This window comes from Talpa europaea (assembly GCF_964194135.1).
Source record: "Talpa europaea genome assembly, chromosome: 6".
Lineage (NCBI taxonomy): Eukaryota > Metazoa > Chordata > Mammalia > Eulipotyphla > Talpidae > Talpa > Talpa europaea.
In genome coordinates this window covers 71677876-71966233 of record NC_140072.1, presented here as the reverse complement: position 1 = coordinate 71966233, position 288358 = coordinate 71677876, and the positions used below count along the sequence as shown (strand labels likewise).

At 38.3% G+C, this 288358-nt stretch overlaps 2 protein-coding genes and 1 pseudogene across 17 annotated transcripts; all 3 read right to left on the bottom strand.

The window, feature by feature from the left end:
• Positions 1 to 55714: 55714 nt before the first annotated feature.
• Positions 55715 to 189306, bottom strand: CCDC138 (coiled-coil domain containing 138; the record flags this gene model as incomplete). 7 transcript variants are annotated; one of them, XM_084236033.1, is made up of 15 exons in its annotated part: positions 55715 to 55880; positions 57909 to 58047; positions 75961 to 76137; positions 82864 to 83056; positions 96740 to 96856; positions 139542 to 139706; positions 144000 to 144107; positions 144220 to 144297; positions 165256 to 165375; positions 177788 to 177946; positions 180317 to 180504; positions 184098 to 184225; positions 186095 to 186215; positions 187781 to 187838; positions 189214 to 189306. In XM_084236033.1, 15 exons carry the CDS (start codon positions 189304 to 189306, stop codon positions 55715 to 55717), a joined length of 2010 nt encoding a protein of 669 aa, XP_084092159.1. The 7 variants fall into 7 exon arrangements, with proteins under 7 accessions (XP_084092159.1, XP_084092160.1, XP_084092161.1 ...); XM_084236034.1 differs by having other exon boundaries at positions 180317 to 180501; XM_084236035.1 differs by lacking the exon at positions 75961 to 76137 and having other exon boundaries at positions 180317 to 180501.
• Positions 189307 to 192176: 2870 nt separating this feature from the next.
• On the bottom strand, positions 192177 to 264244 carry LOC311172126 (E3 SUMO-protein ligase RanBP2; the record flags this gene model as incomplete). Of its 9 annotated transcripts, XM_084235294.1 has the most annotated exons (32): positions 263983 to 264177; positions 252243 to 252310; positions 250876 to 250987; positions 250262 to 250414; positions 245033 to 245263; positions 244568 to 244713; positions 242164 to 242356; positions 239697 to 239784; positions 238353 to 238562; positions 237641 to 237822; positions 237373 to 237548; positions 236776 to 236899; positions 228835 to 228996; positions 228432 to 228569; positions 228211 to 228357; positions 227287 to 227466; positions 227124 to 227207; positions 224728 to 224863; positions 221490 to 221584; positions 218850 to 220597; positions 218295 to 218660; positions 215671 to 218123; positions 215035 to 215112; positions 212628 to 212798; positions 211917 to 212009; positions 211182 to 211360; positions 205899 to 206103; positions 204672 to 204773; positions 193968 to 194113; positions 193064 to 193337; positions 192616 to 192950; positions 192177 to 192482 (listed from the first exon to the last, which is right to left on the bottom strand). In XM_084235294.1, the coding sequence occupies exons 1-32, from the start codon at positions 264052 to 264054 to the stop codon at positions 192177 to 192179; spliced, it is 9153 nt and encodes a 3050-aa protein (XP_084091420.1). In that variant the 5' UTR covers positions 264055 to 264177. The 9 variants fall into 9 exon arrangements, with proteins under 9 accessions (XP_084091420.1, XP_084091416.1, XP_084091421.1 ...); XM_084235290.1 differs by having other exon boundaries at positions 218295 to 220597; XM_084235295.1 differs by having other exon boundaries at positions 215671 to 220597; positions 263983 to 264244.
• Positions 210020 to 210705, bottom strand: LOC311172499 (nascent polypeptide-associated complex subunit alpha-like; annotated as a pseudogene). Its single transcript has one exon. The product of its transcript is annotated as a nascent polypeptide-associated complex subunit alpha-like (transcript).
• Positions 264245 to 288358: the final 24114 nt, after the last annotated feature.

The window sequence follows — 288358 nt, the reverse complement described above, 5'->3', positions numbered from 1 at the left end:
AAAACAGAAAAGGAAAGAGAAGTACGAAGGAAAAAGAACGAAGAAAGACTTCGGGAACTATCTGACTCCATGAGGAAAGTAAATATAAGAGTTATAGGAATACCAGAAGGAGAGGAGAGAGATGTAGGAACAGAGAAAATATTCAAAGAGATAATTGAAGAGAACTTCCCAAATGTGAAGAAGGAGCTGAAAATTGATATACAAGAAGCAAGAAGAACACCAAACTTCCACGACGAAAGGAAAAATACAGCAAGACACATAATAGTAAAGCTCCCAAGAATCCAGGACAAGGAAAAAATAATGAAGCTGGCAAGAGGGAAGAAACAGATAACATTCAAAGGAAAACCAATCAGGCTGACATCAGACTTCTCCGAAGAAACACTACGGGCAAGGAGAGAGTGGAGGGACATAGTCAACAGACTCCAAGAAAACAGATGCCAACCAAGAATACTCTATCCCGCAAAGCTCTCCTTCCTCTTTGAAGAAAGAATATGGACCTTCCCAGACAAACAGAAACTCCGGAATTTCATTGCAACTAAACCCCCACTCCAAAAAATACTACAAGGAGTCCTAAAGCCAGAACCTCAGAGCGACAAATAACAATGAAAGAAGGCCAAAAAAAAAAAAAGTTATTAAAAGAATAAATAAATAAAATCAAAGGAAAGACAAACACAATGGCAAATACAGATGTTAACATATCAATATTAACTCTAAATGTAAATGGACTAAACTCTTCAATAAAAAGACACAGAGTTGCAGCCTGGATTAAGAAACAAAACCCAACCTTTTGCTGTCTCCAGGAAACACATTTAGCTACAAAAGATAAAAATAGGCTCAAAGTTAAAGGATGGAAAACAATCCTACAAGCAAATGGACCAAAAAAGAAAGCAGGAACAGCTATACTTATATCAGATAAAACAGATTTCAAACTCAAAAAGATAAAAAGAGACCCCAATGGTCACTACATTATGATCAAGGGGACAATACTTCAAGAAGAAATAACACTCATTAACATATACTCACCAAACGAAGGAGCACCAAAATATATCAGACAACTGTTGTCCTCTCTGAAAACAGACATCAGAGAAAACACATACGTAGTGGGAGACTTCAACACACCACTATCAGCAATGGATAGATCAACAAGACAAAAAATAAGTAAAGAAACCAAAGCTCTAAATAAAGACCTAGAGCAATTGGGCTTAACAGACATCTATAGAACACTAAACCCCAAAAAAATGGAGTACACATTTTTCTCAAGCGCACACGGATCATTCTCCAGGATCGATCACATACTGGGGCACAAGACAAACATCAACAGATACACCAAGATTGAAATCATATCAACCATCTTTTCTGACCATGAAGGCATCAAACTAGAAATAAACCATAAAAAGAAGGCAAGGAACTTTCCTACCTCATGGAGATTAAAAACCACACTACTGGAAGACCATTGGACTAATGAGGAGATCAAAGAAGAAATTAAAAAATTTTTTGAATTGAACGACAAGGAGGACACCAATATCCTAAATGTATGGGATGCAGCAAAAGCAGTAATAAGAGGAAAATATATAGCAATAGAAGCTCACATCAAGAAACAAGAAAGAACTCAAAGAAACAACCTAATCTCGAAGCTCAAAGATCTAGAAAAAGAACAACAAAAAAACCCCAAAACCAGTAGAAGAAAAGAAATAATAAAAACCAAAGCAGAAATAAATGAAATTGAAACTAAAAAAACAATCCAAAAGATCAATGAAACCAAGAGCTGGTTCTTTGAAAAAATCAATAAAATAGACAAACCCCTAGCCAGGCTCACAAAGGAAAAAAGGGAGAAAGCACAAATAAACAGGATCATCAATGAAAGAGGAGAAATCACAACGGACACAGCAGAAATCAAAAGAATAATCAGTAACTACTATGAACAGTTATATGGAAACAAGTTTAACAATCTAGAGGAGATGGACAAATTCCTACAACTCTACAATCACCCAAAGCTAGATAAAGAAGAAATAGAACACCTAAACAGACCAATTACAATTAGCGAAATTGAAATGGTAATCAAAAACCTCCCCAAAAACAAAAGCCCAGGACCTGATGGATTTACAAATGAATTCTACCAAACATTCAGAGACGAATTAGTGCCTATCCTTCACAAACTCTTCCAAAAAATTGAGAAGGAAGGGACAATACCAAACACGTTCTATGAAGCCAACATTACACTAATACCAAAACCGAACAAGGACAACACAAAAAAGGAAAACTACAGGCCAATCTCCCTAATGAACACTGATGCAAAAATCCTCAATAAAATTTTAGCTATCAGAATCCAACAATGTATCCATAAGATAATTCACCACGGCCAAGTTGGATTCATTCCAGGGGCACAAGGATGGTTTAACATCCGAAAATCAATCAACGTTATCCAACACATCAACAAAAAGAAATATAAAAACCATATGATAATATCAATAGATGCTGAGAAAGCTTTCGACAAAGTGCAACACCCATTCATGATAAAAGCCCTTGAAATTCTTGGGATACAAGGAACATACCTCAACATCATAAAGGCCATCTATGACAAGCCAACAGCCAGTATCATTCTCAATGGTGAAAAGCTGAAAGCAATTCCATTAAGATCTGGAACAAGACAAGGATGTCCACTCTCACCATTGCTTTTCAATATAATACTGGAAGTCCTAGCCAGGGCAATAAGACAAGAGAAAGACATCCAAGGAATCCAAATAGGAAAAGAAGAAGTCAAACTATCACTATTTGCAGACGATATGATATTATACATAGAGAACCCCAAAAACTCCACAGAAAAGATAATTCAACTCATCAATCAGTTCAGTAAAGTGGCAGGATACAAAATCAACACGCAAAAGTCAGTAGCCTTCCTATACACAAACAATAAATCTGAAGAAGAAGAAATCAAAAAGACCATCCCTTTTGTTATTGAAACAAAAAAAATCAAATATTTGGGAATAAATCTAACAAAAGAGGTAAAGGACCTATACAAAGAAAACTATAAAACACTGTTAAAAGAAATAGAAGAAGACACAAAGAAATGGAGAGACATCCCCTGCTCATGGATTGGAAGAATAAACATTATTAAAATGGCCATCCTTCCAAAAGCAATATACAGATTCAATGCTATTCCAATCAAAATTTCAATGTCATTCTTCAAAGAAATAGAACAATTATTGATGAAATTCATATGGAATCACAAAAAACCCCGAATAGCCAAAGCTCTCCTGAAAAAAAAAGAAGGGAATGGAGTCATCAGACTCCCAGACTTCAAACTATACTACAAAGCCATAATCATCAAAACTGCATGGTATTGGAACAAGAACAGACATACAGACCAATGGAATCGAATAGAAAATCCAGAAATAAACCCACAGATTTATGGTCAACTAATCTTTGACAAAGGAGCAAAGAATATGCATTGGAGCAAAGAAAGTTTGTTCAATAAATGGTGCTGGGAAAACTGGGTCGCTACATGCAAAAGAATGAAGCTTGACCACCACCTCACACCATACACAAAAATCAACTCAAAATGGATTAAAGAACTAGACATAAGACCTGAAACCATAAAATATATAGAAGGAAATATAGGCAAAACACTACGTGATTTGCACATCAAAGACATCTTTACAGACACATCACCCAAAGCAGTGATAGTGAAGGCAAAGATAAACAGCTGGGACTACATCAAGTTAAAGAGCTTCTGCACAGCAAAAGAAACAATAACAAAAACAAAGAGAAACCCCACCAACTGGGAGAACATTTTTGCACCCAACACTAATGATAAAGGACTGATCACAAAAATCTGCAAAGAGCTGATGAGACTCAACAACAACAAAGAAAATAATCCAGTCAAAAAATGGGCAGAAGAGCTAAAAAGAAACTTCTCTGAAGAGGAAACGCAAATGGCCAACAGGCATATGAAAAAATGTTCAACATCACTTGTCATCAGGGAAATGCAAATCAAAACTACCATGAGATACCAGCTTACACCAGTGAGAATGGCACATATTAAAAAAACTAGCAACAACAAATGTTGGCGAGGGTGTGGAGAAAAAGGAACTCTTCTGCACTGTTGGTGGGAGTGCAAACTGTGCCAACCACTGTGGAAAGCTGTGTGGAGATTTCTGGACCTACTAAACATAGAGCTTCCATATGATCCAGCAATTCCACTCCTAGGTATTTACCCAAAGGACACAGAAACATCAATTCCAAAGAACACCTGCACCCCTATGTTTATAGCAGCACTGTTTACAATAGCTAAGCTTTGGAAACAACCCAAATGCCCAAAAATAGATGACTGGATCACGAAGATGTGGTCCATATACACCATGGAATATTACTCAGCATTCAAAAAAGATAAACACATGCAATTTGCAGCAACGTGGATGGCGCTGGAAGGGATCATGCTCAGCGAAATAAGCCAAAAAGAAAAAGAAAAATACCGGATGGTCTCACTCATAGCAGGAATCTAGAAAACTTAAATAAGGGACCAGGAAAATGAATAACTATAAGAAAGTGAAAATCAAAATCAACAAAAAACTATGAACCAGAGACACTTTTAGGGGGGCGGGGGCAGGAGGGGAGGGTTTGGGGTCAGAATGGGGGGCTGCAATTGTATGGGGAATATAACAATAAAATTTATTAAAAAAAAAATATCAATGCTAGAGGAACCAAACAAAAGGTCAAGAAAAAGTCAATACTAGCAAGTGACCATAGGCCTGAGGCATACAGCAAAGGAAAGGGATGGAGGGGGCTAACACAGAGGAGGGAAGAAAACAGGAACTATGGTGATGGTTCATGGGTGATATGGGGGTGGAAGAACTGAGGGGGCTATAACAATGTAAGAGAAAAATTTAATTAATAAAAAATAAATTAAAAAAAAATTTCTGGTTCACTTTAGTTTATGGATGGCTTTAGAAGTTAAATTGAGTTATTGATTTTGTGTAGAACCAATGTTTATGCTGGATTTTGTTGTTTTACTCAATGCATTGGGCCTTTCAAATGCATCTTGCATTTTGTAGTTAAAAGCTAATGTCTTTCTGGGCCTCCCCTGGTGACACAGCGGTTGAACGCTGGGCTGTGAGGCTGCCCACAGCCTCTGCAGTGCCGGTTCGTTCCTAATGTATTTCTGTATTTTCCCATGTGTGTTGGAATATTTTACGAACCAAAGACACCTGGAACCAGTGCAAACATTGCTTGCATCGAAAAGCTACCTTCGAGGTTTGGAAGTCTTTCTTAGCTACATGTCTGGTGCCATACCTCATAAGGAGTTGAAATTTTCTAGGCATTTCATTTTAAAAAAACAGTAGAGGGGTAATCAGAATGTGAAAATGAAAAGAGAAAGTTGAAAACCATTTTTCTGAGAGTCAACCTGACTCCCCACATGGCTCCAGTTAAATAAGATTATTCATGGTCTTTTCTTTCTTACGTCTCCAGTGCTGGTCAGCATCACTGACACAGAATAACTACTTCACTTAGGAAAAATGTTCCTTTTCTCCCTGCTGGTACTACGTTAAAGAGAGTTTAAAAAATTTCTCTAAGCTTCAGCTTTCTTGCCTCAAAATGGGCACAAAAGTATATCGTTCTTAGAATAATTATGAGAAATAAGTTAATAAATATAAAATACTCCATGTGCACATAGTAAGTTTCAATAAATGTTAGTTCTCATAAAATCATTATTATTTAATTTCAAAGGGTATAGGAATGAATAAGTTAACTGCAAACAATTTTGTAACTGGAATTCAGGTAGGAAAGTTGATGATAACTGCTAGGAAAAGTATCAGTATAGGAAAGAAAAGAGAAAGTCAGCCTAACCCAAGAAACGCCCCTGAGCAGGAACCAGCCACTGTGAGCCTGTGCGCAGGGAAAAGCCCAGTGTCCCCGCCCCGCAGCGACTCTGCAGGAAGAGAGGAGAGAAACCAGTACCTCACTTTACTGAATGAACATGGGTGGTCTCGAGGTTGCTCTGTCCTGCGGTCTGGCTTCAGCCCTGGATGGACTGGTTTTTAAAACGATCTGCCTGAACATCACAGATAACTAATGGTAAATGGTGTTGATATCTAAGAACAAAGGAAACATCTGTCAACTCATCTTCAATTCAAAATTTTACCTGTAATACAGATAAAAGAGAGTATTTCAAAACTACAGTACATCAAAAAACAAAGACTGCATTACATCTTCAAGCAAAAGATGCCTGAAGGCCTTTATTCGGTTAACACTTCAGTAAACACTCAGTAAACACTTTAACAGAGTCATTACCTCGTTGTTCTGCTCTCTTCTGAATCTCAGAGATTGTTTTCAGCAGTATGGCCTGGTCTCTGAGGATTAGAAGCCTAACTGCTTGTCCCTTGCACAGGTTTAAGCCTCCATCCCTCCTGTTCCAACATCACTGCCCCAGAGTTCCCTCTTCGGAAAATTATTCAAAGTCCCCTTTGATGTTAGTAAGAGCTTTTAAAAAGTAACTCCTCTCAAGTTCTGTGTGGCCTTGGACCCAATTATAAAGACGTGATCTCTGTGAGAATTATCTATGTGTTGAGTAGTCTTTAATTCATCAGCACCTCTTGGTCCTTATTAATGTCAAATGAAAGAGGAAAGGAATGGTTACACAATCATCCATTCACACTTGCACACTAGTAAGAGCAGCTCATTGGGAAAGGGTGATTCCAGTGAACCTTACTTGTCGGATGTGATATGAAGTCACAGAAGACTTCAAAGTTGGTGATGTCCAAAGGGGAGAGCGCACATTCAGGGGAAGAGGACTGGGGGGCCCTCTCCTTGCCTCAACTCACATCTGAAAGTACAATCACATAAAAGTTTTTTGAGTTTTTCCTGGTAATTAGCTAATGTTACCACTCCCTCTTTTTGCTGAAGCGGGAATGATATATCAAAGACCGGAAAGTGGTTTCCCAGTCTTCACCAGGTTACATGCTGTGGCCATCACTCTATTCTTCTGTCTTCCTTTGTAGGACCTGGGTCTCAGGACTGGAGGCCAAACTGCTGCTCCTTGACAGCTCTCACCCTCCTCCATCCTGTTCCAACACCACTGCCCTGGAGCTCCCCACTCAGCGAGAACACCTCTTGTTCTCGGAAGCTCTTAATCCTGACTGAAATTCACCTTTGTTTATCTACCTTATTCCAAGGCTCTGACCCTCTCTTTCGGAATATAGTTTGAAAGCCTGCAGATCTACAATTAATCCAAACTAAACGTACTTAATTCTCACTAAGCCTTTCTTTATAAATTCAAGCTCCCAGATATATAAGTGGATTTATGGCTCAGCTTTAAATGTTTTCTGGTGGGGGCGAATCTTCCAAATAACTTATCTTCTAAGTGCCAGGCTCGCAGAAACACCTCTCAATAACTATGTCATCCTCAGTGCTGGCGACGTTTGAAGGAAGGCATTTACTACACCAAGTTATTATACCAGGATATTTATACCCATGGCCTCTTAAAAGTTACAATTTATATGTAGCTGGATTCACAGTGAATATACAATACTGTGGGGGGGGGGTGTTATTCACTTAACATTGTTTCACATAAATTTTTCCATGCAGATAGACGGTTGTAGAACTTACTATGTTAATATTTGCACAAATCTCCCTTAATAGACCATTAAACTTGATGCTCTGTTACCCTTAGATATATAACATGGTTCTGGAAATTTTTTTCTATTATAAATTACATTGTTAGAAACATTTTTAGCATATATTTTTTCTTCAAAATGATTTATTTATGCTAAATTTCCAAGTCAAGAAGACTGGCCCAGTTTAAAATATTTAACACATTTCAAGGACAAAATGGAGTTGATTGGAATTTATTTAAGGTAAATTATAGATATACTTAAATTACTAGGCTGATGGGTAAAGATAGTTAGTTATAAAGCATTAGAACCATTAATCCCAAAATCCAAGTTAGAAAATCAGGTTTAATCTGCTTTTTACAAACCTAGATATAGTAAAAAGAAAATCTCATAACTTGATATCAAAAAAGAAAATATAATTTCATTATAAAATAGAGGATCGGAATAGACATTTTTCCCAAAAAAGATGGCTACCAGGTGCAAAAAAGACATGCATGATTATTAAACATCAGAGAAATGCAAATCAAAGCCATCTCACACCTGTTTGGGTGGCTATTATCAAAAATATCAGAAAAAAAAAAAAAGCAGGTGTTGGTGAGGCCGAGGAGAATAGACTGTTGGTAGGAATGGAATCAGCGTGGAGTTTCCTCAAGAAATTAAAAATAGAACTCCCATATAATCCAGCAGTGATTCCACTTCTGAGTATTTGTCCAAAGGACATGAAAACACTAACTCTAAAAGATACCTACGCACTAAGCTCATTGGAGGCATTATTGACATAGAAGCAATCTAAGTGTCCATTGATGGACAAATTGGTAAGAAAAATGTGGGAGGGAGATAGATAATGATGCAGAAGGAGGAGGAGGTGGTGGTAAAGGAGTAAGAGAAAAGGAGGAGGAGGAGAAAGAGAAGAACTGAGAGACAGACAGACAGACAGACAGACATTATTTGGCAATAATAAAAGGAAATCTGCCATTTGCAACAACACAGATGGACCTCGAAGGCATTATGCTAAGCCATATAGAGAAAGACAGATATCACGTGCTCTCACTTTTATGTGGAATCCGAACAAACAAGCTCATAGACACAGAGAACAGATGGGAGTTGCCACGGGTGGAAGGTCAAGGGTGGATGAAATGAGTGAGGGTGGTCAAAAGGTACAGACTTTTAGTCCTTGGAATGTAATATCCAGCATGGTGACTGTAGTTTATAATACTGTGTTGCATATTTGAAATGTGCTAAGAGAGTAGATCTTATAAGTTCTTATCACAAGGGGAAATAATTGTAATTATTTATTGGGGTGATCATTTTACAATATATGAAAATATTGAATCATATTGTAGGCTTGAAACTAATATATTGTTATATGTCAATTATGTCACAATTAAAGAAAGATAATCTCAGCAAAATTAAATGGATAAAATTGAGTTAAAAAGTGCCGGTTCGCTCCCAGGCCACCTGCGAGGGTCCCACAAAAAAAAAAAAAAAAAAAAAAAGCAAACATTGGAACCATAATGCAAAAGGATAACAAATTCTTAGATCTCATATAAGAAAATGTTTAATACACTAAAACTAGAGATAAAGGTGACTTCCTATATTCCGAAATCTAAACTTTATTAATATGTTTTTGTCACCAAAGTCCAAATGAGACTTTTGAGTCCAGACTAGGGAGAAAGCAGTGAAATGGATCTGTGTGTTTTAGGGAAGGCGGCAAGCTGTCTGCCCAAAGCAATTCCTGGAACTAGGAAAGCTGCTCAGCCAGGAAGGCCACAGGGAAGGAAAGAGGCAGGAGGTGACAGACTATGAGAAGGAAGGTAGGAAAAGCACCTAGTTGCCTTAGACATGGAAAGGAAAAAGTCAAAGTACTCTTTAGAGCAAAACAATTTTAACAGCGATCGCATAACAGAATAGATATAGACAGCTGTTGAAAGAATAACTAGATGCATGAAGTAACACTGGTTCCGGCATCTCTACCATCTACAGCCCTGGCTGAAGGGGGTGGGCTGACAGGACAGAGCTCCAGCGGGGGATGAGCCTGTCCACCGCTGATGCTGCGCTGGCTTCCCTGTACTTCAGCGAATGTGCCTGTCAGAGCCCCCAGGACACAAGTCAGGGCCAGGTAAGAAGAGTCTCACTGAAGGTCAGTCACCAATATGTGAAGAGGGTGTTAAGCCACAAGGTGCTTCCAGGCTGCCTGTTCCCACCTTAGACGCAAAGAAGTAGAGCAATGAGCAGTTTCCAGAACTCTGATGGTGAGATGTGTAGAAAGAAGACCACTTGAGAGAGCAGTGGCCCCTCACTAGGGATGTAGCACTACAGGGAGAACTATGGAAATAAATAGCCCAGCCTGACTTCTCCCTTTCTCTGATCTGCTACCAGGGTGTAGGGTAGGTAGAAGGTATCAGGCTTTTCTGCCCTCCCGCCATTAGGATGGATGATGGAACCCTGCTGTCCTGGGTGCATGCCTGGTGGCGGGCACCTGGAGTAGGGTGTGGGCATTCGTAGGTGGGTCCACCTGAGCTGAGAGACTGGTTTATAAGGGTGGTGCAGCAGAGTGCGGGGTGGTGGTGGTGCGGTGTCGAGGGTGGAGGAGTGGAGTGTACGGAGGAGAACGGCGACTACAAACCACGGCGAAGAGCATGTGGCTGCTAGAACCGTTCATAAACCCGCCCGGAATGGGTTGGTTGCCTTACACAGGGCTCTCCAAGGACCCTGCTGAGGATGTCAGTTCAGTTCTACAGGTGGGTTGGGAGCAGGGCTTGTGGTTCAAAGGGAGGTGATCATCACGGAGCAGCAAGCCAAAGGGAAGGAGCAGGGATAGATCAACTTCTCGCACAAACTTCTCTGCTATATTCTTGACGCTGTTAAACATTAACTATCTCCTCTACGCCTAAGGATAGATCTGTTGACTGTGAACTTGCTTCTGAGGTTCAAGATGAACAGACCTGGCATTCTGGGCAAGCTCCTCTTTACTAGGAATGTTCCTGGCTAACCGCCTATACCAGAAGGCCATCTCTACTGTAGAACTCGAGAGGCTTGTTTTCCCAAGTAACAGGCAGTCTGAAGGAGGAAGTGCAGCACCTGACCAGCAGGGAGTTAGGCTCCCACTCTCTTTATTTCAACTGAAGTAACACTAATTTATAACCTTATATAATGTTCAGGTGTACAGTTTAAGTCAACAGCTATGTATATTACATTATGGTCACCACCAGAACCTGGATTCCATCGATTGCCATTTTACCTGATTTACCAACCCCACATACCCCTATCATGCTTATAACCACAATCTTATACCTATGATCTATAAATTTTTGTTTTATTTAATTTGTTCATTTGTTTTGGTTTTTCATATGAATGAAATCACCTAGTGTTTATTTCTCCATCTGACTCATTTCATTTAGAATACTATCCTCTGGTTCCATTCATGTTGTTGCAAAATGGCAGGATTTCATCTTTTTCTCTCCTTTTTCATAACTGAGTAGTATTCCATTGTGTATATACCACATCTTCTTCCTCTATTTATCTGTTGACAGGCGTTTCAGTTGACTCCAACTCTGGGCTATTGTCAACAAAACTGAAATGAACATGGGGATGCTTTTAATGGAATACTAGGATTATGTGGTATTTCTATTTTTAATTCTTTGAGATATATCTGTACTATTTTCAATAAGCTCTCATTATCTTTATGCATCAAGTGTAGTGGCCATGACCTAGGCAGGGTAGGAGGCCAGTCTTATTATCTCTTCTGGAAGCACCACCAGCCAACTTCCACATCATTTTATACCAGAGTGACTCACACAGCCACCCTAACAGCAAATTAAGCTAGGAAGTTGGGTATTTTGACAAAGTAAATCACTGCCCTCAATTAATGCAGAATTTTGTGAGGGAGTTAGAAGGGAAAATGAGTTTAGACAAATGGCAGCATCCGCTGTGTTCACTGAAATATCCCTACTCTGAGTTGGTTACTCATCAGAAATCTATCTCTACTTAACCCTTCAATTAACAAATCAAGATGGGGGTGGGGGAATCCTATATTGGGTAGGAATAAATCACCCTCACTCAAAGCATTTGCCCCAAGATAACAGGGTACTAACACAAAACATACACACAACATAATACATATATATGTACGCTAACATATACACAAAATGCAGTGGTTCAAACTTCTGATTTATAGAGATCACCTTTAATTATTAAACTGGTAGGCAAAACACATCTAAATAAAGAAAACTGCTTGAGGACCTATGAAGTTTTGTTCTTTTCATTGCAGACAATGCTTACAATGAGATTGAATGCCTATTTGTTCAAAATATAAGGAGCAATTTTTAATGATAATTAAAATTTTTTTTTGTTTCCAAAACAATAAAAACATCCATAAGTGTGTCGTTTCTTCACACGCAACTTCATCTTCAGGACTCACGGAGAGGTGGGGTAACTAGGGAGGGAAGCTGGAGGTTTGCTCATCAGTAAACTACCTCAGCTAAATGAAAATTGAGCATCGCTCAGCATTCATCCTCTGCAGCTTTTTTCAAGGCAGTATTTTCATTAGTTCCTAGGGAAGGAATGTCAGTGTGACTGTTCTCATTCTACAGACAGGGAAATTCCAAAAATCTCTGTGGAGAGGAGGTGGGGGAAGTTGAAACACCTGGCCCCAAAGCAAAGTTTCTTCAAATGAGGAAGTTTGGTTTGGCAGCACCAAACTGTTCCTGTGTCTGTGCCCAGCGGTGGCATGCCTGGGCTCAGGGCTGCCTGGCTCTTGAAAGGAGAAAAGGCCAAGTGGGCCCAGCTTGCAGATCCCAATTGTAGTTGCAGGTGAGTTCCCGCCAGGAGAGGTGCTCCAGCCCCTGCTCTCCCAGTGGGGAACTACAGCGACAGCTGTGGCGTGTTTACCTTGCTTCTCAGCCAAGAACATCACCTTGGTTGGAAGTGGCCTCCATTTTCTCATTTTTTTATTGCTTTACCACGGGTTCCTAATAAAGGGGGCTTTTAACTACACCAGCTGTGCCTTCAAGAACCCAAACGTGAAGGTCTTTTCCTCTCATTCTCCTCAGCAGTATTATTGCCTCTGGTTTGCTTTCATCAGACTTTTCAGAATAAAAAGATAGTCAACATCTTGTGGGCTCATTTTTCTCACAAAGGCTGTTCTAATTCAAGTCAAGTTATGTATGAACTGCCTGTTTTGAACCTTTCCTGATTACATCATGAGCTCAGGTTATTATGGGTTTTTTGTTTTTGTTTTTGTTTTTTTGTGGGACCCTCGCCGGCAGCCGGGAAACAAACCGGCGCTGCAGATGCTGCGGGCAGCCTCGCAGCCCAGCGCTCAACCGCTGCGCCACCAGGGGAGGCCCCCCATTATTATGTTTTCCCAGTGCCTTTCTGGCCATCAATGTCTTCAACATTCCCAAATGAAAGTGGGCATCATGACCCTGCTAGACGGGCAAGGCTCAGAGGCTCAGAGAACTAAGTGCCTGGCACCCCACGTTCAAGTGTGAAGCTGGTTAAGTCAGTCAGGGCCTGGCAGTAAACTGAGGCACCCTCACAGTGAGTGGTGTAGGAAGAGACTCTCCAGAAAGCAACAGAGTCTAGGAACCAAAAGGGAAGTGGAGAAAGCCATTGCCAGGCCCTGGAACAAGAGGGCTCTGCAGAGGGGTAGCCTGGGAGAGCTCTATCCTTGGCCAGGGGGATATTCTCCACCTTAGGGACCCTAGGAGAGATCCAGTGGACTAAAAAACCTCTCAGCCCTGATGATGCTCCTTGTTGGACACACAGCTCAGTCTTCCAGAACCAGGGAAATATGAAGGAGCTGGAAAAGCCAACAGAATAACCCAGCACAGTCTGTGAGACTGAAATTGAAAATTCCGAATCCGATCTCTTTTATGAAACTGAATTGCCCTGGAGAGAGTACTAGGTACAGGCCAGGCTCTGGGATCTGCCTGGACCCAGCCCCATCCTGCCACTCACTGCTCTGTGACCTTGGACAAAGGTTAGGCTTAACATCACTAGATCTTTATCTCCTTGTCTATATGGTCCAGGTATTTAACTCTGGCATTGCACAAAAGGTTAAAAGAGGTAATACTAGCAAAGCACCAGTTCAGTGCCAGGTAAGTGCTCATAGACACTGGATATTCTTGTGACTGATCACATCTTCACCTCACATAAATCACAAAGCAGGCACTGAGATTTTTCCAGTTTGATCTCATCTCAACTGGGTGTTACAGATTTGCCAAGAAATTCTTTTAGAATGTTGTATTAAAAAAAAAAACAACTATAGACCTTGTGATACAAATTATTACATGGGCAATTTCATGGATTTGAAAGCTCTACCACACCTACCTCTCTATATATGTAAAGTCTTCAGACTTGGGAATCGAGGAGACAGTCCACGCTAAAACATAGAGAAAAATAAGGAACTCAATTGAGAACTACTGAGTACATTAACAAGTTTTATCTTGATGGTGCTATTTAAAGAAAGGACTCTTCCTAACTAAGCCCCAACCTCACACCCTTTAAGAACTCCAGATATGTGCACAACTCCATCTGCTCTGGGCATAATGACAGTCCTTCCAATGTTCACTGTTTCAGTGCCTGGACAGGCCAATTCAGCATTTCACTAATTTAGGGAATAAAGGGGCTATAAAGGGATGGCAAGAGAGAAGAAAATGAAGAGGACAAGTGGATTTCAGAAGGGTAAGCAGGATGGCATGGGAAGGAAGGGGAATGGGAAGTGCATGGAAGGTTAGAGAAAGGTGTTTGGGAGACTTTATCTGTGATGACACATCAGATGGGTCCACAGTAGATTGAGAGTATGACTAAAGATGAGAGAGAAAGGGAAGCTCAAGGCGGGAGAAGGAGAGAAGGGAGGGAAGGAAGAGAGGGAGAGGGAGAGAGAGAGAGAGAGAGAAAGCCAGCCCCCAGAAGCCCTCTAATCATAAACCTCACCCTAACTACACAGCCCATCTTCTATCTTCTAGACAAACTACTAGATGGTCTGGCTCAGCATCACACTACTGGACCAGCACAAAAACCTAATTCCTCCCCTTATATCACAAGCATTTTCCAGTCAACCAAGTTTCCAGAAATTAGGTTCCATACTTGGACACTTCCATACACCACCCAAGGGGCAGATTTACACCTAGAAAAAATCAGCTCTGAGTCACTGATGACCAGAATGAACCTCTTATTCAGGAATCTGGGCAGTGAGAATCAGCACTGTTGTTCCACAAAACAAGTGGCTATTTCTATTTTAGGTGACAAGCTGATAAGCAGTGAATGAGCTGGGACATGCACATCTAGGTTGAACAAGACTTGCGTATGGATTTGTGTTTTGTTTTGTTTTTTGCATAAATGAACTGGGGTGTAGGTCAGAAGTGACCTGGGGTGAGAAGATTCACTTCACCAGAGACAGAGTGGGGAACAGAACAGGCAGACTGAAATACACTGCTGAGGGGAGCACCGGGCGAGACAGGAGAGGTCTGCTGTGCCATGTGGGTTGCTCCCTGACTGGGGATCAAACACAAGTATAGCAATGATAGTGCTGAGAACCCCTACGCCACCAGGGAAGCCCCTTGCCTGTGGTTTTTCATGTTCCTACGGAACATAAGAAAGACAATGAAAAAGAACTTTGTTTTAGACCTTCCTGAATTACTTTTTAAAATAACCAACAGATACACAGTTTTTCCTCCCAGCTGCATAGGTTTAAAGCATTATTCTTTCTAAGTTCCCCAAAGTGAGAACATTATATTCCATGTAGAATGTTTTCCATGCTTAGCGACTGTAATTGTCCTTGGGCTCAAACTGTGCAGGACTATAGTCTCACAAAGAGCAGGCAAGGGGTAACCAGACTCTGCTATTTTCTGAATTTTCCCATACAGGGAGCTTACTCATATCACCCTCTCACTGAGGGAGTCCAGATAACCATTAAAACAACCCTGTGAAGTCCCTTCACCAATACTTGGCTAGCTTCAGGGGTCACTGAGCACAACGAAATCCTACAATTGGTATAACAGCAAATAAACAAGTCAGTCCTACCTGTGTCTGCATGATGGTGGAAAATGGGGAAAGAAGTCAGCAAGTGTAGCTGCCATCACAGTAGATAACTGAACATTTCTTTGTGGGATATGTCTTAATCCTGCTGTGCTTTGCACACTGAACTCGGAGTCTGAATATCAAGAACACTGAAGAAAGGAAGGGTCTTGAGCCAGTTCTCCAGCTGTCCCAGAGATCCCTTCTCTGAGACTCATTTTCTGTGTCAGGGGGATAAGGATTCCTAGAAGTATCTTTGTGGGGTGATTGTGAGAACAGGTGTGATCCAGTATGTGAAGGTGTTTGAAAACTGAAATTGTTCACAGATGCAACGGATTGTGTTGATGTCATCCTTGTCTTGTCACCTCCTGGCACTTCCATGGAGGATGCAAGCCCTGAGTCCCTTCCACACCTCACTGTTCCTTACCTTACCTTGCCCTGAAACTTAGGGTGGGCCAAGGCAGGGGCCTTGGGGTGGGAGGAGTCTAATGGAACCAGTTTATGAATCAATTGGAAACTGCTAATGTAAATACCAACTATGGTGTTTAATTTATGTAAAAAAAAAATAGGCAAATCTTGAATAGTTTCTTAGTTTTCATTTTGTTTCCTGGGCCACATGTCAATCCAGCGTGCTAGGCTTTGTCCTAAATGGGAAGCAGTAACCACTCTCTGTGCATCCAGATGGACTCACCTTCAGTTCTAATGGTTTGTGCTCAAGCAGCCTGTTTGTTTCATCTCTGGTCACAGTGTCTGGGCAGTCAGAAGCCCCACTCTTGGCCAGCCCTTCTTGCCACATGTCTAGTAAGGTTGATTTCTACTTGCATCACCTTTTGCCAATAACTCCTCTTTGCCCCCATGCACCACCCTGTATTTAAGGGACATCTCCTGATACTGGTCAGCTGTCAGCATCTTCAGCCAATCACCTTTCAGCCTGACTGACCATCCAAGGACTCAGCCATTTCCATCATGGGTGCATTACAGGAGACGACTGCAGTACAGTGTAGATTAGCACATTCACTCAAATCTGTGCATTTCTCTTTACACAATGCATAGCATAACAACCAACTGCCTTGTCCAGGTTGTCCGTACTTGCCCATTCCCACAGGTATAAATAGAATTGAAGTTTTCACCTCAGCACTGAAACTGTCTGTGATTTTAATTGGATCTCAAATTTTTTGTATATATGTCTATCTCCCCCAACAGATATGTTAACAAATATGTAAATGCATTATATGCATATTTATTTAAATTTATATGACATCATATTTAACATAAAAACAATTTATTTTAAATTAGGATCAAATTAAAGATGCCCTTCATCATAATTACTTAATAATGCTCTGGAAGATCTAATAAAGGCAAAAACTAAAAGCAAGTAAGAGGCACACTTGATTACAAAGAAGAGACAAAATGATTTGTAGATGATATGATTATCTACACAGAAAAATATGTCAGTGAAAAAATTTAGAATTAATGAGAGATCAGAATAATGGCTGGCTCAGAAACAAACAACAAAACCACTCCACCCCAGAGGTCTTCTCACACACTGGTGCTAGCGTGGAAGAAGAGGCATGCACACTTGGTCCCTACACGTTCTGCTCTGCTCTTCCCCAGCTCACCCCTCACCCATTGGTGCATTAGGTCTGCTGCCTATCATTTCATGAAAACTGATTTTCAAATTTTCAGAAATTTTGGGAGTCATTTAATGTACTGTGGTTATCTTAAAACAGGCTATGGTGGAGGGGTGTTTTGAATAAACCTCATTTTTTAAAACAATGTTATATTTACACCATGAAAATTAGCAAAGGTTACAGATAAGGGCTTGGTACTATCCTCAACTCAATCTCGCATTGGATTACATTATCAGCATGCTTCAGGCCTGATCTCACATTTACATCTACAACATACACAAAACAACAAAGTCAGGCCATCTTGGGGTTGAGACCTTGCAGGGTAAATGATTTTCAGGCTTTTCTGCCCTCCCACCATTAGGATAGCCCTACCTGATGGAGTACCTGCATTTTGTTACATTGTTATTTTCAGTTGTGTTTACTTCTATGGGCCATGGCAGTATTGATATATTCACCAAGAGAAGCAGAGGCAGGAGAAGAGGAGAGAGAAAAGGGAAAAAGAACACTGGAGAGCCCAGAGTGAAGACTTGCCAGGGGCTTGGAGGCCTGCCAGCCTCCTGGGCCCCCAGCACCCGTGCCTTCCATGAACCTGGTTAATGCACTACATGTAAAAGCTCAATAAAAGCCTGAGAAAGCCACCAAGGGTGCCAGGACTCTCCTTTACCCATCTGTCGCTTGAATCATAAAGAAACTAGCTCCGTGCACTTCCTGGCACTACAATTGGCGTAGTTGGCAGGATGATTCAAAGCAGACGGGTATGGAACCCTCTGAAGACCTCAGGAGTTACTGAGGAGTAGCACACTGTGTTTGCCTGTGACAACGCTGGACGTGTCATGGCAGCACAGGTGATGACCAAAGTCCAGGATCTGTGGGGAAAGCTAAAGATGCTGCAAGAGCACAAGAGGTGGACAGGGTCTGGGAACTACAGGACGAGAACCTTGAGTGGAGGAGGAGAGAGCCTGAGAAGACCAGGCCATGACCTTTGAGACAGCAGAATCGTCAGGGAAGAAAGGACCATGATTCAGAGCTCGCCCAGTGCTGATGCAAGGAACAACGGATGGACTTGGACTGACAATCCCACCAGAAGGTGGAGGAACTTTGGCAGGGTAATGTTGTGTTTTGGGGACCCTGCGGGAGAATGGTATTGTTTGTACACCGCAGGAGAGGGGGATCGGAGGTGGCCACTTGGCCTTGGTGGCCAAAAGCAGCCTCTGTACTGCCCAGGCAGATGAGATATAGCAAAAAGCCAACTTAGAAAGGCAAAAGCTGGCGCTGAGATTAGGAACCCCTGAGCAGCTGTTAAGCAGCCTAAGTATGTTAAAGAAGGCCAGTGAGTCTCTTAAAATCACCTGTGGGTGATGCCCTGCTCATTGTTGGGTGAGGGTGAGGAGCTAAGGAACCCATCCTTGGGGAACAGGTGGGGAACATGGCTTGTGGTGGAGCCCACAGCCAGAGGGGCCCCAAGAGAGGCTGCATGTGGAGCTTGCATCCACGGATCCCTGACCTATGTGCATGTGCAATGGGTTGGCCTAAGTGCAGGGGTCTGTGTGTCACATTGGTGGCTATGAAAGCTGAGTGTTGGAATGACCGCAGACATAAAACCCTGAGGATTGGGTTTTATGTCCAAAGTGTACAGAATCGCCAATCCAAGAGTGAGTGCATCCTGCGGGTGGATGTGGTGTGCAGCTGTGGCTGAGACTACAGCCAGAGAAGGCCAGAAAGCCTGACGGCTCCTGGTGTGTGACAGCAGATTCCTGAGTGGTTACCCCCCTTGTATGAGCAGTGCCTTTGGCAACAGAAATGATAGATCATCTGCTGGTGCCAATAATCGTCTTTTGCCACTAGGTTGGTGCCCTGCCTGGACTTATTTCTGTTGTTTCATTTCATTATTTATTCAGTTGTATTCTATTTTCTTTTGTAGGCCATACTTCAGTGTTTATATTTGCTAAGGGAAAATTGTATATAACTTATATGTAGACTGTATAGTAGAAAAACCTGAGGGGGTGGATTGTAGGGTAAATGATTTTCAGACTTTTCTGCACTCCCGCCCCATGGAGGCATTTGTTACATTGTTATTTTCAGTTGTGTTATTTACTTCTGTGGGCCATGGCAGTATTGATATATTCGCCAAAAGAAGCAGAGGCAGGAGAAGAGGTCAGTTCTGTGCCCTTCCTGGCACTACAGACCCAGGCATCAGTTCTTTTTAAAAACACCCAAAAGGAAGTTGCAGTCAGTCAGCTGATTTGATATCACTACCCTGCACTTAAGGAAGATAAGGACGCAGGGCTGAGGACAAAAGAAATGGATTCTACATTTCTGAGTGTTGCCGAGGCCAGCACGTATCAATCAAGTCAATTCTTCTGTGCCACTGGTTGGAGAGACCTAGGGGTTAGTAGATCTTTAACTTCAGACAGAGCAAGAGCAAGTGAGTTCATATATATATATATATATGTCATTTCTGAATTGGAGCAAAGTAGACATGGAGTAGAACCAAAACTTGCCTAGAACCAGGATGAGACTTGGGGCTGTAAGGGTTCTGTAAAGTCTGCTCAGACTGGGGTAGTCTCGTGCCCATCACTCACTTGACCTCCTGGGAGGAGCTCAGCATCTATAATGAGCAGTCTCTAGTGAGTTGATATGGAGGTGAGCCATAGTACTAGATATTCAGGAATGGAGGACCCCAAACATTCTGATAATCATCTCTCAGCATACTTGAGGTTTCCATTTTTTCAATTGTTTAAGTTCACAACTAGAGGCAGCCAAGGATCCACAGGATAGCTGACTTGATTTTGCACAGTGGAACTTGATTTACACAGCATTTGCATTGTGATCACTTTGTACAGTTCCCAAACGATTAGTTCCTTATCTTTACAAACTTGTGACAGTATAACATGCTTGAAGACCTGCTGTAGAATGTATGTGCACTCTTCCTATGCACCACTTGAATGGCCTATTTACCTGGACAATGGCCAAACATCCCATTTAGGCTCCAGAACAATCAGATGTTGCCATCAGGACTAAGATTTCATCTAGATGCCCCTCAGTTGCTTTTAGTGTAGCCAGTTTGAAGTATTAGTAGGTTTCAGGTACAGTTAAGCATACCAGAACAGTGTATGTATATTTTTAAACCACAGTTTGTGAAACCTACTTCTCTAACCTGCCTGCTGAAATCTATGTATTTGTAGGTGGTAAACCAGTACAATGAGAATAAATCAACACTTTTGCAAAGAGCAATATAAAGCCCCCATCAGTGATTATAATCAAGATTGGTAATCAACATGCATTAGATGAGTGACTGCTAATTGCTAGAAAATCGGAGGTAAACTAAAAACAGCTGAAAATGTCAATCCAGTCTCCAGTTATGCATTTATAAGGGAATAAGATCGGTGACTTCCTAGCTCCTGTGGTTAAAAAATTCTTAGAACGTATTTGCAAAATGTATGTGTATATACAAATTTATAAATTGTGTACATGCACAAAAATATCTTCAAACAAAAACAAAGGGTTAAAAACTGGAATAGAAGTTCTACTATTTTCTTTCTGCAGTCAAGAGGTCAACTTGTGTACTTCTTGGTATGTGTGTGCTCCATGTTTGGAGACCACTAACCTAGACTGACTCCGTCATAGGCCCTGTACATGTATCAGGGGCAGTTACCTAACCTGGTATACATAGATATACACATGGTAAACCTGGTATACATAGAGTCTGGATATAGCATTTGCATCTCAGAGTGAATGAATATCCAGAAAAACCAGAATGGGAACTGGAACACCATCTGGAAGACTCAGACAACAGAAATATTTATGAAAATTAATTACTACAGGGATCAAAAAGAAACAAGAATAGGAAGTCATTTAAAAAGAACTCATAAAGATGAAAAGATAAAATGATTAGATGAGAGGAAAGTTGGGTTCAATGAAGATTTTTAAAGAAATTGAAATTGAAATTTAATAATGTAAACATTCACTGGCAACACTAAAGAACAGAAATGACACACTAGAATGCTGAATGAGTCCTGAGGGCATACTCAAGGGGCTCTCTAAGCATAAAGAAAAGGTGGGTGGGGAGATAGAGCAAGATGAAAAAAAAAAGAATATCTATAAAGAGAAGTAGGATTTAAAACATAAAAAACATTAAAAAAAAAAAACTAGAAAAACTCAAACAGAATAATCTCACATTGTTAAAGAAGATCTAAATAACTACCAACTACCATATTTCAAGCAAAATAAAGAGTTCCTAGATACACTGTGTGGAAATTTCTAATTTTAAATACATGTGTGCACTATTTTGTTTCTTAAATTTTTTATAATGAAGTATATTTTTCTTACATTCTTGTTAATTTTTGAACAAGGTGTAGTTACCATGAGTCTCCCACCTCAAAGCACCCATAGTCAATCACCATAGTCCGTTGTGCTCTTTTCACCCTTCCCCTCTTCCCTCCCCTCCTGGATACCTCAGATCTATGGACAGCTTTCAAGGTTTGTCTTTGTCTGACACTGTAAGTGTTTCCACATGCAAGTGAAACCATCTGGTATTTATCTTTCTCTTTCTGACTTATTTCACGTAGCATAATCCTTTCCAGATTCATTCATATTACCACAAATGGCATGAGTTTATCTTTTTTGAATGCCGAGTAGTATTCCATTATAAATTATATATGTATGTATATATATGTGTATGTATATATATATATATATATATATATATATATATATATATGCACATGCACCACTTCTTCATCCATTCATATGTTTTGGGGAAATGAAGTTGTTTCCATATCTTGGCTACTGTAAATAGCACTGCAAGAAACATATGGGTGCAGGTTTCCATTCAAATTAGTGTTTTTGTGATTCTGGGGTAACTATTGAGTAGAATTGCTGGGTCTTATGGCAGATGCATTTTTAGTCTCTTGAGGAACCTCCAAACAACTTTGCATAAGAGCTGGACCAGGGCCTTCCCTTGTGGCGCAGCAGTTGAGCACTGGGCTGTGAAGCTGCCCACAGCCTCTGCAGCGCTGGTTCGATCCTGGCCAGGCAAGGGTCCCGCATGGCACAATAGACCTCTCCTGCCACGCCCGCTGCTCCCCTCAGCAATGTATTTCATCAATCTGCCTGTTCTGTTCCCTGCTCTGGCTCTGGTGAATTCTCTCACCCTCCCACACTTCTGACTGTACCCAGTGCTTGTATAAATAAATAAATAAATCTTTTAAAAAAAAAAAAGAGCTGTACCAGTCCTCATTCCCACTGGGCCATTCTCACAGGTGTGAGGTGATTTTGCATTGTGGTTTTGATTTGCATTTCCCTAACGATAGGTGATAATGAACATTTTTCCATATGTCTGTTGGCCTTCTATTTGTCTTCTTTGGAGAAGTGCAGACTTAATCTTCTGCCATTTTTTTTTTCTTGGTTGTTTGTTTTCTTTTTGTTAAGTTGTATTAACTCTTGAAGATCTTTGATAAGCAGTCCTTGTTAGATGTGTTAGATGTGTGTGTACTGATATTTTCTTCCGTTCTGTAGGATGTCTCTTCATTTCATCACTATCTCTTTCATTGTACAGAATCTTTTAAGTTTCATGTGCTCCCAAGTTGTTTATATTTTCCTTTGTTTCCTTGCTACTGGAGATGAGTCTGCAATAATGTTTCTGAAGTATATGTCATGGAGTGTTTTACTTATGTTTCCTTCTATGCATTTTATGGTTTCAGGTCATATGTCCAAATCTTTCATTGATTTTGTGTTGATTTTTGTGATTAATGTAAGATAGTTGTCTAGTTTATTTCTTTTGCATGTGGCAGTCCAATGTTTCCTAACACCATTTATTGATGAGGTGTTCCTTGTTCCAGTGTATATATTTTGCTCCTTTTCATAGATTAGTTGCCCATAAATGTGTGTTTTTATTCCTGGACTCTCAATTCTATTCCATTGGTCCGTGTGTCTGTTTTTGTTCCACTATCATGCTGTCTTCATTATTATGACTTTACAGCATAGTTTGAAGTCCAGAGGTATGATACCTCCATATTCCCCCCTTTTAGACAGGAGTGCTTTGGGTATTTGGAGTTTTTGTGGCTCCATATGAATATTGATCTATATTTGATTCATTTTTTTGAGGAATGCCACTGAAATTTTTGTTTGGATTGCATTGAATCAGCATATTGCCTTGGGTAGGATGACCATTTTTGATAATATTGATTCTTCCAATCCATGAGCAGGGAATACCTTTCCATTTCTTTGTATCTTCTTCAATTTCTTTTAACACTGTTTTGTAACTTTCCTTGTATAGGTCCTTCACCTCCTTTGTTATGTTAATTCCCAGTAATTTTTTTTTTTATTTTGGTGAGATTCTAAATTGGATCCCTTTCTTAATTTCCTCCTCCAACTCATTGTTTGCATATAAACCCACTGATTTTTGTGTGTTTATTTTGTATTCTACCAGTTTGCTGAGCCCGTTTGTTGTTTTCAGTAGTTTTTCCATGGAGTCTTTGGGATTCTCTATGTATGTTATCATATCATCTGCAAATAATGGTAGCTTTACTATTTCTTTTCCAAATTGGATTTCTTTAATTACTTTCTCTTACCTAAATGTTCTAGCTAGAACGTCTAACACTAAGTGAATAGTAGTAGGAGGATGGACATCCTTGTCTTGTATCAGCTCTTAGTGGAAAAGATTTTGGTTTTTCACCATTAAGAATGATACTAGCTGTAGGTTTATCATATATGGTTTTTATTATGTTAAGGCATGTTCCATTCATCCCCAGTTTTTTGAGGGTTTTCATCATTAGCAGATGACGAATCTTATCAAATTCTTCCTCAGCATCTATTGATATCATCATATGATTTTACTTTCCTTTTCATAGTGTGGTGAACTATATTGATTGATTTTCAGATGTTAAACTGTACTTGGGATCCAGCTGTAAATTGTGGACTTCTAGTGAGTCCTGACCCGCCACGGTGAAGGAAATCAGACATGGGGGACTGTCATGTCCACCATGCAGCAAATCTTTATTGTCTTAGTGCTTATTATATACTATTTTAATTGTAGAAGGTGTAACATCAAAGCATACCACATAATGATAACACGTATGAATGATTAGTCTATTTTCTTACTATTATCTATTTACTTCAGACAGTAGGATACCAGGCGGTTAGTTCTCACACACATAATCTTATCGCCTCCTAGCCTGAGCCTGGGAAGTTCGCTCATTATTTTGTTGTTGTCAATCTGTGGAGATGTACACAGTTCACTTCCAGGCTCTCAACACCAAGTCCTGTCACCCAGAGGTTTTCCTCTAAGACACATGTGTTTTCACATGCCTTAGGGATTCAGGTCAAGGCCCTTCTGCTTACTGCGCAGGATCTCTCCATTTTATTATTCTCAGGCTGTGGAGATGTAGAAGCCCAACTCCACGCAGGTCACTTTCCAGGCTCTTAACACCAAGTCCTGTCACTCAGAGGTTTTCCTCCGAGACACATGTGTTTTCACATGCCTTAGAGACTCGGGTCAAGGCCCTTCTGCTTACTACGCAGGGTGGCTGCCTCCAACAGTAAATACCAAGTAGTCATGATGTATAATCCTTTTAATGCATTATTGTATTTGGCTTCCTAAGATTTTATTGAGATTTCTGCATCTATGTTCCTTAGGGATATCGGTCTGTAGTGTTTTTTTTTGTTGTTGTCATCTTTGTTTGGTTTTGGTATTAGAATGATGTTGGTCTCATGGAATGTGTTGGGAAGAATTCCTTCTTTCTCAATTTTTTGAAGAGTTTGAACAGGGATGGATATTATTTCACCTTTGAAAGTATGGTAGAACTCATTTGTGAAGCCATCTAGTCTTGGATTTTTTGGATGAGTTTTCATTATTGTTTCAATTTCCTTGCTTGTGTTTGGTTTGTTCAGGTTTTCTATTTCTTTCCTATTCATTCTGGATGACCATATAATTCTAAGAATCTGTACATCTCATCTATGACATTTAACTAGTTTGTATATAAATGTTCACAGCAATGTCTGAATTTCTGCAGTGCCTGTTGTAACTCTCCTCTTACATTTTTTATACTATTTATTTGTATTTTCACCCTCTTTTACTAAGTGAACCTAGATAGAGGTTCATCTATTTAATTTTTTTGCTTTGGTTTCATTGATCTTTTGGACTTTCTTTTTTATCTCTATTTCATTTATCTCTATTCTAATTTTTATTATTTCCTTTCTTCTCCTGGCTTTTGGATTTTTTTGTTCTTCCGTTTCTAGTTCCTTGAGATTAGAGACAAAGTTGTTTGTTTATTTGGACTCTTTCTTGTTTCTTGATATAGGCCTGTATTGCTATACACTTCCCTCTAAATACTGCTTTTGCTGTGTTCCATATGATCTGGAATGTTGTGCCCTCATTATCATCTGGCTCATATATTTTTTTATTTCTTTTTTAATTTCCTCATTAACCACATGGTCATTCATTGAGGTATTAGAGGATTTCCTTCTTTTTTCAGTTGATTTCTAGTTCAATACTTTTATGGTCAGACAAGATACTTGGTATGATTTCAGTCTTCATGATTTTGTTCATACTTGTCATGTGATCCAGTGTGTGGTCAATCTTGGAGAATGACCCATATACACTTGAGAAAAATGTGTACTTGACTTTTCAGGGTGCAATGCCCTATAAATGTGTATTAAACCCAGGGCCTCTAGATTGTGATCTTATTTCCTTTCTGTCTTGTTGATCTGTCCAATGGTGAGAATGGGTGTTAAGGTTCCCACCACATATGTATTTTCTCCAATGTCTGTTTTGAGATTTGATAGTAGTTGTCTGATGTATTTTTTTAAAGATTTTATTTATTGATAGGTGAGCCGGAAAGTTCACCCATGCCAGACCCCTTCTGGCCTGCAGTCCCAGCCCAGAGGGGGAGCAGGAACCCACCGCCGGGGCAGACCAGGCATGCAGGGGAGCGTGTCCCTGCATCGGCATTTTAGAACAGGGATCTTTCTTCAGTAAAGACTGCTTGAAACCAACAGATGGCTCCTGGAAGAGCCAGAGGGGAGCGGAGAAGTTCACCCAAGACAGTCCCAGCAACACAGTGTCCCAATGCATATAGTAAATTAGAAAACAGACAGTAGGGAGTAGAAGAACCACAAGCAACCTAGCAACTCCTCAGGAAAAAAGCATACCACAAAAAGAAAACCACCCCCCAGATTGCAACGACAGTAACTTGGAAGAACTTCTGAACCTTCCAGAAAGAGAATTTAAAAATTGCCATGATTAGAAAAATGACAGAAGTCATAAAGGAAAACAATGATAAGGGAAAAATAATCAACGTTCAGAAGGAAGTAAAAGAAATGCAGGAGATCAAAGAATTAATGGAGGCGCTAAAGAACTCTGGGAAAAACAATGAAAGCAGAACAGATGAAATCGAAGAACAAATAAGTACTCATGAAGACACAGAAATAAAAAGAACCAAAACAGAAAAGGAAAGAGAAGTATGAAGGAAAAAGACCAAAGAAAGACTTCGGGAAATACCTGACTCCATGAGGAAAGGGAATATAAGAGTTATAGGAATACCAGAAGGAGAGGAGAGAGATGTAGGAACAGAGAAAATATTCAAGGAGATAATTGAAGACAACTTCCCAAAAGTGAAGAAGGAGCTGAAAATTGATATAAAAGAAGCAAGAAGAACACCAAACTTCCATGACAAAAGGAAAAATACAACAAGACACATAATAGTAAAGCTCCCAAGAATCCAGGACAAGGAAAAAATAATGAAGCTGACAAGAAGGAAGGAACAGATAACATTCAAAGGAAAGCCAATCAGGCTGACATCAGACTTCTCTGAAGAAACACTATGGGCAAGGAGACAGTGGAGGGATATAGTCAACAGACTCCAAGACAACAAATGCCAACCAAGAATACTCTATCCCGCAAAGCTCTCCTTCCTCTATGAAGAAAGAATAAGGACCTTCCCAGACAAACAGAAACTCTGGAATTTCATTACAACTAAACCCCCACTCCAAAAAATACTACAAGGAGTCCTAAAGCCAGAACCTCAGAGGGACGAATAACAACAAAAGAAGGCCGAAAAAAAAGTTATTAAAAGAATAAATAAATAAAATCAAAGGAAAGACAAACACAATGGCAAATACAGATGCTAACATATCAATATTAACTCTAAATGTGAATGGACTAAACTCTTCAATAAAAAGACACAGAGTCGCAGGCTGGATTAAGAAACAAAACCCAACCTTTTGCTGTCTCCAGGAAACACATTTAGCTACAAAAGATAAAAATAGACTCAAAGTTAAAGGATGGAAAATAATCCTACAAGCAAATGGACCACAAAAGAAAGCAGGAACAGCTATACCTATTTCGGATAAAATGGATTTCAAACTCAAAAAGATAAAAAGAGACCCCAATGGTCACTATATTATGATCAGGGGGACAATACTTCAAAAAGAAATAGCACTCGATGAGATGGGCGGGGGGCAGAGCAACATGGCGGCGAGGAGATGCTGCGAGTAAGATCTCCCATTAAAAAAAGTTAATAGGGAGGAAAAGCGGCAGGTCCCAGTGAGAACCGGGACACGGAAGATAAACGGGTGACGCCAGCAAAATGCCCGAAGAAGAAAGTTGCCATAAAAGAGGACCAGAAGGGAGGAAAGCGCAGAACCCTGCTCCCCTCCCCCGCCCACAGAGGCAGCACTCTCCGACCCGCAGAGAGGAGGGAAAAAACAAACTAAAACAACCAACAAGAACAAACTACGCAGCAAGCGGGACTGTGAGTGGAAAGGAACTATTTCAGCCACCACACCCCGTGAACGGGAGCTGTGGAGAACCCTGCAGGATCCGCCGGGAGGTGAGCTCCAGGCGCCATTAAAGAGACCCCGCCCCCGGGGAGGAGGCCAGCACCAGCACACAGCCCCGGCCGCCCTGTAAGCTTGCTCGGAAAAGCGGCGCGCTGGAAAAGCAGGCGCTGATCGGGGTCAGGATTGCGCGGAAAAGCGGCGCGCTGGAAAACCAAGTGCGGATCGGAATCGGGATCGCGCGGAAAAGCAGTGCAGTTGAAAAGCAAACGCGGATCCAGATCGCAGCTGCCCAGGTCCCTGCGCCTGCGACCTAGGCTTGCGGGGAGACTCGGGGAGGCCCTCACTGAGTGAGCAGGAACCAGGCGCCCAGGCACGGGAGCGGGATTCAAAAGGCGCCATTCCCGCACCACTGAACTGGGCTACAGCCTGAGTCCTGGAACTGAGGGCTTTGGAACTGAGACCCGGGGCACGAAATTAGGGGCGTGGGTTCCCCACGACGGTGGGGCACAAGGCAGACACAGCACCCCAAAGCCGTTGAGGTTTACCCTACCATTCCCGCTCTATTCCCTATCCCACGGGGTGGAAAATCAGCTCCCCAAGGGCTCCAGGAGAGATCTCTAGCGCCACCTAGCGACTTGAAGCCAGCAGAGGCGCCTAGAGGAGCCAGTGGCCAGCTGGGGAGTTAGCCCACGCCGGGCCCCTTCCGACCAGTAGTCTGAGCCCACAGGGGGAGCGAGCACCCACAGCCGGGGCAGACCAGGCGCGCAGAAGAGTGTGCCTGAGACCGGACGCGCAGGGAGAGTGTCCCACATCACCATCTTAGAACAGGGACATTTCTTCAGTAAAGACTACCTGCAGAAGGCTTCCTCAGGAGCCAGAGGTGAGCGGGGGAAGTTCGCCCATGCCAGACCCCCTCTGGCCTGCAGTCCAAGCCCAGAGGGGGAGCAGAAACCCACCGCCGGGGCAGACCAGGCGCACAGGGGAGTGTGTCCCCACATCGGCATTTTAGAACAGGGACCTTTCTCCAGTAAAGACTGCTTGAAACTGACAGATGACTCCTAGAGGAACCAGAGGAGAGCAGAGAAGCTCACCCAAGATGCCGGCCAGTCCCAACTACACAGTGTCCCAACACATACGGCAAATTAGAAAACAGACAGTAGGGAGGAGAAGAACCACACGCAACCTAGCAACTCCCCAGGGAAAAAGCACACCACAAAAAGAAAACCAGCCCCCAGATTGCAACGACAGTAACTTGGAAGAACTTCTGAGCCTTCCAGAAAGAGAATTTAAAATTGCCGTGATTAAAAAACTGACAGAAGTCATAAAGGAAAACAATGATAAGGGAAAAATAATCAACGATCAGAAGAATGCAATTGAGTCCCTAAAGAGGGAAAACAATGGTCAGAAGAATGAAATTGAGTCCCTAAAGAGGGAAGTAAAAGAAATGCAGGAGATCAAAGAATTAATGGAAGAACTAAAGAATTCTGGGAAAAGCAATGAAAGCAGAATAGATGAAATGGAAGAACGAATAAGTACTCTTGAAGACACAGAAATAAAAAGAACCAAAACAGAAAAGGAAAGAGAAGTACGAAGGAAAAAGAACGAAGAAAGACTTCGGGAACTATCTGACTCCATGAGGAAAGTAAATATAAGAGTTATAGGAATACCAGAAGGAGAGGAGAGAGATGTAGGAACAGAGAAAATATTCAAAGAGATAATTGAAGAGAACTTCCCAAATGTGAAGAAGGAGCTGAAAATTGATATACAAGAAGCAAGAAGAACACCAAACTTCCACGACGAAAGGAAAAATATAGCAAGACACATAATAGTAAAGCTCCCAAGAATCCAGGACAAGGAAAAAATAATGAAGCTGGCAAGAGGGAAGAAACAGATAACATTCAAAGGAAAGCCAATCAGGCTGACATCAGACTTCTCCGAAGAAACACTATGGGCAAGGAGAGAGTGGAGGGACATAGTCAACAGACTCCAAGAAAACAGATGCCAACCAAGAATTCTCTACCCCGCAAAGCTCTCCTTCCTCTTTGAAGAAAGAATATGGACCTTCCCAGACAAACAGAAACTCCGGAATTTCATTACAACTAAACTCCCACTCCAAAAAATACTACAAGGAGTCCTAAAGCCAGAACCTCAGAGGGACGAATAACAATGAAAGAAGGCCAAAAAAAAAAGTTATTAAAAGAATAAATAAATAAAATCAAAGGAAAGACAAACACAATGGCAAATACAGATGCTAACATATCAATATTAACTCTAAATGTAAATGGACTAAACTCTTCAATAAAAAGACACAGAGTTGCAGCCTGGATTAAGAAACAAAACCCAACCTTTTGCTGTCTCCAGGAAACACATTTAGCTACAAAAGATAAAAATAGGCTCAAAGTTAAAGGATGGAAAACAATCCTACAAGCAAATGGACCAAAAAAGAAAGCAGGAACAGCTATACTTATATCAGATAAAACAGATTTCAAACTCAAAAAGATAAAAAGAGACCCCAATGGTCACTACATTATGATCAAGGGGACAATACTTCAAGAAGAAATAACACTCATTAACATATACTCACCAAACGAAGGAGCACCAAAATATATCAGACAACTGTTGTCCTCTCTGAAAACACACATCACAGAAAACACATACGTAGTGGGAGACTTCAACACACCACTATCAACAATGGATAGATCAACAAGACAAAAAATAAGTAAAGAAACTAAAGCTCTAAATAAGGACCTAGAGCATTTGAGCTTAACAGACATCTATAGAACACTAATCCCCAAACAACGGAGTACACATTTTTCTCAAGCGCACACGGATCATTCTCTAGGATCGACACATACTGGGACACAAGACAAACATCAACAGATACACCAAGATTGAAATCATATCAACCATCTTTTCTGACCAGGAAGGCATCAAAATAGAAATAAACCATAAAAAGAAGGCCAGGAACTTTCCTACCTCATGGAGATTAAAAACCACACTACTGGAAGACCACTGGACTAATGAGGAGATCAAAGAAGAAATTAAAAAATTCTTTGAATTGAACGACAAGGAGGACACCAATATCCTAAATGTATGGGATGCAGCAAAAGCAGTAATAAGAGGAAAATATATAGCAATAGAAGCTCACATCAAGAAACAAGAAAGAACTCAAAGAAACAACCTAATCTCGAAGCTCAAAGATCTAGAAAAAGAACAACAAAAAAACCCCAAAACCAGTAGAAGAAAAGAAATAATAAAGACAAAAGCAGAAATACATGAATTTGAAACTAAAAAAACAATCCAAAAGATCAATGAAACCAAGAGCTGGTTCTTCAAAAAAATCAGTAAAATAGACAAACCCCTAGCCAGGCTAACAAAGGAAAAAAGGGAGAAAGCACAAATAAACAGGATCATCAATGAAAGAGGAGAAATCACAACTGACACAGCAGAAATCAAAAGAATAATCAGTAACTACTATGAACAGTTATATGGAAACAAGTTTAACAATCCAGAGGAGATGGACAAATTCCTACAACTCTACAATCACCCAAAGCTAGATAAAGAAGAAATAGAACACCTAAACAGACCAATTACAATTAGCGAAATTGAAATGGTAATCAAACACCTCCCCAAAAACAAAAGCCCAGGACCTGATGGATTTACAAATGAATTCTACCAAACATTCAGAGACGAATTAGTGCCTATCCTTCACAAACTCTTCCAAAAAATTGAGAAGGAAGGGACAATACCAAACACGTTCTATGAAGCCAACATTACACTAATACCAAAACCGAACAAGGACAACACAAAAAAGGAAAACTACAGGCCAATCTCCCTAATGAACACTGATGCAAAAATCCTCAATAAAATTTTAGCTATCAGAATCCAACAATGTATCCATAAGATAATTCACCACGACCAAGTAGGATTCATTCCAGGGACACAAGGATGGTTTAACATCCGAAAATCAATCAACGTTATCCAACACATCAACAAAAAGAAATATAAAAACCATATGATAATATCAATAGATGCTGAGAAAGCTTTCGACAAAGTGCAACACCCATTCATGATAAAAGCCCTTGAAATTCTTGGGATACAAGGAACATACCTCAACATCATAAAGGCCATCTATGACAAGCCAACAGCCAGTATCATTCTCAATGGTGAAAAGCTGAAAGCAATTCCATTAAGATCTAGAACAAGACAAGGATGTCCACTCTCACCACTGCTTTTCAATATAATACTGGAAGTCCTAGCCAGAGCAATAAGACAAGAGAAAGACATCCAAGGAATCCAAATAGGAAAAGAAGTCAAACTATCACTATTTGCAGATGATATGATAATATACATAGAGAACCCCAAAAAGTCCACAGAAAAACTAATTCAAATCATCAATCAGTTCAGTAAATTGGCAAGATACAAAATCAACACGCAAAAGTCAGTAGCCTTCCTATACAGAAACAATAAATCTGAAGAAGAAGAAGAAATCAAAAAAACCATCTGTTTTTTTATTGAAACAAAAAAAATCAAATATTTGGGAATAAATCTAACAAAAGAGGTAAAGGACCTATACAAAGAAAACTATAAAACACTGTTAAAAGAAATAGAAGAAGACACAAAGAAATGGAAAGACATCCCCTGCTCATGGATTGGAAGAATAAACATTATTAAGATGGCCATCCTTCCAAAAGCAATATACGGATTCAATGCTATTCCAATCAAAATTTCAATGTCATTCTTCAAAGAAACAGAACAATTACTGATGAAATTCATATGGAATCACAAAAAACCCCGAATAGCCAAAGCTCTCCTCAAAAAAAAAGAAGGGAATGGAGGCATCAGACTCCCAGACTTCAAACTATACTACAAAGCCATAATCATCAAAACTGCATGGTATTGGAACAAGAACAGACATACAGACCAATGGAATCGAATAGAAAATCCAGAAATAAACCCACAGATTTATGGTCAACTAATCTTTGACAAAGGAGCAAAGAATATGCATTGGAGCAAAGAAAGTTTGTTCAATAAATGGTGCTGGGAAAACTGGGTTGCTACATGCAAAATAATGAAGCTTGACCACTACCTCACACCATACACAAAAATCAACTCAAAATGGATTAAAGAACTAGACATAAGACCTGAAACCATAAAATATATAGAAGGAAATATAGGCGAAACACTACGTGATTTGCACATCAAAGACATCTTTACAGACACATCACCCAAAGCAGTGATAGTGAAGGCCAAGATAAACAGCTGGGACTACATCAAATTAAAGAGCTTCTGCACAGCAAAAGAGACAATAACAAAAACAAAGAGAAACCCCACCAACTGGGAGAACATTTTTGTACCCAACACTAATGATAAAGGACTGATCACAAAAATCTGCAAAGAGCTGATGAGACTCAACAACAACAAAGAAAATAATCCAGTCAAAAAATGGGCAGAAGAGCTAAAAAGAAACTTCTCTGAAGAGGAAATGCAAATGGCCAACAGGCATATGAAAAAATGTTCAACATCACTTGTCATCAGGGAAATGCAAATAAAAACTACCATGAGATACCATCTTACACCAGTGAGAATGGCACATATTAAAAAAACTAGCAACAACAAATGTTGGCGAGGGTGTGGAGAAAAAGGAACTCTTCTGCACTGTTGGTGGGAGTGCAAACTGGTCCAACCACTGTGGAGAGCTGTGTGGAGATTTCTGGACCTACTAAACATAGAGCTTCCATATGATCTAGCAATTCCACTCCTAGGTATTTACCCAAAGGACACAGAAACATCAATTCCACAGAACACCTGCACCCCTATGTTTATAGCAGCACTGTTTACAATAGCTAAGCTTTGGAAACAACCCAAATGCCCAAAAATAGATAACTGAATCAAGAAGATGTGGTACATATATACCACGGAATATTACTCAGCATTCAAAAAAGATAAACACATGCAATTTGCAGCAACATGGATGGCGCTGGAAGGGATCATGCTCAGCGAAATAAGCCAAAAAGAAAAAAGAAAAATACCGGATGGTCTCACTCATAGCAGGAATCTAGAAAACTTAAATAAGGGACCAGGAAAACGAATAACTATAAGAAAGTGAAAATCAAAATCATCAAAAAACTACGAACCAGAGACACTATTAGGGGGGCGGGGGTGGGAGTGGAGGGATTGGGGTCAGAATGGGGGGGCTGCAATTGTATGGGGAATATCAAAATAAAATTTATTATTAAAAAAAAAAGAAGAAGAAGAAATAGCACTTATTAATATATATTCACCAAACGAAGGAGCACCAAAATATATCAGACAACTATTGTCATCTCTGAAAACAGACATCAGAGAAAACACATACATAGTGGGAGATTTCAACACACCACTATCAGCAGTGTACTTCAGTCCTTCTGCCTGCTCTGCTCCCCGCTCTGGCTCTGGTGAATTCTCTCACCCTCCCGCGCTTCTGACTGTACCCAGTGCATGAATAAACAAAAACAAACAAACAAACAAAGAAATAAATAAAAAAAATGCCTCCATAAAAAAAAAATTAAAATGGCCATCCTACTAAAAGCAATATACAGATTCAATGTTATTCCAATCAAAATTTCAATGTCATTCTTCAAAGAAAGAACAATTACTGACGAAATTCATATGGAATCATGAAAAACCCCAAATAGCCAAGGCTTTCCTGAAAAAAAAAAGAAGGGAATGGAGGCATCACACTTCCAGAACTTCAAACTATACTACAAAGCCATAATCATCAAAACTGCATGGTATTGGAACAAGAACACACACACAGACCAATGGAATCCAATAGAAAATCCAGAAATAAACCCACAGATTTATGGTCAACTAATCTTTGACAAAGGAGCAACGAATATACACTAGAGCAAAGAAAGTTTGTTCAATAAATGGTGCTGAGATCACTGGGTCGCTACATGCAAAAGAATGAAGCTTAACCACTACCTCACACCGTGCACAAAAATCAACTCAAAATGGATTAAATAACGGGACATAAGATCTGAAACCATAAAATACATAGAAGGAAATATAGGCAAAACACTACGTGATATGCACATCAAAGACATCTTTACAGACACATCACCCAAAGCAGTGATAGTGAAGGCAAAGATAAACAGCTGGGACTACATCAAATTAAAGAGCTTCTGCACAGCAAAAGAGACAATAACAAAAACCAAGAGAAACCCCACCGACTGGGAGAACATTTTTCACACAACACTAATGATAAAGGACTGATCACAAATATCTGCAAAGAGCTGATGAGACTCAACAACAACAAAAAATAATCCAGTCAAAAAATGGGCAGAAGAGCTAAAAAGAAACTTCTCTGAAGAGGAAATGCAGATGGCCAACAGGCATATGAAAAAATGTACAGCATCACTTGTCATCAGGGAAATGCAAATCAAAACTACCATGAGATACCATCTTACACCAGTGCGAATGGCACATATTAAAAAAACTAGCAACAACAATTGTTGGCGAGGTTGTGGAGAAAAAGGAACTCTCCTGCACTGCTGGTGGGAGTTTAAACTGGTCCAACCACTGAGAGCTGTGTGGAGATTTCTGGACCTACTATACATAGAGCTCCCATATGATCCAGCAATTCCACTCCTAGGTATTTACCCAAAGGACACAGAAACATCAATTCCAAAGAGCACCTGCACCCCTATGTTTATAGCAGCACTGTTTACAATAGCTAAGCTTTGGAAACAACCCAAATGCCCAAAAATAGATGACTGGATCAAGAAGATGTGGTACATATAAACCATGGAATATTACTCAGCATTCAAAAAAGATAAACACATGCAATTTGCAGCAACATGGATGACGCTGGAATGGATCTTGCTCAGCGAAATAAGCCAGAAAGAAAAAGAAAAATACCGGATGGTCTCACTCATAGCAGGAATCTAGAAAACTTAAATAAGGGACCAGGAAAAAGAATAACTATAAGAATGTGAAAATCAAAATCAACAAACAACTATGAACCAGAGACACTCTATGGGGGTTGGGGGGTGGGGAGGGGAGGGATTGGGGTCAAAATAAGGGGATTGCAATTGTATGGGGAATATAAAAATAAAATTTATTTTTAAAAAAATTATTTATTTATACAAGATTTATTTATTTATGTATTTACTTACTTACTTACTTATACAAGCACTGGGTACAGTCAGAAGCGCGGGAGGGTGAGATAATTCACCAGAGCCAGAGCGGGGAGCAGAGCAGGCAGAAGGACAGAAGTGCACTGCTGAGGGGAGCAGCGGGCGGCAAGAGAGGTCTGCGTGCCATGTGGGACCCTCCTCTGGTGGCCGGGGAGCAGCCAGGGATTGAACCGGCGCTGCAGAGAGTGCGGGCAGCTTCGCAACCCAGTGCTCAACCACTGTGCCACCTGGAGGCCCAGTTGTCTGATGTATTTTGAACCTCCTTCATTTGGTTAGTACATATTGATGAGTGTCATATCTCCCTATTGTATTGTTACCTTAATCATATAGTGTCCATCCCTGACTGTTACTGACTTTTTAAACTGGAAGTGTTGTGTGCAAATATATTCTCCCAGTCAGTGGTGTTTCTCTTTGTTTTGGTTATTGTCTCTTCTTCTGTGCAGAAGCTCTTTAATTTGGTGTAGTCCCAGCTGTTTATCTTTGCCTTCATTATCACTGCTTTGGGTGATGTGTCTGTAAAGATGTCTTTGAGGTTTATGTCATGTAGTGTTTTGCCTATATTTTATGGTTTCAGGTCTTATGTCCAGTTCTTTAATCCATTTTGAGTTGGTTTTTGTGCATGGTGTGAGGTAGTAGTCAAGCTTCATTCTTTTGCATGTAGCGACCCAGTTTTCCCAGCACCATTTATTGAACAAACTTTCTTTGCTCAAGTGCATAGTCTTTGCTCCTTCGTCAAAGATTAGTTGACCATAAATCTGTGGGATTATTTCTGGATTTTTCTATTTGGTTCCATTGGTTCGTGTGTCTGTTCTTGTTCCAATACCATGCAGTTTTGATGATTATGGCTTTGTAGTATAGTTTGAAGTCTGGGAGTGTGATGCCTCCATTCCCTTCTTTTTTTTTTCAGGAGAGCTTTGGTATTCAGGGTTATTGGTGCTTCCATATTTTATTTCATCAATAATTGTTCTATTTCTTTGAAGAATGTCATTGAGATTTTTATTGGAATAGCATTGAATCTGTATATTGCTTCTGGTAGGATGGCCATTTTAGTAATGTTAATTCTTCCAATCCATGAGCAGGTGTGGTCTTTCCATTTCTTTGTGTCTTCTTCTATTTCTTTTAACAGTGTTGTATAGTTTTCTTTGTATAGGTCCTTTACCTCTTTTGTTAGATTTATTCCCAAGTATTTGATTTTTTTTTGTTTCAATAATAAAAGGGATAGTTTTCTTGATTTCTTCTTCTTCAGATTGATTGTGTATAGGAAGGCTACTGATTTTTGCATGTTGAATTTGTATCCTGCCACTTTACTAAATAATTGATTAGCTGAATTAGTTTTTCTGTGGAGTTCTTGGGGTTCTCTATGTATATTATCATATCATCTATGAATAGTGATAGTTTAACTTCTTTTCCTATTTGGATTCCTTGTATGTCTTTCTCTTGTCTTATTGCTCTGGCTATGACTTCCAGTATTACATTGAAAAGCAGTGGTGGGAGTGGACATCCTTGTCTTGTTCCAGATCTTAATGGAAATGCTTTCAGCTTTTCGCCATTGAGAATGATACTGACTATGGGCATGTCCTATATGGCCTTTATGATGTTGAGGTATGTTTCTTGTATCCCAAGAATTTCAAGGGCTTTTATCATGAATGGGTGTTGCACTTTGTCAAAAGCTTTCTCACCATCTATTGATATTATCATATGGTTTTTATATTTCTTTTTGTTGATGTGTTGGATAACATTGATTGATTTTTGGATGTTGAACCATCCTTTTGTCCCTGGAATGAATCCTACTTGGTCATGGTGAATTATCTTATGGATACATTGTTGGATTCTGATAGCTAAAATTTTATTGAGGATTTTTGCATCCGTGTTCATTAGAGAGATTGGCCTGTAGTTTTCTTTTTTTGTGTTGTCCTTGTTCGGTTTTGGTGTTAGTGTAATGTTGGCTTCATAGAATGTGTTTGGTATTATCCCTTCCTTCTCAATTTTTTGAAAGTTTGTGAAGGATAGGCACTAATTTGTTTCTGAATGTTTGGTAGAATTCATTTGTAAATCCATCAGGTCCTGGGTTTTTGTTTTTGAGGAGGATTTTGATGAGCATTTCAATTTCACTGCTTGTAATTGGTCTGTTTAGGTGTTCTATTTCTTCTTCATCTAGCTTTGGGTGATTGCAGAGTTGTAGGAATTTTCTGTTTCTTCTAGATTGTTGAACTTGTTTGTCTATAACTGTTCATAGTAGCTTCTGATTATTCTTTTGATTTCTGCTGTGTCTGTTGTGATTTCTCCTCTTTCATTTGTGATCCTATTTATTTGTACTTTCTCCCATTTTCCCTTTGTGAGCCTAGCTAGGGATTTGTCTATTTTATTTATTTTTTTGAAGAACCAGCTTTTGGTTTCATTGATCTTTTGGATTGTTTTTTAGTTTCAGTTTCATTTATTTCTGCTTTGATTTTTATTATTTCTTTTCTTCTACTGGTTTGGGTTTTTTTGTTGTTGTTGTTCTTTTTCTGGTTCTTTGAGCTTTGAGATTGGGTTGTTTCTTTTAGTTCTTTCTTGTTTCTTGATTTGAGCCTTATTGCTATATATTTTCCTCTTATTATTGCTTTTGCTGCATCCCATACATTTAGGAAATTGGTGTCCTTGTTGTTCAACTCCAAGTATTTTTTAATTTCTTCTTTGATCTCCTCATTAGTCCAGTGGTCTTCTAGTAGTGTGGGTTTCAATCTCCATGAGGTAGGAGAGTTCCTTGCCTTCCTTTTATGGTTTATTTATACTTTGATGCCTTCATGGTCAGAGAAGATGGTTGGTATGATTTCAATCTTGGTGTATCTGTTGAGGTTTGTCCTGTGTCTCAGTATGTGATCGATCCTGGAGAATGATCTGTGTGCACTTGAGAAAAATGTGTACTCAGATTTTTTTGAGTTTAGTGTCTGTAGATGTCTGTTAAGCCCATGAGCTCTAGATCCTTATTTAGAGCTTTATTGTCCTTACTTGCTTTTTGTCTCTTTGATCTCTATTGCTGATAGCGGTGTGTGAAAGTCTCCTACTACGTATGTGTTTTCTCCGATATCTGTTTTCAGAGATGATAATAGTTGTCTGTTACATTTTGGTGCTCCTTCATTTTGTTAGTATATGTTAATGAGTGTTATTTCTTCTTGAAGTATTGTCCCCCTGATCATAATATAGTGACTGTTGGGGTCTCTTTTTACCTTTTTGAGGTTGAAATCTGTTTTATCTGATATAAGTATAACTGTTCCTGCCTTCTTTTTTGGTCCATTTGCTTGTAAGATTGTTTTCCATCCTTTAACTTTGAGTCTATTTTTATCTTTTGTAGTTAAATGTGTTTCCTGGAGACAGCAAAAGGTTGGGTTTTTTTTCTTAAGACAGCCTGTAACTCTATGTCTTTTTATTGAAGAATTTAGTCCATTTACATTTAGAGTTAATATTGATATGTTAGCATCTGTATTTGTCATTGTGTTCGTCTTTCCTCTGATTTTATTTATTTATTCTTTTAATAACTATTTTTGGCCTTGTTTTGTTGTTATTCATCCCTCTGTTGCTTCTGGCTTTAGGACTCCTTGTACTATTTTTTAGGAGTGGGGCTTAGTCATAATGAAATTCCAGAGTTTCTGTTTGTCTGGGAAGGTCCTTATTCTTTCTTCATGGAGGAAGGAAAGCTTTGCAGGATGGAGAATTCTTGGTTGGCATTTGTTGTCTTGGAGTCTGTTAACCCTGTCCCTCCACTCTCTCCTTGCCCATAGTGTTTCTTCAGAGAAGTCTGATGTCAGCCTGATTGGTTTTCCTTTTTATGTTATCTGTTTCTTCCCTTTTGTCAGCTTCATTATTTTTTCCTTGTCTTGTATTCTTGGGAGCTTTACTATTATGTGTCTTGCTGTATTTTTCCTTTCATCATGGAAGTTTGGTGTTATTCTTGTTTCTTGTATGTCTACTTTCAGCTCCTTCTTCACGTTTGGGAAGTTCTCTTCAATTATTTCCTTGAATATTTTCTCTGTTCCTGTCTCTCTCCGTTCCTTCTGGGATTCCTGTAACTCTTATATTTCCTTTCCCCATGGAGTTAGATAGTTCCCAAAGTCTTTCTTCAGCTTTTTTTCATTCATACTTCTATTTCCTTTTCTGTTTTGTTCTTTTTATTTCTGTGTCTTCGAGAGTGCTTATTCATTCTTCCATTTCATCTGTTCTGTTATCAGTCTTTTCCCAGCATTCTTTAGCTCTTCCATTAGTCTTTTGGTCTCCTGCATTTCCTTCACTTCCCTCTTTGGGGACTCAATTTCTTTCTTCTGAGCGTTGTTTTTCTTAATGAGTTCCGTCAGTTTTTTCATCATGGCAATTTTAAATTCTCTTTCTGGAAGGCTCAGAAGTTCTTCCAAGTCACTGTTGTTTCAATCTAGTGGGTGGTTTTCTTTTTGTGGTGTGTCCTTTTCCCTGAGGAGTTGCTTGGTTGCATGTAGTTTTTCTTCTCCCTGCTTCCTGTTTCTAATTTGCCCTATGCATTGGGACACTGACTCACTGGTACTGGCCGACATCTTTTTGTTGTGCTTTTTCTGGGATTTCGGAAACTAGCGGTCCAAATGAGTCAGATACTTTTATGCCAGAAGTCCAGTGAGGCTGTGGTACTTGAGTATGTTAATGGTCACTGTCACAGAATATCTCCTCTTTCTGTGTTTAATTCCAAAGGCATGTCTTGAAGTCCCACAGACTTCCCTGTATGTGAGACAGCTAGATTGCACTCTCGGCTCCAAATCACTGGATCCCCCTCTGGGTTCCAGCTTCTGCCAGGCGGGACGAGGCTTGTGGGGTCCTTCAGCTTTCCTCTGGCTGCACAGGGAGACTTCTCCCTGTTTCAAGCAGTCTTTATTGAAGGAAGGTCCCTATTCTAAAATGGTGAGTCGGAGACACATTTTCTGTGATCGCAGTCTGCCCTGGGGTTGGATGCCTGTTTCCACTCTGGGCTCAGACTGCTGGCCAGAAGGGGCCTGGTTTCGGGGTGTTTCCCAGCTCACCTCTGACTCTGCAGGGAGGCTTCTGCCAGTTTCAAGCAGTCTTTATTGAATGAAGGTCCCTGTTCTAAAATGGCGAGTCGGAGATGCCCCGGCATTGGATGCCCGCTCACCCTCTGGGCTCCGGCTGCTGGCTAGAAGGGGCCTGGCATGGGAGTGCTTCCCATGAGCTGAAATTTTTAATAATGATCCGCTCTCTGGCTTTTATAAAAAGGATTACTTATACTTTGCGTTTTACAACTGAATCAACTTTCTTTTGAATAGGTTTTTGTTTGTGTATATTTTTTCCTCTCATTTTATTTTCACTCTATGTTCTTCTGTTTTCAGAATGCCTCTTCAAAACAACTTGCAGTTGGATTTTGTTTTTAGTCCAGTTTACCAATCATTGCCTTAACTCACAAGTTTAATTCATTTATATTAAGTGAATGCATATTTGTATTGGTGCATATACAAATCTTACTTTGTATATTTTTCCAAGAATTCTTTTTCTTGGCTTCATTGGTAGAAACTCCTCCCCTCTTTATTAATTTAGAAATTAATATTTTAATTTTTTCATAGATTTTCTAGAAATTTTAATATCCATGTTTAATTTAAAATCTGAGTTATCTTGCTAAGCAACATAAGAAACTTAAAACACTTTAATTCTAGTCACCCCATTCATTTACTGTTTTTGTCCAGGCCATTAGTTCTTTCTTAGCCATATAAATTAAATATGGATATTTAAGACTGTTTAGCTTTGCTCATATAATTACCATTTTGTTTGCTATTTCGTCTTGCCTCTTCAACTCATAACACTATTTTACATCCACCTAAAATACATCCTTTGACATTTATTTAAATGGATTTTTTTACAGTAAATATTTACCTTGGTTCCTCAGAAGTGTATTTAACTTGCCACTGTTTTCATGAGACATTTTTTCCCCAAATTATGTTTATTGGGGTAAAGTAGTGTTATAGATTCAAATGTGTACAAATGTGTACTTTCACACACTGCCTACCACCAATGCCCCAACAACCTCAACCATGTTCCACTGGGACCTTTCCCTTCTTACCACACCACCACCCTTCCCCTTGGCTGCCTCAGTTTTGCAGTCAGATGTTAATAGTTTATTAAAATAAAAAGTCTTATAGTTTAGGCATATTATCCTGTCTGACCATAAGATCAGCTGTGATGGCCCTCTCTAAACTATTAACAATTTGAGAGATTAATTTTTTCCAAGCTTTTTTTTAAATAAAAAAGCTATTTCATTGTCACTCACTATAGAATAGAGTGACTTCATTTAGATGTTTAAGATGTACATGTGGGCTATTCTTTCATGTCAGATAAGCATTTTTCACTCTATAATTTATAGTCATCTGTGTGGTTCATAATTATTCATTTTTGGCACTATAAAATTACATAAATTAAAATAACTATGATGATTATTCTTTATTAAATTGTTTTGTTTTATCCTGTTGACACCCTTTAGTCTAGATCATTAAGATCATAACATTATAGTTTCCTATATTTGTTTCATCTGAAAGTAATCAAATTTCCTTTCTAGCTGTGTGTTACATATTTATTTCATAACTTTTCAGAATTTCTGATTTTCTTTGATTAACTATTTTCAACCTGACTTCTAAGTTCTCATTTAGGATTTAGCCTCAAAAGGTATTGGATCTGGTATTTTTTTGTTACTAGTCTATCTTCTCTGATTCTTTTTAAATTAATTTACTTACATTTAACTGAGGTAAAATTGGGGTATCCCCATCAGGTATTGCCATCATAGTGCATCCACTACCAACTCACCCATACTCCACCACCATAACCATTATGCCTCCCTCCCTCCCTTATCTTTCCTCTCTCCTACCCCCTCATTTCTCTCTGTGTCTCAGTTCTGTAAACAGCTATCAAGGGTTAGTTTTTCAGTTGGTCATTAGCCAACTATTAATTTAGCTACTTTATATTCCACATATATGTGACACCACCTGGTATTTATCTTTCTCTTTCTAACTTATTTCAGTTAGCACAATCCCTTCCAGTTTCATTCATATTGCCACACATGGCATGAGTTTATCTTTTGTGATTACTGAGTAGTATTCCATTGTGTATATATATCACATCTTCTTGATCCATTCATCTATTCCTGGGGACTTAGGTTGCTTCCTAAATTTAGCTAAAGTAAATAATGCTGCAATAAACAGGGGAATGTGAGTTTTCTTTTGAATTAGTGTTTTTGAAAGTTTGGATGGATGCCTGGGAGTGGAATTACTGGATTGAATAGCAGATCCATGTTTAATGTTTCGAGACACCTCCATACTTTTTCCATAAAGGCTGGAGTAATTTGCATTCCCAACAAATAATTACCATTTTCATATAATTACCATTTTCTTTGCTATTTCGTCTTGCCTCTTCAACTCATAACACTATTTTACATACACCTAAATACATCCTTTTTTTTAATAATAAATTTTATTTTTATATTCCCCATACAATTGCAACCCCCCCATTCTGGCCCCAATCCCTTCCCTCCCGCCCCCCACCCCCCAAAAAGTGTCTCTGGTTCATAGTTTTTTATTGATTTTGATTTTCACTTTCTTATAGTTATTCATTTTCCTGGTCCCTTATTTAAGTTTTCTAGATTCCTGCTATGAGTGAGACCATCCGGTATTTTTCTTTTTTCTTTTTGGCTTATTTCGCTGAGCATGATCCCTTCCAGCGCCATCCATGTTGCTGCAAATTGCATGTGTTTATCTTTTTTGAATGCTGAGTAATATTACATGGTATATATGTACCACATCTTCTTGATCCAGTCATCTATTTTGGTGCATTTGGGCTGTTTCCAAAGCTTAGCTATTGTAAACATTGCTGCTATAAACATAGGGGTGCAGGTGTTTTCTTTGGAATTGATGTTTCTGTGTCCTTTGGGTAAATACCTAGGAGTGGAATTGCTGGATCATATGGAAGCTCTATGTTTAGTAGGTCCAGAAATCTCCACACAGCTCTCCATAGTGGTTGGACCAGTTTACACTCCCACCAGCAGTGCAGGAGAGTTCCTTTTTCTCCGCAACCTCGCCAACATTTGTTGTTGCAAGTTTTTTTAATATGTGCCATTCTCACTGGTGTAAGATGGTATCTCATGGTAGTTTTGATTTGCATTTCCCTGATGACAAGTGATGTTGAACATTTTTTCATATGCCTGTTGGCCATTTGCATTTCCTCTTCAGAGAAGTTTCTTTTTAGCTCTTCTGCCCATTTTTGGACTGGATTATTTTCTTTGTTGTTGTTGAGTCTCATCAGCTCTTTGCAGATTTTTGTGATCAGTCCTTTATCATTAGTGTTGGGTGCAAAAATGTTCTCCCAGTTGGTGGGGTTTCTCTTTGTTTTTGTTATTGTCTCTTTTGCTGTGCAGAAGCTCTTTAATTTGATGTAGTCCCAGCTGTTTATCTTTGCCTTCACTATCACTGCTTTGGGTGATGTGTCTGTAAAGATGTCTTTGATGTGCAAATCACGTAGTGTTTTGCCTATATTTTCTTCTATATATAAAATACATCTTTTAGACATTCATTTAAATGGATTTTTTTTGACCGTAAATATTTAACTTGGTTCCTCAGAAGTGTATTTATCTTGCCACTGTTTTCATGAGGCATTTTGTAAGAGGGTCCCCTTTTCTCCATATCCTCACCAGCACTTGTTGTTTCTGGTCTTTTCAATATGGGACATTCTCACAGAAGTGAGATGGCATCTGATTGTGGTCTGTTTTGAAATTCTCTAATAATAAGTGATTGTAAATATTTTTTCATGTGCCTGTTGGCCATTCTAATGCCATCTTTGCAGAGGTGTCTATTTTTTTCCTTTCCCCATTTTTTGATTACTATTTATTTTGTGTGTGGAGTTTTGTGAGTTCTTTGTATATGTTGGATATTAGTCCTTTGTCAGATGTATTGTATAAAAATAGTTTCTCCCATTCAGGAGAGTATTTTTTGCTTTTATTAGTTATGGTTTCTTTTGCTGTACAGAGGCACTTTAGTTTATGTTTTATGTCCTCTTTTGCTTTCCTTGCTGTTGGAGACAAATCCTTAAAGGCATCACTAAAGCTTACATCATGGAATGTTTTGCCTATGTTTTCTCCTATGTATTTTATGGTTTCAGGTTTCATATCCAAGTTTTTGATACATTTTTTTTAAACTGTTTGGGGCTTTTTTTTTTTAAAGATTTATTTATTTATTTATACAAGCACTTGGTACAGTCAGAAGTGCGGGAGGGTGAGAGAATTCACCAGAGCCAGAGCAGAGAGCAGAACAGGCAGGCTGATGATACACTGCTGAGGGGAGCAGCAGGCAGCAGGAGAGGTCTGTGCGCCATGTGGGACCCTCGCCCGGCGGCCGGGGATCGAATCGGCACTGCAGAGGCTGCAGGCAGCTTTGCAACCCAGTGTTCAACTGCTGTGCCACCAGGGATGCCCAGTTTTTGATACATTTTGAATTGATTTTGGTGTGTAGTGTGAAACCATTTTCTAGTTTCATTCTTTTGCATGCAGCTGTCCAATTCTCCCAACACCATTTATTGAAGAGGCCATCCTTGTTTCCACACGTTTTTCACTTCTTTGTCATAGATTAACTGCCATATATCTGTGGGTATAATTCTGTGCTCTTAAACTTGAGTCCATTGGTCTGTATGTTTGTTTTTGTTCCAATACCAGGCCGTTTTAATTATTGTGGCTTTATAATATAGTTTGAGGACTAGAAGTGTGATACTGACATTCACTTCCTTCTTTGTCAATTGCTTTTGCTATTTAGGGTCTTTTGTGATACCATATGAATTTCAGTAATATTTGCTCCAGTTCTGTGAAATATGCCACTGGTATTTTTACTGAGATTTCATTGAATCTGTATATTTCTTTTTTTTTAAGCTGCCAATTTATTTTATTAAATAAAGTAAATCTTGTAAGAAAAAATCACTGAAAGAAGATAGCATACAAATTTCACTTGTTTTTTTTTATATTATTATTTTTTATTACATCATTGTACATTTAAAAACAATATTTGCTTCCCCCACCCCCTCAGGTGTAGTCCCCATAGAGTTTCCTTCACCAATGCACCCATGCACCATCACCTCAGTCCCCTGTGCTCCTTCCTTCCTCCCTCTGATCCCACTCCCTCCTCCTCCCCTGTAGTATGTCTGATTTATAATTGTATGTTTTTGCTTTGCTGTGTTTTGTACTGTTACTATTTTTTTACACTGATGTCTTATTTGGTTCCCCTATATTCCTGCTATATGTGAAACCATCCGATACTTTTCTTTTTTCTCTGGAGTATTTCACTGAGCATAATTTCTTCTAGTTCCGTCCATGTTGCTGTGAATGGTATGAGTTTGTCTTTTTTGATTGCTGAATAATATTCCATTGTGTATATATGCCACATCTTCTTGATCCAATCATCTATTTCTGGGCATTTGGGTTGTTTCCTGGTTTCACCTATTGTAAATAGTGCTGCAATAAACATAGAGGTACAGGTGTTCTTTTGAATCAATGTTTTTGTGTCCTTTGGGTAGATCCCTAGTAGTGGAATTGCTGGGTCATATGGTAGCTCCATTTTTACTAGACTGAGGAACCTCCAGACAGCTTTCCATAGTGGCAGGGTCAGTTTGCACTCCCACCAACACTGTAGGAGAGTTTCTTTTTCATCACATCTTCACCAACATTTGTTGTTGTTTTTTTGACATGTGCCATTCTTACTGGTATAAGGTGGTATCTCAATGTGGTTTTAATTTGAATTTCCCTCATAATAAGGGTTGTTGAACATTTTTTCATATGCCTGTTGGCCATTTTCATTTCCTCTTTGGAGAAATGTCTTTAAGTTCTGCCCATTTCTTGACTAGATTGTTTACTTTGTTTTTGTTGAGTCATGTGAATTCTTTGTATATCTTTGTGATCAGTCCCTTATCAGCTGACCGGGGTGCAAAGATTTTTTCCCAATCAGTAGAGTGTCTCTCTGTTTTGGTTAATGTCTCTTTTGCTGTGCAGAAGCTGTTCAGTGTGGTGTAATCCCAGGTGTTTAACTTCTCCTTGACTGTCTTTGCTTTGGGTGGTGAGACTTTAAAGGATGTTAATGCAATGTATGTCTTGTAGTGTTTTACCTATATTTTCTTCTATATATTTTATGGTTTCAGGTCTTATGTCCAGTTCTTTTACCCATTTTGAGTTGATTTTTGTGCAGTGAGAGGTAGTGGTCTAGTTTTTTTTTTGCACGTGGTGATCCAGTTTTCCCAGCACCATTTATTGAACAAACTGTCCATGTTCCACTGCATATTCTTTGCTCCTTTATAAAGATCAGTTGTCCATATAAGTGTGGTTTTATTTCTGGGCTCTCTATTTGGTTCCATTGGTCTGTGTGTCTGTTTTTGTTCCAGTATCAAGCTGTTTTAATTATTATGGCTTTGTAGTGTAGCTTGAAGTTTGGAAGTGTGATACCTCCTTTCTCCTTTGTTTTCATCAGTAGGGCTTTGGCTATTCATGGCATTTTTTGTGGTTCCATATGAATTTTATCAGTATTTGCTCTATTTCTTTGAAGAAAGTCATTGAGATTTTTATTGGAATAGCATTGAATCTGTATATTGCTTTTGGTAGGGTGGTGGCCATTTTAATAATGTCAATTCTTCCAATCCATGAGCAGGGGATGTCTTGCCATATCTTTGTGTCTTCTTCTATTTCTTTTAACAGTGTTTTATAATTTTCTTTGTATAGGTCTTTCACATTTTTTGTTAGGTTTATTCCCAAGTATTTGATTTTTTTGTTTCCATTATATAAGGAATGGTTTTCTTGATTTCTTCTTCAGATTGTGTATAAAAAGTCTCCTGATTTTTGAGTGTCGATTTTGTATCTTGCTACTTTACTGAACTGGTTGATTATTTTGAGTAGTTTTTCTGTGGAGTTTTTAGGATTCTCTATGTATATTATCATATCATCAGCAAATAGTGATAGTTTCACTACTTCTTTCCCTGTCTGGATTCCTTGTATGTCTTCTCTTATTGCCCTAACTAGGACCTCTAGTATTATATTGAAGAGCAGTGGTGAGAGAAGACATCCTTGTCTTGTTCCTGATCTTAGAGGAAAGACTTCAGCTTTTCACCATTAAGAATAATGTTGGCAGTGGGTTTGTCGTATATGGCTTTTATCATATAAAGGTATATGTTCCTTCTATCCCAAGAATTTCAAGGGCCTTCATCATAAATGGATGTTGGACTTTGTCAAATGCTTTCTCAGCATCTATTGATATGATCATATAGTTTTTATTTCTCTTTTTGTTGATGTGTTGGATTACACTGATCGATTTTCATATGTTGAACCATCCTAGTGCCCCTGGGATGAATCCCACCTTATCGTGGTGTATTATCCCTTTGATGCATTGTTGGATTCTGTTGGCAAGGATTTTGTTGAGGATTTTTGCAGCAGTGTTCAGTAGGGAGATTGGCCTGTAATTTTCTTTTTTGTGCTGTCTTTGGTTTTGGTATTAGTGTAATGTTGGCTTCATAGAACGTATCTGGTAGTATTCCTTCTTTTTCAATGTTTTGAAAGAGTTTGTATAAGATAGGCACTAATACACTGCTGAATGTTTAGTAGAATTCATTTGTGAAGCCATCTGGACCTGGGCTTATGTTTTTGGAGAGTGCTTTGATTACTGCCTCTATTTTGTTGCTTGTAATTGGTCTGTTTAGGTGTTCTCGTTCTTCTTTGTCCAGCTTTGGATGATTATATCTTTCTAGGAATTTATCCATCTCTTCTCGATTGTTGAATTTGTTTACATATAGGTGTTCATAGTAATCTCTGACTATTCTTTTGATTTCTTCTGCGTCTGTTGTGATTTCTCTTCTTTCATTTGTAATCCTATTTATGTGTTTTCTCCCATTTTTTCTTTGTGAGCTGGCTAGAGATTTGTCTATTTTGTTTATTCTTTTCAAAGAACCAACTTTTGATTTCATTGATCTTTTCGATTTTTTTTAAATTTCCATTTTGTTTATTTCTGCTTTGATTTTTATATTTCCTTTCTTCTACTGGCTTCAGGTTTTTTTGTTCTTTTTCTACCTCTTTGAGATGTGAGGTTAGGTTGTTTCTTTGAGTTCTTTCTTGTTTCTTGCTGTGAGCCCTTACTGCTATATATTTTCCTCTCATTACTGCTTTTGCTGCATCCGATATTCTGGAAAGTGGGGTCCTCTTTGTTGTTCAACTCAAAGTATTTTTTAATTTCTTCTTTGATCTCCTTGTTAGTTCAGGGGTCTTCCATTTGTGTGGATTTCAATATCCATGATGTGGGAAGGTTTCTTGTTTTCTTTTCATGGTTTATTTCTAGTTTGATGCCTCTATGATCAGAGAAGATACCTGGAATGATTTTGGTCTTCATGTATCTGTTGATTCTTGTCTTGTGGCCCAGTATGTGATTGATTCTGGAGAATGATCTGTGTTTGCTTGAGAAAAATGTATACTTGGATTTTTTTGGGTGCAGTGTCCTATAGATGTCTGTTAAGTCCATGAGTTCTATGTCTTTATTTCGGGCTCTAGTGTCTTTATATTTTGTCTCGTTGATCTGTCCACTGGTGAGAGTGGAGTGTTAAAGTCTCCCACTATATATGTATTTTCGTTAATGTCCATTTTCAGAGCTGATAATAACTAATATATTTTGGGTGCTCCTTCATTTGGTAAGCATATGTTGAGGAGTGTTATATCTTGTCCCCTTGATCATAATGTAGTGTCCGTCTATGTCTCTTTTTGCTTTTTTTTAATTTGAAGTCTATTTCATCTAATATAAGTATAGCTGTTCCTGCCTTCTTTTTTGGTCCATTTGCTTGCAGGATTTTCTAACCTTTTACTTTCAGTCTATGTTTATCTTTTGTGGTTAAATGTGTTTCCTGCAGACAGCAGAAGGATGGATTTTGTTTTTCAATCCAGCATGCTACTGTCTGTCTTTTTATTGATGAGTTTAATCCATTTACATTTAGAGTTAATATTGATATGTTGGCATCTCTGTATTTGCCATTTTGTTTATATTTTTTGTGATTTTATTCCTTGCTTTATTCTGTTCTTCTTGGTCATTCCTCTGTTGGTTTTGGCTTTGGGAGTTCTTGTAGAATTTTTTGGAGTGGGGGTTTAGTTGTAATGAACTTCTGGAGTTTCTGTTTGTCTGAGAAGGTCCATATTTTTTCTTCATAGAGGAAGGAGAGGTTTGCAGGGTAAAGTATTCTTGGTTGACATTTGCTGTCTTGAAGTTTTTTGAATATGTTATTCCATTCTCTTCTTGCCCGTAGTGTTTCTTTGGAGAAGTCTGAGTCTAACCTGATTGATTTTCCCTTATAAGTTATCTGTTTCGTCCCCCTTGCCAGTTTCATTATTTTTTTTTGTCTGGGACTCTTGAAAGCTTTACCATTATGTGTCTAGCTGTAGTTTTCCTTTCATGTGGTAATTGGGTGTTCTTCTCACTTCTTGTATGTCTATATTCATCTCCTTTTTCATACTTGGGAAGTTTTCTTCAATTATCTTCTTGAATAATTTCTCAGATCCTTTCTCCTCTCACCTTCTGGAATGCCTATAACTCTTATATTTCCTCTCTTCATGGAGTCTGATAATTGTCTAAGGGTATTCTCATTCTTCTTCCTTTGCACTTCTTTCTCTTTTTCTCTTTTGGTTCTATTTCTGTATCTTCAAGAGTACTGATCCATTCTTCCATTTCCTCAATTCTGTTTTCAATGCTTTTCCAAGAGCTTATTGTCTCCTCCAGTAATCTTTTAGTCTCCTCCTTTTATTTCCTTTCCTTTTTTTGTATTTTTTTAAGATTTATTTATTTATTTATACCAGCACTGGGTACAATCAGAAGCGTGGGAGGGTGAGAGAATTCACCAGAGCCAGAGCGGGGAGCAGAACAGGCAGACTGATGAAGTACACTGCTGAGGGGAGCAGCGGGCGGCAGGAGAGGTCTGTGTGCCATGTGGGACGCTCACCAGCAGCTGGGGATCGAACCGGCACTGCAGAGGCTGTGGGCAGCTTCGCAGCCCAGGGCTCAACTGCTACGCCACCTGGGAGGCCCTATTTCCTTTCTTAAAGTCTCATTTTTGTTCTTCAGTTCATTGATTATTTGTCTCATCTCATTATACTTTTTAATCATGCTATTATTAATTCTCTATCGGACATGCAGAGAAGTTCTTCCATGTCATTGTTGAGCTCTGGTGATTGATTTTCTTTTTGTGGTGTGTCCTTCTCCTGCGGGCTTGCTTAGTTATTTGTATTTATCCTTCTCCCTGCTTTTTGCTTTTTAATTTGTTCTATGCATTGGGATATTGTACCACTGGTGCTGGCAGGTATCTCTTTGGATTGCTCCTTCAGGGGTGTCGAAAAGTGTTTACCAGATGGAGACCAGCACTGGTAAGCCAAAACTCACCAGGGTGTTGATGCTGTGGCTGTGTTGCTGGGCACTCTTACAGTTCCCTCCTTCCAGCAGGTAATCAGCTAGTTGGTGATTTTGCTCTGGTTGGTAGGTGGTACTAGAGAACTGTGCTTTTCCTTTGTAGTTCTCTGAGAAAGGGAGGGTAGGGAGAGGAACACCTCAACACAGGAGCTATTGCTCACACTGGGTGTTGTGTCTGCCCCGTGTTCACCAGGTGCTGTGCCCATGGGTGTGTGGATCCCATGCCCTGAATTCTGTGCTTTAGTTCTCAATTTCAGGGTCTCAGATACAAGACGCTGGCTGTCATCTTGTGCAGTGCCCATGTTATGGCACATCCCACACCCCAATCCTGTGCCTAGCTCTCAGTTCCAGAATGGGGTCTTACTCCATGCCTGTTTCCCTTCTTACCCCTATCGCATGGCCCACCCCCTCTCAGAGCCTGAAGGTGGTTTTGGAATCCCTGGCTTCCAACTATTAGGAAGTTGATTTTGTTCTGACCACTAGGTGGCGCCAGAGATCTTTCCTAGTATCCTTCCAGAGCTGTGTTTTTTCCCCGTGGGTGTCCGGGGAACTGAGTGGGGGTGGCATGGAATGGCTCAACGGCGTGTGTACTGTGTCTGTCCCTTGTGCTGTGCATCATGGGGATCCCACGCTCTGAATTTCGAGCCCCAGGTCTCAGTTCCAAAGTCCTCACATCTTGACATGGGCGGTAGCCCAGTTCAGTGTCTGCAGGATGGCGCCTTTTACACCTTGCTCCCGTGCCCAAGTGCCTGGCTTTTGATTACTCAGTGAGGGTCATTCACATCAGTGATGGTTCCCGCACATCTCCCCATGAACCTAGGTCACAGGTGCAGGGACCTGGGCAGCTGTGATCCACTTGTCGAGCATGCGCGCTTTTCTGCACAAGCTTATCAGCAGGCCTTGGGCTATTTTAGGTCTCCTAGAGTCTTATCTTCCTCTAATGGCACCTAGAGCTGTTTGCTCACCTCAATTCCCCGAACAGTTCTCCACAGTTCCCATTTGCAGGCTGAGGTGCCTGCAATAGTTCCTTTCCACTCACTGTCCCACTTCATCTGTAGTTTGTTCTCGTTGTTGTTTTTCTTTCTGTTGGTTGGAGTGTGCCGGCTTTGTGGGTGGGGAAGGGTAGCAGGGTTCTGAGCTTTCCTCTCTTTTTGTCCTCTTTTATGGCAACTTTCCTCTTTGGGCAGTTTGCCACAGTCGCCTGTTTATCTTCCGTGTTCTGGTTTTCGCAGAGACCTGCCGCTTTTCCTCCCTATTAACTTTATTTTTTATGGGAGGACTTACTGGTAGCATTTCCCTGCTGCCATGTTGATCCCAAGTCAATTTACTTGTTCAAATCTGTATATTTCTTTGGGTAGAATGGCCACTTAGACAAATGTTCATTCTTCCAATCAACATTTTTCTATTGTTTTCTATTGTCTTCATGTCTTTTCATTTCAATGTCTTAGTTTTCTTTATATGGCTCTTTTACCTCTGTTAGGTTATTACTATGATTTTTTTTTTTTGGTGTAATAGTAAATGGGATCACTTTCTTAATTTCTTCCTCTTCTATCTCATTGTCAGTGTATAGGAAGACAACTGATTTGTGTGTTTTGTTTTTATACCCTGACACTTTGCTAAACTGATTAGCAGGTTTTTTTCCCATGGAATCAGAGGGCTCTATCTGTATATTATCATGTCATCTGCAAACAATGATAGCTTTCTTTCCAAATTTAGATTCCTTTTATACCTGAGAAAGACATTTTGAAGAGTATGAAAATTGACAGTTGCTGTTTTTCTGTCCATTGAAGATCTTCCACTCTTCACTAGATCAATTGCTGTTGAGAGTCATCTGTCTTCTCTCTTGGATTGCTTTTAAACTTCTATTCTGTCTTTGGTGTTAATTTACTTCAATCTGATGTTTTTAAGACCTAGATTTCTCTCTCTTGCTTTTAATTCATTTTGTTTCATCAGTTCTCAATTTTTTCTTAGTCATTTTTTCAATTCTTTCTGCTTTACTCCTGCCATCGGGAACCCATTTACATGTATATCAAACCCACTTTATGTCTCATCCTCATCCTCATATTACATTATATGTAATATAATCTTTTGGATTTTTCTGCACTTTGTTTCTCTGTGAGCATTTTGTGCATTTTCTATGATTGATTTTCTTTTTAACTGTATCCACTGAATTTCTTATATCAACATTTTCATCAAGTGAATTTACAAACATTTCTCATCCAATTTTGTTAAAATGTCTTGTTTCTTCATTATATCTTTAATTATATTTCCCTAAACCTTTGGATATAATTTGTGTTTTATTATGATATCTCAATTGTGAGTCCATTCTGTTTATAATTTCTGCACTCACGTATAATGGCTTATAGCAGAATGCATGTTTGTTGTAAGCTTGTGTTGCTTGGCATTGCATTTAAGGAAACTTGTAATTATTGAGATTCCTCAATTGGCTCCTGAGGATAATAGGTCCAGGGCTGCTTTCAACCAGATTCTCTACCTGTTTTTGCCACCAACATGGTGTGAATTCAAATCCCACCTCCATGTAAATGTAAACAAGTAGTCAGCAACTCTGGAAGATTTCTTGCCCTAAAGTACCCCATGAACAGCATAACTGAAAAAAAAAGTGAATCTAGAGTACATAAAAAACTTGTGATATGAAGATGGCAGTTAAAAATTATGTTCTTCTGAGAAAAGGGCTTCCAGGGGGTCTATCAGGGTAACCAGGGGCTCACCATGGCAACCTCTGTGGCCAGGAAGATCATGTTTGTCACTGGGAAGGCCAAGAAGCTGGAGGAGGTGATTCAGATTCTAGGAGTTAAGTTTTCATGCACTATGGTGACTCAAAACTGACCTGCCAGAGTACCAGAGAAAGGCTGAAAAGATTTCAGTACAGAAGTGTAAGAAGGAGCATGCCAGATGCAGTGGCCTATACTGGTGGGGTACACCTGTCTGTGCTTCCACGTACTTGGAGGCCTCCCTGGTTCCTACAAAGAGATGCTTCTAAAGAAGGTAAAGCCTGAAGCTCCAGGCCAGGTTGGAGGATACGTCAACCTATGCATGTTCTCACTCAGCATTGGGAACCCAATCCAGCCAGTGTGCCTACGTAGGTGCTGATTTTGGGCCTGACTGTGGTGCTCCATCTGCCAGGACTTTGGCTGGAACCCTGCTTCTAGCCTGGTTTTACAAGTAGACATACGCAGAGATATCTAAGGCTAAGAGAGAACATCTCTCATAGCTTCCAGGGTGAACACAAGCTACAAGAATACTTTGACAGCCTGATTCCTCCTGGGGCTAAAGATGACTGCTTTGGCCTGAAATCTGGGAGGGCAATCCTGAATCCTACCCTACCCCCCATCAGATAAGATATCCCCGCAAGGACTTCCTTCAGGGTTACCACTTTGTGGGGGTAAGGCAACCTTACCAGCCCTGTCTGAAGAAGCAGATATGGACACCATGCTCTTGCTCTCAGGGATACAGTAGTCTCTCCTTACAGCCTCTAGATCTGGGATCATGAAAGTACTTTCAGAACTAGACTGGCCTTGGCAGGATTAAGGGTTTGGGAACAACAACACAGCAGCTTTAAATAATTTTAAAATGCAGCAAACAATATTCTGGAAGGTACGAACTTCCAAAATTAAAAATCACATTTAAAAAATTTATGTATTTCTGTATCTAAAAGGGGAGATTTCTAATATATTACGAAAACAGAATGACAACATGATCTAACCCTGTTCCCACATAAATACCAATTTTATTCCAAGTAATCACATAATTTGAAGAACTTTCCTAAAACTTTTTACAAAAATTAACCCCAGTATTATTAATTCTGGAAAATCCATCCTGTACATTTAGCACTATCTTAGTTGAAATAAAAATTCCAAAAATTTCATAGTTTCTATAGATTTCATTTTAAAAGCTAAAAAAATTCTACTTTTCATGATAAATGATGCTACTAATAACTTTACTTGGTAGATTTTTAGTTAATTTGGTGATTTTTACAGTCTTACAAATAAGCAACACAAATATATTGAGAATAATAAGCCAGTCTAAGGGCTTGCATTAGAGACCAGGTTATTGCATTTTGTTAAACCCAAATTGAACAAAGTTGAATTTAGGTTAATACAGAGAAAGGCATGCTCTGGATGTGTTGTCCTTTGTATTTCTTGAAGCATCAGATGAATTGTAAAAAGTTCAAAAAGCTTCTTATTACTCCTGTAAGAAAATGAGTTACATTAGTTAAATTACACACACTTAGCAAGTTCATCTGTAGTGACATTGAGTGCTAACTTATGTATAAATGTGGGCGAATGGCAGCTGCTTTCAGAAATAGTGGGGAAATAGGTAACTAAAGGATGCCATGACAAAGGGAAGTTCATAAAGTAGGCCTAAAGGATTCAAGTATTCAAGGAAAAAATAAAATGTTTTATAATCCTGAAAACTGCACCCTGTTTTATCATTACTAAACTATAGAGTGTTTTTCTCATAGCAAGAAAGTCAAATACTTGATTATCTTCTTTTAAGTAAGATTGGATTTTTAAAGTAGCAGACTACTGGTTTACCTTTTGACTTTGTTGCAAAAGAACTTTCAACCATCCTTTCTAATAACCAGTCAGTGATTTCATTTTCAATCAGAATTATATCTGGTAACATATTTCCTACTTCCTTGTCTACACTTATTTACCTCTTGCGAAAAACTATCAAGTAGCTTTATATAACCACCCATCTGACATAAAAGGATTTACATTTTTGTGGTTTTGAAAGTTTGCTTTAAGACTTCCTTGAATATCAACCATTCTCAATTCTCTCGTTCAAGCTTTGTCTTAGTTCTTTAAGTTTAATATGAACATAAGTCACAAAAAATATCACTTTAGCTCAAGGATATACTTGCACTTTGAGACTGCTTAAGAAAAAAATGTCACAAATTTAAAATTAGGAAAAAATTAATCCTAAACAGCTCTATGACACAACAGACCTCACTGAGTATATAGTGATTACAAATCAAGACAATCATGGCATAGTCAATGAAGACAATGAATTAAGTAGTTTAACTTATGAGAGACCAAAACTAGTAATTTGGTAGTTGAATATGAGGTTATAGTTTGACAATAATTTACTACAGTGTGCTAGGTACCAAACAGAATAAACCCACTATCACACAACCTCAAATAATTTTACTATTCAAATATACCAAGGACTGGTAAAATGCTTAATTCACTCCCATGGAAAGCACAGATGAGGGAAAAATGAATAAATATTCAATCTTAATAGGACTAAAATAATTGGAATTTGGCAAATTTGTATCAAAAGTCTCAAAAGGAGGTGAACCAAACCAAAATTCTACTGTTATAAAAATGAGATATAAAAAATTCAAATTCCCCTCAAAAGAAACAGACTATACCAAGATTTAAGGAAAATATAGCTTAAAATCTATGCCTTTATTTATAATTTAAAAACTAGTCATACCAGTGTTTGTGGCAGGGGAAAGAATCAGAAATATGAAAAGAAAGACCTCAATTTGAAATCCAATAACAGTTTCCTAAAACAAACCATTTACTAACATCATTGTAAATTTTTTCTGCCTGTCTCATTCCTGTTCTCTATACTCACTTCAGTATATGAATAGGATCTGCATAATATGTTTTTATTATCTTTTTTATTTTCATCTGTGGTCTTACAGAATACCAGAATGCCATGATTTGTTATCATACTATCAGTTGGCTGCTAAAAATTGCTTTTAGTTTTCCATACTGTTTGTGGTATTTAAAGGTCACTTAGCAGAACTGAACTACAGAAACAAAACATTCTGAGATTAACACTCCAATTCTATTACCAAACATGGTTTTCAATTTTCTACATGTTTGTTGGAGGTTTTTACTTAATAAAGTTGAACTAGTAAACGTTCAGAAAAGTCTTTATCACAATAAGATCTTTAATAAAATGTTACAAATAGGGCCTCCCTGGTGGCGCAGCAGTTGAGCGCTGGGTTGCGAAGCTGCCCGCAGCCTCTGCAGTGCCAGTTCAATCCCTGGCCACCGGCAAGGGTCCCACATGGTGTGCAGACCTCTCCTGCCACCCGCTGCTCCCCTCAGCAGTGTACTTCATCAGTCTGCCTGCTCTGCTCTCCCCTCTGGCTCTGGTGAATTCTCTCATCCTCCGCGCTTCTGACTGTACCCAGTGCTTGTATAAATAAATAAATAAATAAATCTTTTAAAAAAAATGTTACAAATGAGAAATTCTTACTTGATTTTAGAAAGTTTCTGCAGAATAATACTGAGCTTTTCTAGTATTTGAAGATCAAGCTTAGGGGTTCGAAGAAGCACAGAGCAAGTACGAAAAAACAAAGTGTTGCTACAGGCTTCCAGGAAGGGTTGCAAGGATTCTGTAAAACAAATTGCCAGTGCCCTCTGTTAGACAGCAGCTAAAAAATGTAAAATGAAATTAAATCAGACTATGTGGGGTAATTATAAATAATGGCTTGAATTTTAATTCTTTCCATCCTTATAACTTTGAGACAAATACATCATCATTTGAAAATCTATCCACTTTTGTTGAACTATGTAAGTGAAAGATGAGATTATTTCTTAATATCAAACTTCTATTAGTCAACATTTAGCAGAAAGAAATTCCATGTTTGAAAGGGCTAGTCATTTCTTCAGTATGTTCATAAAGGTAAACAGTGAAAAAATTAGGAATAAGAAATTTTGGGGTAATAAACTTTTAAAAAACACTAAATTGGGCCTCCCCGGTGGCGCAGCGGTTGAGCGCTGGGTTGCGGAGCTGCGCGCGGCCTCTGCGGCGCCGGTTCGATCCCCGGCTGCTCCCCGGCCACCAGAGGAGGGTCCCACATGGCGTGCAGACCTCTCCTGCCGCCCGCTGCTCCCCTCAGCAGTGTACTTCGGTCCTTCTGCCTGCTCTGCTCCCCGCTCTGGCTCTGGTGAATTCTCTCACCCTCCCGCGCTTCTGACTGTACCCAGTGCATGTATAAACAAAACAAACAAACAAACCAGCAAACAAATAAATAAAAGCATGCCTCTATAAAAAAGAAAAAAAAAATTTAAAAAAAAAAAAAAAAAAACAAAACACTAAATTTTAGAATTATAAAACAATTCCATTGCAATAAAAATTTAAGAAAAAATTTTGATGTGAGTGTTAATAAAAATTTACATAATCACTGTTTTGGAAAGAACTTTTAAGCATAAAAGCAAAAGGAAGATTCCCAAGAGAAATGATTTTAAAAATTTACAACATAAAAATTTAAATGTTTATGTAAAAAAATTAAAATAACGATAAGGCAAACCAAAGCTCTAAAAAATAAAACAAACCACAACAAAAGGGAAATGTCAAACTTGGGAATGGGAGCAGAGAAAGAAATCTTTTGTATACTTGGAAAAGATAAGTATTTTACTAAACAAAGAGCACTTACAGATTAATAAGAAAAAGATGAACCTAATATTATTAATAATGAGCAAAACACAAAAGCGATCAATTCACAAAATAAACACAGTAAAAATAATCAACATTACTAGAAGAAAATAACTGGCACCTGGCAACTTTGTATCAAAAGCCTTAAAACTGTGTATAGACTTTGATTAAGCAATTTGACCTCTAAGAATGTCTGCAAAGGGTGATGAATAAGTGCCACAGTAAGTTTTGCCATGGTGAAAACTGAAAGCTATGTTGATACTATTATGAACTCAACAAAATAAAGTATAAAATGCTTTTTAAGATGCAAATCACTATTATCAGTAATTGCCTTGTATGAGTTTTAGCTTTGTACAATGTTTATTAAATATTTTTAAAATAGTTAAATACTTTTGTAAAACTCAGTTTTGAATACAGGACTTAATTTCAGATAAATAAGTCAACAGCTATAAAAAAACATAAAAATAGAACTGCATTCATCACTTTTTGAATTCATAAGCACAGCTTGAAAGACTTATAGGTCAACATCTGACCTGACCTGACTTAGAGGTCAACATATGTACTGAATAAATAACTAAATAATGAAATTTTAAAAATCCAACAAATTAAGTTGGAGGAATGGTTTGCTAATAGAAAATGAAAAGTGCTATTGATACATACCAGCAGTGGAGTGTTAAAGACAACATTTATATCCTTTGCATGTAACCAAGTGGTAAAAAGTAGGAGGAAAAAAACCTACTACTTTCCTCACAGTAATCTTACCCAAATAGGGTCCTAGTGACAGGTGCAAGGATCCTAGGGAAGGTTCTGTACTCAAAAAGCAAAGGAAATTAACCTTCACCATGACTCTGTTCCAAAATAAAGCCCTCTTAGTGCTACCACTATTAACTGGTCAAAGAACCCATATACCAGAGCTGAACAACAGCTGAGAGGTTGAAGCTAGCAGCACCAGATTATTTGGGACACTTTAACTGAGGAATTAGCCCAGGAGAGTTGTTCACTTTAGATCCCCCCACCCAGCTCAGGTTGGGTACCTGAGCACCCTAGGAGGCTTTGATTTGTGGTACTCACCAGCAACAACCTACAGGTGCCCCAACACCCAAGCTCCTATGTCCTATTCCCCCTGTTGAAACTAGGACTTTGGTCATCTGAACAGTGCAGAAGAGTCGGTCAAAGAAGCAACAGGCACCTGAGGATCCCACATTAACAACCTAAGATTATATAGTGCCATCTGTAAAATAGAGCCAATTCATCAAAATAGGAAAAGAAAGCTCCTTATCCCAAACAGTAAAAACAAAGTGAAGAAACACAGGAATCTACCACATATGACAGAACAAAAAGCCCTGAGAAGTCTTGATCCAGTAGAACTGTATAACCTGCCTGATAAGGAGTTTAAGTTTATAGTAATCAACATTCTTGTCAAAATAACAAAATAGCAGAAGAATAAAGGCAGGAATGAAATGAATGGAATAAGGATAGAGAAATACACAAAGGTTTCAAACATAACTAACAGAGGTAAACATTACAATAATTTTAAAAAATACTGTACAGGGCAGCAATGGTACAGAAACTCAAGTGGATAACAGGACCATCAAGTTTGAATGTACACTGATAGAATCCACACAAATAGATCATTCAAGTGAAACCAGAATCATAAAGAATGAAGGCAGCTTTTTGAGAATATTTAAAGAGAAGCAATATCCATATGATAGAGGCCTCAGGACACAAGAGAGAGAAAGGCATAGTACTTTTGTTTAACAAATAATATCAAAAATCTCTCTAACATGAAAAATAAACCAAATATCCTGATCCAAGAAGTTCAGAGTCCCAAATGAAATAATAAAAGTGGGTATAACCCAAGACATATTAAAATCAAACTGCTTAAAACCAGTGTCAAAGAAAGGACACTAAAATCATTCAGATAAAGAAGAGTTACATACACTGAAACACCTATTAAACCACCTGCAGACTTCATGTTGTAAACCTTGAAGGCAAAAAGGGAGTTGCAGGAAACATTTAAAACCCTAAAAAAACAAGATTTCCAACTGAGAATACTTTATCCAACAGACTACCATACAAGACTGAAGAAGGGATAAGGAGCTTTAAAGAAAAACAAAAATTGAATCAATACATCACCATCAACCTGGCCTTGAAAGAAATGCTAAGAAGATTATTATAAAACAACAACAAATTTCATCTAGAAGTTTAAAAAAATGAAAATTATATAAGACAGAGAACTGGAGGAGAGTAAAAATATGAACCATTAGAGTGAGTTTGAGATCATATCATTTGTTCAATAGGTCACAAGTACAAACACCTCAATATAATCTTCAAAACAAGTATCAGTGGAAGTAATAAAATGCAGCAAAATGAAACCAAAAAATATAAAAGGAAGGTGTCAATAAATATAAAAAGAGCGCCTCCCTGGTGTCGCAGTGGTTGAGCGCTGGGTTGCGAAGCTGCCAGCAGCTTCTTCAGTGCTGGTTCAATCCCCGGCTGCTCCCCGGCCACCGGAGGTCCACTCTCACCACTGCTTTTCAATATAATACTGGAAATCCTAGCCAGAGCAATAAGACAAGAGAAAAACACACAAGGAATCCAAATAGGGAAAGAAGTAAAACCATCGATTTTTGCAGGCGACATGATAATATACATAGAGAACCCTAAAATTTCCACAGAAAAACTGATCAAAACAATCAACCAGTTTAGTAATGTAGCAGGATACAAAATCAACACACAGAAATCAGTAGCCTTCCTATATGCAAACAACCAATCTGAAGAAGAAATCAAGAAAACCATCCCTTTTATAATTGAAACAAAAAAAATCAACTATTTGGCAATAAACCTAATGCAGAGAAGAAGGACCTATACAACGAAAATTATAAAACACTGTTAAAAGAAATGGAAGAGTATACAAAGAAATGGGAAGACATCCCCTGCTCATGGATTGGAAGAATTAACATTATAAAATGGCCATCCTGGGGAGACTCTGAGGATCAACATGGCAGAGGAGAAACACTGAGAGTTAAGTCCTCCCATAAAAAAAAAAAAAGTTGAAAAGCCCCCCCCAGGCCCTGTCTGGCCATCAGTAGGAGCCCAGAGGGGGATCTGGCCACCATCGGGGCAGACCGCAGGCGCAGGGACGTGCCCTTCTGACTTGCCATTTTAGAATAGGGATCTTTGGGTCAACCGAGACTGCTTGGAACTGGGAAAGGGCTGCCCCCACAACCAGAGGTGAGCTGAAAAGCCCCCACACGCCAGGCCCTATTTGGCAGGGAGTTGGAGCTCAGAGGGGGATCCAGTGATTTGGAGCCCAGCGAGTGATCCAGCCACACCACCTTCAGGGCATTCTGTGGGATCTCAAGACATACCATTGGAATTAAACAAATACAGAAGGAGGAAATTCTCTGTGACAGTGACCATTAACATATTCCCACTGCCCTACTGGACTTCTGGCATAACAGTATTTGACTTGATCGAACCACCAGTTTCCTACATCCCAGGAAGAGCACACCAAAAAGATGCAGGCCAGTACCAGCAACACAGTGTCCCAACGCATAGGACAAATTAGAAAACAAGCAGCAGAGAGAAGAAAAATTAAAAGCAACCAAGCAAGTCCTCAGGGAAAAGATACACCACAAAAAGAAAATCCCCACCAGACTGCAACAACAGTGACTGGGAAGAACTTCTGAGACTTCCAGAAAGAAAATTTAAAATTGCTGTGATTAAAAAACTTAAAGAAGTCATAAAGGAAAACAATGATAAGGGAAAAATAATCAACAATCAGAATGAAATTGAGTCCCTAAAGAGGGAAGTGAAAGAAACGCAGGAGATCAAAGGATTAATGGAGGAGCTAAAGAACTCTGGAAAAAGCAGTGAAAGCAGAAGAGATGAAATGAAAGAACGAATAAGTACTCTCAAAGACACAAAAATAAAAGGAACCAAAACAGAAAAGGAAAGAGACGTACGAATGAAAAAGAATGAAGAAAGGCTTGGGGAACTAACTGACTCCATGAGGAAAGGAAATATAAGAGTTATAGGAATCCCAGAAGGAGAGGAGACATAGGAACAGAGAAAATATTCAAGGAAATAATTGAAGAGAACTTCCCAAACATGAAGAAAGAGCTGAAAATAGACATACAAGAAACAAGAAGAACACCAAACTTCCATGATGAAAGGAAAAGTACAGCAAGAAACATAATAGTGAAGCTCCCAAGAATCCAAGACAAGGAAAAAATAAAGAAGCTGACAAAAGGGAAGAAACAGATACTATACAAAGGAAAACAAATCAGGCTGACAACAGACTTCTTCGAAGAAACACTATGGGCAAGGAAAGAGTGGAGGAACATAGCCAACAGACTCCATAACAACAAATGCCAACCAAGAACCCTCTATCCCTCAAAGTTTTCCTTCCTCTATGAAGAAAGAATAAGGACCTTCCCAGACAAAGAGAAACTCCGGAATTTCATTATGACTAAAACCTCCCTCCCAAAAGTACTACAAGGAGTCTTATGCCAGAACCAACAGAGGAAAACAAGACAAAAAATAAAAATAAAATCTAAATATAAATAAATAAATAAAACCAGAGAAAAGACAAAAAAATAGCAAATAGAGACGCTAACATATCAATATTAACTCTAAATGTAAATGGACTAAACTCTTCAATAAAGAGACACAGAGTTGCAGGCTGGATTAAGAAACAAAACCCAACCTTTTGCTGTCTCCAGAAACTCATTTAACTACAAAAGATAAAAATAGACTGAAAGGATGGAAAACAATACTACAAGTAAATGGACCAAAAAAGAAGGCAGGAACAGCTATACTTATATCAGATAAAACAGATTTCAAACTCAAAAAGGTAAAAAGAGACCAAGACAGTCACTACATTATGATTAAGGGGACAATATTTCAACAACAAATAACGTGCATTAACATATACTCACCAAATGAAGGAGCACCAAAATTTATCAGACAACTATTATCATCTCTGAAAACAGACATCAGAGAAAACACATATGTAGTAGGAGACTTCAACACACCACTATCAACAATGAATAGATCAATGAGACAAAAAATAAGTAAGGACATTAAAGCTCTAAATAAGGATCTAGACATCATGGGCTTAACAGACATCTACAGATCACTACACCCAAAAAAATCTGAGTACACATTTTTCTCAAGTGCACACGGATTTCTCCAGGATTTGTCACATACTGGGACACAAGACAAATATCAACAAATACACCAAGATTGAAATCATACCAACCACCTTCTCTGACCATGAAGGCATCAAACTAGAAATAAATCATGAAAAGAAGACAAGGAACCATCCCACCTCATGGAGATTGAAATCCACACTACTGGAACAACGCTGGATTAATGAGGAGATCAAAGAAGAAATTAAGCAATACTTTGAGTTGAATGATAAGGAAGACACCAATTTCCTAAGTGCATGGGATGCAGCAAAAGCAGTAATAAGGGGAAAATATATAGCAATACAGGCTCACATTGAGAAACAAGAAAGAACTCAAAGAAACAACCTAATCAAACATCTCACAGAGCTAGAAAAAGAACAAAAAAATCTAAAAGCCAGTAGAAGAAAGGAAATAAGAAAAATCAAACCAGAAATAAACAAAATGGAAATTAAAAAAAAAAAAACCTCAAAAGATCAATGAAACCAAAAGTTGGTTCTTTGAAAAAATGAACAAAATAGACAAACATCTGGCCAGAATCACAAAGAAAAAATGGGAGAAAATCCATATAAATAGGATTACAAATGAAAGAGGAGAAATCACAACAGACTCAGTAGAAATCAAAAGAATAATCAGAGATTACTATGAACACCTATATGTAAACAAATTCAACAACCAAGAAGAGAGATGGATAAATTCCTAGAAAGATATAATCATCCAAAGCTGGACAAAGAAGAAAGAGAACACCTAAAACAACAGCAAAATTGAGGCAGCAATCAAAGCAATCCCCAAAAACATAAGCCCAGGTCCAGATGGCTTCACAAATGAATTCTACTAAACATTCAGCAGTGTATTAGTGCCTATCCTACACAAACTCTTTCAAAATATTGAAAAAGAAGGAATACTACCAAATACATTCTATGAAGCCAATATTACACTAATACCAAAACCAAACAAAGACAGCACAAAAAAAAAAAAAAAAAATTACAGGCCAATCTCCCTAATGAACACTGCTGCAAAAATCCTCAACAAAATCCTTGCCAACAGAATCCAACAATGCATCAAAGGGATAATACACCACGATCAAGGGGCACAAGGATGGTTCAACATATGAAAATCGATCAGTGTAATCCAACACATCAACAAAAAGAAAAATAAAAACCATATGAGCATATCAATAGATGCTGAGAGAGCATTTGACAAAGTCCGACATCCATTTATGATGAAGGCCCTTGAAATTCTTGGGATAGAAGGAACATATACCTTAATATGATAAAAGCCATATACGACAAACCCACTGCCAACATTATTCTCAATGGCAAAAGCTGAAGGCCTTTCCTTTAAGATCAGGACCAAGACAAGAATATCCTCTCTCACCACTGCTCTTCAATGTAATACTGGAGGTCCTAGCCAGGGCAATAAGAGAAAGACATACAAGGAATCCAGACAGGGAAAGAAGAAGTGAAATTATCACTATGTGCAGATGATATAATAATATACATAGAGAAACCTAAAAACTCCACAGAAAAACTACTCAAAATAATCAACCAGTTCAGTAAAGTAGCAGCATACAAAATCAACACACAAAAATCAGTAGCCTTCCTATACACGATCAATCTGAAGAAGAAATCGAGAAAACCATCCCTCTTATAATGGAAACAAAAAAATCAAATACTTGGTAATAAATCTAACAAAGGAGGTGAAAGACCTAATCAAAGAAAATTATAAAACACTGTTAAAAGAAATATAAGAAGACACAAAGATATGGCAAGACATTCCCTGCACATGGATTAAAAGAATTAACATTATTAAAATGGCCATCCTACCAAAAGCAATATACAGATTTAATGCTATTCCAATAAAAATCTCAGTGACACTCTTCCAAGAAACAGAACAAATACTGATAAAATTCATATGGAACCACCAAAAAAAAAAAAAATAACCACAAATAGCCAAAGCCCTTCTGAGGAAAACAAAGGAGAAAGAAGGTATCACACTTCCAAACTTCAAGCTATACTACAAAGCCATAATAATTAAAACAGTTTGGTACTGGGCCTCCCCGGTGGTGCAATGGTTGAGCGCTGGGCTGTGAAGCTGCCCGCAGCCTCTGCAGCACCGGTTCTATCTCCGGCCACCAGGTGAGGGTCCCACATGACATGCAGACCTATCCTGCCGCCCGCTGCTCCCCGCAGCAGTGTACTTCGTCAGACTGCCTGCTCTGCTCTCCCCTCTGGCTCTGGTGAATTCTCTCACCCTCCCGCACTTCTGACTGTACCCAGTGCTTGTATAAATAAAATAAATAAGTCTTTTTAAAATAAATAAATAAATAAAACAGTTTGGTACTGGAACAAAAACAGACACACAGACCAATGGAACCAAATAGAGAGCCCAGAAATAAAACCACACTTATGTGTACAACTGATCTTTGACAAAGGAGCAAAGAACATGAAATGGAATACAGACAGTTTGTTCAATAAATGATGCTGGGAAAACTGGACCACCACATGCAAAAGAATGAAACTAGACCACTACCTCTCACTGTGCATAAAAATCAACTCAAAATGCATAAGAGAACTGGACATAAGACCTGAAACCATAAAATATACAGAAGAAAATATAGGTAAAACACTACAAGACATACATTGCAGTAACATCATTAAAGTCTCACCACCCAAAGCAAAGATAGTCAAGGAAAAGACAAACACCTGGGATTACATCAAACTGAAAAGCTTCTGCACAGCAAAAGAGACATTAACCAAAACAGGGAGACACCCCACTGATTGGGAAAAAATCTTGGCACTCCATACAACTGATAAGGGACTGATCACAAACCTATACAAAGAACTCACACGACTCAACAAAAAAACAAAATAAACAGTCAAGACATGAGAAGAACTTAAAAGACATTTCTCCTAAGAGGAAATGCAAATGGCCAACAGGCATATGAAAAAATGTTCAACATCCCTTATAATCAGGGAAATGCAAATCAAAACCACATCTTACACTAGTAAGAATGGCACATATCAAAAAAAACCAAGCAACAACAAATGTTGGCAAAGATGTGGTGTAAAAGAAACTCTCCTACATTGCTGGTGGGAGTGCAAACTGGTCCAACCACTATGGAAAGCTGTCTGGAGGTTCCTCAGAATACTGGAAATGGAGCTACGATATGACCTGGCAAATCCACCACTAGGGTCTACCCAAAGGACACAAAAATATTGATTCAAAAGAACACCTGTACCCCTATGTTTACTGCAGCACTATTTACAACAGGTAAAACTTGGAAAAAACCGAAATTCCTAAAAATAGATGACTGGATCAAGATGTGGTATATATACACAATGGAATGTTACTCAGCAATCAAAAAAGATAAACTCATGCCATTCACAGCAACGTGGATGGAGCTAGAAGGAATTATGCTCAGTGAAATAAGTCAGAAGGAAAAAGAAAATATTGGATGGTTTCATTTATAGCAGGAATATAGGGGAACCAAATAAGACATCAGTGTAAAAAAATAGTAACAGTATAAAACACAACAAAGCTAAAATAGACAATTATAAATCAGAGACATACAGCAGGGGAGGAGGAGGGAGAGAGGGATCAGAGGGAGGGAGGGAGGAGCACAGGGGACTAAAGTGACGGTGCATGGGTGCATTGGTGAAGGAAACTCTTTGGGGACTACATCTGAGGGGGTGGGGGGCAGCAAATATTGTTTAAAAACGAACAATGATTGTTGGGAGAGACCCCATGCAGTGAGCAGAAGGGCCTTGACCTGAGTCCCTAAGGCATGTGAAAACACATGCGTCTCGAAGGAAAACCTCTGAGTGACAGGACTTGGTGTTGAGTGCCTGGAAAGTGACCTGTGTGGAGTCAGGCCTCTACATCTTCACAGTCTTAGAATAACAAAAATAATGAGCGAACTTCTCAAGCTCTAGCTAGGGGGCAATAAGATTATGTGCGTGAGAACTAACCACCTGGTACCCTACTGTCTGAAGTAAATAGATAATAGTAAGAAAGTAGACTAATCATTCATATGTGTTATCAATATATGGTATGCTTTGATGTTACACCTGCTGCAATTAAAATAGTATATAATAAGCACTAAGACAATAAAGATTTACTGCATGCTGGACATGACAGTCCCCATGTATGATTTCCCTCACCGTTGCATCCCAGGTCCAGGACTCACTAGAAGTCCACAAATTATGTAAAAAAAATTAATTAAAAAAATAAAACTAAAAAAAAATCCTAAAAAAAAATTATGTCCATAATAAATGTAATATAAATATGAAAAAAATTTCAATGACATTCCTTAAAAGAGAGAACAAATATTGATGAAATTCATATGGAACATCAAAAAATCTCAAGTAGCCAAAGCTCTCCTGACCAAAAGGAAGAAGAATGGAGGTACCATATGCCCAAACTTAAAACTATACTACAAAGCCATGATTATTAATACTGTATGGTACTGGAACAAAAATGGACACACAGACCAATGGAATCAACTAGAAAACCCAGAAATAAACCCACATATTTATGGACAACTAACCTCTGGCAAAGGAACAAAGAATATGCAATGGAACAAGGACAGTTTGTTCAATAAATGGTGATGGGAAGACTGGATGCTACATGCCAAAAAATGAAGCTACACTACTACCTCACATCATGCACAAAAACCAACTCAAAATGCATAAAAGCCCAACATAAGACCTGAAACTGTAAAATACATAGAAGAAAATGTAGGCAAAACATTACATGACATACAACGCAGTAACATCTTTTTTTTTTTTTTAATTTTATCTTTTTTTTTTTAAGATTTATTTATTCATTTATACAAGCACTGGGTACAGTCAGAAGCACAGGAGGGTGAGAGAATTCACCAGAGCCAGAGCGGGGAGCAGAGCAGGCAGAAGGACCGAAGGACACTGCTGAGGGGAGCAGCGGGCGGCAGGAGAGGTCTGCGTGACATGCGGGACCCTCTTCCGGTGGCCGGGGAGCAGCCGGGGATCGAACCGGAGCCGCAGAGGCCGCGGGCAGCTTCGCAACCCAGCGCTCAACCGCTGCGCCACCGGGGAGGCCCATCGCAGTAACATCTTTAAAGACACATCCCCAAACCAAAGAAAGTGAAGGAAAAGATGAACAGCTGGGACTACATCAAATTAAAAAGCTTCTGTAGAGCAAAAGAGACATTAACCAAAGCAAAGATTGGAGAATTGGGAGAAATTTTTTTGCACACAATACTACTGATAAGGGTCTGATCAAAAGATCTATAAAGAGCTAAAATGACTCAACAAAAACAAAGTAAACAATCAGTCAAAAAATGGGCAGAAGAGCAAAAAAGATACTTCTCCAAAGAGAAAGTGCAGTGGCCAACAATATTTGACAAAATGTTTATCATCACTTGAAATCAGGGAAATACAAATCAAAACCACAATGAAATATCACCTTACGCTTGCAAGAATAACATATATGCGAGGATGTGGAGAAAAAGGAACTCTCCTACATTGCTGGTGGGAATGCAAACTGGCCCAACCATTATGGAAAGCTGTGTGGAAGCCCCTCAAACTACTAAAAATGGAGCTTCCACATGACCCAGCAATTCCACTCCTAGGAATCTACCCAAAGGACACAAAAACATTAATTCAAAAGGATGCCTGCACTCTTTTGTCCATTGCAGCACTACTGATAATAACTAAGATATGGAAACAACTGAATTGTCCAAAGCATATGACTGGATCAATAAGATGTGTTACATATATACAATGGAATACTATTCAGCAATCAAAAAGATAAACTCATGGCATTCACAGCAACATTAATGATGCTAGAAGGAATTATGCTCAGTGAAATAAACTAGCAGGAAAAAGAAAAATATTGGATGGTTTCACTTATAGGAGGAATGTAGCAGAACCACATAAGGATTTTAGGGAGAAAAATTATAAATTTTAAAAAATTAACAGGTAACTATTAATACAAGACACTCTGCAGGGGAGGGGGAGAAGAAGAATCAAAACAGGGGAAGGGATGTGTTCTTATACAAGGGACTACTATGGTGATGGTGCATGGGAATTTTGTGGGGACTACACCTGAGAGGAGAAAGCATGCATTGTACAAAAAGGAAGAATGATGTAAACTATCTCTAAAATAAAATGAAATTAAAAAAAAGAAAAATATCAGGTGTTGTAACTTATAGGAGGAATATGGGGAAGCTGAACAAAGTATTAAAAAAAAAGAGACAAAACTTGCAAACTATAGCTCTGAGGAATATAGTAAGGGAGGGTGAGGGAAAGAGATCAAAATGGGAGGGATGAACACAAGGGACTATGGTGACAGTTCACTGGTAATATGGTGGTGAGAGATTCAGAGACAACACCAGAAGGAGAAATCAAAATACTGTACAAAAATGAACAATATAAGAAAATTAAAAAGGTTAAAAGAAGAAAAAAGTACATACTCAGAAAAACAAAAAGAAAAAAAGAACATTAAAGAATCAAAACAATACCAAGAAAACCCAGGAAAGGAACTAAGTACTATGAAAAATACAATAAACAAACAGAAGATCAAAACTGAATTTTAAAATAACAGAATTGCATGACACACCAAAAAATTCTGGGAGAAAGTCATGTAAATAGGAATAATCAAATAGAAAAATCAATCAATAATCTCAAAATGAAAAAGTGTTAAGAAGCAAAGTAGAAAAAGAGATACAAGGAAAGAGAAAGAAGAAACACTTCAACAGTTATCTTACACCATGAGGAAAGGAAATATAAGAATATAGTAATCCTAGAAGGAAAAGAGAAGGTAACTGAAAAATTATTACAGGTGTAAAGAAAGAAAACTTCCCAAAACTGAAGGAGATAAATACACAAATACAAAAAGCAAGAAGATCACCAAGCTACCTAGATAATACGAAAAGTACTCCACCACACATAATATTAAAACATCCATGAGACCAAGACAAAGAAAACGATTTGAAGCTGATGAGGGGTAAGAAACAGTTAACTTATAAAGAAATACTATCAAACTAACATCGGATTTCTCTGAACAAACACTATGGGTAGGAGGAGAATGGAGTGACATATTCATAATACTCCAAGACAAAAAAAAGGCCAGCCAAGAATATCTTACCCTGCAAAGCTCTCCTTCTGCATGAGAGAAAAATAAGGAACTTTTCAGACAAAGAAAATCTCAGGGAGTCTGCATACCCCAACCCAAAGAAATATTAAAAGAAGCTTTATGATTTACTCCAGGGAGGAATGAACACAAATAACTAAATAAATAAAACAGAACTACAAAGCTAGAAACAAAATGACAATAACAGATCTTTACATATCAATAATCATTCTAAGTGTCAACAGATGTAGCAAACCAATAAAAAGACACAGAGTATCAAGTTGGATTATGAAACAGAATTCAACCTTCTGCTTCCTCCTAGAAATACATCTAATCCCCAAGAAAAAACACAGAAAGTAAAATGATGGGGAAAAAATTATACAAGCAAATGGCACCAAAAGAAAGCTAGAGAAAACCATACTTATATTAGATAAAATTAATTTCCAGGTTAAAAAGGTAATGAGATTTGATGGACACTATATCATGATCAAGGGAGCAATATATCAGGAAGACATATCACTCATCAATACTCGCCAAATGAAGGAGCATCAAAATACATCAGACAACTTCTATCAAATTAAAAGCAGACATTAGAGGGGAAATATATATATATATATGTATTAATATAATATATATATAGTTGGAGACTATATACATATATAGTTGGAGACTTCAACATCCACTTTTACCAAAGGACAGATTAAAGAGACAGCAAATAAATAAGAACATAATCTCCCTAAGCAAAGAACTAGAGCACAGGTCTATTAGGCATTAATAGGGTACTACATCCCCCCAAAAGTCTTAATACAAATTTTTCTCAAGTGCACAGAGTCTTTCTCCAGGACTGACCACATACTGGGTCACAAGACAAACATCTACAAATTAATGAAGATAGAAATTATACCAAGTATCTTCTCTGACCATAAAGGTACTAAACGGGGCCTCCCCATTGGCACAGCGTTTGAGCGCAGTGCTGCGAAGCTGTCTGCAGCCTCTGTAGTGCCGGTTCAATTCCCGGCTGGCCAGGGAGAATCCCACATGGCGAGGCAGACCTCTCCTGTCTTGCCCGCTGCTCCACTCAGCAGTGCTTTCGGTCCATCTGCCTGATCTGAATCCCGCTCTGTCTCTTGTGAATTCTCTCACCCTCCCGTGACTCTGGCCTGTACCCCAGCTTCTGTATAAATAAAAAATAAATCTTAAAAAAAAATAATAAAGGTACTAAACTACAAATTAACTACAAAAAGAAAATAGGGAAACACTTTAACATGTGGAGAAAGAACTGTAAATACACTAAGTGAACAACTACTAGGTTAATGAGGAACTCAAAGAAGAAATCAAAAAATACTCCAAGACAAATGATAATGAGACACAAACTTTCCGAATGTATGCGACAAAGCAAAAGCAGTATTAAGAGCGAAGTGTATAGCAATACAGGCCCATATTAAATACTAGAAAGAGCCCAGATAAATAACCTTGCCTCTCATCTCAAGGAATTAGATAAAGAACAAAACAATCCAAAAGTCAGTAAAAGAAGGAAATAATAAAAAATGGAGCAGAAATAAATGAAATAGAAATCAGAAAGATAGTCTTACAGACCAATATAATGAAAAGCTGGTTCTTTGATAAAATAAACAACCTTTAGCTGGGCTCACTGAGAAAAAGGAGAAAACTAAAATAGGGCCAAAAATGAAATAGGAGAAGTCACAACAGACACTGCAAAAATTAAGGGAATAGTAAGAACATTTATATGGAAACAATAAACTAGTTCCGCAAAGTGCAAAGATACAAAATCAACACACAAAAATCTGTTGCCTGCATACAAATGATGAACTAGAAGAAGAAGAAATGAAGAAAACCATCCTATTTATAATCTCACATACACAAAATTAAATACCTGGGAATAAACCTAACAAAGGAGGTGAAAGACCTATACAAGGTAAACTATAAAACACTGTTAAAACTGTTAAATAGAAGACACAAGGAAATGGAAAGATATTCCCTATTCATGGATTGGAAGAAACAACATTGTCAATATGACCCTCCTACCCAAAGCAATTTATAGATTCAAATGCAATTCTAAGAAAAATCCCAATGGCTTCTTCAAAGAAATAGAACAAAGATTACTGATGTTCATATTGCACCTCAAAAAGTGTCACACAGCCAAAGCTTTCCTGACTAAAAGGGAGAAAATGGAGGCATAACGTTTCCAGACTTCAAACTGTACTATAAAACCATAATAATTAAAACAGTATGGTACTTGAACAAAACCAGACACACAGACCAACAGAATATGACTGAAAGCCCAGAAATAAAAACACACATTTGGGCCTCCCTGGTGGTGCAGCGGTTGAGTGCTGGGCTGTGAAGCTGCCAGCAGCCTCTGCAGCCTCTGCAGCACTGGTTCGATCCCCAGCCTCCAGCGAAGGTCCCACATGGCATGTAGACCTCTCCTGCCATGCCCGCTGCTCCCCTCAGCAGTGTACTTTGTCAGTCTGCCTACTCTGGTCCAGCCACTATAGAAAGAAATATCGAGAGTTCTTAAAAGAACAAAAATGGATTTACCATATGATCCAGCAATTCCACTCCTAGGTAACTACCCAACAAAATGCAAAAACAGGGCCTTCCTGGTGGTGCGTTCCCCGGCCTCAGGCAAGGGTCCCACATGGCACGACAGACCTCTCCTGCCGCACCCGCTGCTCCCTCAGCAGTATATTTTGTCAGTCTGCCTGTTCTGTTCCCCATTCTGGCTCTGGTGAATTCTCTCACCCTACCACGCTTCTGACTATACCCAGTGCTTGTATAAATAAATAAATCTTTAAAAAAAAACACGCACATTTATGGATAACTAATATACAACAAAGGATCAAATTCTATAACTGCAACAAGGAAAGCCTCTTCAAATAAATGGTGCTGGCAAAACTGGACTGCTACATTGAGAATAATGAAACTAGTTCATTATCTCACACCATACACAAAAATCAACTCCAAATGGATAAAAGACTTGGATAAGATCCAATACCATTAAAGAAAAAAAAGAACAGGCAAAACAATTCAATACAAAAATTTCAGAAACATCTTTGTGGACTCATCTTCAGCATCAAGTTAAACGAAGGAGAAAATAAACAACCGGGACTAAATCAAACTAAAAAGCTCCTATACAGCAAAAGAGACAGTGACCACAACAGAGACACCCTACTGAATGGGAGAAAATATTTGCACACCAAACATCTGGTATATAATTTGCACACCAAATTACTTATGTTAAAGATCTATAAAGCACTTCCCAATTCAACAAAAGGAAAACAAACAACCCAATCAAAAAATGGGCGGAAGGCACTTCCCTAAAGAGGGTCCATATCAAAAAATTACAAACAAGTGCTGGTGAGGGCATGGAGAAAAAGGAACCCTATTAAACTCTTGGTGGGAATATAGATTGGTTCAGCCCTCATAGAAAGAAATACAGAGATTCCTAAAAAGACTAAAAATGGACCTACCATATGACCCAACAAGTCCACACCTAGGTATCACCCAAAAAGCACATAAAATGTAGTTTGAAAGGAAACCGCCACTCCTATGTTTATAGTGGCACTACTTACAATAGCCACGATAAGGAAACAACCTAAGTGCCCCAGAACAGATGAGTGGATCGAGAAGTTTTAGTATATATACACCATGGAATACTACTCAGTGATTAAAAAAAAAAAAGTTGGATGAACTGGAATGGGTTATTCTTAGCAAAGTGAGCAACAAGGAGAAGGAGAAACACCAGATGGTACCACTTATATGTGGAATCCAGAGAAACCAGACAAACTGTAAAACTGACCCTTGAAAGCAAACAATAGATCTGAGACATTCAGGAGGGAAGTCACCGGGTTGGGAAAGGAGGAGAGAACAGGTGAGGAGCAAACACATGGAACAGAGTGGAGTGCAGGATGGTTGAAACTTTGGTGGTGGGTAAACTATGGTGACAGCACCTAAGGTGAGAAATCCTATAATATGTAAAAAGTAAACAAAGATTTAAAAAAAAAAATTTAAAGAAAAAAAATGTTTAAGATTATAACAATTAAATAACTAAGGTTCTCCCAGTAAGGAAAATATTAAAGACATAATCAGTTAAATAATTTATTTGCAGTATATACTTCTGTAACTTTCATATAAAGGCTTCTGCCTAAGGCCTTGCCTGTGGCTCTTTTTCTCACCTGAAGGTGGATCCAGACACACATTTGATGATCTCACTCTTTTTGAGCAAACAGGAAATCTATGATAGATCTGTCAGAATGATGAGACCAAAGAGATCTAAAAAGAGGCTCAAATATATGAGTAACATTTACAGAGTATAGCCTCATAACTGGAAATTATGCCAAGTTAGTGAAAATTTGGACTGAAGATTAGGTTAATAATTCTTGGTGATGCTATTAATGATTTTTACTTAGCTTTCAAAATATTTTTTAAGGATTTATATTGTAAAATACAACAATATCATATATATAAAGTTACACATTTAGAAGAGATGAGAATAAGCATTCCATTGTCATTTCTTTAAGTACATAAAATTAAGAACTTACTAGATTCCACTGTCATCTGAAGTAAACTATCAATGACATTGGATAGGAGTCCTTTACTGGATATTCTTAGATGACTTAATATTACTGGAACAGCTTGATACTCCAAAAACAAGACTTTCCCTTCATCTGTCTTTAAGTCCATACAAAGAGAATCAAATGCCTGAGCCAGATAGTCAGCTGAAAAACAACATATAAAATTAACTGCCATATTAGCAATCTAGTTGGCGACCATAAACAGATGGCAAAAAGTGACTACTCTCATTTTAACAAATTCTAAAGAAAAAACAAAAGTTAAATGACCTGAGATTATAAGTTAAATGACCTGAGATTATAAGGCAAAATTATTTATTGCCCTAATTTGTTAGAAGTGAATGTTAAGAGGAATTATAATGTAAATTTCTTCAGAATTTTCATATTTTGACACTAAAATAGCAATAAACCCCAATGCTTATCTATCTAAATAGTAAATACAACAGGTAACATTTATTTTCCATATTCAATTTAACCATATGCTTCCAAGAATTTAAACAGCATTAGTATTGCTATCTATAAAACAGCTTCTACAATTTATTGTCACTGCTTTCTAAGCTTTTATTTTAAATGTAACTTCACACAAACTTAGTTCCTTGGTTCTAAATGAGACTCTGCCTCCTCAAAAAGATGCAACTGCCATTTAGAGACAACTTCAGAAGACTGGCTATGCTCATCCCATTACAATTTTTTGGTGATACATCTGAGAATGGCAACAAGATTTTACCAAGGCCAATGCTATGAAGGCACCTGCTAGACTAGAATCCCTAGAAGTTCCTTAATATATTCCACAGATGGGAAGTTCCTCTGCCTGCCTCTGACTATGCAGGTGTCCTCTTCTTCTTTCTCATTTTCTTAACAAAATTGCCCTTTTAAAATGTTAATTAAAAAAAAAAAGAAAGATGTTCTACAGGTGGTTGGGAAGCTCAGCGAGGCAGAAGAGAATCATGAATTTAACCATAATGAATGCATTAAAATTACACCAAACAGCATCTCACCTCCATTTTAATATACCGAACAACCAATGTGACTACTTTTATGACAATTCTACATTGTTTTTATATATACAAGAATATCCCAGTCTTCTAAAACTCTCCTTTAAAATACTATTCAAGGGCCTCCCCGGTGGCGCAGCAGTTGAGCGCTGAGTTGCGAAACTGCCAGCAGCCTCTGCAGCACCGGTTCGATCCCCAGCTGCTCCCCGGCCACTGGAGGAGGGTCTCACATGGCGTGCAGACCTCTCCTGCCGCCCACTGCTCCCCTCAGCAGTGTACTTCGGTCCTTCTGCATGCCCTGCTCCCTGCTCTGGCTCTGGTGAATTCTCTCACCCTCCCGCGCTTCTGGCTGTACCCAGTGCTTGTTTAAATAAATAAATCTTAATAAATAAATAAATAAAATACTATTCAAAATTGAAAATTAAATCACTGTTCAAGTACAACTGAGTTGATTTTTCTACTGAGATTTCTGTTTAAAAAAAGACTCGGGTCCCTAGATATATATTGAAAATATGATAGAATCACCCCACTACAATTCACTGTCCTCCAAACTCATGTTGCATTTCTTCTTTGCCATTGCAGCTTACACAAACAAAAGAAAAAATTTAAAACCCTATCAAGAACGAGAAGCTGAATAACTGTGTGACATTAAAATACATATGAAAGAATTTTGAGAAACTGATCTTTGTGTCCCTGAATCAATTTATAGGATACTCCATTTTTATTTTTAGTAGAATTTAGAATACTAACATTGTGTATACTTAACTTTTGGGCTTCAATAAAATAAAACATTGCAAATAAATGTATATTTAGGTTACGCAGAGTTGCTAGATTCTGTTCTGACTTGTCTTTTGAGAAAACTTAGTAACAACTCGGGTAGATGAACCATTCGTTCAATTCATAGGAGCAAAAGTTTTTACTACAGTGCCACCTACTGCATTTGACACAAATTACTTCACATCTTAATTCATAACCTGAGATTAAAAAGACTGAATGTTATATAACAAGGTTGCAAAGTTTAAAAAAATGGTCTTATTAACTTTGGGGGGGTATAAAAGGTCTTTGATTTTTTTTTAACTGACAATTTAGAGAGAATTAAAAACTATATCCTCATTTTAATTTTTCTGATAGTGAAGATTTTCTGAAATTAAAATCACTTTAACTCCTAAAAGAGTATTTAAAAAAAATAGTTACCAATTGTACCCAAATTGACTTATTTTCATGCACATGCTATATCACTGAGTCTTTTAAAAAGTCCTGACATTTAATTCTAATCTTTTTATTTCTTATCAAAAGCCAATCTGTTGGTATCAATCACTATGAAATAGGGTGTTCCATTACATAACCTGTATGGTAGATTTAAAAATTTAGAAACTGTGCTCTGCAACTCCCATTAAAAGGTGAACTCTACTCCCTCTCTTTGTATCTGGGCTAGCCCTGTAACTTTAACCAACATAAAGCAGCAGAAATGATACTTGTGTGAATGAGAAAGTGAGCTTGGTCTGAAGAGGCCATGCCTCTTCCACTCTCCACCTGGGCAGTTTTCTGACACCATGTAAACAGGCCCAGGCTAGTTTGCTTGATCAGGAAAAACCAGGGAGAGGTTCTAGAAATGTGAACAAGCCCAATCAAAAACAGCCCAGCCCAGTGTAGCCACCCGGTTTAGCTGAGCCCTAATTACCAATCCAAAGAATTGTGAGCTAGTAAACAAAAGTGGTTCTAAACAACCAAGTGTTTGGTGGCTTGTTACAGAACATCAAATACAGTCTAAATAGACATCAATTCTGATCTCAGATAAAACCAACTCTTAGAAAGTAAGTAATAATAAAAAAAATGATGTTCAGGATAGCAGCACCTAGCTTGTTAGGAGCTGCTCTTTGCATAGCCTTCACTTAATCTTTTTTAAAAAATAGTGTGGGGTCTCCCCTGGTGGTGCAGCGGTTAAGTGCTGGGCTGCGAGGCAGCGCCGGTTCAATCTCCAGCCGCTGGCGAGGGTCCCACATGGCGCACAGAATTCTCATGCCGCACCCGCTGCTCCCCTCAGCAGTGTATTTTGTCAGTCTGCCTGTTCTGTTCCCTGCTCTGGCTCTGGTGAATTCTCTCACCCTCCCACACTTCTGACTGTACCCAGTGCTTGTATAAATAAGTAAATAAATCTTTAAAAAAAAAAAATAGTGTGGTGAAAACACAGATCCAGGGACCACCTAGAGTCACATAGCTAGTGATATGGCTATTCAAACCTTAGTTGCCTGATTCTAGAGTTGAAATTCTTAGCTTCAGTCTTAGGTCAAACCTTAGTTATCTGAGAACTACAATAAATCCTTACATTTCTCTAAGCCTGAAGTATAAGTACATAATTTATAAATGTATGAATCTAAAGAAGTTGAGGGTCAGGTATGAGTATAGCAGGTCTGTAGAAGTAGCCCAAATGCAGACTTTTTTTTTTTTTAAGATTTATTTATTTAGGGCCTCCCTTGGTGGCACAGCAGTTGAGCGCTGGGCTGCGAAGCTGCCCACAGCCTCTGCAGCGCCGGTTCGATCCCCAGCTGCTGGCGAGGGTCCCACATGGCAGACCTCTCCTGCCGCACTCGCTGCTCTCCTCAGCAGTGTATTTCATCAGTCTGCCTGTTCTGTTCCCTGCTCTGGCTCTGTTGAATTCCCTCACCCTCCTGCACTTCTGACTGTACCCAGTGCTTATATAAATAAATAATCTTTGGGGAAAAAAAAAAAAGAAAAGAAACAGTACCAGGAGCTAGGGGCCACTGTGGAACCTCCTTCTTAAAGGCACTAATCCCATTCATGAAGATGGCAACCTCAAGGACAAAGGTCCTACACCTTCTAATACCATCATGTGGGGGGATAGGATTTCAATACATCAATTTTTAGAGGATGCAAATATTGAGATCATAGCACATTATGTTCAATAAATTTCTTAGCCAGTTCACAGATTAGTATTTTTTTCTATTCCTTTCCAATATTCATTCTTCATTTTTTTTTTTTAAAGATTTATTTCTTTATTTATACAAGCACTGGGTACACTCAGGAGTGTGGGAGGGTGAGCGGATTCACCAGAGACAAAGCGGGGAACAGAACAGACAGACTGACGAAATACACTGCTGAGGGGAGCAGCGACCCTGGCAGGAGAGGTCCGCACGCCATGTGGGACCCTCGCCGGTGGCTGGGGATCAAACCGGTGCTGCAGAGGCTGTGGGAAGCTTCGCAGCCCAGCGCTCAACTGCTGCGCCACCAGGGGAGGCCCTCATTCTTCATTTTTTATGGCTCATTGCAGAGAGTTAACATGAGCAATGCTGACGTGTACAAAGGTGACAAGGAGCACTTAATTCCCTCCTATTTTATTCTCTATTTTATGGATTTTATCAGTAATGAATATTATGTTTTATCAAAGGATATATGTTGATATGTTAATTTTATTTTGGACTAATAGACTTCTTCTCATAAGTGATATTTCAAATAGTCATTACCACCTAGTCTATTATAACTTTCAGAACTGTAAGGAAGAAAATATCTAAAAAGATAGTTACAGCTTTTGATTTTTACTTAAATTCCATTCAAAAAGTCAAATTAAATTACTGCTATTGCCCACTTAAAAAAAAAAAAAACCAGAATGGGTTATATGATTTAACAAGAAAGATAGAAAGATAGCATATTTCTTGTTTTGTAACAAAGGCATCTCCATAAAAGGGGGAGGTTATATATTCCTGCCCCACCTAATGAGGGGGTGGAGCTGAGAGGCCTGGGTGAAGCTACATAAGATGGAAGGCAGGAGACACAGCAAGTATGACACAGAGAAGAAACACTTGGAGGAAACAGGAAGGGGAATACACAAAAGAGAAACAAGAGACACACAGAAGGGCTACTTGCATCTTGCCTTTGGACTTGTCCCAGAGACTTGAGGTAGTTGAAGGAGGCACATGGAGTCAAGACATGTACAAGTAATGTACAGGAAGGTCCCCATAAAAAGCGAAGGTTCCAGGTTCCCACCCAAGGGAGTGTAGAGCTGAGGAGGGAGGAGAAGAAGCTGGAGAGGAGACCAAAAAAGAAAGGAAGTAGGATGGACAGCAAGGAGGAGACCTGGAGGAGGCACGTGGAGCAGAGAGACATATGATGAAACTGCTTGCTTCTTGGTCCTGGACTGACTGAAACAGTTGTGGGTGAGAAACCCATGGGGAGGTTAACAATGACAGCTTTTATCTTGGTTTTCATCTTGCTCTTTTTCCTCGCAGACTTGTCTGGCTGTTTCTGACCCTTTTCTATGGGTCCCCACCAGAAGGTGCTTTAGACTTGTGGCAGGCTTTCGCACCTTGCTTTGAGCCAACCCTGTTTGGCTGAACATTTATCCACATGGGGACGGGTAACCTTGGGTGCTTGATCTGGAAACTTTATTCTTCCTCTTTTCTCTATTGCACCTAATCATATTAAAGTTCCTTCCCATAAAAGGTCTTACACACCAGATTATGTTTTGCCTTAATGTGGCAGATGGCAGAACCTATTTAGAGCACGCAGGTTTGGGAGTTCTGGGGTATTCCTCTCCCTGCCTTGAAAGAGGAAGACACATGTGGGTGAGAGACATGTGGGGAGTCCATTTATTCTGACAATAGCAGCTGTTACCTTGATTTGTACTTTGATTTTGCTCCTGTCATCCCAGACTTGCCTGGCTCCTTTGCTCCTTTGCTATGGTTCCCTGCCAAAAGGTGCCTTAGACTTGTGGCAACTTTTCAGGTCTCAGTCACCCCAGTTTGGATCAATCCTGTTAGGCTGGGCATTTTACTCATGTGAGGCTGGGTAAATGAGTGTTTTTTTTGAAAAATGTATTGTTTCTATTCTCCCCTCTATATGTATAATCATTCTACTAAAAATCTTAAACATTAAGAGTATGCTTTGTCTTTATGTAGTGGATGGCAGAATCACTTTAGAGATGCAAGTTTGAGGATCCTGGGGAGGCTGTGGAGGAGGTAGCTTATCTCAGTTCTTTTGATTACACTGATATCATGAACAGTTTGATTACATTGATATCACTTATTTTAACAAATATTCTCATATTTAAAAATCTAAAAAGGTAACTACTTACAGTGGATAATAGTTCGTTCCTAATTGTTTTCAGATTGAATCTTATTTCCATTGTTCTTCTGATTTATTCTTAGAAAAACTGTTGTTTCTAAATTTCTTATTTCTATAGATGGCCCAGTTCTTTTAGAAAAATATAGTCATAACTTTTTTTAAAGCTGATAATGCAATTAATTTTCTTATTCACATTTATACATCCAGCACTATGCTAGCCACAGGGAGATGACAGTGGTAAACATGGTCATTTTTCCCCCCCATTAAATTTCAAGCTAAAATAGGGATCAACAAACTTTAAATTTAAAGGGCCACATAATAATATGTTTTGAAGAAACTTAGTCTCTGCTTTGAAGGAACTTACAGTCTCTGCTGCCGACTACTCAGTCATGACATTTTAAGACCAAAAAAAATAGGACACTAGGTAACAAATGTGCATGGCTATGTTCAATAATACTTTATTTACAAAGCAAATGCAGGTTCATATTTGGCCCACGAGCTTATTGTCTGCCAACACTTGCTTTAGCAGAAAATATCTAGCAATTTCAATACTATACAGTAAATGCAATTTCAGTGGTAAGCAAAGACTGCTATGGGTACATGATCAGAATAAACAAAGGACTGGAGATGAGCTAACTATTCCATTTTCTCAAATTTAGTGAGTAAATATAGCACTTTTTATAATGTTCCACAATTAGAAAAAAATGTTATTCTGAAGATGTAAGAATTACTTTATTATACAGCTTCTCTTTAGCTATTTACAAGAAACATTATACCATAAGCACACTTTAAACCTTACCTTGAGTGACTGTTTTGAGAACAATTAAAGTTGATAAAAATCTTAATGGTAAATTGGAGCTCTTGAAGAAAACAGCTGTCTTTGGTTTATTCTCCACAGAAGGCTCTAAAGAATTATCCTGAATTCCCTTAGTTACTACTCCTTTGAATATATCTTCACCCAATCTCCTCAATGTTGTTGTCATAGTTGAATGCTGTTAAAAATTAAAAGTATTTTAGTATACTTAGTTATGTTCAGAAAACTCTTTACTTACATATATAGGACAAATAAGTCAATTTTTTGCTAATAAAAATGGAATTCAGAATATGCAATATTGGACAGTGACAATTTTATAATCAACTTTAAAAAATTTATGACTGACGCGCCATATTTAGACAGGAAATTCTGCATGCATCCAACCTCACCAAAGCTGTTGTGTGGAACTGAGAAAGGGCTGTCCCCACAGACAGAGGTGAGCTGAATGCCACCACCAGCCAAGCCCCACCTAGAGCCCAGAGGGGGATACGGCACAGCGGGGGCAGACCCAAGGCACAGGGAAGTGCCTGGCAGATGCGCCATATTTAGACAGGGAATTCTGTGTGCCAAAGCTGTTGTGTGGAACTGAGAAAGGGCTGTCCCCATAGTCAGAGGTGAGCTGAAGGTCCCCACAAACCAGGCCCCGCCTGGCAATGAGTTGGAGCACAGGAGGGGATCCAGTGATTTGGAGCCAGTGGGCAATCCAGCCACCACCAGGTCAGTCTATGGGACCTCAAGACCCACCTCTGGAATTAAACAAACACAGAAGGAGGAGATTTTCAGGGATAGCGACCATTAATATATACATAATAACACTGCCCTACTGGACTTCTGGTATAACAATATTGGACTCGATTGGACCACCAGTTCCCGACATTCCAGAAAGAGCACACCAAAGAGATGCTGGCCAGTACCAGTAACACATTGTCCCAACGTATAGGACAAATTAGAAAACAAGAAGCAGGGAGAAGAAAAATTAAAAGCAACCAAGCACATCCCCAGGGAAAAGACACACCACAAAAAGACAATCAAACACCAGACTGCAAGACCAGTGACTTAAAGGAACTTATGAGTCCTCCAGATAGAGAATTTAAAATCGCCATGATTAAAAAACTGAACAAAGTTGAAAATGATGTGGGAAAAATAATCAATGATCAGAAGAATGAAATTGAGTCCCTAAAGAGGGAAGTGAAAGAAATGCAGGAGATCAAAGGATTAATGGAGGAAATAAAGAACTCTGGAAAAAGCAAAGAAAGCAAAATAGATGAAATGGAAGAGAGCACAAATAAGTGCTCTTGAAGACACAGAAATAAAAAGAACCAAAATAGAAAAACAAAGAGAAGTATGAAGGAAAAAGAATGAAGAAAGACTTCGAGAACTATCTGACTCCATGAGGAAAGGAAATATAAGAGTTATAAGAATCTCAGAAGGAGAGGAGAGAGAGACATAGGAACAGAATATATTCAAGGAAATAATTGAAGACAACTTCCCAAACGTGAAGAAGGAGCTGAAAATAGACATAAAAGAAGCCAGAAGAACACCAAACTTCCATGATGAAAGGAAAAATACAGCAAGATTCATAATAGTAAATTTCCCAGGAATCCAAGACAAGGAAAAAATAATGAAGCTGACAAGAAGGAAGAAACAGATAACATACAAAGAAATGCCAATCAGGCTGCCATCAGACTTGTCTGAAGAAACACTATGGGCAAGGAGAGAGTGGAGGGACATAGTCAACAAAATCCAAGACAAAAAATGCCAACCAAGATAACACTATCCCAGGCCTCCCCGGTGGCACAGTAGTTGAGTGCTGGGCTGCGAAGCTGCCCCCAGCCTCTGCAGCACCAGTTCGATCCCCGGTTGCCCGGCAAGGGTCCCACATGGCGTACAGACATCTCCTGCCGCCCGCTGCTCCCCTCAGCAGTGTACTGTGTCAGTCTGCCTGCTCTGCTCCCTGCTCTGGCTCTGGTGAATTCTCTCACCCTCCCGTGCTTCTGACTGTACCCAGTGCTTGTATAAATATACAAATCATAAAAAAAAGAAAAAAGATAACACTACCCTGCAAAGCTTTCTTTCTTCTATGGAGAAAAAATAAGGACCTTCCTAACAGAAACTATGGCATTTCATTACGACTAAACCCTGCTCCAAAAAATACTACAAGGAATCCTAAAGCCAGAACCAACAGAGGGATGAATAAGAAAGAAAAAAGACAAAAAATTTTTCCTTAAATAAATAAATAAAAACAGAGAAAAGACAAACAAAATGGAAAATATAGATGCTAACATATCAATATATTTTTAAAAGATTTATTTATTTATTTATTTATATGAGTACTAGGTACAGTCAGAAGCATGGGAGGGTGAGGGAATTCACCAGAGCCAGAGCGGGGAGCAGAACAGGCAGACTGACGAAGGATACTGCTGAGGGAAGCAGCGGGCCTGGCAGGAGAGGTCAGTGCGCCATGTGGGACCCTCACCAGCGGCCAGGGATCGAATCAGCGCTGCAGAGGCTGCGGGCAGCATCGAAACCCAGTTCTCAACCGCTGGGCCAACAGGGAGGCCCTGACATATCAATATTAACTCTAAATATAAACGGACTAAACTCTTTAATAAAAAGACACAGAGCTGCAGGCTGGATTAAAAAACCAAACCCAACCTTTTGTTGTCTCCAGGAAACACATTTAACTACAAAAGATAAAAATAGACTGAAAGTAGGGGCCTCCCTAGTGGCCCAAGGAGTTAAGACGCAACCTATGAAGCAATACAGAACCACTGAAGCACGAGTTCAATCCCCATAGTGGCCAGGGAGCAACCCACATGGTGCAGCAGACCTCTTCTGACTCACCTGCTCCTTCCCTCAGCAGTATATTTCAATGAATCTACCTGTTCTGTTCCCCACTCTGTCTCTGGTGAATCCTCTCATCATCCACACCTCTGGTCTGTACCCCAGCTCTTATATGCATAAATAAATAAATCAAATCTTTAAAAAAAAAAGACTGAAAGTAAAAGGATGGAAAACAATACTACAAGCCAATGGACCAAACAAGGAGGGACATAATCAACAGACTCCAAGAAAACAGATGCCAACCAAGAATACTCTATCCCGCAAAGCTCTCCCTCCTCTTGAAGAAAGAATATAGACCTTCCCAGACAAACAGAAACTCCGGAATTTCATTACAACTAAACCCCCACTCCAAAAAATACTACAAGGAGTCCTAAAGCCAGAACCGCAGAGGGACGAATAACAATGAAAGAAGGCCAAAAAAAAAAGTTATTAAAAGAATAAATAAATAAAATCAAAGGAAAGACAAACACAATGGCAAATACAGATGCTAACATATCAATATTAACTCTAAATGTAAATGAACTAAACTCTTCAATAAAAAGACACAGAGTTGCAGCCTGGATTAAGAAACAAAACCCAACCTTTTGCTGTCTCCAGGAAACACATTTAGCTACAAAAGATAAAAATAGGCTCAAAGTTAAAGGATGGAAAACAATCCTACAAGCAAATGGACCAAAAAAGAAAGCAGGAACAGCTATACTTATATCAGATAAAACAGATTTCAAACTCAAAAAGATAAAAAGAGACCCCAATGGTCACTACATTATGATCAAGGGGACAATACTTCAAGAAGAAATAACACTCATTAACATATACTCACCAAACGAAGGAGCACCAAAATATATCAGACAACTGTTGTCCTCTCTGAAAACAGACATCAGAGAAAACACATGCGTAGTGGGAGACTTCAACACACCACTATCAACAATGGATAGATCACAAGACAAAAAATAAGTAAAGAAACCAAAGCTCTAAATAAGGACCTAGAGCAATTGGGCTTAACAGACATCTATAGAACACTAAACCCAAAAAAAAACGGAGTACACATTTTTCTCAAGCGCACACGGATCATTCTCCAGGATCGATCACATACGGGGCACAAGACAAACATCAATAGATACACCTAGATTGAAATCATATCAACCATCTTTTCTGACCATGAAGGCATCAAACTAGAAATAAACCATAAAAAGAAGGCCAGGAACTTTCCTACCTCATGGAGATTAAAAACCACACTACTGGAAGACCACTGGACTAATGAGGAGATCAAAGAAGAAATTAAAAAATTCTTTGAATTGAACGACAAGGAGGACACCAATATCCTAAATGTATGGGATGCAGCAAAAGCAGTAATAATAGGAAAATATATAGCAATAGAAGCTCACATCAAGAAACAAGAAAGAACTCAAAGAAACAACCTAATCTTGAAGCTCAAAGATCTAGAAAAAGAAGAACAAAAAAACCCCAAAACCAGTAGAAGGAAAGAAATAATAAAAACCAAAGCAGAAATAAATGAAATTGAAACTAAAAAAACAATCCAAAAGATCAATGAAACCAAGAGCTGCTTCTTTGAAAAAATCAATAAAATAGACAAACCCCTAGCCAGGCTCACAAAGGAAAAAAGGGAGAAAGCACATATAAACAGGATCATAAATGAAAGATGAGAAATCACAACGGACACAGCAGAAATCAAAAGAATAATCAGTAACTACTATGAACAGTTATATGGAAACAAGTTCAACAATCTAGAGGAGATGGACAAATTCCTACAACTCTACAATCACCCAAAGCTAGATAAAGAAGAAATAGAACACCTAAACAGACCAATTACAAGCAGCGAAATTGAAATGGTAATCAAACACCTCCCCAAAAACAAAAGCCCAGGACCTGATGGATTTACAAATGAATTCTACCAAACATTCAGAGACGAATTAGTGCCTATCCTTCACAAACTCTTCCAAAAAATTGAGAAGGAAGGGACAATACCAAACACGTTCTATGAAGCCAACATTACACTAATACCAAAACCGAACAAGGACAACACAAAAAAGGAAAACTACAGGCCAATCTCCCTAATGAACACTGATGCAAAAATCCTCAATAAAATTTTAGCTATCAGAATCCAACAATGTATCCATAAGATAATTCACTACGACCAAGTAGGATTCATTCCAGGGACACAAGGATGGTTTAACATCCGAAAATCAATCAACGTTATCCAACACATCAACAAAAAGAAATATAAAAACCATATGATAATATCAATAGATGCTGAGAAAGCTTTCGACAAAGTGCAACACCCATTCATGATAAAAGCCCTTGAAATTCTTGGGATACAAGGAACATACCTCAACATCATAAAGGCCATCTATGACAAGCCAACAGCCAGTATCATTCTCAATGGTGAAAAGCTGAAAGCAATTCCATTAAGATGTGGAACAAGACAAGGCTGTCCACACTCACCACTGCTTTTCAATATAATACTGGAAGTCCTAGCCAGAGCAATAAGACAAGAGAAAGACATACAAGGAATCCAAATAGGAAAAGAAAAGTCAAACTATCACTATTTGCAGACGATATGATAATATACATAGAGAACCCCTAAAACTCAACAGAAAAACTAATTCAACTCATCAATCAGTTCAGTAAAGTGGCAGGATACAAAAATCAACACGCAAAAGTCAGTAGCCTTCCTATACACAAACAATAAATCTGAAGAAGAAGAAATCAAAAAAACCATCCCTTTTTTTATTGAAACAAAAAAAATCAAATATTTGGGAATAAATCTAACAAAAGAGGTAAAGGACCTATACAAAGAAAACTATAAAACACTGTTAAAAGAAATAGAAGAAGACACAAAGAAATGGAAAGACATCCCCTGCTCATGGATTGGAAGAATAAACATTATTAAAATGGCCATCCTTCCAAAAGCAATATACAGATTCAATGCTATTCCAATCAAACTTTCAATGTCATTCTTCAAAGAAATAGAACAATTACCGATGAAATTCATATGGAATCACAAAAAACCCCGAATAGCCAAAGCTCTCCTGAAAAAAAAAGAAGGGAATGGAGGCATCAGACTCCCAGACTTCAAACTATACTACAAAGCCATAATCATCAAAACTGCATGGTATTGGAACAAGAACAGACATACAGACCAATGGAATCGAATAGAAAATCCAGAAATAAACCCACAGATTTATGGTCAACTAATCTTTGACAAAGGAGCAAAGACTATGCATTGGAGCAAAGAAAGTTTGTTCAATAAATGGTGCTGGGAAAACTGGGTCGCTACATGCAAAAGAATGAAGCTTGACCACTACCTCACACCATACACAAAAATCAACTCAAAATGGATTAAAGAACTAGACATAAGACCTGAAACCATAAAATATATAGAAGGAAATATAGGCGAAACACTACATGATTTGCACATCAAAGACATCTTTACAGACACATCACCCAAAGCAGTGATAGTGAAGGCAAAGATCAACAGCTGGGACTACATCAAATTAAAGAGCTTCTGCACAGCAAAAGAGACAATAACAAAAACAAAGAGAAACCCCACCAACTGGGAGAACATTTTTGCACCCAACACTAATGATAAAGGACTGATCACAAAAATCTGCAAAGAGCTGATGAGACTCAACAACAACAAAGAAAATAATCCAGTCAAAAAATGGGCAGAAGAGCTAAAAAGAAACTTCTCTGAAGAGGAAATGCAAATGGCCAATAGGCATATGAAAAAATGTTCAACATCACTTGTCATCAGGGAAATGCAAATAAAAACTACCATGAGATACCATCTTACACCAGTGAGAATGGCACATATTAAAAAAACTAGCAACAGCAAATGTTGGCGAGGGTGTGGAGAAAAAGGAACTCTTCTGCACTGTTGGTGGGAGTGCAAACTGGTCCAACCACTGTGGAGAGCTGTGTGGAGATTTCTGGACCTACTAAACATAGAGCTTCCATATGATCCAGCAATTCCACTCCTAGGTATTTACCCAAATGACACAGAAACATCAATTCCAAAGAACACCTGCACCCCTATGTTTATAGCAGCAATGTTTACAATAGCTAAGCTTTGGAAACAACCCAAATGCCCAAAAATAGATGACTGGATCAAGAAGATGTGGTACATATATACCATGGAATATTACTCAGCATTCAAAAAAAAAAAAAACACATGCAATTTGCAGCAACATGGATGGCTCTGGAAGGGATCATGCTCAGCGAAATAAGCCAAAAAGAAAAAGAAAAATACCAGATGGTCTCACTCATAGCAGGAATCTAGAAAACTTAAATAAGGGACCAGGAAAATGAATAACTATAAGAAAGTGAAAATCAAAATCAACAAAAAACTATGAACCAGAGACACTTTTAGGGCGGCGGGGGCGGGAGGGGAGGGATTGGGGTCAGAATGGGGGGGCTGCAATTCTATGGGGAATATAAAAATAAAATTTATTATTAAAAAAAAAGAAAATAAAAATTTAAAAAACAAAATATTTTTTAAAAAAACAATAAAAAAATCAACAGAAATATTAAGCTTGATCTTTAGGGTTCTATTTATAATTCACAGATTTGTACATGTGACAGTAATAGCTCCATCAAGAACAGGCTCAGTTAAATATTCAAGTAACATGTTGTGTAGAGCACAGAATCCCAACAAGGTCAGCCCTATCCACCACCTGTAATGGGAAGCCCCACTGGAAGGCCAAGGAAATAGCCAGGGTCACTGTGTCTGGCCAACGTCAGGACAGTGGGCCCCACAAATCAGTGCATATGATGAAGGTAAGCAAGGTCATGCCAGCAAGTGTAAACCCTTCCTCTCAGACAGTAGCATGACTGGTGGTTTCTTCCTTCCTATATCTCCTGCTGTCTACAAACTGGCCTAAGAGCCTCTGTAATCCAGTTTAGTCATGGACTTCCAGGCCACTGGGGATCTGCATGGCGTTTCTCTTTATGCACAGTCCCCTTGGCAGAGTACTGCACAGCCAGAAGAGCTCCCTGGTATCACGACTCCCCACGATGCTTTCCTCCTCCACCAACTGGCTGATACATAGCTGTAGCAGGTAGCAGTAGCAGCCCAGGATCAGGGCTCCAGGATAGTGATAGTGTTGAGGATGACAATAACTGTGACCACACACCTGTGATGGCAACTGGGATCCAAAAGAGATATGGTCAGTATATGGGGAGGCTTGCACATTAAGAAGTTTGTGGGGGTTGCTGGCTCAGAAGGCTGGAACTCAAGCTGGACATATTGAGCCCATGGCACCACCAGCAGCCTGGGTCTGAGTGCCGTGCAGCAAACCCCATGGCCCAGTTCTGCCTGCCTACCAGGTTCCTTCCACCCCAACAAGATAATTTGTAGCTAGAGAAGATTAGTCTAAAATTTCTATGAAAAGGCAAAGGAACAGAATAGTCAAACCATTTTTGAAAAAAAGAAAAACAAACAAATGAGAAGAACCTTCCCATTATAAAGCTACAAGAATTAAGTTAGGTATTGACAAAATACGTGAATAGTCATATAGATATATGGAACAGAATAGAGAGACCATAAAGTGACCTACACAATTATTTCCAACTGACAATGGTACAAATGAAGAAACACCCTTTCAGTGAAAGGTGCCAGAACTGGACAGTCATAGGAAAAAAAAATTAATCTTCATCTAAGTCTTATGAGTTATACAAAATTAAGATATACACAGACAAATGTAAGATGCCAAGTATTAAACTTCAGTAAAATCTTCATCTATGATAAGACAACAAATTCTTACACTTTACAGCAAAAGTGATCCATTTAGAGGGAAAAGGTGACTAACTGAACTGGACTTTATCAAAATTAAAAGTAATACATCCTGTTAAGTGGATGAAAAGACAAGCAACAGAAAAGAAGAACACATCTGCAAACTACATATCCAACAAAGGACTAGTGTGTAAAATATCTAAAGAACTCTCATCATTCAACAACAAAAAACAAATAGCACAATCAGAAAATGGGTAAAAGACATGAACAGACATTTCATGAAAGAAGATATGCAAATTAAAATCAAACACATAAAAAGCTGTGGTTAGTAATTAGGGAGATATAAGTTAGAACCCCAAAGGAAACAATATACACTTACTGGAATGGCAAAAATGAAAAAGAGTGATAGCACCAAATGCTGCTGAGGACATGGAGAAGCTAAATCACTCACATATTACTGATGAGAATGTAAAATGATACAATCATTCTGTAAGTTTGAAAATTTCCTAAATAATTGTACTTCTGATCATTTTCCCCAGAAAAATAAAAACTTACACAAAAACCTGCATATGAATGTCTATAGTATTTGTAACAGCCAAAAACTGTTTTTCTTTACCCAATGAATGATTAAACAAAATGTAGCATAGCCAGTCCATGGAATACTACTCATCAATAAAAAGGAATGAACTACTGAATCATGCTACACCCTACATGAATCTCCAAATAATTATGCCATGGAAAAAAAGCCAATCTCAAAAAGTTGCATACTGTATAGTTCCATTTACTTCAGCAGTCTTGAAATGCCAAAATTACAGAAATGGAAGTTAGTGGTTGATGGGGTAAAAGAGTGGGTAGGACAGGAGGAAAGAGGGTATGGCTATAAAGAGAAAACAAGAGGAACTTAGAAGTTCACTCAATCGTAACAAGTAAAAAGGTGAATAAACTAAACAAATTGACCTTTCTTAGATCCAACAGAGAAGAGAGATCACAGCACAAGCTCCCAAATTTAGTGAGATAGACAGGTAAATAAAGAGAATGTTAACTTACTAGCGCAGAAACCCAAGAGCTGTATCCTCCACAGGAACTGGTCCCAGGGTAGGAAAGTTTGAATTATCATAAAATTATAATGAAAATTGCTGGAGGTCCATAGAGAACAAATCAGAGAGCTGAAAACGACAGGCACCTTTCTTTTCTAGCCCTGACCCCAGATGCCCAAGAACTGGATTGCCACTTATTAACTCATTTTTTAAGGAGGGAGTGACAGTGGCCAAAGACGGCTGTCTGTATGACTCAATTTCCTGAGCTGGCAGGCAAGAATGTGCCAGTCTCCCTGTCATGAAGGCCATGCTGTCTCTCAAATCATGAGGCTATGTTCCTGGAGACATTTAAACTGGTACCTTACCAACAGGAGCACCCAGCATCTCTCTGATTGCCTCTGCCTGCCCCCTGGGATTGTGCCCATCACCCCACACTGCACTGACACTGGCAGACCATGATCCAAAAATCTGCAGGGTGAGAGGCCCATAATATTAACTGGAGGGGAGCTGACAAAGACACCTACAAATGGGGTGCTCCACCTCCTGGAGCAGACAAGAAATTGAGGCTGGGGCTAGGTCAGCAATCAAATTCCAATTTAAGGAGGATTTGGCCGTGGACGTGGGAAGCCCCCTCAGAGAAGTTGGAGAATGTTTTGGGTTAAATAAACCTGCGATCAGAAAAAATTAAAAATAAAAACAATACACAGGATCAGTCAATGTAAGTTTTCACATTTTGTTAATTTTAGCTTCAGGATGTCTATCAGATTCTCATAGTGAAATGTAGATAAAAGCCCCAATGCTTCAGTTAGGAAGAGGAAAAAAGTAACCATTTTAAAACACATCACATATTTTGTTCAGAACAAGATTTATCTTCAAGAGAAACTACCTTAGCAGAGCCTAACTTAATGTGTTTTATCAGAGTCTAAATGATTTACAAGGAGGGAAATTTGAACTCCAGCCACTCTTCTACATAAAAAAAGGGAAATAAATAAATCTCCTTCCTCAAGGGAAGGAAAACATAAAAATAAAGAACAAGGTGAATAAACAGAAAACAGTAACAACTATGATACATATTAATCCAATGATTATCAATAATCATTTTAAATAATAAGTCAAAAATACACCAATTAAAGGAGATAGAAACAAAATACAAGAGGGCCTCCCTGGTGGCCCAGGGGGTTAAGATGTAGCACTATGAAGCTACCCGCAGCCACTGCAGCAAGAGAGGTGACCCACATGGCACAGCAGACCTCTCCTGACTCGCCTGCTGCTGCCCTCAGCAGTGTATTTCGGTCAGCCTGCTGGTTCTGCTCCCTACTCTTGTCTCTGGTGAATCCTCTCACCCCCTGCACCTCTGGCCTACATCCCAGTTCTTATATGCATAAAGTAAATAAATCTTTAAAAAAAAGAAAGAAAATACAAGATCTAATTACAAACACTGTGAACAAGAAACCCACTTTAAATATAAAGGCATATAAATTGAAAGTAAATGGAAAGATAAGCCATGATGACACTAATAGAAAAAAGCTAGACTAGCTATATTAATTTCAGAGGGACTTCAGCAGAAACATTAATACATGGAGGGGATTACATAATGGATAAAAATGTAAATTCTCCAGGAATACATAATTTCCTGGGTATGATAACTTTTTAGAAAAAACTCAAAGGCATAAACTTTGACAAATAAGTAAGGTAAACTTCATTAACACTTCCGCTCTGTGAAGTGAATGAGAAGACAAATCACAGATTGGGAGAAGAAAGTATTTTCAAAAGACAATTTTTGATAAAGAACCATTATCCAAACTAAAGAAAGAATTCTGAAATTTCAACAATAAGAAAACAAAGCAACCAATTAAAAAATGGATGGAAGACTTGGACGTCTCGCCAAAGAAGACATACCAATGGTAAACAAGTATATGAAAAGATGCTTAATAGTATATGTCACTAGGGCTCTGCAAATTAAAACAAAATGCCACCCAATACCTTTTAGAATAAGCAAAACCTAAACCATCCACCCCATCAAATGCTGATGAAGATGTGGAGCAACAGGAACTCTCATTCATTGCTGAAAAAGGCAAAGCTACGGAGACAGTAAAAGAATCAGTTTCCAGAGGTTAGGGATGAGAGAAGCCGAGCGCAGAGGTTTTTTAGGGCAAACTAATTTTCGTAGCAAATTATTCTGCATGATACTATAATGGTGGTTGCCATTATACACTTGTCAAATCCCATATAATGTACAACATTAAGAGTAAACCCTAATGTGTACTATGGGCTTTGTATCATTGATAATAATGTATCAATGTATCTAACAAATATCCCATTCTGCTTCTGGGTACTGAGGAGGCTGTGAATGTGGAGGGACAGGTAGGATATAGGAAATGTCTGTGCTTTCTGCTAAATTTGACTGTGAACCTAAACCTACTCTAAAAAAATTAAGCCTGTATATAAGGAAAAAAATAACATGAGGAATCTTAATCATGATAGAATGGTTCTGTATTTTGACTGTATCAATGCCAACATTATGGTTGTGATATTGTACTGACAGGTAAGATGTTACCATTGGGAAAGTGAATAAAAATTGTAAGACAGCTGTTTGCATTATTTCTTACAACTACATGGGAATCTAAAACTATTTCAAAACAAAAAGTTTAATTAAAAGTACACATGCAATTAGAAAATTGATAAAACTAAAACAACAGAAGTCCATCATAAATATTAAATAAATTAATGGAAGAGTTGTGAGAGTGCTATCTTTCACTAGAAAAGTAGTTGGAGGTCAGCAGTATTATCTACAATAGCACACAGTGTGAGGTGCTGAGAATAAATCTGAAGACAACAAAAATAAAATATAATTATCTGAAGGAAAATGGGATGAATACTTAGAAGATAAAGTGTCTAGATTTTCATGGATGAAAGCAGTCAACCATTTTCAGAAACCATTATACAAATAATAAAATCCAATAGATTTTAAGAAGATAGTGACAATAATTGATCTAATAATTTACGTAACTTAACTTTGGTATGACACATAGTAAGGACCAATAAATTAACCATTATATTCTGTGTGTGTGCACACACACGTACATGAACATGCTCATATACTTATTCACATGCACCACAAAGGCAAATATTTAGGATGTTGTCTTGGGAAAGAAATTTTTTCTTAACCTTAGTCATCACACTACTTAACTGTCAATACTGCAATGAATTTGTTTTTTTTAAGATTTATTTTTTTTTATACAGGAGCTGGGGGTACAGACCAGAGGCACAGGAGGGTGAGAGGACACACCAGAGACAGAGCAGGGAGCAGAACAGGCAGACAACAGAAATACACTGCTGAGGGGAGTAGCAGGCGTGACAGGAGAGGTCTGCGGCACCATGTGGGATTCTCGCCAGCCGGCCAGGATAGAACCCGCGCAGCCGAGGCTGTGGACAGCTTTACAGTGTGGCACTCAACCTGCTAGGCCACTGGGGAGACCCTGCAATGAATGGTTTGGTCGTCGCTTCCAAGAATAAACTATGAGTACATATTTCTGTTTCTCCTTTTTTAATGAAGTGAAAGCTATTAACAGCATTGATCAGTATTAACTGGAAAAATAAAATTTTACAAACCTACTAGAATTCATAGCAGAAATGATTAGACACATAACTTGAATTAAATGATCCTTACAATAAATAGGCAAAATATACCATTCATTTTATAAGATGCAGAAATATTTTTTGTCAATGATTATTAACATTGTAATTATTATTGTCATTGTCTTGTTTAGCTATTGTGTATTTATTGGCACAAACAAAAGAAATACTGAATTCTATAATCTTCAATAGAATATAAAAATTAGAAATTAATTAAATTATAGTGAGACTCCTTATTTATACAATTCTGAAACTCAAAAAACAATGTTAAATTGAGAAATAAGATATATTTCTTACATGATATAAGATATATCTTCTTGATATAAGATACATTTTATAGAAGATATCTTATTTCATACATATATTTATTATATATTTCTAATATGTTTCTTAAATAAAAAATAAGATATTTCTCAATCTTATTGAGAAATAAGATATATAAAAGAAGAAAGAGTAATTAAAAAAAGCAAGGGAAGCAAGGAGAAGCCCAAAAATATAAATAGGATACATGTAAAAAAAATTATGAAAAACAAGATCAAGAGAACTAATACTAAAAGCATAATTTGAAGACAGCCTCCTATTAATCAATTACCTGTGTCCCAGCATCTAGCTGCCTTAGAGACCAATATATAAATTTTACAAAAGGTTCGTGAAGTTTGGCATTCACAAATGGCATCCACTGTAGCTGCTCTGTCATCCCAGGCAAAAGCTAAAGACAAAATAGGGAGGAAAAGAAACACACAGTATTTTTAGATATCTAAAATCAATTGCAACACTTTTCCAAGAAAAAAGAATTCTCTAAAAAAAACCTTAACTTAAAACCATACGTAAAATGGTATAAAAATATGTATTTGAGGGCCTCCCTGGTGGCGCAAGGGGTTAAGATGCAACCTATGAAGCTATCTGCAGCTACTGCAGCACCAGTTTGATCCCCGGCCAGGGAGATATCCACATGGCACAGCAGACCTCTCCTGACTCACCCACTGCTCCCCTCAGCAGTGTATTTCGTCAATCTGCCTGTTCTGTTCCCCACTCTGTCTCTGGTGAATCCTCTCACTCCCCTACATCTCTGGCCTATACTCCAGGTCTTGTATCATAAATAAATAAATATTTTTAAAATACATATTTGAATTTTTAACTATGTATTTTCTGTGTACCAACAATAGTACAGCAAGGATTTTAAGGTGATAAATTTAAATATATGTACTCTCTGAACTGTAAACTGTTAAATAAGAGATTACTATACACATTTACATGCAAACAAATTCAACAACCTAGAGGAAATGGACAGATTCTTAGAATTACAGAATCACCCAAGTCTGGATAGGGAAGAAATAGAAAAACTTAACAATTACAAGACAAATTAATACCTATCCTGCTCAAATTCTTTTCAAAAATTGAGAGAGAAGGAATACTTCTGAACATATTTCATGAGGCCTACTTTAACACCAATACTAAACAAAGACAACACACAAAAAGAAAACTACAGACCAATTTCCCCTAATGAACACAGACACAAAAATTCTCAATAAAATAGTGGTAAACTGAATCCAACAATGCATTTATAGGATTCTACAACATAACCAAGTAGAAATTTCACCTAGAGATATGAGGTTCAACATCCAAAATTAAATCAATGTAATTCACCACAGCAAAAGATAAAAACCATACGATAATATCAATAGATACCAAGATAGCACATAAGATCCACATCCACTTATGAAAACCCTCAAAAATCTGGGAATAAATAGAACATACCTTATTATAATAAAAGACATAGATGACAAACCCACAGATAATGTCATCTTCAACAATGAAAAACTGAAAGCTTTCCCACTTAGATCTGCTACAAGACAAGGGAATCTACTCTCACCACTACAATACATAGTATTGGAAGTTCTAGCTAGAGCAATTAGGTAAAAGAAATATACAAAAGAAATCAAAATTGAGAAAGAGGTAAAGTTATTTGCAGACAATGTGATAATGTATATAGAGAAGAACTTTAAACACCCCATGGAAAAACTAATTGAAACAATAAACCACTTCAGCAAAGTGGCAGGTTACAAAAATCAGTTGCCTTCCTATATAAAAGCAATGAGTTAGAAGAGGAAGAGATTTAGAAAATGATCCCATTTACAATCACAACAAAAATATTTGAAAAATTAAATCCTAAGAGTAAACCTAACAAAGAAGGTAAAGGACCTATACAAAGAAAACCATAAAACACAGAAATGGAAAGATACTCCCTGTTCATGGAGAAGAAGAATCAGCTTTGCCAAAGTGGCCATCTTACCCAAAACAATATACAGATTCAATACAATCCCAAAATAAATTTTAATATCTTTCAAAAAAACTGAACAATCATTACTGAAATTCACATGGAACCATAAAAAACACTGAATAATCAATGGTGACCTGACAAAAAAAGAGGTAGAATGAAGGTATCACACTTTCATACTTCAAACTATACTGTAAAGCCATAATAATTAAAACCGCATGGTACTGGAGCAAAAACAGACACACAAACCAACACAATATAACTGAAAGCCCAGAAATATAAACACACATTTGTGACAACTAATACAGAACAAAGGATTACATACACTGCAAATTACATACACTGCAACAAGGAAAGCCTCTTCAATAAATGGTACTGGGACAGCCCATGCAAATGAATGAACTAGACCACTATCTTACACAAAAATCAACTCTAAATGGATAAAATACTTGGGTATAAGACCTAAAACCATAAAATCATAGAAAACCTAGGCAAAAACAAAATAATCTTCAGTGATGTCTTTGCAGATTTGTTCCCAGCAGCAAGGAAAACAAAAGAGAATATAAACAATTGGGACTACATCAAACTAAAAATTTTCTGTACAGCAAAAAAGCGAAACCAGAGACACTCTGTTGAATGGAAGAAAATATGTATACCATACATCTTGACAATGGACTGATATCAAATATCTACAAAGAAGTCATACAACTCAACAAAAAGAAAATAACCCAATCAAAAAATGGGCAAAGGCATTTAATAGGCACTTCTCCAAAAATGACATACAGAGAGTCAACAGGCACATGACAAAATGTTCATCTTCACTTACCACCAGGAAAAAGCAAATCAAAACCACAATGAAATACCGTTTTATACCAGTGAAAATGACCCATATCAAAAAGGGCAAGAAACAAGTGCTGGCCAGGGTGTGGAGAAAAAAAGAATCCTCTTATACTGTTGGTGGGAATATATATACTGGTCCAGCCCCTATGGAAAGCAGTATGGAGGTTTCTAAAAGATTGAAAATTATCTGCTATATGACCCAAAAATTTCACTTCTAGGTATCTATCCAAAGAATACAAAAACACTAATTCTAAGGGAAACATGCACTCCCATGTTTACACTGTTACAATATTTACAATAACCAAGCTTTGGAAACAATCATTCCTTTTTATTGCCAAGTAATATCCTACTCTAACATATAACATTTTATTTATCAGTTTGTCAGTTAAAGGGTATCTGGGTTGTTTCCACTTGTTGGTTATTATGAATCATGCTGCTATATTCATACCCATGTTTCTTCTTTTCAGAAAGTACAAAAATGTTTTCCGAATTGCTACAACACTTTTATTTAAAACCCAAAGTATATGAGTTTCATTGTTTTCGCATCTTGGCCAGTACTTAAGGCTCACAGAATATCTGATTTTGTTATAACAGTATGTGTGAATTGGTTTATCAGTGTGGTTTTGATTTGTAATTCCCAAATACCAATGTTGCTAATTATCACTTCAGTGCTTATTGACCATTTGCATATGATTTTAATAGTAATCTGTATTCAGATTCACTGTGTATCTTTATTTCAGTTGCCTTTTTATGCTTCCAGCATAATCCATCTTCCAGGGACTATCTTTCATTACATTTTCATTAATCTTTCTTTTATATAATTATTACATAATCACACCGGATACAGATTTTGGGGTTTGAGGAGGAGGCTCTTTCTAATTTTAATTTTTTCCCATCACCTAGCCCTTTAACTATTTCCTAATCACCCTTCTTTTTAACATCATAAACCTTACTTTATCAATGTCTGGCAGTTTATAATTATGTTGCTTTATGAGTTCGTCTGCTTTGATTTCTAGCTCTATTCATATATATGAAATTATCAATTGTCTTTATCTTTCTGACATACTTTCCTACACATATTTGCCTCCAGCTTCTGCCATTTTACTACAAATGGAAAATTTCATCTTTACTTAGAGCTGAATAATATTCCATTATGTGGATATACCATATCTTCTGTATCTAAGCCTCTCTTTCTGGACACAGGTTACTTCCATGTTCCACCTATTCTAAGTAATACATCACTAAATAGTGTAGAGCATAACTTACTTTACTTGGTTTTATCATATTCTTTGGAAAGGCACAAAAAGTTGGATTACTGGATCATATGGTATTTCTATTTTTAGTTTTTTAAGGTAGATATAGAATGCTTTCCAAAATGGCTACACTGGGGCCTCCCTGGTGGCATAGGGGTTAAGTCTCAGCACTATCACTCTATCACCAAAGCCTGAGTTTGATCCCCAGCCAGGGAGCTAATCCACATGGACCAGCAGACTTCTCCTGTCTCACACATTGATCCTCTTAGCAGTGTATTTCAGTAGATCTGCCTGTTCTGCTCCCTACTCTCTCTCTGGTAAATAATATCCCCAGCCCCCACAGAACCCCCTAGACCTCTGGCCTCCACCCCAGTTCTTCTATGCATAAATAAACTAATCTAAAAAAATGGCTACACCAATTTACATTCCCACCAAAAATGCTATATATCATTCTCAGAGGTGCAAAATCTCATTGTGGTTTTGACCTGCATTTCCCTTAGATGATAAGCATTTTTCTATATATCCATAGGCCTACAGTAATTGGTCAGTGGAAAATTCTCTATTCAGACCTGATACCCATTTTTTAAAAGGGTTGTTTTTTCTTAAGTTAGACTGGTTCTTTGTAAAACCTTGGATATTTACCACTTGTCAGATATATGATGCATCAAAATCTTTTTATTTTGAGGCAGTCCCATTTGTTTATTTTTGCTTCTAAATCCCTTGTTATAGGGGTCAAATCCCTTGCTATAGGGGTCAAATCCCCAAAGATATCACTATCACTGACATGATGAAATACATCACCAAATTTTCATCTACGCATTTTATTGTTGTGGTTCTTATATCTGAGCTTTTATTCAAATTTACTTTACTTTTGCACATGTAAAAATAAGTGATCAAATTTCATTGTTTTAAATAATGTGTTGATCCAGTTTTCCCAGCACCATTTGTTTTTAAGATTTATTTATTTATACATGCAAGAATTAGGGCACAGGCCAGAGGTGTGTGTGTGGAGTGGGGGGATAGGATTCACCAGAGTGGGGAACAGAACAGGCAGACTGACTGAAATAACACTGCTGAGGGGAGCAGTGGGCAAGTCAGGAGAGGTCTGCTGCACCATGTGTGTGGCTCCCTGGCTGGGGATCAAACTCATGCTGCAGTGGCTGTGGATAGCTTCATAGGTTGCATCTTAACCCCCTGCACCAACCAGCAGGGAGGCCCACCCCAGCACTGTTTAAGGAGATTCTCCTTTCTCCATATATGAACCTGACTCCTTTGTCATAAAATAATATAATACATGTGAGGATTTATTTCTGAGTTCAATTCTGAACAATTTATTTGTGCTTCTATGTTTGCTCCAATACTATGGTTTTAATTACTGCTGCTTTATAATAGTTTAAAATCAGATTAACATGGTATCTCCTTTTTTTTCGTTTTATTTTTCAGAAAAATTTTAACTATTGAGAGTCTATGTAGGGCCTCCCCTGGTGGCGCAAGCAGTTGAGCGCAGCGTTGTGAAGCTGTCTGCAGCCTCTGCAGCAGTTCAATCCCAGCCAGCCAGTGAGGGTCCCACATGGTGTGGTAGACCTCTCCTGTTGTGTCCGCTGCTCCCCTCAGTAGTGTATTTCGACAGTCTACCTGTTCTGTTCCCCGCTCTCTCTCTGGTGACTCCTCTCACCCTCCTGCAAATCTGGCCTGTATCCCTGTTCTTGTATAAATAAAAAAAATAAATCTTTAAAAAAAAAGAGTCAATGTAAATTTTAGTATCTCTGTTGCATTCCCTTGAGGAATATCATTGGAATTTTAATGGGGATAACATTAAATCTACATATCATATTTTTAAAAGATTTATTTATTCATGCATACAAGGACCGGGGTACAGTCCAGATATGTGGGAGGGTGAGAGGATTCAGCAGAGACAAAGTGGGGAACAGCACTGACTGAAATACAGTGCTGAGGGGAGCAGCAGGCGAGACAGGAGAGATCTGCTGCACCATGTGGGTATCTCACCAGCCCACCAGGATCAAACCTGTGCTGCAGAGGCTGCAGACAGCTTCACAGTGCTGTGCTCAACTGCCTGCGCCATCAGGGAGGCCCTAAATCTATATATCATTTTTGATAGTCATTTTGACTCTATTAATTCTCCCCACCCATTAAGTATCTTTCTATTTATTTATGTCTTGCTCTATATCCTTCGATAGTGTCTTACAATTTTTGTTCTGCGGATCCATCACCTCTAAAGTTACATTAATTCCTAGGTATTTAATTATTTTTAGACCATAAATGGAATAATTTTCTTATTTTTCTTCTTACTCTTTATTTGTATATAAAAAAGCAAGAGAATTATACATGTTATTTTTCTAACCTGACACTTTACTATATTCATTGATTGTTTCTAATACCTTTTTGGTGAAGTGTTCAGAGCTTTCTATTATATCATACCATCTGCAAATAATGAGAATTACTTTTTTTTCTGGACTTATTTTATCCTATCATTGTCTGATTGCTCCGGCTAAAATCTCTCATTCTAAATTAAACATAAGTACCAGTGGACCAGTCTTGCCTCTTTCATGATTTTAAAGGGAAACATTTCAGTTATTCATGATTTAGAATGATACTAGCTATAAATTTGTGATATAACACCTTAATTATGTTCAAGTAGGTTCCTTCTATTCTCAACTAGTTAAAGAGTTTTATAACAAATGGGTGCTATAGCTCATCAAATGCTTTCTCTACATCTACGGTTTTTGTGCTTTCTTTTGTTGATTTAATACATTACACTGATTTGCTTATACTAAACCACTCTTAAAGCTCAAGAATAAATCCTACATGGTCATGTTGTGTGATGCTTATGATGTACTGTTGAATTTGATTGGGGACAATTTTGTTGAGAATTTTTGCATTAATATTCATCAGAGATATTAGTTCACAGTTGTCTTTTTTGTGCTTTATCTGGTTTTAGTATTAGGGGAATGCTGGCATCATAGAATGTGTTAAGAAATATTCCCTTTTCTTGGATTCTTTGAACTGAAGAATTTATTCACTTGCTAAATTCACTTTAAAAACGGTTAGATGCTGGGCTTTTATTTGGGGGCTTTTATTTTATTGAATTTTAGATACTATTTCTATAACTGTGAATAGTTTATACAAATTCTTTCTGGTAAACCGCATTGTTCTAAAAATTTATCCATCAAGATTATCAAACTTGTTAGCAGTAGTTATTCATAGTGTTCTCTTATGATTCTTTGTATTTCTATGATATTGGCAGTAATTTTTGCTCCTTTAGTTGTAAGTCTATTAGCTTTCTCTCTTGATTAGTATAGCAAAAATCTTACCAATTTTGTTTATCTTCTTAAAAACCAACTCTTAGTTTCATTGATATTTTGTATGTTCTTTTTTTGCTTCCTTTACATCCTTTTATTATTTCATTACTTCCACTTATTTGGTTTCCTTTGTTCTTCCTTTTCAAAAAGTGGCTTTAAATGAAACATAAAATTATTCATTTTTTGGGATTTTTTTCTTGCTTTTCAATGTAGGGCTATATTAAAACCTCTTTTGCTGTACCCCATAAATTGTTTTTTTTTTAAAGATTATTTATGCATACAAGAGGTGGGTTACAGGCCAGAGATGTGGGGGGTGGTGAGAGGATTCACCAGAGACAGAGTGGGCAACAGAACAGGAAGATTGACTGAACTACACTGCTGAGGGGAGCAACGGGTAAGACAGGAAAGGTCTGCTTTGCCATGTGGTTTCTCCCTGGCTGGCCAGGGATCGAACTTGTGCTACAGAGGCTGCGGATTGCTTCATAGTGCAGTGCTTAACCCCTTGCACCACCAGGGAGGCTTGTATCCCATAAATTCTAATAGTGTGTATCCTCATTAACAGTTATCTCAGGGTATTTTTTAATCTCTACTTTAATTTTTTCTATAACCTAGTAATTATTTATCAGCATGTTGTTTAATGCCCATGTTCTTGTGGTTTTTCTTTTTTAATCTACAGCTGATTTCTAGCTTTTTGGCATTTATGATCAAAAAATGTTTGGTATGATTTCGATCTTCATAAGTTTATTGACAATTGTGTGTTCCAACATAGTCTTAAGAATGGTCAATGTGCATATGAAATCAATGTATGTGCTGAAGCTTTGGGGTATAATGTTCTGCAGATACATATTAAGTGTATCTTATCTGGCACATTATTTGAGGCTACCATTTAATTATTTATTGTGTCTTACTGATATGCCCATAGTTGTAGCAAAATATTAAAATCCCTTACTAGTACTGTGTCAATCTCTCTTTAATTCGATTAGTGGTTGTACTGCATAGTTTGATGTTCCATCATCTGATACATTTATAAGTGTATATCCTCATGATGTATTAGACCCTTAATCATAAAATAATGTCCCTCTCTGCCTCTTACTATCTTTTTAATTGGAAATCTATTTTATCTGATATATGTAAAGCTCATACCTTTTTTGAGAGCTTGTTTGGAGGTTCTAGCAGGGGAGCGCAGCTACTCGTATACCCTCGACCGAAGACCGGTCCGTCTCTATTCGGGGAAGGCCGTCCTCTTCGACCGAGCGCGCAGCTTCGGGAGGGACGCACATGGAGCGGTGAGGGAGGAAGGGGACACCCACCTAGCCAGCCAGATCAGCCGAATCAACCCTGGCGATCAATGGGGTGACAGATGTCGCAGCCAGATCGCCCTCACATCCCTCATACCTTTTTTGGACAACCATTTCTTATAGTTTTGTCTTCCAGCCTTTAGCTTTAACAAGTTCTACTGCATTGAGATCTGTCTTTATTTATTTATTTATTTATTTATTTATTTATTTATTTATTTATTTATGCATAGAAGAACTGGGCTGTAGACTAGTGGTTCATGGTGTAAGAGGATTCACCACAGACAGAGTGAAGAGCAGAACAGGCGGATCTACTAAAATACACTGCTAAGGGGAGCAGTTGGGCAAGACAGGAGAGTCAAGATAGGAGAGGTGGGTTAGCTCCATGGCCAGGGATGGAACCTACTATCATGCATGGTAGGTTCCACTAACTCTTCATTTTCAGTTTTCATTGGATGAGCTATTTTCCCCCTCTATGCTCAAGAATTAGCTCTTGATAATATTTACAGGTCATAGGATATAATCCTAGATTATTTACCTTGGATACTTTGGGTATCTGTTTCTTCATAGACCAAAGCCTCTGTACTTATTTGACTAATCATAACATTAGTGTCACCAGAGGGTAAGAGTCAGTAGCTGGAGCTGCAGGGTATCAAGATTTTTCTCCTAGTAAGTACCAAGAACCAAAGCCTCCTAGGTGCTGTAGATACCTTCATTGGATAGGGGAGATGTAAAGTGACCCTTTCTTGTAAGTTAATTAGTCATTTAAAGTGTCCCAAATAATCTCATGCTAGCTTCAACCACTCAGCTGTGATGCAGCTCTGATATATAGGTTCTGTGACCAGTTAATAGACATAGCATTGGAGGAAGAATATGGTGGGAACAAAGTCACAGGACAGGGTTTATTCTCTTCCCCTTTAGAGTAAAGAGCTTTGCTCAAGGGTGACTGCACCTGTTGTTAGGGACCAAGTTAATCGCAGAATACCACTAAGTTATTATCTCTGCATTGACCTCACATAGGGATGAAGCAAGAGTTTTACATAACATAGCCTCAAAATGCAGAGAACAGATTCTTTATGGAGACACAGGTGAGCCAATCTAGCCATTTTCACCAATTTTGGTTATAGCAATTCATAGCTAGGTGGCCCAAGTCCAGCCAAAAATAACCACCTTAGCCAGGCTAACGCCAGCAGTTGCCAAGACTGTCCACTCTCCTCAAGCTTTATTATTTTGGGATTTGCAGCACGAGACCTCAGGTGTTTCACTCTCAAGCTATGAATGACTAATGTTGATATCTTCATAATAACCACCCCAACAAGTGTGAGGTGCAGGCTCATGTATTTTTGACTTCCATTTCTCCGATGATCAGTGATGTTATTCTTTTCTTATATCTGTTTTCCATTTTTATGTCTTCTTTGGAAAAATGTCTAGTCAGGTCCTTCGCATATTTTTTAGTCAACTAAGCTACAAATTTTGATACAGGCCAATTTATCTTTTTTTCCCCCCTTTGGGACCTTCAGCTTTTCAAGTCACACTTAAGAAAACATCACCAAATCCAATAGCATGAAGACTTTTCTGTGAGGGTTCATTTCTGGATTTTCAATTCTATTCCCTTCACCTATACATCTATATTTACACCAATATCACACTCTCTTCATTTCTGACACTGCAGTAATACTTAGATATCAAGAAGTATAAAAGGGATCTGCAAGATGGTGGAAAAGTGAAGAAGTGGGGCTTCCCTCCTCCACATATTAACAACAAAATAATACATAAATATTGGGTCGTCAGAAAAGTCATGATGCATTGTTGCTTAAAAAACATTTTAAAAAAGGGCCTCCCTGGTGATGCAGGGGTTAAAGTGTCAGCACTATCAAGCTATTGCCAGCCACTGCAGCCTGAGTTTGATCCCTGGACAGAAATCTAACCCACATGGCGTTAACAGGCCTCTTCCTGTCTTGACCTCTGCTCCCCTCAGCTGTGTATTTCAGTTGGTCTGCCTCTTCTGCTCCCACTCTGTCTCTGGTGAATCCTTTCACCCCTTCCCTCCAGACCTCTGGCCTACACCCCAGTTCTTGTATGCATAAATAAATAAAAATAAATCTTTAAAAAAAAGTACATCATGGGGCCTCCCCTAGTGGCGCAGTGGTTGAGTGCTGGGCTGCAAAGCTGCTCACAGCCTCTACAGCGCTGGTTCAATCCCCGGCTACCGGCAAGGGTCTCACATGGTGCACAGACCTCTTCTGCCGCGCCCGCTGCTCCCCTCAGCAGTGTATTTCGTGCCTGTTCTGTTCCCCGCTCTGGCTCTGGTGAATTCTCTCACCCTCCTGATCTTCTGACTGTACCCAGTGCTTGTATAAATAAATCTTTAAGAAAAAAAAAAAATACATCATGACTTTTCTGACAACACAGTAAATACAACGTTCCCTGGATAATGAACAGATACCCACTGTTTTTACGCACAAAGAGGGAAAACACAGAGGAGAGAGAAAATTGAAATTTAATTGTGTCTGTAGGGTTACCAGAACAGAACAACCCAAGAGAGGTTGGGGCAGCTGTTATTTGAAGACTCTAATGTTGTTGACTGAAGGAGTAATGCCTACATCACTACATGTACATTCCACTACATGCCAGGGAATTTTGAACCCAAAACTTCCCTGGAGAGGTGGGAACACATAGATGATATACTTGATAGAGGACACTACTTCCAGAGAACAATTGGAATAGAGAAGCACACACAGCAAGAGAAGGCAGAAGAATGCAAAAGCAGACATTATATTGCTGAAGAGAAACTAGGCAACTAAAACCAGAGAGTGAAACACCCATAACATTAAATAAGGGAGTATGAGGAGTAAACAGTATTAATGACCTCGGCATATAATGTGTAAGGTACTGATTGTCAACTTGAGATAGATAAGCTTTCTTTTCTCAAGGAGCTTGGAGCTTCCAAACATGAAAAGCTGTAGCCCACCCCAGTGGGAAAGAGCAGATTGACTTAACCATGCCTCCAAACAGAGGTGGCACACCCCTACAGTTCACAGCTGTGTTATGCAAAACACCTTCCTCATCCCCACTGTAGGGTAAGGAAAAATGTCAGGCTTTTCTGCCCTCCTGCCATCAGTAGAGATGATGGATCCTTGCGGTCCTGAATGCATGCCTGATGGTGGGCATCTGGAATAGGGTGTGGGCATAGGTAGATGGGATTCACATGGGCTAAGACTGGGCTTTTAGGGTCGGTGTCCCGGGGACCCCAGCAGAAGCCAAGCCGAGAACGAACAGAAGCTGAGAGAGAAGCAGAGAATGCCGGAGAACCCAGATAAAGACTTGCTGGGGGCTGGGAAGCCTGCCAGCCTCCCGGCCCCCCAGAACCTCTGCCTGCTGTGTACCTGGTAATCCCAATAAAAGACCTGCAAAAAACCACTGAGGACTCTGACTCCTTCTTTACCCGGTCTGCTGGATCCTAGAAAACCTGCCCTGTGGTCTTCCTGACCCTACACCCACCCAGAGCTAAGGCTGAGATTAAAACTATATAAAATGTATACTGCCATTAGTCAGAGTTTAATTCATCTGGGCCCTAGCAACAGAATTAAGTACCAAGGGCAAGGCTCTGTACTTGAAAGAGAAAGAGAACCCAGTATGTGTCCAGCTGTCCCCTCTTAGTACTACTACAAATATTGAAAAAGGATTGAGAGAGGTCAATAGGGAAGGCAGTATTTTGTGGAAGGCACATGAGAAACACGTGCCCCTCACTTCCCTGAAATCAGAACAGAACCACAGTTGACAGGTTGATGCTAAATTGAGTTAATTCAAGACACTTAAACCAATGATATGGCATAGGGGAAGGAGTCATTGCAGTTACCCCCTACGCAATTTCAGCAACTGCAGCACCTAGGAGACATGAACTCCAGGTACTTGCTGTAAAGGCCAGGAATGGGCACAGGGAAGGTTTTCTGATCCCATGCAGACTGGGTAAAGGAGGAGTCAGAGTCCTCAGTGGTTTTTGCAGGTTTTTTATTGGTGTTCACGAGGCACATGGCAGGCAGGGGTGCTGGGGGGCTGGGAGGCTGGCAGTCCTCCCAGCCCCCAGCAAATCTTCACTCTATCTGGGCTCTCTGGCGTTCTCTGCTTCTGCTTCGGGCTTCTTCTCTTTTGGCTTCTGGTGCTGCTGGCATCCCCGTGACGCCGCCCTTAAAAGCACAGTCTTAGCCCAGGTGAATCCCATCTACCTATGCCCACACCCTACTCCAGGTGCCCGCCATCAGGCATGCATTCAGGACCTCAAGGATCCATCATCTATCCTGATGGCGGGAGGGCAGAAAAGCCTGACATTTTTCCTTACCCTATACTTGCTACCAGCAACATCATAACACCAGGCTGCCCCACTGCTCCAGTTCCTACCAGAACTAAAACTCCAATCATTGTAAACTGCAGAGGCACCAATCTAGGAAGCAAGAGGTACCCAAGGATTTTGAGTGAACAACCAAAGATAATCCCACAAACCTATAAGAAAAATACAGGGTCAATTCACCAAGAAATTACCTCAAACACAAAAATTAAGAATAAGGAGAGGAACATACCACAAATAATGGAATAAAAAAAAAAACCTGAGAAAAGTATGAATCCAGTAGACTAGGTAACTAGTTTGATGAAGAGTTTAAGGTAACAGTGATAATTATGCTTATTGAAATAAAAAAAATGGATGAACAAAAGCATAAATAAGAATAGAGGAATAATGAAAATGCATCAAACACAATTAGTGGAATTAAAAAAATACCATAACTGAACGAAAAAATATGATGAAGGACTTCAATAGTAAACAAACTCTAGACCAATAGCTAGTTCTCTGAAAAAATAAACAAGATAGACAAACCTTTAGCTGGGCTGACAATAAAAAAAAGGGGGAGATAACTCTGACAAATAGTATTAGAAATGAATAAGAAGTTACGACAGACATCTTAGAAATACAGATGATTATAAGGTATGTAGGGTAAAGAAAATGTCAGGCTTTTCTGCCCTTCCGCCATCAGGATAGATGATGGATCCTTGTCCTGAATGCATGCCCGATGGCGGGCACCTGGAGTAGGGTGTGGGCATAGGTAGATGGGATTCAGCTGAGCTAAGACTGTGCTTTTAAGGGCGGCGTCATGGGGACGCCAGCAGCACCAGTAGCAGCCCCAGCCAGCAGCAGCAGAAGCCGAAGCAGAAGCCGAGAAGCAGCAGAACGAACGCTAGAGAGTCCAGATAGTGTGAAGACTTGCTGGGGGCTGGGAGGCCTGCCAGCCTCCCAGCCCCCCAGCCAGCACCCCTGCCTGCCATATGCCTGGTGAACCCCAAATAAAAAACCTGCAAAACTACTGAGGACTCTGACTCCTCCTTTACCCGGTCTGCATGGGATCAGAAAACCTGCACTGTGCCCATGTCCTGCCTTTACAGGTACTACTATGGATATCCATCTGCCAAGAAATAGGTCAAACTAGAAGAAATGGAGAATTTCTTAGAAATATACAACCTTTCAACACTGAATCAAGAGGAAATAGAAAATCTAATTAGACCAATTACAAGTTAGGAAACTGAAACAGTCAAAACCATACAATTTCCTTAGTCAGTTCAAATAAACCTTCAAATATAAATTAATACCTAATGTTCTCAAATACTTGCAAAAATTGAAGACAGAATTCTTCAAACACATTAAGCCCAATATTAGTCTAATACCAAAAGCAGACGAGGACATCACAGTAAGAAAACTATGGACCTATAGCCTTGTGAACATATATGCAAAATCCTCAGCAAACAAAATTCAACAATACAGGAAAAGGTTTATATATCATGACAAAGTTGGATTTATTCCAGGGACACAAGGATGGTTCACCATCCACAAACCCGCCAATGTAATTCACCACACTAATAAAATGAAAGATAAATTTTTGATGCTATCAACAGATGCAGAAAAAGCATCTGATAGGATTCGACATCCATTTATGATAATAAATCCTCAAAAAATAGGGATAGAAGATACCTACCTCAACATAATACAGGCCATATACCAGAAACCTACAGTGAATGTAGTCATAAGAAACTAAAAGCCTTTCATCTAAGACAGGTACAAGACTAGGAAGTCATATAGCTAGAGCAATTAAACAAAAGAAGGATATAAAAGAACCTAAATTGGTAAAGAAAAAGTAAAGCTAACACAAAATGTAGACAACATTAGAAAATCTTAAATATGTCACTAAAAACTTAAGAACAAAATCAGTTCACTAAAGTGGAAGGCCAGAAAAGCAACTCAAAAAATCAGCTGTGTTCCAACATACAAACAACAAACTCAAAGAGAAAGAAATCAAGAAAACAATCCCATTTACTATAACATCAAAAAGAATTAATTACCTAGGAATAAACTTAACAAAGGGGGTGAAGGACCAGTACATTTAAAACTATAGGACGTTGTTAAAAGCATCAGAAGACAAAAGAAACGGAAATATTCCTTGTTCATGAATTAGAAGAATTACCATTGTTAAAAAGGCTACCTTACTGAAAGCAATAAACAGATTCAATGCAATCCCTATCACAGTTTCAAGGGCACCCTTCTAACAAACACATTCCTGAAATTCATATGGAAATACGGAACCATGAACAGCCAAAGAAATCCTGACAGAAAATGATCAAAGTACGACAATCCCAGATTTCAAACTATACTACAAAGCTGGTATTGGAAAAGAAGAGACACACAGACCAATATAATAGGCCCCTGGGGGGGGGGGGAACTCACTTATACAGACAATTAGTCTTCAACAAAGTAGCTGTGAGTATATATTGGAGAAAGGAAAATCACTTCTGAAAGGTGGATGCAGGGGCCAGGAATGAGGAAGCCCACATAGGAAAAAACAAGATGGCCCTGACACCAGGATCACTGATAACATCAAACCGAAACTGAAACTGTAAATGGTGGCAAAAAGTGAAAGGGGGAATTGTTAGGGGGAAAAGGATGTCCTAAAGCTAATTCCATACAGACTTTGTGGACCCCACCCCCACTCCAGACTAAAGCCAAAAGACATTGGGAAAGACAAATCCCATCACTCCCAAAGGGAAGGTGGCTGGGACCTGAGGGTGGGGTTAAGCAGCCAGGTTCGGTATAAAACCAGACACGTGGGCTTTGGAAGGGTCCCTTTTTTGGCTCTCTGCCAGCTCCCAGAGCTCAGCCAGCTCTGAGAGTGCCTTTGGGTTTCCAGGTCGGCAGATCGGGTAGTACGTATTAAAGACTTTATTTCCCTATTTTCTCCCTAAGTTGTACATTTCCTCATTTCCCTTTCCCTTGTAAATAAACCTTTTATTAATCTTTTGTGTGTGCCTGTAGTGAAGTATAAGTAAGTCCCTTTTAAGCACTCAGGTAAAAACCCACAGCCAGGCAACCCGTTTTTATATTGGGCTGCTCCATAACAAAACCATAAACAGGAGAAAAACAACTGGGCTCCATGAAAAACAACTTTGTTCTGCCTAAACCTGTTTCACCCCCTTGCCAATCCAGTTTTCCTGCCTAACCTCTCCTCACCCTATAAAAGGGACATCTCTCCCTACAACGGGTGCAACTTCACAGACCCCCACCTTGGGCCTGCGAAGCTCACCTGGGGGCACAATAAATTTTCCCTTCCTTAGAGAAAGTTTATTCCTTTTCTTTACCACGCCGAACCTTTCATCTTGGTGCTCGAATCCCGGGAAGGATGTGTCCCCTGGCGCGGGGGCCGCCTTCCTGTCCCTAGGACTTCTCCTCTCCATTGCAGACACCTCACATCCACCACCGGCCTTGATTCTTGGGTAAGTCACCTGCCTGACCCTCCTTCTTAGGAGGCCCTGGCCTCTGGCTATTCGGCTCCTCTCCTAAACCCCTCCCTCAGTTGGCTGTTCATGGGCCCACGTCAGCCAACTCCCGGTACACCTAGACCCTGGATTTGGGGACACCCATCCAGACTAGGTGCCCGAATCCTAGGCAACAAACGAGTAGTGGAGAAGTCCCTCTCGCTTTTTAAATGCCCCCATACCGAAGGCCAGGCCCGAATCGTGGGACGCTGTGATTTGGGGTCTGTGCCCCCCACGGCCAGATCAAGTTCGTGGGATGCTGCGTTCCTGACTCTGTGCCCCTGTTAGTTGGGAAAGGAGCTGACTTAGCCATGGGGTCCACAAATTCTAAGCCAAGCCCGGCCACTCCACTGGGATGCCTTCTCTCAAACCTCGATCCACTGGGATTTAGGCCAGATATGCACCCTAAGCATCTCATCTTCTACTGCAACACTGCATGGCCTCAATACCAAGTGGATAATGGTTCTCCCTGGCCAAAACATGGCACTTTTTATTTCATGGGCCTTACAGACCTAAACAATTTCTGTCACCACAATGGAAAATGGTCAGAGATCCCTTATGTCCAGGCTTGCTTTCTGTTGCGCTCCCGTCCTTTCCTCCCATCCCTCCCTCCCATCCCTCCCTCCTGAAAACCATTGTACTTTCTGTCTCATCTCAAGACTCCTCTCACTCTTTGCCCTCTCCAAACCCCTCTTCTGCATTCTCTGATCCTCTAGATTTTCAGTCTTCACCTCCTTCAGCTCCCCAATCCAGCCCCGCCTTCCACCTCCTAGCCACCTCACCTGCTCTCACAATCGTCCTCTTCTCTGTCCCCTTAGGGAGGTTGCGGGGACTGAAGGAGTAGGTAGAGTCCATGTTCCTTTCCCTCTGTCTGATCTCTCCCAGATTGAAAAGTGTCTGGGCTCTTTCACTAATGATCCCACTACCTATACCAAAGAATTTCGTTATCTTACCCAAGCCTATGACCTTATGTGTCATGATTTACATGTTATCCCCTCTTCCACTCTGACCTCTAATAAAAGGGAACGTGTTTTTCGGTCTGCTCGAGACCATGCAGATCAGGTCCACTCAACTGACACAACCATGCCCCCAGGTCCTGAAGCAGTTTCCCCGCCAGGAGCCTGACTGGGAATTCCAGACTGACATTGATGTGGGTCGCTGGGGCGGGGCTCGCTGAGAATGCTTCATCACCTGCCTCTTAGCCAGTCTCCAAGCAGCAGCCCATTATTAGGCAGTTAATTTTGACAAGCTGCAAGAGATCACCCAGTTCCCCTCAAAAATCCGGCCGCTTTCCTTAGCCACTTCACTGATGACCTCTAGCAATACACTAGGTTAGATCCTGAATCCCCTGGAGGTGCCACAGTCCTGGCAACCCATTTTATATCTCAGTCAGCCCCTGACATTAGGAAAAAAAACAAACAAAAAAAAAACCAAAAAAACTGAGGACGGTCCTCAGCCCCCTATCCGGGATCTGCTGAATATGGCCTTTAAAGTATTTAACAACCAGAAGGAATAGGACAGGATGGAGAGACCCATAGTCGCCGGAAGGCTGAGCTTCAAGCTCAGGCCCTAGGAGCTGCCTTGAGACCACCAGGCCCTGCTCCTCCAAGGACCGCAGCACTGCCACCCAACAGCACTGCCACCCAACAACAATGGGCCCCATATGGGCCCCAACCGACCGTCGCTGGGAGCCTGCTTCAAGTGTGGCCTGGAGGGCCACTGGTCCAAACATTGCCCCAACCCCGCCCTCCGCCAGGACCATCTGGGGTCACTAGAAAAGTGACAGTCCCTCCATGCCTGGCCTTGGTGGGCCTGGCCACGGTGGGCCAGTCCTTCCAGGCCCTGCAACCCTGCCACCGGCAGTCTTGAGTTTGGCGGCTGAGGACTGAAGAGGCCTGGACTCATCGAACCCGATAACCTTCAAGGAGCCCGGGGTGATGGTCAAGGTAGCAGGTAAGTCCATCTCCTTTTTGGTCGACACAGGGGCTACCTTCTCTGTCCTCCCCTCCTATTCTGGTCAAACTTACCCTTCTCAGATCTTGATTATGGGAGTTGACAGCCAACCCTCTCAACCTCAAGTTGCTGGCCCCATCCCTTGCCCAACAGACAACAAGCCCTTAGTTCACTCCCTCCTAGTCATGCCATCTTGCCCCACACCACTCCTGGGTCACGACCTCCTAACCAAACTCGGGGTTCTAAGACCCTAGTGTTGCTCTCACCCTCCCACTGCTGCAAACATCTCCTAACCCTTCTCTGGACTACCCGCTGTCTCCTTCCACTGTTCACCCCATGGTCTGGCATACCTCTATCCCGGTTGTCGCTACTCACCACCACCTACAGAATGGTCATGGACAACCCAGGTCACCCAGACAAATTTCTATATATAGCCTCCTGGCTTACTATAGGCCTTTCCCAGCCCCTTGGTTAAAAGTTGCAGTACAACCTCCTTCTGTTTTACAGCCTCAACTGCAACCTCTTGAATTGGAATGAAAGTTATTGCAAAGACAAAGACTTCTCCAAAACCCCTGATCCCACAAAAACTTGAGGAACCTGTCTTTTCATCCACTGATGATAAAGAACAACCACAACCATATGCCTGGGCACCCTGGACGTCCCCCTTGTATCCTCCTCTACCGGCCTCCCAGGAATCCCACTTGAGTGAGCCCCATCTACTTACTCCATCTGGATCTGAGTCTCAGCTGTCTCCTGCTAGTCCTGACTCTCCAGAGCCACCAGTTCTTACGACTCAGGTGGTAAAACATGTAGGCTGCAAGCAGCAGATACAAAGGCTCTCTAGCTCCCCTTAAGAAAGACTCGGGAACCAGTATATTAGCATCCAAACGGGACTCTCCGAGGTGGACAGAGGTTATTCACAGACCAGCCCTACTCCACCATGGACCTGCTCAGCTGGAAAATCCGCACATCTTCCTACTCCAATAAGCCCTAGGCTATGATCAAAATCTCAGTCCTGCAGCAAGCACGCCTAGGTATCCAGTGTCACCTGGAAACTTTTGCAGCTTGGGATTCTTACACAGTGTCAGTCCAGCTGGAATTTCCCCTTTTAAAAATCCTCCACAGACGGCCACCCACCCCAACTCCTCCCCTAACGTAAACCCTACAGAGTGACCGTAGCCAAATTGGAAACATTAATATCACCCAACAGATGCGGGCTTTGGACACCATTCTCTGCCAGTTAAATCACTGGGTATAGGAACAAAAAGCTACAATGGATATCTATCTTAAATTTGTGTTTTTTTCAACATTGTTTACATGGTGTTAAATATCCTTACAACACTAAGGTTTTGCTAAGTCTAGTAAATGCAAGTGAGGTGAGATATGTATGTTTGAAAAAAGAAATGTATTGAAGATGGATATTCTGAAGGTCCTTAAGATAATTTAAAGTAGGATGGGTAAAATGAAATGGTATTAGAAAGGAAGAAAGCAAAAGAAAGTGTTGAAGGTCTGAGAGAGATTTTGGTGAGAAATCATGTGTCTCCACCTCCTACAACACATTCATGGACCTGCTCATCTGACCAGCAAAACCCCCTCTGACCGACTCCATCAGCCAAAGCTGGGGCCAGGATTACCAGACTTGGATCAGGTCTCCCTTACTGACATGGATCCTGCCCCTAGTGGGCCAGTGATAATGATCATGCTTTTCTTTGTTTCTACACCCTGTTTTCTCCACTTTATCTAGGCAAAAATCTCTGAGATGAGCCTTAGCTCTCCCAGACCCGGAAAAGCCATTCCTGTTATTTACAGATGAGCTACAGGGCATTGCCCTAAGGGTTCTGGGCCAATCTACCAGGACAGTCCAGTGATCAGTTGCTTATCTCTCTAAACAAATGAATCCCACTGTAAGAGGATGGCAGCCCTGCCTGTGCGCACTTGCGGCAGCTGCTCTCCTCACTAGACAAGCCCTAAAACTCACATTGGGCCATCCTGTAAATGTTAGTTCTCCACATCAGCTCCAGGACCTACTCACTCACCAGGCTTTCTCCCTTCTGACACCCTCTTACGTGGCAGATTTCCACACTCTCTTTGTCAAAGACCCTCTCATCTCCCTCTCCCAATCCTCAACTCTCAATCCTGCTAGGCCTCACAGATGTTCCACTCCCTATCGCAGATAACACCCTCCTCTTACTATGGTAGACACCATCACCAGTCAGACAATGGACCTGCCTTTATCTCAAAGATTACTCAACAGATATCCTCCTCCCTGGGCATCACCTGGAAACTCACATTCCCTCCCGACCGCAATCCTCTGGGGTAAGGTAGAATGGGTAAATGGTCTTACCAAAGACCACCTAACCAAACTCTCCACTGAGCTGCGCAAATCCTGGGTGGAGCTGCTCCCACTGGCTTTAATGCACATCCGAGCAACCCCCTGTGGACCCTTGTTCCTGAGTCCCTTTGAACTGATGTATGGCAGACCTCTTCTTACTAACCATGAACTCCCAGTCCAACCTACACCATTGGCTGGATATTTTCCATACTTCATTTTGTTCAGACAGCTGCTCCAAGAACACACAGACCACTGTGCCTACGTCACCTGATGCACCTGTCAACCTGCTGTACTCTGGTGACCAGGTTCTTCTTGAAAGCCATCTCTCCAAAACCACTTCAGCCAAGGTGGACGTGTCCACACATGATCATCCTAACTACACCAACAGCTGTCAAGGTCTTGGGCCACACATCCTGGCATCACCTGTCCAGGGTCAAATGGGTCCCTGTGGACAAGCAGTATGTATGTGAGCACTTGGGCCCAACTTGGTTATGCATCACTGCGCCCCTGGTCCAAGTTCTACTCAGCCTACAAAGTAGAGGCCCTCTGACTCTCCCTCCTCTGTTTCTAATCCCATCTCTTAAAGTCACTTCCCATTCTTCTGTCTATGCCTGGCAATTCCAGATCAGCACAGCCTTGGGTAAGGTATTACCATTTGTAGGGCCTCTGATCCTATTCTCCTTATCTTTTCTTTTTGCCCTATGCTTACTCCATTTCATCCAACACCGGATCCAAGAAATGTCCCATACAACCTTTAACCAACTCCTTCTCCACCCATATTCTCGCGTCCCTGCAGAAGACCGTCATAACCAGGCCTGAGCCCCCACCCTGGTCTTCATCCCCTTCCAGCAGGAAGTAGCCAAAGAAAGAACCATCACCCCTTTTCCTATCAACAAAAGGCTGGTATGAAAGATCGATGCAGGAGCCAGGAATGAGGATGCCCACATAGGAAAAAATAAGATGGCCCTGACACCAGTACCACTGATACCATCAAACCGAAACTGAAGCCATAAACAGGAGAACAACAACTAAGCTCCATGAAAAACAACTTTGTTCCGTGTAAACCTGTTTCCCCCTCCACCCCCACCTCACCCCCCACCCCCGCCAACCCAGTTTTCCTGCCTAACCTCTACTCACCCTATAAAAGGGACATTTCCCCCGACAATGGATGTGACTTCACGGACCCCCACCTTGGGTCCACGAAGCTCGCCCAGGGGCACAATAAATTTTCCCTTCCTTTGTGAAAGTTTAGCCCGGCTCTCCTTTCCTTTACTGTGCTGAACCTTTCAACTTCAACAAATGATAATGGGAAAATTAAAGAGCCATATGCAAAAGAATTAAACTAGACAACTGTCTTACACAACACACAAAAAACAACTCAAAATGGATTTAAGACCTGAATGTAATACCCAAAACAACAAAATATACAGGGGAAATCACAGGCAAACTCCACAACACTGGCTTTACTAATGTCCGTGGGGACTCAAGTTCAACATCAAGGGAAATGAGCAATAATAAGCAAATGACACTACATCAAATTAAAAAGTCCTGCACAAAGAAACTCACTGAAATGAAAATACACCCTACTGAATGGGAGAAAATATTTGCACATCATACATCTGACAAGGAGTTAACATCTAAGTCTACAAAGAACTCACATCAATTAACAACAACAAAACCCAGTCACAGAAATTGGTAAGACCCTTACAGATACAGGCTCAAAGAAGACACACAGCAGGCCAAGGGGTGTGTGAAAAGGGACCATCACTAATCAGCAGGGAGCTGCAAATCTAAACAGCAAGATACCACTGCAAATCTAAACAGCAAGATACCATCTCACACCCAGAGAATGAGCCATCTGAAAAAGACAGCAAATGTTTGTGATTGTGTGGAGAAAAGGGAACCTTAATGCACTGTTGGTGGGAATACAGGCTACTAGAGCCCCTATGAAGAGCAGCATGGAGTTCCTCAAAATATTAACAATAGATCTACCAAACAATCCAACAATTCCATTCCTTGGTATCTGCCCAAAGACACACTCCTACATTTCCTACAACATTATTTACAATAGCCAAGTTACATAAATAAACTAAGTTTCTAATAACAGATGAGTGAAAAAAGACAACATGGGAGATTTTATAGATAGATAGATACATATAGGTACATGAAAATACATATATATGAAAAAAACTATAAAATAACTATTAAAAAAAAGATGAACTCTTATCATTCGTGACATGGATGAACCTGGGGGATTACGCTAAGTAAAATGAATCAGAAGGAGAAAGACAAATATCAAACAGTTTCACTTATATTGAATAGAGGGAAACAAAAAAAAGTGACAAAGTTGAACCCAAACAAAGTCCGGAAGTCTGTGTGCAGAACCGAGGTAATGGGAGGGGAGGGCAAGTGTGTGCAGAGACGGGCAGGAAGCAAGCAGACCACGCGAAGGAACACGGTGCCTGGGATGCTGTGGCAAGGTGACCTGCACCTGAAGAGGTATGACCCTATACATCGGAATCATATAGTGCTTTCAGTGGTACCTCAGTTAAAAAACACCAAAAACCAATAAGCAAAAACTGAAAATTACCTGGAGACAGAAGAAAACTGAGAACACAGCTGTCAAAATTTATGGGATGCAGCACAGTAAATTTTAAGAGGACTATAACAACAATAGAGACATATTAAGAACAGGGGGAAAGGCCAGAAGTAGTAATGAAATAAAAGTTACAGTGGAAAAAAAATGACATAGAAATTTAAAAATCCCAATGAGGGCCTCCCCGGTGGCGCAGCAGTTGAGCGCTGGGTTGCGAAGCTGCCCGCAGCCTCTGCAGCGCGGGTTCGGTCCCCGGCTGCTCCTCGGCCACCAGAGGAGGGTCCCACATGGCGCGCAGACCTCTCCTGCCGCCCGCTGCTCCCCTCAGCAGTGTACTTCGGTCCTTCTGCCTGCTCTGCTCCCCGCTCTGGCTCTGGTGAATTCTCTCACCCTCCCGCGCTTCTGACTGTACCCAGTGCTTGTATAAATAAATAAATAAATCTTAAAAAAAATAAATAAATAAATAAATAAATAAATAAATAAAAATCCCAATGAACTAATCTTAGATAAACAAAATCAGTAACAAAGAGAAAAAAACACAAATAGAAAAATGACAAACAGGAGAAATTACAAATATTACAGGAATACAAAGATAATAAGCAATTAATATGAACAACTATGTGCTAAAAAATTGGTAATCTTGAAGAAACGGATAGATCTTTAGAACAATACAGTTCACCAACACTCAACCAGGAAGAAACAAAATTAAGTAGACCAAGCACAAAAGCAACTATAAACCAGAGACACACTGAGGGGGAGGGGGGAAAGTGGAGGGGGGAGGGAGTAGGATCAAAACAAGGTAGGGTGGGAATTTTATGGGGACTATAACCAAGATGGAAATGCATACATTGTGCAAAAAATGAAAAATGATGTAAAAAACATAAAATTTAAAAAATAATAATAAAATAAATAAAATCAAAGAAAGAACGGATAAAAGGATGAACCTGAAAAAAAATATATATCTATACTTGAAATAAAAAAGAAATTGAACCAGTAATTAAAAACCACCCCCAAAACAAAAGCCCTGAACTAGATAGCTTTTCAAATGAATTTTATTATATTAAAGAACTTATGCACACTTTGCTCAAATTATTCCCAAGAAATCAAAACTACTTCCTTCTTGAAAGAATATTTAATTAGGAATATTTCCTAATACATTCCATTATGCCCACATTACTCTAATTCTAAAAAAAGACAAAGAAGTTTAAAAAAAAAGACAACTACAGGCCAGTATCTCCAATCAACAAAATGCTAGTAAATCTAATTCATTGTAAATAGAATACAAGAATCATATACCATGGCCAAGTGTGATTCATTCCAAAGACACAAAGATGGTTTACAAAAATCAACTAAAGTAACAGATAACATGAACAAAAGAAAGGATAAAAACTATAAGATAATATCCACAGAGGCAGAGAAGGCACTATTTTTATACAAAATTAGTGTCTGAGAAGAAAAAGGAAATTTAAGAAAACAATTCCATTAACAATTGCATCACAAAGATGTAATTAATACATTAATACCTAGGAATTAATGTAACTAAGGAGATGAAGGATTTATAGATGAAAACTGTAAGACATCCTTAAAAGATACAAGAAGGCAGATCTTGTCCCAAGACTGCTTGCCTGTGTCTATGCAGGCATCTCTTTTAAGACACTGGTCCCTTTCAAATGCAGCTCTTTGCCCACCTCTTTTTTTCTTCTTTTTCCTAATAAACCTGCCACTCTAAATGCAAAAAAAAAAATAAAAGATACAAGAAAACTTATAGAGATGAAGGGATATTTCAATGTTCATGGATGGAGAAAAAAAATTTTTTTTAAAGATTTATTTATCTATGAATACAAGAGCTGGGGCACAGGCCAGAGATGCAGGGGGTGAAAGGATCCACCAGAGACAGAGTGGGGAACAGAACAGGCAGATTGACTGAAATACACTTCTGAGGGGAGCAGTGGGCAAGGCAGGAGAGGTCCGCCACACCATGTGGGTAGCTCCCTGGCCAGCCAGCGATCGAACTCATGTTGCAGAGGCTGCAGATCGCCTCATAGTGTGGTGCTTAACCCCTTGCGCCACCAGGGAGGCCCTGGATGGAGAAAATTTTTTGTCAAAATGACTACTTACCCAAAAGTGTTATAAAACTGCAATCTCCACTAGAATTCCAATGATACTCTTCAAATAAATAAAACAAGAAATACCAAAATTTATATGGAACCATAAATGACCCTGAATAGCTAAAGTTATTCTGAAAAAAAAGTAAGAAACATGGAGGCATCAGTTACCTGATTTTTAAATATATTATTAAGCAACAGCAATTAAAACAATACTATAATCAAATACAAATAAATACATATCAATAACTGAAAGTCCAGAAATAAATCCATCCATATATATTATATCAATATCTAATTTACAATGAGGGAGCCAAGACCATACAATGAAGAGAGGTGGGATTCTTTAAAAAATGTTCTGGGGAAACTATCACTCTCTAAATCCATGCACAAAAATAAATTCAAAATGGATTAAAAACTTACATATCAGACCCACAACTTAATATACACAGAGAGATGTCTTTGGGGACTCTTCCTCCACAACAGGGGAAATAAAAACTCAAACACACATTTGGAACTAACTCAAATTTTAAAAAAACAAACTTTTACACAGCAGAGGAAAATACCAACAGACTACAAAATATGTGAAAATATTCACATATCTCATAACCAACAAGGGATTAATATCTAAGTTATACAAAGAGCAGCAGTCCCTCTGCCCACCTGTGCATATGCAGTTGCTGCTTTTCACCAACTCTCTCCCTCTGCAGGGCAGCAGCTTCCTGTCTGTCCATGCCGGGGCTTCTCTTCACTGACCTCCCCGGGCGGAGGCAGCTCTCCTCAAAGCCACCTGCCTGCAACCATGCAGGCCTCTCTTAGCAAACCTGTCCCTTTCGGGGCAGCTCTTCCTGCCCTCTTATGTCTATGCAAGTGTCCTTTACTCTTTTGTCCCTTTCCCTAAAAAACCTGGTCTTTAAAAATAAAAAAAGAGTTAAAAAGCTATATAAAGAACTTATCCAACTCAATGACAAAAAAGTATCCCAATTAAAAATAATGGGTAGCAGATTTAATAGACGATTTTCCAATGAGGATATACAGAAGTCAGACAGACCTATGAAAATATACTCATCATCACTTTTAATAAAAGAAATGCAAGTCAAACCTACAATGAGATATGATCTCACACCTGTAAGACTGGAACACATCAAAAAGACTCCAAACAACATATGTTGGGAGAGGAAACACCACAAAAAGAAAACCAGAATCCTAATGATTGTTGGTGGGACTGTGAATTGGAGTAGCCACTTTGGAAAGTGGTTTGGACATATCTTTAAAAAAAACTGACATATGATCTAGAGATGCCACTTTTGGGTATCTATGCAAAGAATATGAAATCATCAACTTGAAATGCAATATTTATTGCATCACTGTTTATAATAGCTAGGATTTGGAAGCAACTGGAGCACCCAGTGATAAAGGCTTTGATAAAGATGTAGAATATACACACAATGGAAGTATTCAGATACAAGGGAAAATCAAATGCTACCATTTACAGCTAAGTGTAAAGAATTTGGGGGGATTAAGCAAAGTCAGAAAGATATAAGACTAATACTGGATGATATCACATATCTGAGTAATATAAGGAAACAAAGAGGGTAAAATGACAAGCAAAATAATTATAAACTATCTTGGATGGAGCTTTCTGAGGTAAAGAAAAGGCGGGAGCAAAGAAGGGTAAAACCAGTATAAGGTATTGTGGTAGGTAGGAAGGAAAAAATAAATTTTAAATAATTGTTGATTTTCTCATTCTTTAATAAAACTGTTTTTAGATGAAATAAATTAAAAGACCTTAGACCCAAGAAAAACCTTAAAAAAAAATATCAGGACGTATGCATTCTCCAACACTGTCCTATTATGAGCTTGTTTTTATTATCTAGATACTTAGCATATCCATATGAATTTGAGGATCAGCTTATAGAATTCAGCAAATTAGTCAACTGGGATTTTAATAAAAATTGCACTGAATAGGTACATTAATTTGGGAAGTCATCCAGTGCCTGAATAAAGGCACAACTTAATTTCATTTAGAGATCTTTTTCATTTCTTTGAACAATATTTTGTAGTTTTCAAAGCATGAGCTTTATACTTCTTTTGAAAAATTGATTCCTAAGTATCTTATTTTTGATGCTATAGAAATGTAATTTTCTTAAATTCACTTTCAAATTACTTACTGATTGTGTATACGTACAAAAAATTTTGTATATGACCTTATACCCTTTAACATTAACTTATTAGCTTTAATAGTTTTTTTTAATGTATTGGAATGCTATATAAACAAGACCATGTCATCTGCAAATACACTTTTACTTCCTCTTTTCCAATCTGGATGTATTTTATTTTTGACTGGTTTGAACTTGTAGTGTGATGCTGAATAGAAGTACTAAGAATAAATATTTTTGTCTTGTTCCCAATCTTAAAGAAAAAGCATCGAAGAGTATGCAGCTACCCTGGCACAATTGGAAGCTGGGCAGGGGCAGGTCCATAGTCACCGCAACTGCCAGGAGTGTGCAAGCCTCCCACACCCCCCCCCACCCCGGCCCACCCGCCACAGTCGGAAGCCATACAGGGGTGGAGCTGCCTCCGCAGGGCACGTGCACCACCCCCACAGATGGAAGGCAGGCAGGAGTGGCACCCACCGCCACCGGGAGTGTGCAGCCCCACACCACAGACAAAAGCCAGGTAAAGGCGAGATCCGCTGCCACGAAGAGTGCGCAAGCCCTGCCACAGATGGAAGCTAGAGTCTCCCTGAAACGGAGGAAATACAGAAGGTGGGGGTCATCAGGAACAGCACCCATCAACACGACCACAGCATCACTACCCTTGTGGTGTTCTAGAGCAATAGTGCTAAACCCAGTCTGACTACCAGTTTCTGACATCCCAGAAGGAGCACCCAGAAGAAATGCTGGCCAATACCAGCAGCACTACATCCCATCGCATAGAACAAATTAGAAACAAACAGCAGAGAGAAAGAAAAATACAAATAACCAAGCAAGCCCTTGGGGGAAGGACACACCACAAAAAGAAAATCAGTCACCAGAATTCAACAACAATGATATGGAAGAACTTCTCGGTCTATCAGAGAATTTATAATCATCATGATTAGAAAACATAAAGATGATGAAAAGGAAAAAAATGGTATAAAACTAATATTGAACTGAATAATGAAAATGAGATCTTAAGAAAGGAAATAAAAGAAACACAGGAGGTTAAAAGATTAGTGGAATAGATAAAGAACTCTAGGTAAAGTAATGAAAACAGAATTGAAGAAATGGAAGAACAAATCAGTACTCTCGAGGATACAGAAATAAAAAGAATCAAAACAGAAAAGGAAAGAGACAAAGGAAAAAGAATGAAGAAATACTTTAAGAGATATCTGACACCATAAGGAAAGGAAAGGAAATATAAGAGTTATAGGAATCCCAGAAGGAAAAACCAAAGAATTAAGAAACTATTCAAGGAAATAATCAAAGAGAACTTCCCAAGCATGAAAAAGGAGATGAAAATAAACAAACAAGAAGCGAGAACACTACCAACTTTCCATGATGAAAGAAAAACTACAGCAAGTCACATAATAGTAAAGCTTCCAAGAGTCCTAGACAAGGAAAAAATAATGAAGCTGACGAGGGGGAAGAAACAGGTAACATAAAAAGGAAAAACAATCGGGCTGACATCATACTACTCCAAAGAAACAATATAGGCAAGAAGAGAATGGAGGGACATATTCAACCACTCCAAGACAAAAACGCCAACCAAGAATACTTTGTCCTGCAAGCTCTCATTCCTATATGAAGAAAAAATAAGGATCTTCTCAACAAACAAACTCCAGAAATTCATTACAACTAAACCCCCTCTATAAAAAATACTACAAGAAGTTCTAAAGCCAAAACCAACAGAGGAATGAATAAGAACAACAGAATAAAGCAAGGGGGAAAAAAATCACAAAAAGACAAACAAAATGGGAAATACAGACACCAACATATCAATATTAAACCTAAATGTAAATGGACTAAATTCATCAATAAAAAGATACAGAGTCTCAGGCTGGATTAAAAATCCAATCTAATCTTCCAGAAACACACTTAACCATGAAAGATAATCATAGACTGAAAGTAAAAGGTTGGAAAACAATCCTACAAACAAATGAGACAAAGAAGGCAGGAACAGCTATACTTATATCAGATAAAATAGACTTCAAGCTAAAAAAGGTAAAAAGAGACAAAGATGGACACTACATTATGATTAAGGGGATAGTACATCAGGAAGGACATAACACATCAATATACACTCACCAAATGAAGAAGTACCAAAATATATAAGACAATTATTATCGGCTCTGAAAACAGACATTAGAAAAAATACAGTAGGAAAAAATATACATTTTTATATTTAATGTATTTTCTAATACATTAGAAAAAATATAGTAGGAGACTTCAACACTCCGCTCTCACCAATGGCCAGATCAACAAGACAAAAACTAAACGAAGACACTAGAGCCCTAAATAAAGACCTAGACATCATGAGCTTAATAGACATCTATAGGATACAACACCCAAAAAAACCCAAGCACACATTTTTCTCAAGCATGCACAGATCATTCTCCAGGATCGATCACATACTGGTCCACAAGACAAACATTAACAGATACAGTAAGATCAAAATCATTCCAGGTATCTTCTCTGATCATAAAGGCATCAAACTGGAAATAAATCATGAAAAGAAAACAAGGAAGCCACCCACTTCATAGAGATTGAAATCCACACTATAGAAGACCACTATATTAAGAGGAAATCAAAGATGAAATTAAAAAATACACTGAGCTGAATGACAATAAGGACACCACTTTCCAGAATGTGTGGGACACAGCAAAAGCAATAATAAAAGGAAAATACATAGCAATACAGGCTCACATCAAGAAATAAGAACTCAAAGAAAAAAACCTCATCACCCATCACAAAGAACTAGAAAAAGAACAACAACAACAACAAAAAAAAAAAATCAGTAGAAAAATCAAAACAGAAATAAATGAAATAGAAATTTAAAAAACAATTCCAAAGAGCAACAAAACCAGAAGTTGGTTCTTTGGGGAAAAAAAAAGACAAACCTCTAGCCAGGCTCACAAAGAAAAAAATGGGAGAAAAAACATACAAATAGGAGCACAAATGAAAGAGGAGAAATTACAACAAACTCTATTGAAATCAAAAGAATCAGATTACGATAAACATATGGAAACAAATTCAACAATCTGGTAGAGATGTACAAATTCCTAGAAAAATATAATCATTCAAAGCCAGATAAAAAGAACTAGAACACCTAAACAAAAAATTACAAGCAGTGAAATTGAAAGAGTAATCAAAACACTCCATAAAAACAAAAGCCCAGGACCAGATGGCTTCATAAATGAATTCTACCAAATGTTCAGAAATGAATTAGTGCCTATCCTACCCAAACTCTTTCAAAATAATTGAAAAAGAAGGAATACTACCAAATATGTTCTATGAAGCCAGCATTACACTAATACCAAAACCAAACAAAGACAACACAAAAAAAGATTACAGGTCAATCTCCCTAATGAACACTGATGCAAAAATCCTAACCAACAGAATCCAACAATGCATCAAAGGGATAATACACCATGATCAAGTGGGATTTATCCTACTTGCACAAGGATGGTTCAACAATAGGAAAATCAATTCATGTAATCCAACACATCAACAAAAAGAGAAATAAAAACCATATGTTCATATCAATAGATGCTAAGAAAACATTTGACAAAGTCCAACATCCATTAATGATGAAGGCCTTAGAAATTCTCATGGTAGAAGGAACATACCTTAACATGATAAAAGGCATATATGACAAACCTACAGTCAACATTATTCTCAATGGTGAAAAGGTGAAAGCCTTTAAGATCAGGAACAAAACAAAGATGTCCACTCTCACCACTGCTCTTCAATATAATACTGGAGGGCCTTTCCAGAGCAATAAGACAAGAGAAAGACATACAAGGAATCCAAATAGGGAAAGAAGAAGTAAAACTATCACTATCTGCAGATGATATGATAATATACACAGAGAACCCTAAAAATTCCACAGAAAAACTAATCAAAGTAATCAACCAGTTTAGTAAAGTAGCAGGATACAAAATCAACACACAAAAATCAGTAGCCTTCCTATACACAAACAATCAATCTGGGGAAGAAATCAAGAAAACCATCCCTTTTATAATTGAAACAAAAAAAATCAAATACTTGGGAATAAACCTAACAAAAGAGGTAAAGGACCTATACAAAGAAAATTATAAAACACCGTTAAAAGAAATAGAAGAAGATACAAAGAAATGGAGAGACATCCCCTGTTCATAGGTTGGAAGAATTAACATCAACAAAATGGTCATCCTACCAAGAGCAATTTACAGATCTAATACTATTCCAATAAAAATCTCAATGACATTCTTCGAAGAAATAGAACAAATATTGATGAAATTCACAAAGAGCCACAAAAAACCTCAAATAGCAAAGCTCTCTTGACTAAAACAAAGGAGAATGGAGGCATCACAATCCAGACTTCAAATTATAGCAATAGTAATAAAAACCGTATGGTACTGGAACAAAGACAGACACAGAGACCAATGGAACTGAATAGAAAGCCCAGAAATAAGCCACACACATATGGATAACTAATCTTTGACAGAGGAGCAATGAATATGCAATGGAACAAGGATGGTTTGTTCAATAAATGGTGCTGGAAAAACTGAACCACCACATGCAAAAGAATGAAACTAGACTGCTACCTCACATCATGCACAAAAATCAACTCAAAATGGATAAACGAACTGAACATAAGACCTGAAACCATAAAATATATAGTAGAAAACATAGGTAAAACACTACAAGACATACATCTCAGTAACATCTTTAAAGACTCATGCTCCAAAGCAAAGAAAATGAAGGAAAAGATAAACAGCTGAGATTACATCAAATTAAAATACTTCTGTACAGCAAAAGAGACATTAACCAAAACAAAGAGACACCCTACTTATTGGAAAAATTTTTTGCACACAATACAACTGATAAGGAATTGATCACAAAGATATACAAGAACTCAAAAATGGGCAGAAGAACTTAAAAGACATTTCTCCAAAGAGAAAATGCAAATGTCCAACAGACATGAAAAAATGTTCAACATTCCTCATAATCAGGGACATGCAAATCAAAACCACAATGAGACACCACCTTACACCAGTAAGAATGGCACATATAAAAACCAGCAACAACAAATGTTGGCGAGGATGTGGTGGAAAAGGAACTCTCCTACATTGCTGGTGGGAGTGCAAACTAGTCCAACCACTATGGAAAGCTGTGTGGAGGTCCCTAAGATTACTAAAAATGGAGCTACCTGGGCCTCCCCGGTGGCGCAGCTGTTGAGCACTGGGTTGCAAGGCCGCTGGCAGCCTTTCTAGCGCCGGTTTGATCCCCAGCCACTGGGCGAGGGTCCCACATGGCGCGCAGATCTCTTCTGCTGCCCGCTGCTCCCCTCAGCAGCGTACTTTGTCAGTCTGCCTGTTCTGCTCTCCACTCTGGCTCTGGTGAATTCTCTCACCCTCCCACACTTCTGGCTGTGCCCAGTGCTTGTATAAATAGATAAAATAGATCTTTAAAAAAAAAAAAATGGAGCTACCATATGACCCAGCAATTCTACTCCTAGGTATCTACCCAAAGGACACAAAAGCATTAATTCAAAAGGATACATGCACCCCTATGTTTATTGCATCACTATTTATAATAGGTAAAATTTGGAAACAACCCAAATGCCCAAAAACAGATGGATCCAAAAGATATAGTACATATACACAATGGAATACTATACAGCTAAAAAAAAGACAGTCTAAAGCTATTCACAGCAACAAGGATGGAGCTAGAAGAGATTATGCTTGGTGAAATAAATCAGAAAGAAAAAGAAAAATATCAGATGGCTTCACATAGAGGAATATAGGGGAACCAAATAAGGGATCAGGGAAAAAAATAATTACAGTAAAAAAAACAACGAAACAAAAATAATCAGACGAGTATAAATCGGAGACATTCTGCAGGGCAGGGGGAGGAAGAGGGATCAAAATGAGAACAGAAAGAACACAGGGGACTAAGGTGATGGTGCACAAGTGAAATGGTGGTGGAAATTCTATGGGGACTACACCTGATGTAAAATATATACCAATAGAGCCTCCCTGGTGGCTCAGGAGGTTGAGAGCAGCACTGTGAAACTGTCCACAGCCTCTGCAGTGATGGTTCTATTCCTGCCGGCCGTGGAGATACCCACGTGGCGGGACAGACCTCTCCTGTCTCACCCACTGTTCCCCTCAGCAGTGTATTTCTGTCCGTCTGACTATTCTGTTCCCAGCTCTGTCTCTGGTGAATCCTCTCACCCTCCCACACATCTGGCCTGTACCCCGGTTCTTGTATAAAAATAAATAAATCTTCAAAAAATATATATATATGTATATATACACCAATAAAGAAACTTGAAAAAAAAAAAAAAGCATGGAGTCTTTCATCAAGTCTGATGTTAGATGTGTTTTTTGTGTACTGTAAGGTTGAGGAGGCACTCTACTAGTTTTTAAGTTCTACTGTGAAGGTGTGTGGGGTTTTGTCAAATGCTTTTTTTCCATTTATTGAAAAAATTATGTAAATTTGTCCTTTTTAAATAGTATTTAAAAACTGCTAATTTTGTAAAAAGTTAACAGAATTAGGGTTATATAAGAAAACATCCTTATATTTTATACTTACATAGAAATGTTGTGGTATGATGTTTACAATTACCTTTGAAATACTTAAAAGAAAAAAAGGACAAATAAAATAAATATGGAAAAAAATACATATGATTTAGAGGCATGGATTTGCTATAGTCTTGAAATTTTTCATAAATTTTTTAAAGCATTTAAATTAGAAGAACCTGCCCCTAATATATATTTCACATTAACTCTCAAAATACCTTCTTTTATACATTTAATATTAAGACCTCTTAGCTTTCATAAATTTTTACAGATTGTTATAAATTCTAAATATTTATAACAACAATGATTATTTCAAATTTTGTATTTTAGTAGGAATAATTTCAAGGTTACTTTTTTCCTGAAATCAATAGATACTGGGAAACAATAGCAATAATCTTCTTTTGGGTCTCTAATAGCTTCCCAAAATATCCATGAACTTTAAAAGAATGAAGATGTTGGACCTCCCCGGTGGAGCAGCAATTGAGTGCTGGGCTGAGAGGCTGCCCGCAGCCTCTGCAGCACAATTTTGATCCCCAGCCGCCGGCGAGGGTCCCACATGGCACACAGACCTCTCCTGCCGTTCCCGCTGCTCCCCACAGCAGTGTACTTCATCAGTCTGCCTGTTCTGCCCCCTGCTCTGGCTCTGGTGAATTTTCTCACCCTCCCGCGCTTCTGACTGTACCCAGTGCTTGTATAAATAAATAAATAAATAAATCTAAAAAAAAAGAATGAAGATGTTAAAAGTAGTTACTTTTCAATGCACAAAATTATCAATTACAAAGAATTTGAGATATAAGAAGAAACGAGATCACTGCAGCCAAAGCACAAAATTACAGAATAATAAGAGAGCTGATAAGAAATGCACTGACACCAAATGTTCATACTACAATATTTTTATGCCAACATCCAGCTTTTCAACATGGAAAAAACTGCCATGTTTATTACATATTAAGAATAATCTGAATTTAATGAATATATGAGATAAGGTAAAAAAGATAAAGTAGTTAATTCTTTAAATGGATGGTTATAGAAAGCAATGGCTTCATTAGGAGTTTTGTATTTATGCCCAGTTTTAGTTACGTTTCAAAACTACTTAAATCAATTCTTTCATTTCTGCTATGATTTTATTGATAACTATGCAGTCTAGGATTTTACGTTTCATTATTAAAAACTTAAATTTAATGTCTTAATGTCTAACTGGTTATATAAACTTCACAAAAAAAATTTTTTTAAAGATTTTATTTATTTGTTTATACAAGCACTGGGTACAGTCAGAAGCATGGGAGGGTGAGAGAATTCACCAGAGACAGAGCGGGGAACAGAATAGGCAAAAGTACGAAATACATTGCTGGGGGGGAGCAGCAGGCATGGCAGGAGAGGTCTGCCGCGCCATGTGGGACCCTCGCCAGCGGCCAGGGATCGAATCGGCACTGTAGAGGCTGCGGGCAGCTTTGCAACCCAGCACTCAACCGCTGTGCCACCAGGGGAGGCCCCACAGAAATTTTTTGATTGACAAGGAATAGTTAGCTATACATGAAAACTGTACTGAAGCTTAAACCTTTTATACAGAAATTTATTCAATTTTGTGTTTGCAATGTGGATTATTATAGATGAGACATTAGAAAGTCTGGACTTGGTTCAAGAGCTGCCATTTCCTTCTTTATGTGTACAAAACCCCAGTCTCAATATTCTTTTTTTTTTTCCAACATTCTCTTAATACTGTTTATAAAACTGGTATACCAGTCGCTCTGATTATCTCAGAAATTGTTAAGATTTACATGAAAATATGTATATGAAAGCATTTTTTAAACTATGAACTACATAATCTAATCTTGTTTATAAAATTATACACAATAAAAGAATTTCCAAATACCTCCTATAAAAGATCAGTGCACAAAAAAGAAAAAAATGTATTTGAATTCCTAATACTGTGGAATTCTAAGGCCATGAGGAAGGGGATAATATCTCTGCCTCTACCAATCATCCAGTTTAACAAAAGGGATGAAGACAAAAAAGGAGTAAGAAGGACCATTATAGGAGATAATTCTAGAAAAGAAAAAAATCTGATTACAAACAACAATGAAGATATATTTTACCATGTAGCACTAAGAAGTAGAATCACGATAGGTAGGCCAAGATAGGAACACCATGTACTTTCACCTCTATTATTTACTTTATTCTGGGAGGACTAGGTAAAGGAAATGACTAGAAAATGGAACAAACTCAGCCTCTGTGGTAGCTTAGGGGTTAAGTCACACCATTATTACTGCTAAGACCTGAGTTGCAGCAGGCTGTGCCTCCCATGCTGTCTCTTGACAAGGTCCGGGCATTGGAGGAGACTCCCGAGAAGCAGGGAGTCCCTGTGCTCCCCTGAAGAGGGAAATTGTACTTCCCAGAAGAGGGGAGTTCTTGCACTTCCCAAAGAAGATCTGAACTAGGGAGTCTCCATGGCAATGTCTGCTAATGCTCTCCTCTTTGTTCTTGGTTAATGCTGAAGTAAGTTAGTTATTAATTGGCCTGTGTAAACCTAATTCGGACCCAGGTAATAATTGGCTTATTATTCTTACGCATGAACTATTACAAAAGAAGTAAAAATTGTTAAAGGTATAGTTAGGAAAGAAATGTTTCGGCCCTGAGAACTATAGAGAACAAGCTGCCCTGAACCAGCTGTGCTTGGAAACCATAACCTAACCTGGGGGGTACCTGTTTGCAGCAACAATACATTTCCTGGTGTATGCAAGAGGTTAATAGTTTGCAGGCCGTGTTGAGGTTAGGAATTTCTAGTTGAGTTAGACTTCAGTAGAACTTACGTAGATTTGATGAACTGTTTTAAACCACCTTTAAGTAATTAATATATTAACCAAGTTAATTGTGTACTAGGGAATGCATTGATTTTAGTAATAAAGCATAACAATGGGCTTTCATGTCCACCCCAAAATTAGGAAGGCCTGACAGGATGATTGATTGTTACTGAACATTGTACTGTCTTAGACAATTGATTATGTTAGAAAATGAGTTGTACCTAGGAGAGTAATTGTCCCTGTTGATTTTCTTAATCAGATTAAAGAAGTGTCCTTTTGTAGTATGAGATCAAGAGGGTCTTTGTACATTCATGAGAAAATATGTAATGATTGTCTCTGTTCTGCTTTGATGCTTATGCTGATGTAATCTCACCGCTCGCCTTAAGGTATAAAGACCCGCTGAGACCCTCAGTAGGAGATACTTGCACCAGAGAGGGTGTCTGTGTCTACCTCACTTCTACCTCGCTCCACTTCCCCTCAGTCCTCTGAGAGAAAACTTGGCCGACGCCGTCTTCTCCTCTCTGAGACCCCTGACACAACTTCTAGCTGGAGCTGGTCTCCAGCACTGAGTTCCAGTCTCAGGCAGGGAGCTAACCCTCCAGTCTCACCCGATGCTCCCCTTATCAGTGTATTTCAGTAAATCTGCCTGTTCTGCTCCCCACTGTGTCTCTGGTAAATGTTCTCACCCTTCACACCTCTGGCCTACATACCAGTTCTTTCATGAAAAATTAATAAAGAAAGGGCCTCCCAGGTGGCGCAGTGGTTGAGCGCTGGGTTGCGAAGCTGCCCGCAGCCTCTGCGGCGCCGGTTCGATCCCCGGCTGCTCCCCGGCCACCGGAGGAGGGTCCCACATGGCGCGCAGACCTCTCCTGCCGCCCGCTGCTCCCCTCAGCAGTGTACTTCGGTCCTTCTGCCTGCTCTGCTCCCTGCTCTGGCTCTGGTGAATTCTCTCACCCTCCCGGCTTCTGACTGTACCCAGTGCATGTATAAACCAAAAAACAAACAAACAAACAAACAAATAGATAAATAAATAAGACATGCCTCTAGAAAATTAAAAAAAAAATTAATAAAGAAAATTTAAAAAAGGAAATGGAAGATGCATTGAAAAGCAGACAATATTTTAAAAATATATTTAAAAAAAATGCTTAACAAGATAACACAAACCAATCAAAAAAAGATCAGAACTAATGACCAGTAAAGTGTACAGTTGCTAGAAATATAAAAAGCAAACCTATCTTCCAAATACCACCCAACTTTAAAGGAAAAAAATCCCATTCAAGATACCAAAAAAAAAAATCCCAAATCCAGTGATATAAAAAAAGAAAAATGTGAAATGCCCATGTAGAAAAACCATAAACTTCTTGATTTATAATAAACCAATGTGTAACAGGAGGGATTCAGTATAACCTATATGGGATAACTTTTACTATAAAATATCAATTCTTACTAGTCAATCCAAAAATTAAATGCAGTAACAATTTTAAAAAGCCTTTGAAATGTATATTAAAAGAAACATTTTTGATAATTAAAAAAATTTTTTTAATAATCAGAGACTTTCCTTGCCCACACAAAAAACCTCTAAGAATCAGAACACTGGGAGTAATACAGTAACAAACAGGTCAATGGAACAGAGCAGGAGCGAAATACAGCCCTATCACGTATGATATGATACCATATGATAAAGGTATCACTTCAAATCAATGGGGAAAATAGGAGTTATTTCACAAATATTTAAGGATAACTAGTTTACTATTAAAAACAAAGAAAATGTGGGCCTCCCCTGATGGGACAGCGGTTGAGCGCTGGGCTGCGAAGCTGCCCACAGCCTCTGCAGCACCGGTTTGATCCCCAGCTGCTCCCCAGCCACCAGAGGAGGGTCCCACATGGCGCGCAGACCTCTCCTGCCGCCCGCTGCTCCCCTCAGCGGTGTACTTCAGTCTGTCTGCCTGTTCTGTTCCCCGTTCTGGCTCTGGTGCTTCTCTCACCCTCTAGCGCTTCTGACTGTACCCAGTGCTTGTATAAATAAATAAATAAATAAATAAATAAATAAATAAATAAATAAATAAATCTTAAAAAAAAAGAAAATGGATCTCTACTGCACTTTTTTAATCAAAATATATTGTAGATGAGCAAAATATTTTAAAGTTAATCATGAAAACATGGAAAGCCTAAAAAAAAAGAAAATAAAGTTAAATATCATGTGGTGGAGCAGAAAAGGTTAATTTTTTTAATTAATATTTTTTATTGAGGTAACACCAGTTCACATCACTATATTTTATTAGTGTAGGATCCTCCCCTTCAGGTGCTGTTGCCATAGCACATCCACCAAAGCACCCATATAGTCTACCACCATAGTCCATTGACAAAGGTCAATTTTAAGGTTGCCATAAATGATGGAAATAATAAAGGGATATATATTTAGCTACATAAAATTGTAAAAATCATCCTAAAATTCATGTGGAATCTCAAAGTACAAAAAATAATCAGAAACAATCTTGGAAAAGAATAAAGCTGGAGATATCACACTTCCTGATTCAAAGGGATATTAAACACATATAGAAACAATCCCTTCCATATAAGGTCAAATGATTTTTGTCATGGGTGCCAAAACCACTCAGTGGGGAAAAGTCTCTTCACCAAATGGTACTAGAAAAATTGGATATCCACAAGCAAAAATGACTTTTGTCAAGGGTGCCAAAACCACTCAGTGAGGAAAAGTCTCTTCACCAAATGGTACTAGAAAAATTGGATATCCACAAGCAAAAAATGAAGTTAGATCCTTTTCTTATACTAGATACAAAAATTAACTTGAAATGAATCAAAGAACTAAATTCAATAGCTAAAACTAAATAAGTAAGTAAAAACTCTTGGAAAAAACGAGGAAAAGTTTCAGGAAATTTAATTTGGCAATAATTTCTTTGCTATGATACCAAAAATACAGACAAGAAAAGAAATCTTCTTTTACCATGATGTGTAAGCTTTTTAATGTGCTGATGAATTTGGTTTGCTAGGTCTCTGGTGAGGATTTTTTTTTTTGCATAATGGTCTATAGTTTTTTTTTTTCTCCTATTTCTGGCATCAGGGTAATGCAGGCCTCAGAGAATGAGTTTCACTTTTTGAAGGTGTCTGAGGAAGACCTGGGGTGAGTTCTTTAAATGTTTGGGAGTGTCTTTCAGGGAAGCCTTTTGGTGCTTGACTTTTTGATTACTGATTCAATCTCTTTACTAGTTATTGGTAATAGAATTTCTGCTTCTTCACTCTTGGTAAACTGTGTTTCTAGGAATTTATCCTTTTCTTTGTAGGTTATCCAATTTGTTGGCACACAGCTTTTCAAAGTGTTCTTGAATTTTTATGCCTCTTTCATTTCTGATTTTAGTTACGTTTTCTCTTATCTAGTGACTTGTCAATTTTAAAAATCTTTTCAAAGATTCAACTCTTAGAGACATTAATCATTTTCAATTGCTTTTCTTCTTTTTTACCTTACAGCCACTTTATTTTTATTTATTTTGTGTGTTTATTAAACTAACTTTGGTTTACAATACTGTGTATGATTCAGAGGCACAGGTTCACACCTCTTCAGATATATGCTATGCTGTTTTTCTATTTTCTGTTATGTGTATCTGTAACCTTTATTATTTCCTTCCTTCTGCTTACTGAGTGTTTTTTCTTCTCTTGCTAGATCTTTGAAGTGTGAAGTTAGGTTGCTGGTTGAAATCTTTTTTCTTTTATAATGAAAGCATTAACAGATAAGCTTTCCTCATCATTGCTTTGGCTCCAACACATAAGATTTGCTTTTATTTTCACTTGTCTGAGCTATTTTCTAATTCCCTTTTTGATTTAGTCTTTGACTCACTGATTCTTCAAGAGTGTTTATTTTTCATGTATTTGTAGATTATACAGTTTTCCTTCTGTTACTGATTTCTATTTTCATTCCCCTGGGATCAGAAAATTTATACCATATAATATTCACCTTTTAAATTATGCTAAGATGTTGAGCTATGGTCTCTGTCCTAAATGATATTCCTTGTGCCTTTGAGATTAACATACATTCTCCTGTTATTCAATGCAGTATTCTGTATTCAAATTGATCTATATCATTGCTCAAGTGCTTTACTCATTCATGATCTTCTGTCTTGATGTTATATCCATTGTGGAATATGGGATACTAAAATGACCTAACAGCAACCCCATGTTTTTCTATTTATCTTTCTCATGAATTGTATATATCTACATATAACGCAGTTTGTTTTATAATTGAGGAATTCTGATGTTTTATGTATATTTAATATTCATCACTGATGAATTGATCCTTTAATCATGTCCTCTTTTGTCTCAGAATTCTAACAGCTTTTGGTTTAAAGTTGTCTGGTATTACTGTTGATATTTGCATGGACTATCTTTTTCCATCCTCTGTACTTTTAGACAACTTATGTTCTTAGATCTATAAGTCACTGTAGATAGCAAATACTTGATATTTAAAAACCTACTTAGCACATCTTAGACTTTTTGATTAGAATTTAACTTATTTATTACATTTAAAATAATTACTAACAGGGAAAGAGTTGCGACTGTCATTTTGTTGTGTTCTCTACGTACTGTAGCTTTTCTGTCCCTACTTCCTTCCTTACTACATTCCTTTATATTTCATTGATTTATTTTTGCAGTGACATGCTTTGATTTACTTCTACTTTTTTTTCATGTATACTTTGTGGTTACCACTGCAATTACGTACCTTAAAGTCAAAGGAATCTCTTTTAAAGTGATTAACTAAACTTCATTCATATACCAAAACTCTATTCCTTGACAGCTATTTATATTATTAATGTCACAAATCACACCTTTATATATAACCTCTACCACAGATTTAGTTATTTTAAATTCTATGCAAGAAATAAAATTGGATTAGTAACAGGGTAGTCCCCGGGAAAACAGGAGGTTCCAGGTTCCCAAAGGAGGGTGGAGCTAAGCAGGGAGGAGAAGCAGCTTGAGAGGAGACTGAGAAGAAAGGAAGAAGGATGAAGAGCAATGAGGAGACCTAAGGAGCACATGGAGCAGAGAGACATGTGAAGAAGCTATACTTGCTTCTTGGTCCTGGACTGTTTGAATCAGATGTGGGTGAGAGACCCTTTGGGGAGGTTAACAATGGCAGCTTTTATCTTGATTTTGATTTTGCTCTTTTCCTCTCAGACTTGTCTGGCTGTTTCTGACCCCTTTATATGAGCCTCCGCCCAAAGGTGCTTTAGACCTGTGGCAGGCTTTCAGGCCTTACTCTGGGCCAATCCCATTAGGGTGGACTTTTATCCACAAGAGGATGAGTAACTTTGGGTGCTTGAATTGGAAACTATATTCTTTGTCTTTTCTGTATTGTTCACTAATTATATTGAAGTTCCTTTCCATTAAAGGTCTTATATGCTTTGTCTTGATATGGCAGGTGGCAGAACCCACTTAGAGTGGGCAGGTTTGGGGTTCTGGGGTGCCCCCTCCCTACCCTGTATCATTGTGATCATTTATACTAACAACAAGTCATGAGTACCAATATCCAGATTAATGACTGCAGTTTAATAAATCTTTGTTAATGAAAAGTCCTTTGAAAATACACTTTTTATCTCTTCATGACAGAAGTAAGGTTGAAATGACATTAGTGGGGTTAGAATTCTAAAATTATGTGAATCAAGTCTTGTTCATATCACCAATTACTTGTTTAATTATAATACACAAATATTTTGCCTTCTTTGGAATGGGTTTTTAATTTCTACTATTATAGAAGAAATTATTATTATAGAAGAAATTATTCTATTATTATAGAAGAAATTCCCATTATGTTAAGAAAAGACAAATATGAATTAATTTTAATTATTAAATAAATCCTTCTAGAACCATTGGTTATAGTCAATTTTCTATCAAAACTACTCTCAGTATTTTTCTCTTATAAAATGTATCTTTTTTTATTTATATTCCTCATGGCTAATGAGTTATATATTTAAAATTAAAAAAACAAACCTTTACACACTTTTCCTGAATATCATTTCTCTGAGAAGGAAATTTGTGTAGTGGCTTTTCGCCATCTATTCCACATTCTTCATTTTTCAGTTTGCTCAGGTGATGATCTGAAATCCAGTCCATGAAGACAGTTAAAAGTTCATAAGCTTGTGCATTGAGTGGTACCTACATGGAAGAAGTAAAGTCAAACATGTATCATTTCCTACCCTCACAAAACAGCAAAGGCAAGCCTTAAATTTGTTATAATTTATCTAACATATCTAATTAATATATTGAATGGCAAAGCTTTTTCCAAGTAAAATCCCAAATCAAATACTTTCAATTAATATTTAAAACACAAATATCGGGGCCTCTCTGGTGGCACAAGGGGTTAAGTACCACACTATGAAGCAATCCGTAGGCTCTGCAGCATGAGTTTGATTCTGGGCCAGCCAGGAAGCAACCCACATGGCACGGCAGACCTCGCCTGTCTCCCTGCTACTCCCCTCAGCAGTGTATTTCAGTCAGTCTGCCTGTTCTGTTCCCTGCTCTGTCTCTGGTGAATCCTCTCACCTCCCCCTTCCACGTCTCTGGCCTGTACCCCAGTTCCTGTATGCATAAATAAATAAATCTTTAAAAAAAAAAACACACAAATGTTAGGTGAGAAAAAGGAATAAGTAAATTGAAAGAACTGAAACTTATTACCAAAATAGGGATTTTTCACAAAAATTGTTTATCCAAGTTTGCTAACACAGAAAAGTAAAACTGTCTTTAGCTTGAGAGCATTAACCACCATATTTACCAAATTTCAACATAAGTAAAGATTTCAAAAGTGAAATTCCACCATGGAATTTTCTTCTTCCTGAAAAAAATTCTTTTTTTGTCTTCTTAACATTCTATATATAAGATGTAATGATTTTTTTTTCTGGATATAAGCAAAATGCCTCAAAAATTATAAATTCAACAAAATTCATTTTAATATTGCTTCAAATCACTTTTATAGTAGGTTTGATTCAACATTTATCACACATATTCCTTAAGCAGGGAACTATGTTAGATTTAATTAGTTTTTGGAAAATCTGAAAAGAGAACTATAAAGGCAATTAATTAAAAAGCAATGTTAAGCAGATAGCAATCCATAAAAACAGAATCAGATTACTGAAAATGAAGTTACCACATTATTCTAAACAAGTAATTTTCATATAAGATTTTCAATTTTCTTCAAAGAGAAACTTCAGGTGAAAACTTCAATCATCTTGAGTATCTGAGTATAAATCCAAGTTATTTAAATTTTAAAACATTTTTTACCCTAGCACCCCCTTTTGTAAAACATGGAAGGCTATATGAAAGAGATATGTATACATGTGCAATGTTACTATTTACAACCATAAGAAATAAACCCCTGGACATATATAAAGCCTGGCAGAGAGGAGGGCAAGCAGGGCAGTGGCAGATCTAGGTCAGTTCTATTTGCAAAGGAAATCACAATGTCCAGGTTAATAGGAAGGCAGACCTTTGGCATGGAGCCCTCAAGAAAGTTGTATGAGTTGGAATTTCCACTCTTACTATGGTCCCTCTGTGCTACCTGGATATAGATGCAGAGGGTTTGGACAAGCATGATGGTGTGGCTGTGGTGGTCACTCTCATTATACATGGTTTCTACCTCCTCTGGCAGAACTCCTTGACAGCCTGCCCACCTTGGTAAAACACTCAGAGAACCTGCACTCTCACTGCAGGTAGCAGTAGAGGAGCAATTGCAGGCACACTTGTACAATTGCAGGCTGTGAGGTACTCTAGTCACTGAAGCAGTTTGGCTACTGGGTTCTGCTTTTCCACCTGCTTGATGAGATCCACAAATGAGGTGTAGAAATACTCAATTGTGAACCCAATGAAGTCCTGGAACATTACATTTTCTTTGCTCTTGGCAGACAATAAATTTAAGTACTATAATTCCTCACTGATACCCAACAGTACCTCCAAGTGGGAAAATCCAAAAGTTCAACAGAAGCTGTTTCCACTAGGCTTGGTCATGCACATGTACAAGTGGAGGTCCTTGACCTCCTGTTGATAAATGTCACCCCCAGCTTACTACATCCCCAGAACCAAAGGAACCAGCAGCTTCAGGACCAGAGGGTTCTGCACAGTAATCATACTGAGCCATGAAGGCTACATCATAAGCCAGACAGTTAATGGTTCAAAACACCAGCCCAGCAGTGGCTCCTGTTTATGCAGCTGGGGCTCCTCTATCACCATCTTTAAATATTGCTTTCAATTTATTTTATGTAAAGAACTATAGAATTTATCAAATTATTAAACCTCACAATGAGTTCTTTTTTTAAAGACATTTATTTATGCATATAAGAGCTGGGGTATAGGCCAGAGGTGGGGGGCGGGGTGAAAGGGTATCTCACCAGAGACAGAATGGGGAGCAGAACAGGCAGATGTACTGAAATACACTACTGAGGAGAGTAGTGAGCAAGGCAGAAGAAGTCTGCTGCACCATGTGGGTCACCTCCCTGGCCAGCCGGGGTATTGAATTCATGCCACAATGGCTGGCGATAGCTTGATGGTGCTGTCTTTAACCCCTGCGCCACCAAGGAGGCCCACAATGAGTTCTCACTACCTACCTACTGGAAAGGTCAAAATTAAAAAGACCAAAACCAGCAAATATTGGCAAGGCTATGGAGCAACCAGAGCATTCATAAATTGCTAATAGGTATACAAAATTGTACAACCACTTTTGAAAACTGGCAGTTTTGTAAAAAGCTACATATACATTACCTTAAGGCTCAGAAGTTGCAGTCTTATATATATTTCCAAGAGGAATAAAAATACATGTCAACAAAAACTCTTGTACACAAATGTTCCTAGCAGTTTTATTCATTTTTTTTTAAAGATTTATTTATGCATACAAGAACTGGGGTACAGGCCAGAGGTGCGGGTGTGAGAGGATTCACCAGAGACAGAGCAGGGAGCAGAACAGGCAGACTGACTGAAATACACTGCTGAGGGGAACAGCGGGCGAGACAGGAGAGGTCTGCCGCGCAAGAGGTCTCCCTGTCCGGCTGGGATTGAACCCGCGCTGCAGTGGCTACAGACAGCTTCATAGCACTGCATTCAACTGCCTGCGCCACCAGGAAGGTCCCCTTACCAGTTTTATTTATAATAAATAAAACCTGAAATAGCCTAGGTGTCTACCAAAGAATGGATAAACAGTCATATTTTCATACAACGGAATACTACTGAGCAATACAAGAAAACAAAGGACTGATATACCAAATGTTATGATGAGAAAAATACACAAATGAGTACAAATTATATCATTCCATTGACAGACGCTCTAGACTAGGCAAAATTAATCTGTGGTGATAAAAATCAGATCAACAACTACTTCTTTTTTTTTTTTTAAAGATTTATTTATTTATTCATACAAGCACTGGGTACAGTCAGAAGCACGGGAGGGTGAGAGAATTCACCAGAGCCAGAGCAGGGAGCAGAGCAGGCAGACTGACAAAGTACACTGCTGAGGGGAGGAGCGGGTGGCAGGAGAGGTCCGCACGCCATGTGGGACCCTCGCCCAGCAGCAGGGGATCGAACCGGTACTGCAGAGGCCACGGGCAGCTTCGCAGCCCAGCGCTCAACCGCTACGCCACTAGGGAGGCCCAACAACTACTTCTTGCAGGAAAGAACTGAGAAGGGGCATGAGGGAACTTTCAAGGGTTATGAAAATATTCTTTATGCAGTTGTAAATTAGATGAGTGTAGGCATTTGTGAAAATGGATTAAAATGTACACTTAAGGATCTATGCACTGTGTTATTTTAAGTAACTTATTTATATAATTTATTCTTCAGAGTGAAGAAAGTTCTTAGGTTAAAAAAAGTAAGCAGAGAGCATTCAATGATGGACCATAGTCTTGATTAAAAAAAATTAAATCAAATGCTTATAAAATCTCAAAATACACTAAAAAATAACCCTGATATTAACCTTAAGTAAGGTCTTGTGATTTTTCAATTACTGTACCTGAAATACTGCTGCAACATTTTATTTTGTTCTAGCATACAAAAGCATGTTTGAAATATTCTAGAGGGCCTTCCTGGTGACCTAGGGATTAAGTCTCAGCACTATTACTGCTACAGCTGGAGCTCAATCCCCAGCCAAGAAGCTAACCCACTTATGGCACAGTAGACCTCTCCAGTCTCACACACTGCTACCCTTAGGAGTATATTTCAGTAAATCTGCCTGTTCTGCTCCCCACTCTCTTTCTGGTGAATCCTCTCACCCAGCCCCTACACCTCTTGCCTATACCCCATTTCTTCTACACAAAACAAAAAACAAAATGAAATATTCTAGAGCTATTTCTCTGAAAAGGAATTATGGTGAATCCCTCAATATCAAAAAGAATGTTTGCTATGAGAAAGAAAAAATTAAAGAACAAATTTTCCTAACTTCCCACTAGAAAATTTTTAATCATATCATACCTTGTAAGTTTTTGAAACCGGTACTTTTTCTTGCTTTAAATTTTTTATTTCATGAGCAGCATGAGAATTTCCTTTCAATCTCTGTATTGTCATGAACTCATACTTCCTCTGCAATAGTACATATACATCAAATAAAAGACAATTATATCGAAAATGAGAAAATCCAAAGGCAATCATTTTCAAATTCAGTTGTGCTGCAAGAGAACATCAGGCAACTTACCTGTAAATTATCTAAACGAGCTTGGACTCTTTTTGCCTGAATCTCCATCTTCCTGTTTTCTTCACTTACTTCATTTAACTAAAGTAGAAAAAAGTTAGATATTTCAATATAAACCTTAACCCGATTTCACACTAAAGATTTCTCAAATAACCTACTACCTTACCCAGTCTGCATGCCAATCATGTAATGAAATAGAGAGCATTCACGATTAAAGATTCAAATCACAATCATAGTTAAAATCACATTTATCTTTAAAACATTAATGGTACTGGGCCTCCCAGTGGCACTAAAGCTAAAGTCTCAGCTCTGTAAAATTATTACCAGCCACTGTGGCATGAGTTCAATCACCAGCCAGGGAGCTAACCCACATGACACAGCAGACCTCTCCTGTCTTGCCAGCTGCTCTCCTCAGCAGTGTATCTCAGAAGATCCACCTGTCCTGCTCCCCACTCTGTCTCTGGCGAATCCTCTCACACCCTGTACCTCTGGCCTATGCCCCAGTTCTTGTATGCATAAATAAAAATAAATCTAAAAAAATAAATTAACAGTATTTATAACAGTTTACTTCATCCTATAAAAAATTTGCAAGTCTCCTGACAATTCAAAAGTATACCTTTTTTTTTTAAAGATTTATTTATTTATTTATACAAGCACTGGGTACAGTCAGAAGTGCAGGAGGGTGAGAGAATTCACCAGAGCCAGAGCAGGGAGCAGAACAGGCAGACTAGCACACTGCTGAGGGTAGAGCAGCGGGTGTGGCAGGAGAAGTCTGCGCGCCACATGGGACCCTCGCTGGTGGCCAGGGATCCAACCGGCGCTGCAGAGGCTGCGGGCAGCTCCGCAGCCCAGCACTCAACCGGTGCACCACTGGGGAGGCCCTCAAAAGTATACATTTTAAGGGCAACTTCATTGAGCTTTTCAGTATACACACACACACACACACACACACACACACAGACGTCTTTTCTTTAGATTTATTCCAGAACAGCTAATATTATTTGATGATACTATCATATCTTTCAATAAATTACATTTCCATTTGATTGTTAACATGTAGAAATAGACTTGATCTTTGTATACTGAATAGATATGATTTTTCTCCTTTTCTCAAATGTGTTAAACCACCATTGTACTTTTTGACTAAATCCACTAAATTTGTATTATCCTTTTAAAATACGGCTAGATTTGACTTACTCATATTCAAAAGTTTTGTATCTATATTCATGAGAAATTATTTTGCACATTTTTCTTATAATGTTTTGATAGCATTAGTTTTGATGTTAGGCTGGCCTCATACAAGTAGAAAGTTTTGTCCCTTTTTCTACTTATGTTTAAAGAACATGATTATTTCCTCTTAAAAAGTCTGTTTCTTCCTTGAAGGGAAGGTAGCTTATGTTTCTTTGGCCACTTTTAAGATTTTTATCTTTATCTCAAGTTTTCAACTATAAAAATAACCTAATCAAAAAATGGGTACATCTAAATAGACACCTCTCCCATATACACACAGAGCAAAGGGGGAAAGGCCCCAATATATTGTGGTGGAGGATTATGGAAGCTTTGATGGTGGGTATGGTGTAATATATATCTAAAGAAGTATGAACCTATACCTCTAAATCCTACAATGTTATAAAGGGAAAGTACATAAATTAAAAAAAAAAGGTATATAGATGACAAACATACACATGAAAAAATGTTCATTATCACAAAAATGCAAATCAAAATCATAGTGGGGAAAAGCAAAGACATGGCAGAAAAGTTCTCTAGTAGCAAACTTTCCTCCACTTACAACTAAAAAAGCAAGCATAACCTACACATCTACCTAACCACCAGCATCACTGGATTGACCCAACCATCTTTCTCCGAGACAAGTGTTCTGTTATTCACTAAGGTTTCAGAGCAGGGAGATGGGAGAACACTGATGTCCATTCCTGATGAACAGATCTGGGGAAGGCTTACCCTGGAAGACATAGTGGACTTTCTGCAGTGTGAAATAATATATTGCTTCCTGACTGAGCCCTAAGATCAATCAGTCCCTGAGTACTGATGTCTGGTTACAGTGTAAGCAACAGCAGAGCACCATCGCCCCAGATTTTCTTCTGAAGTCAGAGAGAAACCACAGAGTCCCATGATACTAAAATGGAGACCTTGAAATAGGCACAGAACGTGAAGAAAAACTTAGTCTACTCAGAGTCAGAAACAGTGGTACAAACATCCCAGTCTAGTACACCCTTTCCACTCAAGACTGCCAACATTTACTCAAGACATATGGACTTCCACAAACCCACAATGTTCCCTTCCACCAGCCTGATGAACAAAGAGGACCCAAAAGTAAAGCCAGAGCATCATTACCACTGGGGTTAAAGAAGAGCGTGTGATAAAAGAAACAACTCAAGACAACACAACATAAAAAGTGGTAATGGAGCTGAGTCCAAGTCTTACGACTCAAATTGGAGGAGCTAACAGAAAAGAGTTCAGAATTACAATCACGAGAATGCAAAATGAAGTTCAAGACTTTCAGGGGCCTTCCTGGTGGCACAGGGGTTAAAGTCAGCACTGTCAGGCTACTGGCAGCCACTGCAGCATGAATTCAATCCCTGGCCTGGGAACTAACCCACATAGTGAGGCAGACCTCTCCTGTCTCGCCTGCTGCTCCCCTCAGCAGTGTATTCCAGTAGATCTGCCTGTTCTGCTCCCTGCTCTGTCTGTGGTGAATCCTCTTACCTCCCGCAACTCTGGCCTACACCCCAGTTCTTGTAATGCATAAATTAAAAAAAAAACTAAAAAAAAAAACTTTAAAACACAGAAAAGTAGCTTCATGACAGCAAAAAAGATATATTTAGAAACAACAGGAATTCTTCACCAACAAATTGAAGCAATTTTAGCAATTTTAAAAACTCAAGTTCAAATGATGAATATGAGAAATACAATGAACTGAAAATACTCTCAAGGAACGACTTTAAGTAACAGAAGAAAAAAATGTACAAATAAGTCAAATAAGATTTAGGAACAATGAAGAAACTATGACAATACCAGACTCCATTAAAGTGGAAACATAAGTATAATGGATGCCCCTGAAAAAATAGAAAAGGGAGCAGAGACCTTTCAAGGAAATAATAATTGAGAACATTACAAATCTAAGTAAAGAACTAACAATAGACAACCAAGTAGCAGACAGAATACCTAATTTTCTAAAGGTGAAATATATCATGAAATTATCAAAGGACAACAATAAAGAAAAAAATACTAAATGCTGCTAAGGGGAAAAAAAGTAACATACAAAAAGGTACCTTGATCGGGCTTTCTTCAGATTTTATGACAGTAATCCTAGAGACTAGGACAGAATGGAACGGCATAATCACAAATCTAAAAATTAAAAATTCCAGCCAAGAATACTCTAACCTGCAAAACTATCATTCAAATGTGATGGAAAAATTAAGGTTTTCCTAGACAAATGAAAACCAATATTCTTTATCACTTCCAGTCCTCCTCTAAAAGAAATGCTGGAAAAAGTTCTACAGGGAAAGAAAATAGTAAAAAAACAAAAGCTCTTGAGCAAAGTGCTAAACAGAAACCCAAAATCAGAAACATAAACAAGAACAATAAAATACTTACAACAGGCCTCCCTGGTGGCGCAAGGGGTTGAGACGCAAACTATGAAGTTTTTCGCAGCCACTACAGCACGAGTTCGATCCCCCAGCTGACTGGGGAGCAACCCACATGGCGCAGCAGACCTCTCCTGACTCACCTGCTGCTCCCCTCAGCAGTATACTTCGGTCCATCTGCCTGTTCTGTTCCCCACTCCGACTCTGGTGAATCCTCTCACCCCCACACCTCTGGCTTGTACCCCAGCTCTTGTATGCATAAACAAATAAATCTTTAAAAAAAATATATTTACAACAAAATATTAAAGGTAAGGATGAATGAAACAATCTGTTTAATCAAATTATAACATGTCGATAATAGCACAAAAAAGACTACTCTAGAGCTTCCCTGGCAGCACAGGGGTTAAAGTCTCAGTGCTATCGCCAGCCACTGCAACTGAGTTCGAGCTGGCCAGGGAGCTAATCCACATGGCACAGCAGACCTCTCCTGTTTCACCAGCTCAGCAGTGTATTTCAGTGGATCTGCCTGTTGTGCTTCCCACTCTGTCTCCGGTGAATCCTCCCACCCCCTGCACTTCTGACCTACACCTCTGCTCTTATCTGCTCTTTTTAATAAATAAAAATAATTTATTAAATAAATAAATAAATAAATATGAATAAATAATTTATTTAATAAATAAAAATAATTTATTTTTATTTACAACAACAACAATGATAAAACAAGGGGAAAAAAGATAGAATGGCAGGATGAAATAGACAGCTTCAACAGAACAAAAAGCTAGAACAAAAGCTAGAACAAAAGCTCAAGACCAGATGGCTTCACCAGTGAATTCCATCATACCAGAAGAAAGGACAAATATATATCCTTCACAAACACTTCAAAAAAAAGGGAAGAGGGGCAAAAACTGCCAAACACATTGATGAAGCCAACATTATCTTGATCCCAAAACCAAATACATAGAAAAACTATAAACCAGTGTCACTGAGGAACACAGATGCAAATTCCACAACAAAATCTTGGCAAATAGAATACAGCAAATATTAAGTGAATCATCCATTATGACAAACTAGGATTCATTTCAGAGATGTGAGGTTAGTTTAACATATGCAAATAAATCAATGTTGTTCATCACAAAAACAAAAAGTTAAAAATCACATGATCATATCAATAGATACTGAAAAAGCATTCAATAAGATTGAACCACTTATTATAAAAACACTCATAAAACAGTAATAAAATGAACTTATCTCAAAATAATAAAGGCCATGTATGTGACAAACCCACAAGGAGCATCATACTCACTGACTAAAAACTGAAAGCATTTTCTCTAAGACAGAGAACAAGGCAAAGGATGCCCACTTTTACAACTACTGTTCAACACAGTACTGAAAGTCCTAGCCAGAGCTATCAGGCAAGAAAAAGAAATAAAAGGAATCTATGTTTGAAAAGAAGTGAAACTATCACTGTTCACAGGCAAGATAATATACATAGAAAATCCAAAAGACTCAACCAAAAAAGTGCTATCGAATCAATATGCAAAAAATCTGTAACATTTCTATATGAGAACAAATAATTACAAGAGCAATTAAGAAAACAATCCCACTTCACATTGCATCAAAATAGATGAAATGGCTAGGAATAAACCTATAAAAAAAAAAGATGTGGGGCCTCCCCGGTGGCGCAGCGGTTGAGCGCTGGGTTGCGAGACTGCGCGCGGCCTCTGCGGCGCCAGTTCGATCCCCGGCTGCTCCCCGGCCACCAGAGGAGGGTCCCACATGGCGTGCAGACCTCTCCTGCCGCCCGCTGCTCCCCTCAGCAGTGTACTTCGGTCCTTCTGCCTGCTCTGCTCCCCGCTCTGGCTCTGGTGAATTCTCTCACCCTCCCGCGCTTCTGACTGTACCCAGTGCATGTATAAACAAAAAACAAACAAACAAACCAGCAAACAAATAAATAAAGCATGCCTCTATTAAAAAAAAAAAAATGTTTAAAAAAAAAAAAAAAAAGATGTGAAGGGCTTGTACACTGAAAACTATAAGACACTGTCAAAGAAATCAAAAGAAGACACAAAGATATGAAGGGATAACCTATGTTCATGAATTGGATGAATAAACATTGATAAAATGGCCATATGAGCTAAAGCAATTTACAGATTCAACCGCAAAATCCTAGTGACATTCTTCAAGGATTTAGTAAAAACAATTTTAAAGTATATATAGAATGAGAAAAGACACCAAATAGCTAAAATAATCCTTAGAAAAAAAGAAGAAAATTGGAGGTATCACAATACCTAATATCAAACTATAATTCACAGGAATAGTAATCAAAAAAAAAAAGGTACAGTATTGTAACAAAAACAGAAACACAAAGTAAAGTAACAGGATAGAAAGCCCAAAAATAAAACCCACAGACACAGGGACAGTTAATCTTTGACAAAGGAGTCATGTCCATACAATGAAGAAAAGAAAGTCTCTTTAATGAAAAAAGGAAAGCCATTTTAATGGAAAACTTGAACAATCACCTGCAACAAAAGAAACCAAATGATAACTATACTCAAAACTTAGTTCAAAATGGATTACAGACTTGGTCATAAGACCTGAAATCATAACATACATGAAAGAAAACACAAGAAATACATTTCTGGACATGAATCGCAGAGATGTATATGGGGATGCAACTTTAATGACAAGGGGAAAACAAAAGGTAAGCAATGATGGTGAGTAGATATTTGCTCATCACACATCTGACAAAGTGTTAAATTTCTGACATATAACACCATAGCAAAAACTAACAAACGACCTAACCAAAAAATGGACAGAAGACTTAAATAGCTATTTCTCCAAAGAAAACAGTCAGATGAACTACACGTACATGAAAAAATACTCAACACAACTTCTTATAAAGGAAATGTAAATTAAAGACACAATGAGATTTCCTTTTATTCCTCTGAGAATGCCCTTTTTCAAAAAGACTGGAAACAAAAACTGCTGGTGCAGATGTGGCACAAAAGGAACACTCATCCACTATCAGTGGGAATGTAATTTGGTACAGCCTCCATAGAAAATGGCATAGCGATTACTCAAAAAATAAAAATGGAAATAACATACGATCCAGTAATACCACAGTTACGTACTTACCCAAGGAGCATAAAAGCACTAATGCAAAGAGACTTATGCAGACCTAATTCACTGCAGCATTATTCATAATAGCCAAGTTACAGAACCAACCTAAGTACCCATCCACTCAGTGCATTAAAACTTAGCTGTTTTTAAAAAAAAAATGAACACACCAATAACATGGTTGAGTAAACACGCCCAGGTTTACTTCTCTCCTAAAACTTCTGCAAAAAAAAAAAAAAAGGAGAAACTGTTACAAGCACCCAGAAAAACCAGGCTCTTCGAAGTGGACATCAGACCGTCTACAAGGAGCTGGAGAAGACGACTTTCAGTAGATATCTGGCATCTCAACTAACTGCAGCTGCTACTGCACCACTGCCGCTGCAGCTGCCATTGCAGGCACAGCAACTGCCACTGCAGAAACCCAACTGGACCCAACCCTGGGCTCTCAGCCATCTCAACTACACTGGAAAACATCAAAGACTTCTAGTTACCCACAGGTGAGAAATTGTGACCCCAACACTCTCAGCCTGCATCCTGGGAGAGAACAAAACCTGAACTGCAAGAGTTCCTTTTTCTTCTCTCCTCAGAGATGCACCCAGGAGGGACTTGAACAGCAGGGCTCAGAGGCACAAACCACTTAATCTCCCAGTGCCACACACCAGCCAGGCTCCTGGAAGGGGTGCAAATTTTGTCATTTTTTTTTTTCTTTTTCCTTTATCAATGGGTCTTTTACCCTCTCTATAGCTCACGTTTCTTTTTTCTTTTGGGAGGTTGTTTTTTTTTCATCCCAGACACCTCAAAGGAGAGAGCAGACCCTGGGAAGACTATCCCACTCAGCCTTAAGCCAAACACCCCCCACCACCCCTCCAGTGGACTAGAGTAAAACAGTGGACACCAGCTCCTTGGGAGCCAACAGAGTCCTGAGTGGCAATTCTTGCCCCCTTTTTTACTTTTTCCCTCTTTTTATCTTTCTTGTTTTTGTTTTTTGCTATTTTTCTTTTTTCTCCTCATTATCATTATCATTAATTTTTTCTTTTCCTTTCCTTCCCCTTCTTCCTCTTCTCTGTCTCTTGCTTGCTTCTTTTTTTCTCTCATTTCTCTCTTCTTTTTTATTTCCTTGTCATTCTTCCCTTTTTTATTATTTCTTCTTTCTTTCTTTCTGCTCTCCCAAGCCACAACCAAGAGGGACCTAGCAGTTCAATGCAGAAATACATCCCACTCAGCCAGCAGGCACCTCCCAGTGGATTGGGCCTCAGCTTGTGCCTGGTGGTGCAGCGCTCCACAGGAGACTCTTAACTACCCCAGGCTGAAAGGTTGGGTCTGATCCTATGTAGTGGGGGGCTGGGAGGCAGGGGCTCTTGAGGCAAATGACAGCTCACAAAAATATCTGCCACAGTAGAAGTGTACCTAATTGAGAGCTACAGGAATCCCCCACTCCTAAGGCCCACCCACCCCAGTATTCTGGGATACCCAGCTCCAGGAGACCCTGGAAGAGCCACCACTGACATCAACTGTCTGGCAGATGTGGGAACTGCAGGAACCCCCAACTCCCAAGTATGGTAGCCCAAACCCTCTGGGAATAGTGACTGGATGTCCCATCTGCATCAGCAGTGGTCTAGTTGAAGAAAGTGGAGGGGGAAGCTGTAAGAACCCCCGCCCCTAACTCTACTCACCAGCCACAGTGGCCCAGGCACTAGGCAGATACAACCATAATCCAGCAAGAGAACTCAGAAATCATGCCCACCAGCACCAATGGTACTGGGGAACTATGAATAGAGGAAACAAAAGGCAAACAATGGGAAGAAAGAAAAACAGAAGATATCACAAGCCCTCCTGGGAACAACACACCACAGAAAGAAAGTCAACCTCTAGTACACAATAATACGAATGCAATAATACGAACACAGAAGAATATTTCTGCCTGACAGATAAAGAATTCAGAATTGCTATAATGAAAACACTTAAAAGATTTAAGAGAAAATGCAGAAAGGGAAAAGAATATAACCAACAAACTGAGAAAGAAGAACAAATCCCTAAAGAAGAAAATAAAGGAACTATAGGTTGTCAAAAGTTTAGTGGAGGAGCTAAGGAATTTTGGGGAAAGTCACGAAAACAGAATACAAATGGAAAAACTAATCCATACTCTCAAATATACAGATATAAAAGGAACCAAAAAAGAAAAGAGAGGTATGGAAAAACAATGAAGAAACACGTCAAGAACAAACTGACATCATGAGGAAAGGAAATACCTGAGTCATACAAATCCCAGAAAGTCAATAGAAAGACAAATGAACTGCGAAACTATTCGAAGAAATTACTGAAGAGAACATCCCAAACATGAAGAAGGAAATGAAAATAGACATACAGGAAGCTAGAAGAACACCAAATTACCATAATGTAAGAAAGACTACGCAAAAGACAAAACAGTAAAGTTCCCAAGAGTCCAAGACAAGGAAATAACAATGAAATTGATGAGGAGGAAAGAAATAGATAACCTATAAAAGAAAACCAATTAGGCTGACATCCTATGTCTCTGAAGAAACACTATGGGCAAGAAGTGAATGGAGTGACCTATTCAAAAAAAGTTCAAGACAAAAAATGCCAATCAGAATACTTTTCCAAACAAAGCTCTCCTTCCTCTACGAGGGAAAAATAAGGACCTTGTCAAGACAGAAAAAATCTTCAGAAATTCGTTATCACTAATGAATTTCCACACTCCAAAAAAATGTTACAAGAAGCCCTAAAGCCAAAACCAACAAAGGAATGAATAGGAAAAACAGGAAAAGATAAGAAATAGAACCACAAAATGATAAACAAAATGGCAAGTATAGACTCAAATGTATCAATAATAACTCTACATGGACTATACTCATCAATAAAAACACACAGGGAAAAAGGCTGGATTAAAAAACAGAATTCAACCTTCTGTTCTCTCCAGAAAACACATTTAACTGGAAAATATAAACATAAATTGAAAGTAAAAGTTTGGAAAAACAATTCTACAAGCAAATGGACCACAAAAGAAGGCAGGAACAGCCATACCTACATCAAATAACATAGACTTCAAACTAATAAAGGTGAAGAGACATAGATGGTTACTACATTATGATCAAGGGGACAGTACACCAGAAAGATATAGCACTCATCAACATATATTCACCAAATAAAGGAGCACCAAAATATATTAGACAATTATTATCATCTCTGAAAACAGACATTACAAAAAAATACTTATGAAGGAGACTTCAATAACCTACTCTCAACCAACAGACAGATCAATGATACAAAAAATAAATAAGGATATATTATAGCCCTAAAAAAGAACTAAACCTCATGGGCTTAACAGATATCTATAAAACACTGCGCCCCCAAAAATGTGACTACACATTTCTCTCAAGTGCATAAGGATCATTCTCCAGGATTGATCACATATTGGGCCACAAGACAAACATCAACAGATAAATGAAGATCAAGATCATATCAGTGTCTTCTCTGACCATACAGGCATCAAACTAGAAATCAATAACAAAGAGAAAGGAACCCTTCCATTTCATGGAGATTGAACCCCAGGAAGACCACTGGATTAATGAGATAAAAAAAGAAATTTAAAAATACCCTGCAACGAATGTATGGGACGCAGCAAAAATGTATGGGACAAATGTATGGGACGCAGCAAAAACAGTAATAAGAGGAAAGGATATTGCAATACAGGACCACACCAAGAAATAAGAAAGAACTCAAAGAAACAACCTAATCTCCCATCTCAAAGAACAAGAAAAAGAACAACAAAAAAACTCAAAGCCAGGGCCTCCCTGATAATTCAGCAGTTAAAGACAGAGCACTATCAAGCTATTGCCAGCCACTGCAACATAAGTTCAATCCTCAGCCAGGGAGATAACCCAAATGGCACAGCAGACCTTACCTGCTGCTCCCCTCAGGAGTGTATTTCAGTAGATCTCCCTGTTCTGCTCCACACTCCGTTTCTGGTGAATCCTCTCACTCCCTCACACACATACCTCTGGCCTACACTCCATTTCTTCTATGCAAAATAAATAAATCTTTTTTTTTTTTTTTCTCCCCACCCTCTAAAAAGAGAGAAAGAAATCCAAGAGCATGTGGTTAAGTCATGCTTCCCTGTGGCATTTTTTTCAGGGAACTTTGGTGTTTAGGCAAAGATCTTTCTTCACATCTGACCTGACACAGGATACAGGCCAGAGAATCTGGGCCCCCAGGAATGAGTGATTGGCATGACCCTTTGATAAACTTCTTGATTATCAGTTGCCTGAGGGAGTGCATAGCATTCAGGTTAGAATTAAGAGAGTTGGCTGAGTCTGAAAGATGGATAATGTGTGACATTGATTAGGATAGCATGTGACATTGATCCTCTTGTGTTAACAAGGCTGACAGTTTGCTGGAGAATTCTCTGACAACTCCTTTTCTGGGACAATTGTCATTATTATGACCTTCCTACAGAGAGGTCACTGGCCAGGTTTATGGGGATAATGACCAAGAGGTGGAAATAGTGGGGGTGGACTGGGTCAGAAAATGGATTAAACTCTTTATTTTTCTGTTTTCTGTCAACAACCTCCTGAAGAAGAGCACAGGACTCACCATGTAAACAGACTTACTGTCTTTTAAAAGCTCTTATTCAACAAGTTATTTAATTTTTTAAAGATGCCACTGCAAATACAGATGGAAGAAAGACAGAAATACGAGTCTTGGGCCTGGTGTCTATATTTCATCAGTTTTTTTTTTTTTTATAAATTTTATTGTTACATTCCCCAAACAATTGCAGCCCCCCCATTCTGACCCCAATCCCTCCCCTCCCGCCCCGCCCCCCTAAAAGTGTCTCTGGTTCATAGTTTTTTGTTGATTTTGATTTTCACTTTCTTATATTCATTTTCCTGGTCCCTTATTTAAGTTTTCTAGATTCCTGCTATGAGTGAGACCATCCGGTATTTTTCTTTTCCTTTTTGGCTTATTTCGCTGAGCATGATCCCTTCCAGCGCCATCCATGTTGCTGCAAATTGCATGTGTTTATCTTTTTTGAATGCTGAGTAATATTCCATGGTATATATGTACCACATCTTCTTGATCCAGTCATCTATTTTTGGGCATTTGGGTTGTTTCCAAAGCTTAGCTATTGTAAACAGTGCTGCTATAAACATAGGGGTGCAGGTGTTCTTTGGAGTTGATGTTTCCGTGTCCTTTGGGTAAATACCTAGGAGTGGAATTGCTGGATCATATGGAAGCTCTATGTTTAGTAGGTCCAGAAATCTCCACACAGCTTTCCACAGTGGTTGGACCAGTTTGCACTCCCACCAACAGTGCAGAAGAGTTCCTTTTTCTCCACACCCTCGCCAACATTTGTTGTTGCTAGTTTTTTTAATATGTGCCATTCTCACTGGTGTAAGATGGTATCTCATGGTAGTTTTGATTTGCATTTCCCTGATGACAAGTGATGTTGAACATTTTTTCATATGCCTGTTGGCCATTTGCATTTCCTCTTCAGAGAAGTTTCTTTTTAGCTCTTCTGCCCATTTTTTGACTGGATTATTTTCTTTGTTGTTGTTGAGTCTCCTCATCTCTTTGCAGATTTTTGTGATCAGTCCTTTATCATTAGTGTTGTGTGCAAAAATGTTCTCCCAGTCAGTGGGGTTTCTCTTTGTTTTTGTTATTGTCTCTTTTGCTGTGCAAAAGCTCTTTAATTTGATGTAGTCCCAGCTGTTTATCTTTGCCTTCACTATCACTGCTTTGGGTGATGTGTCTGTAAAGATGTCTTTGATGTGCAAATCACGTAGTGTTTTGCCTATATTTCCTTCTATATAAAATAAATAAATCTTAAAAAAAAAAACAACCCTCAAAATCCAGTAGAAGAAAGGAAATAATAAAAATTCAAACAGAAATAAATGAAATAGAAATTTAAAAAAAAATCAAAAGATAAATGAAACCAAAAGCTGGTTCTTTGAAAAAATAAACAAAATAGACAAACCTCTAGCCAGATTCACAAAGAAAAAACATAAGAAAACCCAAATAAATAATCATAAATGAAAGAGGAGAAATTACAACAGACACAGAAATTCAAAGAATAATCAGAGATTACTATGAACATTTAAATGCAAACAAGTTCAACAATCTAGAAAAGATGGTCAAATTCCTTGAATGATATAATCATCCAAAGCTAGATAAAGAAGAAATAGAACACCTAAACAGAACAATTACAAGCAGTGAAATTGAAACAGTAATCAAAACAAAAGCCCAGGATAATGGCTTCACCACCATGATATTTATTACAGGGGCACATGGATGGTTCAATATTCGAAAATCAATTAATATAATATAACACATCAACAAAACGAAAAATAAAAACCATATGATCATATCAATAGATGCTGAGAAAGCATTTGACAAATGCTTTATGATGCATTTGTCATCCATTTATGACAAAGTTCTTCAAAATTCTTGGGCTGAAGGAACATACTTTAACATAATAAAAGCCATATATGACAAACCCAGACAGTATCATTCTCTATGGTGAAATGCTGAAAGCTTCCCTAAGATCTGGAACAAGACAAGGATGTCCACTCTTACCACTGCTTTTCAGTGGTAAGAGGACTGAAAGTCCTAGCCAGAGCAATAAGGCAAGAGAAAGACATACAAGGAATCCAAATAGGGAAATAAGTAAAACTATCACTTTTTTGCAGACTATATGATAATATACATAGGAAACCCTAAAAACTCTATAAAAAACTAATTAAAATAATAAACCAGTTTAGTAAAGTAGCAGGATACAAAATCAACACGTAAAAATCAGTAGCCTTCTTATATACAAAAAAATCAGTCTGCAGAAGAAGAAATTTTAAAATACCATCCCATTTACAACTGGACCAAAAAAAAAAAAAAATCAAACACCTGGTAATAAACCTAACAAAGAAGGGGAAAGACCTCTACAAAGAAAATTACAAAACACTGTTAAAAGAAATAGAAGACACAAAGAAATGGAAAGACATCCCCTCTTCATCCCTCTTCATGGATTGGAAGAAGTAACATTATCAAAATGTCCATCCTACCCAAAGCAATTTACAGATTCAACACTATTCCAATAAAATCTCAATGGCATTCTTCAAAGAAATAGAACAAATATTGATGAAAATCATATGGAATCAGGGACCGCCCTGGCAGCACAAGGGGTTAAGTCACAACACTATGAAGCTATCCACAGCCACTGCAGCACAAGTTTGAGCCCCAGCCCGGGAGGTGACCTATATGGTGCAGCAGACCTTTCCTTTCTGGCTTGCTGCTCCCCTCAGCAGTGTATTTCAATAGATCTGCCTGTTCTGCTCCCCACTCTGTCTCACCCTCAGCCCCATACCTCCGGCCTGCACCCCAGCTCTTATTTGCATAAATAAATAAATAAATCTTTAAAAAAAGAGGAAAGAAAATTATATGGATCAAGAAGATGTGGTGTATACATATACATATATATATATATATATACACACATACACACAATGGAATATTACTCAGCAATCAAAAAAGATAAACTCATGCAATTTGCAGCAACATGGATGGAGCAGGAAGGGAGCATGCTCAGTGAAATAAGCCAGAAAGAAAAAGAAAAATTCCGTATGGTCTCACTCATAGCAGGAATCTAGAAAACCTAAAGAAGGGACCAGGAAAAAGAATAGCTATAATAAAGAAAAAATCAAAACCAACAAGCAGCTATAAACCAGAGATACACTATTGGGGGGGGGAGGGAGGAGGGATTGGGGTCAAAATAAGGGGGGTACAATTATATGGGGAATATAAAAGAAATCAAAAAAAAGAAGAAAAAAGGAAAATGGGTACAATAATACTTTATAATGTTATTGAACATATGGAAAGAATAAAAATTAAAATCAAAAAAAGTAAAGAAAATCATATGGAGGGCCTCCCAGTGGTGCAGCGGGTTGAGTGCAGCACTATGATGGTGTCCGCAGCCTCTGCAGCACAGGTTCAATTCCTGGACAGCCAGGGAGATACCCACATGGCGCAGCAGACCTCTCCGGTCTTGCCCGCTGCTCCCCTCAGCAGTGTTTTTGGTCCGTCTGCCTGATCTGCTCCCCACTCTGTTCTGGTGAATTCTCTCACCCTCCCGTGCCTCTTGCCTGTACTCCAGTTCTTATATAAATAAATCCTTAAAAAAAAAAAAGAAAAAGACAATCATATGGAATGACAAAAACCTCTAACAGCCAAAGCTCTCCTGAATAAAAGGAGGAGAATGAAGGTATCACCCTCCCAGACTTCCAACTATTCTACAAAGCCATAATAATTAAAATAGTATAGTACTAGAACAAAAACAGACAGAGACCAATGGAATCGAACTGAAAATCCAGAAAACCCACATATATGGACAACTAATCTATGACAAAGGAGGAAAGAATATGCAATGGAATAAGCATAGTCTGTTCATTAACTGGTGCTGGGAAAACTGGACCACCACATGCAAAAGAATGAAACTAGACTACTGCCTCACATCAGGCAGAAAAACCAACTCAAAATGAATAAAGAATTGAACATAAGACCTGAAGCTATAAAACATAAAAGAAAATGTAGGCAAACATTTCATGAGAAACATTTGAGATTACATTTGAGAAACATCTTTAAAGACTCATCCCCAAAGCAAAGAAAGTAAAGGAAAAGATGAACAGCTGGGATTACATCAAACCAAAAAGCTTCCGTACAGCAAAAGAGACAATAACCAAAAAAAAGAGACACCCTACTGATAGGGAAAAAATATTTGCACTCTGTATGACTGATAAGGGACTGATTCAAAAATTTTAAAGAAGTTTATAGAACTCAACAAAAACAAAATTAAGAATCCAGTCAAAAAACGGGCAGAAGAGCTAAAAAGACACTTCTCCAAAGAGGAAATGCAAATGGCCAAGATAAGTAAAAAAATGTTCAATATCACATATAATCAGGGAAATGCAAATCAAAACCACATCTGACAACAGTGAGAATGGCACATATTAAAAATAAATAAATAAATAAAACCTGGCAACAAATACCGGCAAGGATGTGGAGAAAAAGGAACTCTCTCACACTACTGGTGGGAATGCAAACTGGTCCAGACACTATGGAAAGCTATGCGGAGGCTCCTCAAATTACTGAAAATGGAGCTACCATGTGACCCATTGATTGCCACTCCTATGAATCTACCCAATTGACACAGAAACATTAATTTGTAGGAAACCTGCACTCCTATATTTATTGCAGCAGCACAATTTACAGTAGCTAAGGTATGGAAACAACCTCAATGCCCAAAAACAGATGACTAGATCAAGATGTGGTAGATATATACAACGGAATACTGTTCAGCAATCAAAAAAGATAAACTCTTGCCATTTGCAGCATCATGAATGGAGCTGGAAGGGATTATGCTCAGTGAAGTAAGTCAGAAAGAAAAAGAAAAATAGCAGATAGTTTCACTTATAGAAGGAATATTGGAGAAGCAACTATAAATCAGAGACATTCATCTGGGGAGGCAAGGGATTAAAATGGGCAGGAAAAACATAAGAGACTATGGTGATGGTTCATGGGTGACTTGGTACTGGAAATTTTATGGGCACTACATCTAAGAGGAAAAATCAATCATTGTACAAAAATGAGCAATGATTTAATAGATATAAATATAAATATAAAAAGTTTTTGAGACAAAATGGATGAATCTTGAGGTGATTACTGTAGATGAAATAAGTGATAAAGTAAAAGACAAGATACAAAATGGTTTAATTCACTTATAGTTTGTAAATAAGCATCAAAAACAAATAGCAAAGTATAGCAAAAACTGAAAATGTACTGGATACCACAGGGGATAGAGAGGGAGAGATGAGAAAAATGTGGAAGAAGGGAGGGTCAAAGGGCATTGATACTTGAGCTTTTGTGGAAGGTGTGAAAAGCATATGCAAATATGCAGGGCTGAAGATGCAGTCACAAAATCATAGTCACATAAATAATGGCAACTCAATAAAATTGGGGAGAATAAAAGGACACACTCTGGAGGCAAAGATCAGGAAAAAAAAAACAAAACCAACAAATATTTGCAAGGATGTGGAGAAAAAGGAAGTCTCATGCACTGTTGGTGAAAAGGTAGACTGGTCCAGCCTCTATGGGAAACAGTATGGAGGTTTCTCAAAGTATTAAAAATATATCTACCATATGTCCAACAATTCCACTCCTACGTATCTATCTGAAAAATGTCAAAACACTAATTTAAAGAGACATATATATGTACTCCCCTGTTCACTGCAGCACTGTTCACAGTAGTCAAGTTACAGAAACATCCTAAGTGCCCAAAAACAGATTAGTGGATTAGGAAGAATATGTATGTGCATATGTACACACACACATATATATACCCAATGGAATAATACTCAGCTATAAAAATAAGATAAAAAAACTCTTGCCATTTGCATTAACATGGATGGAACTGGAGGGGACAACACTATGCTGAATATGTCAGAAAGAGAAAGGCAAATACCAGATGGTCACTTATAGGTGTGATATAAAGAAACAAAACAAAGGATCAGATAAAACCAAACCAATAACAAAACTAGAAATCTGACTGCAGAATTGAAATTATCAGAAGGAGAGTCACTAAAGGAAATAGGGAAGAGGGAACAATGGACTATGATGGAAGACTATGGGTGCTTTGGTGGTGGGTGTGGTTTGGTAACATATATCTGAAGGATGTGCTCCTACTCCTCTAAATCACATACAGTGTTGTAAAACCAATGTTACCTCAATAAAAAATTTTTTTATTAAATTTTTTTCGTTAATAAGAAATTTTTAAAAGATGTTACATAATAAAATACCACCCAACTACAAATATGAAATCTTGCCATTTGCAGCAACATGGAAGTAGCTGAAAGGATTAAGCTAAGCAGAATAAATCAGAAGGAGAAAGACAAATACCAGATGATTTCAGTCATATGTAGAACACAAAGAAACAAAGCAGAGAAAAAGACTGCAGAACTGAGGCTACCAGTGATGACAGCCACAGAAGCCAAGAGTATACAGGATCCAATGGACTGTAGAGAGGATTCTGGTACTTTAGAGGTGGGCATGGTGTGGTAACATACACTGGAAAAGGGCAAACATATATTCCCAAAACATTATCAGTATTATAAACAACATTACCTCAATTAAAAAAAATTTCTTAAAGTTTACAGCAGGCTTGAAACAGTCTGCCTATTTATGCATGGTTTCTCTCAATATTTATCCTGCGTAAAGTGAACATAATTTCTTGAATCTAAATAGGTGTCTTTCACCAGTTTTGGAAAGCTCTTCACTATTATTTCTTCATATATTTTGTCTGTGCCCTTATCTCTTTTTGGAACTCCTACATTAAACTTTTTAATAATATCTCATGTCTTTCTAATGGACTTTCCATTCTTTCTCCACTCAATATTTTTGTTTGGAGACTTTTTATGAAACTTTCTTCTAATTCACTAATCTTATCTTGCTGTCATGTCTTAGCTGCTGTTCAACAACAGAGTTTTGAAACTCACTTAGTGTATTTTTCAGCTTTCAAATTTCAATATAGCTCCTTTTTATAGATTCTAATTCTGTAAATTTTAAATCTTTTTCTCTATTTTCTGGAATCATTATTTTAAAGTCATTGCCTATAACTCCAATATCTGGATCACTTGCAGGTATTTTCAGATTGTCTAAGTATTTTTTTTCCTCTTCATATTCAGTCATGGAATTGTGTCTTTTAATGTGTTTATTAATTTTGTATAAAATTACATATATTTCAAATTGTAATATAGAATATACATACATTAATGTGCATGTATAACACATGTAAATATATATTTTATGTTATGTATAATCTAAAAAATTATAAATTTTTTATACATGTGACATCTTCTAGAGAAAGCACATTCTTTTTTTTTAAGATTTATTTTTATTTTATTTATGCATATAAGAACCGAGGTCTACTCCAGAGGTGCGGGGTGTGAGAGGATTCACCAGAGACAGAGGTGGGAGCAGTACAGGCAGATCTTCTGAAATATAATGCTGAGGGGAGCAGTGGGTGAGACAGGAGAGGTCTGCTGCGCCAGGTGGGTTAGATTTCTGGCTGGGGATCAAACTCCTGCCGCAGTAGCTGGCAATAGCTTGATAACGCTGAGACTTAAACACCTCACGCCACCAGGGAGGACTAAGAAGGCTCATTCTTTCTTCAGTTAAGTATTTACAATGAAGACTATCTTAATCTGATCAGTTAAGGTCACATTCAATGCGGGAAGGGATCTATCTACTTCTAATTTGCCTCTTCCTAGGGTACAACCTGAAGTTTTCAATTGAGAACCTCGGGTATTCACTGTGACCCTCTTCCCCCTTCAGAGTCATGAACATTAATCTTTGAATACCTAGCTTGGCAAGACTTAAAGAGCAATGTTTTATTGGGCCTCCCCAGTGGCGCAGCAGTTGAGCGCTGGCTTGCAAAGCTGCCCGCAACCTCTGCAGCGCTGGTTTGATCCCAGACCACCGGGTGAGGGTCCCACATGGCGCGACAGACCTCTCCTGCCGCCCGCTGCTCCCCTCAGCAGTGTGTTTCGTCAGTCTGTCTGTTCTGCTCCCTGCTCTGGCTCTGGTGAATTCTCTCACCCTCCCATGCTTCTGACTATACCCGGTGCTTGTATAAATAAATAAATTAATTTAAAAAAAAAGAGCAATGTTTTATTAATATTACTAAAGGAAAATTATTTATATCCAGTGCTATCACAGATTATTATGTAAGTCAGCACAGAAACAATTTACCTTTTTATTTAGCAATTTCAAAGCTTGTCTCATTCATTTTGTCAGAAGATGTGACTCTGGCCTACAGGTCAAATCTTACCACTGCCTATATATATAAATTGTCGTTAGGACACAACCATGTTCACTCATTTACTGCCTCTAGCTGCTTTTGCATTATGAGGGTAGAGCTGAGTCATTGCAACAGATACCACATGGCCCACAAAGCCAAAATATCTACTAACTAGTACTTAACAGAAAAAAATTTGCTGAGCCCTGATCTACACTAAACAAAGTAACCATGAAAAGACCTTCTGCCACCTGGTACCAAAGAAGTTTTCAGAAGCTTACAGTTTGGTACACTAGATCCTAAGTCCTAATTACCAATAGTTTCAATGACTTAATAATGTACATGTCCACTCCAATCACCATACATGGAAAATTATGAAGGATTATATGAATCTAAGAGATAGGTTTGGGAAACAATTTACTTATGCTGCAATTAAAGAAGTCTTTCTCAAAAAAAGAGATCTAGCTTGAGATTGTGACAGGAAAAAGTAATCTACTCAGGGATAAACATGATTGCTGACAAGAGCAAATCAAGATCATATTCCAAAACTGTGGGAGTCCACAAATGAATTCAGGAAACCAAAGAATTAAATGAGAACTATGGTATCTAGTTATCACTGGCAAATAAAAAGGTAATACAACAAGTAATGACTACAAGAAATCAAAAGCAGAAACAAGAAGAACATACAGCTAGTTTCAAGAGACAAACTATCTCAGGCAGTCTGAGCTTAATTACATTTTAGGACAGTTACATAAGCTTTCCATCCCAGTGCTTTATTTTTAAAGTGAATTTGTTAAATCACTACTTTTACTCATCTACATCTCCTCCACACATAATTACATACATAATCATTCTCCTGTCCTTCTTTGTCTCATTCAAATGAGACAAATACATTCCTTCACTTTAACATATTCCTTCACTTTATCATATTTTAGTCAAAAAGTTCACAAAAATTTTGTTATACAATTTTAGGTCAGTATTAAGTACTAACCTTATACCACGTATATACAAAATTATAATATGTTACCATCTATACTCATGAAACTAAGAGGAAAACAAAACTTGCTTCCTTCTAGTAAGTGTCCAGTACCTAATACTCAGAAAAAAAATGGCTCTACATGAGAACTTGTATATGTATCTAACAGTAGTTACAAGAAAAAAAGGCTAGAAATCAGTGTCTAAAATTCCCCATGTTTTTTCCTCTGCTGTTTTTTCTATCTAGTAATCTTACATTTTAAAATTTTCAAATTACCACTCAACTCAGCTGGTTCAAAGAATAGATAAGGAAGAGTTAATTAACAGTTTAAAAATACTTATATTTGGAAGTATTTTAAAATAAAGCTAACAAATTTAATTAAAATTTTCTCCAGTCAGAGTAAGTTCTAAGACTTTGACTATAATTTTGTTAAATAAACTATATAGTTCTAACAATGTCATATAATCATATATTTAGATAGGTCTTACCTGTTTTTTTAAGTTATCATTCAATTCTTTCAATGCATCAAAAGAGGACCTAAGCCTTTTGCTTTCTTTACTTCTCTCCTTAAGAACTTCAGTTAAGTGTTCAACTTCTACAGCATGTTGCTAAAAGAGAAGAAAAGCTGATATAAAAATTAGGTAAGGATCCTACATCACTAATGCTACAGAATATCTGTTAATTAAAAATCAATTCCTTCCATCATAAGGATTTTAATCAGTTTATTTAAACACACATGACTAATATTGCAAACGATTAACACAGTGTAATCAATCAAAGTAAAGCCATTAAAAGTATTTGTTCAAGGGCCTCCCCTGTTGGCGCAGTGGTTGAGCGCTGGGTTGCGAAGCTGCCCGCAGCCTCTGTAGCGCCAGTTCTATCCCTGGCCACCGGCAAGGGTCCCACCAAAAAAAAAAAAAAAATGCTATCTGCATGTGTAGCACACACACACACAAAAAAAGTCTTTGTTCAATACCTGTTACAGAATGCATTAAAGGGGAAGGAGCATCTCAGCACAGTGATCTGGCACCATTTTCACAGCACCCCACTAACAGGCAACAGCCTTGGACTACAACTCCCAGGATACCATATAAAGAACTTTCTAAATGGAGGGCAGCTAGGAAGGTTGAGGTGGATATAGAAATGGAGGTGGAATGAATAAGAGAGGGCAGATACATGGAGGAAAGACGTGTGGAAGAGAGACACTTGGAAAAGTCACAATGACTCATAGACTTGTGGGGAGGCTACTCCTAGTCCTTGGTAAAGAGAAAAGCAACCATAATTTTGATCTTGTGTGGATTATATAGCACATTTTGAATTCTGGGTCTCTCCGTCTGTCCCAGTTCTTGGGTACCTGCATAAACCCTTTCTTGTGGTTCCCTGCTGGAAGCTGCTTTAGGTTTGTGGCAAATGATCTGTTTTGGGCTGAACCTATACGGATGGACATTTGCCCACAAGAGGATGGGTAATTTTTGGAGTTTTATTTGGAATCTGTTATTTGAAAGCCTTTCTTCTCCTTCTCTGTATGCACACCAATTAAAGATCTTTCACAAGAAGAATATGCTTTCTTTGCCTTTATGCATGTGGATGGTCAATCTCTTAGAATAACTCTGTAACAGTTTGAGGTCCCTGGGTACCCCCCAATCACAAAGTTAAATACCTATTAAAATATTTCAAACAAGTTAAGTAGAAATAAGGCTATTTGCTACTTCTGTTCTGAAAAATATACCTACAGAAACTCCCTGAAATTTGTATTTGACATCATGAAATGATAAAACAATGAAAATTTATAATCCTTTTCAAGAAACTACTCATAGCTTTATAGATTAAAATGTAAGGTAAACAAAATTTGGTAAACAAAATTTTGGTAAACAAAATTATCTGGGGACCCTGCCCCTAGTGTGGCAGGCATACTAATAAGCATCTTCACAGGCTCCATCTTAGATGCAAATATCTGCTGCCTGAAGGTTTAAGTCTTTTCAGATAAAAAATGTTTGTTTTTTCTTTTATACAAGAACCGGGGTACAGGCCAGGTGCACAGGAGGGTGAGAGGATTCGCCAGAGACAGAGCGGGGAACAGAATAGGCAGACTGACGAAATACACTGCTGAGGTGCACAGTGGGCAAGACAGGAGAGGTCTGCTGCACCCTGTGGGACCCTCGCCGGCCGGCCAGGATGGAACCCACACTGCAGAGGCTGCGGACAGCTTCACAGTGTGGCGCTCAACCGCCTGCACCACCAGGGAGGCCCAATAAAAAATGTTTTAACAGTGGGCACCCAGCCTTTACATCTCCATAGGGTATTCTTCTAAGAGGAGATTGGAATTTGCATTGCCTTCTTCTAGCATAAGTCAATGCTGCTGTCTGTTCCAACATGCTGTTCATCCCAACCTTTGGATTGTTGCTGCGGGCTGCTGTGACATTGTTTCACCAACTCCAACTGTGGCAGGATCCTGGCCCATAGCTTGCCTGGCTACCATGCCCTCCAGGCCCTCTTCGCAAGATGATGTCACCTTGGAGGAGCAGTTTTCGTTTGGGACTTCTGAACATTGTGGGATCTATCTATGGTGAAATAGCCGGCCATTTGTTGCCTTAGTAACTTTTGTTTTCACTGTTTGTTAAAATAAACCCCATTGATTATTGCTGTTCCCTGAATTTGAGTGGTCTTACAATTTTGCCTGAAGGTGAAGAACTCACAGTCACCTGTACTCTATTGGATGCTGTCCTTGGAGGGCTTTAGTACCCAAAGAGTCATGCTTCAAGACCAGAAACTAGAGGTAGGGGTAGACATTATTAACACAGTTGTTAAGCCAGCTATAGAAGTGAAAAATCCTTAGGCCCCAACTGCCACAGCCAGTATCAGACTGCTAAAGAAAAGTATCCTGCGATACAGACCACAGGTGGGGATATGGAGATTGAGGCCTATTGCTTCTCGGCCTTTTGGCTAAGATCAAGTAGAGATTGAGGCCTATTGTAGAGAATCACTGCTCCTTACAAATCAACCTAGCCTTACCCTAGAAGTAACGATTTTAACGATAACAATTCAACAAAGGAGTGAACCACTTCCAAAAAGAAAAACACTATCAGTACAATTTTTGCTCTGGCAAAACAAGCTCTCCTGCCTATGCCTATGCAGGCATCTCTCTCTTAAACCTACTACCTCTTTCAAAAATTCAGCTCATGTCCCAAGACTTCATGCCTGCATTTATTCAGGCAACTCTTTTTAACAAACTATAACAGGGTGGTCCCTAGGAAAAGGGGAGGGTCCAGGTTTCCAGCCCCACCCAAGAAAGAGTAGAGCTGAGCAGGAAGAAGCTGGAAAGGAGACTGAAGAAGGAAGGAAGGATGGAGAGCCAGAAAAAGACCTGGAGAAGGCATGTGGAGCAGAGAGACAAGTAAAGAAGCTATACTTGCTTCTTGGTCTTGGGCTGGTTGAAACAGATGTGGGTGAGAGACCCGTGGGGACTGTGGGCTGACAATGGCAGCGTTTATACTGATTTTGCTCTTTTCCTTCCAGACTTGTCTGGCCTTTGCTGACCCTTTTCTATGGGTCCCCACCAGAAGGTGCTTTTGGGCCAATCCTGTTTGGCTAGGCATTTATCCAAAAGGGGATGGGTAACTTTGGGTGCTTGATTTGAAAACTACTTTTCCCCTCTTCTTTGTTGCACACACTAATTGTATTAAAATTCCTTCCCATTAAAGGTCGTAGACACTAGAGTATGTTTTGACTTGATGCGGGGTGCCCCTCTCCCTATTCTGTAACAAAACCTGTCCCTTTCAGGTGCAGCTCTTTCTGTCCGCTTGTGTCTGTGCAAGCATCTTCTTCTTTCCTTCTTTATAATGAACCTGCTTTTTTGGATATAACCATAAAGTCCCTGTCTCATGGGAAAATTCCCAGTGTGCCTCTGACAGGGGAGCTCTGGTGAAACTTTTCTCAGGGGTAACCCAAAGCCTCTGTTTTCTGAACCCAGTATCACTCCAAAAACATCAGTCTGACAGATTTTACTCTATGAGAACTGTTCTAACAATCACAAGTTTGAGTTCCATTTATTTATCTTGTTACAAAGTCAGAAGAGAAGTGAGCCATCCAAAGTCAAATTTCTTAATAAGGCTGGTTTTCCTTAATGACCTTGCTGTAAAGAAATGTAGATTGCTATCTATGCTCAGAGGAAGGTAAACAAAAAAAAAAAAACAAAAGCTAGGGCTTAACCCCTTTCTCCATGTCTACAGCATGTACTAGGAAGATGTAACAGTATGCTATCAACAGAAAGAGGAGGTTCCAGGTTTCCTGCCCCACCCAAGGAAGGGTGGAGCTGAGCAACAAGAACTAGAAAAGATTGGGAGAGGAAAAGGAAGAAGGTTAAGAAAGGAGAGTAGGAGTGTTAGGGAATGTTAGCCAACAAAAGTAAACAGAGTTTGAGGAAAAGAAAAGTAGTTTGATTTGTTGACAAACTGAGGAGGGCAGCTGACTTGTATCTGAAAGAACATAGCCCTGCTTTTCTGACAGAGTTTTGGCTATTTATCTAGAGTTACAGGGAGTAAGGAGGGAGCAGAGGAATGAGTAAGGGTCAGCATCTCATCCTTGTGACATAAGCATTTGGAGATTTGTGGGGAGATTTAGGTTGATGCCAGCTTGCTGTTGATATCACCTGGTGGTCAGCAATTCTGGTACGATATTCTCAATTTCTTGAAATGTAAAAACAAGACAATTAAGACTAGAGGATAAAAAAAGGAAATGGGAGAGTATACCTGGCAAAAGGAAGAAACAAATGTTTATCTGGTAGGGCAGAAAGGGAGAGACAAATGTCTCGTTACTGTAACATTTTTAACTTGATTCTTTCTCTTCTCTCTACTGTACACTAACTGATTAAAGTTCTTGTTGGCCTACAGTTTAGTCAGGTTAAAAACTAAGCCCCTGCTCCTAACCCAGCAGGCAAGTTTGGAAGGTTTGAATAAATTAAAGGGAATGCATAAGGCTGTCTTTGGGGACAAGAGCATAAAACTGACCTCCATGCCCAGAAAAACCAGTCTAGCTCCAGAAATGAAGCAATAGAGGCCAGAACACACTTCTGTGTCAAAGACCTGTGCTGGAGACAAAACATCCCAGCACACAATTGGTGCAAACTGGTGCCCCAAGTTAGAAAGCCCACAAAAAACAGAGTATAAAAGAGAGCCTCAAATCCTCCTTAGGGTACAGACTCCTCCCGTCTCGCCTGCTGCTTCTCTTAGCAGCAGGCTAAATAAATCCTCCTGTTCTGTTCTCCACTCTGTGTCTGGTGAATTCTTTTCACCCCCACACCTCAGCCTCACCCTGATCTTCTCCCCACAACAGTTGTTTTCTATTGAAGGTCTTATGCACTGAGAGTATGTATTGGAGCAGACAGCAGAACCCATTTAGACACATTTAAATTATGCACATTGTGCACATTGGGTTTCCTGGGGTGCTCTTGAGTTTGCCTGCTAACAAAGACACTTGTGAGCTAGGTGTCCAATGTTTAAATCTTGGGTCCTTGCTCATTAGTGGGGAGTTGAAAAGGCTGACTTACTGGCAGACAGCAGACTTTATAGATTAAATGGTCATTTCACAGGAAAGGAGAGCCTACTCTGATTTTTAGCCAATGTTAGCTGAGGGAGAACCCAGAAAGTTCACAGATTTAAAGTATGAATAGTTAAGCTGCAACACACCTAGACTGCGTGGAGCTGGGAAAGGGCTGCGCTCACAGCCAGAGGTGAGCTGCAAAGCACCCACAGCCAGTCTCCATCTGGCCGCTGGAGCCCAGAGGGGGATGCGGTCAGTCCCGGGGCAGACCAAGGGTGCACAGAAGTGCTGTCCCGACTCGCCATCTTAGATCAGGGACCATATGTTTCTCTGCAACACACTTAGACTACGTGAAGCAGGGAAAGGGCTACGCTCACAGCCAGAGGTAAGATGAAAAGCCCCCACAAGCGAGTGAGCTGAAAAGCCCCCTCAGACTGGGCTACCAGTCTGAGCCCAGAGGGGGATCCAGCAATTTGGAGGCCAGCAGGCAATCCTGCCACCACAGGGTAGACTGTGAAACCATAAGATCCTCCTTGGAATTAAACAAATACAGAAGGAGGAGATTCTCTGTGACAGCGACCAAAAACATATTCATTAGTACTATTGCCGTACTGGAATTCAGACATAACACTTTATGACTCGATTGGACCACTAGTTTCTGACATCCCAGAAAGAGCATACTGAAAAGATGCCAGCCGGTACCAGCGACACAGTGTCCCAATGCATAGGACAAATTAGAAAACAAGCAGCAGGGAGAAGAAAACTACATGCAACCAAGCAAGTCCTCATGAAAAAGACAGACACACCACAAAGAAAACCACCCACCAGAATGCAACAACAGTGACTTGAAAGAAAATCTGAGCCTTCCAGAAAGAGAATTTAAAGTTGCCATGATTAAAAAACTGACAAAATATCATTAAGGAAAACAAAGGTCAGAAGAATGAAATTGAGTCCCTAAAGAGGGAAGCAAAGGAAATGCAGGAGATTAAAGGATTAATGGAAGAGCTAAAGAACTCTGGGGAAAGCAGTGATAACAGAATAGATGAAATGGAAGCAAGAATAAGCACTCTGAAGACACAGAAATAAAAAGAACAAAAAGAGAAAAGGAAAGAGAAGTACAAATGAAAAAGACTGAAGGAAGACTTTGGGAATTATCTGACTCCATGAGGAAAGGAAATATAAGAGTTACAGGAATCCCAGAAGGAGAGGAGAGAGTCCTAGTGTAACAGGGTGGTCCCCAGGAAAGGGGGAGGTTCCCTGCCCCACCCAAGGGAGGGTGGAGCTGAGCAAGAAGAGGAGAAGCTGAAGAAGAGGAAGGAAGGAGCAGGATGGAGCCAGAAGGAGACCTGGAGGAGGCGCATGGAGCCTAGAGACACGTAAAGAAACTGTGCTTGTCTTTTGGTCGTGGACTGGGTGACACAGATGTGGGTGAGACCCGTGGGGAGGTGACCATGGCAGCTTTTATCTTGATGTTGATTTTGCTCTTTTCCTTCCGGGCTTGTCCGGTTGTTTGTGACCCTTTTCTGTGGGTCCCCACTGGAAGATGCTTTAGACTTGTAGCAGGCTTTGGGGCCTTGTTCTGGGCCGATCCCATATGGATGGACTTTTACCTACAAGGGGACGGGTAACTTTGGGTACTTCATTTAGAAACTAGACTCTTTGCCTTACCTGTATTGTTTCCTAGTTTTATTAAAGTTCCTTCCCATTAAAGTCCCATGTGTTTTGTGTTGATGTGGCGGATGGCAGAACCCATTTAGAATAGGCAGGTTTGCGGGGTTTGGGCTGCCCCTCTCCCTGTCCTATAACACTAGGAACAGAGAAAATATTTAAGGAAATAACTGAAGGGAACTTCCCAAATGTGAAGAAGAAGCTGAAAATAGACATACAAGAATCAGGAAGAACACCAAACTTCTATGATGAAAGGAAATGTACAGCAAGAAACATAATAGTAAAGCTCCCAAGAATCCAAGACAAGGAAAAAATAATGAAGCTGAAAAAAGGGAAGAAACAGACAACATACAAAGAAAAACCAATGAGGCTGACATCAGACTTCTCTGAAGAAACACTATGGGCAAGGAGAGAGTGGAGGGACATAGTCAACAGACTCTAAGACAACAAATGCCAACCAAAAATACTCCATCATGCGAAGCTTTCCTTCCTCCATGAAGAAAGAATAAGGGCCTTCCCAGACAAACAGAAACTCTGGAATTTCATGACTACTAAACCCCCACTCCAAAAAATACTACAAGGAGTCCTAAAGCCAGAACCAACAGAGGGATGAATAACAACGAAACAAGGCCAAAAAAAAAAGTTATTAAAAGAACAAATAAATAAAATCTGAGGAAAGACAAAGTGGCAAATACAGACACTAACATATCAATATTAACTGTAAATGTAAATGGACTAAACTCTTCAATAAAAAGACACAGAGTCGCAGGCTGGATTAAGAAACAAAACCCAACCTTTTGCTGTCTCCAGGAAACACATTAAACTACAAAAGATAAAAATAGACTCAAAGCAAAAGAATGCAAAACAATCCTACAAGCAAATGGACCAAAAAAGAACGCAGGAACAGCTATACTTACATCAGATAAAACATTTCAAACTCAAAAAGGTAAAAAGAGACCCCAGCGGTCACTATATTATGATCAAGGGACAACACTTCAAGAAGAAATAACATTCATTAACATATATTCACCAAATGAAAGAGCACCAAAATTTATCAGACGACTATTATCATCTCTGAAAACAGACATCAGAGAAAACACATATGTAGTAGGAAACTTCAACATACCACTATCAACAATGGATAGATCAACTAGACAAAAAATGACTAAGGACACTAAAGCTCTAAATAAGGATCTAGAGCTCATGGACTTAACAGACATCTATAGAACACTAAACCCCCAAAAATCTGAGTACACATTTTTCTCAAGCGCACATGGCTCATTCTCCAGGATCGATCACATACTGGGACACAAGACAAATATCAACAGATACACCAAGTGTATCCATAAGGTAATTCACCACGACCAAGTAGGATTTATTCCAGGGACACAAGGATGATTCAACATCCGAAAATCAATCAGTGTTATCTACATCAACAAAAAGAAATATGAAAACCATATGATAATATCAATAGATGGTGAAAAAGCTTTCGACAAAGTACAACACCCATTTATGATAAAGGCCTTTGAAACTTTCCGGATACAAGAAACATACCTCAACATCATGAAGGCCATCTATGACAAGGCCATAGCCAGTATCATTCTTTCTTTTTTTTTTTTTTTTAAATTTATTTATTTATTTACACAAGCACTGGGTACAGTCAGAAGTTCAGGAGGGTGAGAGAATTCACCAGAGCCAGAGCAGGGAGCAGAGCAGGCAGACTGACAAAGTACACTGCTGAGGGGAGCAGCGGACAGCAGGAGAGGTCTGCACGCCATGTGGGACCCTCGCAGGCGGCCAGGGAACGAACCAGGTGCAGAGGCTGCGGGCAGCTTCACAACCCAGCGCACAACCACTGCGCCACTGGGGAGGCCCGCCAGTATCATTCTCAATGGCAAAAAGCTGAAAGCATTTCCATTAAGATCTGGAACAAAACGAGGATGTCCACTCGCACCACTGCTTTTCAATATAATACTGGAAGTCCTAGCCAAAGCAATAAGATAAGAGAAAGACTTTCAAGGAATCCAAATAGGGAAGGAAGAAGGAAAACTATCACTACTCGCAGATGATATGATAATATACATAGAGAACCCCAAAAACTCCACAGAAAACCTAATTAATCAATCAGTTTAGTAAAGTAGCAGGATACAAAATCAACATGCAAAAATCAGTAGCCTTCCTTATACACAATCAGTCAATCTAAAGAAGAAGAAATCAAGAAAGCCATCCCTTTTATTATAGAAACAAAAAAATCAAACACTTGGAAATAAACCTAACAAAAGAGGTAAAGGACCTATACAAAGAAAACTAGAAAACACTGTTAAAAGAAACAGAAGACACGAAGAAATGGAAAGAATTCCCCTGCTCATGGATTGGAGGAATTATCAAAATGGCCATCCCACCAAAAGCAATTTACAGATTTGATGATATTCCAATAAAATTTTCAATGACATTCTTCAAAGAAATTCAACAATTATTGATGAAATTCATATGTAATCACCAAAAACCCCAAATAGCCAAAGCTCTCCTGAAAAAAAAAAAAAAAAAAGCAGGGAATGGAGGCATCACATTCCCAGACTTCAAACTATACTACAAAGCCATAATCATCAAAACTGCATGGTATTGGAACAAGAACACACACACACACACACACACCAATGGAACCAAATAGAAAATCCAGAAATAAACCCACAGATTTATGGTCAACTAATCTTTGACAAAGGAGCAAAGAATATGCACTGAAGCTAAGAAAAGTTTGGTCAAAAATGGTGCTGGGGGCCTCCCTGGTGGCGCAGCAGTTGAGCGCTGGGTTGCGAAGCTGCCCGCAGCCTCTGCAGCGCCCGTTCGATCCCCGGCTATTCCCTGACCACCAGAGGAGGGTCCCACATGGTGCGCAGACCTCTCCTGCAGCCCGCTGCTCCCCTCAGCAGTGTACTTCGGTCCTTCTGCCTGCTCTGCTCCCCGCTCTGGCTCTGGTGAATTCTCTCACCCTCCCGCGCTTCTGACTGTACCCAATGCTTGTATAAATAAATAAATAAATCTTTAAAAAAATTTTAAAAAATTAAAAAATAAATGGTGCTGGGAAAACTGGGTTGCTACATGCAAAAGAATTAAGCTTGACTACTACCTCACACCATGCACAAAAACCAATGCAAAATGGATTAAAGAACTAGACATAAGACCTAAAACCAGAAAATACATAGAAGGAAAAATAGGCAAAACACTACATGACATGCACCTACCTCAAAGACATCTTTACAGACACATCACCCAAAGCAGTGATAGTGAAGGCAAAGATAAACAGCTGGGACTACATCAAATTAAAGAGCTTCTGCACAGCTAAAGAGACAATAACAAAAACAAAGAGAAACTACACCGACTGGGGGAAAATTTTTGCACATAACACTAATCATAAAGGATGATCACAAAAATCTATAAAGAGCTGATGGCACTCAACAAAAACAAAGAAAATAATCCAGTCAAAAAATGGGCAGAAGAGCTAAAAAGAAACTTCTCCGAAGAGAAAATGCAAATGGCCAATAGGCACATGAAAAAAGGTTCAACATTACTTGTAATCAAGGAAATGCAAATCAAAACTACCATGAGATACCATCTTACACCAGTGAGAATGGCACATATTAAAAAAACTAGCAACAACAAATGCTGGCGAGGTTGTGGAAAAAAAAGAACTCTCCTGCACTGCTGGTGTGAGTGCAAACTGGTCCAACCTCTATGAAGAGCTGTGTGGAGATTTCTTGACCTACTAAAGATAGAGCTTCCATATGATCCAGCAATTCCACTCCTAGGTATTTACCCAAAAGACACAGAATCATGAATTCAAAAGGGCATCTGCACCCCTATGTTTATAGCAGCACTATTTACAATAGCTAAGCTATGGAAACAACCCAAATGCCCAAAAATAGATGACTGGATCAAGAAGATGTGGTACATATACACCATGGAATATTAGTCAGCAATCAAAAAAGATAAACTCATGCAGTTTGCAGCAACATGTATGGAGGTAGAAGAATCATGCTCAGCGAAATAAGTCAGAAAGAAAAAGAAAAATACCAGATGGTCTCACTCACAGCAGGAATTTAGAAAACCTAAATAAGGGACCAGCAAAAAGATTAATTAATACAAAGTAAAAATCAAAACCAACAAGCAACTATAAACCAGAGACACACTATGGGGTGGGGGTGGGGTGGGGAGAGGAAGGATTAGGGTTAAAATAAGGGGGATGCAATTTTATGGGGAATATAACCAAAATGAAAATGCATACATTGTGCAAAAATGAAAAATGATGTAAGAATTATATAAAATAAAATATTAAAAATAAATAAAGTATGAATAAGTTAAAAAGTTTCTTTCACCTTTTACTCATGTAGTAAAACAAGCAAGTTTCTCTAAAAAATCAAGAAACTGAATTCCCTTTTCCATGTACTCATATGGACAGCATTAAAATAAAACAGCTATCTTTAAACTTAATAGGAATAACAGACGGACAAATTTAAAGAGATAAAATAAAGGATGAAATTAGGATGGAGACTCTAAGCAGTCTTTCTTTTGCCCTGGTTAAAATCCAATCATCAAAAATAAAATTAGCTTTATGTAATTTTATTATCACATTAAATGATTTCTTAAATAATTTAGTATATAGTCACAAATACAGTTATTTTTTAACTGAAGTTAATATACTCAATTGTCCAAATTTTTCCACATTCAAATGAGTTCCCTTTCCAGTATGGCAAGATAAGCTCACTACACTACCGATTACAAAAAAAGCCCGATACAAAGCACAAAAAGCAATCATGTAAAGACTGTGGAAAGTAAACAAAATCAGAAGACTAAAGAAAGGGATTAAAACTTGGAGAAACAACTCATGTGGGATGAAGTTTCCTGTTTTGATTTTTGTTTCTTTTTTTCAAGCAGTCGTACCCCAGGGCAAGCCCCATTCACTGAGAAGTAAAGCAGCAAAATAGGCTGCTAAAATTTAGAGAAATTCCCTTTTAGTCAGGAAACCAGGAAAAAGAGCCCCTGTGAGCCAAAGGGTATGGGGAGAACCTCATCAGGACGGCTGTGGATCTCTACTGGGCAATCATGCATTGCTTGATATTCAATGACAGGCGACATACACAAAGGTGACTTATACCATATAGCCTCGCTGTGTAGTAGGCCATATCAAGCAGACTTGTGTAATTACGCTCTAATATTTGAGCAACAGTGAAATTGCCCAGTGACATATTTTTCAGAATCGTGTCTTCATCGTTAAATCATGCATGATTATACAGGAACCAGTACAAATCTGGTCCACCCCAGTTTCCTAGGCATAACAAAGATGGAGAGATTACAGCTCAGTTTAAAAATACTACCCAAGCCTCAGGCTAACTCCCCAATGCCTAAAGCATGGAAAAAACCAGCATAGCAAAGGCTCTGAGAACTGAATTAAGATTTAAACCATTAACTGAGTCCACATTCACTTACCCAACTGGTCTCTGAAATGTCTGTTATTGGGTAAGTGAATGTGGGCTATATATTAATTTAAATTATTTAATTAACATTAATTTGCTGATATGACAATGGTATACAGAATGCTCTTATTCTTAAGAGATCATACTCCTAATAAGTAAATATAACAATAGAAAAGTTTTTAGGGGATATCATGATTTTTGTAAGTTAATTTCAAATGGTTCAAGAAAAAATGGAGGATGAGGGAAAAGCAAGTGAGCAAATGTGGCAAAATGCTTAACAACTAGTTGACCCAAATTTAGAGGAAAAATAAATTACATTACTCTAAAATCAAATGCTAGTTACCTCTTTTACAATCTGAAATCTTGTAAGAACCTCGTCTTCAACACCTTTAATTTTACTCAAAGCAGTTTCATGTCTGAAAAGTAGTTGTTCTCTTTCAACTAAAATTCGTTCTCGCTTTTGAAGTTCTTCAGCAAATTCCTGTTGTGCTGCAGTTTCACACTGTATCAAAATGTCAGATTTAAGTGCTTTTAAAACGTGTTCACAAATTCCACAAATTATATTTCTATTTACTGTCTGCAGCTTAATCAAATGGTCTTTAGGATGACATGTAGACAATGAAAGATCTCAATTACAGTAATAGCGAGACTAGTACAACAAATAAAAAGAAATTCTATTTGTGGTGCAAAATGGATCAGTACTATACAGAATTAAACCCCTATCCAGCTTAAATTCCATGTTCCACTTCCACTTGAATATCCATTCTTTTACCTATAATTTCCACTCCCTTACCTTCTTCTCTTTATATCACCTTGGGCTGAAAGATCACAGTCATGCATTTAAAGCACTATCTTTCACTCTCCAATGCTAAACTAAATATCACTGGAGAAAAAAAAAAAAAATCACACATCATGAAGAGTGGTACCATAATAAAACTCATGGTCTTAACCTCTACTCAATGCACTCCAGAAATCTTTTTGTATTTTCATTGGTAAGCTCACTCTCCCATTCTCCAGCGTCTCTCTCAAACCTTCTCCATATTTTCACTGAACATACTGCCTCCTGTCCACACACCAGTCTATGTGGACATTCTCATCTTTAACTTCACAGGGAAAACAGAAGACAGCTGGAAGAAACATCAACCTCCTACCTTTAAGACACACAGGATCCTCTTTCTTCCCATTAAAATGCAGGCTCAGGATCTCACTGCCTTTGCATGCTTATGCTGTTATCTATCTAATATTTTAAATCACTCTGAATCCATCTGAAATGAAGTCTCTTGGCCCCATTCATGTATCTCTGTCCCTTCACAAATGTTTTCAAAACTCTGTCCTCAATTGCTGAGTCCCTCTCAATTTAATTTGGCCTCAATCTGTATCCCCCTTCTAAAGTGGCTTACCTATTACTAAACCATTTTTACATTATTTATATCTACATTGTGTTCATTCTAGATAGCTATATCCTTCCAACATGTTTATTCTTTTTTTTTAAGATTTATTTTTATATATAAGAACTGGGGCATAGGCCAGAGGTGGGGGGGGGGGTTGTTTAAAGGATTGACCAGAGAGAGTGGAGAGCAGGACTGTGGCGGCGACAGCTTGATAATGCTGAGACTTTAACCACTATGCCACCAGGAAGGCTCCAACTTATTCTCTTTTAATCCCATAAATTATTACCATCAAAGGAATCTTCTTAATGATCCATTATTTACTGTATCAGTTTTGTTTAAAAACCTGTAATAGCCAGCCTGTATTTTCATTACTTTCTTTCTCTAGACAGGCTGATATAGTCACAATCTGACAAACTATTCCTTTCCAAAAACTTCTCACCCCAATTCCTTGAACCTAAGATGCCCTCTATTTTACCTTTCAGACAAGGACTAAGCAAAGTCTCTCCCTGAATGTGTGCCCAAGGATTTCTGGCAAAAATAATCTTTTCTAAAATGGTATGGTAATTTCCATATAACTCATTTAGACAAAATAAGATGCTGGTTTTAAAAAGTGTATAACTCTTTCACATGTATATAACTTATTTTCAACTAGAAGAATTTCAAAATGAAATTGTGTATTACATATAATTTTGCTTCCTTAAATACTCCCATCTAACGGACACTTGATAAATACATGAATTACATCCTTTGGAAACAAACAAAATGCCACAGATAGGCCAATGTTTGATATTAAAATTTAGCGAGAGTTCATAAGAGAACTCCATACAGAGAGGTATTTAAAATACCTATTTCGAAAAGCACTCCTTACCAACAGATTTTATTTCTTCAGAGAAGTGGGGTGGGGTGGAATGGGAAGGAGATAAATATAAAAACAGTCTGAAATCTAAGAAATGTAACTATACACATAAACACCAGTGTATATTTTTCTCACAGCCATACATTCTTCCCTTTAATAGTTCAAATAAACTGAATTCATTCTCTTTTGACCTTGTTGTGACACCTTATCTAAAATAACAACAATGAGGGGCCTCCCTGGTGGCGCAAGGGTTTAAAGCACTGCACTATGAAGCAATCTACAGCCTCGGCAGCACGAGTTCAATCTCCGGACGGCCAGGGAACAACCCACATGGCGAGGCAGACATTTCCTGTCTCGTCCGCTGCTCCCCACAGCAGTGTATTTCAGTCAGTCTGCCTGTCCTCTTCCCACTCTGTCTCTGGTGAATCCTCTCACCTCCCCCACACCCCCGCACCTCTGGCCTGCACCCTAGCTCTTGTATGCATAAATAAATCTTAAAAAAATAAATAAATCTTTAAAAAAAAAAAAACAATAACAATGAAATACCTTGTTTTCCTACTTCATAAATTCTTGGTGTTGAGAACATAAATATTTCTGAATCCTCAGTTCAGTACTTAGTTCTTACCTGCAGTTTCTGATGTATTTGAAATAATTCATCATATATTTGATTGATCTGATGTGGAAGTAAGCGTTGTTTGTTTGATGGTTTAGATGTTGGATAGCTGACAGGTTTCAAAGGAGAATCATCTGCATCACTACAACATTCAGTCAAATTTCTTGAATTTGAAGCCAAATTAGTTGGTCGGGAACCTGCTAAGAAACTAAAATTTTAATATAAACCTTATAATTTATATATTCTCAGAGTAATCTTTAGGAAGTTACCTTAGATATGAATTATAGTACTGTATTCTAGTTTTAAAGCATAATACTGTTAAAAAGTTTCAAGTATTATTACAGAAACAGTGATATAGGAAATGTGGTAAAGTGTTTTTAAAAAATAGAGCTTTACAAGAAAGCTCTGTACGTCTTTCTGTAACTTTTCTTTAAGTTTGAAATCATTTCAAAAATAGATTTTAGGGCCTCCCCCGGTGGCGCAGCGGTTCAATGCTGGGCTGCGAATCTGCCCACAGCCTCTGCAGCACCGGTTCGATCACTGGCCGCTGGCGAGGGTCCCACATGGCGTGACAGACCTCTCCTGCCGCCCGCTGCTCCCCTCAGCAGTGTATTTCGTCACACTGCCTGTTCTGTTCCCTGCTCTGGCTCTGGTGAATTCTCTCACCCTTCCACACTTCTGACTGTACCCAGTGCTTTTATAAATAAATAAAAAATAAATCTTAAAAAAAAAAATAGATTTTAAAGTACCAAAACACCTCTCTCTTTCTATCCTTTCTCATGTCCCTTGTTAATTAAACTTTTTTTTTTAATTTCAAAGTGCAAAAATACTCATGTAGGGGCCTCCCTGGTGGCACAAGGAGTTAAGCACCACACTATGAAGCAACCTGCAGCCTCTGCAGCACGAGTTCGATCCCATGGCTGGCTGGGAGCAACCCACATGGCGCAGCAGACCTCTCCTGTCTCACCCGCTGCTCCTCTCAGCAGTGTATTTCAGTCAGTCTCCCTGTTCTGTTTCCCGCTCTGTCTCTGGTGAATCCCCTCACCACCACCACACCACCACCACCACCCCGCGCCGGATCTCTGGCCTGTACCCCAGCTCTTGGGTGCATAAATAAATAAATCTTAAAAAAAAAAAAAAACTCATGTATTAGGCCACGAAATGGAAAGGTATTTCAGAAACTCCTGAGCACCTTTCCCCTACACCCTTTTTTAATTCATTCTAAAAGGACAGGTTTGTTTTTTAAGATTTTATTTTTATTTATGCATACAAGAGCTGGTGTGGAAGCTACAGGCCCAGGGGATAAGAGGATTCACCAGAGACAGAGTGGAGAACAGAACAGGCAGACTAACTGAAACATACTGCTGAGGGGAGCAGATGGAGAGACAGGCAAGGTCTGCTGCGCCATGTGTGTCACTTCCTTGGCCGGGGATGGACTCGTGCTGCAGTGGCTGCGGACTGCTTCATAGTGCTGATGATTAACACCTTGCGCCACCAAGGATGCCTGGGATAGGTTTATTATGAAAGGAGAAAAAGAGAGGCAACTGCATAGTCACAGGTAGGCAGGAGAGCTACCCTCATTCCCTCTTTTCCCTAAACCAAAGAACCATTAATCCAAATACGGTAATTATTGTTTTAATTTTAAGTTTTTACTACTATGTAAAACAAAAGGTTTTATGTGTTTTTGCCCTATTTTTAAATGTTATGTCTACAATTCTATAATTATGTAATTTCTATACTCTTACTTAAATGTTCTTATGTTAGTGCCAAGGTTACAAATTTTTACTGCTTTATAAGATTTCTACCTTTTATATGCCAATATTCTAATACAGATGGATATTTTAAGCTGCTCTGGCTATTCAGATGCTGCATTCTTGCACATGGTTTCTGGTATATAAGTTCAACTTTCTCTAGGGCATAGAATACTAGCAAATTGCAAGATAGTAGGGTATATGTGCAGGTTCATCTTTACTAGTGATGCCAAAATATTTCTCAAAGTAGTTATTTCAATTTATTCTCCCAACCTCTTGCTTCATTTCTGTGCCATCACTGTTTTGTCAGATTTATTTTATGTTACTAGTGAGGCAGTATAATCTGCATTAGTCTCTTGGGAGTCCCAGCTTTAAGGAGGAAGGCTTTACATTATACTCCCCAGCTTGGACAGACACTGGGGGAGCCAAAATAAAAAATGAAACTGAATTCTGAAAAGGAAAAAGTTTCACTTCACTTTTCAGCAAATGTCCTTGATGTGAAAGGCATTCAATGTTTTTGCTTGCCTCTCTAAGTTCCCACCTTACCAACCCTTGGCCTGAATATTCCCTAATTTTGTCTACTTTTAAGTATACGCCAAAATTTTTTAATAGGTTATCCTATTATTTTCAATGGGAAAATCCACATGTAGCAAGAAATACAAGTCCAGGCAGAAATGTTTTACATGTTCTTCAAGTCCTGAGATGAATGGACAAAGAAGAAAGAGAGGAAGGAAGAAATGAATGAGTGTTGTGTGTAGACAAAGTATGCCTAGGAAAAGAGATGTACAGAGGTTATCCATGTGGTACAGTGCTTTCAAAGTCTGCAGCCAAGAGAGGGAAGGAGGTCCCCTCTCTTGTTGCCACTTTCCTTGAAAACCTGACAAAACTATGAAATGCAATTAAGTACATAGAGACTACTAATTCAGTACCTAAAGAAGCCATACCTTAAATACTGTAGAGTATTTTCTTAAAAATAAAATGATAGTCATATATTATAATCACTTACCCAATCCCTAACACTGATATGAAAAAGAACTGAAGAAATTATTAAATATAATGATTATTAACTTACTTTGATTAGTTTTGAGAGTGTAGGAATCCTACTGGAAAATAATGAAGTTTCTTTTTCTCCTCATTCAGTTTAATAATAATTAGCAAAGTACCTAAGGATTTACCACTTTCCTAACACAGAAATACAAAGACACCTGAGGATCAGTGTTATCCTTTGGGGTAAGTGATCGGCCAGACATCACTAGGTTCCCTCAAGGGCATCCTGGGCTACACTGAGGACCAAGCTGCTTTGCGCAATTGTAACAGCGACACCCATTCCTCTACCTTCGATGCTAAGACTGACACTGCCTTCAATGACCACTCTGTCAGGCTCATTTACTGGCACAACAATGAATTTAACTGCAGCAACAGGGTGGTGGACCTCAATGGTCTACACAGCCTCCATATGATCCTTTTAACTCTCCACATGATCCTCTTAACAGCCCCTGAACCACCAGACCCATCGAGAGCGCAAAAGGAAGAGAGAGGTCCTCAGCTGCTGGGGAGTCCTTCCCCTACTCATCTAACACACTGAGTCACAGTTCCATTCCAGACGCCCCTAGATAAAGGGAAGAGCTTAGGGAGTCCTGCCTTATCATGTACCATCAATAAACTATACTATACCCAATCAAAAATAAATAAGTTTGGGGGCCTCCCCGGTGGCGCAGCTGTTGAGCGCTGGGTTGCAAAGCTGCCCGCGGCCTCTGAGGCGCCGGTTCGATCCCCGGCTGCTCCCCGGCCACCGGAGGAGGGTCCCACATGGCGCACAGACCTCTCCTGCCGCCTGCTGCTCCCCTCAGCAGTGTACTTCGGTCCTTCTGCCTGCTCTGCTCCCCGCTCTGGCTCTGGTGAATTCTCTCACCCTCCCGCACTTCTGACTGTACCCAGTGCATGTATAAACAAAAACAAAAGAAATAAATAAATAAATAAAACATGCCTCTATTAAAAAAAATTTTTTTTAAATAAATAAATAAGTTTGGTGTTTTTATTACCTTTTTCTATTTCTTTAAAAGACTGTGTGGTTATTTTGGAAGTACTAACTCTGTGATCATCGTCAATTAACTCTTCTTCTGTTTCTCTTTGCTTCAAATCTCGAGAAGAATCCAGTTCATCATCTAGGCTTCAAAAAAAAATTTTTCACAGCATTCTGGTTGTTTCTATAGTATTAGAATAATCTAAAATATTTTTCAAATAAAAGCAAAACAAGAGGAAAAAAATACAAGATTCATAAAAATGTAAAAACTAGTAATGTGAAAGGCACCAGCCATTGAAACTGATAACCTATAAGTATCTTTTGATATATTCAAATGAGCTTACTTTAAAACTACATATACTTGTTCACTTCTCTACAATGGTCAAACTCTAGATTTCCAATATTTTTGTGAGGTAAATATAATAGGCTTTGTTATCTACGACTTTTTAAAGATTTATTTATTTATGCATACAAGAGCTGGGGTGCAGACCAAGACATGCGGGGGTGAGAGGATTCACCAGAGACTGAGTGGGGAGCAGTGGGCGAGGCAGGAGAGGTCTGCTGTGCTATGTGAGTCACCTCCCTAGCCAGGAATTGAACTCATGCCACAGTGGCTGCAGATAGCTTCGTAGTGCTACATCTTAACTCCTTGCACCACCAGGGAGGCCACTATCTATAATTTTTGCTTAAAGAATTAATGCTCACCACATTAAGAGAAAAAGGAACCCGAAGATTTTTAATAACTGCCAAATAACAGGGCCTCCTGGGTGGTGCAGGGGTGTAAGACACAGCACTATCAAGCTACTGCCAGCCACTGCAGCAGTTGGGTCCCCAGCGGGCCAGGGAGCTAACACACAGGAGCTCTCCTGTCTCGCCCACTGCTCCCCTCCACAGTGTATTTCAGATCTGCCTCTTCTGCTCCCCACTCTATCTCTGGTGAACCCTCTCACACATACCCCAATACCTCTGGCCTGTACAACAGCTCTTGTATGCATAAATAAACAAATCTTAAAAAAAAAAATTAAAACTATCAAATATTAGAAAATTATTTCCATTAATTCATATTACTCTTATAGCAATTTTCACTTTTCCTTATTCTACAGTCCATCTACCTCTTGTCCAAATCTGGAATCCAAATCAATTAATTGAGTGCCAAATGAAACAGTAATAACAACGATGATGATAATAATAGATTTGAGTGATTTTCTATGTACTAAACACTAACTGATCTATGTGTCTTACTTTAAGCCAGGAAGCAAGCCATTATATAAAAAATTTCAAGATCCCAAATAACTAATTTATAGATACGTAAGCCCAACTCCCCTTTTTCCTCTCTCCACAATTATCTCAGCATTTCATTTTGTATACATACACATCTTGATGGTTTAATATTATTTCAATATGTTTACTCCTTCTTGATACAGCCTTTCATCATGCCACGTATTTTAAGCATCTAATAGTAATTTTGAATTTTATTACACCTTAGCATTGTTTCTATACCAGTTTCATCCATGGAAATTTATAAGTGTTAAACCACTCACAGCCCAGCAGTGTGTCATACACGTTTTATAGTTACCATCTCCCCAGAATGACTTCTCCAATATCTGTTTCAACTACCTAAAATACAGCGCTTACCACATTAGTGACGCACAAAAGATACTGAGTTAGATATCACGGCCTAATAAACCTGCATTCATATTTATTCCAGTTCCTTTAAAGAAAAAAAAAGAAAGAAAGCAGGGTTTCTTTCAATTCTTGTTGAATAACCATAAAAATAATTTTTCATCTTTTAAACCTTCCATTATGCCACAAAACCTAATGGTAGGCTTCTGTTTTTATCATAGAAATTTTCAGTAAAAATTAATATAAGTTTCTTTAAATATTCAACAGGCTTAAGACTGCTTGTAATTCTTCTCAGAGAAAAACAAACAGTGAAACATCCTGCCCTTTGTCCTTTCTCAGTTTTTCTAAGATACTGTGGGAGGATAGCAACAGTAAGGATTCTGTATACTTTACCAATTCACATTTAAGTGCTTGAATGAATTAAAAAGAGGTGTTCTGCAATGCTTTCTTTCACTGGAGTAACACCTTAATGATGAACCAACTTTATCTCCAGATGAGTAGATATCAAAATGATCTGATTAACAAAAAAGAAGCATCTGCATTAATCATTAGTATCTGATCTCATTTTAGGACCTTAGAGAGAGAAAAATTACTTAATTTTATTCATACATCTCCAATGCAAACACCCAGAAAACAGACTCTAAATCTTATATTTATGTAGCACTGTACTGACTGCTCTTTCACCCAGTACCTGACTGACCCTATGAAGTAAGCAAAACAAGTACCTTTAATCCTATTCTAATTGTTAGGCACCTAAGGACCAGAGAAGTTATATAACCAGCAATTGGAAAGACTAAAATTCAGAATCTAGCCTTCTTTCTATATAATTATGTATTTTATTAGTCCTTACACACTGAATAATTTTTTAATTTTACATATTTTAAACAAACAATTGTTTAACAAATTGTTAGCCTATATCTAAATTCAGTGAGTAAATGGAAAAGGAGAATTCCTCTGACAAGAAATTTAGAAATACTTTTAAAATCTAGGTATCCTTCTTTAACACTCTTTTGACCCCCCTAGACATTTAATAAGTATACTTTCTAGCTATATTTTGGAAGGATGGAAATTTTTTTTAAAGATTTTATTTATTTTTGCATAGAAGAACTGGGGTGTAGGCCAGAGGTGTCGGGGGTGAGTATATTCACTAGAGACAGAGTGGGGAAAAAGAGCAGGTGGACTTACTGAAATACACGAAGGGGAGTAGCAGGTGAGAGAAAAGAGGTCTGCTGTGCCATAAGTGGGCCAGTTCCCTGGCTGGGGATAGAACTCAGGCCTTCTTAGTGGGCTGTGGTGGTGATAGCAAAGAGACTTAACCCTTAGGCTACCAGGGAGGCGCCCAAGGATGGAAATTTTAAGGTAAATTTCAAAATTAAAATACAATTTTAATTTAAGATATTTTAAGATATAGTATTCAGTAATAACTGGAATTATTTTTTATATTGAAGGGATATTTTAGATGAGTATTTTCAAAGTTTCAAAATGAAGTAAGCTTGAGAAAAAAGTGAAATTCCCTAATCCACCATCTGACAAACTTTTAAAGATATTAATTACTGTTTCTGCTGCAGTCATCTCAATGGTTCATAATTACAGCTACTACTAAAGACATTGCCTAAGTACCACCAAATCAAAAGAGTAATGATTAGCTATACATGTTAGTTACAGATTATCCACACGTTGTTCTAACCTATCCAATTCCACATTATAATTAACTTTTTCAAATACAATTTTATTAGATAAAATCCTCCTCTAGTATAATTACTCTAATGACCTGGAAAGTTTATGCCTAAAATAATACAATTCATTTTCTCTGCTCAATATATTGCTCAACTTTTAACATCTTTAAAAGCAGAAATATTGCAATTAAAACACTAAAATAATTCATTCAATTTGATTGGTAGGCATACCCTACAAATTTTATCCGAAAAATCATTGTTACTATTCATTCATTACCAGACTGAAAAAAAGCTTAGTATCAAAAGATAACTAACTTTAGTCATTGTATAAACATTTTTTAGGAATTTTTTTCTCTCAAAATTGTTAAAACCCCCAAGTATACAAAATACTTAATCTGCTTACCCGGGGAGGTCAGAGATCTTCTCTTACATTTAGCCTGATCAAAATTTGAAAAATCATACTAAAAATGAAAAAAAAAAAAGACATATTTAATTTGTATACTAAGAATCATTAGTTTCAAAATATTTCCACAGAACTTATATATTAATTACAAAAGCATATTAGAAAGATTAGAGTGAAGAACTGTTATAGAGGCCACTTTAACCAAGTTATGAGTTAACACTACCAATTACAGACAAAGTAGCATTACAAGTCTCCTGATGAGCAGAAGCAGGCTACACATCATTCATATAGTGTTCCTGTCAAAATACATACCCTCTTTCTAATCATGAGGTATCCTTCGAATCCACACTGAGGGACATTCTAATGATGATTTACACTTTTCAGAAATATCAGTATATAAAATTTGAGAAAAGGCTTGAAAATTTGTTTTGAATTAAGGCAACAAAGGACACAACCAAATGCAATGTTCATTCTTATATTGGATTTGCACTATGAAAAAAAATTTACAAAGAATATTATTGAGATAATTGGCGACATAGGAATATAAATTGTAAGTTACAAACTATTATCGTATTAGTCCTGAATTTACTGTGGTTATATAAGAATGTCCTTATAATTTGGATGCCTGCAAGTTACCCTCAAATAGTTCAGGGAAAACTGTGTGCCTGGAAAGGGTGTGAAAACGTGGAGGCGAGAGGGACTGGTAAAGCAAGTGGGGCAAAATGTTAATGGTCAATCCAAACAAAAGGTACGAAAGTTATTTGAATTATTTTTGAAATTTTAAGGTTTTTTTTAAAACTTTTTTTTTTAAAGATTTATTTATTTATACATGCACTGGGTACAGTCAGAAGCGCGGGAGGGTGAGAGAATTCACCAGAGCCAGAGCAGGGAGCAGAGCAGGCAGAAGGACCGAAGTGCACTGCTGAGGGGAGCAGCGGGCGGCAGGAGAGGTCTGTGCGCCATGTGGGACCCTCCTCCAGTGGCCGGGGAGCAGCCGGGGATTGAAACCGGCGCTGCAGAGGCTGCGGGCAGCTTCGCAACCCAGCGCTCAACCGCTGCGCCACCGGGGAGGCCCCTGAAATTTTAAGTTTAAAATTATTTCAAAATAATCTTTACAAAAAATCTCTTTTCAACTGCACTCGAGTAAATGTAACTAAATTTCAAAAATACTTTCAATAATGCCATGGCATGGTTTGTGGAACACAGACCCCAATTTTTAACGGTGCTGACAGAAACCTTAGCTTTCCCACAGGTGTGTCACTTCCCGGCCAGCGTTCACCCGTCTCGGGTCGCTTCCTCCCGCCAGCGGGCTCCCCCGACCCGCGCGCGGGGCGCCGGGCTCGCAGCGGCGCTCTCGCCCAGCGGCCAGCAGCGCCTCGGCCCGGCCCCCTGCGGAGCGCCAGCCCAGGCCACTGCAGCGACCGAGGCCTCACCTCGGCCAGGCCGCCGCCCCCTAGTCCGTAGCGGCTTTTGAGACGCTCCACGGCCAGGTCCTGCCCGGGCGGTTTGACGACCCTCGGCTCCATGGCAGGATTCGGCCGGCTCTGTCTCCCCGGGAACGGAAACCGCGTTCAAACCCTCAGCGGGACGCGCAAGAGGAGCTTGCGCGGCGGACGTGCGTCATGACGTCACCCGCCTCGGCACGGCGCGGGCCGGGGGAGCGCGCGTCTGGCGGCGGGGTTCGGCGCGGCGGAGGCGCCTCCCTGGGGCTGGGTACGAGCTGGTGGGAGGGCGGGGTACGCGGGCGCTCGATGAGCCCAGTGTCTCAGTCTAAGTTGCGAACTCCCTCGTGTTCCAAGTGCTTTTTCCTGTAGGAAGATTGGCGAATTCCCTCACTACTGTGTTACTTGAACAAAAATATTCTCTCCCTGAGTGTCTTAAAAACTTGTTACTCGCCTTTTCCTCAGTCATATCCAGGGCAGCTTACGCCTTACTGGTGTGCCCCCTCAAAGAAAGGGATGCTTAGCCGCACCTCAGGGTGCTCACTTCGTAAAAGGTAGGCGTGGCCCCCTGACCTATGCAACTTGCCTCTCAGTGAGAATGCGTATAAGTGTCCAGGCTGGGTGGTCACCGTGTTACCCAAGCTGTCTCAGGCAGGCACACGCAGGCACACACACACAATCCTTGCCTAGAGTATCCCTCACTTTAGTGTGCGTATGGACATACCACAATACACCCGTTTTTAATACGCGCAGGCCTTTACTAAGACTACAAAAAGCCCAGATATTTCCGTTATTGACCAGTGTTCTATACATGTATAAATGGGCAATAGTAAAAAGCAGTATTAGCAATATAAACTCCCTGAGAACAAGTACTTACTTTTAACAACTTTTCATTGTGCCTAAATCAGTACCTAGTATTTTAGTAGGTGCTCAGTACTTACTTTGGCTAACCTGAATGGTAAAGACTGATTGAAAGGAGTAACTGAATGTTTCTCAAACAGTATTTCCTCAAAGGCATATGTGGACTAACAACTAGATTCTTTGGTTTTTCTTTAAAGTTTGCAAATGCCAAATTTTTATAATATCAGTGTTTAAAGTAGTTATCTGAAATTATTTAAACCAATACTTCTGCCATTAAATAAAAAAGTATACAAATAATGAGTTTTTATTCTACCTTTAAGAAACTTTTAATGAGACCTTAAAAAAACACAATTATCATTGTGGGGTTATATACCACATGAACACCTATGTAACAAAGAGAAATGACAAAGTCCTTTCTTGAAATGTTAAAGTCTTAATTATAAATGCCTCGAGTCACTTTTAAGCATCTTTGGAATACAAATTCTGGAAAATTTAAATTTTATTACCTGATAGCACAGAAATCATAATAAATTATCTAAAATATCGCTAAAATGCACTTGTATTTACTGGGAATTTATTCTAAATTCATGACAAAGGCATTGGCTATCCCAGCTGAAAAATAATAACACACTTTACATCAACTTCTATTACACAGATTTCTAAAGAAGCAAATTCTTAATATTAAATGTGCATATATGTAGTTCATAATTCTCTTCAAGGTTCAGGTAGTTCAACTGACATAACTGGCTTTGTGTCCAAAAGAATTAGTGATAGCATTCCATCATTCATTACTCATATAAACCATGTGGCATTCCTCTCACCCCACTTGACTAGGAGTCGAACAGGTATTTATTATAGGACAGTCTAGTTCCAAATCCCTAAACTAAACAAAATGAGGTGATATCACTGGTAAAAATACAGAACAGAAAACAGTCACTATTAGTGAATGGAATATATAAAGTTTTATACTCTGATTCTTTATTACTTTACATGAGAACATTCCCCTTCTTCTTTAGCAGTTAGCCACCTAACTTTTGACACTAAGTCATTTCCAAATACATTTAGTGTTTATCAAACGTGGAGTCACTTTCTTGGGAGCGCTGCAAATTATGTGGCAGATTGAGTTCACAGGCCCTTAATTGCCCAATTTACTCTGTCTAGTTCTAAAGTGAATAAACAACTTAATGCACAAGTAATGAATTTTTAAAATGTCATGGCTATTAACAATCTCACTTTATTTTTGCTACAAAATTCACCAGAAAAAGGTACTGCTACAATCTAGTATATAAAGCAATCTTTAACCAAAGAACATGGTATAGACCTTCTTAAAATATTCATAATTTATCACAATAACTGCAAGGAAAAAATCAAGTTCTATCAGAACCAAGCTGCAGTTTGAGGTAGTAGAAACAGATGACAGAAAAATTTAAAAAAAAAAAAAAAAAAAAAAACCTCAACTTGTTTAAAATGTAAAAATTAATTTAAAGCCATTGTAAGGGCACAGGAAGCTAGATAAAAGAAGGCAGTCTACTTGAAAAGTAACAAACTATACAGAAGATGTATGGATTATAGAAGAGCACTTTGGTTAAGTCTCTATCCTCTGTGGCTCTAAGCATTCATAAATGAATATGCAAAATGAATACACCAGTAGGTAAAATACCAAATATATTTCAAATCTAAAATTGTAATTAACCAAATTGTGGTCCCTTTATTCAAATAATATATGCACATGCATGCAGGAAGTCCAGTATCTTAAAGGAATTAAAATTAAATTGCATATATCAATTCCTTCAATAGTTTGAGAAGGTCTATTGCTTTTAACAAGTTTAGTATTATTCCATTTTAATACAGATATGTCAGGAGTACATAAACACAAGTACACCTGAAATACACCAGTGTTTAAACTTTTATTTCACACCATGCAAGGTTAATTATAACACATTAAAAAGTGACAACAGCTATAAGCTGCAATTTTACATTTATACATTGGAAATGTCCATTTCAAAAGCTGAACATAATTGCCATTTTTTTATAACAGCTAAGCCTCAATTCAACTGTTTTACAGGTAAAATTTACTATGAAAAACAATGATTTTATATCTGTCCACATTCTGTGATAATAATTCTTCGACTAACAGACCCTTTAGGAGAACCAAATGATTCTATCTTTTTCACGGTATCCATGCCATCCTTAACAAACCCAAATACTACATGTTTAAAGTCCAAATGTTCTGCTTTTTTCAGTGTTATAAAGAATTGAGAATTATTGGTATCCCGGCCTCGATTGGCCATAGATAGTAATCCAGGACCAGTATGTCTCACATTAAAATTTTCATCTTCAAATTTATCTCCATAAATGGACCGTCCTCCTGTTCCATCATGTTTGGTGATATCTCCCCCCTGAAAAAAAATATTTCAATCAATAGGAATTCTAAATCAAACATTAAAATATACACAGAACTTATCACTAGTGTATAAAATCAGTGTTGTATACTTTTCTACACTTCAATTGTGATATACAATTTATACTTACTTGGCAAACAAAATCTGGAATTACTCTGTGAAAAATGGAGTTCTTGAAACCAAAGCCCCTTTCTCCAGTGCATAGTGCTCTGAAATTCTCAGCAGTGTGAGGAACAATGTTTGAAAGTAATTCCATGGTTATACGTCCCAGAGGTTCATCATCTGCACAAATATCAAAAAAGACCACAGGATTTGTTTCCTTTGATAATTCTGCTGTCAGCGATACCTGTCCTTTCTGGAGTTTCAATAAATTCTGTTGACATTCTTCAAATTTTTTCTTAAAACAATCAGCCATTTCCTTAGTTTTAAATCTTACTGCAAGTTGTTCCACTTTTGCTTCTCCATCTGTTAAACAAGAAAACAAAGGGAGAACTTAGCATTAAAATAGCTGCTATATTTGTAATGGATTTTTTAAAAGTCAAAGAAATGAAAAGTAGTATTTGAATGTAGAAACTCACCAGCATAATCTGAGGCAATCCAAACTAACGCATTATTGGAAACATTTAAGGGTTTTAACTCCATTGTTTTGGTAATAACATGGTTTGCACACACTTTAAAGACCTGGTCCCTTCTCATTAGGATCCGATAGTAATTCTTCATTGTATGCCAAAGAATCTTTATATCTCCAACACCGCGTTCCTTCCACTGACTGACATCTCGATCCCATCTATAGAGTTTGGCTCTCTCTCTAAATAAAATTTCTTCATCTTCTTCTCCAGATTTTACTTCTACCTGTGATAGCAGGTGAAATTATAAGTTGCTGCTAATAACATATTTAATAATAAGTTTCAAATACCCAAATTCTTTAAGATACTATCTTTGTAATGACATCAATTTGAAGTTTAGTGCCAAGATAAATAGTAATGCCATAGGGCTAGGAAAACATCTGATTCAGATGAGGCACTACAGACCTTATTTGTCATTAAATATTTTTCTCTTATGTAGTATTCTTTCTTTTGAAAATTTAATATCTTCTTTTATAAATCTGGTGAATTCTCTCACCCTCCCGCGCTTCTGACTGTACCCAGTGTATGTATAAACAAAACAAACAAATAAATAAAACATGCCTCTATAAAAAAACAAACAAACAAACAAAAAAAAAAAAAAAACCAATTGAGTTTGAAAACTAAACAACATTCTTATCCAAAAAGTAGTTTACTTTATCAGGCAACATTTATTATAAATTAACAAAGACAACAATATATACTTAAAGACTAAATTCTAATAAAGAACTAAGTCTCAATCCGTATATTCTCAATCTGTATATATGCAAAGAAAGCTGGCTCCACAAATAAAGTCTGTGTTAAGTTTTAAAAATAAAATGAGAAGTTATTAGTAAAATGCTCATCCTGTAATTTTTACCTCTGGTAGTGACACTATTGGTTCAAAATGGATATCTTCATTATGAACTACTTCTTCATCACTACCATCTTCATCTTCGCCAACTTTACTGGCTGGTTGTGTTCCAAAAACAGTTGCTCCAGTATTTGCCCACTGGAAATTTTTATCTGATGAATAAATAAGAATATTTAAATGGTAGTGCATAAATGTATGTGTATGTATGTATGTATGTATGTATGTACATGTATATGTATATATAGTTTTTAAATCCTGTTCCTGTCAATGTATCCAGTAAAAACTTTCAAAATTTTATTATTCCGCCAAGTTTAACTCCTGTAGCGAGTACACTGTACATTTAGTACTATTAATGCTTGAATATACAAAGTTAAGATCCTATGAGCCTTAAGTAAAATGTATGAAACTATTGAAGAACATTGTCATAAAGCAAGTACTTAAAGGTACCTACCTTGAAACTCTGAAAACTTATTAGCTCAGCTCTCAAAGGCAGTTTGTTTCATAAATATTTTATATGAAAAACAATTTTTGAAACTAAAAATGTTCACAAAGAGGTCAAATTTGCTACTTCTGTATTAGAGCAGCCTAAACACCTACTTCCAACTTCTCTACCTCAACTTCTTCCTGAAATATCTAACTAGTGATAGAACTCAAAATATCTTGGCCAGAGCATAACAGGTGACCTTGGGAGTTCACTGACTCCAACTCTTCTCAGGGATTTTTCAACACCAGAACTGTTAGGGATGAAAGGTTCCCCATGTCTATGCAGAGGAATAAAGACTATCGTACTCCACATGACATTTTGGAGACGGCGAAAATTAAAAACTCTTCATCCCTAGGGCTATGAGATGATCCACCCTACTAAGACATTTCCAAATATCTTAGAAGGAACATCTCCCTTAACTTTATTTGCTGATTTGCCTTACTGAAACTCTACATCTGGTGCTAAAAACCTGGAAGGCAACAAAAAGGCTACAGATCATTTACAAACTTAAGTGAGCACACTGAAGAAACAATAAAGCAAAAAGCTAACTGATATGTTAGATTTAATGGGGAGGGGGAAAAAAACCTTTAAAAAAAAAAAGAGGACAAAAATTCTTAAGCAAATATTACAAAGGAATGTTCTGAAAAAAAGAAAAGCACTACCTCTGGTTACATGGAGATTACTGAAAACAGTAATCACAGATCTAGATGATACCCAGGCTTGGGGCTCAGTAACTCACTCAGGAGTTTCAAAGCAGGGAAATTTTTAACATTACTCCAAAGAACCCTAGGGGGCATGGCAGAAGTTTTCAAAATTCCCCTAAAGCAATGTCTCTTTAACACCAGAGCACATAAACCACACCAAGAGCTTTGAAAAAATACCAATGCCTGGAGTATCATGGCCAGAGAGTCCAACATAATTATCAAGTAACTTTAACTTTTTAAAGCTCCCAGAAAATTCTAGTATGAAGAACTGAAAATCACTGCTCTAAAGGCACCCAGAATAAGAATTTATACAATAAAAGTATAATCAATGTAAATTTCATAACAGCGCTAGGAAATAGAACAGAGGAAAATTCCAGTGTATATGAGTTTAATGAAAACATTGAAATATCTGAAGGAAGTATCATAAAATAGTAATAATTAGTTTTCATAAGTATCAAAAAAACAGGCATACACTATGGAATGACAGATAGATCTGCGTGAATAGAATTTTTAGAAGAAAATGAGTAAAGGGGGAAAAAGGAAAAAAAAAATGAAACCCAAAATAGAGAACTTAAAAATAAATTAAGAAAAAGTAACCACCACAGAAATAATATATTATTAAAGAATACAGAAAAATAAATGAAAGACTCCTGAATTTAAAACAATCAAAATATATTTTCTGAGGTAGGACAAGATGGTGGCATAGTGAAGATACTGGGCTCATCCCCACATACTCACAATTAGATTGCAGAACAAAGCCAGTAATTCCTGAAGGAAAAACAGACAATTCTAGCACACACTAGTAATAACATACAAAGGAAGATGCCAGGGCCTCCCTGGTGGCGCAGAGGTTAAAGTCTCAGTGCTAATGCCAGCCACTGCAGCAAGAGTTCAATCTTTGGCCAGGGAGCTGAACCCACATGGCACAGCAGACCTCTCCTGTCTCGCCAGCTGCTCCCCTCAGCAGTGTATTTCAGTAAAGCTGCCTGTTCTGCTCCCCACTCTTTCTGTGATGAATCCTTTCACTCCCTCCACCCACCTCTGGCGTATACCCCAGGTCTTGCATGCACAAATAAATAAATCTTAAAAAAAAAAAAAAAAAAAAAAGGAGGATGCCAGTGAACTATGGAATGTGCAAAGCAGGTAACCCACCTATGTGGTGAGCCCCAGTGATATGTAGGGCCCTGCAAGCAGCAGAGTAAAACTGGCAAAGCCTTTACATGGCAATTCTTGGCAGACCTGGGAGAAAATCTGGAAGCAGATTTCCTGTAGTAGGTCTCCACAAACATGCACACAGGCCTTGGGAAGCTCCATGATGGGTCCTGGAAGCAGCCCCTCTGGCAATAGGTCCTGTGCAGAACTCAGCAAGCCCTAGGAAGGTCCTGGAAGTAGCCTTCACCATGGGAGATGCAGCAGACCTGAGTGGACCCTGGGATGGGACAGGGAAGCAGGACCACTGTAATATTCCTCCATGGAACCCAGAAAGCCCCAGGGAGGGTCCATGAAAGCAACCCAGACTTGGTAGGGCCTGGTAAGCAGTGGAGTAGATCCTGCAAGGGGAGATGACATGACAGCCTACCTAGGCTAACCACAGGGCCTAAACAGACAGGCTGTGGGTTCTTGGAGCAGAAAGCCAGAGGGACAGAGTTTGGAGAGCTAATCTCAAGGACAGAAGTGGGACTGATTATTCCTTGGTCAGTAGAGACCAGAGTAGACTTCAACAGATTTAACGCCAAGGAGATTCATGCTACATTGAACAGGAGATGGATAAAGAGAAGAAGGTGAAGGTTGTAATCTGGAGTAGGGGACACCAGTGCAGATTGGTCAGTTCAGCCTAAGGCTCTGGGGAGACGGGAGCAGAGGTTGTGTTTAGGACTACTCCCTTGAAGGAAGGGAAAACCTTGTGGTTCCATCGACGCTCCACCCTAACCTGTTGACTGAGCATCTACTAAATAGATTTGAGTACATACAAAAACCAGCAAAGGTCAAAATAAATGAAAAATTAAATATATTAGAAACAATAATAAGGAGACCTTAAGTAACAGAATCATCACACACAAAAATATTACACATAGTAATATAGGACCTTAAGAAAGTATGACATCACAATGTGAGAATGACTCTCAGAATCCAAACACAAAAAGATGGATGATTCTATCTCCTTATCAGAGTTCTGAATTGCTATAATAAAAAAAAAACTGACAGAAGAAAACTCAAAAGGAAAATGAAAAAAATACAAAAGGACTCAGAAAATCTAATCAAAGAGACAACAAAATTCAGATATATTAAAAATCAATGAACAGAAAATAAAAATTGAAGCTTTAAATAGAAAATAACAGAAATTCAGGAGGGAAAGAGCTCAATAAATGAGATCAATAACTCTAGAAAGCTATGGAAGAACAGGTTAAACGGAGGATCAAATCAGTGACCTCTGTGATAATAATGCACAAAGGGCCTAAATGGAAAAGGAGAAATGAGATGTAAAAAAATTAATAAAAAAGAAGTAGGAACTTAAGAAATATCTGACACTATTAAGAAAACCAACGTAAGAATAATGAGTATCACAGAAATGAAGAAAGCGGTTAATGTGAACAGACTCTGTTCAAGGAAGTAATTGAGGAAAATGTCCCACATCTGGAGAAGAAACTGAATATACCAGTCCATGAAGCTAAAAAAGAACACTTGGTTACTAAATGCAACAGGACCTATTACTGGAACCCAGCTGCCTCAGCGGTGGAAGGTGGCAGGAGCAGTGGTGTTCTTTCAGCCTGCTGCTCCACCACAAGTCAGTCGTGGCAGTTGCTCCTCAGAGCTCAGTGACTGCCTTTTTGTCAGTCGTGACAGTTGCTCCTCAGAGACCTTTTATATAACAGTATACTTCCTGAATCATGGAATGGACCAATCAGACTTTTGTCACCAGGACCCAGCTCTCACAAGTCAGTTTTGGCAGTTGCTCCTCAGAGCCCTTTTACATAAAACACAGTTCCTGGGTTGTGGAATGGGCCAATCAGATGCTATGGGCTGATTAGTAAATGGTCCAACCACCCACCGGATTGAAAAATGGTCCAATCAGACTCATGGGTGGGGCACCCTGAAAAAGGGTCAGAGGGAGCTGAGCGGAGAGAGAAGATAGAGAGGACGCCAGCCCAGAGACAATGCCAGTCCAGGAGACGACGACGCCAGCCCCTGAAGAGAAGATGGTTCCAGCCTCCAAAGAAAGAAGAAAAGAAGCATCCAGCAGCTAACCTCCGAGAAGAGAAGAGAAGCCAAAGGACTCTGTCACCGACTGGGCCTTGGTCCTGTCTCTGACATTCCCTGGAAGGAAAACCAAAGGCCCTGGGCCTGGTGTCTCAAAGAGCTGTTAACACCAGGTGTCTCTGACACCACCTCTGCGGCACCAGTAGTGGCATCCCTACTGTATGGTGCTGTCCAGCATTCCCTGTGACTGGTGACCATCACTGAGCTACCTGGGTGAGACAGTCACCACTTGCGAATACAGTGAGCTCTTTATTTCCCCTGTTTGGAAAATAAATCCTATGGTTGTTGTTCCTGAAATCTAAGGTCTCTTGCAATTGTGTGCACAGGTAAGAACCCACAGACAGTGACCTGTCCTCTTATCGGGCACTGTCCTTTGTTAGGCTATAGCTCTTTGTTTTAGGTTTTTGGCGTTTAGGAGTTTTTTGGTGGCTCTCTGGTCTCAGAGCCTGGGCAGGTGGGTAGCGTCCCATCCTTCCATCTGGCCTCCTGCCTTGTTGCCCTTTTGTGTCCCTCTCCACCCCTGTTTCAGATCTACACTAAGACACATAGCAGTGAAACTGGCAAGAGTTCAAGACAAAGAAAAAATACTGGAGGTGGCTAGGTGAAAAAAGCAGCTATATATAATGGTATTCCCATCAGGCTTACATCAGACTACTCATAAAATATGCTTCAGGAAGAGAGAATGGAATGATGTATTCAGAACACTCAAAGAAAACACTACCAGCCAAGAATACTATGTCATGCAAGAATCTCAGATACAAGGAAGAAATAAGTCTTCCCAGACATACAAAAGCTGAAGGAGTTTGCAAACAGTAGGCCTCCCCTACAAGATATGTTGAAAGGAGCATTCCTATCTAAAAGTGATGAAAATCCACAAAAAATTAAATAAGAAAGATAGAACCAGAAAACTAAAGATAAATGACAGTAGAATAGATCTAGGGCTTCCCCGGAAGCTCAAGGGATTAAGTCTCAGCACTATGAAGCTATCCGTAGCAGTTGCAGCATGAGTTCAATCCCTGGCTTGGGAACTAACCCACCTGGTGTAGCAGACCTCTCCTGTCTCACCTGCTGCTCCCCTCAACAGTGTATTTCAGTCAATCCACCTATTTTGCTTCCCACTCTGTCTCTGGTGAATCCTCTCACCTCCACTCTGGCCTACACCCCCAGCTCTTGTATGCATAAAATACATCTTTAAAAAGATACATTAAAAAAATACATCTATATATCAATACTCACTTTAAATGTAAATGGACTCAACCAATCAATCAAAAGGCACAAAGTGGATGGTTGGATCAGAAAACAAAACCCAACTTTCTGTTGTTTCCAAGAGACCCATTTGAGCTCTAAAGAAAGACAGGTTCATAAAAAAATGATCCTACAAGCAAACAAATGGACCCAAAAAGGGCAAGGCAGCCATATTTACATCAGATTAAAAACAACTTCCAGTGAAAAAAGGTACAAGAGACAGGATGAACATTACACAACGATTTAGGGATCAATACATTAGGAAGCTTAACACCAATATACATCACCAAATGAAGTAGCACCAAAATATATAAAACAACCATTAGCAAACCTAAAAAAAAAAACAAAACACAGTGGCCACAAGACAATAGTGGCAGAGGACATCAATATCCGACTTTCATCAATGGACAGACCAGCCATAAAGAAAATCAACAAATAGCCTTAAATGAAGAATAGACCAGAAGAACCTATATTAGACATTTATAAGGTACTATACCCTCAAAAAGTTGAGTACACACTCTTCTCAAGCACACATGGAACATTTTCCAGGATAGACCACACATTAGGTCACAAAACAAGTTTGTCAATAAATACATTAAGACTGAAATTATATCAAGTGTCTTCTCTAATCACAACATAGTAACTGGAAATCAACCACAATGAGAAAACAATAAAATACTCTAATAGGTGGAAATTAAACAACACACTACTGAATGAGATAATCAAAGAAGAAATGTAAAAATACCTGGAGACAAATGAAAATAAAGATGCAACCTACCAGAGCCTATGGGACACAAGCAAAAGCAGTGTTAACAGGAAGTATACAGCAATACAGGCCTACATCAAGAAACAAGACAGATCTCAAATAACAACATTACACCTTAAGAATCTACAAAAAGAACCAATGAAACCAAAAGCCAGTAAAAGAAAGTAATAAAAATGAGAGAACTAAATGAAATAGAAATCAAAAGATTCAATGAAACCAGAAGTTGATTCTTAGAAGAAACACTAAGAAAAAGAGAGGAATCTAATAAATAAGGAACAAAAGAAAGATTACAACAGAGACCTTAGAAATACAGAGAATCATAAAGAGACTACTATGACTATCTTTAAGCCACAAGCTAGAAAATATGGAAGAAATGACACAAATTCTTAGAAGCATATACCCTTCCAAGACTGATTCAGGAAGAAATAGAAAACCTGGACAGATTGTAAGCGAGAACACTGAAATAGTAATCAAAAGCTCATAAAAAATAAAAGTTCAGAACCAGATGGTTTTACTACCAAACATTCAAAGAGGAAATAATTCCTAGCCTTCTCAAACTTCCAAAAACCTGAAGAAGAGGGAATGCTTCCAAGCACATTTTATGAGGCCATCTTTACCCTGAAACCAAAAACCAGACAAAGACATCACAAAAAAAAGAAAACTACATGTCAAAATGTCTGATGAACACAGATGCATAGCAAACCAAATTCAATAATACATTAACAGGATCATACATAATAATCAAGTGGGATTTATTCCAGGGATGCAACTATGCTTCAACACATGCAAATCATTCAATGCAATTCAACAAACAGAATCATAAGATTGTATCAATAGATGCAGAGGTGTTTGACAAAATTCTGCATCCATTCAGAAAAAGTCTTAGTAAAATGGGGATAGAGGAACATACTTCAACATATCTAAGGCCATACTTGCCAAATCCACAACTAGCATCATCAGGTACATGAGAAGGATGCCTACTCTCACCACTGCTGTTCAACATAGTATTGGAAGTTCTAGCTAGAGCAATTAGGCAAGAGAAAGCTATGAAAGGAATCCAAATTGAAAAAGAAGGAAAACTATCCTTTGCAGAAATGCAAATCAAAACCATGACATACACCACACTCCTGTGAGAACGGTAACCACCCCCCTCAAAAAAAAAAAAAAAAACAAAAAAAACAGAAATAACAAATGTTGGCAAGGTTACGGAGAAAAAAGAAACTTCATTCAATATTGGTAGGAATGTAAAATGGTCCTGCCCCTGTGGAAAAAATAGTATAGAGGCTTCTCAAAATATTAAAAACAGATACTTCACTCCCAGGTATCTAGCCAAACAATAGAAAACCACTAATTTGAAGGAATATAAGAGCTCCCATGTCCAGCATGGGAGCAATATTTACAATAGACAAGTTATAGAAACAATCTAAGTGTCTTGACGACAAAGCACTAGATTAAGAGGTGTGTGTGTGTGTGTGTGTGTGTGTGTGTGTGTATGATGGACTACTACTCAGCTATAAAAAAACATGAACTCTTGCAATTTGTGATAATGTAAATGGGACTGGAGGGGACACTAAGTGAAATAAATCAGAAGGCAAAAAGACAAATATGACAATTTCAGTCATGTGGAATATAAAGGGGAAAAAAAAGGAATTGATAAAACAAAACCAAAACAACCTTAGAAATATGACTACAGAATTTAGGTTATTAGAAACGGAGGAAAGGCAGGGATGAGGACAAAGAGGAGAGGGGAGTCAACAGGTGAAAGGAATATGGATGCTTGGATATTGGGGGTTGTGTGGTAACATATATTTCAGGTGTGAACCTATTCCTCTAAATTATATACAGCTTTGTAAATCAATGCTAACTCAATGAATAAAAATAAACCAACCAAAACACAAAATTTTTGCGAACAAATAGGTCCATACAACGCCAGGAACAAGTTTAGACAGGAGTTAGACAGGTAGTAGGTAGGTAGGTAGGTAAACAGAAAGAATTAGATGGACAGAGATAGATACGAAATAATAACAAGACAAAACCACCCACATTCCAGTGAGATTCATGACATCTTTAAACAATTAAAACTGGCTCCAGGGAATTTACAGTTTCGAATACTAGAAAGTGACTGTTAACATAATCTCAAATAAAAGAAGCATTCAACAAACAAGAAAACTAACAATAAAGAAGAGACAAAAATTTAAAGCAACATGAAAATCACAAAGAATTGATAAAACCCAAAGTTACTTCTTTTAAAAGACAAAGCATAAAGTCCAGAGACTTAACTACAAAACAAAGGGAGAAATATAGTTATAAAGTAGCTAAGTGAACTAACTCACTACTGTAAGTGGTGGTGAGCAGTGAATATCAATGGTCAATTCTTAAACCAACCCTTCCTCATGAGTTTTCAATCTTGCCAATTTAACACTTCACTGTACAGGGCCTCCCCGGTGGCGCAGCGGTTGAGCGCTGGGCTGCGAAGCTGCCCGCGGCCTCTGCGGCGCTGGTTCGATCCCCGGCTGCTCCCCGGCCACCGGAGCAGGGTCCCACATGGCGCACAGACCTCTCCTGCCGCCCGCTGCTCCCCTCAGCAGTGTACTTGGGTCCTTCTGCCTGCTCTGCTCCCTGCTCTGGCTCTGGTGAATTCTCTCACCCTCCCGCGCTTCCGACTGTGCCCAGTGCATGTATAAACAAACAAACAAATAAATAAAACATGCCTCTATTAAAAAAGAAAAAAGAAAAAAAAATTTTTTTTTTAAAAAAAAAAAAAAAACACTTCACTGTACAATACTGATAGTGTAGTTTGAAAAGGTTACACTGAGCAACAGGCAACACATTAACTTGTATTTTTTTTTTTTTGGTAGATAACTCTCTCCACTATACGACGATATTGTTGACTTATCCTGACTTCAGGCTACTTAATAGATTAAAACAAAAATAAGGCACTTCACAGCTGTGAAGCTATGAATTCCAACTTATCTTCAGATATTTTGTAAATGACAGGAACTCTAAAACAACTGTAAATATGTCAGAGGGAAGAACACCATTTTTTATTAATCATGTAAAATTTATTCCACAAATCAAACATTTTATACAAGGAACGATCTAGAGCCTCCCTGGTGGCGCAGGAGGTTGAGAGCTGCACTGTGAAGCTGTCTGCAGCCTCTGCAGCGCAGGTTCGATTCCAGCCAGCCGGAGAGAATCCCACATGGCAAAGCAGACCTCTCCTGTCTCGCCCACTGCTCCCCTCAGCAGTGTATTTAAGTACATCTGCCTGTTCTGCTCCCTGCTCTGTCTCTGGTGAATCCTCTCATCCTCCCGCACATCTGGTCTGTACCCCGGTTCTTGTATAAAATAAATAGATCTTAAAAAAAAATCTAAGCGGGGCTAAAATCAAATATATTGGGTTGTCGGGAAAAGTCATGACTTTTTTTTTTGTTTTACAAGCAAAAAATGCATCATGACTTTTCTGACAACCCAATTTCATATTATCAAAATGAGAAAATATGTGCCAATAAACATAAAATAGTCAAGGAAATGATTTCTTTTCTAAAAATGATGCCAAAGTGGATTAATAGAAATAACACTAGAAAAGACAGGAAAGCTAACCAATTGTAAAATTAGCACAATCTTATAGTAAAATCCAATCAAAGACACTACAAAAAGAGAAAATTATAAAATCACCTGCTTTAAATAAACAGATGCAGGGCCTCCCTGGTGGCGCAAGGGGGTAAGCACCGCAGTATGACACAATCCACAGCCTCTGCAGCATAAGTTCGATCCCCGGCCGGCCAGAGAGAAACCCACATGGCGCAGCAGACCTCTCCTGACTCACCTGCTACTCCCCTCAGCAGTGTATTTCAGTAGACCCTCCTGTTCTGTTCCCTACTCTGTCTCATGAATCCTCCACCCACCCCGCCATCTCTGGCCTATACCCCAGCTCTCATGTGCATAAATAAATAAATCTTAAAAAAAAAAAAAAAAAAGATGCACTAATTTTGGGAAATCAACAAATCAAATCTAAAGTATAAGAGAAAAAATGTACCATAATTAAGGTTAGTTACTCAAAAACTAGAAAGATATTCCTGGCTCAACTTGACTTACACTGATTTCAGAGAAAATTCCTATGACTATATTAATAAATGTCAAAAATAGAAAAATATGAGACCTTCCTAACAAAAGTTACAACACTGTCAAAAAGGATTATTGTTTTCAGTTGTGCTTAACTCTAGATCATTAAAATCTCTTTCTTATCTTACCTTTAGAACCAAAAGCAAAATCCCCAGAATTACTGGAAGCCAAGTCTGCAAATGACAGCCCTGTGCTACTTCCAAATCCAAATGAAACAGCTTTGCTTTCTACTGGCAAAAGGAAAGGAGTAATTTAGTATCTCATTTAACGCATAATGAACATAAAAGCTTTACGCGGTACCCAAAGAGAATGGGGGTAGGACTCTCCACAGAGAGGGTTGGAAATCAATCATGGAATATTCTGGTTATTTCTCTGAAGAAAGTTACAAAGTATATCAAATTCTAAGCTTCTTCAGTATTATGTTTACAGGATTATTCTCAATGATGAACATTACACCAAAAGCATGCCAAAGCTCATTTTTGAAAAATGAAACGTGGGGCTAGAAAATCAGGTATACAGTTATAGTTACTGCCTAATATCACCTTTATAATTTAAAACATTAATTCAAAGGCACAATTTTAGGAAATATCTGCATAAAGACTTGTTTCATTTTTCATAAATAAAAAGCTCATATAAACTCAACAATTTATTTGGTCATCAGGAGTCTGGGGCTCTTAATTCGACCCTTGTATAGTTACATCAGCTCTTAAAATCCTATATTTTACGTTCTTCATGTGAAAACATAATAAATTTATGTCTGAAGTTATCTTCCTCTCTCAGGACTCTAAGGTGCCTATAAACATAACATTTGTGGTTTACTACTGCTAGAAAAAATATAGACACTGTACAAATAAAAATCAGAATTATTCAAATAATTACCCTGCTCCTAAAATAAACTGAAGTAAAAAAACAAGGGGGACTGCATAACAAATAGTTACTGTAACTGAACACTTGCATTAATGAATCAGGTAGAGAAAAGGCATTTAAGTGATATAAAAATTTAACACCCTTATTGTAATAGTTACATATTATAATAACATCTACAATCACTTTAAAAAGTGATATACAAATGAAATACTATCACTAAAAAAATTCCATGTAAGCAAACTATTGTCATTTATTCTCAGCTAAATAGGGAAGAACAAAGTGTTGTGATCTAATAACAATAAAAGCACACATTATCTTTGTTGAGAAACAGTATGGTTCTGATTATTTCAAAATCTTATGCCCCTTTATATATCTCAAACTTAAAGAAAGGGAGTTTTTAGGATTTACATTTAGAAGTTCAGCTTCTCAAACACAGGGTTTACCTTATGCAACATATAAGGTTTTATAAGCTTATTATCAAATTTCACCTTGGCTTGTAGGATCTGCTTCATTTTCCTTTCTAGTAGACAAATCTACAGGTTTGTCCAAAGTTCCAGAAGAAATAGGTGGTGAACTAACAGACTTGATCTTAAAATCAGATTCTTCAGATTTACATAAAAATGGGACGGTCACATTACTTCCATCTGTATACACACTGTTAGTTGTGCTAGTTATTTCCTCGTTCTGGGATTTCTGCAAAAAGAAAGTAATCACATGCCATTAAAACGGCTGACAAAAAGATTATATATCCCTACTGAAAAAAAATTGAGAACTTGGAGTTCTAGACAAAATATTAGCAAACTTCACCTTTTTCCTCCCTTTTTCACTCTACCCTCTCTCCCCCAATACCTAACAACAAAATCACTGAAACAGATAAAACAATGTTAAAGCCTCTGTAAGGTGGATGAGAGCAGGAGGATTAAGAATCTCAAGACCTGAGTGATAACCAGATGGTTTATTTCAGCCACAACCCACCACTCCAGACCAGCTTGGGGCTATAGAGCAACCAAAAAACCTGAAGCAATTAATACCACAAATGGATTAAGTCCCAAGAAAACCCAACTCACTCTGGCCTGGGGGGTGGGGATGTCATGAAATGATCCAAGTGTTGAATAACCACAAAAACACTATATGGAAACTATTATAATAATACTCCCAGAGATAAGGACAAATACTCTTAAAACAAATGAGAACATACAAGTTACCAACAACAACAAAAATAGAAGCCATAAAAAAAAATCAAATGGAAATTTTACAAATGAAAAATACAGTAACAAATGAAAACTTTTATTAAATGTGTCATCCAATAACAGGATACATAATCCTTTCAGGCTCACATAGAACATTTATCAGAACAGACCACATTCTAGGCCCTAAAACACACCTCAACAACTCAGAAGAAGAGAAGTTGCCCAAAAATACTTTCAGTCCACAATGGAATTAAACTAGAAATCATTAATACACCTGAAAACATTTATATACCTATAAACTAGAAATCTGAAATATACCTGAAAAAATCTCCAAATATTTGGAGATTAAGCAACATGTTTTAAAATAACACAAATAACAAAACACTCTGAGACAAAAATAATTTGGATTAAATAAAAATGAAACGAGAGGGCCTCCCCGGTGGTGCAGCGGTTGAGCGCTGGGTTGCGAAGCTGCCTGCAGCCTCTGCAGCGCCGGTTCAATCCCCAGCCACTGGTGAGGGTCCCCATGGCGCTCAGACCTCTCCTGCTGCCCGCTGCTCCCCTCAGCAGTGTACTTGGTCAGTCTGCCTGTCCTGTTCCCCACTCTGGCTCTGGTGAATTCTCTCGCCCTACCGCGCTTCTGACTGTACCTAGTGCTTGTATAAATAAATAAATCTTTAAAAAAAAAAAATGAAACAAGAGGGGCTCCCTGGTGGCGCAAGAGGTTAAGCACTGCACCATGAAGCAATCCGCAGTCTCTGCAGCACAAGCTCGATCCCCAGCCAGCCAGGGAGCAACCTACATGGCAAAGCAGACCTCTCCTGTCTCGCCCACTGCTCCCCTCAGCAGTGTATTTCAGTCAGCCTGTTCTGTTCCCTGCTCTGTCTCTTGTGAATCTTCTCACCCACCCATATCTCTGGCCTGTACCCAGCTCTTGCATGCATAAATAAATAAATCTTTAAAAAAAAAAAAAAAGAAACAAGAACAAATTAAAAACAAACCCTAGAAATTGGACTGTAAAATTGCAGCTACCAGGGCCTCCTTGTTGGCACAGGGATTAAAGTCTCATCACTATCAAGCAATATATATATAAATATATGTGTGTGTATGTATATACATATATGTATAAGTGCATACACACACACACGTACAAAGCATGAGTTTGATCCCTAGCCAGGGAGCTGACCCATATGGCACAAAAGAATCTCCTATGTTGCCCGCTGCTCCCCTCGGTGGTGTATTTCAATACATCTGCCTATTCTGCTCCCCACTCGGTGACTCCTCTGGTGAATTCTCTCACACACACCCCCGCCCCACTGCACCTCTGGTGTAGACCTGTTCTTATATGCATAAATAGATCTAAAAAAAAAATATGAAGCTGCCAGAGGACAAAGCTGAACTGTAAAGGGAAAAGAGTGTTCAACAGACAATGAAGAACTGTAAAGTGCTTTGGTGGTAGGTGTGGTGTGGTGTGGTGTGGTGTGGTGTGGTGTGGTGTGGTGTGGTGTGGTGTGGTGTGGTGCGGTGTGGTGTGGTGTGCGGTATGATAACATACATCTAAAGAGGTGTGAACCTATACCTCTGAGTATACAGTGATGTAAATCAAGGTTATCACAATAAAATAAACAAAACTACATCTCATCAAGATTTTACTGCAGTAAAGGCAAGAAAGCAGGCCTTCACAATATTGAATACACATCATAAAAAGATAATAAATTTTCACCTTAAGAAACTAAAGAGCAATATAAACCTAAAGCTAGGAGAGAAATAATGAAAATGCAGAAATCAATAAAACAAGAAAATAAAAGTATAAGCTGATTATTTAAAGGTCAATAAAATTAATAAACATTAGCCGGGGTAACCAAGAAAAAAAGGATGACACAAATTACTACATCAGAAATGAAATAGGAACTATCACCGTTAATCCATGGAACATGAAAAGCATTAATTTTAATGAACTTTGTAGTTTCATGAATAACATTATACCCACAAATTTAATAACAGATAAAATGAACCAATTCTATGAAAGTTACAACCAACCAAAACTCACACAACAGATACATATAGTTTAAAAAAAAAAAAAAAAACACCAAATTAATATCCTTCCCCAAACATACAAAAGACCACATAATATGTTTTTTTCTTTAAATAGGAAATAACCAGAATAGGGAAATCCACAGAGACAGAAAGTATGTTACTGGTTCTAGGACTAGAGGAATCGGATAGAAATGGGAGTGGTGACTACTAGAGGTACAGGGCTTCTTTTAGGCTTAAGGAAAATCTTCTAAACAGGATTATGGTGATGACTGCATAACCATGTGACTATACTAAAAACCAATGAACTGTACTTTAAAATGAGTGAACTGTACAGTTTGTGAATCATAGCACAAGTATTATCCAAAAAATATAGGTTAATTACTTGGGGGGGTTCCTAACACATCCTCACCCTTAAAGTAATATGGAAAACTTCATGCAGACAAATCAAATTCTTTGTTTCTTTCAGTAACAGCACCCCAATCCTCAGCACAGGACTATCTCATAGTAAATAAATACTATAAATACAACACATAAATGCTGCATTTAATACAAAGGATAAATATCTGAAGATACTCTGCAAAACTGAAGATCAATTAGATTGAGTGTAAAAATAGGAAGAATGCATTCTAAGAGGATGTAAATCTACGTCAATTATAACATATTTTAGTTTTACTGGTTCTTAGTTCTCTGTCTCCTCTCTATATATCAAAGGGTACTTAACTCCAAAATTACAATTTATTTATTCTTTTTTTAAGATTTATTTATCAGAAGTGCAGGAGGGTGAGAGAATTCACCAGAGCCAGAGCGGAGAGCAAAGCAGAGCAGGCAGACTGACAAAGTACACTGCTGAGGGGAGCAGAGGGCTGCAGGAGAGGTCTGAGTGCTATGTGGGACCCTCACCCGGTGGCCAGGGATCGAACCAGTGCTGCAGAGGCTGCGGGCAGCTTCACAACGCAGCGCTCAACCACTGCGCCACTGGGGAGGCCCAAAATTCAAATTTATTGTGGCAGCATTTTTTTTTTAACCTTTATAGTGCTTCGTCACATTGAACGTCTCTACCAAAGGTATTCTTCAACAGTCCCCTAAAACTGTTATTTAATAAACGTGATAGTACAGGTTATTTCACAAAAAATTTAAGTTATAGCAATGGTGAATGTTTTAAAACAACACAACAGTCACCTCAAATAAGATACTTTAACACCTCTAAATATGGTTTACAAAATACTGACAAGCCCTTGTGTATCAGTTTCTAAAGTGGCACCACAAGGTGGGAAAAGAATAAATGATGTGCAATTCATTCTGCAGATCAGTGTTAAAATTATTTTTTTAATCCCACAAGAAGCCACAGCGTTATTAATGATAGAAACCGTACAAATTTAAAACTAAGCTGCAGTCACTCTTTTGAGACACAAAAGGGCAAAAGAAAAAGTCCTCTTTTCAGACTGTTTCACTGTTAATTCCTTACTAGCATTTACAGTATCATTACTGCTGTTCTTTAGGGCTCCTACTGCCTTTGCTCTCAACACATTTGCTTGTGACATGACCAATTCTAGGTCCTTAACTTCCACAGATAATTTCATCAACCTTTTCACTTCACTCCCTCTTCTACAGTTGGAATCTGTGGTTTTTGAAATATCTAAGACAGTTTCACCTTGAACTTTGAATTTTTCAGCAGCTGCCAGCTGACATAAATCATCAATCATTGCTTCCCCTAAAACTATGTAGATATCAGAAGCTGAGCTTTTGATCTAGTTTTGGAATGACAAAGAGAATACTTTCAGATTTCCAGATAGTGACTCTAGTAACCCTTGTAAAGGTCAAAGACCCAGTTTGGACACAGCCTTCTTTTCACTCTGGCTCTACTTTGCATTACCGGTGGGCTCTTCATCAATTTCAGCTGCTGCTGCCAGAAAAGCTTGTTGTGTGGCTGCCTGTGTGGAATCCTGTTCCTCAAGTACATGTACTGATTCAATACTGTCAAGATTCTGTTCCAAAACCTGTCTCAGCCTGGGGCTGTGGCAACTCCTAGCTCTGTAGGAGGGAAGGTTTCCATTGTTTCACTAGTCATTTTGTGAAGGGAACTCACAAACAACATGGTGGCAAGAATAAGAGCAAGCCACGTTGAAATTATTTAAAGGCAATTTTTTCTGTTTTAAAATTATTCATTTTAATTAAGTTGTAATTCTTCAGCTTTAAACAGAAAAAAAAATACAACCATATTTAAACTTCATTGATTCAACTTGCATGATTCAAATTTACATTAAAGAAGCCCCCCTTATTCCTGGAGAATACATTCTAAGAGCAAAGTGAGTGTGTCAAACCATAAATAGTACCTATCTCACTAAACAGATATGAAACAGGGGCAGTAGGATGATGGGATACCAGGATAGGCCAGAATGGCAAACCTTTACCACAGAGATAAACCTTTTCTGACAGAAAGATGCCTAGGTCATTTGCTAGCCACAACCCATTTGTTAAGAACATTCTAGTTTATTCTATCAACAGAGAATTGAAGCAAAAAGAAAACAATTGAGATGTTCTTACTTGAGCTTCCTGAACTTTTTGAAGCTCTGACTGAAAGTCTTCCCCATTTCCGTTGTCTTCATCAGTATCACTGGAGACTCCACAAAAAAATGTAGGTGGAAGCTTTAATGTATCTGCTTTTGCCTTCTCTTCAACTGTTGGTTTCTTTTCCCAAACAATAACACATTCTTTCTCATTATCTGAAAATCCCGTATAATACAAACAAAAGATAGTTAATAGTAGATAAAATCCACATACTCTACAATAATAATCCTTAATGAAAACTACAGACTATATAACAAGACAATGAATGCTAACAGAAACAAGTATCACCAAGAAAACAGTTTTCCACTTATTATTTTTTTTAAAAGATTTATTTATTATACAAGAACCGGGGTATAGGCCAGATACACGGGAGGATGAGAGGATTCACCAGAGACAGAGTGGGGAACAGAACAGGCAGAATGACAAAATACACTGCTGAGGGGAGCAGAAGGCGAGACAGGAGAAGTCTGCTGCGCCATGAGGGATCCTCGCTGGATGGCTGGGATTGAACAGGTGCTGCAGAGGCTGCAGACAGCTTCATAGCACTGTGCTCAACCACCTGCACCACCAGGGGAGGCCCCTCATTATTATTTTTAATAAATAACCACAAGTGTATTATGTAGGTAATACTGATAACAGAAATGAACAGGAAATTCCTTATTGAAACGATTTTTAAAAAACAATATAATTAGTGATTGTAATTTACCATACCTGCCAGATTTTCTTCTAAGGATCTACACTTTTCTGAATCCTGCAGATATAATTTTCCATTAAGTTTCTTGACAGCTGTTTCAAAATCTTCATCTTAAAGAATAATTGATTATATTAGATAAAGAAATTTCTAATGTCAGTTTCCCTAGCTAGAAAACTAGGAATCATCTCATTTTCCATTACCCTCCACACATCTAAACAACCACCAATTTTGCCAATTTGATACACTTAATGCCTCCTCTACTTTTAGAACTTTTGCTAAAGTTCTCGTTTATGATGCTCTATCATTTTGGCCCCTCTTCCTGTCTCCCATCATGTCTCACAATCCAACTCTCTCTACCGCTTCTCAATTGGTTCTACTGAAACTTTCCTGAGCATGAACTCCCATGCTTAAAAACTATGATATTACAAAGGCTTCCAAAATTATACCCCTGTCTGCTTCTCCCATTTCTCTAAGACTCCAGGAAACTTTCGATTCAATTCCCTTAAAATTCCTGTCATGGTAGCCTTCAAAAAAATCCTTAATAAATGAAAGCAGTTCTATTATTATATTCACTGGCTATTCCCAAATAGATTTAAGCTATTTTTACCATATCTATGGCAAGGAGAGCAGTGATGAGATCTAAGAGGCAGGCTTACAAGAATTTAACCATACTCCCAATTAGTAAGATTATCACAAACACAATGCTTTTAAAATCACAAAAGATTTACCATCCTCCTCATCTTCGCTAACATAATCTGGTCTATTCTTATAGCAGAAGAAAGTTGGAGGGAGTTTAAGTTTGCTTGCAAGAGCTTTTTGCTCAGGCGTTGGGATTAGCTCGTATACAATGAGTACGTCGTCATCTGAGGATGTATCTTCATGTTTTTTCTCCACTTTTGCTACAACACAAGTAAAAAAATAAAAACAAGTGTTAAATAAAAACTACACTATTTTAACAGAAAATATAAAGCATGGAACCTACACTTAGGTTAAAATAGCATACTAATAAAAATATACACTAATGTAAACAGAGCTCTTTAACATTAATTAGAATTATAAAACTTGTTTAATGTTCTATCAAAAAGCCTTATTGAACACAGAAACTATTTTTTATTTTTTTAAAGGTTTATTTTTACTCATTTATGCATACAAGAACTGGGGTGCAGGTCAGAGGGGCAGAAGGTGAGAGGATTCACCACAGCCAGAGTGAGGAAAACAGGCGGATCCACTGAAATACACTGCTGAGGGAAGCAGCGGGAGAGACAGGAGGTCTGCTGTGTCATGTGGGTTAGCTCCCTGGCCAGGGATTAAACTCATGCCACAGTGGCTAGCAATAGCTTGATAGTGCTGAGACTAGAATCCCTGCACAACCAGGGAGTCCCTGACACAGAAACTATTAAAAACAAATAAACCATGCTTTTGCTTACTGATAATTGAAAATATTATTAATGGATATAATTTAAAATGTCCCACCATAACCATATTTGGCATACTTAACAATAACTTAGCAAAATACCATGCATTTGCAATAACCGGGAGGAAAAAAACTTAAAAAGAATAAGCAAAAATTAGTATATATATGAAAACAATGCAAAGCCAACCTTGATTAGTTCTTACAAGGAATTAACAATTTCCAAGGATGGCAAGTGATTAGAGTTACATCCAGTTCTGCATATTTGCAAGCATAATAGATAAAAGAAAAGAAAAACCATTATCCTATGGGTAAGTAATAATACAGGAATCTAAGGCACTTTCTAAGGTTAAGAAATCAGCAACAAAAAAAGGCTACAATATGTAGAGAAAAGATATTCTTCATATAACCTGCTTTGGTCTATAACAAGAATTTCTGGCTAAGGAACTGATGAAGTAGAGCAAATCATGAAGCATGTTAAGTACCAACTAGTGCTATCCAATATGACAAATTAGCCATATTGAAGAGCTTTTAAGCACCTGAAATAGGATTAGTACAAAATGAAATCTGCTGAAGTATAAAAATACAAACTGGATTTTAAAGACTTGATTTTACCACCACCACTAAAAAAAATCTCATTTCAGACTTAATGGTTCAAACTGAATAATTATTAAAGTTTATTTAATGCTTCTCTTTTTGCTCTTTTTAAAATGTAGCTACTAGAAAATTTTAATTTACATGAGCACAGGTCATATTTTATTTCTACTAGCCTTTTTACAATGTTAAACTTGCAGTTCACTCTTAGTTATCAAGTCCTAGCCAAGGACAGTTAAAAAAAAAAAAAAACACAACTGAAAGATGATTCTTGTGTCACTTCCCCTATTAGTTGGTAAAGAAAATTTGGGCATATCAGGGTGTCAGTTTCCTAATGTCTCAAGTTTTCATCTCTAACTGCTTTGGGACTATTAACATTCTGAGCCTTGAAAGAAGGCTCCCTCATCTTAGACCAGGGAGTTTTATGTGCAGCCCACAGAGTCTTTGTATAAGTATGTATCCTTTATAGAAAAGTCCACACTTTTCCTATAATTTCTTAGAAAATGAATCTTTAAGAACAAAAAGTTATTTTAGTTTATTGGACTTTGCTCTTAAAGGCCTTTTAAGTTTCCCCTATTATTCCAATCCACTATCAACAACTGTTTTGTAAATGATTTGCAATACCTAAATTACATACCAGGTATAAAAATGTGGCGTTAATAATGGGGTGTAACATTCAAATACAATATTGTTCTAAGCCATGTCAAAAGGGATAGCCCTAAAGGGAGACTCTATTCTATGGTCTATAGAAGCTGCTGCGAAGGCACATGTTGGGATATGTAGCAGCTAAAGATAATGGCTAAATAAAATACAGGTCTTCAGTAAGCAGAGCAGAAAAAAATGGTAATGAAGTACATTGCTGAGCAAGGTAAAGATGACAGGGATCTACCCCCAAATAACGATGTACAATAGTGATAAAACATGACATCCAAGAACATTAAAAAAAGAAAAAAAGAAAAAAACAGCATTAAAAGGTGTTATACCACCAGTAAAAAGGTACTTGCTTAAACTGACATTGTTTAACATGCACATGTAGTGTTAAGTACTTAATTACATACAGCCAGTTACTTTGCTAAGGACTACCAACTGCCAAGAAACTAGTCATCTCACACTGAGAATGCTAGCTATACCTGTGTTCTCAGGCTGTGAGGAAGGGGTGCTGGTCCAAAAAGCCATTGGGTTAGATTTAAAAAGGCTAAAATTAAATCCTAGAAAATAAAGAGTATTTCATTTTTCAACATTTGAGAATCAAAGTAAAAATGATTTTATATTATAAAAAGCCAGAATCCCTCAATTTATACCTATTTGGCTATACTCATTTATACTGGTGGTTTTATTCTTTGCTCATTTAATAAATAATGGCAAGACTACCTAACATAAACTATCAACAACTCAGTACCATTATCTTTTCATTAACAAAAAAAATTAATTCAAGAATGAACACTAAAAAACCATGAGTTCATTTAGCTCATGATTCAAGTACGCAAGTCACTAAACTCCCTTATTGGGTTCTTATTCTCTGTTCTAAGCATGACACAGATATCTTCCAGTCACTGAATCTCCAAAATAAACTTACACACATAATCTATGTTGCTGTGTGAACACTAATAGGTAAGCTGATTTAGGGAAAAAAAATAGGTTTTTCTCTGCTGTTCAAAAAGCACTGTGTTTATGACCCAACTATTACTAAGACATTAGTATCCTACAAAATGTATGTATAAAGATAGCATTAAAAGAATAGAGAAAGACTGATCTAAAATGCTTACCCTTTTCTGGTGTTTTAAATGTATAATTAGTTGAGGACTCCTCTTTCGGAAAAGCAGCAAAAAGATGTCTGATTTTACCATCTGAAGATTGTTTGATATCAGAGTTCTTTGACTGTTCGTAATTATTCAGTTCCACTTTTCTTTCAGATCCACTCTGGACTACTGAACTAGGTGCATTAAAACTAAATCCAAACAAAGATCCAGTAGCTGAACTGTTGCCAAATGCAAATGGCTTTGATTTTTCGCTACTAAAAATGCTTTTAACAGATTCTGAACCAAATACAAACTTTGGAGGAGAAACCACTGCTTTTGTTGATGTTTCAGATGTGCCAGACACTTCAATTTCTGATGCCGCATCTGCTACAATGTCACTCGGAATTAAATCTGTCCTCTCTCTTGTAGTTTCTTCCAATACAGCTACAGCAATTTTGCCACATGGTGACTCTCTGGGAGTGGTGGAATGAGAAACATGAGGTGTTACCAAAGAATCTTTTTCTTGAGCTATTTTTGCTTCATCAAATATTTTCTTAAATGAGTCTGCAACATCTTGTAGTTTGAAACGAACAGCTAAATGTTCTACTTTTCTTTCTCCATCTGCAAAGTCACATGCTGTCCACACCCACACTCTTTCTGTTCCTTTCATATTTTGCAAAGTCATGTCTGGAGTTATTCTGTGATTGGCACAAAGTTTTAATACCTGGTCCCTTCTCATTACTATGCGAACTTGCTTATTATCATAATTCTGTAAAATCTTTATATCACCAATGCCCCTTTCCTTCCACTGACCAACATCTTTATCATATCTATAGAGTTTTGCTCTGTGACTAAAAACAACTTGTTCATTTTCTTCACCACTGGACACTTCAATCAGATCAGGTAAAGGTACAACAGGTTCAAAATACTGTCCATCTCTCTCTTCCTCTTGAGTGACATCAGATTCTTCATCAGTGCCAACTGAGGTCCCACTCTGATTCAACTTGGCAGGAGACTTAGATGGACTCAAAGCAGATTTAAAACTGAAGTTAAATCCTGTTGTTGACTCACCAAAGCGGAAGAGATTTTTCCTCACAGGGCTGTTTGCCAATGGAGAAGCATGTACTGAGCTACTACTTACACTATCATCCAAAGCATCTTCCCTTAAGTCATAGTTATCCCACTCTAATGTGGGTCCCGTGTTTTCAGGATTTGGTTTGGTGGATATGTCTAAAGCACTTGTACCTGAACTCTTACTGTCTTCATCAGTTACTTTTGTTTGATCATTTGTCAAAAATGTTTTAAAGTCTTTTAGTCCACTCTTCATTTCCTCAGCTCTCTGTATTAACTTGGCAGCTCTACCAGTATCTACAAGTTTATGGGGCGTTTGAAGTGGTATATCTAACAGAAGTCGCTGGCATTCCTCAAACTTCTGCTTGAACTCTTCAGCAAGCTCTGGTGTTTTAAATTTTGCTGCTAACTGCTCTAGCTTGGCATCACCATCGGAAAAATCACTAGCTAACCACATCCATGCTCTATCTGATCCAGAGAGAGGCTTCAGGTTCATTGTAGTTGTTATCCAATGATTAGCACATACTTTTAGTACCTGTTCTCTTCGCATTAGCATTCTTAGTTTGCCATTGACTTCATTTTTGAGAATTTTTAAGTTTCCCAAGCCTCTTTCTTTCCACTGGCTTATCTCAGCATCAAATCTAAATAATTTTACCCGCTGTGAATAAAGAACTTTTTCATCTTCTTCTCCTGTTACAAGTTCCACTTTTTCAGGCATCTGAACTACTGGCTCAAAATGGATGTCATCACTATCCTCAGTCTTATAGGCATCATCGTCTTTCTCCAGGTCAGCAGATGTGTCAGCTTTATCAGGCATTTTACCACTTTGTGATGAGAATAATTTTTCTCCAGCACCTGAAAATCCCTTGAAATTAGGGTCTTTTTTGCCAAACTGAAACCCTTCTCCTGAAGTTGATTTTGCAAGATCTGCAAAGGTAAAAGTGCTGCCAGTCTGACCAAAAAACACACCACTACCATTCCTCTGATTATTAACATCCTGAGCCTGAAAGCCAGTATCATTTTCAATATTTTCATTCTTCTCTTGATTTCCTAGCTCCTGAATGCCAAATTTAAGTCCATCAGCAGACATAGGGATAGAAAAGCTAAATCCTTCTTTTGTTGACTTAGAGTCTGTATTAGAAGAACCCTGAAATGTAAATGAAGGTATATTTTCTTGATCCACATGTCCAAATTTAAATCCTTGTTCTGTACTGCCAAATTTAAAAGATTTTTCAGAAAAGTTACTTTTAAATCCTGTTCCCACCTGATTTCCAGAAGAGTCATTTAACTTTGGTTTTGAGCCCAATGTGAAAGCTGAAGAAGCTTCAGTAATTGATTTATGAGTTGGTCTGGAAGCATCACAAGCCACACATTTTAAAGAAGAATTCTCATTTTGTACAAAACAAGTACTACAATCCCACTTTCCTTCCTTCTTGGTGAACACACCTTCAAATCCACTCTTCAGAGCCTTGCTTGTATCTGAAGAGCCAGGTGCTGGAACAGAAGTAGGCTGGTTCTGTTTATTTGGATTCTCACAAGCAACACATTTGGTAGCATTTGCTTCATTTCGTACCAAGCACATAGTGCAATCCCACTGTCCTTCTTTCTTGGTGAAAAGTCCTTCAAATCCACTCTTTGGAGCCTTACTTGTATCTGAAGAGCCAGGTGCTGGAACAGAAGTGGGCTGGTTCTGTTTATTCGGATTCTCACAAGCAACACATTTGGTAGCATTTGCTTCATTTCGTACCAAGCACATAGTGCAATCCCACTGTCCTTCTTTCTTAGTGAAAAGTCCTTCAAATCCACTCTTTGTAGACTTGTTTGACTCTGAAGTACTAAACTTAAAAAAGGAAGGTGCTGGAACAGGAGTAGACAGACTTGGTTTAGCTGGATGCTGACAGGCAACACATTTTGTAGCATTTGCTTCATTTCTTACCAAACATTCACTGCAATCCCACTGTCCTTCCTTCTTAGCAAACATGTCCTCAAATCCATTCTTTGGGGTTTTATTGATCTCTGCAGTACCAAACTTAAAAGCAGCAGATGCTGAAGTAGAAGTAGTAGATAAACTCTGTTTTCTTTGATTCTGACAAGCAACACATTTTGTAGACGTTCCTTCATTTCGCACCAAGCACTCACTACAATCCCATTGTCCTTCCTTTATAGAATAAACAGATTTGAAATCACTGTTAACAGATTTAGGAAGATCTCCCTGGCCAAATTTAAAGGAAGTTTGCTGAGCAAACAAAGATCCACTTTTGTTAGCAGTCTTTGTATTCTGGCATGCAAAACATCTAGATACAGTTGGTTCATTTCTTTCTAAACAAACGCTGCAATCCCAGTGACCTTCTTTCTTTGGCGACATCAATGCAAATCTATCTGGAGTGTTTTCTGGCCCTGTTTTAAGAGTAGAAATAGTTTCAGATGATGATGGGCCAAGGAGTTCCTTACTGTTTGGGTTTAGATTTTGGCACGATACACATTTCTTAGCAGTTGCAGCATTCTTTAATGAACAGCTGTTACAATGCCACCAAGACCCCTCTTTCTTTACAACTTGAAATTCAAAATTCATGTTTCCTATATCAGGTTTGCAAATATCATTACTTTCATGACTTGTGGTTTCATCCACAATTCTCATAGTCTGACTTGTTACGGTTACATTTGCTCCTGAGGCTTTTAAAATGTTCTGGGCTTCTTCAAACTTGCACTTGAAAAGTGCTGCTTCTTCGGGAGTTTTGAATCTAATAGCAAGTTGTTCTGGTTTGGGCAACTCATCTGCATAATCAAGAGCATGCCACACAAAAGATCTGTCTGATCCAGCATTTGGTGTCAGTCTCATATCTGGATTGATATAATGATTTGCACAGATTTTCAATACTTGCTCCCGTCTCATTAGAAGGCGAATTTTACCAGATGTTTTATGCCTTAGTATTTTTACATTACCAATACCGCGTTCCTTCCATTCTTTGGATTCTGCATCAAAACGGAACAATTTTGCACGATTACAAAAGAATTCTTCTTCATCTTCCTCACCAGTTTTTACCTCAATCTTATCAGGAAGAGGCACTACAGGCTCAAAATGAGGGCCATCATCATCATCATCACCATGGGCACTTCCTCCATCTGTTTCATGACTCTTATTGGCCAGATCTGGAGCAGGTGTTCCAAATACTGACTTTCCTGGACTGTGAAAAGTAAGCATATCATCACTTCGAAGAAAACCAGAATTCTTTTGTTGATTTGAGCCCAAGTTTTCAGTAAATGAAATTCCAGACATATTTTTGCTTCCAAAGTTGAATGTATTTCGATGTACAATCGTCTGACCAGCTTTTGGGCCACTATAGCCATCTCCTTGCAAAGGTTTATCTGAAGTCAGGAGGCCTAAAAGACTTTCACTATTATTGTAAGTCGTAGAAGGAGGCTGTGTTACAACCTGTGGTGAGGAAAATGTGAAGTCACCATCATTTGATTTGAAGTTTGAGTTAAATTTAAAAGGAGCTGGCTGAGTTGTATGTGCAGGTGTTGTCAGAGATGGTCTTATTCCTTCACCTGGCACAGGTTGAACAAAATTAGTTTTTCCAAATTCTATACCCTTAGATTCTGCAGATCTTGACGCATGAGCTGCAACTGCCGGTTTTGTAAAATAACCTGGTTCTGGCAAAGGTGGGTTTGTGCTGGCCTGCTGAACATTGTAATTAAAGTAATCATCGCCCCTGGGTGACAGAATTCCTGTTGCAGGAGACTCGAAACGCAAGGGAGGACCATACATCTCTTGAGAGAACATGCAAGCAGATGAGCTTTGCACAGGTGGTGTGTGCATCTGTTGTGAATATGCATAAATATGCTGCTGAGGTGGAAGTCTATTCATTCCATAAACTGGACCCTAAAAGAAAAAAAAGTTAAAAATTTTGGTGGACTGTCTTCAAAACTACAGGTAAATTAGATATAAACTAAATCTCACAAATTTCAAACACGGGTATTGTAAGTAAAGATACAATTAGTACATCATTAACAGAAGACACCATTACTATAAAGACAGTTATAGTCCTTATTGGAGTATAATGAAAATTGCCTTTCACTAACCACAGCACCTAAAAATCTAATTCTCCTACAATAAATCCATAGAATATCTTCATCCCCAAACAATGTGTCAAATAATGCTAATAATAATGATGGTGATGATGAAGACTAATGTTTATTGAGCATTTACTAATGTGTCAACTGGGCACTGTTCTAAGCACCTTACTTACATGTTAACTCACTTTAATAAATTCAAAAACCCCATTAATTAAGGCATTCTCCTCATTTTACACATGAGGAAGCTAATGCACAGAGAGGTTAAGAATCTTGCCTTAGGTCACAGTAAAGCTTAAGAGTCAGGGTCCAAATGTACCCAAACCCTGTCTTCAAAGTTTTACATTTCACTACTATTGTAAACTGCATCTTAAGTGACAGATATATAGCCACTTCAGGTCTAGAAGTACTTACCACCTAGTGGTTCAGCAAGGACATTCTATTCTGCCAAAACAGAATGATGCAGGAACCACCACTACTACCACCCACCCCATTTAAAAGATTCTAAATCTTCACTTACTGTAACATAAAAATAAGATGCCTAAGAAGCATTATTTCTGTATCTAAAGAAAAATTTCAAATTTCTACACCTTGTGGGACATAAAAATTTTAATGGTGAACTACTTTTTTAATTTCTCTGAAGGAAGCCTGAACAATTAAAAAGGAGATATTTATAAATGTATAAATTATTCCTTTGTTACCTTTGTGGGAGTAACATTAGCTGCTGGTCTGAGAAGATACTGGGAATTATATGCTGGTGACTGACTATAATATACTGAAGGGCCAGTAGTTGCAACTAAAAAAAAAAAACAAAAAACAAAAAAAACAAAGAAAAGAAAACACTGTTAAAAAAAGTCTATACTACAATTTAGACTATCTAGGCAAGAACTATAAATACAAAAAGCAATAGAAATCAAAGAAAGATATTTAACTACATAGATTTTTAAATTTCTATACATCAAAATATACCATAAAGAAGATTATCATATGACAAGGTAGGAGAAACTGCTAAATATGACACATGAAAATAAGAGAGTAGCACCATGGTGGTCAACAAGAAGAGTCTCAAGCGTCAAAAAAGATCCAAGAAGAAAGCCAATCTTTTCTGAGAAAGATTGGTATGATGTAAAAGCACAGTTGTGTTCAACATCAGAAATACTGGAAATTACACTAGTCACAGGAAGGCTTTTGAAGGAAGCAAAACCTAATGATGGCCTCTTATTTTCGAAGTCTTGAAAATTTGAAGAATGACCAGGGTATACTTTATAGGCTCAAGCTGAGAATGTTCAGGACAAAAATCACCTGATGATTTCATGGAAAAGTTCTCACAAGTAACATAAAATGTGTTCCGTTGACTAAAAAACAGTGTACACATCATGACTGATGCTCACGTTGATGTACAAACTATTTGTTCCAACTATTTTTGTGTTTCACCAGGAAACCAAACCAAGAAGATACACATGCTGATGGTGAAACGACCAATAGCCATCTAATTGGTTTAATCAAAGTTTTACCAGAAAATAAAACAACTAGGAAAATTACACATTTACACAGAAGAAGAAATGGAAATCGAGACCTAAGAGGTACCAAACAATTCATTTTGGAAAGCACTGAAAAAGACCTAGAAAAAGCTAGCCAGTGTATGTATCCTCTCTATGTACAATTACTAGAAAAGTAAAAATTGTTAAAGAAGCCCTAGTTTGAATCTGAAAAACTAATGGAACTGCCTGCTGAAGATGGTTATTTTGGGTAGAAAACAGGCATAGGAAATAGAGCAAGCTGATGGACATGAACAAGAAATCTTAGTCTGAAATTCAACTAGTGATTTTATTAGTAACTAGTGACTTTTAATAGTGAAAAAATAGGTTATCATAAACCCATTAGCAATAATCAAAACTGAAAAATAGCACCAAAAGAACAGATAAACTCCAGAAATATAGAAGATTATAAAGTATGGAGCATGCCTAGCATAAAAACTTTTTAAGTTAAAATGGATACTATTTTTGCTCTTAAAATTAAGTTTTTTTAAACTGATAATAGCTAACATTAGGTGAGAGTGCAGATATGGCACCAACACTGGTGGTTAAGAGTGTAAACTGGCATAGCTTTTCTGGAAAGCAGTTTCCCAAGACAAAAGAATTTTTTAAATGCCCTACAACTCTAAAGAATGGGTCCACAGCATTATTTTTAATAGCACATAATGGAATACCTTATATTGATTAATAGTACTTTCAAAATGTGTTTAATGGAAAAATACTCAAAACTTAAAATAATATTGAAAGAAGAGGCTAACTCACCTTCATACGATATAACATGGCAAAAAAATGTAATTAAAAGTTCTAAGGACTAGAAAGAAATGCTCCAAAATGTTAACAGAACTCTATATAACATGGTAAGCTTTTTGTTTTCTTTATGCTATTCTCAGTAAGTTCTTTAAGATTATTATTTTTGTTTTTAAATCATTTTAATTTAAAAAGACAATAACCCATTATCTTGGTATATTTTTACTTTCATTAAGATAAATAAAATCTGAACACAGGATGGAAATCAGAGGCATAGATCTCTTCCTTTCTGACTTTATCAATTAGCTTGTTTGGGGTCTTCATTTTCCTCAATGAGGATGTGCTGCTTCTACATATTTATAGGGTAATTACAAGAATAAAATGAGAAAATATGCATAATATGTTTAACAACCAGAAGAGCTTTTATGCCTGTTCATAGAAGAAATGGAAATTGTGCCCCAAGAAAAACCAAATGATGGACTCTACACAGCACTTGAAAAGTCCAAGAAAAGGCTAGCCAGTTTACTTATCTTCTATACAATGCTTTATATGGTGCAGTTTTTAAGTGAGCAATGTTTGAACTCTTAAACATCTCATACATTTATTTATGACTTACGACATTCAATAAGATTAGAAAGATTTTCTTTCTATTATTTGCCTACATTTAGAAGACATTGCCACAGAGGATAGTGGTACTGCCTTAAGTATGGTCCTGTGGACCATCACAAAAATGTACTAAATTAGAGCATACCTTTCTAAATCTTTCTTGGGTTAAAACCACTTGGGAAAAAAATATGCACTATGACTATTTCAGCAATCTATCTCATGTAAAAGAAACATTTTTATCATTACTTCTGATTGCCTGGGGATAATGCAACGCACTGATGAGTGGCTTTTAGTTAAACCACCACCAAAGTTTGAACCTTGGCTCTATCAATAACTAGTTGCACAATAAATAGTAAGTTACCTAGCCTTTCTAAACCCATTTCCTCATCTATAAAACTGGAATTAATAATGATCACCTACCACTCTGGATTACTGTGATTAATATTATATACAGAAAGCACTCTCGCACACTGACACAGAAAGCACTATTATTATTACCCTTTGGTTCATTACATTTACTGTGTACATTAAGAGAATGCCTAATACATACCCACACATATACAAGTGTTCCTAATAATCATGTGAGGCAAGCAGTATATTCATGGTTCAAATAGACAAACTTAGAGAGATGACAAAGCACTTCCAAAGCAATGTGATCTAGCTCCAAACTCCTTCCCATCTGTGTATCATCTTTGTATCAAGTATCATCAGTAATTCCCCAGAAGTTCAAATTCTAAATTAGCGCTCTATTAGTGTGTAACATTATTATTTAACATTTTTAAAATTATAACAAATTGTTTCATTTCAACCAATGCTTTTCTGAGATGTGCACTAAAGGATTCTTAAGTCTCTATAACCAGACGATCAGATAAAACTTGTTCTATCTCTGCTTGAAGTTATAAAAGTATCAGTAATAACAAGTACAGCTCAAGTGACATCTGTAGACATGTATATAAAAATATATGTAACAAGCTGATTTTACAAGTCTATGAAAGGACAGGAAAGTACAGTGATTACACCAACATCTGGAATTATCCAACTTCCAGCTTACCTGTTAATGGAGCCCCATGAAATGTCTGCGATCCCTGATAGCTATCAGGTACTGAATCTGGTCCATAATTCTCTGTAGGCCAACGATGAGGGGATCCTGAATTACTGTTATTTAGTTTCAACTCCTGCATTTCTTTCTATTGAAAGAAGAAAAAAATCAGTTCTAAACACTTGAGTATGTTATACCAGACCAGTGCTACAGCAAATGTAAAGTATTTAAATACCTGATGATGCCTTTTAAAAGATTCTATATTCCAAAAAGATCTGAGTACTGAGGTGCTAATTTAAGATCATGATCCTACTTGCTTTTATTCTTTCATTTCTTGGTAACATTTCCTAATTCTAAGCTAGAGTAAGAGTTAACTCTAACCTAAACACTGAATATCCTCCTAAATGACCTCATCTCCATTTCTATCCTACACTTGCCTAAATGAATCTTTCTAAAGTTCAGTTCTAAACTCAAATACCTAACTTTTTCCTGTGACTTTCACTGCCCTCAACAGTATTGCCCCAAACCTCCTTCCATCATTATCTTCCCATACTGCTTTACTTTTCAATCCATCTGTACTATTCAATACCCCCAAATTACCTCCCAATTCTAACTTTCCACATCTGACGTAACAACACACCACTAATCCTTCAAGGTGATGGGTAAATGCTATCCTAGGAAAGGGAAAACAAGTAGTAATTCATAAGAATATACTATGTATATAATAATATTCCTGGAAAATTACTTAAATGTTTAATCCTTACATAGTTAAATAAACAATGTTAATTCACATCTTAAAATGGGAAGGATGCAGGAAATGGCATAGAATTTAAATCAGAACTTACTCCAAAAATGTTTTCATAATACCACTCTGCTACCTGGACAAAATGGTATACATACTGCATTCATACAGAGGGACAGCTATGCCACTGCTCTCAGATCTCTGTCACTAAATATTGACAACACCCTACTCAAACCCAGAACCAAAAACTGTGTCTAACAAAACAAGCACTTGTTAAGAAACTACTTCTTTTTCCACAGAAACCAGTATCAGACAAGAGGTTACTTTTTAAAACAGTATCTATATGAGCCTAAGCATTTGGCCAGTTGGAATTTAGAGACAGATTCAGCATGCCTGCTTTCATTTCCTATACATGTTCTCAATAGAAATTTGCGAACTACCGTATCTTGAAGAGATGTTACAAATCCAAAAATTAGATACTAAAGACACATCAACTGGAAAACTGTTGGTCACTATTGGCATCTATCAGCATCACAGTTTTGAATATGCGATTAATGCTATAATCATAACTGTAAAAATACAATCAGCTAGAAAATATGCTAATAACTGGTTTCAACAAATTCTCACTTTAGAAATAAAATATTAAATAAAAAAGAAGGAAGTACCTGACTCGAGCATTAATTAGTGACAGTGTTAGTATTTAAATGCAAATTTTCAGACAAGCAGACCTCCACAGAATATAATGGTGGGCACCTGAAACCTATGTGGCAAGTCAAGGCCAAGATTTCACAAAATTTACATACAAAATTTTCTGCACAAATTCAAGTCTATTCCCTCCAGAGAACATCATCCAACTCTCTCAGATCACTAATAGCACTAAAACAAACACTGATCACTTTCTGTGGTGTAACTTCAAAAATATGAGTGATTTACTTCTTGCCCAATGAGCATGAAAGAACTTACTAGTTACAATCATTACATATGCATATAACTATTTCCTTGCACAATTAAGTCAAATTCTTGAATGCTAGAAAAACAAGAGTTTTTGAAGCTTAGACCACCTGTCAATTCCTAGTAATAAATGTAATACACATTACCACAGTCAAAATGAGAAACACACAGACCAAGCTGTGATTAGAATAGTTCACTAGTTCAATCACCTGGGGGAATTTCCTCTATGCCAGAATGATGCTATGTTTGGTAAGAGTCTCTACCACTGAAGGATTCACATCTGGTGGAGGATACAGACATATGTGTAACTTTTTAAAAGGCGCCGAGCATGGCAAAGTGACATTTTTAAACAGCTTTAGAAAAAAGTAAGGCCTCCCTGGTGGCGCAAGGGGTTAAGACACAACCTATGAAGCTGTCCACAGCCTTTGCAGCACAAGTTCGATCCCCGGCCGGCCAAGAAGAAACCCACATGGCACAGCAAACCTCTCCTGACTCGCCTGCTCCTCCCCTCAGCAGTATACTTCTGTCAATCTGCCTGTTCTGTTCCCCACTTTGTCTGTGGTGAATCCTCTCACCACCCGCACCTCTGGCCTGTACCCCAGCTCTTGTATGCATAAATAAATAAATCTTAAAAAAAAAAAAAAAAAGTAAGTATGCCGAAAGAAGGAATCTTAGATTAAGGGAGGCAAAGGTTAAAGAAATGAAGGGATTTTACCTTAATGGCCTCTACTTGTTGGCAGATCATTTTCAATAAAGAATTCTGATCTTCTGCCCATCGAGGTGGTGTTTTGGGAGAATACTAAAAAGACAACAAAACAGTATTTGAAACATTTAGAACAGAAACATATCCCATAATGGTTCATTCCTTACCCACCTACCTTATAACTTTTATTTGGTGATAGAGAGTACTTGGTGGGAGATGGTGTAGAATGTTTTATTTCTGAATCTGCATTTCGCAAAGAACCATTTTTATAAAAAGGACCTCCTTCACTATAGTCATCGAGTTCTTGCATGACTGAACTAAGCATTTCCTTTACAGACTCCAGGGGCACAGGTAACTAAAAACAAAGAGCATAAATCACGGGCTTTAATGTTTTTGCTAAATATCAATGCATCAACTTTGAAATAAAAATTTTCTTACATTTTTCTTTTATGCAAAAAGCACTTTATACCTTACATAATAACACACATGAATCTGCTTTGTAATTTGATGTCTCCTGACTCTCCAAAGCCTATGTTGTGTCTATTACTTCTGTTAGCCACAATGGTAGAGGAATGTTAAGTTGGTAACTTTTTCAACATGAACAAAATAAGTTGCTAATGTTTACTGATTTTGAATTTGTAGACAAAATATAACTATTAGATGACAGGCAACATGAATACTAATTCCAAGAGCAGCCAACACAAATTAATCAGCAAAATACTTGTAAGGTTGAACATCACTGAAGTTAACACTTTCACAGTAATCTCAAACTGCTGTGAGAAAATATATAGTCCACAGCAGATGAAGAAGACTTGAAGAAATGTTCTAAGGTTGTGAAAAAAACTACTTTCGATTTCAGCAAAATTCTTTATTGCCAAATTAAGAACTTGTCCTTAAGTTACAACATTTGCTTTAATTATACTGCAATGGTAACAAAAATAAATATCCTACCTTCGAAACCCAACTTCCCAACAAGTATTTTCGTATAATTCCCAAATTTAAAAAAACACATAAGACCTAGGAAATTACTAACATATCAAACAAAGGCAAAAATACTTACCAACCAATAACAACAAAATACAAACAACCTTCAACTCACTTTTTTGACCAATGAAAGATCTGAATCACTGTCATCTATAATCTTTATTAGGTAATCCCTGGTTTTTCTTAGATAATTTTTGCACTCTTCTTGCTCTTCAGGAGAGAGGGCATCATTTTCAATGTCTTCTGCTTTTCTGTGAAAAATCTATATAAAGAGTGCTTTTATGAAATAATTAAGTTTTTAAACAAGAAACTTTTAATTCAAGTACCATGTCTTACCAGTGCAAGATTCCAGTAAGAAACAACATTTTTTATAGATTCAAAAGCAGTCATAGCATCTTCTATATTTCCATTAACTGCATCCAATACAGCAAATGTTATGTGTGCTTCTTCTTCATAGTCACCAATTTCAGAGGCCTAAACACATTTAGTAATTTTTAGTCAATTACCTCTAAGCAGAATGATTAAATCCAAATGTTTTCCCAAAGATTTTATATGACCTAATGAGAATAGTATCTAATACTCTTTTCTGCCCTATCTTATTTGCAACAGCTTAGATTTATTTAGAGAGCAAGACTACCATTACAGAGGCAGTTAACTAAAACAGTTTTTGCCTCCATTTCTTTGTTTACAATCTAGAAATCCTCATCTCCAGTTAATCCACAAAAGAATTCTCTATTACCTGAATGTTTGCACTATGAAAATGTTTAAACAGAGGGTCGATAGGTTCAGGAATACTGTTCTTCTTTTTTATTGTCTTCAACAATGGCAACACCTTCTTCCAATAATGAACACTTCTGCCTATGTATTCTCGTTGGTCATAAAAAGAATTGAGACTGCTACCCTACAAACAGAAAGTCAGAAACATACAATAAGGAACACAATAATCAGAACAATAATCTAATAAAAAACTTACAGAAAAATGATTACAACCGGCTGAAATTTCAAATAAAATTTCAAATATTAGAATAACTAGCGACCTGAAAACCAGTGATCATTCTCCCCCCAACTTTTTTAAACACTTTTCTATGATGATACCTTCTGAGGAAGACCAATCTATTTTTTAAAAATCGCCATTTTCAGATAGCCAGATTCTGTGACTTTGCTGTCAGTTTGGTTAAAGGGCTAAAGAATTACATATGATCTTGCCACAGAACAGACTTCAAATATTCAGAAAGATCCATATTGCCCTAACCTGCAAAGCCTTGGTTACCTAAGATGGGTAAAGAAGATGTGGTAAATGGGTAAAGAACATGTGGCATATATACACAACAGAATACTAGTCAGTCATTAAAAAAGAAAGAAATCTTGCCATTTGTGACAACATGGACCTTGAGGGGAGTATGCTCAGCAAAATGAAGCAGAAAGATAAATTTAACTGCACACATTTGAGAAACAGGAAAAAATTTTAGTAGCCAAAATGATTTTTTTTGGCCTAGGCTGGCACCCCATGGTTAGTGAAGTAGGCCAGATTGTTTGGACAGAGCTCACCAGTCAATGATTCAGTCCACCTGCTCAAACAAGATGTGAGGCCACTCATCCTACCAGCTTGCAATTTCTTTTACCTAGGCTGTCTCACAAGTTAACTAGTATGGTTTCTGTTTGGACCTTGAATGATATAATAACTTTGCAGCATTGTGACTCTATCCACCCAAGTTGTATTCCAGGAAAACTAAGTTTTGGGGAGATACTGCCAGTCCCTGCCCAGACCACTGAGGCCCCGGACCTATGTCAGGGAGGGTGCCAGATCAAGTAGAGGCCTCTCAAGAGCCCACTGGCCCCAACCAATACCAGCAAAGGCCTTGAGGCTTCCCATGGTTCCCAGCTAGCATGTTCCCTCATCAACAGAAGTAAACCTCCACAGGACCCTGCCAGCATATGCATGGACCTACCAAGGCCTTGTGACTTCCCATGAGATCTCCACCAGCACCTGCACAGACTGGTGAGACCCAAGACCCACATCAGGGAGTGAACCAGAGTGATCAAAGGCATTATGATCTCCTGTGGCCACATAGCTGACCAGTGAGCAGGCAGGAGCCTCACCCAGAAGAAATCCCACATACAACAGCTGGGTTCCAAAGCTAATAATGGGCAAAAGGAAATACCCAACACACAGCAACATGAGTCCCCAAACAAATAGTAAAACACAGAGAACAAACCTCCAGAAACCACAGACATGGAAGTTATATTCTCCCTATCAGAGTTTAGAATTCCAATGATAAAGAAATTCAAAGAACTAAAAAATATTTAGAAAAACAAATGAAATCAATGTCCTTAGAAATGAAATCAATGAACCAAAGAGAAACTGAAGTTCTAAATTAGAAAAAAAATGGAGTTTCAAGATTTCAAGAAATAAATTCAGGAGACTCAGGAGAAATTCACAGGAGAATAGATGAAGTATAACAAGTTATTGCAACCGAAGATGCAAATGCACAAAGAACCTGGGTAGAGGAAGAAAAATCAATGAAATTTAAAAAATGAGGAAACAATCCAAAAAATAATTGATTCCATGAGAGAAGGCAACGTAAGAATAATGGTAACACTAGAGAGAAAAAAGAGAAAGGAACAGAAAATATATTTAAAGAAATAATGAAGGAAAACTTCTAGAATTAAAGAAGGAAATAAATGTGCAAACTGAGAAAGATAAAAGAACCCTGGCATACCTAAATAGGAGATCCACAGCAAGACATACAGTAATGAAATTTCCAAAAATTCAGGACAAAGAATACTGAAGTTGACAAGGGGTAAGAAGCAAAAAACCTACAAAAGTACACCAATCAGCCTAACATCAGACTTTCATGAAGAAACACTTCCTATGGAAAGAATGGATGGCATGTTACAAACACTTAAAAGCTTAAGGGGTCTGCAAACACTAAACCACAACTCCAAGAATACTGAAAGGAGCATCCACCCTGAAAGTGAAAGAGGAATACACACAAAGAAGTAAATAATGAAATAGACTGACCCACAAAAAACTTAAGAATAAAATGGCATTAATGGACTATCACATATCAATAATCACTTTAAATGTAAACAGACTGAACACATCAACTAAAAGACAAAGCATTTAGTTGAATCATGAAACAGAACCCAAACTTCTGCTTTCTCCAGGAGACAAACATGAACTCCAAGACAAACATATATGTTCAAAGTAAATGGCTAGAAAACAATCCTACAAGCAAATGGGACTCTAAAGAAGGCAGGGACAGTCACATCAGACAAAACAGATTTCCATTAAAAAAGGTAACAAGAGACAGGAAGGGATACTATATAATGATAAAGAGAACGATACATCAAGAAGACAACACTCATCAACCTATCTGTACCAAATTGAGAAGCATCAAAATATATTAGGCAACAACTATCGACTCTGAAAACAAACACAGGAAAAAAATATTTGTGGTAGGAGACTTCAAACCCCAATCTTACCAATGGACAGATCAATTAGACAGAAAATAAACAGGGAAACACTATCCTTAAATAAAGAATTAGACCTGCTGGACCTCACAGATATATATAGGGTACTGAACCCCAAAAAAGGAGAATACATATTTTTCTCAAATGCACACAGGATATTTTCCAGAACAGACAACATCCTGGGACAGAAAACAAATATCAGAATTTCACAAAGATTGAAATCTTCGCAGACCATAAAGGTATCAAACCAGAAATCAACTATCAAAAGTAAGTAAGGAAATCTTTTAACACATGGAGATGGAACAAAACACAACTGAAAGACCACTGGGCTAATGAGGAAATAAAGAAATCAAAAAAAATGCCTCACAAAAATGAGCACATAATCACTGAAAACGCATGGAAATAAGCAAAATTATTATTAAGAAGGAAATATATAGCAATGCAGGCTGGCTTACATCAAGAAACAATAAAGAGCTCTATGAATAACTCCCTTGTCAACTTGAGGAATTAGAAAAAGAGCAAATAAATCCAAAAGTCAACAGAAGAACAGAAATAAAAATCAAAGCAGAAATGAAACAAATATTTCTTAATTTTTTTAAAGATTTATTTTATTTATGCATAAGAGCTGGGGTACAGGCCAGAGATGTGGGGTTGAGAGGATCCACCAGAGACAGAGCGGGGAACAGAACAGGCAGACTGACCGAAATACACTGCTGAGGGGAGCAGCAGGCGAGACAGGAGAGGTCTGCCTCGCCATGTGGGTTTCTCCCTGGCCGACTCGTGCTGCAGAGGCTGCGGATTGCTCCACAGTGTGGTGCTCAACCCCTTGCACCACCAGGGAGGCCCAAAACAGAAATTTAAAAGGCATCCAAAATGTCAACAAAATCAAAAGCTTGGATTCTTGGAAAAAATAAACAAGACAAGCCTCCAGCAAAGATCAACAAGAAAATAAGGGCAAAATCTCAAATAGAATCAAAAGTGAAAAAGGAAAAAAATCACTATAGGTGGCACAGAAATTCAGAGGTTAATCAGATTGCTATAAACACCTAACAATTTGAATAATCCAGAAGAGATGGACAAATTCTCAGAATTATACAATCAGTCCAAACTAAACAGGGAAATAGAAAACCTTAACAAACAAATCACAAGCAAGAAAACTGAACAGCAATCAAAACTCAAGCAAAAACAAAGAGTCCAGGACCAAAAAGCTTCACAAGTGAATTCGACAAACCCTCAAAGAGAAACTAATGCCTACCTTGCTCAAAGTCTTCTAAAAAATTCAAAAAGAAGGAATACTTCTAAATACTTTTTATGAGGCCAATATTACTCTAATACCAAAGCCAAAAAAAAAAAAAAAAAAAAACAGCACAAGAAAAGAAAATTATGGCCCAATCTCCCTAATGAACACACATGCAAAAATCCTAAATAAAATCCTAGCACACTGAATCCAATAATACACTAAAAGGATCATACATCAATAACCAAGTGGGATTCATACCAGAAACACAAGGATGGTTCAATACCTGAAAATCATTCAACATAATTTACCACATCAACAAAAAACACAATCCTATAAATGCTGAGAAAGCTTTTAATAAAATCCAGTACCTATTTATATTGAAAAATATAATAAATGGAATATACTTTTAAAATAATAAATGCCATTTACTATAAACCCATAGCCAGTATCATTCTCAATGGTGAAAAACTGAAAACTTTTCCACTAAGATCTGGTGCAAGGTGAGGATGTCCATGCTCACCACAGCTATTCGACATAGTGCTAGAAGTTACAGATACAGCAATTGGACAAGAAAATATATAAAAGGAATCCAAATTGGGAAAGAATATAGAAAGCTATCCTTATTTGCAGATGACATAATAAACAGAGAGCCTCAAAATTCCATTTTCCCTCCTATACACAAAAAATGAGACAGAAGAGGAAAGAAGTGATCCTATTTACAATTATGCAAAAAAAAAAAAAACCAACCCCATGTAGTGGTAACCCTAACAAAGGCAGTAAAAGACTTATACAAAGAAAACTATAAGACATTGATGAAAGAAGACAAAAAGAAAAATATTATTCCCTGTTCATGGACTGGAAGAAATCAACATTGTCAAAACAGCCATTCTAACCAAAACAATATAAAGATTCAACACAATCCCCATAAAAATATCAATAGCACATTTCAAAGAACTGGAGCAGGGGCCTCCTCTGGTGGTGCAGGTGGTTGAGCACATTACTGTGAAGCTGTCCACAGCCTCTGCAGTGCGGTTTCAATCCTGGCAGGCCAGCGAGAATCCCACATGGCGCGACAGACCTCTCCTGTCTCTCCCACTGTTCCCCTCAGCAGTGTATTTCAGTCAGTCTGCCTGTTCTGTTACCCACTCTGAATCCTCTCACCCTGCAGTGCATCTGGCATGTACCCTGGTTCTGGTATGCATGAATAAATAAATCTTGGGGGAAAAAAAAAAAAAAAGAACCAGAGCAAATACTACTAAAATTCATATGGAATCACAAAAGACCCTGAAAAGCAAAAGCAATCTTGACAAAGAGGATAAAGGTATCACACTTCCAGAACTCAAGCTATTATAAACCATAGTAATTAAAACAGCATGGTACTGGAACAAAAACAGAAACACAGAGGAACAGAATTGAGAGCCCAGAAATAAATCCACATATATACAGACAGTTAATCTATGACAAAAGAGCCAGAAATATACATGGAAGAAGGCTAGCCTTTTCAATAAATGGTGTCGGGAGAACTGGACAGCTGCATACAAAACAATGAAGTTAGACCATGATCTCACAACATATCAAAATCAACTCATCAAAGATTTGGACGTAAAACCTGAAACTATAAAATACATAGGAAAAAAAATAGGCAAACATTTCATGTCATAAGCATTAATGATGCCTTTAGGGATTCATCCCCAATAGCAAGGAAAACAAGAGAACATGCACAGCTGGGACTATACCAATCTAAAAAGCTTCCAAACAGCAAAAGAAATTGTAACTGAAAAGACCCTACTGAAAGGGTGAAAGTATCTGCACACCATACATCTGACAAAGCACTAATATCAAAGATATACAAAGAACTCATAAAATTCTACAAAAACAAAACGACACAATCAAAAAATGGGAAAAAGAACTAAACATCCAAAGAAGACATCCAAATGGCCAACAGGCACATGAAAAAAAGCTCACAAGCACTTATTTTTAGAGAAATGCAAATCAAGACCACAGTGAGATACCACCTCACACCTGTGAGAAAGGCCCCCATCGAAAAGACCAGAAACAAGTGCTGGTGAGGATGTGAAGAAAAGGGAAGCCTCCTACACTCCTGGTGGATATGCAAACTGGTCCAGCCCTTATGGAAACAGTATGGAAGTGTCTCAAAACATTTAACAATCTGCCATTCAACTTACTAATTTTACTCCAAGCCATCTATGCAAAAAATTCGAAAACACTAATTGGAAAGGAAACTGTTCTTCCTCGTTTACAGCAGCACTTATAATTAAACTACGAAGGCAACCTAAGTGCTCCAAAACATATGAATGAATCAAGATGTGATACACACACAAAATAGAATATACTACGCAGCAATCAAAGATAACTCATGTCATTTGCAGCAACAACCATGGAGCTTGAAGTAAGTCAGAGGAGAAAGATAAATACTAGATAGTGTCACTAATATGTGAAATGTAAAGCAACTAAAGTTACAGATAAAGACATACTGAAAAAATAACCCTTGATAGTTGACTACAGCAATGAACCACAAAAGGGTGTGAAAGTGGGATGGGTAGTGGAAGGGTAAGAACAATAAGGGATGGAAACAAAATGGTCTATGAAGATAGAATATGGGTGAGTTGGTGATGGGCACACTACAGTGAGAATACACGATTGGATTATCCCAATATTACCTCAGTTAAAAACTGATTACATTTTTAAAAAGATTTTTTTTGAAACCGTATGTCCTGTTTCACAGTGATTTTAAGCACCAGAATTAAAAGAAAGGAACTTTCCTTCAATTATTGTCCAATCTTTACCAACACATATGGAGATATTACCACGTGTCAGGCAAATAGTAATTTTCCAAATATGACTACTGGCCTTCAAAGTGCTGAATTTAAGAAATGTAAATACTATGTAATAAAATCCTCTTTGCCTCAAAAAAAAAAAAAAAAGTACCCAAAATGGAATGGAAGAAATTAAATAACTACACGTTTCCAAACATTCCAAGAGTGTCCAGGCCCAGCTGGTGTGGACAAAGACTACAAATCCTCTATAATCAAATCTATGTCCCCAATATTTAGTTGTTTATTCATTCATGTCTCTCAAAGAGTCCTAGTCATTATTTTGTAGGCAAAGTGGTCACTAAAACAGACTTACCTTTTTGTCCATATAATGAAAAGTAAAATCTAAGTCTAAAAGTAAAAATGAAAAGCAAACAAAACAAACCCTTTGACTCCAAAAACAAAATGGTGTAGGTTTTCTGAAAGGGAGGAGAATTTGTAGGGACTAGACAGAGACACTGGACCAACTAGTTGGTGATAAATGGTGACTGGGTATTTAGTGGTAGGGATAGTAATATATACCTCGACTGAGATGAGATGTACCACCTGAAACCCATACAGTGTTATAAAATAAAGTTACTTCAATAAATAAAAAAAATATTTTTCAAGCTAGACAATAATTACTGCTTTTACTATGTGTCAGGCACTGTTATATTGCTTTTTTATTAGATTAATGACTGGCAAGATTTAACAAATACACTTCATACAATATGAACAAATTTATGTTTTTAGAAGACAAAATGGAAAGTTTTTTTTTTTTTTTAGAGGCATGTTTTTATTTATTTATTTGTTTATTTGTTTTCTTGTTTATACATGCACTGGGTACAGTCAGAAGCACGGGAGGGTGAGAGAATTCACCAGAGCCAGAGCGGGGAGCAGAGCAGGCAGAGGGACCGAGGTACACTGCTGAGGGGAGCAGCGGGCGGCAGGAGAGGTCTGCGCACCATGTGGGACCCTCCTCCGGTGGCCGGGGAGCAGCCGGGGATTGAACCGGCGCTGCAGAGGCTGCGGGCAGCTTCGCAACCCAGCGCTCAACCACTGCGCCACCAGGGAGGCCCCCAAAATGAAAAGTTTTTGATTTTTAACAATTAAGGTGACAATCCTAAAAATGTTTACACTTTAATGAACTCACCGTTATGTGAAGACATTTTGCCCAATGTACAAGCAGAGAAGGTTGAAGGCCATGTTTTTCCTGGCCTCTTAGAGTATTTATGTCATGCTGAACTAGAAGTCGCAATTTTGCTGAGGTTCCAGGTCTAAAAAAATTTAATTTATAAAAACAAAGTTCAACACCTGTACAATACTCCACAGGGGATATGTTCAAGACACTCAATGAATGCCTAAAAAATACAGATAGTACCAAACCCTCTATATACTGTTTTTCCCTGTATGGTCATACCTACAATGAAGTTTAACTTATAAATTAGGCACAGTAAGAGATTAACAACAAAAATTAATATAAAATAGGACCATGCAAATTATAACAATATATTGTAATAAAAGTTACGTAAATGTGGTCTCTCTCAAAATCTTATTATACATAGTATTTTCTGCCTCAGGCTGACTATAGGTAATTAAAACCTCAGAAAAAAGAAATATGCATAAGGAGAGAACTGCTGCATGTTAATTCCCATATGATAATTCAATTAAACCTTCCATGAAAATTAAGTTATATTCCTGATAAGGGGTAGGCAAGAAGTTAAATAAGTATGTTTGTCGTACTACTTACATTGCTTTCCTGTGAATTAGATTACAAACTGCATCCCACCATGACTTTTGTCTTTCTGTACAGAGCTGTTTACACACAGGAAGTGGCAAGCATAGTGGCTGATAGAAGCTATAGTGAGAATTACATTTCTCCTTCAATTGTAAGTGGCTGGTATATATTACACCAAGTAAAAATACCTGGTTTAAAAAAAAAAAAAAGTCAATTTAAGTTAGAAAATAAATTTTAAAACACACGCACAAAAAAATAAATTGTTTAAATCTGTGCTTACTTCAAGATCTAAAATACATATTGATTCAGGTGCATTTGTTTCAAGTCTTGAAGTTTCTTGGGGCAAATGATGAAAAAGCTGTTTTAGCCATTTTCGAATTGCAGGTAAAGTAGGCAATGAATTCCATTGTAAGCCAAGCCAGGTAAGGTGCTGAAGACTACCATTATGTGCTCGAATGGCACCTGAAACAAAGCAGACAAACTGGCTTGAAGTTTTGGATTTCTTTTTGTGCCATCAGTTTTGCCAACATGAACCACTGGCTGACATAAAATTATCTTAAGTTTTATAATTACTTTTCTGTATCAGAAATCGTGTTCTATTTAAAGGTATTCACATTTATATCTAGGAACTTTAAACTTAATTACAAGTAATTAAGTTCTTTTTAAGTCCATACAAGAAAAAAAGATTCATTAGAATTCAGTAAAGTAAAATCTACTGACAGAGGCAAAATAAAGAATAGTCATTATTAGAATAGTTGTAAGAGGACAAGGAAATTGTGGCTAATTCAGAAAGCAGATTATACTTGCTCCCTGATTCATTGTGTCCCGCCCCCAACCACAACAACCAAAAAAACCCTGAAAAGATTATCAGAGAATACTGCCATTATGTTTGGATAACGAGATCATGACAAGTCTATTTGTTTTGCCTTCATTTTTCTCCTAATATAAAAAGGATTAAGATGAAAAAGTTTCCCTTGAAAGATGCAACTTACCAACATCATATCTAGCTAAATCATCAGGCTGTGGTGCTTGTACATCAATGTTTCCAATATCATCACTTCCAAGAAAAGATCTATCCTTAGATGACTGATTAGAAAACAGAGCATCATATAAAGCAGACTGCCCACTTTTATTGGCAAAGGATTCTACCACCTCTTTTAAAAAGTCTTGCTTGTCACAACTTAAATTTAGTAGCATGTGCCCTGAAAGACAAATTATATCCATTATTAAATAATAAAGAATGTTTTTATTTTACTCACACCTCTCAGTAGTTTCATTCACATATCCTAAGGGGAAATAAATTATTTCAGGTCTAACCCAACAACCACAGCTAGATAACAAATAGGGATCTCATGTTATATAAAAAATGAATATGTGTTACAGACTTAGTAATATCTGTGCTCACATGCTATAAAGTAAATGGAAAGAAAACAGACAATGTGTATGAAAGCACCAAAAAGTATTTACATTTTAGAAGGAAAAGTGTGGGATTTATGTAACCATAGGAGAGTAGGGTCAAACTCAAATTCTCTGACATGATGCACCTATTTCTAAACCTGGCTGGTCAGATTCATCCTTTAAAAAGTTTTGAAGAAATATTTATTTCTAGACTCTACTACCACAGGATTCTGATTCAACAAGTTTGTGGTGAAGAACCTATTTGAAAAACACTCCTTAGATGATAATGTTCTAGCACATGCTAAATTACCCAAGAACTTGAAAACACTAGCTCAGAAGACAGTCACAAAAGACCACATATTTATGATTCAAATTATGTGAAATGTTAACAGGGAAATCTAAGACTAGCGGTTGCCCAGGGTTAGGGGATTTGGAGAAACGTTGGGAGAGTAAAGGGTATAAGATTTCTTTTTGAGGTGATGAAAATTTCTAAAATTAACTATTGCAATAACTACAGAACTCTGAACATACTAAATACCACTATTTGCACACTTTCAATTAATGAATTACATGGTACATGAACTTCTTCTCAAGCTGTTCAATAGAAACACTCCTGGAAGCAATTCTGTCAGGTCTGGTTATTTATAGACACTATCTTTCAAAAAATTACAGAGATAAGTTCCAGAATACCCAGATCAAAGACATTAAAAAACAATTCATTTTGTAACTGACATACTGCAAAGTGATCTATGACAGTCCTGAAAAGGTTGAAAGAGTAGTAAGGGAAAAAATGGAAAGTCACTTTTTCAAGAATTGAAAGTCTATCTCTCACAAAAAAAAAAAAAAAAAGGTTGTGGAATACTGGAACAATATAAGCTTTAACCAACAGCCTAACTATACACCAAAGCTTACAACAAGAGTTAAATATTAACTATTACCTGATTGACTGAGACGATCAAAGGCCATCATTTCCAGCAGATTTTGTCCAGCTTCTCCTTTTATTAACTTCATCTTTGGTCTTGGAATCTGTTATAGAATCAAAAATCTTTATTAATACCCATATTTCTTATATTAGGACATTTCTTCCTATCACCTTGTATTTATTGATTAAACAGTTAACCAGCAGTTAAACTGAGTTGAAAAACCACCGCAAAAAAAAAAAAAGGGAACCAGGGAATTTAGGTAGACTTTAAAAGATACTTACAAAGATCATTTCTGAGAAATTACTTTCTACTAAAAGCATACTTGAATCACATTTAGAGCACTGGAAAATTTAGTTAAGATAATTTTTCTAGCTTGTATAAACAGAACTACAGCAGAAGACAGTCCCAGTCCTATTTACAAGCACTTGGTGGATGCTTTATACACATAAAACATTTCTGGAGGAACTCACAGTAAATTAGTTAACATTAGTTCCCCTAGGGAAGAAAAGTAAATGACTAAGACACTGAAGTAGAAAACATTTTTACAGTATACTTACATACCATTAGAATTGTAAACAATGTGACTTGTTAACATCTAGGATGTTAATTTTTCAACAACAATTAAGAATCTAATAGCTTCTGATTTTAAATTTTAGATTAGAAATGGGCTTTGGACTGTTAGATTAGAAACAAGGTTTATCATCCACAAGTCTTCTAAACACAATTCCAAACTTTCTTCTATACATTTTGAAGAGCAAACAAAGAGAATCAGAATGTAATACAATTTTTTGTTGTCAAACTTACCTGAATTCATAATTCAAACATTATTTGACAACTACTGTTTGTGATCAGTTAGTTATGACTCTACTCAAAGTCAGTATTTCTTCATCTTAAATTAAAAGATTTCAAGAGAGACTATTTAATGCCTATCTCAAATATAAATATACTTACTATAACCACAGCATTCCCCTGTTGCAAGAGTTTGACAGAAGCTAGCCTGACATGATTCCTTAAGGACCCATTATGCCAGTTCACACTTCCCTTATATGCTTGCATTCTATTCATTTAGATAAATTTTTAACAAATGATAACATAAAATCCAAGCATCTAACAGGTTTCCATCATATATCCTCTCAATGCAGATATGAAGTAGGTAAGTAGGTGGGGAGACGGGAGAAAGGAAAAAAGGATAAAAAGGTAGATGTCTGTACTGAAACAGAACTATGGAAAAACAGTGAAAAAGTATTCAATAGCAAACAAAGCACATATCTGCTGAGGCAAAATAGGTTTTAAAAGTAGAGTCAGAGTACACTGTTATGTTGGTATACACAGAAAAAACACCGAGGATCAAGAAACTAGTAACAGTGGCTGTCTTCTAGGAAAGAAGATTTAACAGAGAGTCAGTTTTTACTATTAAATAAAGATCTAAGTTAAAAAGTTAACTGTTATATGTTAATTTTACAATACATATATTAAAAAATTAATAGATTTTAGTTTCCATTAAAAATCAGAAAATCAGCTATGTAAGGACTATTTACCTTAAGAATATTTCTATATATTAGCAAACTTTACTTGTATTTGCAAACTTCATTAATTTCACTAATATATCACTATGAACATAAATGATAATGTGAAGCAAACAATAGCACCCAAACTGTGGACTAAAGATCAAAACTTTTGTAAAGATCCACATAATATGAACTGGAAAGAAGGAGAATTCTCTACAGGTAATCCCACAGTGAATTCTTTTTCCTTTCCCTCTAAAGATTAACAATTTTTATAAGCCAGACTTAATGCAATTTTTGGCATACTGCTTATTTCTTTTCATTTCAGAATTAAAGAAAGTCCACTAAAGAAAACATCAAAACTACAAAAATAAATTAGGGAAGAATAAACAACTACTAACTCATCATCTTAAAATCAAGGTTAACATTTTGGCAAATTTCCCTCATGCCACATTATATGTTTTATGTTCCTAAACATGCATATACTGCTATTTATCATACTTTCCTAATATACTTTCCTAAATGCTAGCTACATACTACATAAATATTTGTCAATTAAGATGCTAAAATGTTTGGGATAATCATATTTTTCTATACTAGCCTACATAACCAAACCCCCAAAATTTAGTTTTTTGTCCAAATTATGTATCTTTTATAATCGTTTTATCCAATATATGAGTTTTTCTGATTAATGGCAGAGTAAAAGATCAAACTCTTGATACTGGTCTTGCAAAAATTGCAGAGTAAAAAGATCAAATCTTGAAAATGGCAATATAACAATGTAGACTACCACCAGCAATGCAACAATATACCTAAAAACCACCTCACCAGTCCTGTGTAAATCTTATTTTCACCTATCAAATTATTTAAACTTTAGTTGTAAAGGTTTGTTCACACTGTCGTTACATACCAAGACACAGCTCATCTGAAATACAACTCAGTAAAATGTCAATAGCACCCAAAACTGGAAGGCTTACCTGAAATGCTATGAGATAGCATAATGCAGCCAGCTCTGAGAGAGCTCGCCATTGGACATCACTATGCTGACCCATCTTCAAAAGCAGAGAACCGGCATGCATGTAGAAATGTCCCTTTATTTCTAAGAAAGTAGCTGAGAGTTCATCATTTCCACCCACACAAGATTTCACAGACTGAAGAGCACTATCAAAACTGTAGTAAAATATTAGATATTAAACCTAATGTATTGCAAATAATGATGGTTTCATTATTTTATTTAAAATAAAACTAATAAGGGAGTCTAAGTTCAGGCTTCATCTTCTACTAAATCCCTATTCAATATTTTATAAATTGTAAATCATTTAATGATTATTTTTATCCCACATACTGTCTATACTTCAAAACTTAAACTCTAGAATGGTATCTTTTCCTGAACAGCTATTTCCAGATGTATATCAAACAGGACTACTGATTATGGAGAATGTTTCATAACAGATCAAGAAAAAACTGGGAGTCTACTTTCCAGTTTCTTCTTGATCATATGGTTTCATTATTTAATTCAAAGTTGAAATTTTCAAATTAGACATGTCATTTTCAAATTATAATTAAATAACTTATACAATACTATTATCAATACTGTAATCCCTATTCTTACAATATCAATTATAAAGCTAAATATATTTTATTTTTCATTATTCACTATATACTAAATAGTTATTTTAAATCTTAATCATTCTCAGAACCTTAATTTTATAAGACAAACAAAATTACTTAATAGAAATTTGCATGAAGTCTAGTCAGGGGGAATCCATGAAGCTCCAATTATTTTTATACTATTGCTAAGAAATTATTTGTCTCATTCACCCTTATTTTATTTTATAAACTGAAAATTTTTTAGTAGATAAGCCATGCAAAAGAAAATTTCCTAAATATTTTCTAAAATCATATAAAAGTTCAAACTAGTTTTTCACACACTACTCTTACTAAAAATCATCTTAGGGAACTAACTACTTCTTTTCAAAAAATACCAATCTCCTTACACCTCAGTGAAAACTTTTTTCCATGTTAGATGGGGGAAAAGGAATTACTTTCAAATAAATGGAGAGTCTAAACAACAGTGTGGATGGCAAACTTTTAATGTAAAGGGCCACATTTTATTTGATTGTGCAAGAATACAATCTGTCACAATTGCTCAGCTACACCACTATAGTGTATCTATATCAGCCATAGACAATAGGCATCACTATGTTCCAAAAAGACTTTATTGACAAAATCAGGTAGTAAAATTCTTATATGGTCTACAACCCCTGTTCTAAGCTATTCTTATACAAATCCAAGTGATGTTTTGGTCAAAAGAATTTGTTTTAATTAAGTAGAGATACTGAGTTTCAGTATCAAAATTTGGGAAAACAGAAAAAATATCAAACATTATATTTTAGTGAACCTTTTTGTAAGTTAAAGGAATATTTTCTGAAAAACAATTATTGCTAAGTATTTATACTACAACATCTGACATGTTTATTTTCTGATGTTCACTGAAGATTGTATCATTTACATAATTACAAAATATGGAACAGAACATTCATTTTCTTTTTTTTTTTTAAGATTTAGTTATTTTATACAAGAACTGGGGAACAGGCCAGAGTGACGGGATGGTGAGAGGATTCACCAGAGACAGAGTGGGGAGCAGAACAGGCAGACGGACCAAAAGCACTGCTGAGGGGAGGGAGCAGCGGGCGAGACAGGAGAGGTCTGCCCTGCCATGCGGTTATCTCCCTGGCAGGCCGGGAATAGAACCTGCGCTGCAGAGGCGGCAAACAGCTTCACAGCGCTGCACACAACCCACTCCCCCACCGGGTAGGTCCCTAGAACATTCATTTTCATGCTTGATTCTTCAAGCATGCCAAAAGCACTATAAGGATAATTTAAGCAGGCATAAACTATAACAGTTCTCTAAAAATCAAGGACATACAAAACCAACTATAATGCCCACAAAAGATTCCTTCCACATACTTTCTTCTATTAACTATAACTTCTATAAACATCATCCTATATGCACCTCCCTGGTGGCACAAGGGGTTAAGACGCAGCCTATGAAGCTATCTGCAGCCACTGAAGCACGAGTTCCATCCTCAGCCAGGGAGCTACCCATATGGCATAGCAGACCTTTTATGACTTGCCCGCTGCTCCCCTCAGCAGTGTATTTCAGTCAGACCTCTTGTTCTGTTCCCCACTCTGCCTGTGGTGAATACTCTCATGCCCCCACACCTCTGGCCTGAACCCCGGTTCTTGTATGCATAAATAAATCAATCTTTAAAAAAAAATCCTGTAATACAGAAATGCAGTAGACTCAAAGCTTAAAGGACTGAATTACTAGAAAAAATTAGTGATTCATACTAAAGTACACTCCTTAAGTTAACATACCTTTCCAATAATTCTCTACTTTCTTGCACATCTCTACTTGAGAGTGTAAGACGCATAAGGTTAGCATAGGCCAAAAGTAAGTCTTTATTGGTTGCTTGCCAGTTACTTTTATCAGACTCCACACACTGTAATGATTCCAAATATTCCTGTTTTGTAGAGAAAAATTAAAAAACTTCACAAAGTGTTACAAAATTTATCATTTTATAACTACAAATTCCTTTACCTACTCCTGTATTTGTAAAATTACAGTGATTTTTATGAGTCTATAAAAACACCAAAAATACAAATTTGTCATATTTATCCGTCCACTCTACGTAAGTTGAAATCATTCTGGTAAAAATTTCATTTCATAACTGCTGCAATGAATGAAAGAAATTTGTCTTGGAGTACACTGTTTTTAAATGTGTTGTAATTGTCTATATACAGAATTGTAGAGACCCAACAGTTTGGTGTTTTTGGACCTACCTTAAGAGTCTGCACAACACATGAATTCCATTCCAAACTTGAACGCAATGTTATGTTTCTCTCTGCCTCATGGCAGTGGGCCACAGCATCCTTCAATCTTTTATTTGAGCGATACAGCTCTAAGAGTCGGATGTTCACATGGACATCATCAGGTCTTGTATAAAGTTCTGACTGGATCAGGTCAAAAAGTTTATTCCATCCATCTTCACCTTTACAATCTAAAAGCTGTTCCTATTTAAAAAAAAATCATTACTTTAGAGAAACACCTATGCAATTTTAAATATATAATACCCAGTTTCTCTAGCTAGTAAATTACCACCTTCTGAAAGATGCTTCAAGCCCAGAAGCTACACCTCAAAATATTTACTTGGCAACATCTGAGATTATGTAGTGGCAGTGGTTGCCCATCCTCAGCAACTGCCAGAGTTACTGTCCCACATTCCTGTACACCCAAGTCACCAGCAAAAGCCTAGGCATCCCCAAATCAATCCTAATATTAGCATCCTTATTGTAAACTCCAGATTTCCCAAAACCTGACTCCATACCTTACCACCTCCACTCCCACTTTTTAGTTCTACTGTTCCACTATATTTTCAGTTTCATCTCTTCACGTCAAGTGAATGGGTTAACACTTCGAGATAGTACCCATCACTTTTCTGCCAGGGCACCTTTTTCTCTGCTAGCCTACATCAAATAGAGGAAGTAGGATTTGTGAGCTACTCACCCCCAAAGTCATTTCCAAATCCTGTCTCCCCAGTTACATATCCAGATAATTCTGTTTCCTAAAAATAAAGCTATGTACTCACTCTACCCATGCCTCACGAGCAACTGGAATAGAACATTCTTCCTTCATATTTAAGAATTGTCATTGGTATTAACAACTGGAAGTTGTAGAAATAAAGGGTTTTCTTTTTTAAATATTCCCTGTAAATTAGTCATAATGTGATATGGTTTCCATGGTTATGTGATTTTTTTTCTTCCCTTTTTTTTGTTGGTGTTGACTTGCAATACTTATACAGCATCTTATTCATTCACATGTCAAACAGTATGCCCACATACTGTCTAATTTTATAAATTCTTTTTTTCCAGCAAATATTTAGTTGATTGACAATGCCTTTTTCATGACATAATGAAGTATTTACTTGAAAAAAACACAACTGAAAGATGTAAGATAGAGAGTAGACTGGCTACTCAGCTCTTTATTTTTTTTTTTTAATAAATCTTTTTTTTCCATGTATTTATTTATTTATTTGTTTGTTTGTTTATACAAGCACTGGGTACAGTCAGAAGCGCGGGAGGGTGAGAGGATTCACCAGAGCCAGAGCGGGGAGCAGAGCAGGCAGAAGGACCGAAGGACACTGCTGAGGGGAGCAGCGGGCGGCAGGAGAGGTCTGCGCGCCATGTGGGACCCTCCTCCGGTGGCCGGGGAGCAGCCGGGGATCGAACCGGCGCCGCAGAGGCCATGGGGAGCTTCGCAACCCAGCGCTCAACCGCCGCGCCACCGGGGAGGCCCTACTCAGCTCTTTAATTACTTCATCTTCACTGGCACTGTTCTGCACTCCAATCTCAACCTCTAGGTGTCTTCAAGATCTGTATTTCGGTCATACCACTCAGAACACCATGCCTTTCATTCTTCCAATTCAATGGGGGCTCATATAACCTCAATGACATATATATTTGCCTGTAACATGTAAAATGTACTCTTCAATACAGTATCATCACATTTCAACTTCACATAAAATATTTTCCTTCTGTGAAGCTAAAATGTCATACCCATACTATCTATAAGTATTGCTTGCAGATTTCCTCAATTAAGTTCCTCCACCTTCCCTTAAAACCCTACCATCTGCTTGCTCTATACCTAAATATTAACAGTTGAACAACCAAGGGAAGAACATTTGGAAATGGGAAATGACAGCCAGACTAACTGATTCACTTTCATAATCTCAAATCTCAAAAAGTGATGATGTCTGGAACAAAACCTATTTTTACCTCTAATAGACTTAATTCACCATTTCCTGAAACTGTCACTTCATATTCCTCTTTCCTCAAATTTCCCACTTTCCTTCAACTTTCACTTCTGACAACAAAACAGAAGCCTACATACATAAATCCCGCTTTACCATACCTACTTAAACTCATCTCCCTGCTCACCACACCTAGCAAAGACCAAGCTCTGCATTAGTGCTCTATTATTTCATTGTCCTCTCTCCTTTACCAATCTTCCTGAATCATTTGCATAACTTATACCTGACCTTTCGATAACTGGTGGGGGTGGGGAAGGTGGACCCATTAGGCTACAACTGTATGTTTAAAAATAAGTAAGGGGCCTCCCTGGTGGCATAAGGGTTAAGTCTCAGCACTATCACACACTATCACCACTGTCAACATTGCAGCCTGAGTTCTATCCCCCACTAGGAAGCTAACCCACATATCGCACAGCAGATCCATCCTATCTCGACTGCTGCTCCCCCTAGCAGTGTATTTCAGTAAATCGCCTATGTATTTCAGTAAATCCTCACTGTCCCCACTCTGTCTCCAGTGAAGCCTCTCTCTCCCTGCACCTCTGGCCTATACCCCAGTTCTTCTACCCAAAAATAAATAATCTTGAATAAATAAAAAAAAATTTTAAACAAAAATAAATAAGTAAAAGATCAGCACCATCACGGATGCTTTACAAAAGTTCAATTCTCATACTCGAGGGAAAAAAGACCTCTAACCATTATTTTCATTCATTTTTAAAAAATGTCAAAAACTATCTTATACCTTAAATTTTAAGGGAAATCAAATTACTTTGCAAAACAGTTACAAGTCTCATAAGTGTCAATTCCAAATAATGGCATATATAAGAAAGATCTAGTTTTAAATCAGTTTTCAAAGAAATCTTAAGGCATATCTCTAATTCTTGTTACAAGAAAAATAATCTTCTAATCAACACACATGTTCTTTTTTTTTTTAAGATTTATTTATTTATGCATACAAGACCTGGGGTTCAGACCAGAGGTGTGGGGGTGAGAGGATTCACCACAGACAGAGTAGGGAACAGAACAGGCAGACTGACTGAAATACACTGCTGAGGGGAGCAGCGGGCGAGTCAGGAGAGGTCTGCTGCGCCATGTGGGTTTCTCCCTGGCTGGGGCTCGAACTCATGCTGCAGTGGCTGCGGACAGCTTCATAGGTTGCGTCTTAACCCCTTGTGCCACCAGGGAGGCCCATCAACACACATTTTCTTAATGACACTATCACCAAATGGGTTGGATTTTCATGGCCAACAGGGAATTTAAGGCATAACACAAAAATAATAAGGTAAATCTCTACATTTATTTTTTTAATTTTTTAATAAATTGTTTTATTTTATATAATTCTTACATCATTTTTCATTTTCACATAATGTATACATTTTCATTTTGGTTATATTCCCCATACAATTCCCACCCCCCTTATTCTGACCCTAATCCCTCTTCTACCTCCCCTCCCCCCACTGTAATGTGTCTCTGGTCTATAGTTGCTTGTTGACTTTGATTTTTATTTTATTGCAATTAGTCTTTTTCCTGGTCCCTTATTTAGGTTTTCTAAATTCCTGCTATTAGTGAGACCATCCGGTATTTTTCTTTTGCTTTCTGGCTTATTTCGCTGAGCATGATCCCTTCCAGCTCCATCCATGTTGCTGCAAATTGCATGAGTTTATCTTTTTTGAATGCTGAGTAATATTCCATTGTGAATATATACCACATCTTCCTGATCAATCTATACATTTAGACGTAATATTTTAGATTAATATTAAAAGTCCAACTGCTTATCACAGGAAGAAAAGAACTTCATGATACTATATATTAGAAGGTTTTAAAATGCGTATTAGATTTTAAAATCTATAAAAGTTAGTTCATAAAAGATTTATAATGACCAGAAACTGGAAACAACCAAAATGTTCCTAAAGTTAAACTGTGGAATACACGCATACCATGAAACACAGCAATATAAGGAACAAACTACTGATGGACACTAACTTACATGGATCGCAAGAATACTATGTTGAATGGGGAAAAAAAAACCTAGGAAGGTAACATGATTCCATTTATATAACATTTAAAAATTACAAAATATGGAGACTAGATTAGTAGTTGTAAAAGGTTACGAATGGTGGAGAAAAGTCAACTAACAAGCTCTTAAGTGATGAGTAGGTGGTGGGTGCGACTATAAAAGGAGTAGAAAGAGGGAGATATTTGTGGTGATGGTATAGTTCTATATCTTGTCTGTGGTCACCCCAAATCTAAACATGGAAAGCCAGGTAAAGCATACACAAGATATCTCTATACAATCTTGGTAGCTCTCTGTGAAAAATGTATAATTATTTTTTTTAAAAAAAGTTCTTAAAAATTATCAGAAAAAAGTATAATAAGGATGGGATGACTACTAAAAGCAATATACACTAAAAATTCTACATACCTAGAACATCTGAAAAAACTTTCTCCGTAAGAATGACTAAGTAAATATATTTTACTCCATCAAGAATAACAATCAGAATTGGTTATTTCATAAGCAACTGCTTATTTTTAGGCGTTATCTATAACATATTGGAGAAATTTTGCTCAAAAACCTCACTATCCCATAACAAAATCCTTTCTACTTTTTTTCCAGAAGTAATTGTTAAAATACTTATACTAACCCTAAACTGTCATCCTATATACAACTCTCACCCAATGAAAAAAAAAATTATATCAGACTCAATTTAAACTTCACACCAGCAACTAGCTACAAAACTAAAATCTCTAAATACTAATCATTCCATAAAAGTAAATGTTACTAATTATACCCTAATAAGACACCATATGCTAAGAAAGGTTTTGAAAAAGATTTTTCTTGCCATTTTTATAGATATAATTAACATACAACATGCATTATATTGAAGAGTAATGATTTGCTGTGTATATATTATGAATGCTTACCACAATAATTTAATTAACATTCATTACCTCACACAGTTACAAATTTTTCTTGTGATGAGAATTTTTAATATCTGTCTTAGCAATTTTCAAATATACAATACAGTTAGACAGTCACCACACTTTAATTACACCTCCATAACTTATTTACAATTTAAAGTCTGTGCCTTTGGTCCACCTTTACCCATTTCCCCTGACTAATGAAAAATCATTTAAAGCTCTCAAGTGTAGGAAATGGTCGTGTTCATAAGTTTTCCCCAAGATCTTTTATGATGTTTGATTTTACCTTTAATTTATAAATTGCAGGACTTCCTGGGAAAAGTTTAGCTGCTCTTTCAACCCAGTATTTTGCTCTTCCATCAGTAACATCATTTTTACAAAGCAGTTCTGCAATCTTCAACACAAGATCTTTTTGCGTTGGGTTTAATTCCACTGACCGCTGAATCAGACAAGAAATAATTAGTAAGATTCCTAAAGGACATACAATCGTATGTACAAGTTATAAATTCATCACTTCCCCCACTAAAAGCCCTATTCCTAAAGGACAGCATGTGATTTTAAGGTTGTTAAGATTAAAGTGAACCAAGATTTTTTTGAAGATGAAATAAAAATTATGCTTTTATTAAGTAAATGTACACACGAACAATATTTCTGACCACATTAAGATTTGAAGGTGTTAACCTTCTTTTACAAGTGCTAACCTCTTAATGATAAATTATGTAGTATACTTTGGGCCAAATAATTTACAATGTTTCAAGCTATATTGCTCAACAGTGTAATGACACCAATGCTTGTTTCCATGACATACACAAGATACATCTTTAATTATTTATTATATATTGTTCTAGGCATTATGTGTGTGACCATGTGAAAGCTGTATTTTGATCTTACACAGTTTACCTTGTAGCATTCAACAGCTTTGTCTATGTTTTCCTCTACTTCATAAAGAAGACCAAGAAATCTGTGAGCTTTGGGATCTCTTTCTTGCACATTAATATATGTAGATATATACCTGTTCAAAAATAACAATGCAAAAATAATCTTTAAATTATCACGTTTAGAATTGTATTTAAATACTAACTATATAGTACATCATAAGGGAAGCAACACCTAAACTTATTATTATTCTAATTACTGATTACTAACTACTTACTACTTAAATGAGAGTATACGGCTAACTCAAAATATTCACAGAACAAAATGTATAACACTTAAACACAAACCACAAAGTTGACATACTCATTTTACCATTAAATGTTTTATTGACCAAACATTTTTCCAGCTACACACATTAAAAAATCAACAAATAATTTGCTTTTTCTTCCTGATTACATTTTGGTAAGGCAATTGACCAGCTCTGCATGGAAAGTGATTACAGTAGATATTTTTTAGTTATCATAATGCAAAATTATGGTAAAATTATACTAAAGAGCAGCGATTTACCAAATATCAACTAATAGGATGTATTTATCTTTTAAACAAGAAAATAATATCTAATGCTAATGCATGTGCTAAAACACAACAAAAGGAAAATTACTAAATACCCTACCAAATGTAGGTAATTTCCATTTCTTAAATCCAATAACAATGAAAAACAAGTTATCGTCAAGGCTCAATGACTGTTACCTTACGGGATGTTACACCAAAGAGCAAAATTGGAGCAAAGTATTTTATTAAATAAGTGTTTTATTAAATAACTGCCCCAAAATGCTACTATTCAATAAAGGTGCTATCATTTTCTTTATCACCACTGCCATCTTCCCATCAAAGTCTGTCTACCCACCAACCTCTAATTTCCTGTTTTAACCAATCTAAACCAGGAAATTAAGCCCTATGGATTTTACAAAATCTCAAAGGGACTCCTACTGAGTCAAATTTTTACACAAGCTATTCTGCCCAGGACTCCTGCCCAGAGTTTAATTTTGTATTCACTGATCCTCTCCAGCTCAATAAAGTACCAGATATTTAACCAGGAAGAAATTAAGATGTAAGTATGGTTCACTTTAATTCTAACCCAGAACAATCTTTTAGAAATGCATTTTAAGCCAAACAACTTCTTTCCCTAGGTACAAACAAGCAGCAGATATGCAGAAATACTCATTATATGCTCAATCTCAATGGAATTTAGGCTTGTCTTAATATCAGTCTAAGAAAAGAATGCCTAAATCCCAGGACATAACTAAGAATACAATATTTTTATCCCTTTCAAAGAACATGAGTTAAAGTCATTGATTTCAGAAAACTAATATTTATAGCTTGGTACTTACTTTTTAGCAAGATCGTATTCTTTAGCTTCATAGTATAGTTTTGCAAAATAAAATCCCTTCATTGACTTCTAAAAAAAAATTGAGAATTCTTTCACTTTTCATATTTTGAAAATTCTTTTTGCACCTTTCATATAAGGACTAAATATGTGTCCTAACATGATACATTAATATATCTGATTTCTGTCCACTTCAAAGGTAGGGGGGAAATGCCTATAGCAATGTATTTATGGTCTAAAAGTCATGATTCCATATCTTATAATTCCCAGCATAAAACAAAAAATTTAACAACAGCCAAGACAAGAGCACATCAGAAGTTAATTTACATAAGCAAGAAAACTTAGGAACCATGTGGTGCCACTTTTTCTACAGATAGGCAAATAGAGGGATATCAGAAACCTCTCTTCTACTAAGTATAAGTCTATAGCAAATACTTCAAACCCACTACAGCATGGAGATTCCCTGGCCCAAGTACTGTTCTCCCTACATATCAGTATTTGCACTCAATGCATTTTATAAGAGCAGAAATAAAAATTGAATTTTTTTAAAAAAATTAATTTATTTTTATACAAGAGCTGAGGTACAGGCCAGAGATGTGGGAGGGTGAAAGGATTCACCAGAGACAGACCAGGGAGCAGAACAGGCAAACAGATAACTGAAATACACTGCTGAGGGGAGCAGCGGGAGCGACAAAAGAGGTCTGCCACGCCATGTGGGAATCTCCCTGGCCGGCCGAGAATCAAACCCACGCTGCAGAGGCTGCAGACAGTCTCACAGCGCTGCCCTCAACCCGCTGTGCCACCAGGGAGGCCCAAAAATTGAATTCTTTCTGTAAAAACCAAGTCCACATCCTGATTCTGTTATTTCCCTAAACTCCGAAGTCCAGAATGCTAGGGTACACATGAACATGTGAAAAGAAACAGTCATCAAACATCTTATTTTTAAAAACCATGTAAGAATACAGAAAAAGTCAATATAGTAAGTGAAAAATACAGTATAAAAAGGAGTATGTTTTTATTTATTTTATTCCTAAAAAAAACGCAGATTTTGGATTTGTTCATCAGATACTGAGGAATCAGTAGTAATCGAAAAAATCTGTCTTCATGAAGCCTACATTTCATGAAAGGTGGCAAGCAAATAGCTATCTAGATGAGAGTAGGACAGAGTGCTTTTTACAGTATCTCATCAGTTACTACAGCACATTATATTTTAACCAAGCTGAACTCAGTATTTATCTCACAAATCACAAGTATCCTAACATTGTGGCTGTTTAGTTGGCAGTGTTTCTTCTTAGTTGGTAATCACAGTGGGTACAATACCATTCATGGATTCTATAAGAGACGGGATTGTCAGGAAAAGGTCTCATTAAGTAGGTATTGATCAGAAACCTAAATAAAGTGAAGAAGTGGTTTTCTCGGGCAGACTAGACAACAGGTGGATCACAACAATTTAACTAATCCTCATTGTTTACTATTTAGTGCCTTTTCCTTCTTATGAAATCTACAGAAAATATTCTTAAATTGCATGATGTGTGTGTGTGTACAGGCTTGGGGGCATACAATTTCAGCTTTGCAAGATGAAAAAATGCTGGAGACCTGCTGCATTACAATTTGAACACATTTAACATTAATGAATTGTACACTTAAAGACAGTTACAGTAAATTTTATATGTTTTGTACGGGGGGGGGGGGGGGATGCAAACAAAAAAAACAACCCCAAAAAAAGAGAATCAGAAACAAATTATAGCAGTCTCTATAACCAAAAAACTAACAGGAAGAGAACAGAATATTTAAATCAACAGCACCTTCTTACATGGTTCTGAGTATGGAATAAGTTAAATTATTTAAACAGTCAAATCATAATTTAGCTTCTTTTAGAACAACTTTGAAAACTACTATGGGTAGCCAATTAACGTCCAGTACATAATAAGGAGCTTAAAAGTAGCAACTACATCCCAACAATTAAAAAGATGAACTAAAAAAAAAAAAAATCAACTATTCATATATCATAAGAGAAGTTAGGGTATTAACTGCCCCCCAAACTGGAGAGACAGCAACTATATAGAATCAAACCTTAGTATAGAAAACCCTCCCTGAGAACCAGTGCCAGGACAGGAAAACCTAAACTGTAACTGACAAATTGCCAGATGTGAACAAATCTGAGATATAAAAACTCTACCACATTACTAAAGTCATTTTTTCAGCAATTCCTTTTATCCAGTAGTATGTCACGTCCAGTTACTAAGAAAAAAAATGATTAAAACCAGTTTGAAGAGATAGAACAAGCATCAGAACCAGACTGAGATGTGGAAAGTGTGTAGCAATTATCCGACTAGCATTAAAATTACTATGTAGGGTCTCCCTGGTGGCTCAGCGGTTGAGAGCTGGGTTGCGAAGCTGCCCACAGCCTCTGCAGCACCAGTTCAATCCCGACCCCCCGGGGAGGGTCCCACATGGCGCACAGACCTCTCCTGCCGCCCGCTGCTCCCCTCAGCAGTGTACTTCGAGCAGTGTACTTCGGTCCTTCTGCCTGCTCTGTTCCCTGCTCTGGCTCTGGAGAATTCTCTCACCCTCCCATGCTTCTGACTGTACCCAGTGCTTGTATAAATAAAATCTTTGAAAAAAAATTACTATGTAATTAATATTTTAAGGACTTTAATGGATAAAGTAAAACATAAATAATGTAACAGAGACGATTCTAACAGAAAGAAATGCTTAAGATCAAAAACAGTAATAGAAATGAATACCTTTGATAGGTATGACCGGATGCAGTTGAGGAGGAAATTGCTAAACTTGAGACGATAGAAATCTACAAAACTGATAAGCAAAATGAAAAAAAGACAACAAAAAACAAGAGTATCCAAAAACTATGGAACAACTACAAAAAGACTAACATCCATATAATGAAACCACAACAAGAACAGGAGAAATATCTGAAACAGTAATTACTTAGAATTTTCCCCAAACTAATGTCATCCATAAAATCACAGATCCAGGAAGCTCAGAGAACACTGAGAAATATATATGCACCCCCCCCAAAAAAAAAAAATACAGGCATATTATCATCAAAATATTGAATACAAAGAAACAAAAATTCCTGACAGAAGTTAGAGGAAAATATCTCACCTATATAAGAGCAAAGATTACATGCAACTTTTCAAAAACTATGCAACTATGCAAGTGGAGTAAAACAGTGTTGAAAGAAAATGATCAAACTAGAATTCTGTATACTGCCATATTATCCTTTTTAAGTAATAAGACTTCCTCAGAACACAAAATTGAGGAAATTTGTTACCAACAGACCTATCTTCTTTCCTTCCTTTCCCCTTCTTTCCATTCACTCAGCTAGCAGCTAAGAAACACGTGCATAAAAACACATGCAAAGAATAAAGGTAAAAAGAAAAACTAATTTTTCATATTCTTAATTGACCTAAGAGATGAGTTCATTCAAAATAGTACTTACATATATTCAATTATGTATCTCATACATAAAACCTGTGTGCACAGGGCCTCCCTGGAGGCACAGGGGTTAAAGTCTCAGGGCCATCAAGCTATCACCAGCCATGGCATGAGTTCAAATCCCACTGCGGAGCTAACCCACATGGCAAAGCAGACCTCTCCTTTCTCGCCTGCTGCTCCCCTTAGCAGTATATTTCAGCAGATCCACCTATTCTGCTCCCCACTCTGTCTCTGGTGAATCCTCCCCACTCCTCACACACACACACGCCCCTGCACCTCTGGACTACACCCCAGTTCTTGTATGCTTAAATAAAAAACAAAGCATCTGTGTGTGCATACATATATATATATATATATATATATATATATATGCCTAAGTAAAATGAATGATGTAATGATATAAAATGAGAAAGATTAGAATTTTTTCACAACAAGATATTCATATTACCCAGGAAGAAGTGTAGTAGTATTTGAAAGTGTACTTGAACTCATTGTAAATGTATATTTCAAATTCTTGGGCAAACCAATAAAGAAGCTAAAAAATGTAACTGATATGTTAAGAAAGAGAAAATAGAATATAAAATGCTCAATTAAAACTACGAAAGGTAGAAAAAGTGGAAAACGAAAACAAAGACAAGGATAACAACTAGAAAACAGTAACAAATATGGTAAATATTAACTACCTGAATATCAGTGGTGTAAATATACCAATTAAAAAAACAGACCTTGTGTAGGACTCAACAATATGTTTTTATAAATAATCTAAGTTAAATGTGAAAACACATTCAGATTAAAAGGAAATGGTTGGCTTTTTACCCTGGCAGAGTCTGGAGAATACATGCAGAAATGGCATCTCAAAAGGGGAAGAAAAAGAACAGATTATCAGCACTGGCCTTTAGATGGCTGCCACATCTTTGATTCTTCCAATGGCACTTTTGCCCATGTCACTGATTTTCCTGGCAAGAAAACAATCTACCATGTAACTGCTGGGATGAAGGTAAAGGCTGAATAAAATGAATCCTCTCCATATGTTGTCACATTGGTTACTCAGGATGTGACCTCGAGTTGCAAGGAACTGGGCATCACTGCCCTCCACATCAAACTCCGGGCCACAGAAAATAATCAAGTCTCCTAGACCAAAAACCTTTGCCCACTCAGGAATGACAATAGGGTAAATTGAGAATGTCACTCCACCCCAGCCAATAGCACTTGCAGGAAGGGGTTTGTTGAGGTTGCTGTCTGTGAACAGGACTCCTCAAGTTATTTTCCGTTAAAATAAACTGCCCTCATATAAGTAAAAATAAATGAATAAAAAAGTAACATCAATCTATAGAAAGCAAGAGTAACATTATTAACTTCAGACAGTAAAGACTTCTGAGTAAAGAAAATTATCAGGGATAAAACATTACATAATGACAAGAGAACACATTAGTCCTTAGTGTGTATGCACATAGATAACAGAGGCAAAAAACTCATCAAATGGCAAAGAAAAACACATGGATCCACAATTTCCAATATCCTTCTATCAAAAACAAACTTATCCAGTAGGCTGAAAGTCATTAAGGAAATAGCTGAACTAAACAATATCATCACTCAACCTGATACACCTGACATCTATATACTACTTCATTCAACAACACCAGAATACATGGTCTTCTCAAACTCATGTGAGACATTCACCAAGATAGACACAGACCATGAAAGACATCTAAACAAATTTTAAAATAGACCTCACAAAACATATGCTCTTAAGCCACAAGGAAATTAAAATAGAAGTCAGCCACAGTGAGAGTCGGATAATACTAGAAAATTAAAAGCAAACTACTAAATAATACATGGCTCAAAGAAGGTAAAGAGAAATCTTTAAATACTTTAAACAGAAATTTTAAACTTATCAAAATCTGTGGGATGAGCAAAAGCAAACTTTAGCCATAAAGTTATAGCAATGAATGCACACATTAGAAAAGACCTAAAATGAATTATCTTAGTTTCTACCTTGGGAAGCCATAAAAAGAGCAAATTAAATCCAAATTAGCAGAGAAAATAAAAATTTGAAAAAAGACACTAAGTAATTCTTTTGAAAAAAGAGACTAAGTAATTCTTTGAAAAGATCAATAGTAGTAACTTAAGAAAAAAGGAGAAATGAATTCCTAGCATCAGGAATAGAAAGGGATTCACTATAAACCCAACAGTTACAGATAACACAAATAAATGAACATATAGGTTTGATGACCTATATGAAACAAGTCAATGCCTTAAAAGACACAATCTACCAAAATTCACACTCGAAGAAATAGCCAATACTCATACCCCTGCATCTACTAAAGAAACTGAATTAGTAATTGAAAACCTTCCAAAATAGAAAGCACCAGGCCTCGATGGGTTCACTGGTGAATTCTACCAAACACTTAAAAATTTATACTAGTATCTCTAGAATATTGCAGAGTATAAAAACAAAGGGAATATCTTATCCATTATATGAGGCCACCATTACCCTAATGCCAACACCGAAGACATTACAAAACAAGGAATTTATAGACCAAAATTGCTCACAGACACAGATGCAATAATCCTCAACAAAAATAGTATCAAATTGAATCCAACAATAAAAAGAATTCTATACCAAATGGGTTTTAAATCAGATAGTTCAGGATTCAAAAAATTAATACAACCTGTCACATTAACAAGCTTAAAAAAAACCCATATAATCATATCAATACAGGTAGAAACATTTGACAGAATTTATTTTCTAGGAAACAGAAACTTCAACTTCATAAAAAAAAATTACAAAACGCAGGTATAAGCTGCAGGCCAGTCACCCCCAGCCCAAACTCCAACCAATGTCAGGGGAAAAGGGTCATGATCCAAAATAACCAGAGAAGCTGAGAAAATTGTTTATTGGCAGTCTGAACCTTGAAACAACAGGTGATAGTTTATGAGAACATTTTTAGAAATGGGGTACACTTAAAGATTGCATGTGATGAGAAACCCCCAAACAAAACGTTCCAGGGGCTTTGGTTTTGTGACATTCTTGTGAAAAGGTTTCTGTAAATAAATGTGTGCTGGACCACACAAGGTTGATGGGCATGTAGTGGAATCAGAACTCTTTTTACAAAGAATTCTGTAAAGTATGGTGCCAATGTAATAGTAAAGAAAATTTATGTTAGTGGTATTAAAGATACAGAAGAATTTGAAACTACTTTGAAAAGTATGACAAGATTGAAACCATAGAAATTACAGAAGACAAAAGAGCAGAAGAAAGAATTTGCTTTTGTAACTTTGATTATCATGACACAGTTGATAAAATTGTTGTTCAGAAATACCACACTATTAATGGGCACAATTATGAAATGAAAAGGCCCTTTGAAATATTCAATTTTAGTATCACACTTTATTTTTTTATTTTTTTTAAGAAGTGGGGTACAGGCCAGAGTCACAGAGGGTGAGAAGATTCACCAGAGAGAGTGGGGAGAAGAACAGGCAGATGTACCGAAATATGCTGCTGAGGGGAGCAGTGGGCGAAACAGGAGAGGTCCTGGCCAGCCAGGGATCGAACTTGTAGCACAAAGGCCACGGACAGCTTCACAGCGCTGCACTCAACCCCCTACGCCACCAGGGAGGCCCCAGTGAAAAGGCCCTTTCTAAACAAGAAATGCAGTCTGCTGAAATACAAAGTCAGAGAGGGGGACTCTTACCAATTTATGAGTTATAGAGGAAACTTGAAAGGTACTGGAGATAATTTTGGCAATGATGAAAAGCTTTGCTGGAAGAGGAGGCTTTGATTTGGAAACAACCCAAATGCCCAAAAATAGATGACTGGATCAAGAAGATGTGGTCCATATATACCATGGAATATTACTCAGCATTCAAAAAAGATAAACACATGCAATTTGCAGCAACATGGATGGCGCTGGAAGGGATCATGCTCAGCGAAATAAGCCAAAAAGAAAAAGAAAAATACCGGATGGTCTCACTCATAGCAGGAATCTAGAAAACTTAAATAAGGAACCAGGAAAATGAATAACTATAAGAAAGTGAAAATCAAAATCAACAAAAAACTATGAACCAGAGACACTTTTAGGGGGGCGGGGGTGGGAGGGGAGGGATTGGGGTCAGAATGGGGGGGCTGCAATTGTATGGGGAATATAACAATAAAATTTATTATTAAAAAAAAAAAAAAGAGGAGGCTTTGAGGCTGGAGGTGGTAGGAACAATAGTAGTTATGGAAGAGGTGTTTGTTGAGATAATGAATTTAGAGGTGATGCTGTCAACTATGGTGGTAGTCCTGGTCATAGTAGGTATAACCAAGTATGGTAGTTTTTTCCTATGATCCTTGATCACAGCATCAAAGAAAGACATGGTAGTGGTGGACCAGAATATGAAAACCAAGGTGGCAGATTAAGTAGCAGTGGTGAAAGATATGATGGTTACAATGGAGGAGGAAATTTTGGTGATGGTGGTAACTATGATGACTCTGAATATGATAGTGAATAGATGCTGCTAACTCTGATGATTTCTGAAATTACAGTGGACAACAACAATCAAATTATGGACCCGTGAAGAGGGGGCAGGTTTGACAGAAGAAATTCGGGCAGTTCCTATAGTGGTGGTTATGGATCTGGTGGTAGAAGTGGTGGTTTTGGCAGCAGGAAAGAACTAAGAACATTTGAAATAAACATACCATTTACATTAGCACCAAAAAGTTATAAATCTGCATGTAGAGCTGTATGATGAAAACTATAAAATCCTGAGAAACAAGGAAATACATAAATGGAGAGATGTTACAAGTCCCTATATAAGAAGATTCAATAGAGGCAAGCTATTAGTTATGCCCAACATCATCTATAGATTTGATCCCAATCAATATCCCAACAAGCTATTCTGGGGATATCAACAAAGTGATTCTAAACTTTATGTTGAGAGACAAACACCCAGAATAACCAATACAACAGTGAAGGAGAATAAAATTGGAGGACTGACACTATCTAATTACTATAAAGCTACAAATCAGGACAAAATTGTATTAGCAAAAATATCAATGTAAAATAAAATAAAGAACCCAGAAACAGACACATAATAGAATCAATAGGTCTTCTGACAAAGAAGCAAAAGCAATGTAATGACGAAAAGGAAGCCTTTCAACAAATTGTTGACACAACTGAACATCCACATGCTACAAAAATGAATCTAGACACACTTCACAAAAACCTAATTCAAAAGAGGAACTGGGCCTCCCTGGTGGCCTAATGGTTAAGTCTTAGCACTATCACCACTACAGCCTGAGTTTGATCCCCTGTCAGGGAGCCAACCCACCTTTGTATGGCACAGCAGACCTCCCCTGTCTTGCCCACTGCTCCCTTAGCAGTGCATTTCAGTAAATCCACCTGTTCTGCTCTGGTGAATCCCCTCACCCCCCTGCACCTCTGGCCTACACCCCAGTCCATCTATGCAAAAAAAAAAATTTAAAAAAAAAAAAAAAAAGCAAACCCCTAACTCAAAACAGACTACAGACAAAATGCAAAATATTGTCCTAGAAGACAACACAGGAGAAAATCTAGATAATCTTGAATGTGGTAATGACTTTATAGATACAACACCAAAAGCACAATCCATGAGAGAATAAGCTAAAAATCATTAAATTTCAACTTTTCTATTCTGCAAAAGACAGAAAAAGGACTGTCATCCAAACAGGCAAGTAACTCTTTAAAAAATCCACAAGAAAACCAACAGCTAAAAAAAGAAAACGAGTAAAAGATCTTAACAGACACATCACCAAGCAAGATATAGACAGCAAACAAGCATATAAAAAGATCCTCCACATCAATTTGTTCAATTGATAATTAAAACAAGATACCACTGCACACCTTTTAGAATGGCCAGACTCCAACGCTTACAAAGTGAGGAAGATGTGGTGCTACATACATCTTATCCATTGCTGGTGGAAATGTAAAATGGGGCACCTACTTTGGAACAGTTTGGCAAACTTTTCACTTCCTGCAAAACTAAACATAGACTTCCCAAATCCAAATCCCACATTACTTGATATTCACAGAGAAGCTAAAAACATATTTCCATGCAAAACGCACACAAATATTTATAGGCAAAATTGCAATGGGTAAACCATAGTACATATTCCAAACAGAATATTCAGTCCTAAAAAGAAATGCATTATCCATCAAACCATAAGGAGAACTGAAAATGACTGAGATGCACATCACTAAATGAAAGAAGTCAATCTGAAAAGACCAATCAGATAGAAATCTAGGAAAATTAAATATAAGTCATCTGAAAAAAAGAAAAAGCAACTGAGATTTGCCAACAAGGACTAAAGCAAGTGTAGCCAGCACACAAATGGCAAAACAAGAGAGATAAACTAATGAAAGACTGGTAAGATATGTGTCTATGGACCCATCACTGCAGCCTAGAAAACAGACATCCAGAAAGCAGTCAGTTCACTAACCGCCAGTGTCTGCCAAACTGAGAGCAAGTAAATACTAATCTCTCCTCTTCACAGCAGCTGTCTTTGCCCCACAACCATTTCCCTTCCAGGCTGTCCAAAGTTCCCTACTTTGTCATTTAATTTAGGCCTAAATTTACAGACAATTCATACTCACTTGCTAGTCAATAGTCCACTGAAATCCCCAGGTTCTAAAATCAATATTTCTCGATTTGGCAAAAAAAAATAAATAAAATAAAATACTCTTCAATATAAACAAAGATCCCATTAAATTCTGCCTTCACAACTCTAATGGAAAAGTTAACTTGCCTAGACCAGTGAATCTTTATCTTTTGGGAACCGTCCCAGCTAAGAATCTCAAGAGTTCTCAACTTGCTTTATAAAAATAAAAGTATCAATTTCAGGGCTACAAAAACCCTTATAAACTCTGCCACATTTGTATTAATTACTATGCCAGAAGTTTGAAGTTAACAATGTGTATACAGGTAACTCTTCCTCATCTCTGGTGAATAGGCTGTAACCAACTCCATCATTTGAGAAAGGAACTAAATTAGACCACTACCAAACTCCTGCTGAACCACCAAGTTGGCCGAGAACAAGGAGGTTATTTATAACCTCCTGGTCTCAATATCCACAGGGTTGTTGGGAATACAAAATATAAGATATGCCTATTACGTGGAAAAGATACGACTATGTTAGTCTTATAATCATCCTCCTCCCTGCATTTTCTATATTTAATTTCCTCAGGCCTGTATTCTCACAGGTCCTACTCCAGAACAAATCACGAGTGACTTGTCCTTTTAACATCATCATTTATTTAGTGTTTACTATGTGTACAATACTGCACTAAATTTTAGTATCGATCATCATATATAATCTTATAAACACTGTAACTCCGTCTTGATGGACTGACTTGCCTCACACAACACTGATGATAAGCGGCAGAGCTGTGCATCACTCCCAAGCAAGCTGACTAAAAATCCTGTGCACACCCACCACCTTTGATTTTGATAGTTTTGCTCACCTTCCAGATCCAATCACTAAAACTCTGACGAATGCAATATCTAGCACATCACTTATCTAAAAGGAGCGTGTTGTTAAAAAGGTTAAAATTAGCCACAACGCCCAATAAGAAATTTAAGAATTTCTAAGATTCCAGATTTGTTTGTTTTAAGTAAATAAGATAAGTTTCCAAGGAGTGCCCGGAGCAGGGAATAAAGTGAGAAGCAGAACCCTCACGATCGCAGTTAAAGAAGCTTCAAAACTCGGGGTCTTCCAGCGTCACCCGCGCTGTCAGGCAAGTGCAAACGTGAAGACTGCCCCAGCTCCGACCCGCGCGAAGCCCACGGTGGCCACCGGTCTCGGCGGCGAGAGCCCACCGCGGAGCTGCGTCAGTCCCCTCGGGCTCCACCACCCTCCCGGGCTGGCGGCGCCGCTTCCGCCACCGCGGTTAACTGTCCGGGAGAATGGAGCGATCCCGCCGGAAATGGCAGGCGCCCAAGCCCGGGAGAGGAGGTGGCGCGGCCCAGGAGCCCCGGGGACCGGACGGGGCCGAGGGGGAGGACTCCGGGGACAGGGCCCGGAGAAAGAGGAAGCGAAAGCCCAACGGCCCCAGTTAGCCAGCCGGCCGCCCCCCCGCCCAGGTCCTCCCGGCCCCCGCCCCTCCGGCTCCGGCGCGCCACGCCGCCCCCGAACCGCGAGCTGGCCCGCCTCGACCCGACGCGCCAGCAGCGGCGGCCGCCGGGAGCCATGACGCCCGCGCCGCGCGGGGCCGCGAGGCCGCCGCCGGGCCAGTAACAAAAACCCCGCGCCTCCGGGACCAGCTTACCTCGCGAGGGGACGGGGCGGAGCCCTGCACCGAGGCGATGTAACGCTCCACATCGGCCTTGCTGCGCCTCATCGCGCCGCGGACTCGTCTCCAGGCCGCGGTAGGCGCCGCCGAGGCCCCAGAGAAGCCGTCTCCCGGAGCGAAGCGCCTGAAAGCCCGTGACGCAGCGCCGTCGCCGGCAAAGGAACGGCCCGCCCGCGTGCGTGCTACGTCAGCACTCTGCGCCACGCCGCGCCTTTGGCGCTCCCGCCTCGCACACGCAGGCGGCCCCGCCTCAGGCTCCGTGGTCCGGGGTGTGCCTGCTGCTTGTTGGCTGCCTCGGGTGGGCCGTGGGAGAGAAACGCTCAGCGCCCGCGGGGACCGAGGAGTAGTGACCGCGTGGACGGGATGTCGCCCCTGAGCGCTTCTGTGAAGTGTGGTTCTTCTGTCCTTAGTTGTAATCACGCCATGCTGTGGAGGTCAAACTCGTAAATTGGCCATCGCGTAAATTGGAACCACTGTCGGGGAGGCCAGTGATTAAATATATTATGTCCGACGCGTGTGACTAAGAAGCGCACACGCTGAAACTCCTGCCTTAAAAAAAAAAAAAAAGGTAAAATTGAAAGTGCGTAGTTACAAGGTCACAAATACTATTTTTAGACGATTATAATCACATAGACATTTATATGACTAGCCCGCCAGGTTATGTGTATTTCAATAGTAGAACAGGATATAACAAACTGTTAACAGTAAACATGTCAAGCTGTTGAGTCATCCGAATTTTCCAAATCTTCAAAAATATTCCCCTTGGGAATTAGAATTTTTAAAAATTAGTTTAAAACGGAACTTTCTCAAATGTTTTCAGTGGTGAAGGCATTTTTAGGTTTAAAACAATCGTATACGTGTACGATAGTTTCTTATGTAGAAAAACAAATTAAATATCTTGACATTTTTAACAGGGAAATTTAAATGTGATTATGGATATTTTTATCCTTTTTAATTTTTCCATATTTTCCATATTTTCTACAGCATGCCTTTTTTTTTTTTTTAAAGATTTATTTATTTATACAAGCACTGGGTACAGTCAGAAGCGCAAGAGGGTGAGAGAATTCACCAGAGCCAGAGCGGGGAGCAGAGCAGGCAGAAGGAGCGAAGTACACTGCTGAGGGGAGCAGCGGGCGGCAGGAGAGGTCTGCGCGCCATGTGGGACCCTCGCTCGTTGGCTGGGGATCGAACCGGCGCTGCAGAGGCCGCGGGCAGCCTCGCAACCCAGCGCAAGACCGCTGCGCCACCGGGGAGGCCCTACAGCATGCCTTTTTAACCAAGGAACAACAGCATTTTGTTTTGTTTCAATCATATTGGAGATACATAAGATGATGATTGTGAAGTTACTACTGTGACTGACATACATTAACGAATAATGTGTAAATAATATATTTCTGGATGTGTAGCGACAGCAAGGCATAGAGCAGGTTTTCTATGATGGGGCAGATGAGTAAAGGAGAGTCCTGGAGCCCTCAGTGGCTTTTTTAGGTTTTCAGTTGAGCTTTTTACATCATTTGTAGTGCAGCAACCAGGTACACGCCAGGCAGGGGAAAGGGGGACAGGAGACTGGGAGGCCTCCCAGCCCCCCAGGAATCTTCACTCTTTCTGGGCTACCTGGCGTTGCCGGTGGTCTCTCTGCTACCTCTGCTACCTTGTGCTGCTGCTGCTTCTGCTTCGACCACTGCTGGCACCCCTGTGATGCCGCCCTTATATACCCAGTCTCTAAGCCCAGGTGCACCCACTTACGCATGCCCACGCCCTACTCCAGAGTCGGCCATCAGGCACATATGTAAGCCTGCAGGCGTGGATCTTAGACTCTAATGGTGGGAGGGCCGAAAATCCTGACAATTTCCAGTTAACTTACAGGGTGTAAGATCATATTTTAGGTAGTTGTTTTATTTCATGAGGTGCCACTTAGTAGGTAGTGCATTGTTAGGTAGATTAAATAGTAACACCAATATTGGTGGTGTACTTGGAAATCATAACTCACAGGTGATAGCTGAAGGCGTGAGTATGCCTTGAAAATAGTTGTTTCAGGTCCTTTTATTAGCACTTCATATATAGTAATCATTTAATTCTACAATTTTGCAAAGGTGCCATTATTTGTTACCTCAGTTTTACTCAGATAAAGAAACCAAGGGAGTGGGCAATTGTAATGGCAGCAAGTACAGGGCAAGTTCCCTATCAATTGGGGCAGACGGGTAAAGGAGAGTCCTGGAGCCCTCAGTGGCTTTTTCAGGCCACTAATGACTTCTACACCAATTGTTGTAGAGCAAAGCCCACAGGGTAGCAAGGCAGGGAGGCCAGGGAGCCAGGAGGTTGGAAGTCCTCCCAACCTTCTAGCCCCTGGCAAATCTTTACTCTTTCTTTGGGCTGTCTCTGGCATTATCTCGTGGTCTCTTCTCTGGTAGTCACTCGTACTCTCATAGCAGTTCTCCACCACTGTTCCTGTGTGACACTACTCTTATAGCCTCAGTCTTCAGGCTCAGGCATGACCAGTTATGTGTGCCCACACCATACTCCAGGTGTCCACCATCAGGCATGTGTGCCCCAGGTTCATGGTCCCAAGTCCCTTCTGCATTCAAGGCCACAGGTGATAGCCACAGAGGCCAGCATCATAAAAGCCTGACTGTTTCACTTACTCTACAGCAGTAACACCACTTACCCAAGCATGCTTACCTAATAAAATTACTACCATTAATCTGTTTAAGTTGAAAAGCAGTGACAAAAGAGAAAAACTTATCAGAAATTCAAAACACGTAAGTACATTTATTAATCTTAAAAACATCAGAGTTCACATCACCAAATAGAAGGATGAGTCTATCCTTCTGTTTTTTTAAAAAATAGTCATTCTTTTTTTTTAAAAAAGATTTATTTATTTATACAAGAGCTGGGGTACAGGCCAGAAGTGCTGGAGGGTGAGAAAATTCATCAGTGACAGAGAGGGGAGCAGAACAGGCAGACAGACCTAAGACATTGCAGCTGGTGAGGTAAGAGAGGTCTGCAGAGGCATGTGGGAATCTCCCTGACTGGCTGGGGAGCGAACCCACACTGCAGAGGCTGCAGACAGCCTCACAGAGCGGTGCTCAACACCCTGCGCCACCAGGGAGGCCCTAAAAATAGTCATTCTTCTCCATGATGATGTCCATACTACCCCATATCTTTCCCAAAATAGACCAGTCCCATCTGAACCTATTCTGACAGTAACTGCCATTCCCCTGAATCACACACCTAATTATAATGTTCTCTACAAAGAACTACAAAGCAATGAGATTACTCCACTCTAATGGCATCATCACTCATGTTAATTCTGTGAAAATTCAATAAATTATGAGTTTAATTCATAGAAACATCTTGCTTGTGACATTTTTCATCTACATTTTACATGATTAATGATTTCTCGAATTCTGAATTAATTGAACTAACAGACATACAATATGGGTAATTATCAAAGTCCTCAAGAGTTTTCTCATCTCTTTAAGTACCTCTCTTTGTTGCTGCTTATCAATCTTGTCAAATTTTTTCTCTTCATCTATTGATATGATCATGATTTGCTTTTTTTTTTTTTTTAAAGATTTATGTATTTATACATGCAAGAGCTGGGACACAGGCCAGAGATGCCAGGGGGTGAGAGGATCCACCAGAGACAGAGTGGGGAACAGAACAGGCAGACTGACTGAAACACACTGGTGAGGGGAGCAGCGGGCAAGACAGGAGAGGCCCACCTCGCCATGTGGGTTTCTCCCTGGCTGGGCGGGGATCAGACTCATGCTGCAGAGACTGTGGACCACTTCATAGTGCAGTGCTCAACTCCTTGTCCCACCAGGGAAGCCCATGATTTGCTTTTTTTTAAGATTTATTTTATCTATTTATGCATACAAGAGCTGAGGTGTAGACCAGAGGTGTGGGGAGGTGAGAGGATTCACTAGAGACAGAGTGGGGAGCAGAACAGGAGGATCTACTGCTCCCCACTGAGGGGAGAAGCGGAAAAGACAGGAGAGGTCTGCTGCAGCGTGTGGGTCAGCAACCTGGCCAGGGATCCAATTCGGGCTGCAGTGACTGCCAATATCTTCACAGTGCTGAGACATAACACCTTGCACCACCAGGGAGGCAGGCCCCTGATTTGCTTTTTAAGAGAACCTCACCAACAAAGATAAGTTGTGCAAGTAAATGGCAACCCAAGAACAGCTGTATTTATATCTGACAAAATATAACTTCCAGTTAAAATAAGAGAGCTAGAGATGGACACTACACTATGATTCAGGTTTTAATACAAGAAATAACTCATACATCTATATACACATATATAAAAGCATTGTACCTATATCAAGATACATAAGACAATAGCAGAAGTTAAGAGAAATATTTTTTTAAAGATTTATTTATTTATGTATACAAGAGCTGGGATACAGGCCAGAGATGTGGGCAGGGGTGGGGTGTGTGTGAGAGAGGATTCACCAGAGACAGAGTGGGGAGCAGAAAACAGGCAGACTGACTGAAATACACTGCTGAGGGGAGCAGTGGGTGAGACAGGAGAGGTCTGCTGCACCATGTGGGTTTCTTCCTGGCCAGCCGGGGATCGAACTTGTGCTGCAGAGTCTGTGAATTGCTTCATAATGCACTGTTTAACCCCTTGCACCACCACGGAGGCCCAGAAGTTAAGAGAAATATTGATAGCCAAATACTACTAGAGGACCTTAATAACTCACAACAATGAACGGATCAACAAGACAACAAGAATGAACAAGGAAACAATAGATTTATTTATTTAATATAATTTTTACATCCTTTTTCATTTTTGCACAATGTATGCATTTTCATCTTGGTTATAGTCCCCATACAATTCTGACCCCCCTTGTTTTTATCCTACTCCCTCCGCCCCCTCTGTAGTGTGTCTCTGGTTTATAGTTGCTTGTTGACTGGATCAAGAAGATATGCTACATATACACAATGGAGTATTACTTGGCAATCAAAAAAGATAAACTCATGCCATTCGCAGCAACATGGATGAAGCTGGAAGGGATCATGCTCAGTAAAATAAGCCAGAAAGAAAAAGAAAAATATCAGATAGTTTCACTTATAGGAGGAATGTAGAGGAACCAAATAAGGGATTGGGGGGAAAAGTAATTATAATGAATTAAAAATCAAAATCAACAGGCAATTACAAATCAGAGACATTCTGCATGGGAGGAGGAGGGAGAAGGACCAAAACAGGGTTGGGGAGAGCACCACGGACTATGGTGACGGTACACAGGTGAATCGGTGGTGGGAATTTCACAGGGAGTATACCTGAGAAAGCATACGTTGTACAAAAATGAAGAATGATGTAAAACATATATTAAATAAATAAAATGGGCAGCAAGAGAACAAGAGACTATGGTGATGGTTCATGGGTGAGTTGGTGGTGGGAATTTTATGGGGACTACACCTGAGAGGAGAAATCAAACATTGTACAAAAATGAACAATGATGTAAAATATATATAGAAATAAAAAATCTTTATTACCGTGGGTAATGAAGTACTGTTTTATGAAAAAAAGAAAACATATGTTTTAATAAGAATCTATTACAGATGCTGGAATAATCATTGTATGCATGTCCCAAGTCATGTTGAATTTCTTCATTTTTGATTACTGTAACATGTGTTCTACCACACTAATTCTAATGTCTGTTCAACAATTTCTTCCTTCAGGTTTGTTAAACTCTCTTTGATCTTTACCAAATGGCTACTATCCATCACACTGCTGTCTTTTTCTCCTACTTCTTATTTTACTTTTTCTACTTTTTTTGCAACCTCAGACAGGAATTTGGTCCTTTCAGTTGCTGGTATTGCCCCCTTGCCTCACACAGCTGAGCTTGAACTACAACATACCAAGATTTTTTTATCATTCGCTTGTATACATTTTTTTTTATTTGAAACATTTAACAGGCAGCACATGGAAGAATTTCATTAAAGTTTTTTTTTTATTTTTTTATTTTTTTGGTTTTGAATGTTGAAAAGGACTTTAATTTTTATTTTTGGAACTTGCAGGAAATAGCCATTTAACTAAAATCAGACTCTTCAACTTAATATCAAAATTACTAACTGCTTTTTTCATTGAAGCACATTTTTTTAAATTTTATGTATTTTTTACACCATTCTTCAATTTTGTACAAGGTATGCTTTCTCATCTCGGTTATAGTCCCCGTGAAAAACCCCACCACCAATTCACCTGTGTACCATCACTCTAGTCCCTTGTGTTCTTCCCACCTCCATTTTAATACTACTCCCCTCTTCCATCCCTCCCCCTGTAGGATGTCTCTAGTTTATAGTTGCCAGTTGATTTTGATATTTACTTTATTATAATTACTTTTCTTCCCCATCCCTTATTTGGATCCTCTGCAGGCCTCCTAAAAGTGAAACCATCCATTATTTTTCTTTTTCTTTCTGGCTTATTTCACTGAGCATAATTCCTCTTAGCTCCATCCATGTTGCTGCAAATGGCATGAGTTTATCTTTTTTGATTACTGAATAGTATTCCATTGTGTATATATACCATATATTCTTGATCCAGCCATCTTTTTTTGGACATTTGGGTTGTTTCCAGGTTTACCTATTATAAATAGTGCTGCAATAATCATAGGGGTACAAATATTCTTTTGAATCAATGTTTTTGTGTCCTTTGTGTACATCCCTAGGAGTGGAATTGCTGGGTTATATGGTGGCTCCATTTTTAGTAAACTGAGGAACTGCCCTACAGCTTTGCCAGTGGTTGGACCAGGTTGCATTTCCACCAGCAATGTAGGAAAGTTCCTTTTTCACCACATCCTCACCAACATTTGTTCCTGCTAGTGTCTTTGATATGTGCCATTCTTACTGGTGTAGGTGTTATCTCATTGTGGTTTTGATTTGCATTTCCCTGATGATGAGGGATGTTGAAACTTTTTTCATATGCCTGTTGGCCATTTGCATTTCCTCTTTGGAGAAGTGTCTTTTAAGTTCTTCTGCCCATTTCTTGACTGGATTGTTTACTTTGTTTTTGTTGAGTTGTGTGAGTTGTTTTAATATCTTTGTGATCAGTCCCTTATTAGTTATATGGAATGCAAAGATTTTTTTTTCCCCAATCAGTAGGGTGTCTCTTTGTTTTGGTTAATGCCTCTTTTGCTGTACAGAACTTTTCAGTTTGATGTAATCCCAGGTGTTTATATTTTCCTTAACTTTGTTTGCTTTGGAAGATGAATTTTTAAAGATGTTACTGAGATGTATGTCTCGTACCTATACTTCCTCCAACTATATTTTCTTTTATATATTTTATGGTTTCAGTTCTTATGTCCAGGTCTTTTATCCATTTTGAGCTTATTTTTGTGCATGATGAGAGGTTGTGGTCTAGATTCATTATTTTACATGTGGTGGTACAGTTATCCTAGCACCATTTATTCAACAAACTGTCCTTGTTCCTTGCTTATTCTTTGCTCCTTTGTCAAAGATTAGTTGTCTGTAAATCTGTGGGTTAATTTCTGCGTTTTCTTTTTTTTTTTTTTAAGATTCATTTATTTATTCATACAAGAGCTGGGGTACAGGCCAGAGATGTGGGGAGTGAGAGGATTCACCAGAGACAGAGTAGGGAACAGAACAAGCAGATTGAATGAAGTACACTGCTGAGGGGAGCAGCAGGTGAGGCGGAAGAGGTCCGCTGCACCATGTGGGTTTCTCCCAGGCCGGCTGGGGATCAAACTCCTGCTGCAGAGGCTGCAGATTGCTTCATAGTGCGGTTCTTAACCCCTTGTGCCACCAGGGAGGCCCAATTTCTGCGTTTTCTAATTGATTCCATTGGTCTTTGTGTCTGTTCTTATTCCAGCATCATGCAGTTTTGATCATTATGGTATTGTAGTATAGTTTGAAGTTTGGGATTGTGATACCTCCATCCCCTTCCTTTTTAGTCAGGAGAGCTCTGGCTATTCAGGGTTTTTTTTTTGCTCTATATGAATTTCATCAATATTTTTCTGTTTCTTTAAAGAATGTCATTGGAATTTTTATTGGACTAGCATTGAATCTGTAAATTGCCCTTGGTAGGATGGGCATTTGATGATGTTAATTCGTCCAATCCATGAGCAGGGGCTATCTTTCCATTTCTTTGTGTCTTCTTTTATTTCTTTTAACAATGTTTTATAATTTTCTTTGTATAGCTGTTTTACCTCTTTTATTAGGTTTATTCCCAAGTATTTGGTTTTTGTTGTTTTAATTATAAAAGGCATGGTTTTCTTGATTTCTTCTTCTTCAGATTGATTGTTTTCATATAGGAAAGCTACTGATTTTTATGTGTTGATTTTATATCCTGCTATTTTACTAAACTGGTGGATTATTTTTATTAGTTTTTCTGTGGAAATTTTGGGGTTCTCTATGTATATTACCATATCATCTGTGAATAGTGATAGTTTTACTTCTTTCCCTATTTGGATGATTTGTATGTCTTTCTCTTGTCTTATTGCTCTGGCTAGGGTTTCCAGTATTATATTAAAAAGCAGTGGTGAGAGTGGACATCCTTATCTTGTTTCAGATCTGAAGGGAAAGAAAGGCTTTCAGCTTTTTACCATCGAGAATGATATTGACTATGGACTTGTCATATATGGCCTTTATAATTTTATGTTCCTTCAATCCCGATAATTTTGAGGGCCTTATCATAAATGGATGTTGATCTTTGTGGAATGCTTTCTCCGCATCAATTGATATGATCATTGGGTTTTTATTTTTCTTTTTGTTGATGTGTTGGATTACATTAATTGATTTTTGGATGTTGAACCATTCTTGTGTCCCTGGAATAAATCCTACTTTGTTGTGGTGAATTATCTTATTGATGTATTGTTGGATTCTGTTGGCTAGGATTTTACTGAGGATTTTTGCATCAGTGTTCATTAGAGAGATTGGTCTGTAGTTTTTTGTGATATCTTTGTTTGGTTCTGGTATTAGTATAATGCTGGCTTCATAAAACATGTTTGGTATTATCTCTTCCTTCTCAATTTTTTTTGAAAGAGTTTGTATATGATAGGCACTAGTTTGTTTCTGAATGGTTGGTAGAATTCATTTGTAAATACATCTGATCCTGGGCTTTTGTTTTTGGGGAGGGTTTTGCTTACTGTTTAAATTTCATTGCTTGTAAATTGTTCTGTTTAGGTGTTCTGTTTCTTCTTTATCTAGCTTTGGGTGATTGTAGAGTTGTAGGAATTTGTCCATCTCTTCTAGATTGTTGAACTTGTTTGTATAGAAACTGTGCATAGTAGTCTCTGATTATTCTTTTGATTTCTGCTGTGCCTGTTGTGATGTCACCTGTTTCATTTATGATCCTATTTATTTGTGCTTTCTCCCATTTTTTATTTGTGAGCCTGGCTAGAGCTTTGTCTATTTTGTTTATTTTTTTGAAGAATCAACTTTTGGTTTCATTGATCTTTTGGATTGCTTTCTTAACTTCTATTTCATTTATTTCTGCTTTTATTTTTATTATTTCCTTTCTTCTACTAGCTTTTGGGTTTTTGTTGCTGTTGTTGTTGTTGTTGTTCTTTTTCCAGTTCTTTAAGGTGGGAGACTAGGTTGTTCCTTTGAGTTCTTTCTTGTTTCTTGATGTTATCCTGTATTGCTATATATTTTTCTCATAACTACTTTTGCTGTGTCCCATATGTTTTGGAATGGGGAGCAGAACAGGCAGACTGACTGAAATACACTGCTGAGGGGAGCAGTGGGAGAGACAGGAGAGGTCTGCTGTGCCATGTGGGTAGTTACCTGGACAGCTAGGGATCGAACTCATGTTGCAGAGGCTTTAGATAGCTTCACGGTGCTGTGCTTATCTCTTGCACCACCAGGGAGGCCCCTGATTTTTTTTTTTTTAAAGATTTATTATTTATTTATTTGTTTGTTTGTTTGTTTATTTATTTGTACAAGCACTGGGTACAGTCAGAAGCGCGGGAGGGTGAGAGAATTCACCAGAGCCAGAGCAGGGAGCAGAGCAAGCAGAAGGACCTAAGTACACTGCTGAGGGGAGCAGCGGGCGGCAGGAGAGGTCTGCGCGCCATGTGGGACCGTCCTCTGGTGGCCGGGGAGCAGCCGGGGATGGAACCGGTGCCGCAGAGGCCGCGGGCAGCTTCGCAACCCAGCGCTCAACCGCTGCGCCACCGGGGAGGCCCCCCTGATTATTTTTTTAGATGAAAGTCTAGTTTATCTGGTATGGGAATAGCAGTTCTTAGTTTACTCTTTGAGTTATTAGCATGTATGACCTTATTTGACCCTACTATGCTTAGATTGTTTTTCTTTTTCAGTTTTAAATGGGTCTATTGTAAACAAAGTATTGATGGCTGAAACTTTTTCACACACATTTTACCCTTTGACTTTTTATTGTGGAATTTAGACTATTCATAGTTAGCATGTTTACTGACATGAACTGTTTATAGTCAGTTCATTGTTTAGTTGTTTTATTTTTCTGTTTCTTTTTCTATTTGTTTTTCTGTGCTCTTCTGCATGGCTTCTCTTAGTAGTTCTCTTGGTTTTGTTTTCTTATCTGTGGGTTTCTAATCTGGATTTTTGATTGACGGTTACCATGGGTTTTTTACTTAAATTTCGATGTCTTAAGTCCTTTATGAGCTGGTGTCTACTCACTGACATTAAGTATCAGTTTCTGTTCATTTCTTCTTTCCCTTTAGAATATCTTATTGGACATCCATATTTAATATTCTTGCTTATGTTTCGCTTTTTGTGTGCTTTTGGCATTTTGCTCAGGAATTCATTTGTTTTTTTTTTTCTTTTCTAGTAGACTAACTCCTTTCAACATTTCTTGAAGGGCAGGTCTGGTGGTGACAAACTCCATTAGCTTCTGTTTGACTGGGTAAACTTTTATTTCACCCTCATACTTGAACAATAGTTTTTCAGCATTAAATATTCTTGGTTGACTATTCTTGTCTTTTAGGATTTGAACATATCTTTCCACTCTCTTTTTGCCTGAAGAGTGTCTAGGCTGACGTCCAGGGTAAACCTAATTTGGGTGCCTTTGTAAGTTATTTTTTCCCTTGCTTCCTGCAAAATTTTCTTTATGTTTAATTTTTTATAAATTGAAAATGATATGTCTAGGTGTAAATGCCGAGGACCAGCACAGCAGTAGACAATGAGGCCACCTCAGGGTTGAGAGAAGCGTGCAGCGTGGTCAGGGCGTCGGCGAAAGAAATGACAAACAGACACACTTCAAGAGTGAAAATCTGAGTGTAATTTTCTTTAAGTTTGTGACCAGTATATATATGTTTTCCAAAAGCACAGGAATGAATATCAGTGAAATTAGCTTGCTCATGGGCTCAGTCTATTACCATCAGGGAGGTGATCTACATAACAAACAATGACCATTATAGAAGAAAGGAGGAAGTTTAGAAAGACAGATAAGGGATTAAAGTTTGTAGTTCTAGGAAGAAGGGATAAGATTTTTTAGCATTCTTGTAGTGGTTCTTGGTGGTCATTGTCTTTTGATAAGCTTCTGTCTTTTCAGGGAACTTCCGCTGCACTTTCTCTGCTTCAGGCTGTTCCTCCCCCCCCCCCCCCCCCCCCCCCCGCGCGCGCTGGTTGTCCAGCCGGATCTAGGGACCATGGGGAAAGCCATTCCTAAAGATCACTGCGGGGGGAGGTGCAGCAGGTAGGGTTTTGCTGTTCTCCCCCTGCATGCTGGTTGCCCAGCCGGACCTAGGGACGGTTAGCCCTAAAGGTCACTGCAGGGGGAGGTGCAGCATGTAAATATTTTTTTGCATTTAAAAAGGTGGGTGTTTTCTCTGCTTCCTAGACATCCATATTTAATTAATTCTTTAGGTTTGGGAAACTCTCAGTTATTATTTCTTCAAATAGAGTTTCTGCCCCCATTTCTCACTCTTCTCCTACTAGTTTCCTTATTATTCTGTTTCCTCTTCTAATTGGAGTCTGATATTTCTTGTAAAGTTTCCTCATTTTTCCGTTGTCTTAATTCTATTTTACTAAATTGGTGATTTGTTATTTTGAATCTTTTATATCTGAAATTCCTTTTTCTGCTATGTAATTCCATTTAGAGCACTTTCTAAATTTATATGCATTTCATCCATAGTCTCTCTGTGACCCTTTTATATGTTCTTTTTGGTAAAGTGCTCTGTTTGTTACTGGATCTTCTTTCTAAGATCTTGCACCTGCCTATCTGCTTTTGTCTGATCTTCCAGTAGCTCGTATAGTATTTTCAGCAGTGTTGTTTTGAGGTCTTAATCTGATAAGTACTCTATTTCTGTATCTTTTATGTTTATTCCTGGACTTCTATTCTTATTTTGCTTTTCCATCTTGTGTTCAGATGTCCCTTGTATTCTAGGCATGTGTGTTGTCCTATTTTCTGTGTGTGTGACTGGGTATTTAGTTTTGTTTGTTTCTCTTCTTAGTTGGTGTGTAGTGGGGGCAGAGTGGAAGTCTTAAGTTTAATATTATATTTCAATTTGAGGAATGAAGTTGGCCACCTCTGCCTCCTCTTCTTTCATTCCACAGTAAACTGTAGTTTTGTGCTTATATTGTCTTAAACCCTCATCCTGCCTCCCTGCTTCTCCTTTTTGCCATGGGTTGTGATCTATGAAGCTTGAGTCACCCAGTGACAAATTTAGGTCTGTACTGTCAGGCTCTGGCACTAAGTCATGCTTGGCAAGGAGGTGACACTGTGTCAAAGTGTGACAGACACATGTGTGCTGCCCTGTCACTATGGACACTAACAATGGCTGTCACATTGTAACAGGGTGGTCCCCAGGAAAGGGGGAGGTTCCCTGCCCCACCCAAGGGAGGGTGGAGCTGAGCAGGAAGAGGAGAAGCTGCAGAAGAGACTGAGGAAGGAAGCAGGATGGAGCCAGGAGACCTGGAGGAGGCGCATGGAGCCTAGAGACACGTAAAGAAACTGTGCTTGTCTTTTGGTCGTGGACTGGGTGACACAGATGTGGGTGAGACCCGTGGGGAGGTGACCATGGCAGCTTTTATCTTGATGTTGATTTTGCTCTTTTTCTTCCGGGCTTGTCCGGTTGTTTGTGACCCTTTTCTGTGGGTCCCCACTGGAAGATGCTTTAGACTTGTAGCAGGCTTTGGGGCCTTGTTTTGGGCCAATCCCATTTGGATGGACTTTTACCCACGAGGGGACGGGTAACTCTGGATGCTTCATTTAGAAACTAGACTCTTTGCCTTACCTGCATTGTTTCCTAGTTTTATTAAAGTTCCTTTCCATTAAAGTCTCCTATGTTTTGTGTTGATGCGGCGGATGGCAGAACCCATTTAGAATAGGCAGGTTTGCGGGGCTTGGGCTGCCCTTCTCCCTGTCCTATAACAACTTCTGCAGGTCTGCAATATCTGCATACCAGTTGTATCCTTTTCAAAGGATACTTATGAGCTATCTCATAAGTTCTCTTTGCTACTGGGCTTTCTTTAGAGTATGGTCATTCTGGCACCTTTCATCTTTTAAGAGGGGTGTGGGAAGGGAGATTTCAGTGTTCACAACTATCTCAGATTTCCCAATTTCTTGGGTCTGCACCCCCCAGAGTTCCCACTGTCCCAGGTTCAATATGTGCTCATACACGTCAGCAGTGTTCTTCCAGGAAATTTGCAATGACCCAGATAGGCTCATCATGACTCACTGTTCAACTCCAGCCCATCCTGAGGGCTGGAGTATGTACTCTACCAGTCATGTTCTGCTTTGCTTTCTCCTGCTTCTTTCCCTCAGTGGCCACCAACCTCAGTTCAAGATCTCCAAGGGGAAGTCCCAGTATTCTATAGAAGGGATGGAGCCTCTTCCTATGAGAAAATATTATTCCTATAAGCAAATATTATTATTATTATTTTTAAAGATTTATTTATTTATTTATTTATTTATTTATTTATTTATTTATTTATACAAGCACTGAGCACAGTCAGAAGTACGGGAGGGCAAGAGAATTCACCAGAGCCAGAGCGGGGAGCAGAACAGGCAGAAGGACCGAAGTACACTGCTGAGGGGAGCAGCGGGCGGCAGGAGAGGCCTGCATGCCATGTGGGACCCTCGCCTGGCGGCCGGGGATCGAACCGGCGCCGCAGAGGCCGCGGGCAGCCCCACAACCCAGCGCTCAACTGCTGCGCCACCAGGGAGGCCCAGCAAATATTATTTTTTATAGTTCTTTTTAGTGGAGAGAGTGATCCTAACCTCTTTACTTTGCCACGTTGTGGATGTAGTGTCTGCATGTTACCAAATCATGGCCATCACCAAAGCAGAATATCCCTCTACCACAGTCCATTGGGCCCCCTCCACCATTTACACTCCATTGCCATCTTGTAACTGTGGTAGCCCAGTTCTGCAGTCAAAGTCCAATGGTCTGGCTTAGTTTGTTTCCTTTCTTTGTTTCTTCATATCCCACACATGAGTGTAAACATCCAGTATTAGTCTCTCTTCTTCTGACTTATTTAGCTTAGTACAATCCCCTTTAGTCTATTGTTACAAAAGGCAAGATCAAATTGCTTTTTTAATAGCTAAGTAGTTGCCATTGTATATATATACCACATCATCTTTTTTTTTAAGATTTATTTATTTATGCATACAAGAGCTGGGGTACAGGCCAGAGATGTTGTGGGGGGAGGGTGATTCACCAGAGACAGAGTGGGAACAGAAAAGGCAGATTGTCCGAAGTACACTGCTGAGAGGAGCTGTGGGTGAGTCAAGAGAGTTCTGCTGTGCCATGTGGGTTGTTCCCTGGCTGGCAGGGGATTGAACTAGTGCTACAAGGTTGAGGCTTGCTTCATAGTACGGTGCTTAACCCCTTGTGCCACCAGGGAGGCCCTATACCACATCTTCTCTATCCATTCATTTGTCATTAGGGATTTAGGTTGCTTCTGTATTTTGGTTATTGTAAACAGTGTTGCAGTGAACATAGAAGTGCATATTTTCTTTGAATAAAGTGTTTTTATATTCTTTGGATAGATACCTATGAATGAATTGCTGGATCATATAGTAGATCTGCTTTAAATATTTTGAGAAATCTCCATATACTTTCCCATAGTGACTGGGCCAGTCTACATTTCCACCAAAACTGTAGAAGGGTATCTTTACTCCACATTCTCACCAACACTTTTTTCTTGTCTTTTTGACATGGACCATTCTCATGTCAAGCATTTTTTCATATGTATGTCTTCTTTGGAGAAGTGTCTGTTTAGCTCTTTTGCCCATTTTTTCATTGAATTATTTTCCTGTCATTGAGTTGTAAGAGTTCTTTGTAGATCTTGGATTTTGGTTCCTTATTAGATGTATAATGTGTAAATATTTTTTTCCACTCAGTAGGATGTCTTGTTTTGTTTGATATGGTTTTAATTTTTCAAATCTTTTTTTCTTTGATGATTTCTTTCATTTCTTGTTGAAGAATTTAATTTGATGCAGTCCCATTCACCTAATTTTGTATTTGTATCCCTTGCTATTGTAGTGAAGACTCAAAGACATTACTGAAGTGAATTTTTTTTGTTTTCTTCTATATATTTTATAGTTTCATGTCTTACATCCAAGTCCTTAATCTATATTGAATTAATGTTTGTGTATAGTATAAATAGTGGTCAAGTTTCATTCTTTTGCATATGGCTGTCCAGATTTCCCAGCCATTTGTTGAAGAGAGTTTCCTTTTTTTTTTAATTGTATACTCTGGGCTCCTTTATCAAAAGTTAATTGTCAAAATAACTGGGTTCATTCTGTACTCTTAATTTTATTCCATTGATCTGTATGTCTGTCTTTAGTCTAATACCATACTGCTTTGATTAATATAGCTTTGTAGTGTAGTCCTAAGACTAAGCTGTTTTATCTGTTTTTGTTTTTTGTCATGATTGCTTTGGTTATTTAGCGTCTTTTGTGGTTGCAAAGAAATTTCAGTAATGTTTGCTCACTCTCTTCAGAAAATGCCATTGAAATATTAATAGGGATTGAATTGCATTGCTTTGGATAAGATGGCCATCTTAACAATGTTAAGTCTCCCAATCTATGACCATGGAACATTTTTCCATTTCTTTTTTTCTTCTTTCATTTCTTTTAACAATGTCTTATAATTTTTGTTGTCTTTCGCCTCCTTTGTAAAGTTCATTCTTAGATACATCATTCTTTATGTTGCAATTTTAAGTGAGATTGTTATGATTTATTTCTCTTCTAGTTAGTTGTTTGCACACAGAAATTAACAGATTTTGCATATTGATTTTTAGCCTGATACGTATTATTTTTTAGTGGAGAACTTATGGTTCTACGTATACTATCATGTTCTCTGCAAGTAATAATGGTTTTATGTCTTCTTTTTCAATTTGGATTCCTTTCTCTTGCTTAAATCCTCTAGTTAGTGTCAGGGTATCATTTAATAAAATTAAAATTTATTCTGTGCACTTTGCTCAGCTGAGTGATGCAGGGGAGACAAAATATGTAAGGTAAAATATGTAAGAAAGGGAGACTGCTAGATATGCCCTGGCAACCTGGCCACAGGTCCACATGAACAATAGGGGCTATCAAGAATTCAGGAAATGGGGGAAAAAGAGCAAACAGAACCCAGCAGGATAACTTCTGGGCAGAAGACATACAGAAATCTGGTGTACCAACAGATAACAACCAGCTGATACTGACTCCACCATTGTGAGAAGCCTATGAAAACAGCATATAAAGACAGTTTCACATTCTTCTTCAAACACAGATCTCTCCCATCTCACCCCCTGATCTCTTGCAAGGCATTTCAATAAATCTGCCTGTCCTGTTCTCCACTCTGTCTCTCTGTCTCTGGTGAATTCATTCTTCTGGCTGCTTACCAATATTTCTCCCCACTACATTTTGGGGGCCATACAGAGAGGAATTGGATATTGGGGTCCCTTTATTTCTTCTCTCCATTTCTTGTTCTCTGGTGGACTGTGAGGAAACTTTGGAACAACTAAAGGTATCAGGTTGGGGAATACCCCATCATTACTAAAAGGTTCCAGGCACCCTCATAGATTGCCATGGTCCAATCAGATGAATAACAGCTTTTTCTCCTTTTGAACCCCCCACATAGACTGTTTGGCTTATAGATGACAATTGGTAGGGTCTGGCTTGGGCACGCCCAAGTGTCCCTTAAAGGGCCCCATGGGCTGAGCAGTCTGCCATAGCCAGGACAGCGTATGGTTTCATTTTCCCCTTCTCTGCCTTTCTCTCTGAAGCCAGAGCTCAAACTGCTTTTTTCATGAGATGAGCCCTAGTTCCTGAACATCTGCTTGCCAACTGGGGAGTCACTCAGGCTTGCTTCTCAGTAGGCTGAGGGGGAAGCCGGGAGTGGGTACTCCTGGGCTGGGCTGTGTCTTGGATCAGCATAAAGTTTGCTTGGATTCCTAGTTCTCAGGACAGACGCCCCTGGATCATAGTTGTCTATTCAGTGCTTCCACAACTGGGAGATCTTTGACCTAGCAGCAGGAATGCTTGTTTCATCTTTGTGACTGGTTCATTATTGGTACCTGCTCTTTGTTGCTTCAGGAATCATGGAATAATCTATTTCAGCTCTGTGGGACTTGCCCTTGAAAATTGAAGCAAATTGGATCCTCAGATTCTAAAGAAAAAGGGCTTAGTATTTCCTTGAAATACTGCCTGGCCCCAGCACAAAATAGAGTATCAAGAAATCTAGCCTATAAATGGCACCCTTAGCTATAACACCATTCTATAGCTAGACCTCTTTTGTAGCAGCTGAGATAAATGACAAGAGGTACCTTATGCCAGGCTTTCATGACCTTTAGCCAAGACGGACTTCTGTAAATCATGTTGGATGTGCTTGGCAAAGTTTTCGGGTAATACACCTGAATTTGACATCCTGTATGACCACTCTTCCTTGGGGGCTCCTCTAAGCTTGCGGGCACTAGCTCCGGTCAGTCTGCTGGGCTCCCCTCACTTGGCGGAATCTCTCCCTTTGGGATAACAGACACGACACCCTAATCTCTCTTCTGGGCCTACAACCCCACCTCCCTACGACCCTCTTTGCCCTGCACACACTTTGTGTGAGATACTCCATAGTTCTTCTCAGTCACCCTCCTGAATCAATCTAAAATTCTTCATGAGAAGTTGCAAATGGTGATATGGGCACCATCAGAATCCACGTGCCCTTTCCTATGTCTGACCAGATCAAGGACAAGATACTCACAAGACTCCACCCATTTTGTTGAAGAATTTAGAGGACGTACTCTAGCCTTTGATTTAACCTGGCAATACACACACACACACACACACACACACACACACACACACGGGTTCCTATGATCTGTCCACTGATGGGCAACTATAATCTATTTACTATCTACAAATCACAGCAAAACATTCCTTGACTACCTACAGAGTGTAGGCTGTTATCACCAGGCAGGCCTGGAAATGCCTAGGCTGCTGTTGACCTGATTACATTACTATCTTCATGGTTTTCTCTGATAACTCTGTGATAACATCAAATAGTTTGCTGATACACATGGGTCTTGACCTATGGTCTCGACATTTCCTTCTCTCTTTCTCGTAAAGCTTTGTTTCCCATTCCAATCCGACCCTCTGGACTTTTACTAGCCTGTGTGCTTTCAATAAATGGCACATGAACTTCTGGTCAAGTAGCAGAGTCTTGCCTTGCAAACCTGCTCCATGACTGCTGTTTCCCTCATTGGGTTCCCACCGCAAAGCAGCAACAAAGTTCCTGTCAGAACATATATATATGTCATCCTGACCACTTCCTGTATGGTAGAAGAAAGGACCAGAATCTGGACACAGGCTCAGGCTCATGCTGATGAGCTACATGTTCATAATACTCATGATAACAGATACAGAAGAGGCAGTCTCTAATATTAACCCACCAGTGGAATTACCAACTCTGAGACCCTGGTCATAGACACAGGGGTCATATGATCACTTGCTTCCTACAAGGCATGCAGAAGGCCCATCAATTATGACAAACTGAGGGCGTCTACTCAGGACTCTAATGAGAATCCTGCATTATTCTAGGCCAGACTTACTGAGGCCATGAGGAAGAATACGAATCTGGATCCATGTTGCCACAAACTGCATGCGTTTTTTTTTTTTTTTTTTTGATCACTGAGTAACATTCCATTGTGTAAATATACAATATACCATAGGTTTTTTTTTTTTTTTTTTTTTAATAGAGGCATGTTTTATTTATTTATTTATTTGTTTGTTTGTTTTTTGTTTATACATGCACTGGGTACAGTCGGAAGTGCGGGAGGATGAGAGAATTCACCAGAGCCAGAGCGGGGAGCAGAGCAGGCAGAAGGACCGAAGTACACTGCTGAGGGGAGCAGCGGGTGGCAGGAGAGGTCTGCGCGCCATGTGGGACCCTCCTCCGGTGGCCGGGGAGCAGCCGGGGATTGAACCGGCGCTGCAGAGGCCGCGGGCAGCTTCGCAACCCAGCGCTCAACCGCTGCGCCACCGGGGAGGCCCATACCATAGCTTTTTGATCCATTCATCTATTTTGGGGCATTCGAGTTCTTTCTATATCTTGGCTATTGTATATAGTGCTGCAATAAACTGCAATAAACACAGCAGTGCAGGTTTCCTTTTGAATTATTGTTTCTGTTTCTTTGGGTAGATTTCTAGGAGTGGAATCGCTGGATCTTATGGTAGATCATTTTCAGTGTACTGAGGAACATCCACACAGCTTTCCACAGTGGCTGGACCAGTTTACATTGCCATCAGCAGTGGCACATCCTCTCTAGCATTTGTTGTTTCAGTTTTGTGTTTTTTTTTTTTTTTTTGGTGGACCATTCTCACTGGAATGAAGTTGTATCTCATCATGGTTTTGATTTGAATTTCCCTGATGGTAAATGATGTTGAACATTTTTTCATATGCCTGTTGGCCATTTGCATTTCTTCTTTGGAGAGGAGTATTTTCAGCTCTTCTGCCCATTTTTTGATTGGGTATTTTGCCTTGTTTTGTTGAGTTGTGTAAGCTCTTTATCTATCTTTAATATCGGTCCCTTACACTTCATATTGCTTTCTCTTCCACCATGCACCTCAGATGTATGGTGTGCAAATACAGTCTCCCATTCAGCAGGAAGTGTTTTCATTTTGATTATTGTCTCTTTTGCTGTACAATCTTTTTGTTTGCTATAGTACCAGCTGTTCATCTTCTCCTTTGTTTTCCTTGCTTCTGGAGAAGAATCCTTAAAGATATTTCTGAGAATTATGTCATGGAGTGTTTTGCCTATGGCTTTATATATTTTATGATGTCAGGTCTTACAGTCAAGTCTTCTATCCATTTTGAGTTGATTTTTGTATATGGTGTAAGATAGTGTAGTTTCATTATTTTGCATGTTGCGGTCCAGTTTTCCCAGCATCCTTTATTGAAGAGGCTTTCCCTGTTACTGTGTATATTCTTTGCCAAGCCCAACATCTCTCCCCACTTCCAGCCATCCTGAAATTTCTCCAGGAGACTGGGTCCTCAAAACCTTGCCTCAGGACAAGAAGTCCTTCCAACCTGTGTGGACAGATCTTCAATAAGTTGTCCTGATTACTTCCACTGTGGTTAAACTACAGGGATATGGTCCATAGACAGATCTCTCCTGAGTCAAGTTGGCTCCTACTGTAAAAGATACCTGACCAACTCCAGCATTTACCCGTGAGCCTATTGAGGGTCTTTGCATCAAAGTGCTTCTGAGACATCAGAGTTAATACTCTCTGTAGCAGTCTTTCTGTAAATTCTCCCTCACCCCCTCCTACAACCTAAACTTGCTTGTGGCCAAAGTTGTAACATTAACACTACCAACAATTCAATTATTATTATTTTAGTTTTGCATAGAAGAACTGGGGTGTAGGCCAGAAGTGTGGGGTGTGTGTGAGGGGATTCACCCCCGCTGTGTCTACAGAGTGGGGCACAGAACAGGAGAATTACTGAAATACACTGCTAAGGAGCAGCATGCAAGACGAGAGGTCTGCATGCCATATGTGGGTTAGCTCCTTAGTTGGGGATTGAACTCAGGCCATAGCAGTGATAGTGATGAGACTTAAGCACCACTAGGGAGGACCGCAAGAATTCAATTTAAACTCAGAGCTTCAAAGTGGTCACCAAGAAAAATCTAACTATCCCTGTTGGCCATGCTTCCAGGCTCAGAGGACATGAGCTACTGGAATGCTGGTGGCCTTCTTTAAATGGGCCCAACTCTCTGGATTCATGTACCACACTCTACAGAACACCTGATGTTATACATACTTGGGAGATAGACAAAACTGCACAGCTATTATGGAACCTGTTATTCCTGAGGTACACCTATAACTCCAAGCTCCACTTTACATCAGCCATAACCTTCATCTCCCAAGATGATGAATTCAATTAACTCCAGTAGTTGTAATCTTACTCTACACCCACCTACTCCATCATCACTGTAGGAAACCCTCTGGAAAGTGTCAAGTGCCTCGTTATACTGCCTCATTTTAAGAGTCTCATTTCCATACTTAGGTAAACTCTGTTCTTGCCACCCTATCCCATCTTACAATTAATTTCTTATTTAATTAACATGAACAAGGTTTCTACAAACTATATCCTAATATCCAACACTATTCAAGGAAGATTCTTTATTAAGGCAGGTCAAAGTACTGCTTTTCAGGCATCCAGCTCCTCCAATATCTTCCCTAATGCAACCCCATGTGTTTTTTTTTTTTTTTAGTATTTTATTTTATATAATTCTTACATGATTTTCATTTTTGCACAATGTATGCATTTTCATTTTGGTTATATTCCCCATACAATTGCACCCTTCCTCTCCCCCCCGCCCCCCATAGTGTGTCTCTGGTTTATAGTTGCTTGTTGATTTTGATTTTTACTTTGTATTAATTAGTCTTTTTCCTGGTCCCTTATTTAGGTTTTCTAAATTCCTGCTATGAGTGCGACCATCCAGTATTTTTCTTTTTCTGACTTATTTTGCTGAGCATGATCCCTTCTAGCTCCTTCCATGTTGCTGCAAACTGCATGAGTTTATCTTTTTCATTGTGAGTAATATTCCATTGTGTATATGTACCACATCTTTTTGGTCCAGTCATCTAGTTTTGGGCATTTGGGTTGTTTCCAAAGCTTAGCTATTGTAAATAGTGCTGCTATAAACATAGGGGTGCAGGTGCCCTTTTGAATTGATGTTTCTGTGTCCTTTGGGTAAATACCTAGGAGTGGAATTGCTGGATCATATGGAAGCTCTATCTTTAGTATTACTGGTCAAGAAATCTCCACACAGCTCTCCATAGTGGTACAACCCCATGTTTTAACCCTATGTTCATGGCTTCATGCGCCATCACATTTCAATCCAAGTTCATAAATAAAAATCAGGGGACAACAATTACATTGCCATTGACCTTACAATCTAAGCTGAAATACAACAATACTGTAAGCCTATCTCAAAATTTCCTTACAAAGGAGGTGAAGAACTACAAGGAAAACTACAAAACACCATTAAAATTGATAGGAAGAATCAATATTGTCAAAATGACCACCCTACCCAAAACAATTTCAATCCAATCCCAACAAAAATCCCAATGGCATTTTTAAAAAAAAATTATTTTTATTTATGCATACAAGAACTGGGGTAGAGGCCAGAAGTGTGGGGCGGTAAGAGGATTTACCAGACAGTGTGGGGAACAGAACAGGCAGACTGACTGAAATACATAGCTGAGGGGAGCAGCAGGTGAGTCAGGAGAGGCCTGCTGCGCCATGTGGGTAGCTCCCTGACCTGGGATAGAACTCGTGCTGCAGTGGCTGTGTATAGCTTCATAGGTTGTGTCTTAACCCCTTGCGCCACTAGGGAGGCCTGGAATAAGGAAAACCTCTTCAATAAATGGTGTTGGGACAATTGGACTCCCAAATGTAAAGGAACGAAACTAGATCACTATTTCATACCATATACAAAAATCAAGTCAAAATAGATAAATGACTTGGATATAAGACCTGGAACCATAAAAAACACAGAAGAAAACATAGGCAAAACATTTCATGACTTCAATTTTAGTGACACTTTTAGGTATTCTTTCCCCAATAGCAAGGAAAATAAGAGAAAATAAATAAATAGCTGGGACTACATCAAACTAAAAAACTTCTGTACAGCGAAAGAGATAGTAACCAAAAAGAAGAGACATCCTACTGAATAAAGAGATTAATATCAAAGACCTACACAGAGCTCAAACAACTTAATAAAAAGAAAACAAATAACCCTATTGAGAAATGGGCAAAAGAGCAAAACAGGCACTTCTCCAAAGACATGTAGATGTCAACAAGCATATGACATCATCAGGAAAGTGAAAATCACTTATCATCATCACTTATCATCAGGAAAGTGAAAATCAAAAGCCACAATCAGCTATCACTTCACATTTGTGAGAATGGGCCGTATTAAAAAAAAAAAAAAAACCAAACCCAAAAACAAGTGTTGGAGATGGTGTGGTTAAAAGGAACCCTCGTACACGTTGGTGGGAATATAGAATAGTCCAACCCCTATGGAAAGAAGTGTGGAGATTCCTCAAAAGACTAAGAATGGACCTACCACATGACCCAGCACTCTTAGGTCTTTCCCAGAGAACAGAAAAACACCAATTCAAAAGGAAACCTGCACTCCCATGTTTATTGCAGCACTATTTACAATGGACAAGCTGTGGACAAAACCTAAATGCCCCAAGATAGATGAGTGAATCAAGAAGATCTGGTATGTATTCACAATGGAATATTACTCAGCGACCTAAAAAGAATAATTTATGCCATTTGGAGTGACATTGATGGAACAGAAGGGGATTATCCTAAGTGAAACAAGCCAGAAGGAGAAAGATAAACACCAGATGGTCTCACTTATATGTGGAGTATATAGAAAACAAAGGATTAAAGTCAAACTTCAAAATCAACCATTCAAAGTTTACCATAGAGGGCCTCCCCTGGTGGTGCAGCGATTGAGCGCTGGGCTGCTAAGCCGCCCGCAGAGGGCAGCGCCGGCTCTATCCCCGGCCGCCCGGGTGAGGGTCCCACGTGGCGCGCAGACCTCTCCTGCCACCCGCTGCTCCCCTCAGCAGTGTGTTTCAGTCCTTCTGCCTGCTCTGCTCCCCGCTCTGGCTCTGGTGAATTCCCTCACCCTCCCGTGCTTCTGACTGGACCCAGTGCTTGTATAAATAAATAAATCTTTAAAAAAAACAAAAAACAAAAAACAAACAAAGTTTACCATAGTTTGGAAGCATCCACATGGGAGGGGAGAGGGAAAGAAAGGGAGAAATAGGTGGCATGAGCATAATGGACTGCAGTGGAGGATTATGGGTAATTTGGGGGAACTATAATGACCACACCTAAGGGGAGAAATTCCTTATCATTAAAAAAATGAATAAGGATGTAAAATAATATTATTTAAT